The 269,235-nt window shown below is 48.5% G+C and overlaps 7 protein-coding genes across 12 annotated transcripts; 3 read left to right on the forward strand and 4 right to left on the reverse strand.

Annotated features, from left to right (window-relative positions):
• Positions 1-4,812: 4,812 nt before the first annotated feature.
• LOC149371788 (uncharacterized) lies at positions 4,813-33,178 on the forward strand. The gene is made up of 3 exons (XM_089581148.1): positions 4,813-4,833; positions 26,737-27,001; positions 31,918-33,178. Exons 1-3 carry the CDS (start codon positions 4,813-4,815, stop codon positions 32,808-32,810), a joined length of 1,179 nt encoding a protein of 392 aa, XP_089437274.1. The 3' UTR covers positions 32,811-33,178.
• Positions 33,179-35,039: 1,861 nt separating this feature from the next.
• On the reverse strand, positions 35,040-150,905 carry brat (tripartite motif-containing protein brain tumor). 5 transcript variants are annotated; one of them, XM_089566077.1, is made up of 7 exons: positions 149,855-150,905; positions 92,556-92,710; positions 65,183-65,416; positions 63,718-63,918; positions 55,398-55,664; positions 52,886-53,176; positions 35,040-42,871 (listed from the first exon to the last, which is right to left on the reverse strand). In XM_089566077.1, exons 1-7 carry the CDS (start codon positions 149,904-149,906, stop codon positions 41,399-41,401), a joined length of 2,673 nt encoding a protein of 890 aa, XP_089422203.1. In that variant the 5' UTR covers positions 149,907-150,905; the 3' UTR covers positions 35,040-41,398. The 5 variants fall into 5 exon arrangements, with proteins under 5 accessions (XP_089422203.1, XP_089422207.1, XP_089422205.1 ...); XM_089566081.1 differs by having other exon boundaries at positions 149,859-150,898; XM_089566079.1 differs by lacking the exons at positions 92,556-92,710; positions 149,855-150,905 and adding exons at positions 83,794-85,423; positions 86,403-86,515.
• Positions 150,906-163,908: 13,003 nt separating this feature from the next.
• Positions 163,909-192,606, reverse strand: LOC149371790 (solute carrier organic anion transporter family member 4A1-like). The gene is made up of 11 exons (XM_089566086.1): positions 191,249-192,606; positions 186,787-187,007; positions 183,769-183,865; positions 183,093-183,214; positions 175,047-175,208; positions 171,124-171,213; positions 170,102-170,294; positions 168,801-168,960; positions 166,868-167,079; positions 165,485-165,549; positions 163,909-164,985 (listed from the first exon to the last, which is right to left on the reverse strand). Exons 1-11 carry the CDS (start codon positions 192,238-192,240, stop codon positions 164,768-164,770), a joined length of 2,532 nt encoding a protein of 843 aa, XP_089422212.1. The 5' UTR covers positions 192,241-192,606; the 3' UTR covers positions 163,909-164,767.
• A 7,561-nt stretch (positions 192,607-200,167) lies between these two features.
• On the forward strand, positions 200,168-209,899 carry LOC149371791 (beta-1,4-N-acetylgalactosaminyltransferase bre-4-like). 2 transcript variants are annotated; one of them, XM_089566083.1, is made up of 5 exons: positions 200,168-200,529; positions 202,709-202,941; positions 205,026-205,148; positions 206,324-206,419; positions 209,752-209,803. In XM_089566083.1, the coding sequence occupies exons 1-4, from the start codon at positions 200,232-200,234 to the stop codon at positions 206,399-206,401; spliced, it is 732 nt and encodes a 243-aa protein (XP_089422209.1). In that variant the 5' UTR covers positions 200,168-200,231; the 3' UTR covers positions 206,402-206,419; positions 209,752-209,803. The 2 variants fall into 2 exon arrangements, with proteins under 2 accessions (XP_089422209.1, XP_089422210.1); XM_089566084.1 differs by lacking the exons at positions 200,168-200,529; positions 202,709-202,941 and adding an exon at positions 203,643-203,809 and having other exon boundaries at positions 209,752-209,899.
• A 5,647-nt stretch (positions 209,900-215,546) lies between these two features.
• Positions 215,547-234,284, forward strand: LOC149371792 (beta-1,4-N-acetylgalactosaminyltransferase bre-4-like). The gene is made up of 6 exons (XM_089566087.1): positions 215,547-215,955; positions 218,631-218,863; positions 220,504-220,691; positions 228,312-228,434; positions 232,876-232,971; positions 234,057-234,284. The coding sequence occupies exons 1-6, from the start codon at positions 215,679-215,681 to the stop codon at positions 234,205-234,207; spliced, it is 1,068 nt and encodes a 355-aa protein (XP_089422213.1). The 5' UTR covers positions 215,547-215,678; the 3' UTR covers positions 234,208-234,284.
• A 2,055-nt stretch (positions 234,285-236,339) lies between these two features.
• LOC149371793 (uncharacterized) lies at positions 236,340-262,175 on the reverse strand. The gene is made up of 7 exons (XM_089566082.1): positions 261,842-262,175; positions 261,037-261,245; positions 257,615-257,789; positions 254,270-254,512; positions 250,991-251,094; positions 245,706-245,879; positions 236,340-240,791 (listed from the first exon to the last, which is right to left on the reverse strand). Exons 1-7 carry the CDS (start codon positions 261,948-261,950, stop codon positions 240,471-240,473), a joined length of 1,335 nt encoding a protein of 444 aa, XP_089422208.1. The 5' UTR covers positions 261,951-262,175; the 3' UTR covers positions 236,340-240,470.
• Positions 262,176-262,908: 733 nt separating this feature from the next.
• Positions 262,909-263,434, reverse strand: mRpS33 (mitochondrial ribosomal protein S33). The gene has a single exon (XM_089585270.1). It carries the CDS (start codon positions 263,291-263,293, stop codon positions 262,970-262,972), a length of 324 nt encoding a protein of 107 aa, XP_089441396.1. The 5' UTR covers positions 263,294-263,434; the 3' UTR covers positions 262,909-262,969.
• Positions 263,435-269,235: the final 5,801 nt, after the last annotated feature.

The raw sequence follows: 269,235 nt of genomic DNA on the forward strand, positions 1-269,235 counted from the left end.
CAGTTGCGTGCACAAACCGCGTCAGAAATCTAGGCCAGATATCATCTTTCAGTAAAGATTCTTCCTATTCCTCCTTTTTCGTAACTTGGTACGTACACTCGACCTGCCTTTTCTCGCATAAGTACGCTATGTACACTTCACTGCAAGCAGGGAACTACCGACAGTTAACATCTCACGCATTATTTCAGCGCATTCAAGCGTATTTCCAACACTGCGCGACCTTGAGGAATTCCGCGTGCAACCTTTGAATCACCCGTGTTTACTTGCGCCTCCGCATGCACAACACTGTTTTAGTTTCTTTTTTTTTTTTTTCACTTCTTGCGAATGTTTAACACCCGTGTTCCCGTCGCACAGTGCGTTTTCCAGTCTTTCTTGCGCAAGGTGCCTGAATATAACGTTGACGCGTTGTGTCGATCCTACAAAGTACGTTTCATTCTGCATAAACCTACACTCACACCACCCGAATTTTAGAGCTTTAAATAGCCAAGGGGATGCATTTCAAGGCTGTAATTATTTCTTACCCCATTCGTATCTATAAATTCAAACACGGTAAACTATTTCCTGTAAGTTCGGCCAGTTTGTGTAATCGTACACATTAACTGCTTGCGGCCCTTAAGTTTTATGCTCGTCTGACTATAGGCTTGTCAAGCTTTAGTTGCCAACAAGTAATGCAGCGAGTTGGTATGTAACACATCCTGATGCATATAGGATCAACCGTCGCCATCCCAGGACATGTGTTCCTCCATAAGCAATGATATGCGATAGCGCTTATCACAGGTTCAGCGCAAAACTGCGACCTCTTCCTCCATGTATACGCTCTAGACCCACGTATACTTCACCGCAACCTTGCACTGGCAAACCCGGCTGCGGGCTCTCGCGGTTCAAACCCGATGACAAGCAGCGACGAATAAACGTTCCTGGTATTCACTATCAAGCTTCCCTGGTCTAGCTTTACTGCACGAAACCTTCAACGTTTAAATAACCTGGCGCACGCATTGGCTGCTCCGAAAGGCGCTCAGAAAGTCCGCAACGACGCCTTCCTCATTCTTCACCCTCGCGGTATCTCCGCGCCGAGACGGAAGAGCAGCAGCAAGAAATGCAGCAGCCCGTATGCAACGTTTTCCCAAGCGAAAAATAATGGGAAAAAAAAATTAAAAGAATAAAAGGGAAAGCTAGCATCGTGCTCCGAAGGGGGCGGCACGCGCGGCCGAGAGGCCCCTTTTTCTATACCGCGCGTATACTCGTGTCGAAAAGATCAATAGCGAGTGTCATTACGCCGCCAACCTCCTCCTCCTACCCCCTCTGCCTTCACCGCTGACCCTCTTCTCGCGGCGTTATATTATTACTGCTCGTCGGGCGTCTCAACCTCTGCTGCATCATCGGTGGCCCGGGCAGAGCCGTTCCGAGATCCCTTCTTCCTTTGATTTCTTGCAGCGGTGCTCTGTTTTGGTCCTTGACGGCGAGCGTCTTACCCTTTATACCGTCACCGTGAGGCCGGATCGAGAAGCCGTTCTCCTTCGCAGCGCGCAGGGTCGGAAAAGCACCAGTGTGATGGTGTGTCCGCGTTGCGGAAAAACAAAGCGCGTGGTCCAGCGTGTGCAACGACATCAGCCATGCCGGAGAACTCCGCCGCAGGTTATTCTCTGACTGCGCGTATATAGCATTAGGAAGCATAGGTGTCCCAGCGGTCACCGATGGAGATGCCTATGGATGCCATTTCGACGCATTAAGGAAGTGCGTCGGCCGCATATAGTAAGCAGACAGTTTGGCACATGTAAGGTTATCGCAGCGACTGAGAATGGAAGGCTGGGAAATGAAAGGAACATGGTTTTACAACGATAGTTGCGATGTATATGGCAGGTTTTTCTTCTCGCTGTCTACCGGAAGCACTTCAGCAAGAAAGAAATAATGGCGCAAAGCCAGACGTTGCCCTCTTCAGCTTAGGCAATCGGTGCCAGTCATCTTAATATATATGTCGGATACGATCCAAAATTTAGCGGTGAGTGATACGAAACTGCAAAAGGCGGATGCCAGTCAATGAGTCGTGTGTGCGCAAGTTCTTCCAGCTTCATCGTCACAGTGAGAGCTGAACCACGCTTGCAGAGGCTGCCACAAGCCAAAGTTCTTTACCGCTTATCATTATCTCGAAGAAAGGCTTCAACCGAATAAAAAAATTGATAGGACGGTTACCGCTTTGTAACGCGAAATTCAGTGACAGCTGTTAAAGGGACCCTGAAATGATTTCGACGGGCATATTTAGTGCAGCAGATATGTAGAGGTGGTCTTTGCGGGTATTCGAGTAGAATTTGAAAGCACTGCGTGGACCCTATAATTTAGATTTTTTTTTTTTTTAATCTAGCCGAGACTGCCCACTGACGTCGTCGGTGGGGGGGGGGGGGGGGGGGGTGCGACGGTGAGGTGTAGCCGTAATCGGTTGCGAGCTGTTGGAAGCAGCAATTTTTAAATTATAGGGCCACGCAGAGCCTTCAAAATGGACTCGAATAGCCACAAGGACCACCTCTATAGATATGTTGCACTAGAATATGCCCATCGAAATCATTTCAGGATAAGGCATTTATGTTTTACGATATGATCAGGAGGAGGATGAAATAGCGACTTCATATCTTTACGGCTCTAAAGCGCTGTTTTCAATCCTCTACACATGCCAGTTTTTCGACTACATTTCCTCTATATCCGCTCCTCTAAGCGCGCAGTGCCACCGATGACCCTCTCCTCGGGCGGCGCGTTTCGCAGCAGCTGCCGCAGATGGACCGTGCTTCATTCCGCCGTTCTGGCCATACTGTCACTCCTCCTTCTATATCCTTTCGGATGGTTCCTGTGGTAACAACCCCCCGGTTACGTGCTCCTGAGCTCTCGCCATATCATATATCTTCCGCGGTAACCCTCCTCCATCTCCTCCTCCTTCCAGGGTAACTACCCTACGTGTGGTCCCCGTGGCAACTACCCACTGGTTGCGCCTTACGCTCTTGCTATACCGTCCTTCTTCCACGGTAACCTGCCTCCGGTCAAGCTTTCCTATGCTCTCGCCATAACCTTCTCCTTCTAACCAACCTCCGGTCGGCGATTACTCCGCTCACGCCACATCTTCTCCCTTCCGCGGTAACCACGTTCTGAAACGTTCCTGTGGTAACCACTCCCCAGTTACGCCTTCCTAAGGTCTCGCCATACCCTTCTGCTTCCACGGTAACCGCCCTCCAAGTGGTCCCTATAGCAACGCTCCCACCGGCTACGCCGACGACTGAGACATGCTACGACACACCACTGCTACTATTTCTACTACTACTGCTATTCCTACTACTACTACTGCTACTATACTACTACGACGACGACGACGCGAAATCCAAGAACGTGCGCTTAACAGCTGCCTTTGTAAACTGCCGATTTCCTAATCACCCTGTAGCAGGATCAATGTCACCGTTGAAATGTTTTTTTTTTTTATATATCGCAAGAATTCGCCTTTCAGTATGAAGTAAAGGAAAAGGTACAGGTGGTTTTGTCAATATATATTCACAGGGCTCTGCGTTGAGGTCAGTGTGTAGTAAAGATATAACTATATACTCTCGTCCTTTAAGATAAGTTACAACGACACACTTATATGCTTGAGTTTGCGCCCTTGTGGAATGATTCCCAAAGTTTCATTCCTTAGTGTGTCCATGCTTCCGTGATGAGCTGGAGACATTCTGCGGAACCTGACGATGTGGACGGTGCCACTAGGAATCGTCATTCGGATTTTTTTGCCAGAAAGGTCCACGAACTGAGAGGCGCGCGGTCGCGATAGTACTTTTGTGGTTTTTTTAGCTGGCACTGGCCTTCTCAGGCAGTGTTAGGGGGTGAATTAATAGTCTGCTATGAAAATTCTCGACATTCTGGCTAAGTTAATCCGGCCTGTGTCTTGCCATAGCCACCGCCACCACAACAGGTTAAAATATGAATCTAAAAGATCGTGAAGCATAATCTAACAAACTCTGGCAATACAGCGACCTTGCGTCAGCGCAATGGCATGGCTGTCATCGCCAAAGCAAACACGTGTACAAATTTCCTACCCTTTGCCCCACCTGCATTCAAATCTCTTAAACAGTTCACTCAAACTACCGATGACCGCGTGCCTTCTCCCGGGCAGAGCTCCGCAAGGCCATTTCTGGCAAGCTGTCTTCGACTCCATTTGCATCGACAACCCCGATGCCCGCCGACTCCACCTCATCCAGGCAAAACGCCCGTATCAGTGGCCCCTCCCTCCTGGTCACCCCTATGCTTCCTCTGGCGGGAAGCGCAGACGAGCGTCGACCGATGCTGGTCGCCGCTCGGGGAAAGGTCACGGGTCCTGTTCCGTGTGCACAAAATATGCAATCACGCACCTCCCGCGTATGCGGGCTGCGTGAACGCGTATACCGAAACACGGACAACGCCACTTGCACACGTGCATTATACGAGGCATGGGATGCCAGATTAGAGGTTCGCGGCTGGGACTCGCGGCCGCTGCGAGCGACTTTCGCCGGCAGGTCTTGACCCGCGGTCGCCTCGTTGACCTCCACCACCACTGGCCTCCTCCTCCTCTCGCCCGCCCGCACCGCCCACCAACACAGCCTTCCCTCGCCAGCCACTTCCTCGTCGAGGGGGAGAGGCGGCGGGCTACCGCTGAGGACGACGCGGGCTGACCCGAATCGCGCCTCCTATAAGAGCGTGGTGCGGCCGTGAAAGTGCTCTGACGGAGCAGGCAGCTGAGGGAGTTCGGTGGTGCGGACGGAGAGTGCGACCGCCCGAGGGATCTTACACGCGGGCACGCAGGGAGAGATGGCTAGAGGCGGCGAACACGTGAGTGTGCAGACTGCGAAAGTGATCCGTCCTTCCAAACTCTTTTTCTTTTGCCCACTTAGTTTTTTTTTTTTTTTTGAGAACTGGAATATCGAGGAATATTTTTGCACCGAAGTAACATGGGATACGCAGTGTGTTTAAGGTCGGAATGACAATTGCGTGTACACAAGACTTAGCTAAAAAATAAAGAAAACAGTGCAAAAAAGGGACTGCAAGACGGTTATTCCCTTAGGGTTTGCGCAGCCTTGTCCTAAATTTTTCACATTGCGCAATTGCAAAGGCAATGTCAGCTACGCCCCAGAAAGAAACAGATCCGCAAGCTGATGCGCATTCTAGGCATTTCTGAGTGAGCGGAACGAACGAAACCGACTGCAAGCCCAAGAAAGGCGAGAATCGCGAGCACCACAGTGGACAATGCACTCCTGTGTGCGCGTGTCTTGCTCCGGCTGGTTCCAGTCATGGCTGTTCCAGCCGTCACGCCATCTTTTCACAAGATTAGTTAAGGAAGTTTTGGTGATTTGGTATCCTAACACCTCTTAAACTTTGCAAAAAGAAAAAGAAAGAATTAGATACGCGCGAGGAAAAGTAGAAATCAAGAACGTCTGGCAAGACAGGACTGGAGTAAAGAACGCCGACTGCATAATCAGACAGTGATAGAATAAAAAATGTATGTAAAGAAGTAATGCTTGTTCTGACGCAATGCGACCGCAGACTACAGTAACAGACCTACTCATTGTTTGGTTTGGTTTATGGGGTTTAACGTCCCAAAGCGACTAAGGCTATGAGAGACGCCGTAGTGGAGGGCTCCGGAAATTTCGACCACCTGGGGTTCTTTAACGTGCACTGACATCGCACAGTACACGGGCCTCTAGAATTTCTCCTCCAAAGAAATTCAACCGCCGCGGCCGGAATCGAACCCGCGTCTTTCGGGTCAGCAGCCGAGCACCATAACCTACTCAGTGTGCTGTTGGATATAATCAATACTGCAACGGAGTATTTTGAGTTACTCATTACTTTCATAGGGCACTAGCTTCCTATTTAAAAAAAAAAATGTGGCACTGTGAGCATTCTCCCAACTAGATTATAGTTCAAGTATTTGCTCCGCCAGTTGTGAGCGCACCAGTTCACGAAAGTAGATTGTACCTTTTAAAAAACGCAAATACCGTGGTAATTCTCCAGGGATTACAGGTAATTTCCACCAAGGAAGCCATTATAGTAATAAAATTTCATTTACGCTACAGACTAGCTTTAACTTGCCGAAACAACTATTACCTTGCACCGGTATAAGCAAGATTTTTTTTTTTTTGCTATTTACTTTGCACAACCAATCTCTCACTCTGACGCAGTCTGTCGGCCGCATTGGCCTTCCTGCATATCGCTTCGATGTCCGCTCATCACAACCAAAGTAAAAAAAATACATCCGCGATATGCAAGTCACCGCTGCTGCAGTATTTGAGCTGTTGCTCAGATATATCACGAAAAAATGTGTGTGTCAGTTTCTTCTTCCTATTTATTGTTATGCTTAAAATTAATAGGCTACTTGGTTCAATATATTTCAATATAGCAATAAGTTATGTTACTCTTGTCACTGTTCTTATACTCTTTAAAACATTCAACTTAGTGAAGAAAGTGCTCTGTTAGTTTTCTGCTGGTTGTAGAAATTGGACGCATATTAGGGGGTGTCGATACGATTTTATTGCTATTTTCTTTGCGTGACTCGTTTTGTATTGTAGGTATAAGTGTACATGCTTTTTTTACAGTTATTCGTTAATCGCGCTTCGGTAGTTTACTTTGTGCACGTATTCCATGGGTCCGAACTAGCAGCTAAGGCCCAGGTGAAATTTTCACCTATTTGTTTGTTTGTTTTTGTTCATATATTTCAAAGCAAGGAAAATGAAATGAAACTGTCATTATCGTTACCATGAACGACAACAAATGAATACCCAGCAGAATATATGGTACAATTGAAACAGCGCAGGGCAGAAGGCCTAAGAACAGAGCAGAGGAAAGGAGGAAACGGACAACACAGCACTGAACTAACAACTGACATTTATTTGGCACGCTGTGCGTATAAATACATTTCGGCCACAAAATAGAAAACACCGCAAAAAGCGCATTCATGCGCCCGGATCCCTGCAAAACAACCCAAGCTAAGATGTGCAATTCAGGAAGCGAAATTCTTTTTTTTTTTTTTGATAAAGATACTGATGGAGCACTTACACAAGAATCACCTGGACCTTGCGCTGTTTCAGTTTTACCATGCGTAACCAACTCGCCCATCAGTTCGTGCTTTCGGTTTGGTTTGGTTTGGTTTACTGGGGTTAACGTCCCGAAGCAACTCAGACTATGAGGGACGCCGTAGTGAAGGGCTCCGGAAATTTCGACCACCTGGGGTTCTTTAACGTGCACTGTCATCGCACAGCACACGGGCCTCTAGAATTTCGCCTTCATCGAAATTCAGCCGCCGCGGCCGGGATCGAACCCGCGTCTGTCGGGTCAGCAGCCGAGCGCCGTAACCACTGAGCCACCGCGGCGGGTCATGTTCGTGCTTTCAAGCAGGATGTAGTCGTCTCCCGAGGACCCAAATTATTTCTGCTTTGCGCCAGCCACTGCCCCGTTATTCCAGCAAATTCCCTTAACTCGCACGGGGGAAGTAAGAAATTCTCATTTGTTACTCCCGATTCTCTAAATTCTGATTTCCATCAGTCACTTCTTCTGTATCATCATTACAACCCTGGCCGTCATCATCAGCCTGTTGGCGTCCACTGGAGGACAAAGGCCTCTCCCATTCGTCTCCAGTTATCCCTGTCAATTGTGACTACCCTGTCTCAAACCTAATTGCATCTCCCCTCCTAACACACCGCAGCCACCTGCAACGTCTTTCTTATCTGTTCCTTTGTCCTTACCACACACTTGGTTACTCGTCCACCCCCCCCCCCCTCCTCCCTCTCCTGCATTACATATTCCAATCTCGCCCGTTTCCTGCTCTTGATCACCGCTCATCATTATCAGCAGCAGCAGTCTAAATTGCACCCACTGCAGGTCAAAGGCCTCTTCCTCTGGCCTCCAACTGACCTACCCCTTATTTATCTTGGAACCCAGTCTGTTACCCTATAGGGGACCATCGGTTATCTCGCCTTCGCATTATATGCCCTTAAGCTAGTACATGACTAACTCGCTACGATTTCCGCTGTCACAGCTTCAGCTGGAGTTCACTCTCGACGCTACCCCTGTCGTTTCCTTTCGTTAGCTCGCTACGCTGTCCTCAGTCTGTCTTGAAGTCCTTTCGTTAATCGCCCAATTTGTCAGCCTCAGAGATGACTACATCAGGTTCTCATGCACACTAAGATGTCCTCCACAATGAAGTTATGTACTATGACATCAAGAGTGTAGGTGAGTTTCTCCTGTGCAAAATGAAACAAGCACGTTTGGTTTGCCACTCATTTCACGGATAACGATACTGGATTACGATACTGAAGTGGAGCTTATGCAACGGTCATTTTCTTTTTTTATGCAGTAGGTTTTTTATGCCTAATGCATAAAAAAAGAAAATGACCGTTTCATAAACTCCACTTCAGTATCGTTATCCAAGAAATAATTCAACTATCCAGATGCTAGCTTGTGCCACGCGCGCCCACGTGCCTGTATAATGTGATGGTGTCTGCTTTTTATCAGGTGTGATGAATCTTGTATAAATGTGGTTTTCCTTGTAGTAAACCTTAGTTGAAGTTCCGCGTCTTGTCCTGTGGTTTACTCTCTTCGTCCCTCGTCGTTTTGCGCGGTTGCAATATGCTCTCCATTATACTGTGGGCTCTGATATATGTCTGAGCACGATCAGTTCTTTTCCTTCAGCTCCCAGTAGTTCCACTAGCACCCTGCAAAGACGATCACATGCGTCCGCTCAACAAGTCCGCATTCCCACTCGCACACGCCAATGGCGTTCATGGCGGCTGACGTCGAGAGTAACTCGGGATAATGTACATACAGCGAGCTTCTCAGTACAGAAAGCTACGACATGACGCCGCTTCAATAACAAGTAAACGATGAAGAAGACAAATACTGCGCGCCGTCCGTCCCACTTTCACTGGATCTAGCGCTCGTGGAGCGGGAAATAAATAAATGCGTTAAATTAATAACAATAACAAAGTTCCCGACGTCTTTGGGTGCAGAAAAGTGGCGGCGTAGCAGCGCGCCGCCATCATAGCTCCCGCGAGGAGCAGCGTGTTCGTGATCATCAATTTCGCAGTTTGACGTGCGCGTCAAAAACATAGAAAATGTCAAGATGTCCGATAGCGAGCGGGCAGGCGTCGCTGTTTGCACAAGAAGAAGCCGTCAAGTCGGCAGCCGGGCCTAAATGTAGCCTTCCAAACGCAAGGCGGCACGACGTCCGATGCCTTCGCTACCAAAGCGCGCCCCCCCCCCCCCCCCCCCCCCTCCCGCTCCCTCCGGTCCCCCGTAGCGCGCCGTTTTGTGCAACTCCAATCTTTTCTCCCTACTTTCGCCGCCAGGGCTGAACGTCGAGACTCACTTAGGGGCCAGCTGTCGATTCATAATGAAGCTCCCCCCATCCTTCCGCGAGCTGTCGAACGCGGCAAGACAAACTCGTAGCTACACGCGCGACGGGCAGCATCCTTATTGCGTTTCTCCGGATGAAAACAGAAAAAAGGAGACAGAACAGCGAGATGGACGTTGGAGCAAACCAGGAAGAAGGAATCCGTGACGAAAGAAAGTAACCCATTGACCCCGTGTCACACTCCGCCCACTTGTAGCTTTTAACGAATACGCTCGGCTGCTGCGAAAGTAAACAAAACAGCCCCAGCTCAGAAAAACAAGCATACAAATAAAAACAACACACTGTCTACGAGCTCGCTTCTATACCGTGCTGGAACAAGAAAGGGGAAAAACATGTCGAGACAAGCAACATGCATGAGCGACTGAAAGTCGACGGTCTGTTTCGGTTCCTCTACTCCATGGATATACATATTAGCATAGGATAATAGCTTTCGTAAGCCTATTTTGCCATGTTGAGGAGTTACGCAAAGCAACGTACACATCTGAGTTTAAATTGGGACCACCTTTGGTGTGTATTAAAGAGGCCAACAGCCACAGAAACCAAACCAAGGAGCATCGTATTTTTATTTATCTTGTTGCGAAAGCAACACTACTAGAACCCAGCTCGGCTCGTCGCGTATGCTCGTGGCGGTGCGGCTACCAAACGATCTTGTGCCGTTGCCTAGCAACCCGAGTTACTACCCGAGCTTACAGGAGTTACTCGGGTAAGCTCGGGTAGTAACTCGGGTAAGCTCGGACGAACGTCGTGCCATCTGCGCGAGAGGTTGCTCGGGAAGGGCAACATGGGTCGCAAAATCTCGACGGGTGGCTGGGACAGAAACAGCCACCTGCCAGTGCAGTGGCGCATCGCGTAACTTCATCGCCACTGCGCTGGTAGTGGTATATGAAGACTCGCCGCTATCTATGAATCTTAAGTAGAGGATGACCAATTCAGCATACATGGGCATTAACCCATTAAAGATATCATGCCACACCCCTAAGGCCTCCGGAGGTGCCCCCTCCAATTGAAGAATGAACAGCTGCTTTCGCAGGTCTACTCGGTTTAACTACGTTAAGCCCCTATCAATTTTTATTTGTGGTGTTCATCAATGGAGGTTATCAGTTAATATTTCATCGCTTGAAGATATTGATTAGAAAAGCAGAAGAAAAAACAAAACCGCATGATGCCGGTAGGTATACGGAACCCACGACCTCAGAATTACGTGTCGGGTGCTCTACCAACTGAACTGAACTGAACTGAGCGACGACTGTACAACCTTTTTCTTTTGGGAGTATTTATGCTTACGTGTGACCTAACCTTGAGTATGTTCACCAGCGCCACCCTCGTCCATAAGCGGCGGACGTATTACGTCCTGTATTACAGCTGGCGTGACGACGGGTAGAAAGCAGCGAACAGTGCCTTAGTCGCAGGGGGCAGAATACCCCAATGAATGCAGTGCGACACAGACCGCGCCTAGCAGGCGGCGTGGCTGACCAGAGCGATGACGGAACATGGATCGAATAGCAAATACAAAAAGAGACAGATGCATCAGAAATGTGAGCAGAATCGTGACGGTTAGGGCGAGTTGGTCCCTCATAGCGCCTTTTTCCGTGCATAACCAACTCGCTCTTCGTTTAGGAAGTTCGACGTGCTTTGAATTACGTTTTGCGACTCCTGCTTCCCGGGCTTGATAATCAATCAAGGCATACTGAGTGCGAGAAGCCTTCGAAGACAAGCAACATGGGAAAGAAGCGACATCTGTCAGCAGAGGAGCCCGCTGAGGGTCGCTTCGGAAAGCGATTTTGCACATGAACTTACTGCTGACCTATATATTATTTACTGCAGGACATATTTTAGCGCAAATAGAACAAACACGCAGGTAAAAATTAAACTTCTGTGCTGTGTTTTTGCGCATATATACTTACGAGTTCTTGGGGTAAAATGCATCGAGCAGGTTCTATCAAATTTATTCTGTGTGTTGCATATATATGTAACATATTCAGTAATATTCTTAATCGAACAGCACAAAATAAGTTAATTAATTAAAAATCCCTCGTGTCACTTGGTTTCTGTGGCTGTTGGCTTCTCTCATATATATATATATATATATATATATATATATATATATATATATATATATATATATATATATATATATATATATATATATATATATATATATATATATATATATATATATATGCGCCCACATTCGAACGCCTAGCCTTTATCTATCTTCATCGTCTTCTACCGCTGCATTCCCCACTTCCTACTTGTCTTCACTACCGCTTGACAATATATATATATATATATATATATAGTAAGAACGTAGACCAACGTTTGAAACACTTGAAACACTTTATTGACGTTTCGACCGTGGAACGGCCTTCGTCAGAATGTCTGATCTGAAAGGGATGGTACAATATATGTACGTATGAACAACGCACAGGATAATGAACCATAAAAAAAATTGATAAAAAGCATCAGGCACATGGCTAGAAAACGAAAATGAGTCACACTTTGGATCACAAGACGATAAATGAATCACAATGCACAACAGCTACTTTGTGCGAAATTTAGTGTATCTTCTGTGTTAGCTACATATCAAGAACATCATTATGTACTTTGCTTATAATCAGTCCTAAGATTAAAAGTCACCATCTTGAACAGCAAGAATGAAGAAGCAACAAGTTACACGTGATCAACGAAACACATGGTGGCGATGAACAGCATAATCAGTAGAAAGAATATCTATTACTAAACCCAGAAAAGAAACGGATGACAAACACAGTACACTGACCTAAAAACGAAATATTTGAGCATTAAGACGGTATGGAACTCATTTTTCCTGTGCTTTCATTTAAACCCGAAGACACTGTATTGAACTTATATATAAGGTAAGACTCCCTAATTTCCCGGTCATGATTAGTACTAAATCCCGATTCCAGAATGGTCGCAGAAATGTGATCAAATGAGTGGCCGGTGAGTTGGACATGCTTTGATAGCGGTAAGTTTGGTAGGGCTTGAACGTGTGCTCTGTGGTTGTTGAAGTGTAATCTAAAGGGGGTTTCAGTCTGACCTATATATTGCAGATTACATACGGTACACTGCAGCAGGTAGATGACATTTGCAGTATCGCAGTTGAAATCACCGCGAATGCTTAAACGAAAGAGTGAACCGGTGCTATTGACGCTATGAGATGTGGTCATGTGCAGACATACTTTACAGCGACTCTTGTTACATGGATGGCAGCCTACGGGTTCAGGGGAATTGGTCTTTGATGATGTTAGTATATCGCGTAGGTTTTTTGACCTTCTGTAAACTACTTTGGGTGGTTCTAAAAATATGTTCTTAAGGCGATCACTTTGCATAAGAATGTTATGGTGCTTATTTAGGATTGTCGAAATTTTTGGAGCAGATGCAGAATGGGTCAAGACAAGTTTGGTATGAAAGTGCTGAACTGTTGGCTTATCTTTGGCAAGTAGACTCGTTCGGAGTAGTGTATCAGCACGCTTTATGGCGTCATCTATCAGTTGTGGTGGGTAATTCTGCTTAATCAGTGAGTTACGGAGTGTAGCGCAGTTGCTTTCAAACTCAGATTGTTCCGAGCAGATGCGTTTGAAGCGGACCACTTGACTGTAGGGGATGCTGGTTTTAACATGCTTGACATGGCTACTGTCAAAGTGCAGATACTGTTGGCGGTCAGTAGGTTTACGGTACACTGTCGTAGTTAAGCGGTCTTCGTGAAGTGAGACTGTGACGTCAAGAAAATTTATCGTAGATCTAGAATACGTATGAGAAAATGATATCGAAGGATGAACGCTGTTGAAATCGGCAATAAATGATAGGAGTTCGGCTTCGCCATGGGGCCAAATGAAAAAAATATCATCGATGTAACGCCTATAGCAAAATGGTATTAAAGACCGGCTTTCCAAAAATTTGTTTTCAAGCATCCCCATAAAAATGTTTGCATAATTTGGGCCTATACGCGTACCCATTGAAGTACCACTCGTCTGGACGTAATGTTTGCCTTCAAATTCAAAATTATTTAACTGCAAAATAAGTTTCAGTAAGGTGGCCAAAGTACAACTATCGACTGTCTTTTCTGTGCAAGCTTCATTATAGGCAGTCACTGCGGCCCGGATACCATCTTCGTGGGGAATGTTCGTGTACAGCGATGTGACGTCGAGCGTGACAAGCAATGATTCTGGAGGAATAGTAAGATCGATGACGTCAGAAAGGAAGTGCGTAGTGTCTTTTATGTAAGACGGAAATGTGGGCGGAATATTATTAATGAGTGTGTCGACGTAGCGAGACAGATTTTCCGTAACACAGCCGACACCGGAAACAATGGGCCTACCTGGAATATTTGCTTTATGAATTTTAGGTAACAAGTAGAATCTACCGGCTACCGGGCTGAGGGGGACGATTGAGCGAAAAGCGCTTTCTGTAATTTGGTTGTCCTTATAAAGGTCTAGCAAAGTGTTTTTAAGAATATCTTTGAACTGATCTGTGGGGTCATACTCCACAGGCCGATAGAAAGATTCGTCTGTTAGCTGCCTGTGTGCCTCTGCCACATAATCGCTTTTGTTCAATATCACCACAGCACCACCCTTGTCAGCCGGCTTAATTATGATATCGCTTCGGGACGCTAACTGCTCCATTGCTTTTGTCTCGCGAACTGAAAGGTTCCGATGAAAAGGGATCTGTTTCTTATACAGTTGTAGGACATCTTTTTGTACAGCACTAATGTACAACTCTAGACACTTGTCCCGCTGTGTTGGAGGAACCCAGTGTTTGTAAGATGGCAACGTATTGCACGATGCGTTTGAATTAGGCTTATTATGAAAAAATTCCCGAAGGCGAAGGTTCCGTGCAAAATTATCCAAATCTTTCATCAACTGAAACTCGCCAAAACCACCTGTGGCAGGACAAAAGCTAAGGCCCCGGGACAGCACTTTACTTTCTTCGAAGCTTAATTCATGATCTGAGATATTAATTATATTCGAAAAATCGGGAGGACTGCGTTCTTTTTTAACCACTAGTGCCGCCGGGAAAGAAGATGGGCATTCTTTGTCAGTTGAATTATGAAGAAATTCACGATCATTAGTAACTACGTTGGAAAAATAGCCTACGTTGTCTCGTAACAGCTTTTTTGTTTTAATGGCGCAAAGTTCATCTCGCTTTTTGCTTTTGTACTCTTTCAACGCACACGCTTCAGAAGAGCTTAATTTATCATGAGAGCACAGTTGGTTTGCGGTATTACGTAACATATTCCCTGAAGATACATAGTGTTCTAAAACAACACGGGTTAGTTCAAGCGAAGCGGTCGCTAGTATTGTATATATATATATATATATATATATATATTATATATATATATATATATATATATATATATATATATAGAGAGAGAGAGAGAGAGAGAGAGAGAGAAGTGGGGAATGCAGCGGTAGAAAACGATGAAGATGGATAAAGGCTGCTAGGCGTCCGAATGTGGGCGCATATATATATATATATATATATATATATATATATATATATATATATATATATATATATATATATATATGCCGCGAAGTGTTGTAATGTTTCTGTTTAACGCCACCGGTACGCGGCTTTATCGTTTTATTTGTGATGCCAGACGCTACCGATTTATCTCGAATGGTCACAGCTAGGATGAAGTGATTCTACGTTGTTCCAGACTGTTGCAGTTATTTTATAGGCCGTTTCTCCAAATTTCCAGCTTTAAATTGACCACGGCCGAGAGCGACGGGCATTCTCTTCGACTACCGCCGGGCACGCTTGTTGCGACGCCGCCGCCGAGTCATTTGGGGGCGCAAGTCAGCCCAAATAAAGAGTTTCGTTCGGAAGCCATTTTCGCTCTCTTCCTGCTCGCCAGAGTGCAGTCACCACTACGTGACAATATATAGACACCTGGGCAGGTTGACAGAAGGAAAAACGACTTTTGAAGCGAAAGCTTCACTGCGGGACCTCGGGCTTCAATCGCGGACCCTGTAATTTGACCTTCAGCTGGGTTAGAGGTCAAACCACGAAAAAGAGAAAAAGAAATTGAATCAATATCCATGAGTGTGAGTCGAACTCGCGGCTGCGTGAACAGATCTCCTTTAAGGGCCGCAAAACGCCTCGTGTTAAACTGCTCCACACTCTCGCGCTGTCTTCTTCTTCTTCTTCACCTCTTTATAATGGCACATACCCACGTGGGGGGATTGGCCAAGGTATAGTGGTATACATAAGGAAATTTTCATAAGATTACGAGAAAATATCGGAGCCAAACGTGAATTTTGAACTGTGCTTTGGAGAGCGTCGTCTTCATTGACTTCCATCTGCTCCGTCCCGCCGCACTGCCTGCTCATCTTCTACGCAGCAAAAATCGTGCTATCGCTCCGATTCGAATGTAGTAAACATTCTCTGCAGTTTTTATACGAATGTGGGCTTGAGTGCTAGCGCACTAAAAATAATAGTTTGGTTACCGGTGTGTAACGCGAATGTTTGAGCTTTATGTGCGGTGTGCTACAGCAGATAATTTTTTACAGACATGTTCTGTTTTAAAGCGATACCGTTACAGTCCACGTTCCCCACAAAATTCGGTGTCGACGTTGTCGGTGTCGGCGTTGTGAGCGGAAAATCACATGGCTCTGGCAGGTGGTCCCCAGGGAGCAACCTAGAAGGCAGGTGGGCCACCCAGGTCACGTGACATAGCGGCGTCATCACAACCTGCCCATCGTGGCAGGTGGCAGTTAAATGACTGGTCGCTCGGGAAGAGCAACCGGGGCTACACAAGGCACACCGCTGGAAGCACCTGCCATCGCAGGGCAGTGGCGTTTCACTAAACCGCTGCACCACTGCGCGAGGAGGGGCATGAGAACTCCCAGGGATCTGTGAATGTAAAATAGAGAATGAGCTCCCACATATATGTGAATTAACCCATTACGCTATCGCATCACCTGCCTAGGGCTGCAGTGATGCCCTGAAGTGAGCTTCTTTCGAAAGAAAGCTTACAGCAGTGACAGTTAACCTGTTCGTCTGTTTACATTCGCTAGTTAGAGCGTATGATCTTGAACTTGAACCGCCGTGCGAACACAGTAATGCCAAACACCTTTTCCTGGCTGAAGTGTTCAAAACTTAGTTTGCCTCCGAAAGGGTGCAGCGGGGTTTGCAAACCGGGCGCCGGGCCGAGCGTCTCTTGTGCCCGTCCTAGTCCGATGGTGGGTTTTGAATCGAACACCTCCCGAGGCGCACGCCTAAGCCACTGGGCCTAGCTGGGCCAACCATCCCCTTCCACCCAATCTCACTCTTTCCTAAGAGTGGAGATGGGTATTCACTTAGCCACCTGCCAACCGGAACAGATGGCGCTGCGGACACCGATGACGACGACGGCGCATAACTGAGGAACGAGCTAATAAGAGCTAGCACTCGAAAACAAAGCATAAAAAAGGATCTCTTCCTATAGACAGTCGGAAAAAGCGTTCAAAGGTATTTTATTTCCTGCTCGCCACTTCCCGCAAAGCACGCGAAGGCAGACTCCCGCATGCGATGTTATGACAGGGCTTCTGCATTAAAGTTCTCAGCGCAGTCGTTTCCTCTTGCAAAAGCCTAGACGAAAGATGCATTTCTTTCTCGCACAGAGCCCGCAGTTTACAGTTTCCTGCACGACGTTCAGCTGCAACATATATACCATCTCTCCTCCAGGAGAGTCGAGCACAGGAAGGAAGACGACAGGTGTCAGGCTCTTCTCTTTTCCTTTTCCTCTCATCTCGACAGCCGTCTCTCACTGCCTCTTTCTCTGTTCGAGTGCAGGGCCGTGCGAAAGTGACGAGACGCATCCCCTACTTTTTTGTCTCTCAAGGAACGAGCGTGGCACTCTTATTTCTTTCGAGATAGCGCTGCAGTATAAAGAACAGCATCAAGCGCAGCCTGATGCGCGCGCGGCGTGTTGTGTGCCCGGTGCCGCGGTTTATAAATAGGTGCACCTTGCCCACGGCGCGTGTCTGCGCGCGCTCTATTCACGTTGCGAACATGCAGGAAGCTGACCCCCGAGGTCCGGTTGCCGGTCGGCGTCCGCTCCCTTCTCACGACGCGCCCACGTTCGTAGGCACGCACGAAGCACGCCACTGTCATTTGGACACACTCCGCCGGCAGCGGACCTCCCCGCGACCTCTCCCACGGAGGGAGCCTGCCTTCGGGAGAAAGTTCATGCCTGCCGTCACCTCTCGGAGCTGTCCTCCTCGGCTATATTGCGCCGGAACGCAACATACGCGTAGTCGATCCGTTTCTGTCCTGCTGGGAAACGAGCACAGCAGCCTACGGGGCATGCGAGAAACAGAACGCTCTTCGCTGTGGTTGTAGGCCCGTGTGTTTAAAGCGAGCTCGCGAACGGTCATCGCAGGTGTCTAGCATCCAGTCGAGAATCACAGAGTCATAAGAAATGCGAAAGCACCGATGCGACAAATTTAGAAAATGAAAATTTGGCCGGCAGGAAAGGAGAGGAGCAGTAACTGTGTCACTCTCCGTGGACTCCTCGACCAAGAGGGATGGAGGGAGTAAGAAAAGAAAGAGACAATTCATGGTGGAACAACAGCGCGAACTTAGAGAACACAGGACAAGAGGGGAGACACTACAAGCGCTTCTGTGTCTCCCCTCTTGTTCTGTGTTCTCTAAGCTCGCGCTGTTATTCCACCATGATTTCATACCAACTAGCCCAAATGTCTGCTCTGCTACAAGAAAGAGAGAAGCCTCACGTTTAGCGCCGCCACATTATCGGGGGTTGCCATAGTGAAGAATAGGAGCCGCGAAAATGATCAGGTGTTCCAGCTCGTGGCTCTTTGTTCGAACGCCCGAAACGAGGATCGAGTTTGTGAAGGAATTAGGAGGAAGAGGGAAACACATTTATTGGCATGTCTCGATTTCAACATCCAAGATGTCGATATTAAGCCGGGCCATGGCTCACTGTAGGTCCTCGTAGGGGTCCGCCAGCCCGGTGACCCAAATAGGGAAAGGGTAGCTGTCATAATGGAGGGAGGAGAGCGACGAGCCCTGAGAAGGGACAGTGTTCCAAGTCGGCATAGAGGTAAGGGCACCTCGGGCAGTCGGGCTAACCTAGCGAGGGTAAATTGTAATTTGATTTGTATCCTGTGGTATACGCGAGCTTATTGGATTGGGAGGGACGGAAGCGGCGGGTTAAAATTAGCTAGCTCTAATCACATAAGTGTGTAATGTAGCTTGATTACCATATTGATGACCACTCCTTCGTCTACCATCGGTTGGCTTGACTATGGAATCACTGATTTCGCTGGTGAGCTGATCTACGAGCTCATTAAGAGCGATTCCCATGTGGAGAGGAATCCATCAATGGGTTTCACGGCGCGGTTGCCATTGCACAATTATATCATCTAGGACCGCGCGGAGGTGTAATGAAATGGTTCCACGGTGGACCGCTCTGAGGGTGTCATGACAGTCCATGTAGACTGTAGACTACATAGGTCGAGAAAGGCGGGAGGAAAAGAAATGAATGGATAGCGTGTATAATGACTAGGATTTCTAGCCGGAGGATATCAAAGGGTTCCGAGAGCTGGCCCCTAGAGGACGTGAGGGTATCGAGTGATGAGGGGTGGCAGAAGATCGCTGCTGCGGGTCCATTGGCTGTCGTGTGAAAATCATCAGCGCAGGCCACCGTTGCTGTGTCCAGTGGAAGACGATGGTTGTATGTGTTTGTCGTCCGACAACCATTACGTATGGTCAAGGACATGTTTCGCGGAATCGAGGCGATGCGCAGGTTGGACACAAACAGGGAGGAGGAGACTTGCATGGGTTGTCGATGGGTTTAAGAGGATTGTGGGACAATATCCGCCGGACTTGACATCAGGTGGAAAGTCGACCTATCTACGGCGCCATATATAGATTGATGATGGTTGTTGAAGTGCGAAATAGACCGTTATCAAAGAGACATTGCGTATAAAAGACTTTGTGGGGAGGCTGAAAGTAGATTGGTACTAAGTGTGTAGAGCTGAGCAAGGTTTGTCGTGCTGGGTTCGTGTGAGCGATATGTATGAAATCTAAGTTTTATTTTGCAGTGATTCCACATAATAAAGAATAATATGTCATACAAAGACCAAGCTCATCTGTAGGCACCCTTTTGTCAGCCTTGCTTGAGCAGAAAGAAGCACTGCATTCTCATCACGGGACCTCACCCTACCCTATTTTTATCTTGACCAGCGCGATTTGAGCCAGACCGCGCAGACCTTTTCCCCACGCAGATTCCAATAAAAAGCATGTCTATTTCGATCCCTCTATTAAAAAAGAGAAAAGGGCAGCACAACTGCATCAGCACTGAAATGCATTTGAGTAATAAAAGTTATTTTCGCTTCGTTTTCTTCACGCGCGATGTGCTCGCTATTATATTCGTGATTCGGTCGATTCGTATCGTACCGCCGCTTGAAACGCATGCAAATTGGAAGTTGACACGCACGCATCCGAAACGACTCAGAGGCGCAGCAGCGGGTGCGTCTCCATTGATCCGCAACTCAGTTTAGCGTGCCTCATTCGCACGAACGCGTCGGGTTGGTGCGCATCGCATCAGGGCAACCAAATACGGCTTGCTGCCCCAGGGGTCGCCACCGCGTTTTCCAGGTCCGCTGCTTCTCCCCGCACTTTTGTTTTTTTTTTTTTTCATTTTTCGGTGGGCGGCGCGCAGTAGCCACCCCAGGAGGTCCTCCAACAATACGTCGACCCAATCAACGTCGACGATGTTGTGGAGGAGAGTGTCTATATATGGAAGCCAATTTTGAGGTCGCAGCGGGCGGCGCTGACCTTCGCCCCCGTCGGCTCGCGGCCACAATGGGACGATCGGACGGCTGGACCTCCTCAGCGGTCACGACGCTCAACTCGCCGGTGGCAGCACTGAGCGCGGAAAGAAAACTTCTTCCCCGCCTAGCGGGGAGTGGGAGCGGCGGCTTCTGTCGAAGCATAAGCGTGACTTTTTTTTAGCCTCCCTCGTGGTTGAGCGTCCATGGACCGGTGTTCTCCGTCATTAGGGGTAATCAGTTGCAGTAATTCACAGGCCCTGCCCCCTTTTGCCCTCAGTGAGCACAGGCGTCCCTATACAATCAGCCAGTATCCAATGCAGAAAGCGTGACACAGCTATAAAACCCGCCAAAATTCACATGCGTTAAACTTTTACTAAGACAATTCTTTTTTTTTTTCTTGGGGGGAGGAAGAGAGGAGGTGGATGCAGATAGGTTTAAATTCCGGATGAAAGAGATGCGTATAATAAATAATAAACTGCCGAGACTGCAAGAAGTTTGCATGACCACTGATAGCGAAAACTGCCGTCGCCGAACAGGGCTATAGATGCAGTCTTTGTCAACAACGTACAGCCTACCGGGTTTGCTTCTAGGCCACGCAGTAGGGAACGTCTTGTATCATGAGTGTTGCAAATCTCTCGAAGGTGAAAAGAGCAACCGTCCTCGCTCTTCCAAGCCTAAGGGTTTCTGAGTGTGTTGAGAGCCCCGCTACACGGCTGTGCGTTCCTGAAAAAGGCTGTACATGCCAGACGCATCTACAGAGCCCCTTAGAACGCCGCAGGGAGCCCCGCATGAGAAAAAAAAAACTAAAGAGCTCTTGCTTCAGGCAAGCGCATGTCGTCTACGGAGCCGCGCTAAGCAGCGTTATGCAGTACCGCATTGGTTGTGCACTCGGGTACTGGTCCTCATGTCTCCACAGTGGTTTCTTCGCGCGGCCTCCTTCTGGCAAGACAGAACCACACCCCTAAACTCCATCGCCATGCTTCGCTAACTTTTTTTATGGCTTCGATATATGCTAGCCTGCTATTAGGCTTATTGAAATGTGCGAAATAAAAGAACGGGTGATGATGATGATTTATTTATTTATTTACTTACAGATACTGCTGTCTCTGGTGAGAGACATTGCAGGAGTGGTTACAAATACAAAGAAGAACAGGGTATTATATATGGTAGAGAGAGGGTGTGGTAGATGGTCCTTTGCGATCACAAAATGAACAAGGGAGGGGAAAACCTCAGGTTGCTTGAGCCAACGTTTCGACAAGGGGACTTGTCTTCGTCTGGGCAAAGCGTTCATCATTGGCAGGGATTAAATAGGGCCTTCGCTCCGAGGAGGAAGGCCCCGGGGGGGGAGGGGGGGGGGGAGGAAAGTGGTGTGAGAGGGGATGTGTGTCAGGAAGGGGAGGGAGGTGAATCTTGATTCTTGTGAATCTTGAATCTTGATTCGTGAATCTTGATTCGGGTATTGTGTAGTAATATGAAAAGGCAATGCACTGGAAAACTCTTCAGGGAGCAAACTACGCCAGGAACCATGAAGGTTGTTCCAGATTTCAGTTGACATGGGAAAAAAAGAAAACTTGAAACAGTCTAAAAAAGCACGAAAAGGCAGAATGTTCAGGGGGTCAATGCGCCGTGTTCTGTGCGAGGGTTGGGCTATTAATGTGATAGGGGCTGCAACGGATGACAGTTGATTGACGATCCTGTGCAACATGACGATGCGGTCACACAAACGCCTGCACTTTAATGGCTGGAGTGATAATTCCTTAGCACGTGTAGAAGGTGAAAAGTTACGGTCGTTACGATGGAAACAAAACTTAACCGACAAAAAGATGACGTCCAGTAAACGATTTCTATTCAGTCTAGAATCCGCGCTTTCCTACAGTAAACCTCTCTCTATACTATCCTAGCTAAAAGTAATCAAGTGGATAAAAAAAGTCGGCAGAGACACTTAAGTCTGCTTACGTGTGAGAAGATGTAAGCCTTCTAGCTCACGCAGTAGCCGCGCTCTACGGCGGGATTAACCCGATGCCACGCAGCCGGATATACTACTTCTGCATGGTTCTGCGCAGCCGTCGCCGCGGCGTCGCCAGACCCCTTCTGATCTGCGTGCTAACTTAGTGAAGGCAGTCGCTGCCGTACCTCGGCCCGCGCTCCGCCTGAAGGAGGCCTATTCATAAAAAGGGGTGCAAGTTAACTATTTCCAATTATCGACCGATTTCTATCACTTCGTCTTGTTGCAGGTAACTTGAACACATAGTTTCTGGTTATCTCAACTCCTTTCTGGCTGATAATAACATTACAACGCCTGTGCAACATGGGCTTCGAAAGGGCATGTTCATTGTGACGCAGTTAATTAAGCCAGTTAGTGAATTTGCAGTTGTACTCGATAAATTAGGGCGGATTGATGTGCTCATTTTAGACTTTCGTAAAGCATTTCCGAGTTTCGTAGACATTAATGGCTTTAAATATAAGGAACTCCCAGTTAACTCAGGTGTACCCCAAGGAAGCGTATTAGGGCCGCTGCTTTTTCTATTTATGTTAATGATCTGCCGGCTGCTTTTTCCGAGAATGTCTCTGTGAGGCTGTTTTCAGATTACTGCATTGTGTTAAGGAACAAAAATGAAAAGAATGATTGCTACATCTTACAAAATTCTATTTTACCCGTTCATAAATGGCGCGTTAAAGGTGCACTAAAGAGGAATCTTAAATCGTCTTTTTACCGCGGGAATTCGATCTACACCTTCCGAGCATTCTCAGAAACTTCGAATTATTGCCCTGCGCGGCCGATTTCCCAAATTTAAATTGGATTAAATGTCCCTGCTCCCGCCTTTTTTTTTAACTCTCCGCTGAAGGTAGGAGTCAACAAATGCGTGGAGTGCCTTGCAGGCAGTCGCGTGGCGGCTCTACTTTCACTTTCGCTTTTATTTTGCTTTTAGGTTCCCGTGAATAAATATATCCAGTCATAGACTACATAGCTGCAAATTAGGCCCACGTAAATAAAAATACGCGTGGACTCTTTGCTTTCGCCGATCACGACGTATCACTCCGCCGATGGCAGAGCGGCAAGCCGCGCCGGACCAGTTCAAAAGAAGGCGGGAGCCAGGACGCTTAATCCGATTTAAATTATGGAAATTGGCTGCACATGACAATAATTCAAAGTTTCTAAGTATGCTCGGAACGTTTAGATCAAGTTCCCGCGGTAAAAAGAGTGCAAATTCATCTTTAGTGCACCTTTAAATGGGATATGCAACTGAACCTATATATAAATCTGTCCTTTTGAGAATATCGCGTAAAAGAAAAAAACATTTGAGTTCCTTCTCATACCGCCTGCTAAGTCATTTCATTATGGAGGCTATTCATAAAAAATATTTAGGCGTCCTCTTAGCAAACGATTTAATATGGGCAACCAATATTTCTGACATTTGTTCCTCGGCATTCTTCAATCTGTGCTACCTCAGGCGAAGGCTCCAAGTAAGCTGAAACTTCTTGCATAAAAAGCGAAAGTTAAGCCGCCACGCGACTGCCTGAAAGGCACTCCACGCGTTAGTTGACTCCTCCAACCGTCTGCGGCGAGTTAAAAAAAAAAAAGGCGGGAGCCGGGGCGTTTAATCCGATTTAAATTAGGGAAATCGGCCGCCAAGGACAATAATTCGAAGTTTCTAAGAATGCTCGGAACGTGTAGATCGAGTTCCCGCGGTAAAAAGACGAGTTCAGATTCATCTCTAGTGCACCTTTAACGCGCCATTTAGGAACGGCTAAAAGAGAATTTTGTAAGATGTAGCAATCATTCTTTTCATTCTTGGTCCTTAACACAATGCAGTAATCTGAAAACAGCCTCACAGACACATTCTCGGAAATAGCAGCCGGCAGATCATTAACATAAATAAAAAGCAGCGCTAGGAGTCCTCCTACAACTCCTGGAGCAGTGGTGCAGCGGTTATGCGGTGCGCCACAGCACTGCGATGGCAGGTGCTGCCACCGCTGGAATCAGTGTAATCCAGGTTGCTCTTCCCGAGCAACCTCGAGCTACCATTAATTCAACCGTCATACGCCAGGCTGCATGAGGACGTCATCTTTTATGGGAACCATGAGTGTTAGCGCGCGCGCGCACACACACACACACACACACACACACACACACACACACACACACACACACACACACACACACACACACACACACACACACACACACACGCGCGCGCGCGCGCGCACGCACACGCGCGCGCACGCACACACGCACGCACGCACACACTCACAACACACAAACACAAAGCCCGTTTACATGAACTCGACAGAGTCGAGTCGAGTTTGCTTGTTGGGTAAAAAACCAGTTGTCGGGTTCATGTAAATGCTGTCGGGTCGAGTAGGTTAACTCGCTTGACCCGCCTTTCTAAAAGCACGGAGTCGAAGAGTCTGGTTAGCGCGAGGGGAGAGGATAAATGCGAACCTGTTTTTCGTCTGCGCTTTCGCGCCTCCGAGACAGCGGAGAGCGGTGACATGCCGCCATCTTGAAGGCTGCCACTGCCCTCTGCCGCTTGCGCTGTTTGACGCTTGGTGTCGCTGCAGTTGAAGCGGTCTCGACTCGCTAAAACCGAGTTCATGTCGCAGTCGTTGAGTTGGGTTGACCCTGCTCAACTCGATCCCCTGACTCGACTCGCCGCTGTCGGGTTCATATAAACGCCGCTGCAGACGGGTTTTCGCTCAATGGGGCAAGTAAAGCTTTCGCCTTAAAAGACGGCATGTCCTACCTGTGTGAAACCAGCTGAGTGCTGTTGAGGGTCGCGTGGCCTAATCCGCTGTACTTTTCGTTCTTCTAACCTAATTAATTCAGAAATCTAGCGACCCAAATATAAATATTCGCTTCAGAAATAAAGTGTTGATTCAGAAACTATAGATCGTCTTGAAAAACAGCTGACTGAATGCTTGCACCGAGGTACCATTCGCGAAGTTTCGTTTACCGGCCTTAATAAAAAGCCCGCGAAATACAAGAGCCGCCATGTGGCAGCCACTGACGCGTACCTTTCGCCCAGTGGACACGGAAAGCCCCGTAGGGGAAGCGCTGCCGAAAAAAGCAGGCTTTGTTCTCTGGGACACATCTATGGTCCACCGCTGTCACGTGGTACGCTTTGCATTAATGCGACAGCATTGAGGCTCCCGTTTTGCAGACAATCTGACGTCGTCGTCGGCGTTGTGAGTGAAAAATCCCCGGGGAAGCAACCTAGGTGACGTGACCCTGAGACGGGTCATCGTGGCAGGTGGTAGTTGAATTAATTATTGTTCGCAGAGGTTGCTCAGGAAGATCAACCTATATTCATTATTACAGCGCAAAGACGGCACAGAACAAGAAGGGGACACAACAGCGCTGTGTCCCCTTCTTGTTCTGTGCCGTCTTTGCGCTGTAATAATGAATGTAGGTAACCAACTCGCCCAAAATGTTGTATGATCAACCTATGTCTAGACAAGCCCCACCGGCAGCAGCACCTGCCATCGCAGTACAGCAGCGCATCGCTTAACCGCTGCACCACTGCTGGCGCAGGGGTATGTGGACTCTCAGGTATCTCTGAACGTAAAATGGAGAATGGCCAATCATATGGCCATTAACCCAGCGTCATACCCGTAAGGCGGAGCTTAAGTGTCTCCTACAGTTTTTTTTTTTGCTAGCTTGCTTTTAAGGGGCTCTGAAACACTTTCCGATGAGAGCACATCAACTCGCTCAATCCCTGCATTGTGTTATCATGAACACGTGAGGCAAATGATATACTGCTGCACTCAGCAGAGAAACCCCAGTCACGTGCGAAAGTTGGCGAGCCTTTTCCGCTACTTGTTCATGGTCGCACCCTCTTCTGCCGCACGGCGTATATACCAGTTCTGAGAAGATTCTTTCAGACGTCAGGCAGCTACCAAGACCGCGGCCAGTAATAGCTCCGGCGGGTCAGGAAGGTCCGCCCGCGGCGGTGGGGTCGGCGGAGGAGCGCAAAAAGAGGAGAGGGAAAGGCGCGAAGACGCTGAAATTCAAATTTTGACTGCATACAACTCAGCTTCTACAAAGCGCATTAACAAAAAAAAAAAAAACTTGCTGGAGGATATTCGTGAAGCGGAGTCCTTTAACATCCCAGGCATACCGCAACTATTTATTAGAGCCCCCTTTCAGAGCTTCTTTAAGGGCGGTAAAAGAATATGCGTAAATGATACCTTGGTGCAAAAATTTTAGCCGGCTGTTTGCCAAGGCGGTCGACATCTTCCTTGACACTTTATTTCCGACACCAATATTTAAGTTTCCGGAACGAAAAACTGGGCCATGCGATTATTAACATCACTCAGTAACTGGGGACGCCCGGTGTTCGCGCCATGAGGCGCTCTCTGTTTGTTCAGTCTAGAGTTACTGTATATACCTTTGGTAGCATATACAGTAACTCTAGTTTAGTCTATAAATTTCCAAGAGAAGCCTGTCATCGATAAGTGTGGATAGATCTCTGAGCAGTCCGTGCGTGCCTTGACGACATTTTGCGGTCGCACTCTTCGACCCAGCAGCAGTGCGCCGGCGCGGCGCTGGGAGCGTTCCTGTGGCTGGCGTTGCTGAGCACCGGCTGCGACGGCTATCCGGGGCCTTCATCGTGGCAGGTGCTGGCTCCTGGCGCGGTTCCCGCTGACCACAAGATGGCCAAGGCGTTCGTGGTGCACCTGCCCATCCACACGACACAACTGGAGCCTGTCGAAGAGCGGCGGCCGCCGCCGCCGCCTCCTGTGGCCGTGACGGCACCGGCGGGTTTCCAGACATACGGCCAGAACCAGGGTTCGTTGAAGAAGCGCTGGCGCCGGCGCCGCAGGAGGAAGTACCGAGCGCGGGGGTCCGTGGAGACCGGTGCCATGCGAATGACTCGACCGCGAGTGCGGAACGCGGGAGGCAGTGGTTTAACGAGGCAGCCCGCGGAGCTCTAGACGCGTTCAGTTGAGGACGAAAATTTGAGCGCTGACTCACGGCGTGCTTTTTATTTGCAGGCCTTTTATCTCACGTTGATGCCTTTTCTCATGCTGAGCCACAGGACACATATACTTAGCATGAAGACACTACTTGTCGACATACAGCCTTTGTCAAAAGTTTAGAGCCCAGGGGGTTTGCTTCAAAGCACTATTGTAACGCTCCTATAGCACTCATGGAAGTCCTACACATCGGAGGGAGCAGGACGAAAAATCTTACCTTCAGGAGATTTGGGACGCTGAGCGTGCATTACGAGCAAAGCAGTGTGGCCCAGAAGCAAACCCCCTGGGCTCTAAACTTCTAACAAAGGATGTACGTGTCTCCTGGGACAGCCAGCGATAGTTACGGGTGCGGCATATGTCGCCCAGTCGTTCCCATTGGCGGTTAACCAAGCTGCATAACATCCATTAAACTGCCTTGACTAGAGTGTAAGAGCGGTTGCTGTAAGAAGCGGAGAAAATTTCTGCATAAAGCTCTCTTACTCGTTGCTAACGTATCTGCCAACATTGGCCAGCACATAATTCGTAAGTGCTGACACTCTGCAACGTGTTCACGTCACGATGATGGTTCGTTTGTGGTAGAGAACCCGACGACATTTGAGAGTACCTAAATGCATATTTGCCCGTGTTGGTCAAATCGCGTGCTATGTATTGCACATACTGCAAACACAAGAATAATGCTTATCTTGTCCCGTATTTTCACTGCAATATCACTTTTAGCAGGTATTTACCATTCCGTACCTTGTTTAGTTATCCTGAAGCCTAACTAATCGCGAAATCCCAAAATATGTTGTGCTGAACAAGAGCATACAGTGAAACATTTTTCGCGTATTAGCAGTAAATGTGTTTTTGCAATGAATTACTGTGCAGTAAACTAAGCAGCGGATTGTACAATCTGGTCTCACAAGCAAAAATACCCTCAAACCACATTCCAAGTATTTTCTCTATTGCTTATGGAAGTTTTATAGATGTATTCATGTTTGGTCTGGAATCTATGCTTCCTATTAGTGAGAGGAAATTCAAATGACTGCACTCCACATCAGAGCGCAAGCCATATGCCATTCATCCTTGACATTTTGTGATATTTTTTTCATGCATTTCAGAAGAAGTCTTTCTGGCTCGCACTGACCTTATTTTAGAATCAACTTAAGTCTCCCGTCGTACGAAGCATACCACGACAAAGATCGCTGTAGAACAATATTTTCGCATCATAACATATCCTCAAATGTATGCTGTACTGCTGCTCCATAACGACCTCGGAAAATGAATGAAACGCAGTGCATTCATGCATTACAAGCCTACACAAAGTACAAAGTTCTGTCTGTAAAAACTGCCCCTGTGTTTATATTCAGCTAGGAAAGCTGAAGAGCAACTCAAAATGCAAAGGCATCTTAGTCTGAAAGATGACAATATACCTGGCCAGGAAGAGAATTTTGGAATATCTGACAAAATAAAAGAAGGAAGTGTAAATACAGAAGTTCTCTAATGCGTCTTTCGTTCGTGTAACAGTTCTGTCCACACAACGTGCAAACGGCGTGGTGAGCCTAGGCCTCTACCACCGATTGAAAACAGCAACACTTTCGTAGACCACTGGGCTGAGCTACTTTTGTAGCTCAGCCCAGTACCAGGCACCCAAATCATGTGGTCAAAATCGGCCTCTACAATCTAAATAGAGTGAGAAAGGCAATAATTTCGTAGCCCACTGGTGTAACAGCTCTGCCCAGTACTAGGCGCACAAGTTGTGTGGTCTTCATAGGCCTCTACCAATCAAAGAAAGTGAGAAAAGCAATTCTTTCTTGGCCTATTGCCACGATACATCTTTCCAATATCAGGCCCCGTAATGTTGGGATCAACGTAGACCTCTACCATCGAAAGGGATAAAAACAATTTCGTAGCCCACTGGTGTAACCGCTCTGTGGTACCAGGCGCAAAATGGAGTGGTCAACATTGCCCTCCACCATCGAAAGAAAGTGAGCAAGACAATCTTGTAGCCCACTGGTGTAGCTCTTCCCAGTACCAGGAGCAAAATAATGTGGTCTAAATTGGCCGCTACCATCCAAAGAGTGAGAAAAGCAATATTTGATCTGTCCAGTATCAAGCACCCTACCGTTGGGGTCGACGTAGACCTCTACAGTCGGAAGTGAATGAGAAAGGCAATAATTCCGTAGCCGATTGGTATAACAGCTCTGTCCAGTACCAGGCGCCCTAATGTTGTCAACCTCGGACTCTACAACTGACTAAGAAAAGTAATACCTTCAGTGACCTTTGGTGCAACAGCTCTGTGCTAACCTGGGCGCATATGTGCTGCGATCAGCCTCGGCCTCTACCATCGAGAGAGTGAGAAAGGCAATAAATAGTATTGTATGCCATTTGTACAGCAGCTCTGCCCAGCACCTGTCACACAAATGGTGTGGTCAACCTCGGCTTCTACCATCGAAAGAGAGTCAGAAAGGAGATAATTTTGTAGCACTGTGGTTTAGCAGCTCTCTACGGTATCAGGCACCCTAATTCTGTGGTCAACCTAGGCCACAACCACCCAGAGTGAGAAAATACTTTCGCAGTACATTTGTGTAACAGCTCTAACCGGTATGAGGCGCCCAATTAATGGCATTATAATGGCATTATCAACCTCGGCCACTACCTGAGAAACAGAGTGAGAAAATCAATACTTTCGTAGTTCATTGGCGCGACAGCTCTGTCCAGTACCTGGCGCCCTAAGGTTGCGGTGAACCTAGGTCTCTACCATCAAAGAAGCGAGAAAAGCAATAGTTTTCTACCGCAATGGTGCAACACACTGTGCAGTACCAACCAAGCGCACAAATGGAGTGGTCAACCTCTGCCACTGCCATCGACAGTGAGGAAAGCAATACTTGCCTTAGCGACTAGTGTGCGCATAATCCCTGGGATTGAGCTGTTCCCTTCAGGACCAAAGAATCACACGCTGGTGGCCTGCTGTCCAAAGGACGAGTAACAGGGGCCTCCAGGTGAGTTGATGCAGGCGGCAGTCGAGGTGAACAGAAACTCCCAAGTCTCATTGCGTCTACTACACACTCTGCATCATTAAAGCCGAGTAACTGTGCGGAAGGTGTTGTGTTGGTGTCAGCTGTGATTAGGAGCGAAAGTAAGAAAGCCTTTAACGAGTGCCCGGCACTCCGGGGCTTTTGTGTGTCCGTGCCGCAAGGCACTTTTACGCCACCGCTGAAGCTCCAACCCTGGAAGGGGAACAGCCCTCGCCCCTGCGGAGCGCAATGGTGCCGTAAATACCCCACTACACGGCTCAGCAACAAGCCTGAGAGCGAACACTTTTGACAAAGGTTGTACTTTGCCGGATGCGCAAAGATGTTTGCGTTAAAGATGCAAATGCCTGAAAAAGACCTTGACAAATTGAAGGAAAGAAACGTTTTTTTTTTAATATTATTATTATTATTATTATTATTGGCCAAAATCAGAGAAAAAAGCGCCACAATTTCCAAACGGAGTTTTCTGCTTATTGCCACCTTACTAGGCACCATAGTGTGGCCTAAATGAGCTGTTCGAGGTTCTGCTAAAAAACTTGCAGCCGTCCACATGGTGGCAAAGTCTTTGTAGCAACCAACAGCCGACGTCAGTCGTATGGCGGCTACTCCCGATTCCCCTATCGTCTGCGTCCTGTGAAAAAACTTGTCGCACGCCGGTAATGTGCATACTAAGCTGCGCAACAGGCTTGGCGGAGAGCGCATGCCAATCTTGTGCACTGGAATCTAACGCAGGAAAAGGTGCACAAGCATTTCTCAAGACCTATTGAATGCATTGAGTCTGTTTGAATTGTATGCAGTGTGTGACCATCTTTTCTTGAAAAGGCAGTGCAGCATCTTTGTTTTGTTGCAAGTATTAGTTCTTTACTTATTTCTAAGTTACAACAAGTGTCCGTAATGAAACACACGTTTTCGTTCCTTTTTTCATTGTATGTTATTTTTGTGAAAGAAAAAAAAGAAAATTTTTTCCCTGAGCCCGACCGAAAAGCGCTTGAAATCGAGAGCAGGTTGAGATACACACGACTGAGCGAAAAAACGTCTTCCGATTACCAAAGCAAAGTTATGAAAGCTTGTGCCGAAGACATGGCGTCATGGGGCAGCAGTACGTAATAGTTGCGTCTCGCCACAGAAAAAAAGACAGGTCAGATTCAGCGCTCTCCTGTACCTGTGCTAACACCTGCAATTCATGAATACCGTAACGAAGTGCATGACAAATGTGAAAGTGTTCCGCGTTATCGATGTTATCGACCAGATTTTTTATACATAACAAACCATTTCGACGCCGCGGTTACAGAAATGTGCAAATAGCGAGAACATAACGAAACAATAACAGTGAGCTAGTGTAACATAGGCACAACCTTATGAAAATTAATTGTAATCGTATAAATTATTAAAGAACGTTATGAACCTACTTTCCGTTCTTACACAGAAGTTGGATCTGTTGAACAGGACATGCGCACAAAACTCGCGCAAGTGAGATTTCTTTTTGATCTCAAAACACGTCGAACAATAAAGTTTAAGATGTTCTGTAGGCCAAGATCCACCTCCCCACGCCTCTTTGCCCAGCCTGTCTGCTGGTGTCATTTTTTATTGCGACGGCTGTGACATTAGGCATCTGTAGGTGCAACATCATAAAAGAATGACTTCATCTGCAACAGACATCTGTCCTCGTAACTCAGAGCAATTTCACTGCTTCTTTTCCTCTTGGTGTGGGCAGTTGGCCGTGAACATCTCCATACGTCTGAAGCGGAAGAGCTGAAGAAGCTGGTGATCCTCGTGCGAATCCCCCAGGAGCAGCCGGCAACCTTCCAGCCACCACCGCCGCCGCCACCTCCACCTGAAATCAAGCGGCAGCCCGAGCCAGACAAGAGTGGTTACGACGTCCAGGTGGACCAGAAGTTGCCCATCATCCTGATAGCTCTCGACAAGCCGCTCGCCTCTCATGCCAAGGTGCAGTCAGTGGCCGCATGGAAGGAGCCATTGCACAGGAGGCCAGCAACTTCCGAGGAGGATCGCAGCAGCGGCAACAGCAAGGAGTCCTGGAGGCCCATCATTTACCACAAGAGGCAGCACAGCACGCCCCCTGCACAACGCCAGTGGCCCCGCTGGGGCAAGAACTTGGACCGGCGGGCGCTATGGAGCAAGGAACAGCAGACCACGTGGAAGCCTCCCAACACAGCTGCCGACGAAGTGCCCGCAGCGGCCCCGGTAAAGGAGAACAACGAAGGCGGTTCCAATGAAGCGAAACTGCTGCTGCTGCTCGTCCACGAGAACACCGCCGGTGGAAGCAAGAGCTGGGAGCCGGCTCAACAGAACATGGACGCGCCGACGTCTGCACCATGGCGACCGAACAGCAAGCACCAGCAGCAGCAGCTCACAGACACGATGCACAAGCGCTGGAGGCCCGCGACACCCTCCTCCGCTTCCTGGTCACCGCCGCAGCCCAGAAGCTGGCAGCAGCAGCAGCAGCAGCAGCAGCAGCAGTCCGTGCCGTTCAGGCCGCGACCAGCCGTGTGGCACTCGGGAGTGGCCAGCAGCATGCCGCGCGGACCCTTCAACGGCTACGTGCAAAAGAGAAGCTACGACCACTACGCCCTCCATCGGTACTGAGCGCGCGGCTTGCGGTCTACGGCGTGCTATTAGGGGTTTCTACCGGTCGCTGTTCCCTCTGTGCGTGGACGTGGCTGCTGTCCCGATCCGAGCGTAGGCAATAACTGATACCACAGTCTGGATCAGCGTAGCAACACAATGCATCAGTAGGCAGCTACAGCAAGCGCGGACAACTTTCAAGTGGTGGCGCTTTCCTAAGCAGGTTCCTTTGTACATATCGAAACCATATCGGGCGGTGCCGGATTCGCCGCACATGGTTACTTATGACGTGCGCACGCAGCGAGTTCTCATTGATGGCGCGCGACACGAACATCTTCTGCCCCGGTGTAATGGCTGTCATATCTTTTGTAAATGATTACTTCACTGTGGTAGCCGACATGTTCTCATTTGAATAAAACACGGTGTGAACACCAACGAGCTGCTTGTTTGTGGCTGCATGATTAGAGGTCCTTTATCGCCATTTCCCCACATTTCGTACTCCCTCCAAGCATATTGCTGTTCCGGGCTGGGTCATTCCATGCGAAATGCACCAGACTTTGCGCTCGACCCTCCCAGATTGGTTTCGGAAAATTTGTGGCTCCTTATCGCACTGACGAAAGTAATTTCCCTCAACATTCTGTAATATGGCACTATGAATTTTCCAAAGAAATGGAAAACTAGGTCTCATTCAAAAATTAGTTCTCTGCATTCGAATTTTTTTTCTTAACACTGTATAGAAGCATTGTACACTTATGTTTCCCTACATATTACTGAAAGAGTAATAACGAAGATATATTTTCGAACAACCGGCTATGAAAGAAAAAAAAACTCTTGTAAAGGCACAAAGAAAACCAGCAATTTGCAATCAGGAGTATTAGTGCTGAAGAATTTGAAAACAGTTTTACTCTTTTGCATGTATGCATGTATTAAACAAGAACAATTCATTAGGAAGCTTGTTAAGAATTAGTGGAACATAGCAGATGCTGGCACGTTCCTTTCATCTAATATGAACTTCTGACACTATAGTCTGATACAACAAGAATGCAGCGGCAAATGCCCCTCAACGGAGACCCTGCAACCAATGGTGTCGACTGGTTTTCATGACGTGATGGTTCATCCCATTTCATGGAGGTACCAGACAGTCACCTGCAACTTCAACTTATAAATAACCACAACATCAGAGAATTGGTCAACTCCACTGGCTGGAAGGCCGCATTTGAGGGGCATTTACCACTACATTCCTTTGTTGTGTCAGACTATAAAAGCCATTCATGTAATCAGAGGTGATTGATAGGTGTGTAAGGAGTAGTATTTATACTGCTATTTCATTACAACAGTTTTGCAACGAATAGTCCAAAGTTAGGCATTCGTAGCAAAGAAAACAAGTTTACATGTTGAACTTTTAAGTAGCAACCAACAGAGGTGCTAGTATTTCTTGGACATGCAATATACTTTGCTTATCCAAAAAACACTGCAAAAATAAAAGACAGGATGCACCCGACTGCAAATAGCTTTGTGCCAATGCATAAACAATGTGTTTACACTGCAAGACACTACAGCTACTCCCACAGTCAGTCACATCCATACTGAAGGTATAAAAAATTCAAGTGCGAGAGTACGAATTCTCACCACACAGCTGCATGCTAGCTGACGACACGGTGGTTGAGCACAATGCATAGTCAGAGTAAAGTTTGCGGGACGTGGATTTCCAGAAAAATATTTACATTGCTTCCCTAGGCAGTAAGCTGAAACCTGCTCAATAGGTTCGAGCATTCATTTTCCCTCATGATTTTAGGATTTTGATTAAACTGCTTTGGCTAAAAGCATAGTACAGAAATATATTTATCCGAACAACTTGCATCCCACAAATTTTTATCCATCACTGCACAAGTACACTGCACTATAGCCAGATGCCCTACACTGCACACAGCAAAGAAAGTACAGATTACATGAGGGGAGGAAACTTTCAATGCAGTACAAACTTACCTGTAGGCTGCTGATGTACACTGCAGGTACTATATAGGTCATAGGTCAGTCACATCCACAACAAACTTCCTGGTGCTCGGAAACCCAGGAACAGGCGCCCAAGAGTTGCTGTTGCGCTCTAAAAGTTCTTGGAACGGCGTCTGTGAAGCGGCGTCCTTTAGCATCCTTATACACCCCGACACGGGAAGTGGTGTCTGACGTTCTAGCGCATCGGACTTCGCTTTGAGGTAATGCGACAATGAAAAGAAGACATCAGTCATGTGCTCACCAAAACAAAAATATTTTATTGTTGACGCGTTACCCATACACTAAATCTCAACAAAAAATGGGAGTAGACATAAAAAAGTACAAACAAAGTTGGTCTAATAAGTTAGTTACATCACACACACATGAGAAAAAGTCGAGGCCTGCGACAATCATATTGAATCTTGTACCAGGAAACAAAAGAAATGTTATCCTGTTACAGATTATTTTTGGAGCAGCTTGTGGTGCTCTCATGAGAGATCCAGCTGACGACGACGACAAAGAGGGAAAGCAAAATGCCAATTTCCAAAAAGTCTGCGCCCAATTTTCTCACGCCTCGTTCTGCACAGCATGAGGAAGGCACCAAGAACACTATGCGTCCATCGGCCAGCACTGGGCAGGAACTCGCAGGTGACTACGCTACAGGACACACCAAAAACCAAGCTTCGAAAACATTTGGTCTTGGGAAAACTCCAGGTGAATGCGTGAACGCTCAGTGAATGATAACACCAACCGAAAGCCCAACCAGAAGCGCTAACATGTCCGCAGAAACTTTTTTTTTTAAGGTGCCACTCTGCTTTAACAACTGACTCCGCGGGTACGTGTAATGTGGGGCGGCCGCGAGACTTCGCTGAAAAAACACGCAGTTCAAAACGCTTACTTTGTTCACCTGCCACTGTGGCCATTTTTTTTTTCCCGTTCTACTCGCGCTAACGTAGTTTTCATATAAATTGTGTTCTTTGCAGCACCAACATAACAAAAACACACAAGGCTTAGAACCGCCGTACTCGTTACATTGAAGACCTGCAACTATGCGTCCAATTTCGGGTTTTCATCGAAGAGCCGAGCGGACATCACTTAGGACCGGAACGCCTGCTGTTCACACGACGCGGTCGGCACCTCCAATAGTACGATTGTCGCGGTGGTGACAAGTTTTCAGACTGCACGCCAGAGAGATCTGATTCGGGCAAGTAGCGGACAGGTTTGGCAAACGCCCTCGCACCGAGCCCCAGCATTTCCCCGACGTCCGCAGAAACTGCATTAGTCGAGAAGACGTGAGGGGGTCAGCACGGTCGTTCTGGACGATTACCGGTCGGCCACCACTCAGAGCGTTTGCGTATAAAAAATACTAAAAGATGTCCTCAACGTTTACTCTAGAAAACACACGCTAGACACCATTCGTACAGTCAAAAGCAGCTGATCAGCTGTACACAACACACAAGTATTTTTTTTTCCTCCGTGAAGAAGAAGAAAGAAAAAAGGTGAACACTGTACGATATTTTCCCCCCTGCTGGAGAGCAACAAATGTTGGTGGCAGGCCTGAGAATGTCCCCCATCCCACAAAATGGCTCGAGTGTGCAAGGTCTGCTAAAACAGACATGTCAATACAAAGAAATGAAACAAAAGAATGGAGGAAAAATGTAGACCACAGCTCGGCTCTTACACCACTGGGAAGGGGGCACATGTGACAGACCACACAAACACTTCACTAGAAACGCACAAAGATGATGAAAATTCACACCATGGAACTCTTCAGTAGAAAAACTGCTTAACGTCAATATGGAGTCATGTTGGCCTGCAGCCCATTAACAAAGAACTCAAAACCACTGCCACTGCAGCTTCAAAATGATGAGGAACAAATAAATAACAGCTCTGAACAAGTGTTTGAGCACATCTGCTGGAAACAGAGAAAGGATGCAGAGACAAACGAGAGAGGGTGACAAACAGGAGAGAGAAAACTGCAACCTGCAACTAGCCGGAGAAACAGCCGCCAGAAACAGAAGTCGAACGTGACGGGAATGTACGGGCATTCACACAAAACACGGCCGGACAACACGAACAGCACACAACTCGCACAACTGCGGCCCTACATAAAAAAATATCAGGGAGAGCAGGACAGCAATGATGCCACATTGCCTTCTTTAGCACTGGAGCCTTCTTTGACAGCGTGTGCAATGAAAGTGGCACTTGACTAGGCACGTACAACCGGGAACCTGTGGCAAGGCAACAGCATTCACACTGCTCCACCTTGCTGCGAGGCTCAAAACTCCAAGGCCAAAGTTGCATGCCACGACTGGGCTGTCACGCAACACCAAACACACTGGAGAGAAGTGCCGATGCCAGCTCCCAATGCAATGTCTCTTCTGCCCTACGGGAAAGGGCAGCCACAAGGGCGTCCATCCTCTTGGGCTGTAAGAAGAGGCTCCAAGTGGGCTCATCGGTGCACTGCCTTAGCAAGTCGGCAGCAGGGATGCCAGTGCAACGTACTACGCCCCATAGCATCATCTGTGCATGTGTGTGCCTACAGACTAAGAAACAGCGCCTAGCTATGAAGAGAGGGAAAGTGTTTGCAAGAGAGAGACAATGAGGTGAGCAAGTAAAAACACCTTTGAATGGGGCCTCTGAAGCATCCCTCAAAGGTCGAGTGTCGAGAAACAAACACTTGAAGCAACCACCCTCATCCCAAACAGCCCTCCACTGCAATGATAAATGCACGTTCACACAAGTTTCAACATTTTTTTTTTCCCACATACACGGTATAAATATACGCACGCATGCACACACGTATATACTTATATATATGTATATGCCATGAACATGGAGATAATATATTAAGAACGAGAAACTTCATCTCATGGTGTTTTTTTTTTTTCCTTAAATAATAAACCTTCCAAAAATGTCAACGCAAAACAAAACACGCGCATACGAAACAAAAAATGCAAATGAACCCATGTAACTGCTGTAAAGACATGTAGTTTTGTACTATATGAAAAACCTTAAACTCTTTCGACAAGTTGGCATCGTAAACTGGAATATGCAATCAACTGTGTTCCTTGATGAACCTAACTGGGAAAAATGTTAACGAACCTTCTGGCTTGGTCTAGAGCGAAGCATATTCACTCCCAGAAAAAGATCTGCAGCACATGAATAGCACTAGAAGGTGCACCGAAAGTCTGATCATGTCCTCCTCATGGCCATATTGCTCCAGACGATTTCCCAAGTCTGATCAGAGTAAGCCATTGCGATGAGTTCGCAACAAAACTTTCTCAAAAAGCCTTGGAAGCCCTAGGTGCGCAGCAACTACGATTACTCAAAGATTCAAGAGGAAGAAAAAAAAGAGGGTGCTGGAGTCAGTGGAAACAACTTCCGGAATGTGATGGCACCAGTGACTGCTGGCAGGAGCTCCAGAAGCAAGACCCGCAAAAAAGTGAAAGCAAGACAGAGAGGCTTGAAATAAACAGCAATGGCCAATTGAGCTTTGCGTCAAGGCACATGCACATTTGCAAAAGCCTGGGTGAAGCACAGCCAAGTGAACAGTGCCAGCAGCAGAACAACCAAGACAACCAATGGCACCAACTACAAGAACGGATACAGTGGTCATTCAGCTTCTTTTTCCCCATGCGTACTTGCATAGTCTGGAAGGAAGTAAATGGATTGGGTCGAGTCGGGAGCTCTCAGCTAGGGAAAGTCAAGCGACCTAAGAACACCCCAGGCTTTTCTTCGCACCTTCGCCGTCAGCAACGACTTTGTTGTGGATATGTATAGATGGGGCAGCAGGGGCTGGGTGAGGGTGGAGGAGAAGGGGGGGGCCCTCCCTCTCATTTAGGCGGAACAGCACACAGCCACACACACACAATGCACAGAGAAACGACAACTCGCACACAAGCACCACCCACCACAAGCCGAGTAGCACAGCTCAGAAAAGGCAAGAGTGCTTCGGTCCATACAGTGGCAGAATCGGCCATTAAAGTGTTCATCGCGCGCATGCACTGCACCAGACCCTGCTTGAAAGCCAAGAACCAACAGCCTTCGTCGTCTAACAGAAGCAAGAGAGATTCCCAAAACACGTGCTGCAAAGCACGCTTGCATGCTTGCCCATGCTGGCATCCACTCACTTATTGCTGAAACAACAAAAATAGTTTATTCAACAGAATACCTCTCACGGCTTGAATTACAACTGCAATCCTGTCAGATGCAGAAATAAGTTACAGGAATAAACAACATAGCACTCGTGAACCTGTTGCCGAGAGCAAAAATGCACACTGCTGTAAGGCGGTCGAGACCTTGAGCATAACACGTCACCTGCTGTTTTGCATGCCAAGCTACATTATGCTGCCGCCAGCTGCATTAGCATTGCTCCACAAGACCAATACACGTGCTCTTTTCTTTTTTTTTAATCTACAAAAACAAGCCGAAAAATTAAAACAATAGATGAGGAGGCCTCATCCATGGATCTGCGAGACTCGCAATAATGCAAGCTACGTGAATGGCAGTAACACATAAATGCAAGAGACTTTCAAAACAGTGGAAAAAAAGGCTTCCAGAATACATGAAAAGAGAAGCAGTAGCAGCAGCAACGGCAAGAACAGCTTGCTTCCTTTTCACATTAAAAACAGAATGGTGCAAACTAAAACATTCTTTTTAAACAACGCAACTCAATTAACAAAAACTTAACTCTCATAAAAGCTCCAGACCAGACAACGAGGAGAGAGCTCCCTTAGCTTTTGCAAGATTCTCGTTAAGTTTGGTTTAGCTCAGCCCCTACCCACATAGCTCAGTTGCATGCTACACCTCTTTAGTGAGAGAAACCTTCAAAAGCGAAAGTCAGACAGGGGAGAAACAACCCCTCAGATGGCATGCAGCCCCTGATGACTAGCTGCGGAAGGAAGTAAAAAAGAACAGCCACAGAGACGATAACCTGGGAGAATTCTAGCTGGTACAGCATTGCTTCTTCACATTCAACAAGCTACCCCACACCTGGATCGCAAGAAATATGTCAACTACATACGGGCCTGGTGTGAGAACTGTGTGAGAGAAACTGGTGGAGAGGAGGTGACCTTTGGCTACAACTGCTGAGGACAGCAGCAGGCAGCTAAGGGATGATGGCAGTATAAATTGCTTACAAGTGGGGTTGGGGGAGGGAACAAGAAATCCCCTAGACCCTCTGTGGATTGTTGAGAATAGGAGATCCAGTACTGGGCAGCTGAAAAGAAGCTTTCCCAGCTATGAAGAAAAAAAAGTCTCACATATCAAAATGTAAAAAAAAAGCTAGGAGTTACTGAAAAGAAAATGATAACAAGGAAGGCTCAAGATGGAAGGTGGGGGGGAGGGGGAATCATGATTACACTTGGCACAATTGCCATTCACACATGAGCACATACAAGGTCAAGGAAACCATCCAAACTTAGCAGTCAAACGCATCCATAAACTGAGCATAATGCTAACATCAGGGCGCAGCTCTTTTCCAAAGGAAAAAAACGGTGGACAGACGCGGAAAAAAGTAAGACGAAAAAAAATCAACTCCTGTATGACTGGCCCCTTTATATATGCACATATGCTGGCATCACACCAATCACAGCTGCCTTTCAAAAAAAAAGAAGCTGGTTGATGCTGACAGACTCGCCCATCTACGGCAGTGCAGCTAGCTCCCCGACCCCGCTTCCTTCGAGACACCTGCCCAGGACTCCTCTCTTTGGCATGACACTGCTGTCAAATCTCGTTCTGCAGCATCCCCCATATAGTCTCATTTTTTGTTTTGTGTGTGTATATGCATCGACACAGTCTACACTGCGCCCAAACAACAGATGTTGCATTTTTTTTTTCTGCCTGCTGCACCATTCACGGTTTATGACTAGGACCGTACACAAAAAGCTTGTAACCTCAAAAGCTCTCTTAGGCAACCTAAACAAACAAGATGTAACAGAGAGCATAATAAACATCAAAAACAAAATACTAAAAAGTGGGCGGGAGAAAGAAGGCAACCAAACAAAGAATACAATAAACAGCAAACAAGACTTAACCGGACACAAAACTAAAAAGGGGGAGCTTGCAAAAGAAAGAAATAATCGCAGCGGCTGACGAAATCCCACAAACCAAACAGTATAAAAAAATGTTGGGAAATGTAAAGAAAACAGTACAACAACTATGCTATTTATAACATAACAAGAGCCTCTGTGTGTAGATTACATGATTTAAATAAACAATGACACCATACGCACTAAAATCCCCAAATAACTTAAGTAAATCAGATCGAAGAAAAAAAACATGGGCCACAACGATACGAGTGACAGCAAGCCTGCTACGCAAGAAAAAAGTGTGTCTAAAAGGAACCGTCACTTGCTAAACATTGTAAAGTTGCTTTATGGACAATGGCGAGAAGAGGTGAGAATACTGCACTTCTCTGATAATAATAATAATAAAAAAGCTATACACGCTCTTCCCATGTCACACATTTTACAAACTGCTCTAAAATAAAGAACAAGGGGCATGTAAAAAATGAGGTCATATGACGGTGACAAAAATGTAACGAAGAGGAAGGGTGAGAGAACGGGGGCCTGTGCAAACAGGGCAAAGCAACAAGGGCCGCCCCCCTTCTCCCATCAGAGGCCTCCAGGACCTCCGGGGGGAGCTGAAGATGCGGGCAGCTGCACGTAGCGGTAGACGTACAGGCGGTAGTCCTTGCTGGCCAGCACCACCGATCCATCATCCATGAGGGCCACGTCGAAGCATTGGGCGTGCTTCACCTTCGATTCGAGCGCGTTCACCAGCTGTCCATCCTGGGTGAACACGGTCACGTTGAAGTTGTTGTGGTTGTCTGCTACCAGGATCTCGCCCCCCTGATTCATGCAAACCCCGATGGGGTAGTTGGTCAGGCCCTCGCCGCCAATTTGCCTCAGGAACACCCCGTCGTAGTTGAACACCTTCACGCAGTGCGCCCGGTTGTCAGAGATGAAGATCTCCTGCCGGTCGTTCACCACCACGCCGTTGGGGAATTCAAGGTGCTTGGAGCAGCCAAATTTTTGCAGCACGTTGCCGCTCTGGTCGAAGATGATGACCCGCATCACCTTGCACTCGACGACCACCACGCGGCCCTTGGGGTCCACAGCCACGCCGCGAGGGTGCTGCAGGATCACAGCACCGAACTTGCGCACAAACTGCCCGTACTGATTGTAGATTTGAATCTGGTGCGTTGGTGAACGCTCAGTCACCACAATATCACCCGACTGGCGCACCACAGCCACCCGGTTGGGGTAAAGGAGCTGTCCGTCACGCTTGCCGCACTCGCCAAACTGGAACTTGAATCGCCCCTCCCGATCGAAGATCTGGATGCGGTGGTTGTTGGTGTCAGCGACCACAATATCATTCTGCGCATTCACCGCCACACCAGAAGGCTCTGTGAACTGACCCTCCATGACACCAAACTCTCCAAACTTGCAGTGGTAAATCATCTTTTGCCGTTTGATCTGCGACTTGAGTGGGTACAACCCTACACCGGTGCCAGCTAGGTACTTGGACGAGAGTTCGGCCAGAGCACTCGGCGGTGGAGGTGCCGGAGAATCCTGGGGAGCACCAAAGTCCGAGCCGTTGTGAAAGATGTCAGCACCCCCGCTCGACCACTTCTCGTAAGGGCTGACGTCTGCAAGGCTGGTTGAAAATGGACCTAGGCTGTTTGCAGAGCTGAAGCGCTTGGACAGAAGGTTTGACTCGAAAGGGGATGTCGGAGGTGGTGGTGGATGATGGCCATTCTGGTGCAGTGTAGACCCGCGGTCAGCGGGACCCAGGACGACACCATTGGGCCGAGCGATGGGTGGTTGCCGCGGAGCACCTTCAGAAGCTCCGCCTTGCTTGATGTAGCCAAACGTGTTGCGCACTCCTACCTGGATTGCCTGATAGTTGGACACAAACTCGAGGTCCATGCCATGGAGCCCAGACTCGGGCCGAAACGAGAGAAATCCCTGGAACTTGTTCTCTAGCAGTGGCTTGAAGACCAATGCCTCAGTGCTCGTAGAAAATCGAGTCAACCGTTCCACAAAGGCACACACCTGGTGGATCCTTTCAATGGTATCTTGAACCTGAAAAATGAGAAAATGTGCTCAAGTCTCAGTGTACGCGTTCCGAGACTCGGCATTTCTAATCCTTAAGAGCAGCACCTTCATGAGGCCACGACCATATGCAGGAGTATTGCCACGAAGTATTGCCAGTTACAGAAAAAATTTTTACAGAGAAAATTCAGGAATGCCCACTTTTGCACGTTCTTGTCAGTGTCAACTTCCTATAAGCCTTACCTATAACAGCAACTGTAATTTTTTATTCCTTACTAACTGCAGTTTATTTTTCAGGCTCCTGCACTGCAGTGCGGGACAACACAGCCGCAGAAGCCTAAATAAACACTTTCAAGAAGCAGGCTTCGAAAACCGGAATATGCAATCAGCTCTATTCCTCGTTGAATCTAACAGGGCAAAATGTAAATGAACAAGCTCTTCCCATGTTAAATTTGCCAAACTGTTTTAAAATAGACAACAAGAGGTATGTAAAAAATGCAGAAGAGCACAGTCAGTCAGCAGGAGAAAGCATTTGTCTTAGCTATTTGTCATTTAAACCATCAAACAGTCTTGGAAACACCTTTTCCGACCCTGCCCACATGCTGGTAAGTAGGCCGCTGTTGCATGTAGAGCAGCTAAATTTGCTTCAGATGCTCACCAGCACGTGAACAAAAGACTGAGTGGTGAATGGGGAGGGTGAGGATGCCCCCTACAGTGACAGACCAAAACAGAAAGCCTCAGGACAGCAGAAAAAGCACATACTGCTGTCGCCGACCGATTTTTTTCTTTCTTTTTACTAGTAATCCAGACTTAAACGCGAGCATGTAAATATTTGGATACTGTAGAGCACAAAGTTCAAATTTTTGGACTACTGGAAACTAATTAAATCTTATTAAATCTTCAAATGACCAAAGATTCTTATTTTAAGTGCACAAGGGCATCTAAGGCCAAAGAGCATCAAATACAAGTTTTTTGGTTGGCTCAGGCTAAAATATGTACACGTGTTAAATTCAATACCGGGCGTATAGGTCCTAAGAGCAGTGAGTATGTGAATGATTATACTGTGTCAGGAGGGTGTACAAGTCAGGTAGATAGCCCACAACAGTGTATAGCTTCTAAAAATTGTGTTAGGAATTGTTCCATATAAAGGACAAAGGCACATAGCCTCAACCACAGTCCTTGCTTGGGCAAGAAGGGCAAGGCATCTGGAAGCTACAGCTAAGCTCAGTCTTGTATGCTATAAGGAGGGGCTGAGGTTACTTTGAAGAAGAGATCTCTTGTAAAAGCCAACTTGAGTTAAAAATTTAAAATCCCTATCCAATGAAAACATGCGGGCGTCACCTAAAAATAAAGGAGAGCGCATTGGTATTTTAAGCGTGCATAGCTCCGGGAAGTGCTGTCGACTTTCTGGTTCCAATCTCGGGCATGTGATTAATATGTGAACTGAGATGTGGGCTCCACATCTCGCGCACAGCGGAGAGTTAAAAAAAATGCAGAAGCCAGGATGTTTAATCCGATTTCAATTAGCGAAATCGGCCACACAGGACAATAATTCGAAGTTTTTAAGAATGCTCCGAACATGTAGATCCGAGTTCCCGCAGTAAAAAGAAGAGTTCAGATTCCTCTTTAGTGCACCTTTAAATGAAAGTGCAAATTAAATTATCAGAATGAGAGACAGAGTGCATTATCACGAGTCTACTATAAGAGTCACAAGCGAGCACTGCTGTCAGCATCACCTGACTGTCCTCTACCACGCACAGTGCCATCTAAGATTTTAAAAATTCAATCTACACAAATTGGCTTGTATTACCACGGCATTATCAGTGCCTTGTTGTTGCCACTATAGGCAAGGCACACAATGCTCTCCACTCAAGGATTACATAGGCACAGCACATTAAGAAAATTGACTTCAAAGAAGAGTGCAGAAACAGCATCTTTAGCAACTCTGAAGATACAACCCACCGCAGTGGCTCAGTGGTTACGGCGCTCGGCTGCTGGCCCGAAAGACGCGGGTTTGATCCCGGCTGCGGCGGCCGAATTTTGATAGAGGCGAAATTCTAGAGGCCCGTGTACTGTGCAATGTCAGTGCATGTTAAAGAACACCAGGTGGTCGAAATTTGCGGAGCCCTTCACTATGGCGTCCCTCATAGCCTGAGTCGCTTTGGGACGTTAGACCTCAATAAATCAAATCAAATCAAACTCTGAAGATGCCACCAACACCATTTCCCAATTAAAGAAAGGAAGTTTGAAAGGCTATCACTTCTTCCCACAAGAGGAGTTGTTTGGTTTATAGGGTTTAACATCATGTGACTCGGATTATGAGAGATGCCGTACTGGAAGGCTCTGGATAATTTTGACCACTTGGGGTTCTTTAATATGCACTGACATCACACAGTACTCTGGTCCCTAGCATTCTGCCTTCATCAAAATGTGGCCTCCATGGCTACGTCTCCAAAGCCACGTCTTTCGGATCAACATCTGAGCAAAATAACCAGCGAACCACCACGGTGGCTGCATCATCTGCAAGAAGAAAACACGTAACTAAAATTAGGTGTTGCAACTTTGCTCCTCGTCTTCTCCTTTTGGTTGGCTTCCTCGCGATGCACCCTCCTTAGCTTGGTTAGTTACCATAACTAACAAGGACGGACACCAGTGTAGCAGAGACACGGGCGCTACACATGGCATGATTGCTACGCGCGCGGGGGAGATGGACCTCTTTGGCTCGAGATTTCACCGCATGCGGACCCGTAACAGCGGGCTCCGCTTTTTCACCAGCGGGTGCGAAGCCTCGTGACGGGAACGTTCTCCCACAGCTCTTCCAGTCCAGCCTCGGAGTTTCCCCCTGCCCTAGCGTGGGCAAACATTCGCTCGTAACCATGCTGGTGAGTCGGACATCCTCGATTCCTTGGCGTATTTTGTTGCTAGCTGGCGTTATTCTTGTTGCAGCAATAAATGCCTTGTTTGTGTCAGCCAGAGTGTCATTCCTTTGTTCCCTGGGAGCAAGGCCCATCGTGGTCGGCGTGCGCTGGGTAGCGTATGTGATCACGGAGTGGGGTCCGGCGGTTTTGAACTGTGTCAGCCGCGGTTAAACCGGGGAAAAGTATTTATCCCCCCAATTAAAAACCCCACAGTATCTATAGTCCTTTAAGGTAATGGGAGTCAAGTGAACAGCATTCACCCTGACCATGTTATCTGGCTGATTTTCTATCTTTTGTGTGTCCTACAAATTAATGATTTCTGACGCACTTTTGGAACAGAATGTGTTCGAATACAGCAACAAAGAAGTTTGATTGTTGAGTACTCCAATAAACCATTGGAGTGTGTTCAACATGTATTTAGTCGCATCAGCCATTAAAGGGGCTCTGAAGGGGCTCCCAATAAAGTCAAGGTATGCCTAGGATATTAAAGGATGCCGCTTCACGACTATCCTCCAGCAGGAATTTTCTTAATCTCTTTTGTGGAAGCTAAGTTGTCTCCCGTCAAAATTTTAATTTACGCATCTTCGCGCCTTACTCTCTCCTCTTGTCACTTTGTGCAGGTCGACATGTCGGCACCTCCGCCGGCCCCACCCACTTGTGCAGGAAGGAAACTTTCCTAGGAAAACTATTCACCAACTATGCACGGGCAAATGTTGAACAATTGATTAGCGAACTGTCATTGTTCAGAGAGCAGTTCCTGGAATCAATATCAAGCCGTTGTTCAAATGACAACTGGAATCAGCTAAGCGCTGAAATGAACAAACTAAAAGAAAGACATGTTCCAAAAATCACAGTCGCAACGTCTTTACACTAAGGCAGAACGTTCAGCATCTGAGGGCGATTGGAATAACTACCGCGTGCAGTCAAGAATATACAGTGGACGCCCAATAAACGAAACTCGCTTAAATGAAACTTACGGATAAACGGAATTAAGTGGGGTTATTTGGTTGGTTTCCTATGTCTGTAGTAGAAAAATTGTTCGGTTAATTGAAACACTACTACTTTGTTATCCTCGGTTAAACGGCACAAAAGGTAAACATTCGGAATCCGCGAAGGCATATTTGTGCTCTCGCATGGAACGGTAGTCTCACAACCATGAACAAGTCCTTTGCAGCCAACACTATAGCCGGGACAAGCCAATCCAGTAGTCATTTGTGAGCGCTTCGATTTTGTTGCTGTAGCTCTGCATTAGGCCTACGCGCGATCGGCGTCTCAGCATAATGGAAAGCGTGAAGAAACGGCCGCACAAAGCACTCTCGCTTGAGAAAAAATTGCAAGTTTTGCAGGAGCTTGAGCGAAGCGGTCTATCTCAGACAGAGGTAGCGAAGAAGTTTGATATTCCGAAGTCGACGCTGTCGCAGATCTTGAAGAACAAGGCCACGATTCAAGAGGCTGTCAAGAGTAGGACCTTCGCCTCAAACCGAATGCGGATGAGGACAACGCCGTATGAAGAGCTAGAAAAAGTTCTTTTTCTCTGGTTTAAGCGTGCGCGGAGTGCTAACTTCCCGATAAGTGGTCCCATTTTAGAACAGAAAGCACGGGAGATAGCCCTGCAAATGGGCGTTGAAAATTTCAGCGTGAGTGATGGATGGCTGAGCAGATTCAAAAAGCGCCACGGCCTCATCTTCAAGACCATCTCAGGTGAGAGCGCTGCAGTGAACAGAGATGTCTGCACCGACTGGCAACAGGGGCGACTACAGTATATTTTAAGCAGTTGTGAGCAGCAAGACATCTTTAACGTCAATGAGATGGGACTTTTTTATAAGGCACTTCCATCGAAGACTCTCGCCTACAAAGGCGAAGCCTGCACAGGTGGGAAGCGCAGTAAGGAGCGCATTACCGTACTGGTGGGTGTGAACATGGCTGGTAGTGCAAAGTTAAAGCAGCTGGTGATCGGCAAGTCGAGGCACCCACGTTGCTTCAAGGGCATTCGAGGTCTGCCTGTGACGCACAACGCGAATGGAAGAGCGTGGATGACGATGGCCATCTTTGAAAACTGGCTGCGAGAGGAAGACGCGAAGTTCACCAAGCAGGGCAGGAAAGTTGTTTTCATCGTGGATAATTGCCCTGCCCACGGTCAGGTGGAAGGACTGAAGTCCATCAGGCTCGAATTTCTGCCTGCCAATGCGACGGCTGTAATCCAGCCAATGGATCAAGGAGTAATCCAAAACCTCAAGGTACTCTACCGCCGCCAGCTGCTCCACCGCATGCTGCTTTGTGCCGACAGCGGGAAGGATTATGCCATCGACTTGTTGTCGGCCATACCCATTTTGGCCGACGCCTGGGAACAAGTGAAAGCAACAACTGTGCAGAGGTGCTTCCATCATGCAGGTTTTGAAGCACAGGAACCCGTTCCACATGATGAGACAAGTGCTGCCAATACTGAAGATGAGGCTGACACCATATTCAGCCAAGTGGTGCCATCTGCCCCTTTCTTGCGACAGGACTACGAGGCAGTAGATGAAAATTTGAGCACATGTCAGGAGGAAAGTCTCGAGGAGATGATTGCCGAGGTGCAAGCCGAGGACCAATCCTCCTCCAGTGATGAGTGCGAGGACTCTGTGCCCAGCGCAGTGCCAGACACTGCTGCTAGAAATGCAGTGGCACTTTTGTAGCACTACTTCGAGCGTGATGGGTGTACAGACTTTCTTCGCAGCCTTTCAAGCATGCACAGTCACTTAGTGAAAAACCAACTCCAAAATGTGAAGCAAACCACCATTGATTCTTTTTTTTTTCATTGCGCCCACATCAGTAAGGGCTGGTGCAGATTAATTAAAGTTTTGCTTTGTGAAAAATGTGTACTTTGCTTAAATGAAACTTCTGATAAATAGAACACTTTTTCAATCCCCTTCGAGTTCCGTTTAAGAGTCCACTGTACCAAGCCGAAGTTGAGAAAGCCAAGGATAAATTCTTTAATCATGATATATATCAACTTTACTTAAAACCAATACACAAAAATTTTGGAACGTAGTAAATCTTAAGCCTCCTTCGTCTAGTCTGACAACAATAGTAAAAGATGGTGATTTTATTCACCCATCTGATGTTGCCACCGAATTGAACCTAGTTTTTGGCTCTGTGCTTACTACCGAAACACCAATTCCCACAGGTTTTAATGCTGCTACTATAAACGTAGACATGAATGACATCTTAATTACACAGGAAGGAATTAAGCAAGCTATTGATCGTTTGCCAAGTAATTCGGCCCCCTGAACCGGATGACATATGTCCAAAACTGCTCAAGCTAACTGAACTCGTAATAGCTTGCATACTCACTCCAATTTTTCAGCAGTCTATTGATACAGGATTTGTGCCTGACTATTAGAAAATTGCACGCAGTATACCTATATTTAAATCTGGAGATCCTTCTGTCCTTTCAAATTACAGGCCCATCTCAGTAACGAGTTTACCTTGCAAAATCCTGGAACACATATCAGCAATAATGAAGTACTTCAATCAGCACAACTTTTTTTTTTCAAAACCAACATGAATTACGTGGCCCTTCCTGTGAGTCACAGATATTTGAACTTGTAGCCGACCTGCACGACACTGTGCACCATTTAACGAGAACCGATGCTACATTCATAGACTTTGCAAAAGCATTCGACAAAGTTGCTCACGCTCGTCTCATATTAAAACTTGCAAATCTCAACATGAACAGCAATGTCTTGAACTGGAACTTTTTAACTAAGCGACAGCAGTTTGTGTACGCCAATGGATGCATTAACCCAAGTAAGGTCTGGCGTGCCTCAAGGTTTGGTGCTTGGGCCGATCCTCTTCCTTATTTACATTAATGACATAAGCAGCAACATCACTTCCACAATTAGGCTAATTGCCGACGGCTGTGTTATTTACAGAAAGATTACTGACCCTCACGATACTAATGCTTTGCAATCGGATCTTGACAAAATCACTATGCGGTGCAAACCATGGCTTATGGAAATAAACGTTTCAAAAACAAATCTTGCAACATTTACGACGGCTAGAGTCACTGAGCCCATCTTTTATTCTATCGGTAACGTAGCCATCCAAAAAGTTCCGGCAGTCAAATACCTAGGTGTCCACATTTTGTCGAACTTGACATGGCACAAACACATTGATTACAAAACCACTAAAGCATCCAAAACCCTCGGTTTCCTTAGGCGTCATTTTTACTTTGCAAATCAGGAGACCAAACTCTTGGCATACACAACTTTTGTCAGATCGCAGATAGAATATGCTTATCTTGCCGAGAAACTGGCATCACTTCAAAATAAGGCAGCTAGGTTTATCTCAAGGAAATACGCTCGCTACTCCAGCATCACCAATATTAAATCATCTCTAAATCTAAGCTCACTTCAAAAGCGAAGACTTGTCACTCTGATATGTCACTTTCCCAGGCTTTATCACAATCCTTCGCAATTCACAGAATCTGATGTCAAACCAGCACATTGAATTTTCCCCGATTAGACCACCGCTTTAAAGTGGTCTAATCGCTCACACCAAACTTATGCGCAATTCGCCATTGTTCCTTGCCCTTTACCATTATAATAAACTGCCTGCAGAAATCGTTTCCGAAAAAAATTACGACGCATTTGTTACCAGACTGAAGTGCTTACTCCATTCTTATTGATTCTTAATACACTGTTGCTAGAATTGCATTTTGTCTCCTGCATTGTGGTTCACGTGTGTGTGTTCTCAAGCCTTTCTTTTACCCAGTTACGCTCCCTGCTTTTGAAGTGCGTTTGTTCATGCTTTTCAGATTTTAAATTTCACTTTGTTATGTACTACAATGATTATGGGTTTTTTCAACCTTCCTATGTAATACCCGTGAAGGGCCTTTAGGGTATGTGAATTAAAAAGAAGGGAGGTGGGCAAAGCTTGCGGCCATGGCCATGGCAGGTGCGTGATATCAGAAAGAGGCATCCCGGTGAACCAATGGCAGCCCTACGCTTGTGACGTAAAGAGCGCGACATGACGTGTTGCGTGCCGATTCGGGCGAAGCTCAGCACTGCAGGTCACCGCGAGGCACGGAACCGCGAATTTTTAAAATTATATGTAAATGATTGGTTCGCTTTTGAGGTCCAGTACGCAGCTTGAACACTCGGTGGCCTGTACTCTAACGCAAGCGTATTATAGGCAACCTCAAACACCCTTTTTCAGGGACCCTTTAACAGCTGTCACTGAAATTTGCATTACAAAGTAGTAAAGGGGTTGTCGGATTTTTTTTTTTTTTCCTTGCCATTTCATCTGCTCGCACCTTAAATATTATAAATTCAATACCACCTGCTTGCAAGCCAATTTCTTCATTTCTTTCTCAGACTGCCTCAGTCATGCTTGGAAACCAGCCCGATGTGCCTTTGTAATCAAAGCTTAAGACTGCAAATCTTAACTCTCCATAGGCCATCGATCGCATATGATCGATTCAAATCACCCGCGCAAAAAAGCTCATTTTGGAGAGTCGTGTACGTGCTCGCCATCTAGCTAGCGAGCTCAACAACTGCTCTTTCGATTGCAGCCTTGGTTTCAGTGTTTTGACATGAGGGGGCGCCGTGAAAAATAAAACTTTGAATGGCCGCAGCGGCGTCAGCCGGAGAAAATGGCGTCCGCGTCGCCGCGCGCTCCTCGAAAACGAAAGCTGACACCGAGTACGTCGGCCGCTTTCGGTTTCGTTTTTTGCGACGAAAGCAGTGGTTATTAGTCGGGCAACAATGTACAAACGTTGGATTTGGGTTTCGACCGCGAGACTTCGCCTCGGGAGCCTGGAACGTCAGCGCGTACTTGCATATAAGTTCTGTTTTCGTTCGCTGTGGGTTTTCTGCGGTTCATACGGTTTGTACTTGATGAGAGTGGTTTATTTTTGTGCTTCAGGGTCTTGACAACGTATGGCGAAGGCACTTTGCCAAATGCTCAAGGTCGCGTCGCGTTTTTCAACCAAGACGACAGCTAGGTGTCCATATCGGCACATCGCTGCGGAGCGGCGCTCGGAGATTCGCTCGAGTTCTCGACTTTTTTTTTATGCTCTTCACGGCGTAAATGATGAAGACTGTGTGCGGAATCACTAATAAGTATGCATGGATGAAGATTTTCAGCAAGTTCGGCGTGACAGCTCATGGGAAGACGTGAATCTGTTGGAGATGCTGATGTTCATTGGAATCATCATATATATTGGAATTGTTGACCTGCCGCGACTTCATTTCTACTGAAATACCAGAATAATCTATTCTGGCCCTCTGCCATCAAAAATCATTTCTCAAAATTGGTTTTTCACTTTTTTTGTTTGTTTTTTTGCACGTAACGGACCCAGATGATTCAGTGGTGGCAGCATCTATTGGCAAGACTTGGAAAGTGTCCTGGCTTTCGAACCACATTGCTAAAACTTATTTCATTGATTCTGATGCTTTAGAGCTTGCCTAAAATGCCAAATTTTATCAGCTGGTTTTCAGGGAGCAGCTCATTCAAGAAATCTTCGGGTATGATGAGGGAAATGAAGTCCACGCCCCCAATCCTACCATAGAATCCATTCAACACCAACCGAAAAAAATTAAAAAAAGACTGCAAGCTCGGCTATCAGAAAGCAAGGGAGGAACAAAGATAAAACCTTATGTGAAGCACTTGTCAGTCTACATCTGCTTCACATCTTCACCCCTGATTGCTCTTCACAGTGGCACCATAGTCATGACCCCTGACTTGACAGGCCATGGAAAGTGCAGTAAATTTTTCTCATAGCTGAAACGGTGAATAATGACAGCTATAAACATGTGCAACAGTTTGTATATTCCAGTTTTCCTCTAATCAAGTTCTGGCTTAGTGCAGCCGGTAATTTTTGTTTTTGCTATATACTTTTTTTTGTGTTTTTAGCAAATTTCCCAAATAAATGTTCATTTACTTTCGCACACACAACTCTTATGTTTGTTTCATTCAGAAGTGGAACTAATAAGCTACAATTTCATGCATTGCAATATGTGCTGGGTGTATTAGTTCTTGTGAAAAAAAATTCTTTCCGTACACTCCAAATCGTCCATTTTTCTGTGGTAGCGAAAGAGTTAAGGTGCAAACGGGGCCCGCCCATGGGAGGCAGCCTACGTACCTTTTGTCCAAGCAGGCTGAGGGATACCATCTTGGCATTGTAGACATTCTCAAGTTCGCGCAGGGTCTCCTGCCGCCGCTCCTCCAGCATGGAGCGGTAGAAGTGAAATGTGTCAGCCACCTCCCCCTGGGCTCGCTGGTACTGAGCTTGGAGCCGGCTGGACACCTGTTCCAGGGTCTTGAGTGCTGCCCGGAGGTCATGTGACCTCACCCTTCCGTCCTCCACCATGTGTGACAAGCCTTCCACGTGCCGAGGGGCAGCCTCACTCAGTGGCTCCAGTTCATGCATTGCCTGCAAAGACAATGACAAGACTTAGCCCTAGCCAGGTTAACCACTGGCAAACACAAACCTTCATGCTCGCACTCTGTTTCCCAACTTTTTCCCACAAAGCAAACAGCACAGCTTTCGATATATTTTTTTTTTCCATACAAGCAAACCTTGCTGCCATGTAAACAAGCAGATAACTACTAAAATCCAGTGCCCTGAAAAATATTTGGTTTGGTTTGGTTTGGTTTATGGGGTTTAACGTCCCAAAGCGACTAAGGCTATGAGAGACGCCGTAGTGGAGGGCTCCGGAAATTTCGACCACCTGGGGTTCTTTAACGTGCACTGACATCGCACAGTACACGGGCCTCTAGAATTTCTCCTCCAAAGAAATTCTAGCCGCCGCGGCCGGGATCGAACCCGCGTCTTTCGGGTCAGCAGCCGAGCACCATAACCGCTGAGCCACTGCGACGGCTGAAAAATATTTGTGCATATAAGTATATGGAGTTTAATGTCCCAAACCTGCACATGGGCTATGAAAGACTATAATGGAAAGCTCCAGATTAATTTTGACCATAGCACAAAAAAAAGAGCATCAGTGCGTTTCGCCTCCATTGCGGCCACCGATGCTATGATCACCCAGGTAATGACTACGTTATGCAGATGTATTCTTGAAATTGAAGAGGATTTTATTCTTAGCCATAAACAATATAGATCTTCAGCCGAGCTTTCGAGAGCTATCTTAGCTTTACTTCCAGCTCCTTGACAAAGACTAGCTCTGCTCTAGAATCTGATTCCTCAGCTCTTTTATTACCAGTCCTCTCTGTGGACAAAGGGACAACAGGCATGGACGTAGCAAACATTCGAGAATGGACACTTTTCGCCCACTTGTTGGCTGCCCTGTCTCTCCCATTAGGCAGACTTCTTTTGTAACACATCAGGTATAGATGTTGCTCAGCAAAAAAGGTCAGCCAACTTTGAATTTTGATTAAGAATCTTAGTTAAGAAAGTCATTTTAACTTGGCTTCCCCGTTTTGATAGCCTTTTGAAAAAATCCCAATCTGCAACAAACTTATATGCTGCTGACTACTTGCCGCACCCGCCATATCCTTCTCAAAACAGCCCTCCGGTGCTAGTGCACAGTCTGAAAGACCTCGTACACGTTCTGCAAGAATGAAAAGCAAGCAAGACGCAGCAGGTAGTCCGCCTACCTAAGTCACAGCTTGGCATGAACGCAGCTTGTCAACTGATGAAATCAAGAAAATAATGGAAGACGCATGAGGAACTTTGTCTGATAACTGGTACGTGGAGGGCTCCGGACTAATTCTGACCACATGGGGGTTCTTTAAGGGGGGATGAGGGGATCGAAGGCAACTTTTATATTTTTCGACTTAGAGTGATGAAATTTGGCAGACTGGCTTAGAACAGCGTCGAACAATAAGGTATGACGTTTCACAATGACAGCTTCAGTAGTTTCCCTTTTATCATTGTTTATATGTTCTCCCCATGTTGCTTGCTTGTGGAAAGCCTAGCATGACAAAAAACAAGCTACAGGTCTGTAAATGCTTTCAATATTTACTAAGAAGTGTGGTGTAAATCAAGACTCTCTTAATTTTTTTTAAAGATTTCTCTGCTCTTTTTCATAAAGGACACAATATGCACCTTCTTTTATGTTTAGAATGTATCACGCTCTAATTACCTTGTAATAAAAACATGCGAGCCTAAATGGTAAATCTGAGACTGTCTTGGCACAGACCACATTTCAGTGATCGCAACGAAACAAACGGGGTAAAAATCCATGCTCCCATTGCTGTGTGACGCTTTCCATGAACAAGGTATTAAGCTCAAAACAAACTTTTGAGAAAACAAGCCCGAAAGTTCTAAGCTAGCACACACTGTCTATGTGTAGATGCCGACAAATATATTTATTTGGAGTGCTTGAAGTTTATTTTTGGGTGAAATATTTCAGTACAACATAGAAACAGTGTTGGAGATGCCAAAAAGTGTACTTTTCAAAAATCAACTTTTTTTGCGATTTTTGCGATCTGATCCCCACATCCCCCCTTAACATACACGGTCACCACACAACACATTTTTGCATTCCTTCTCCAGTCAAAATGTGGCCACCATATAGTTGAGCTCAGCAACTAAAAGGCCACATCCACCCAGTCCCCGAGAGCGGGTGCAAGGAGCTTCCTCCTTGCTGCTGACAGGCTCATCTAGGAACTCGACTAGAAGCCAGCCCAACCTTGGGGTGGTCAAGCACGGCGCACTCCTTGCAGACAGGTTGGTCACACGATCGGCAGAAGTAGCGCAGGGCCTCCGACCGGTGGCGCAGGCAGGCGACTGGCTTGTCCTGGGGTGCCCGCAGCCCATCGCGTGTGCTCTGCAGCTCTCCCAGCGTCAACACCCGGTGACCCTCGAAGCAGTGCATGAACTGGTGCGCCATCACACAGTTGGGGCACAGGAAGTTGGCACAGTCGAAGCAGCGGGCGACCGCGCTCGACTCTTTGCCCTGCACAAATGGGCCACCACACCAGAGTCAGCATGGAAAAGAGAGAAGAGCGAACACTATCAAACATACTGACTGTTGAGCTGATCAGAGAAAACTGAAAAAAAAAAAAAAAAAAATTGTCTCGGCCTACCGGTCCGCTTCTTCAGGTTCAAATTTCGCACAGAGGTGGAATTTGGCGGTCATTTTTGTTTCGTATTACATTTGGGTGAAATACTTGCCTGATTCGGTCAGAAATAATCGAAAATCTTCATCGTCTGCGGTGACGGTGGGCCAGAACAGCAAGCTTTCACAGCAGTGGTGCCAGTAGCGCCATCTGCGCCCACCGGAGGAACGAGCGCTCTGCCGTTAGCTACCGTCGAGGCTGCGACGAAACGCAAAGTGGAGAAAGTGGTTGCGTGGTTGGTTGGTTGGTTTGAAAGTGCTTTCAACTATTTCAGCGAAATTTGGCGCAAAAAACAATGCACGCGACTGCCTTCCCCCCTCCCCGCACCACGTGTTTCTCCGCAGCCTCCCTGCACGATATACACTGCTCATTTGTCCAGAGCGCGCGTGATGGCATCATTGCTGCGACAGCCTGCTCTTTTGGTTCTCCAACCCCGCAGATGATGGGGCTTTCCGATTAATTCTGACTCCGTCAGGCAAGTGCTGGACCCAGACATGTTATAAAATAAAACTGACCGCCAAAGATCACTTCTGTGCGAAATGTGAGCCCAAAGAAGCAGATGGTGAGGCCAAGAGAATTATTTTCCATTTCTTTGATTGATGCAACTGTCGTTATGAAGCTCGATAAGTAGAAAGAGTACAAAGACTGACAGAAGAGCATGCTTCTAGCGGGTGGAAACGTGGAAGAGAAGCAAAAGCACAACACACAGCTTTATTGCACACAAGTGACCTGGTATAGCTCTTTACATTAGCCACCAACAAGAGAATGGAGGCAGAAATGAGGACTGAAGGAGATGTGAACAGGGCACACGCCGTGGTTGAATGAATTTCACCAAAAATTTTCACGAATTAAAGGTGACACTTTACAGTCACCAATTTAAGACAAAAAAACGAAAAAGAAAAGACTCAAGGAAAGTCAAACTGACCATCACGTCTGCCCATACCGTATTTTCTGGGCTTATACAGTCCGCGGACTATGCATGTTCAAAAGCTGAAATTTCGCGCTGTGCCGACTGTCTATGGGTGCGAAATACAAGGTTTACTTTTTCAAGATTGCTTGGGAAAGCACAAGAAGCATAGCGTGTCAGTCGAACCCCGCTAAATCACTTAATAAAATCAGCTCCCACATGCAATCAGCTTCGAAATGCAAGCGAATGCTGCTCATGGTGGCTGCTTTTCGATCAAAGCTTGGATATGTGACCGCAACTGCAAAACCTCAATGAATAACGGCAGGGACGGAGAAGTAATGCCTCGTACAATGACCACTGAAGAAGGTATCCGGAAAGTTCATGAACAGCTGCATGAAAGCCAGACTAGAAACTGCTGCAACAGAGGTGTCCGATTCTGATGGCGATGATGACACTGACGAGGCTTTGTCGAATTCGACATGCTTGACTTGTTTTATTCTGACAGGCCTGGTGAAAGTGATTTTGACAGGTTTTAGGGCTGACTTCATGCGGTCTATGAAAAGCCCAGGATTTTACTGCTTGACAATTAAATTTTTGCTTACCAATTGTACACGGCTTGCTGGCAATCTTAAAAAAACCTATTTTCAGTCAAAATTCATCCCCGCCGACTTTACACCGGGTGTGGTCTATCTAAGTAAGAACTTTAACTTTAAACCAAAATTTGCAAAATTTGCTCTGCAGCCTGCGCACTGGGTGCAGACTATAGTTCAGAAAATATGGTAATCATACTGCAAAGTCGCATTTTCTGCAATGACGACATCACAACTGCATGACTGGTGCACTTTTATGGCGTCCACTTCGCACACTAGAAAGCTGAACACAGAAGCAGAACTCATTGGAATCTATGCTGCACTATGGCCCAGAGGTGGGATGGACTTCAAACGTGTGTCCAGCAGCAGAAAACGTCTTTACAGCTGTAATAGCGGTACTGGCTCGTTTTTCAGCAAAATTCTATTTGTGTACGAGATAAGAATCTTGCATTGTAAGGGGGTGAGGGCGCATCATAACTGTGGTTTTGAATAATTCCGGACAGTGCTGCCCCCCCGCACTGCCTCGCTTCTTGGAGTACCCCTCCTAGCCTCAGATTTGCTCGATGTTTTTGTAAAAGTATGCTAGGGAAAACTCCGATTTAATAGCCAGGCATCCATGTAATGCTCGATGAGGCTTGGGCATAATCACCAATGCCATGTTCTGTGGCTACAATATGAACTTTTTGTTTAGCAAATCTCTCCTACTGGCGGTTGGCTTGCAATCTCAGTCCCCTAAAAGAGCAGCTGTCCCAAAGAAAAATTACTCCCTGTTGCTGTCTTGTAACAGTGCTACACAAAGGCGTCACAGTCCTCATAACAAGTCCCTCCATCCATGTATTCTCACCGCCCTATGGTTAAATGCCATCTTCAACTTAGTACCCCAGGCAGCAGCTGCAAGTTTTAATGCAGATGTTCTCTGCCATATTCCTACGAGTTGGTCAGTACTCAGCAACTACACCCAGGTCTTGTCGGGGGTGCAAATGAAGCTAGAGAGACATGGGCTTGAAACTGTACCCCAAGTCACACAATGTGCCTGCGAGCAAAGGTGCTCAAATAAGTTGGACAGCCTCAGGGGCTTCTAGCATTATTTCTGATAGTGCTCACTGAACCAGCATGATTTTTACTACTCAAGTGAACCTGATGACACCACAACAACATGGACAGACTCCTGTTCGATTATTTTACCTTCCCGCTGGCTATTGAATCATGTGCAGTAATAATGCATAAAATACAGAGGAGCCTTTATAAGAAGGATAAGCAACACATTAGTATTCGACTAGGTCATGAAACTGATGGGACAGAGTACATGCACTGTCCTGTCTATTCTTTCTACTTATTATTGTTATTATTTACTTACATTTTTGGCGTTTGCCACCTGTGATAAGTTCACTGGGCTGTCTTAAGACACCCAGCCCAGTAGACCAATCACAAGTGTCTGCAAGCATCCTAATGCTGAGCAGCAGAGCTGAAGACAGCAATGGCTTTTGCTTCCGCGACCAATAATGGCTGTCTACTTTGCATGACTACTGAAAGCTGCACTGAACAGATGAGCCAATCTCCAGGTTATGAGCCACACAACAGGCTTTCTATTTGGAGTGATGGCTGCAATCATGGCAGGGGAGATCCCTATTATAAACTTTTGTTACGTCTGCCCCACAATGCCTTAAGAGCAACGGAGGGAATTTTCAACCCCCATGTGCTGAAAAGGAAGAAAATCCCTCTATTAGATTTTTCTTGGTCCCTAATGAGTTAAAGACTGGCTGCGATTTAACCTGGAAAATCTTAGAGGCGTTGTTAGTAGTTAGACCTTGGGTGGTGCTGTGGGATTTGCTGTTTTTTTTAGGTTTTATAATTGTTCTCATTATTTTGAAATACTACTCATCGGAACTAAGACAGGGAAGTCCAAATAATACAATGCAGTCGTCAACAATGATAAAAAATCCTTCAGAGTCGCCCTTTAGGCCTCAAGGCAGCAGTTTGTAGGACTAACAAACGCTGGTGTCTGACCCGCCACTGTGTCTTTTGTTGTCATCCACTCAACTTGACAGACTGCTGTCAAGGTATCCACACAAGCTGACCTGCCTGGAAGCCTTGGCAGTCTCTAAAATCAGGTAGGGCCAGCAAGAGCTAATAGCAGAACAACGTGCCACTAATGTAACATGCCTTTGAGGTAACATGCCAATGATGTAACAACACTGACCACTGATGTAATGAGCTTCAGTGTAACGAATTTCTTGATGTAGCAAAGTATTGTCGACTGTACAACTTAGTGTCCATGGAACACCAGGTATTTTTAGCTTTAATATATTGAAGTGAACTCTGCTGCACTTTCAAGTAGCAAAATTTGACTGCTGGCTTGAAATAAACCTGAAGAATTGTACCACGAGCTCAAGTGGAGCGCATAGGCAGAGAGATGCACTGACTTATTATAATGGAGATCATGCCACCTGCCATGCCACATGGGGTAGTACAGGCAAAGCTGCAAAAAGTGGTGTCCAGCAAATCACCTAGAAGACTCGAGCATTTGTGCAGCCAGCAAGGCCATCCTGCAGCTCTTGCTATCCTGTCCAAAATCAGCGCTGAATACAGTGTGACGCCTAGTGCTCAAAGACAGCATGCTGCATTCGTCAACATTTTACAGTGAGATCTGTTACTGGTATGCCCCGCTGGAGTGTGGCTTCCTGTCCACGATCATGTGATCAACCCCTGCTCACGCCTTGCATTACCTTCCAGAAGGCCACAAACTCACCCACGATCATATGACTGCACTCTGCACATTACCGAGACCTTGTGTGAGACCTCATGCTTTGTGGAGCCTTTTCAGATAATCGAGTGGAATGCACAGTCGTAAGGCACCACAAAGTGCCTCAAAACGACCGCTAGGACGCTGCATATAGCCAGGAGTTGACAGCCCATAAGCATGCAGCAGGTTGGACACACAAAATGTGCACTAAGAAAGCTACCCTCAAGTGTGCTGTGAAAAATGTCCACAAGTCTTTGCCCAAATATTCCATAGACAAAAATTGATAACCTCGTGCCATACTGCGCAGTGTGACAAAAATATAGCATAAAGCAATGAGAGAAAAAATATGGCAGCTTCGCCTGTTTGCATTGGTGACCTTTCATATCCGACATGCAGCTTGAGGCACAACCGCCCTCAGTCTGGTTATAAGCTGCTCTAAGGAAAGGACCCGAAGCAGACTTACAATGGGTGGACACCTGGACCCTACCACGAAGGAAAGGACAAGGAAGGGGTGAAAGCAGCAGAGATTTAAAGTAACTGACAATGCTACATCAACTTTCGCTGAATTTTGCAACTGATCATCCATTCTTGGAACGCTTTGGAACCAAGATTTTGCTACACCGTGTAATACTGTGTGGCTCGTAATGCATTCCCAGAGTTCCAAATCTCCTGAAGGTAAGATTTCTAGTCCTGCCCCCTCCAATGGGGTAGGACTTCCACAAATTCTACAGGAGCCCCTAACAGCATGGCTTAGAAGCAAACCCCCTGGGCACTATGCTTTTGACCAAGGCTGCACGTGCGAAGCCTGGCCAGAACATTCAAGACAAATATACCCTATCCCGAGCCCAGGTCGGCCGAGCCCAGCCCATGGGCAGGGCCAGGTATGGACTTTTGAACCAGCCAGAGCCCGTGCACAGCTCTACAACAAACGTACACATATATTCGCTCTCTACCAAATCCCGAAGTTTGGTGAAATGACTGAAGGATCAGTGTCATCGGCACATCTGTCAGTTTTCATAAAGCCAGAGGCACACTTCACACCTGACAACCTCACTTCCCACTCAGGCAATTTATGCATGTGCACAAACACACATGCTCACACTTGCAATGAGCTCGAGGTGAACCTAATTTCATTCCATCGACTGCAGACTGGAGGGTACTCTTCTCGCCTTCACCAAAATGGGGAAAGAGAGAAGGGAGGGGTAGCTGGCATGGCCCACCATCACCAAACTTTCTTCTTCTTCCACCTGGACTGCAATTCCTATGGGCATTGTGCATAATACCACTGTTGCTCGCAAACAAATGGAGAAGTAGTCAACCACTTTCACTGCAAATAAAGTTTTGCCATGAAAGACCTGCAACACGTTTTGGAGCACTCTTTGTATGCCAGGGAAGGAATTTCAAATGCAGCAAATTTGAATGTTACGAAGTGAACTGCTGATTTTACTGACATTTTTATATTGAGGTTTAACTGTAAAAATGCAAATGAAAATTAATGTTAAGGTTAATAACGTTAATGTTAATTAAAGGTGCACTGAAGAGGAATCTGAACTTGTCTTTTTGCCGTGGGAACTCGATCTACACGTTCCGAGCTTTCTTAGAAACTTCGACTTATTGCCCTGTGTGGCCGATTTCTCTAATTAAATCGAATTAACGTCCGGCTCCCGCCTTTTTTTTTTTAATTCTCCCCCGTACGGTGGGCGGAGCCAATCAACGCGTGGAGTGCCTTTCACTCAGTCCCGTGGCAGCTTGCCACTCTGCCATCGGCGCAGTAATATGTAGTAGTCCGTAGTAGCAAATAGTGCACGCATATTTTTATTTCTGCAAGCTTATTTTGCGGCTATATTATCGGCGAATGAAACTATTTATGCATGGAAACCTAAAAAACAAAACGCGAAAGCAAAGCCTCCAACGGAGCTGGCTGAAAGGCACTTCACGCGTTGGTCGACTCCGCCCACCGTATGGGGAGAATTCAAAAAATAAAGACGGGAGCCGGATGTTAATTCGATTTAATTAGGGAAATTGGCCACGCAGGGCAATAAGTCGCAGTTTCTAAGAATGCTAGGAACGTGTAGATCGAGTTCCCGCGGCAAAAAGACAAGTTCAGAATCCTCTTCAGTGCACCTTTAAGGCTATACTTGACAGTGATGGAAAGGTTCCATGCGTGGAATGTGCTTTCTTCTATCATTTTGGAAAGCATGCTGGACTTACTGAAAAGTCATATAAAGGAAAAAACGGGGCCTCAAAGAAGACGTGGCACTGTCAGGCATACAGGGATGGAGCACCGCGTGCAAATGGAGATGAATCCCAAGCTGCATCGGAAACTGGCGTCGGAAGTGTACTTGCATCAATCAACTTGAAGCTGGAATGTCTACCGGCTTTAATAGAAAAAGTGGAGAGAATGGATGAGGCAGTCGAGTTCATGTCAATGAAGTTTCATTAACTTCAGGGCAAAATTAACCAGCAAGACGATGAAATTAAAGAAATGAAAAGGAAAGACAGCAATGGAACAAAAGGATGACGCAAACGGAGCAGTGGTAGCTCAGCTTCAGGAACAACGAATTCAGGAGTAGGCGCCCAAACCTAAAAATACATATATGGAATCACAATGGCACAGGGCGAGAACTTGATTGCCTTATTACTCTTTCCTTAACCATGGGGAAAATGACCCATTTTTTTGTACGTTTCAGCACTTTTTTTCTGAAAAAAAACTACTGCATTTAAAATTTAATGCAATACACAGAAGAAAGCTATATAAATGTGCTTTTTGGGCATATAAAACTGAATGAATTGCATGTTGCAACAGAAAATTTTAATTGGCAAATACAAAGTTTTAGGCAAAAAAATAAGGGCAAGTCTGAGGCTTAAAATGACATCTGTGATGATGATTAATGTTCACTGCCACTGCAGAAACATTTACTTGAACCTCACTGAGAACATAGCCTGTCGTGTTACATTTGAAAACATTGCTGAAAGGGTCAGTTCATACAGTGCCCTTTACTTATTCTATTCCCTGCCAAATATGAAGTCACGTGTCCACAAGCTGGACTATGTGTGTGCGCTCACTTTCACTACTGCTGCCTGGCACCAGCAGGGCTGGCTGAAACCACCTCCCACTCTCTCCGTACGCACTTGAAATATCTCGATTTCTTCTGCATAAAGCCATGTACTCAATAACTGGAATCTGAACTGATCCCTCACTGAGGAGTAATACATGTTCGTATCATCGTTAGTAACCTCCCTCCGTGGTGATGAAATGATAGGAAGCATTTTTCGGCTTCATTCTTTCAGATGCCACTACGCATTATATGTATTTAAAAAAAAAAAGTTTCCCCATTTAAGCACTCTGTGCAGGCCAAAAAAAAAAAAAACGCGAATCACTTTGTCTTGAATTACGAAACACTAGTCGGCAAATTCCCTTTAGGTGCGCACAGAACTGCGTAAAATGTTGTCACCAGATTTCAGAGTTGTATAACTTGCTTCTGAGGAGTGAAAGACCACGCAATCACTTATTTCCCCAGCAGCAAAAAATGCAAGAAACCCAGAAAAAAAAAAATAATAAAATTAGCTGATTTCGCAACGTCGAAGCGCACGCTGCCAAGCTCACTGTGCGGAGAAATATTTGATGACGATGATGACCGCTCACTCACCTTGCAACCTGTGCATCCAAGACTGGCACCTTCGAGGGCCGCAGTTTCCAGGATGTTCGAGACTGCATAGTCGGATGGAAGGCTAGCCGCGCCTCCCGGTGGCACTGGTGTGTCTTGGCTGCACTGGGGGCAACGAATCTTGTCCCCAGTGCACTCCTTTTCCAGGCACGGCTGACAGAATGTGTGCAGGCAGTTTAACACCTGCAAAGAGACCAAGGCAGCAGATGCAACAAAAAATTCTGCACATACACCAGGCAGTTTCAAGACAAGGGTCACTCAGATTATAATGCAATGGGCTATAAGATGGCCACAAACAAAACGACGCCTCTCAATCAGCATCCAAAAAAAGGCTACTGCTCACTGACTGCCCCAGCACAGCTGAACGAGCTCTAAAACCAGTAAACAAAAAAAGGTGCTGCAGGTGCTATGCCAGCCTGCTGCAAGGTACAGTGCTTTTGGTGGCTCGGTGAGTCTGCAATGAGCAGCGTGTCACAACTATGCATGTCATCTCGGAGCGATTTTTGCCGCTGCAAGGCCCAACATGCACAAGCATTCCTGCATAACTTCTGACATTGGTGAGAAGTAATGTCATCTCGCTGCCGCTGCCATGAAATTACAACTGGTCTGAACCATGCCACTCTGGCCACTCGAGCAGCCAAGGCCACTTGAAATAAGCTTTTGCACCATGGCAGCAATTGCGAGTGCACCATGGCAGCAATTGCGAGTGATTTTGCTTGCATGTGTAACAGCCTTAAATACTGCTAATGCTAATGACCGCCGCTATGACCACTCCTCTGGATTTAGCGCTGTTTAATTTGTGACTAAATTTCACCCAAAAGGCAATGATGCTAGATGCTATACACTATGATGCTATTATATGCAAAGTTATGCACAGTGCTGCTATATAACACTAATCACGCTGCACAGTATTCAGTGAGGAGCCCTGTAGGAGCCCTGAACACTGATCTTGTAGGAGCCCTGAACACTGATAGAGAACAGCCTACGCAGTCAGAGCACAGCGTTTCTTGCTACCCAATACAGTAAACCCTTGACAACTCAAACTCAACCATCTTGAAATAATACTAATGTTGAAATTTTTTCATAACCCAGAATAAACTTCTGAAAGTATTCGGCACCTGTGACTACCGTAATGTGACTATGTTTTTGCGGCAAAGTTTGGATATCCTGAAATCTGCACTATGGAAACTCAACAGGGTATTAGCCACTGTTTTGCACAGACCGCAGATCTTACCTCGAGCCATGCCATGAACCTATGTACGATAAGCGCACTGCAATGCATGCCCCTTGCCACTGCTCAGCAAGGAAAGTTGAGCACTGAGGCATGCATGCATGGACTTCGTTAAGGGAACCTAAAAAAGCACTCCAAGAAACGTTTCCCTGGAATCCAGTTTCAGCAACCGTGACCACCTACAGGGCACTTTCTCCCACATCATTCTAGACGCACCTTGGGAATGGTGAAGGTGTCATGGCAGAGGCTGCACTTGGTGCTCAGCTGGGGCAGAGCTGCACTGCCCGCAGAGCCGCCATCTGAGGGGCTGCCCCCGCTGCTGCCTTCTCCACCGGAACTGGGTGCCGTGAACGCCTCGGGCAGTGAGGTGGGCGAGCCCAGTTGGGAGCCCGCCGTCGTTCCAGATCCACTGAGCGTTGTTGGTGGGCTGCTGCCCAGGGACAGCTGAACCTACACACACACACACACACGGAAAACAATTTCAAAACGTGCAGCACAAGAACATAGCTGTACTAAGCACATTCAACGATACCCAGATGGCATTCAAGGGACAGGGAGGACAAGCTGACGCTGATTCGTATCAACAGATTGCTGCATTCTTAATGACAAAAACGCTACGTTCATTGAAAACAGCCTTCATAAGTTAAAAAAAGTTAAAACAATGAAGTACAGCTGTCCCCACCACCAGCTGCTCTCAAAAGCGAACTGCGGTGATTCAAGACTTCTTTTGTGTGGATCCCTGAAACTAGGCTACAACGCCATTCACTTCGATTCAGCAATCGCAGAGTCCTCTTTGGTTTTGATGTCATTAGTTTGGATTGAGTAGCAGAAGAGTTTTTAGACCAAATATTCTTGACAATAAATGTGTCTTATCTAACCAGGAAATCCCAAAACAGCCAGAAAGAGCCATAAAAGAAATTTTTACCAAGAACTAAAGTTAGACTAAGGCGCAATTAGCATCCCTTGAACTTGCTACAATTGCAAGTGAAGCCCAGCTAAAGTCAACAGTTCATAACAGCTAGCAATGACCTCAGTAGGCACAAATAACCACCAGTTTTTCCATATTCTCAGGCATGGAAGCCATGACCAAAGTGTTAAAAAAAAATTTTATGTCTCTGCTGCACTAGGATATTTCCGAAAAGATGATCCCACAGAAGAAAACTTCCACAGTGTTTTGAAATACTAAATTATCAATACTTGTAGACACTGCAAAAGTAGCAGTATGCTTACTGTCAAGCATTTCCCTGAAATCGTCTGAAACGCCATGGGGCAGAGACAAGACTATCCAGGCTCAATGTAATGTGTTAAACTGAGCCGCTATACACCAACTGACAATCTATCCCCAGGACTGAGTGAACACACACAGAAAAGCAGTGCAGCAGCTGCACTAAACACGTGGAACACTACAAAAGCCTGCACTGTCATACAGTCCTGTGTTGCAGAGAGGTGCCGGATGTACCATGCATTATCTCATCAGGCTTTCAAAGTTCTTGAGGTACTCAGTGCATCCTTTGTTCTTGCAACCATTCACCTCTATTATGGTTGACCCATGAGCTGCTCGCTCCTTTCGATTGTTCCCCTGTAGTACATGCATATCCCAAACTTTGTGAAATTGAGAAAGCCAAGGCCAAAGCAGCCATACAGGCACATTCGAGAGAAAACCCAACCCCAGAAAGGAACGCCCTCTCCCTGCAAGTGGAAGCAGAGCATACCAGCACCAATGATAAACAAAGTAGCCTAGTCTGCTGCCAGGTTTTATCGGGTATAGCTGGGAGTCAGCAGGTATCGACTAGATGTACGCATGTACTCTTGTGTAATACATGTCCACATGTAGACGATACTGAGTGCAACATTTCCAGAAGTTGATGAAAATGGCAGAAGGAAAGTGCACGATATATATGATACACAGAGTAAAATGAAAAGCTCGTCAACTGGCCATGTGTCCACTCAGTTGAAAGAACGGCTGCGCGAAGATGACACTTCATGAACAGAAGGTCAGCTATGACATGGTGTTTTGTTAATACACTATCATCATCCACCCAACTACATCTACTGTAGGATAAAAGGCTGTCCGATTTGCAATCAATCCTGTCAAGGCACTTCTAGCTACAGCCGTCCTCTACCGATTAACTTCCCACTCCCATTTGGTCACCCGACTTTCGCCACTTGCTACTTTTCCCTTCCCTTGGAAATCATAAGTTGTGGGTTTTAACGTCCCGAACAGACGTCTACATGGGCTATGAGCCATGGCACAGTCGAGAGCTCCAGATTAATTTAGACCATCTAGGATTCTTTAACTTGCACTGACATCACAAAGCACACGAGGGCTTTTGCATTTTGTCTCCATCGAAATACGGCCATTGCGCCCAGAATCAAACCACCGATCTTGAGGTCAGCAGCTGAATGTCAAGTCACTAAGCCGCCGTGGCATCTCAGTTAACTCAAGAAACAATCAGTCAGAACACTCTTCACAATATGTCCTAAAGACCAACTGCACCAAAACTTTCTACGCCATAAAAACTGCATCCAGTTAGTATTTCTGTGAGAAAATGATAAGTATAAAATACTTAACCCGAAAAACACGAGATATTAACTCACAACGAATAACACTTGCAACCAAAAACTAAAGCCATTACTCATCACTGCCAGTGAGAGCCCAGAGGCAGCCCAACTGAATTCAGCCTGTGAACTCGATATGCACATGTGACAATATGCACATGTGACACTGCCATGCTCTCTGCTACGGGCCTCGGTGCCTTCAGAAGCATGCAAAAATGCCTTGTGATGTGTATAATACATGCATGACAAAAGGCACATTTAAATCAAGATTACAAATAATCTCACAGTAAAACCAGAGAAACTTGGGAGCTCCTTGGCCGCTGGGGCCAGAAAGCAGATTTAGACAAAACGACCAACTATAGTGCCCCTACTGTTACAGTTCGTAAAAAGCTGACTGCATAAGAGCACAGAGTGTGCCCTCAGACTTCCAATAGCATGTGGGCTACAGAAGTAGTGTATGCGGGGGCCTGAAGAGGATATGGGAAGGCTCCTTTTTGTTTACCATGATGGACTCTGGAGCAATCCCCTGATGCCAAGGTGGCCACGATAGTAATAAACCCGCTGTAAGGCCACAACGCATTAATGATGATACAAGTTCTAAAACGACATGATACAGTGACGGTAGCAGCAGGCTACTCTGCCTCTTAAGGTCAGTTAGTGATGTTTTTCCAAAACAGTTTAAAAGATGAACGAAGATTAAGCCACGGAAATGTTATAAACTGCAAGACCAGAAAGAAAGTTGTCTACAATCTTTTTAAACAAAAATTGACACTTTATGGCACTGGGCCATATTCATGACATGTATATTAATTCCAAGCAAACTACCCCCCTCCAAGCAACACAACGATGTCCGAACCCAGCAATTCACTATAGTAGTCAGATACAACTTAAGTCTGCAGTGAAACTCTGTCCACATTCAGGATCTCTGCACAGAATTCCTCCACGACGAAAAAGTAGTCCGCTGTTAAAACGTTTCTTGTTACCTAAACACGAAGCAACAAAAAAAAAATTATAGGCTCAAGAATTTTGATACCTGGCTTGTTTAATAAATTCAAACATTGAAAAGCTGATTTTGTTTACTGTTGAGATTCGCTAGCAAAATAATACAGGATGACTGACCACGGCCCAGTGTTAACTGGTGTTAATTCAAGTTGTATCCTATTATGTCAAATGTTTTCCAACAATTTAAAATTGACACTGTAATTACTAGTAGTTCTTCACTCTTTCTACTACCACAAGTTCTACAAGAATATACCATAATTTTTTTTTACTCATCTCTAACAGCCAGAGTGACCCCTTAAAATATGCCTCATGAAAAGCAACGCAGCCATCTGCATTCCTGCCAAGCAACCTCACAGCCTTTTGAGCATGTGACAACGCATACTTTCCTGTACCAGAGAGTTCAAGCAAAAGCAGAGTTGTAAATTCGTAGCCTTAATATACTGTTACATGGTCGCTAATCAAATAAGAATGCAGACTCAATAATGGTAATGACACGATTTTGGCGACGAATAGGCCTAGTATGAGCACAGTTTTGCACCACTGCCCGAAATGACACCTTCTGTATCGCAACGTAATCCCAGGGTGTTGAGACCATCCCGATTGATGACTGAGAGCATAGAACAGACGATGGTATGGATAACATGACTGCGGACGTGAGCAAAGAAGAGAAGAAGGGAAAATGGCTTGCTAACACGATGGATGCGGTGGCTCTGGTGAATGTTGGCCCATGGAGCTGCAGGTCCACCGATCACTAACAGCAGATGACCAAGGCCCTTGGAAGTGCCAAGCTATGCAAGCAGGGGCTGTCTTCTTGCATGTCTTCTCAGGGCATTGGCACCATGCCATAGTGGTCTGGTCGCCAAAGTGGGGTCGCTGAAGTGGGGTCGTCTTCATCTGGTCGTCAGGCCTTACGGTCAGTGATGCAGGGCCATGATGATGATGGTCACCTCCAGCCCTTCCACCAAGTTGTTACAAAGCAGCAAGTAAAAGAAGGTCCCGCATTGAAAGATGGAAATGACATGATCTAGCCTTCGAGTGCTCCCTCCCACGTCTTAATCGCAAACAGTACCCAGGTATAGGGATTAACGAAAACAGTGAAAGCAAACGAATTGTGTTCATGCATACTGCCTTACCAGTCCTCATTCAAGGTAATGTTTTGTTTGAGTTAGTCAGGTCAGAGTAAAAGTTGCAGTCAAGTGACTGCCACGAGAACATCCCGTATCCACCTAGTGCCCATTGTCCTCACATAACGCAGTACTGTATGCTTGTGTTGTGAACAACCAAGAGTTTTTCCCACTACAACAAATAATACAAGCCAGTTCTATGTGCATCGAGCTGGCATAAGTTAAAAATGCCGTAAGAAAACGAAGTTCCAGTTACTGAATGCCATTCCTGATTAATACAGTGTGGTGCCCGACAGTGGGATAGTGGGAATGAATAATAGCTTTCAAGAAATGTTATGGATATGTTGCAAACAAGCCCACAAGAAGTTATAGGGGGCACCGTTACACAAAATGGTTGTAGCGCCGAAACAGACAACACACAGAAAGCTAGACGGGACAGGCGCCTGTCCCGTCTAGCTTTCTGTGTGTTGTCTGTTTCGGCGCTACAACCATTTTCTGGAAACATGCACCAACTAGCCCCCCAGCAAGTATTACACCATTACACAACCCTTGAAAATAAAATGCCCTGCCATTCTTGGGTTAAACCAAGTACCAAGAGCGCTGCAGTCTGCCACCTTGCACCAATGCCACGTCATCAGGTACCCCACTGCAAAGCCTATGCCAGCAGTTATAACAATTTGCAGTGGTAACTAGGCACCTGACATGAATCAAAGCCTTTCAAAATATCAAGCTAAGTGTCATGCAATGTTAAAAGCCTGAGAGTATCTTCAAAAAGGTTGGCTGCCAATCTTCCAGTGTCTGCATTCTGCACTGAGTTCAATAACTAAAAGACCTGTTGCCCAAATTCCACCAACTGCCAGTGGTGGCAGTGGCATAAATGACACAACACACATTATGTGCAAACATACTTTATCACTGTGCAGAGACCAAGTTTACAATAGCCATTTCAGGCCCTCAATGCCTGCTCCATGATGACAGAATGACAGACGCTGTTACAAAGCTCTTTGTGCACAACTGACAAATTCTTTACATGCAAAGTGCATCATCTGATGTGTAACAATGCAGTGCGTAATGCCCACTCAGAATTGAGCTGCATATATCTACTCAAGGCTGTGTCCAAAGATGCCAATGATATTTAGGTTTTTTCATTACTCAAATGCACAAAATTTTTACCGCAGGTGTATCATATTCATACCTAATATTCTGTGCACGCACCATGGCACAATTTTCAGTGTTCCTTTGGAAGGAAAATTGCACGCCTAATAACCGTGCCACATCGACAAATTTAATGCCATAAATGCCTTCTGCCATAAGTTTTAATGCCATTCGTGCGGTGCCACACTCATTTAATGGCATTGGCCCCGGTGCCATTCACGACTCATTCGCCCAAGCAGTGCATACTCTCATCTGCACCCCACACACAGAAACATGCAACAACTTCCTATCCAGTAGCAAATGGTTTGTTCATAACTTTCAATCATTTGAGGCACCTCTACTGATTTCTGATACGAAGGGCGCGATTTTGAATGGCACTTCTGTCACATACTTGAGGCTCGTGTCCTTGCCTGCAGTGTTTATGGAGACTTTTTCAACTTGTCAAGCAAGAAAAGAGTCTTTTTTCCACAAAATAATCTTTACATTACCCTGAACAAGATTCTCGAGACATTGTGCTCATTATGACTGTTTATATACAGGTAAAATTTACTTCCTTGAATTAGTTATTGTCACCATGAGATTTAATACGGAGACATTAAAAATCTGGACTGGTAGCACCAACTCCAAAAATAATGGCATTAACGAGCATCTACTGCCATTTCTTGTGCATATGTAGCACAGGCATCGCAGCCCCACATTTATATATTAACACTGCACTTGTATGCATACTGTATAAAGGGCCGCATTTTAAAAAAAAAATCCCGGTGTGATTTTCTAAGGTGCAGCCCATCGACAAATTTAAAAAAAAGATTATCGTATTTTCTTCTCAATTATCCAATACAAAAAGGGGGTTGTGACCCTAACACAAGACAGATAGGGCAACAGTTTTACAATTACAGCCAGTTATGCCCAAGTACTGCTGCAGCTGGCCTACAAAGGATTAAAACACTTAATGAGTCATGGACAAATGTTTACGGGACACAGATTCACCGAGAAAATTTATTTCCCCGTGGCCTCGCTAGTTAGCCAGCTGGCGTCACTGGAGCTGGTATTAAGTGTATGCCGCATACACATCCCTTCAGGATTCGATGTGTTTCGTTACACTGTTATGCCTGACTGCACCGACATTTAATTTTCCTTCAAATGACATCCTGCAAACTTCTGTCTATGACTGTACAGGTTAATTCACCTCAAGACAACAGAAAGCAGAGACAGCATTGAATTTTTATGTTTCCCTTTTTGTGTATCATTTCATGCTTTTTTTTGCTGCTTGTGCCTTTTTTTCTTTTCGAAATATGTTTTTATTTCCTTTTATCAATATGCTAGCACTTATTTTGTTGAGTTTATCCCCACTGCTGTTAGCCTTTTGCATTCCTTATTATGGATTTGTGTTTTACCCCTCATGTAATACCCTCAAACTGAGGGTCCTTGAGGGTATCCTGAATAAATAAATAAATACCATGTTGAGGGTCAGGTTTGCTCCACCACAGAATGGGTGATACTGTGGCACAGAAGTGGTCAAAAATGTGACACAGCGCACATAATTTACGCGCACGTTATGTGTGCATATTATGTCATGACTTTTTTCACCTAGTAGCGCCTGAAACGTGCACTGTCAAGCACCCGTAACAAAGGCTACACAATGCGACCATAAAGTCGCTGAGTGCTGCTAGTTATTGTTTTTTTTTTTTATGGAACTCCCTAAACTTGCCTCCCCCACATAGGACAGTTTGGAAGGATATACGTTGTCATACTCTCAAACGAGCGCGACCCAGAACAGCGCGCCGACACCGACATGGGATCAGTCTCGCGCCAAAATCTTGACCAAGTACAGTGCCGGCCGGAAAGGGCACCGACTACGCGGCACTCACGAAATGGGCGGAAATGTCCGCAGCGGGTCGGAGGCAGCCCAACATGGGCGACCCCCCCGGACGCACTTCTGACGCGGACCGGAGGACGACGACGCCAAGAGCCGGACCGCGCCAAGCTCGATGAGCGTGCGCGGCGGCGGCGGCAGCGGTTGTCAGGCGCCCTGCGGGCCGTGGCGGACGGCGGGCGGGCTGGCGGCACATGGGAGCCCGTTCGGAAGGTCCTCGAAAGCCATGGAAGCTCGGACAGAGCCGCTGTCACAGCAGAGGGCCATTTGAACGGCGCTGCCCATGCGCGCCGGCCCAGCGGGCACAACGGCAGCGCGAGCAGCCGCCACTGCGCGAGACACAGCGCCGCCCGACGGCCGTTGGCGCAACCAGCGAACAAAGCGGGCACCGCGGGAAATTGAGATGCACAGGACGCGGAAAGCATGCGAACGTCGTCACCCGGACGAAATGGCATATAGTTGCGTGCGATGGGAACCCACCATGTCGTAGTTTACAGTCGCCACAACAGTCCCGTGCGGTTTTCTCCGCCTCTGCAGGCAGCCCCAAAGACATCAGTATCAGCACTCGCAGCCAGGCTTGTAAAAATCCGACCACCAGTAAAACGGGACACCAGTTGCTCCCTGGGCAACCTCTTGCCCAACTCGGGTCCCTACCCCGCTCAACGGCGTATCGCTTGGGCTCCTGCTCACATGGGCCTTGAGGGAAATGAGGCAGCTGACGCCGCCGACCGCGCGCTCTCACCGGACATTCCACTCCGACGCCGACGATCAGGAGCTCGAATTCACTCCAGCTTACACCTTCAAAGACACTGATTTACTTTATCAATCTGGCCACGGTCTTTATCCCCGCCCGTGTAAAGGTCTCTCAAAGGCGGAGGAGCGGCTTCTCCTTCGCCTGTATACTAATACTTTGCTGTGCCCGGCAGCTCTCGAACACTTCGACCCTTCTTTCTCGGGCAGCTGTCCGCACTGTGCGGAGAAGTCTTCAGACATCTACCACATGGTGTGGGCCTGCCCCTCCAACCCTGCTATCCCCACTCACCCCAACTCAACCCGGGAGGACTGGGAGGCGACCCTGCTCGGCTGCTCTGACCTGCAAGCCCAACGGGCCTTGGTTGCGCGAGCCCGGGCGGCGGCTAACGCTACTGGGGTGCCGAACTAGGGACCTCCACCTAGTACTTGTAAGGGCTGGCCCCCTCTGGGCCAGCTCGTACATAACCTCTTTAAGTGTATCTGTATACAAATGTTTTCCACCGCCACACCACCTCAGAGTTCAAAAAGCACTTCTCGGTGGAACGTCGCCGCCAGCGACGATTGTCTTCAGCTTGTTCAGTAAGAGGACCACAGCTCAGCAGACCGAAAAGCTACGAAGCTATCAATAAATCAACACGGTTTGGGAGCCGAGGTAGTGGGCGGTGCCAGATGAAGCAATCGCTGCCCGTGATCGAGTAAGAGACCGACGGCAAGTAAGATTTCAGGCAAAAAGCACTCATTGCACATGAAAAGTTATCTGTGGAATATAAACAAGCGCAAAGGAAAATACCGAATTAGGAGTCATACGTCCGGCAAATATTGGCTCCCTGACGCCTCGCCATCGCTGTAAGAACCGTCGAAAAATTAGTTGAGGAAACGAAAGGCGCAGTACTGTCCACTTTTGGTGGACACGTGTTCGCAAACCACACCGCGAGGGAAGGTTTGCTTTGGTTTATGGGGGTTTAGCGTCCCAAAGCGTAACTGCGAGCAACGCCCTAGTGAAGAGCTCCAGATAATTTCGACCTCCTGGGGCATCGCGCCGTGCACGAACCTCTAGCATTTCGCCTCCATCGAAATGCGATCGCCGAGGCCGGGGTCGAACGCGCGCCTCTTTCGGATCAGCAGCCGAGAACCATAACCAGTTATTCACCGCGGCGGAGGAAGGAGTGAAAGAAGGAAGATGGAAATAGGTGCCGTAGTGGAGGGTGGTGGTGGTAATAACTATTTGTTCAAATATTTTAGATGATGGAGCGTGAATGGTGAACAGGCTGCTATCACTCGGGCTCTAAAGACCAGGTTCCCCTGGTTACATGCCCAAACTGCGCCCTGCAGATAAATTTCGACCACCCGGAGTTATTTTGAACTGACATCGCATAGTCCACGGGCGTCCTGCATTTCGCCTTCAACGAAATAGGGACGCCGAGGCCGGAATTAAACCGGCTCCATCGAGCCAAGCGCCTTAAAACAGGCACTGCACAGTAATTCTCATTCTCGAATATTCTCATGCCTTTCGGAGACCAGTGCGGGGAATCCGAATTTGCCAGCGAAAAGCTCCTGTTAAGCACGCGTGGGAGTGGCTCGCTGCGAGTGTGTAGGGAGAGGGAGACTGGGACCTCTACAAGCGAAACAGGGTGCGACGCGGACGAGACGAAGAGGCTCAGCATCGGTGACCGTTCTTTCGTTTCGCAGCTCGCCGGCGTGCCTCCATGGACGTCGCTGGAACTACCGCCACTCCAGTAGCGTTTTTCTACACGCCCTGCGCGTCGTCTGAAACGCCCCCGTAACGACAGGCGGCATACCTGCCGGTAATTTTTTTTTCGCCGCGAACAAACAACAATACGGTCTAGCTGGTGTTGGTGCATGGTGAAAATACCACGTTGCTTTGAGAACACGACGGTACAAACACTGAGGTTGGGACGAAAGGCATATTAGACAAGGCGCGCTTCGCCTCCTTACGTGTTGCGTGCCATGCCGTCCAAGCACGTTAGTTTTTCACTGTTCTTTTCATCGGTTACAGCACTTAACACCAATCGGATGTAATGACAGCACTTTTTTTAGTGTACAAGCATCGAGCTGTGCACCATCACGTCACATAACACAAACGTCAGGCGCTGCAAATGTGGGAGGATACCACAGCAGTGCCAGGACCATGCTTTTTTTTTTTCTGCCACACGAAAGTTGTCTATGATGAACAGTTTCCGACTTCGCCGCCTGTTCATGATCAAGAATTGTCTTCACACCTGCAAATATTTAAGCCACCCGGCTACTCCCATAAGGATTCTCTCAAGATCCGCGACAGAGGCCGCAGTTTTCAACAGCTGCTTGAGCAGCTTGCAGCCATTCACGAGGCAGCTACCGTCTTCTTGACAACAGTCTTCAAAATTATTAGACGGCCTGCAGCTCGTTTTCTGGGGTAGGAAACTCCACACACCTTCCCTGCTTTCATCGTGTATACAGATGTCGCCAGTCCGTAGAGGGTGGCGTCACAGTCGCCAGGCCGCCAAGCGGTAGTGCAGACGTAATACTGGTCTCAGCCGAGCAGGAAAGCGGCACAAACTCATTCGGAATGAGTGTATACGAACGGCTCTTGAAGACAACGCAGTACGTACTGTCGGTGCAAGGATCTCCGAACTTATATAATAAGCCGGCATGAAAATACGCCTCTGGGTGGCTTTCACCTGCAATGCATTTTTTTTTTTGTCTTCAGATTCCCTCCGCAAGACAGGGAAGGAGTCCAGGGACAGCACCGTGCAGCGCACATGTCCCGCGAGAAATTCGCACCTCTTGCCCGTTTACAACGAACTTGCAGTCCTTGATCGCCATCTTCAAAATGACGCTCAGATATGCTGGACGTGCGAGACAGCTGTTCCTGCGACGCAATATCTGCTCCAACCTTTTAAACTGGCTGTCATCGCAGAAGCGGTGTGGAGAAATGACGACCGGTGGCGTCGTTTCTGTTGCCACTTACGCAGCCGGGCGTAAAGCAGGATGGTATGTGTAACACTCGCTTGAAATCATGAAGTTATCAAGTGCACAGATTTCACATCAAAGAAGTTTTCACACTCACTGCGATCACCATTCACGCAAAGACTAGCTTGAACATCCGACTAGCTTGTCGTTACTGTAGCCAACGAAACTCCCGCGACAGCAGACGATGCAGAAAAGCTCGACTACAGCGCCACAAGTTCTCGCGACCGCCACTTCATCCACCTCCCGGGCGGAGCTGCGTAAGGACATTGCTGGCTGGTGAGCGGCCTGTAAGATGGCGTGCTTTTTTAAAAAACGCTGGATGGTGACGCCGCTGAGCTCCATGACGGCCTCGAGCCGAGCAAACCAACCTCCGACGCAGCGTGGCTGGAACTGCGGGATAGGTAGGTGAAAAGATGACCAGGTGTCCATGGAAGCGTGCGGCCGGGTCGAAGGCGCGCTCATACAGATCCCCACGCTGCAGGAATCGGGAACCTGGACGCCAGAGTCGTGACGCCCTTGTCCGCATGGATCCGGGTTCAGAATGGGTCCTCCACACGCTAACCGGGGCGCGACGCGGACGAGGCGAACAGGCCGAGTGCCCAGTGTCAACTACCTCTTTGTTCTCCCTGGCGCGTGACGCGAGCAAAAGGCGGCGCAAGCGCCGATGATGGCGATAGCGCCGCTTCAGGTGCACCCTGCCAAAGTCAAACGACACAAGCGGAGTGTCACTCGCAGGAGAGTGACACTCCGGTTGGAGTGTGTCATTCCGGAGCCCTCCGCTACGGCACCTCTGTCTCTTCTTTCACTCCCACCTTCCTCCCTTCCTTCACGACGCGGTTGAGGTGATGCCCGTCGAGAACCGAGACAGTTGCTGCGCCTTTCATCTCCTCAGAAACAACTTTCACAGAATGCATTTCGCTGGCCGTGCGTGTAGCCTTGAGTCACTGGAAAGGTGTGGCCTCGCCAGCAAGCACTAAGTTTATTTTACCTGTTGTAACACCGCTTTTAAAACATTTGTTATAGCACCAGGCGAAACAACACACGGCCTGGTGAGATCAGATGCAACTTATCAGTACGCTGCTACAGTAACGCTGCTGCGTTTGTTATCAGATTTCTGGACGGGCTAGGAACTCAACCTGGATTTTAGTTTATTCGTTTTAGAGCGCCCCTTTTAGGCGCCCGTTATGTTCCGGCGTAACCGGTTGTACATAGGTCTATATAGGTCCGTTCGATTCGCCTGACTGCAGCACCAGTTCAGTGAAGTTCTGAAACGGTGCCGCGAGAGTGTAGCGCCAGTTCAAGTGCAGCTTGGCACTGGGTTCTTTCAAAACGAATGGTCGAGTACAGCAGATTGCAGCCAGCTGTGTGTGCCGCCCACCTCAACGACCGCCAACATCCCGAACCGCGGAGGAGCTACCCAAAGCCGCTTCCCGCTTCCCGGCGGCGTCTTCAGCCAGCTGGGGAGCTTGATCTGTGTCCCCGGGTCGGGGCTGAGCAATAGAGCCTCCCAGTGATCACAGTCGGTAATGAAGTAACTCGCGAATGGGGGACTGCGGGAAGTTCCAGATCATATGATTTAGACCGGCTTTGCTATCATCACATATTTTGCATTTGAGTAGAGTCGTTCCGATTAGAAGCTACACCAATTGGGGATTTGGATAGGCGTTAGTTCGAACTTTACGCCAGGCTTTGGCCTTTTGCGTTTCGCCTCCATCGATTTGCGGCCGCCGCGGTCGGGTTCGAACCCGGGTACACCGTGGCTCAGTAGACGAGCGCGTTAACCGCTGAGCCGCCGCGGCAGGTACGTTCAAACATCGTTTCCAAAATGGCGGCCCCCTTCGAAGCAAGACCCCTCCGCCTCGGACTGAATTCGTCGTTACTGCCGTTTCCATCGAGCACGTTTTCAGCTCATCTCGCCTATAACAAAACAAATGAGCAACAAATTCTTTTTTTTTCTTTTTTAGAGAGACAATTTTGCCGCTTTTAGTCCTGAGAGCGTCAGTTTCACCACCACGGTCGGTTTGTAGACAAAAATGGTTTCCGTTTTAACAAACAGATGTCGCCACTGGTCTGGGCTTGTCGCCACTTTTCCGTTTGCATACGCTAAAAAATACGAATGTCACAAATGGCGTAACACCCCGCAAAATGATTGCGTTTAGCATACGAGGGCCTGCATATACGCTTATGGCACGTTAACAGCGTCGATTCAGGCTCTTCTAATCATATCTGAGTACGCCGCAAGCAGACGACGGGTGACGGAGGAACACATTTAACACGCTCTCCTGATTGGCTGAGGAGGTCCGCCTTCTATAGCGCTGCAAGGAACTTATCAGGTTGCCGGAGAGGCCGCCTGCGAGGATTCAAACGGCCACCGAGACAATTTTTTTTTTGACATGGGGCACTAACGCTCTCGCGTTAAAAATCCCCATTTCACAGTAACAACTACGATGCTTCCTAGATCGCTTGCGTGCCAGTGACATATGTCCCTTGAAAAGCCGATCGCTTCTGCGAATCTCAACAAAGCCCGTTGCAATGACGCACGCCCAAGTTCGAACAACGCATGCTTAATGCGAACCCGAAACTCAAGCATGGACAACCTGCCCCGGTTTGTGTTAGCACCGTTTCAAGCGCGAGTGCGTAACTAACAATAGTAGAGTGGCAATTAGGGCTAGTTGGTCCACCACGGAATGTCAAAGCAGCGCAAATAAAACGACTACGATAGAGAAGAGTCAGCGCGTTTTTGTCTTTCTCTGTCGTCGTCGTTTTGTTTGCGCTGCTTAGGTTTTGCCAGTGACGCCAATGAGGTCGTGCGGTGTTGATACAAGCAGCTGCAGAAGACGCTCCAAGCTTTCCCTGCGATTCCCTAGGTTCCCTTGCTCGGCACTACCTAGGGAAAAAGCGGAGGCCTCTCCGTAATGCAGTATCGCATGCTTTCCGCCTACCCGCTCCGTGAGCCCATATAGCAAGGTGAAAAACGGAAATCGAAGCAATGTGGACAAAATAAAAGTACGAGGGAAAAAGAAAAAAAAAGCAGCAGATTTGTGCAGGCAAGCAAAAGAGTGCACCTCACCCGTCGAGGAACGCGAGGAGTTGAGGAATAAACGAGGAGAGGGGATGGATGGGTGAGAGGGTGCAAGCCCGCGAACACGCACTCTACCGTTGGAGCAGTCCAAGGAGGAGGAGAGGAGGCGAGAGAAAGAGCCGCGCTCGCAAGCTCTCCAAGTTCAAGGGCAAGCCGGGAAAAAGAGAGCGCGAAAGACGCTCTCGAGAGCGAGGAGGCGCAGCCACTCTTGCGGAGGAGGAGAGGCAATTTAAAGAGCCACAAAAGCGGAGACAGAGGAGAGGCGCCAAAGGACCAGCGGCGGCCAATGCCTAGCGGAAGAGAGGGCGAGAGCGCAGCCAGGAAAAAAATGTTTCCTCCAGCGGAGCCCGAGAGGGCAGGAGCGAGGCAGGGACAAACGGCGAAGACGGAGCGGAGGACGAGGCGGGGGAGCGCGTTCCCCAGACTGGCAGCGGCGAAACGCGGAGAGTGCGCGCGCGCGCTCCCGCGTTGGCTCGGCGGAGCGGCAGCGCCAGACGCCGATCGATACTCGCCGGTGCCGTCGACCCCGAGGGAGGCGGGAGGGAAGGGAGGGACGCGTGAGGGTGAGGAGGAGCGCGCTGCGGGGAAGGCTCCTTCTCGGCCGAGGAGGAGACGCTCCCGCCAGAACCCTTCGCAGCACGAGAAAATCGCCCCAGGAGCAGCGCTGACGGCTCGCTCAGGGCACGAACGCCGACGACGACGTTGGCCCAGGAAGCGAGCCAGCCAAACCTGGCCCCGGTATCGCCGGCGGTCACTGCACGACGAGGGCCGGTCCCTCACCCCGCGCGCCTCGAGGGCATTGTTGCGCTAGCGGGACGAGACGACGACGCGCGCGCGCCTGCTCGCAGTCAAACAAAGCCGCTTCGGCGCGGGGGCCATTACACAACGGCGCAGGCGGAAGCGCGTAACCACCAGTGCCACGCCTCGGGTTTGCGACATCGCGCTAAAGCGCGCGTTTCCGTTTTTAACCACATAAGGAAGAGGAATTGACGACGGTGTTGCGTAAGGAAACAAAACAAGGTCGCCAACGAATGTGTAATACACGAGCTGCACTGTTCGTCTCGCGTAGAGGACGGTCTGGAGCGAAACGGCGCGGGATAACATCTAGTGCTCGCCTTACGTCGCAAATAAAAACGCTGACGCAACCAGATACGTACACAAAAGCGCTCCCAAAATGGCCATGCTTGCAGCCGTTGCGCGCGACCCCGTTACACTTTTACTAGGTGCAGTTTGCACGAATAACAGTTCGTTAAAATGATCATAGAAACCAGTCATTACGGCTTCAAGTGGCGATCAGGCATGGTTTAGCAACACAAAGAGAAACCACCGCACTTTGAACTCGGATGCCGAGCACAAAGCGAGAGCCCACGTGGACTGAGAAAAGTACTACAAAACAGGACCGGCAAGCAGAAATTCCGAGAAGCAGTGAAAAGGAAAGGAAATAAAAATCAAAATAAGGAGGAAAGCTTTCACCCCGGGAGGAGGGGGGGGGGGGGGGGGCAACGTTTTGGCAGCTGCGGCGGGGGGGCAAGAACCTGGCAGAAAAACCTGAAGAAGTGGAAGCAGCGGCCGTCGTCCGGAGGGTGTGGGACGAGAGGAGAAGGGGCCAGGAGGGGGGGGGGGGGGCTGAAGTGGTGCGCGGAGCAGCGCCAGTTCCCAAAAAAGGTGCACGACCAGAAGGAGAGAGCAGTGTCAAGGTCAACCGAAGACGCTCCTCCCAGGCCTCGAGGGCAGCCGCTCTCCCTGCATGCTCGAGTTCCAGCGATCGCCGGCCGGCCCTCCGACCAAGACGCGCGAGCACACAGCAGAGGAGGCCCCCTCCACCTAAAAGGGGGCGGTCGCGCCTTTCGCACTCGCCACGATAACGGGCCATTGCTGCAGGAGGAAAAGTCCCCGTCATGGCTTCGAGCCCCGTGTTCCGGCGCGCGTGGCGCTTCCTGCGGCATGTTTATTATAGCTCGCACGACACCGTCCGACATGGGACACAACCTAAAAATAAAAATGAAGCGGCAAACCCCCTTTCGGCCAGTGGCGTCGACCGATTGTCACGACGTCGCGGTCAATCCCTGAGCACCTGCCAGCCCCCTGCGATGTCACGCTGCCAGGTGCAAGGAGATTAACCACAATGTCATGAGAATCGGTCAACGCCATTGGCAGAAGGGTCTCCTTCGAGAGGAATTTCCGCTTGGTTTTTAGGTTGCGTTCGACTACAGTCCCTAACGCAAACTAATGGTGACTCAGATCAGCCACGCGGTGTCGCCTATCGTGTCCAAACAAGATGGCTAACAACGAAGCTAGTGAAGAAGCTAAATGATAGGAAAGCAAGCAGTGAACTTAAGCACATCGTGTAAATGCGCCGAACAGATAACTGCTTGCCGCTCGTATCAAGGAAAGGGCCTGACGAAGTTCGGCAGTTTGATGGTATACGGTGGCCGCAGCTTAAGCACGACAATACTGGAGCTTACTTAAAAGGATCGTTGTTTTGTAAAGGGGCAATCTTGCCGAGAAAGATAGTTCTGAGATAGCCCGTTCCAAAGGGCACGATCATGGGTCGCCAACGGCGTGTTCAGTGGGCGCCGAAATTTTTAAGCAAGACTTTCAAGCAGCAAAGTAGAATATGTAAAACTTGCGGCCGCAGCGATATTTACAGCAAACCCACCTCAACCGTATCCGTGGAGCGCGCGCATACACACAAACTAAAGGTTCCAAGAAAACAGCAGGCCCGACACTGCGAAACGCTACACGACTCAGAACCGGAGGAGATGATTCACCAAGGTGGCTACCTTGCTGAGCCCTCCTCCCCCGTTCCTTGACCACCCCCGAAGATCCGCGACGGCTGCGCAGCGGAGACCCGGCGCCCCTGCTCGCAACTGGGGCGGCCGGGGGAGTGACCGGGAAGGCGGCGGCTCCAGAGTTCTAGCGCCAACAACTTCAACGCCCAAAACCAATGACGTCCTATGTGGCGCCAATAAGAGTGACGTCAGACATGCCGCCAATGCGCGCACTAACTGGCGGGATTTTTGCGCCCCAAAGCTGCACTGCCAGCTATGGCTGAGACGGGGCGTGTAGTGGAGGACTGCTCCCATACACATTCCAGTCCCAGGGTACATATGAGCGTGCCACTAAACTTCAATGCCTACAGACGTTCAAGCGTAACGGTGCCCTCAAAATGCGACAAGCTATCGAATAGGCCATTTTATTCCTGGCACCAGACGCCATGTTCGTCGTCGAAGCGTGTTCGTCGAAGTGAAACGTGGCAGTGGTCAACGAGATGTCGGTCGGGCCGACGGGAATATAACTCGCAGCAGAGTTCCCTGGATTCCGAATGCAAGGTTCTACGGAAGCTTCTATGCTTTCTTGCGTACCCGGTGGTCACGTAAGCATGACGCTTCAGACGTACACGCCCACGTAACAATGCGAACACTTAGCACAGGATTCGACACGTCACATTTCACATGTGTCGCCCGCCATGGCAACCTTGTAACATCAAGCACTCAGATGTGCACGAACGCAAATAAAAAGTAACAACCTCTCAGCTCAGAGGCTCCGAAATCGAAGCTGCCACGGTGGCAGCAGGGCGACACATATGCTATTCTCCAACCACAACTGTCACCTCGCATGCGCGACCAGAGCCTCAAAGCAGGGCAGCTTTGTAAGGCCCACCGCACCATGGCCGGGCGTATCCCCTTCCAAGCGACTGGTGTAAACAAAGCTTGCGGGAGCGCCCTGCAATCTCCGGACAAAGAAACAAAACAGCACGCGTGCGTATGAGGGGCTAGTTCAGCAATCTAAACATCATGCGCGTTCCCTCTCCCCTGAACCCCCTCACCAACGGCGAAGAACGCACGGCCGCACGAGGCGCGCCCTGCCGAACTGTTCAGGTCCCGGAAAAATCGGGGAACAGCCGCGCCATTCGTTGGGCCGCGCGCAACGGCGAGCGTCGACCTCGCGCGGGGGTCGCCGAAGCCCGCGGCCGGCCAAGGTCAGTGTTCCGCACAAGGTCACAATATCCTTGACCCGAGCCCGCGCGAGGTCAGCACACGGCAGCCGCCACTAGACGCGTCCAGGCAGGCCGGCTGGTTTCCCAGTAGGCCCGCCAAGGTAGCGCAAGCCACGTCCAGACATGTTCCCGCGGTCGGGAGGACCAATGCGGTCCGTCCGTTACGAACCGCGCGCGGACAAAGGGCTGTGACCGCCCGACGCCGGAAGCGTCGGCTACGAGCTCCAGAGGGGCGCAGCCCGAGCACGCGCGCACAACACAAGAGGACCAGTGCGAGGAGAGCTTCGGCACAAGCCGCGAACTTACCATGAGGTCGACCTCGGAGAGCATGTCCTCCGCGTCTCCGGCCTGGTCGCACAAAACGCACATACAGGGCAGAAGCACACACGGTCTTGTGCGCGAGTCGCGGTGTCGTCGCCACCAGTCACCGCATCCGCGACATCCTCTGCTCGCAGTGGCGGCGACACATCCTCGTCGACACGAACAACAGCCAGACGGACTCCCCGTTCGAACTCTCGGGGGCGCGACACCACGTATGCGCGCGCAGGGACAAACAACGACACGGGGGCCCTTCTTCCGCGCGGACGTGCACCTTCGAACTGCCACTCGGCCGGTTTCAACTCCCGCCGAGTGGAGAGGAGGCGGCCGCGCAAGCGCGTGGGGGGTGGACAACGCACAGGGCACGCACCGACAACGCCTCGCGCCGCATCTCTCCGCTCCGGCCGCGCGCAGGCAGTGGTGTTCCTCCTCGCCCTCTTCTCACAGGACCGCCGCGGTGGCGCCCTCTGCCGGAAGCGTCCCTCGGCAAACACCGGTGGGCCACGAGATGGGAAGTGACGTATGTGCTCGACCCTTCCCTCTCCTGTTCGCGTTCTCCCCGCTTCAACCGACCCCACCACCAGAAGCTGCAGCGCGCACAGTCACCGCCCGGTCCACGATTACGAATGCGCAAATCTCCCTCCACCACTCCCTGTGTGTCTCTGATCTCTGTCTGTGCAAATTTGCCCTCGCCGCCGCCCGGTCGCGATGGGGCGTCGCCCCGTTCAATTTCTGCACCGCGGTGCGAATGATGTAAACAATGCGGCGTGTGTATTAAATGCCTGCGCAAGCTCCAGGTTAGCACGACGCGGAAAGGCCGCTGAAGTTTACTGAGAGCACCGCTTAACATTTTTCTTCGGGACGCCACCGTCACTTCACCAACATGTATTACTGCTCGGACACCAGTTCAAGACAGCCAAAAGCCCAACCTGAGTACCTGCCGCGCCACGCTTTCGAAGTTCAATGACACAAGCTGCAACGGCGTGCTGCGTAGATCTTCGCTGGTTAAGGTTACACGCATTTTTTTTCGTTTCGCCAAAATCCCCAACCTGTTAATATCTAGCTACGCTTCCATGACAAGTGGGTGCCACAAGCACTTAGTTACTACGCAATTTCCGGCCACCTCTGTCGCCATGACGGCCGGACTAAAGAATACAATCTTGCAATCATACCACTTACGAGTCACCGGCCGTTCCCGCATCTTCAGGCAGGGCGGCCACATGTCTTCAACGTTCCAATATGCCGATTCCACGCGGTTCATCTGGCACCCTAGCCAACCCCGTTACACCCTAGTGTGAGCAGACCTAAGCACAGATTGTTTCGCAATCAGTGCCAGCTGCAAATGTGCGTGGTGAAGAGGACCCACCAACAACTGCTGCAGCCGACGCTCCGTCTCATGGTCCCAGTGGGGATGTTGACGATGGCCGGCAATGAAGCGGGTCATCCTTGTCGCTACGACACACCAGTCGCCGTTGCTTCCGGAGTCGGGCAAAACGGTGCGCGTACGGCGCTGAAGGTGGCAACAGCGCTGCTACGACGCCAAGCGCAGGAGAGATTCGAGAAAAGCTTTCTGAGCGCCACCCATGCAGATGTCCCAAGGGGACACTCTTCGAGCCACCTACAATGGATGCAGAACCAGAGAGAAATGTTCGCAAGTCGTAGAGGACTACCATGCAGGGTCTGATAAACTAATATAATAGACAGCATCGGCCCACGATAACAGCACTCAATAAAGTTTATTACTAAGCGACGCACCGAAGCGTAAGCTTAGCAGGGATGCAGTCTACGCGAAATGAGAAACGTCCAATTTCTCTCCGCACGCATTCTGGCTTGTCGCGTCAGCTAAGGTCGCTCTCTGTTTCGAGTTTACACCGCTCTAAGACCAGGCTAAAACAAACAGCGATAAGGCGTGAGAGAAAGGCGCCACCCTCAGCGTAACACAGCACGGCATCACAGTGCACCATTGCAACACATTAGCAATGGGTGCATCCATCTCTAGTGACACTCACTCTGGGCTAATGCTATCAATCAAAGTTGCAAAGCGCGCGAGTAATAGGTCTTCAGAGCTTTCTCGGCGAATAGCCTCTGTTGGGAGTTTGGGGAACACGAGGAAGGGCGCAAATTCTGACTGGTTAAAAATTATAGCGCAGGACAACAGCAAAACCGATCTGTCCAGTTAAAAAACGTTGAAGCATTCACGACTTGACGGGGAAAAACGGCTTACCTACCCGAGAACATGGCTGTAATGACAACTGAAACTGCATTCGGACAACCGGTACAGCAGGCACATAGAGACGGAGACTTCGTACTGACTGTAAATCGTCACTCGACGCGGAAGCCATGAGGACAAGACAAAGGCGTGTACACTGAAGGCTAACAGCTATAGACAGTACGGTACGGGATACATCGCCGTTGCCTGAGCGAGAAAGTGATGTGCCAAGCCTACGGTAAGACCACTGCCACAACAGACTCGCAGCACGCACAAGTAGCGAGGAACGCTTTGCAAATCGCGAGTTCCGAATCGCCAAGCTGAGGAGGCTACTGGTCTAAACAACCTAGACAGAAAAATGGGCACTTGTGTGCGAGCCCAGCCTTACCTCTCCGCACAGCGTCGTCGCGGGTGTTGAGAAGCGTCGTAGGACAACGACGAGCAGGACGCAACGATAGCAAGACGAACGTGCGAGTAAAAACCAAGGGTGCTCGTAGACCACCCGCCAGCTGGAAAAATAAAAAACACTCGCCGCCCTGAACACGCGATGTTTGCGGCAACGAGGGTCCCGCCTAGGGCGGTAAGCGTACGGCGGAGACGAGCACGCTGCCGACAGGGTCGAGCCGCCGCATGTGTTTGGGCGCGCGGCGGCCGTGGGACCCGTGGCGACTGACGCGCGAAGAGTCCGATGACGAGCGCTCGGGCCGTTCGGGGGCTCGGGCCCTGAATCACCGCCGCAGCAAGCAGACCGCACGCGCGCGGAGTTTTTTCCCCGCGTCACGCGTGGTGCGATCGAAGGCGCCTGCCCGGCAGCCGCCCAGTGCTGTTCCCTCCGCTTTCCTTTCGCGATCAGAGCGGCCGCCGGGCGGAGGGCCGAATATGCGGAAACGCAGGGTTATCGATAAGACGGGACTTGAAATGCTCGGCCCTTCGGGTAGACAAGCTTCAACTGCCGCACGTTCCACGATGAAAGTTACGCAAAGGCGATTGTTTTAGGCGGAAAGGCCGCACTCTCGGCGGACGCCTCAAGCACGCCGTGGAGAAAGGGATGAGGGAAAGAGCCGTCCTTGTAGGGACGGCTCCGGATTAACTTCGACCGCATGGCACTGCGCACCGCCTTCATCGAAATGAGGCCGGGATTCGAACCGGCGACCTCGTTCGTGCTCGCCACAGCGCCAAAAATTAGCCCGTGCGCGACGACCGAGCGGCAGTAGCAACGAGGGCATGATGCCGCTAAGCCGAGGAGTCCACGCGGATCTAGTGGCGCATTCCAGTGGGCAAACGGGAGCGGGAGCAGAACAGGAGCAGTTCCGCTGCAGCGGGAGTGGCAGAACAGGAGCAGTTCCGCTGCAGCGAGCGCAGTCTAGGCTGCTCCCTCGTAAAGAGCGGAGTGGCGACGTGCGAGGAAGTCACGTGACATTTCGAGTGTGCCTTTTGGGCGGTTGTGGAGGGCGAATTTACCGGTTTTAGCGAATGCAAAAATGGCCTGAAATTGACAACTGCTTGCATCGGTGGACGCACATGCAATGAGCGGAACGCACCGGTGTGACACAGTCTGCCGAGAAATGCTTTAGAACGGCGGTAACAGCCGTCGTTGTCGTCGCTTGTGGATGATAACAAACTAGGCCGTTTCAATCAATGTAAATGCTCACCGAACATACTTCTGGATAAAGCGATTTAAAACCAAAGCCTTGGTGACATATCGGAGAAAGCCGGGACAATTAGCGAGAAACGCCGGTGCTATGTGCGATGTCAGCAACCCGGCTAGCAATTGTTTTCCAGGAGGGCGATTGATTGCACCGATGGTTCGTACAGACTTGCACTGCGTAAACAAGCAAGGGTACAACCAACATAAAAAAGATAATTAAGAGATTACTTAATGTAAGTAAAGCACAGCTTGCGTTTTATGTCATGCATACGAGTACTATAGCTGCTTGCACAGAGCGATGTAAACAAGAGTACTGGAGCGCAGTCGTCGTCATCGGCGCATTACCGGGGAAATTTCGTGCTCACGCGGTAAATTCTGAATGGCGTGCTCTTATCTTGAAGTATTCATTTAGCGACTACATGAGCTATTCGCTGAAAAAGCAGCAGAAAAAAAAAAGCGAGCAGCAGACATCCAAGTCAACAGCCACAGAGCCGAAGTAGCCGCGCGGCGCGGCTATGGGCCGGGCGAAGCGATGCCTGCTAGTCGATCGGCGCAGACTGTCGTCTTGTGTGCCTTTCTGGGTCTGAGTCATTGCGCTGGTTTTATTCGTTCGAAATATGTACCAACTCGCTCTCCAGTCCGAACCGAATGCCGTTGAAAAACTTCCTGTACAGTAGCGCAAGTTCTGCAGTCGTGTCAAATGCCATTCGTTTCGAAGTCATTTTAAACGCCCACCACGCCAGCAAATATTGGAGGAGCAAGCGTCGTCACGCGGCATACTGCTCTTGGAACGCAGTGACCGTTCCGGTGGCAGAACAAGTACTTCTTACCCCGCCGTGCTACTGCGCTACTGCTTCCTGCTCTGCTGGGACGTTAAACCCCAATAAACAAAACCAATAAACCAAACCTTCCTGCTCTGCTCCCGTTCGACCACTGGAATGCACCATAGGATAGTGCGAAGGTCCTTTCCAACATGCCTCACGTTAACTGATGTGAAACGATGCTGATGTCACTAAAGGAGGAAAACACGGTGACCTTTTAGTGGCCGCGACGCCAGCCAATATATATATATATATATATATATATATATATATATATATATATATATATATATATATATATATATATAATTTATTTTTTTGCTCTCGCGGCCAGGAGAACGAACAAGTTTTCGCATTTTTCTACGAAAGTTGTTGCGCGGCCACGCACCTGTCGAGCACCTCCGAGCTGGACACACCTGTCAATAAGCAAGCCTGTGGTGCTTAACAAAGCAGAGGCCGCATCTGGACGTTGTATTTTCTTACTGAGTACCTGTTCCTCGCACTCGCTCTCTCTTTTGTGTGTGTGTGTGTGGGTCGCACTGCCTCTAATAATTTTTTATGCGTATTTTTCTGCTGTGTGCTTTGTGTTTCCCACTTACACGAGAATCATATTTTATTTTTAAATTTAACACAGTGCAAAATAGCATTAATGAAACTTACGGCACCCTCACCTCTCTTCCAAGGTCAGAGGCCTACGAAATTAAACAAAGCACCACTGACTAAGTCGTCTGAGGTCATACCCCTTTCTGCATGCCACACCTGTGCCGTCCCCCCCCCCCCCCCCCCCCGGCGTGTGCTCACCTTGTGGTCACGCGAATGCCACACAATTTCTCTTTTTTTTCTTTTTTCCTTTCTAATTTTTCTATGTAAGCTTACATTTTTTTACATTCCTTCCAATACTTCCCCTCAACCTTCAACATTCCTTTCCAATACTTGCTCTTTTCATTTTCTCGTTTCTTTTTTTCTGTTGTCTGCTCTCTGTTGGAGGGTCAGATTTTTTATTTTATTTTTCTTTTTTTTTTTGCTCTCGCGGCCAGGAGAAGGAACAAGTTTTCGCATTTTTCTACGAAAGTTGTTGCGCTGCCACGCACCTGTCGAGCACCTCCGAGCTGGACACGCCTGTCAATAAGCAAGCCTGTGGTGCTTAACAAAGCAGAGGCCGCATCTGGACATTGTATTTTCTTATAGCGTCCTCGATCACCTCGCACCAGGTGCGCCCCGAAACCAGCGCGGTTCCCTGTGCACCGCGGCGGTGGCGCACCGGCGAGGGTCAACATCGAGGACAAGCTGCACCCCGTGCATGCAGCGCTGCCTTTAGGGTGTCTTTCTTCTGGCGCGTGCATTTGATTGTAAACCACAACACAGGTCACACGCTCCTGCTCACCCGAAAATGCTTTCGGAACTGCAAATAAATCACACATTTCACATGCCAAAGGCCATGCACACTGCAGCTATATATGCCAAGCAGTGCAATGTAAACAGACGCTCACTCCGGTATCGGCGAGGCGCCTGACGACCCGATAAACGAATTTTCGGTCGTTCATCGCCGTGTTTAGGCTATCAAGTCGATTATCATGTCATCTTCGCTATCAGACGAACTTGACAGCTGTTCATCAATAGCGGCAACCATCCGTATTCTCTGCTCCATCGCGTGAGTCTGTGCGCAGACACGAGCAGGATAGTATGGGCCACCGTGCACGGCTAAAGGCGGCTTGTCCGCAGCACGCGTCGCGCAATGCCTGCCGAGATTGCACCCTTGCGAACCGCCGATTTTCCGGGTGCGAGTCGGGGCAACGAAAAACTGACCCGGTAGGGTGCGCTTCCGGTGATCGAGGATGGAAGGTGCGCACCAAGTGCCCCGGTGCGCACCGGTGCGGGCGATCGAGGATGCTATTACTGAGTACCTGTTCCTCGCACTCTCTCTCTCTCTCTTTTTGTGTGTGTGTGTGTGGGTCGCACTGCCTCTAATAATTTTTATGCGTATTTTTCTGCTATGTGCTTTGTGTTTCCCACTTACCTGTTCTGTGCCCACCCCTATAAAAGGGGATGCATTAACAATGTAAAATCACTCCTGAAGAAGATCGGTCTTCCGATCGAAACGTCGAGTCGAATAAATATGTTTCCTTTAACGAAGCGTATACTTCGCTATATATTCTTGTAAGCAGTCAAGTACTTCATGCTTACGCAACATATATATATATATATATATATATATATATATATATATATATATATATATATATATATATATATATATAAACTGTGCCGTTGAGCCCCATGCCGAATGGTTCAAGTTGAAGGCGTCGAGCGGACGTCACCTATACAGCCCTCGTTAACTGTTCGACTCTTCGTTAACAGATCGCACCATCACAGGCATACTGCGCAAACTGGCAAACGCTGTCACCAATCATGGCGGCGAGGCCGTCTACCCTGGAGCCCACACTAGGCAGTTGTAATCGCTACCGCTTTGCTTGATGACAACGTTACATTTCTCAACGCGTTCTCAGCACAGCCAGCAGTGCCGTCACAGACCGCCCAGAGCAAGCCGGGTGAATCCCCGCACGCTAGTCCAGCTGCTCGAATTTTTTTTTTTTAGTGCGAAAGCGCTATTCCGAAGAGTAAACCCCGAGTAAGAACTCGTGATGTTTGTGGGATTGTGCCATCACTGCCGACGGCGCCGCCATCCCACAACATCGTTTACGCTCCTAGCACCACCGCTAAGCCGATACTAGCGCACACACCACGTCGCAGACTGCTCCGCCGTCCCCGCTCCCGACGCGCGAACAACCACGCGGCAGCGATGGATGGACGCGCGCTGCTCGTGCCATGTCTTTTCATGCGGTTGCCGCTGAGGCGGTGTAGCCTCAATTGCTTTCGCTTGTCACGTTAAAACCCTACCATTTACGACATGTAAAACAGCATGATAAGCCAACAGTAAAGTAACAAGACAAGCCAACGTTCATGCAATTCTGCTTTCGCACGTTTATAAAATTTGGACGAAAATTCTCTAATTTTTTTTTTGTGTCTCTAGATCATGGCATCACCCGAACCTTGAAATAATGAAGACAGAAGGAGGTGAGACGGCGTGACCGATTATACGCATAGATATTCGAAGAACAAGGAATCAACTACGAGTTCCTTCGTGACAACTCGACAAACACGTCAACCACGAGCGACATTATGGAGCAATCGACACCGTATAAACAGTGACGCTTCTCTCTCACGGGCGCCCGCGAATAAGTACACGGCTTGCCCTCAGCACTTGCTCCCATAGAAATAACGCCACCGCAGATCAATACACACAGATACAGCTTTTTTTAAACATCCTAGAGGGCATGATAACACAAAGAAAACAGAAGAACGCGAGGTCTCTGGGATGTTAAAAACCCCATGATTCAGAACCAGCCAGCTCAGCTGTGGCCCCTTGTGAACACAAACATTACCGCCATTGACCAGGTTTTCTTGATCCTTCGTCGAATGGAGACAACATGTTGTTCCAAAGCCCCCGAACAGCAGGGAGAGCCAGAAAGAAAGCGTCTTGGAGCAAGCCTGCTGCGGGGGAAAAAAAGGCTGGGGAGGGGGGGGGGGGGGGGGGGGGGCCGCGGAACAAACATGCATCGGAAAGCGCCCCTCGATAACCCCCACCGTTACTAGATAAAGAGGTAATCTAGTAACGTTGATAATCCCATCGTCACCCCTTGACGACGAAGGCCTCGAGGAAACAACACGGCAGTTTCCTACTGACGCTCGCTGACTGACCCGATAAACGTCGAACATGGGCACGGGGCAAGGGCGACCGGATTAGTGGATACCCCCCTCGTTCAGTCACCGCGTGCGCACAGTCTCCGATGCCCTGAGCGAGCGCAGTGACTGTTTTTCTCGAATTCTGGCCGCTTTCATTCGTCGGGCGGACTAGCAGGTTCTCGTGATATCGACGAACGTAGCGAGGAGGATCGAGAACGGTAACGAAGAACTGAAACGATCGTCATGAGCCAGATCAAAGAGGACCAGAACCGCCCCACTATCCCGGCCTTGACCTTCGGGCGCACCACGAGGGGCAGAGGAGACCCACCTCTCGGGAGGGCTCGAGCAGCGCCTCCATGAGCGCGTCGCTGGGACGGGAACCCGTGGCGCCTCCTCCTCCTCCTCCACCGAGCTCGACGAGTGGCGCTCCTCCCTCCAGGTTCCTCTTCCGGCGCGGTCCTGCTGCTTCACTCACATTGGAACCTGCGGAGAAGGACACGGAAGACGATGATGACGTCAGCGCGAAAGCAGAGACATATTTTATCGGCATCCCCTTTGAGTCAGGGCGGTGGCTAGCGTCAACTTGCCCAGTGAACATCAGCGTCGACCTTATTTACTTGGAAGCCGCCGCGGTTGCTCAGCGTTTACAGTGCTCGGCTGCTGACCCGAAAGGCCGGTTCCATTTTGATGGAGACGGAATGCTAGAGGCCCGCGTACTGTGCGAGGTGGTCGAAATTATCCGGAGCCCTCCACTGCGGCGTCCCTCAATGGAACGAGTCGCGTCGCTTTGGGACGTTAAACCTCATAAGCCATGAACCTTACTTTTTTTTGCACTTCTTTTTTTCGTTCCCAGTCCTATTCTGGTTCTTCGCCATTCTACGCTGTTTTCTTCCCATGTTCAGAGCCACACTGTCCTGACTTCCGTGACGGTTCGTAAAATTGCGGGTTTGACGTGCCCGCTTTCATCTTGCTAGCTTCTAATCCTGTAAGCCTACAGCTTTCACGGCTAAGTTCGCACCAGGTATAGCAGTACTGCTTTGCATACTGAGCGAACATTCTCAATGGACAGACCGAACATGGATCAGACTTATTAGTGAGGGGCGACGCCAACGACTTTTCAGTTGTGATCGACACTAGCAGATGACAAGAACGGCGACATGATGCCGTGAACGCCCTCAGGATTTCGTTACACAGTCATCGCTGTCAAAAGACAGGCTGCGGTGGCACAAAAAACGCGTATTCCTTTATTAAAGGCACCCAGAGAATGAGCGAGCCGTTCATACTATCTTTCTCTTGGTGCGCCACACCGGTCGTGACGCATCGCGAGACCATTAAGAGGTCAAGTCCTCCTTCAGCCATACGCCGGTTTTGCGCCGAGCGGACTGCGCAACGGACAGCCAGTCCAAGTGCGTAGGCTAGCTCACCGGCGATGACACGCACGATAATTTCGGCGTCGTGAAGCTCCCTCGCTGCTGTGACGTAATCACCGTCACCTAACCACCTCACGTTCGATGCCATTATAGCTACCAAAGCGAATAATCCTGCCAGAGCTCGTGGAGGTACCCACAGCAAACTTCCAGGTACAGTTCGGTGGCCCACAAATTTCGCAGTGTTTACCCAGTGCTCAGTTTGCGATGCCGCGTTACCACTTCAAGCCCTTGTTCGGAATACGTAAAAATTCACTTAAGGTTTGGTTTGGTTCATGGAATTTAGCTTCCCAAAGCGACTCAGGCTATGAGAGACGCCGTAGTGAAGGGCTCCGGAAATTTCGACCAGCTGGGGTTCTTTAACGTGCACTGACATCGCACAGTACACGGGCCTCTAGAATTTCTCCTCCATCGAAATTCAGCCGCCGCGGCCGGGACCGAACCCGCGTCTTTCGGGTCAGCAGCCGAGCACCATAACCACTTAAGCTTGTTAGACTCTTGACAAGTCCTGTCACAACAAATGGCCAGTGTAAGAGACGCTGACACTTGACTGATATTGCGGCAGGGGCAGGGCACTTTAGGACGTATGGACGCAAAAGTAAGCAGGAAAGACAGAAACCCAGCCTGCTCACCTTAAATTCAGGCTTACAGCGGGTCCTCCGCTACTAGAGCGTAGTAGTTCATATGCACCTCCAATTGCATGCCTTCTGAGATTACGTTTTCCCATAAGGTGCGGTTGACTTTCGACACTGCGCAGCTACGCAGGGGTCAACCCGAGCGCTGACTGTGCCAAGCCTGTCACGGGCCGGAGACTCGCTGTCGTCTTTGCCAAGACTACCCTCGTCGTTTTGTTCAAACAGCAAGGCTCGCCGCATTCGCCCTCCACGCGAGGTGAAATTCGCCGCAAGCCAACGCCAAGGGTATGTAACATGTTTTCGTATCTGGCAGCAATATATACCTCTAATTAAAGCTCGTGTGTTCAGTTCAAATATGAGCAAAGCTTTCGTGATTTGAAAGAGACCTGTCTAATACGAACGCAGCGCGTTAATCGGCTGAATTACCCCACAGTCCGTCGTGTCTACTCTTTTCGCCCGTGTGTTTTTGTCCGCTGTAACGACGTCTCGTAATTACACCCAGAAACAACCAGCCCAGCTCTCTGCGCTTACCCGCAGTCACAACCCAGAAGAACTCTTCCACTAAAACTCCAACGACCAGCCATACAAACAACCACCCATAAAACGAGCAGTGCGTACCAGCAGCTTCACGTTACTAAATGAAATTAGCTAAGCCAATTTTTTTTCCGAAATTCACCTCGCCAGTTTGTTCAAAAAAAAAATGTAAACCACGTTTCCTGCCCAATCGGCCAAACTCTACCCTTTTTCTTGACCTTTCATAATCCCTTTCTGCCTGCGCACCCTGCTAAGCGCCGACCACTTCTGTCCACGCTCACCCTTTCGTAACATATCTTAAACACGGATGGACGTTAATTGCAAGAAGCGGGACGCACAGAGGCTTCCGGCGATACAGCGAAGCTATGCCAGCGCATCAACGACGCGGCATAACCACCTACAAGCTACAATAGCAGCGCAGTACGCCGGCAGCGCCGAAATTGTTGCGTAATTTTCTCGCGCTATAGCTAAACTCGATTGCATTCCCTGGCATCACGAGCCGATGGGCAAAGAGGGAAGCAGAACAACAACAACAACAAAAAGAAAAAAACGCGCGCCGAGCAGGAACAGCGAGCACGAAATTTTGTCCTCCCTCGCACTTGCCACGCGATGTTTCGTAATCGAACGGAATTTCGATGAATGAATTTGTTTGCTGCGACGGCCGATTCTTCGAAGCTGCGTGCATTGATTTGTTTTTTTTTTCTATTATTTGCGGCAGTACCTGCGCAGGAAGGCTTCCTCTTGGATAAGCAGAGTCGCAGTCGCCGTTGTACGCTCAATGCAAAAGCTCTTAAACGCCGAGGAAAATTAGAGAAGTATAAATTTCGACAAGTTTTCGGAGCTTTCATCTTTTATTTTTTTTTTCAATTATATAAGAGAAAAAGGCACTGGCATCGCCGTCGCAGGTTGTTTTCACAAGCAAGCTGTGTGGTGGCTTCAATAGATTTTTCGCTGTTGGTCTCTTAGTTAGGCTAGAACTGTTAGAAACTGACGACACAAAGGACCGTTAAAAGCACACATGAAAAACCCCTAAAAGTTATATTTACAAAAAAAAAACATAATTACGGACTAAAATACACGCTGATCAATTCGCACATCTCGGTCGCACACTCGAGCACCGCGCACATTGACTTTACTCTCTCGTTCACACTGCTGCGCTGTCCTCGTTTTCGCCATCCGGCCGTCTACAGACCGCAGTCCCCTCCTTGGCTGACGAATATCTTCGGAGCGCACATGCAGGGGCTCACTTCCGCTCTTCGGCCGTCGAACAAGACCGGACAGAGCCGAACAAGACCGGACAGAGCCGAACAAGACCGGACAGGGCCGAACAAGCTCGCAGCCAGGCTTACGAACAAAAGGGGCACCCGCTACTCCGATCGCAGTATACCCTCGGGGACGACACTCACGGAAACAATCGTGCAAGCGAAAAGGGCGCTCGCTCACAGACCACACCGACCTTTTCAGCAGTGATCACGGAGTCATTGGGTTGGTTTATTGGGGTTTAACGTCCCAAAGCAACTCAGGCTATGAGGGACGCCGTAGTGAAGGGCTCCGGAACTTTCGACCACCTGGGGTTCTTTAACGTGCACTGACATCGCACAGTACACGGGCCTCTAGAATTTCGCCTTCATTGAAATTCATCCGCCGCGGCCAGGATCGAACCCGCGTCTTTCGGGTCAGCAGCCGAGCGCCGTAACCACTGAGTCACCGCGGCGGGGATCACGGAGTCATTAACGTACTCTACGTCACAATCAAAGTCGGAAGTGTGAATAAAAACAAAATGTTCCATTTTCAGTTTCAAATCTCTCGGTAATAAATACGCCTTTCGCTGCAGTACTGAGCCACGAAAGGCCCTAGCAATGGAATTTTACGAAGAAAAAAAAACGGATCAAATTCTCAAAATGACACCTGGCACGGCCGCTAGATACAAAGCGCTTTGCATCAAGCGGCCGTGCACCTGGTGTCCCTTGTTCACGCCCAAACCTCCAGCTGCCTCTGCCGACCATCGCCCTACGGGCCAGTACATGTCTTCGTCCAGGGAAGGCGTCTCCAATTGTACTCAGTAACCACTATAACTATTATATTTGATTGCATTATATTCTGGTATATCGTCTTATAGCCGTGCCACACGGGCAGATTTAATGACATTAAGTGCTTACTGCCTTAAGTTTTAATGGCATTCGTGCGGTGCCACACGCATAAATTTAATGGCATTAGCCTTACTGCCATTCGCGACCTACTGAGTTCGCCACAACTCATTCGCCCGTGCAATGTGTACTCTCGTTCCCATTCCACACGCAGAAAAGCATGCAGCTTTGTTAGTAACAACTTCCTAACCAGTAGGAAATGGTTAATTCTTAACTTTCAGCCAGATGAGGCATCTATACCGCCTTTTCGATGCGAAGAGCGCCATTTTAACCACGAGCATTATTGACAGGTACTCACGACTTGGGTGCTGACATGCGAGTTTGTCGCTACTTTTTCGACTTGTAAACAGTGTTGTAGGCGTTACCGAAAAAAAGTAACTAAATACGTTACTCGTTGCGCTAAAAAAAAAAGAACGCGTAACCACCCTACGTTACCAACAAAAAAAGGTAACGCGTTACCGTTACCGAAAAAAAGTATCGCACGGTACTTTGCCGTTACTCCATTGCCATAAATTTTAATCAGTGCGTCTTCGCTGTAAGAACTCAAGATAACTATTTTATAAAGCTCATACCTCATATAATTCCAACCTCACAAAGAAAACATAGGTGAACTCAACAAATTTACAGTAATTCTGGTGTGTTTCTGCTTACGAAATTACGCGGAAATTGTGTAGCAATAAAGAATTGCTTAAATGTCATAGTTCCGGAAAAAAATATATTTGCGCACATAAACAATTTTTTTTTTACTTGAACCTGCATAATTATCGCAAAAATGCGACTGTTTACGTCAAGGTGTTCAAGGTCAGCTTCGCTCGCTTAGGAACTCAATAACCAGTAACGTAGCCGCAGTTGCAGATAGAAAAAGCCGGTTGACTGCAGCCCCCTTTTCTGTGCTGTACCATTGTACTCTTCCGACGGCTCTCTTGGGGCCATCTTGAAGTAAACTGGCGACATTCCTGAGTTTGCTCAGAAGAGGGAACTGCTTCCACCAAGAATGCGAGAGTGTCGCCTGGGAACGAGACCTTTCGGTTGGAAAACAAACTTACGCAGAAACTGACTTTTCTGAAGTCAGAAGAAACTGAAGATTTCTGCAAATGGTTCATTGGTGGCTCGGCATGCGTCCACTCTTTAGAGAGTTGTATGTGTGAGCGGTTTGGGGGTGAAGACAAGTGTGTGACTGCGTGTTCGTGCTTTTTTTTTAGTTTAGTTCGTTGTCAAGGGCAGGTGTTTTTTGGCATGCATGCGAGCCGCAACAAGAGTCATCGAGTACACCGGTAGATTTTGTTTATTTGCAACATCATTTTCGATTTTTTTTTATAAAGAGAGGCGGGACAATTGAAATAAAAAGTAACTAGTAACGTGACACCTCACGTTACCGAAAAATGTCAACGTAAATACGTTACCCGTTACAGTTTCGAAATGGTAACGAGTACGTTACTAAGTTACCGAAAAAAGTAACGCGTTACCGGTAACGCCGTTACTTGTAACGCGTTACCGACAACACTGCTTGTAAATCAGGAACAGCCGTATTTTCCGGAAAATCGTTTGTACATTACATTTCAACAACATTCCCTATATATTGTGCTCATTAGGAATGTTTATATTCAGATGAAGCTTTTGACTACCTTGCAAGCGTTACTGTCATCGTCACTTTCGATAATGGCATTAAATGTGGACGTCTAGCACCAACTCCGAAAATAATGGCATAAACAAACTTAAGGCCTTAAAGGTGCCCTGAGACGTAGATAAAGCATGGGGTCTTTATTCTTTGTATGCAGAGTAAGGGACATTGTGAGTCTTGAACGCGCATTGAGATCACCGAAATCATAATATTTGATTTTTAATCTTCGCTAGAAATGCTTGTTTCGATCCGATGCTGTCGCAACGCGGCGGCCATTTGCGGCAGCGGAAATGAGGTGGCATCCAGATAGGGCGCTGCCTTTCTCATTGGTTGGGCGTCCAGTTTGCATATTGTTCCTTTATACTTGCGAAATGGATCCGAAATATTATGTCTCTGAGTACTGAAAGCTTTTCTTATGACACAAAAACTGGAAAGAAGCAGGGAAAGCGAACGAAAACTAATACCCCTGTCAGACGAGCAAGTTTAGTGTCATTTTCAACGAGTGAAACTCGCCTGTAGTGTCATTCGCATCGTGTCACACGATGAACTTTAATGACACTCGCTGCTGAACGCACTCGGCAAGAAGTGAGTTTGGGGAACGCACTTCACTTTTCCCGAGGGGCGAAGTGTATAGCCTCGGTAGCAGCGTTTCGAAATTAGAATACAACGTCCGCAATAAAAATGGCGTTTTATTGAACGCAGCTAATTTTTTTTGCCCTCTTGTTCATGTAAACTTATTTAAACATGTATGTCGCCACCACTTTTTGCCAATCAGATTGTGTCAGCTGCGCAGAAACGTTATCGCCGTGCCGTGGGTCGCCATGATTACAGTAGCCATGATGCTTCAAAAAGTGAAGTACTGCTCCTGGCTTGTCTCGTCTTGCGAAGCCTTTTTTGTAATCGCCAATATTGCACAAAGCTCCTTAATAATCATAAAAAATTGCTTAAAGTTTGGAATCTACTGTACATTAACTGTACATTAAAGCTTTGAAGCGCGAAAAGTAATATTTTTTGTGCCTTACTTGAAAAGCCATCGTCACCACCATCAATTCCGAATGACACTTTATTTTTCCGTGTAGCAGCACGCCCCGAAAGTGTCACTCGTTCTGGAGAAGTGCACTTCGTGAAAGTGTCACTAAACTTGCCCGTGTGACAGGGGTATAACAAGAATACAGCTAGGGGCGACACTTTCCATTCCACTTCAAACCTTCGTGGCGACCAGCGCTGTTCAAAAAACGTTGGCTCAAACCACAAAGCGCGCGCGTCGAAACCGGCCGTGACCATACCAAGACGGCAGCGAAAAAAAAAAAAAGCCAGTCGACACACCTTGCCCAAAATTGTGAAGAGAAAGGCCGGACAGGAGACGGGAGTCGAGTTTGGGGAGGAGGGGGGCTACTGCCGACAGCCTTCCAGTCCGACTAAAAAAGCAACTTCCGGGAGCTTCCTTTGTTATTCCTCACCCCTGCCCCGAGTACGGCGCCGCGTACACGGGGGGGGGGGGGGGGGGGGGGGGGGGGAAGACGCCGTCAAAATGCGCGGCTGTCTACAGCCCCGACAAAGCAACAACTGCATGCACGCTTCCGCTGCGTGTGCGCTAGGCGCGGTTCTGATTGGTAGCGCCCAATCTCGGTACTGGGTGAGTGAAATGGGCGAGGGAAATGCGTTTTCGCCTGAGCTTTTCATTTTGAATTTTCAGAGTGGAATAACTTTCGTTTGCGTGCTCCGATTTCAATAATTCTTTTTGTTTTGGTCTCTGGAAAGCATGATGAATCTATTTAATGATATTAACTGGCACTGAGGAAATCATCGCGGTGCCCCTTTAAGCATTTACTACCATTTCTTGTGTGCGTGTGGCACGGGTATTACGGGTATATTACACACTGAAGTCTCATTAAAGCACTACAGACCCCAAATTTTTGCTTTCGCGCTTTCTCCTATCAAATGACGTGTTAGACGTTAACATACATGATTCACCGCGTGATATTCGCATACGACCGCTAATCAACTTTTAATTGAATTTCTTCTCGACGCTGTTTCGGTTTCAGTTTCATCAACCGAACGACGGCTGCGACGTGTAGTTGACCTTTAGGTCACGTGAGGCGTGAAAAAAACCTGCAATATAAACGCTGCCGCGTAGTTTTAATTCATTACAACACATAAACCAGCCTGGTTCAAGAGCTCGAATGACAGAAAATGACGTATCAGCAGTCATATTGCCGTCTTAACGCGATAGCGATAAGTAGTTCGTGTCGCAGAAAATGCGGCGTGTCGCCGATCGTGAGCAAAAAATCCACGAAAAATCCCCAGAGAAGCAGCTAACGGGCAGATGGGATACCTATACCCAGTTTCATACATCAGGTGCAACGCTGTGAACGGTACGGAAGAAGTCCGCGTGAAAAAATAGAAGGAAGACGTGTTACTCCGCGCTTGTTTGGTGGCTGAGGGCTCTAAGGCACGAGAAAGGGACAGCTTGTTGTCAGCGATAACAGCGCATTTAATCAGGCTCTTCACAAATGTGTCATGTAGCAAACCTGCAGGCAAAGCATTTACTCTGTTTAGCTCACCACAAGGAACGCACTACTTTTTTGCTGCGGATGCAGGCAGCGCTAACAAGAGCGCTGCCTGGTGCAACGCTGCCCGGTGCAACCTATGGCAGCGTTGCACCTGACGCATGAAACGGATTATAGCTCACGTGACATTGCGGCACTGCCCACCGTGGCAGGTGGCAATTAAATTAATGATTCAATGATTAACGACTAAAAGCTACACCACTCTGCCAGGAGCGGTATATGTAAGACTTCCAGGGATCTATGAATGTAAACTAGAGAATGGCCATTTTAGTGTACATGGGCATAAACCCATGCATTAAGATATCGCGTCATGCCCTTAAGGCCGAGCTTAAAAGTATCTCCTTCAATGTTTTTTTTTTTTTTTGCGCCTCACGTGACCTAAAGGTCTCACAGCCATCGTTCGGCTGATGAAACCGAAACAGAAACAACATGAGAAAAGGAATTAAATTATAAATTACTGAGCGGTTGCAGCAAACATCATGCGATGATCCATGTATTCTAATGCCTAACGCATTGTTTGAAAGAAGACAACATGCAACTAAAATCAGCAGACTAGTCTTTTAATTCGAGTTATTGAGAGTCGGCTGCATTATCTTATGCCACATTCACTGCCCCCAAAGCCACGGGTTCCTATCCTGCTTTATACCCGCGCTTTATAAGGTGGTGGTGGTGATAACTTTTTAATCAACCAAAAGAGAGTTTTCAGGCCAAAAATGGCCCTTTACATAGGTGGAGTCCTTAGTCCGGGACCCCGCTGGAGGAGGCCGCTACTCGCGCCCATTGGACTGGAGCCCTTTGAGACTCTAGCCCCGACCAGTTGAGCAGGGCTGCCTCCCATGCCTCTCGGGAAGGGGAAGGATTGGGGGTAAGGGGAAGGATTCTTCTGACAGGCGCAAACCATGTGGAAGGTATCGGAAACTTCCCCAGAGTGAGGACAGCGCCCATCAATTTCGGGGTCGAAGTGTTTCGAAGGATGTCGCGTGGCTGACCAGACGTCGCCGGCACGGAAGCTCAAGGCGAGCCGTGCCGATCAGAAGCACGGATTCCCAGACAGCCACCTGAACGCGTTTCCCGCCAGGAAGGGAATATCGCATCACAATTTCTCACGCGCGCGCGCATGCCATGCAGGAGCGGAACGAAGAAAGGATGCCGCCGGCAGGCAGACGTGGGAACGACACGCCGACAGCGCACAGCCGCACGTTTCGTCTCGCCGAAAACAGAGAGGGGGCCAGGTGCATATTTCCATTCTTTTCCTTCCTTCCTGCGAGTCTTCGTTGGACAGTTCTGTCAATGCTACGCGATCGAAAAGCCGTCGGCGCAGTAGTAGTCGGCACCACGTGTCGGAAATAACCGGGGGCTGTGTAAAGAAAAATCGTATCATGATAATTTGTGGTTCTAGTGATTGATTGGTGCGTGACAGGCGATGACGAGTTAATAAAATAATTGTAAGTGATTAATTAAAGAAATGAAAAATGACAACACTTGGAAAAGTGGGTTCAAAGGTGTCAAAATGCTCCTAATGAAAAGCCAATGCTTGATGATGGTAGTTAAGAAAGTTTAGAGTGTAATTTATCAGTTAATTGAAACAATTGAAAAAAAATGCGTTCATTTACACCACCACATGCAACACGCTCTCGCGTTCCGCTCTTAAATCAAATCAGAATCAGTCTTTATTTGTTGATAAATTTTGAGAGTACAGCATATTATGCAGAAGGAGGTCCCGAAGTCAGAGACTGCAATGGGACCTCCTGATTAAATATATCTAGTAAAATATTTAACAGCATACGACAGATCAGAAAAATATACAAAACAGAATATACACGTATGAGATACAATTAAAGCAGACACATGGGAGAGAAATAAAAGCTATTAAAAAGGCGAAGTTTAAGCGTTCTACATTTTTTTCGTCAATATCATCAATGATTTGTAAAAAATTCAATATTGAATGCAGAAATGCGACAATTTGTTCGGTTCGCCTTCGAGTCATGAAAGACTGTTCGACAAGTTCGGATTTTTTCGATGCAATTCAACCGTCCTGCCATAAAAAAAACCTCACATCACAAAAAAAAAAAAAAGGCGGAAACCCAGTTACAACGGTGACGATGCTGAAGGTACACTCCAGCCCATTTCTGTTCGTAGTAAGAATCGATTCATGCCTCTTTCTGGCCATCCCGGTCGTTTTCCGGCACCAAAACACGAATTCACTGCTGAGGAAACTGGGTTTAAAATTTTCCCCGCAAACGTCAAAACTGAAACCGACTCAATGACCAGCGTCTGAAAGTGAATGGCGGTGTAGCCCAGCCAAGCACCAAAAACTGCCTTGACGCTCCGTAGTTTGAGCCGAAAACAACAGGTGGTGGCGACATCTGTATTTCATGCTTTGACCTTTTCTAGCTCGTGAAAGTGGCCCCTATATCATGAATACAATATTTGAATAAAAACAGGGCAGTAGACGGGACCAAGAGACGCGCCTGTGTCTGTGTGTTCTCTCCTTTTGTTCCCGTCTACTGTGCTGTTTCTATTGAAATAATGTACGAACTAGCCCGGCTTATTCCTCTCGCATGAATACAATTAAGCCAACTTGACCCCAATGCGTCGATTCTTTTCCCTTTTTCAATTGGCGACAGGGGGATATCCGAACGGAATACTCGCATTCGCTTCGGACTGCAAACCACTACTGGCACATACTGCCGCAAAACAGCTATTAGAGTAACAATCTTGACATCGCTGTGCCAGAGCGCCGAAAACTACCACGTGACCCACTCAGCAGGTAAAGGCTTCTCTTTCTCTCAGTCTGCTAATGCTGAACTTCAGAAAAAAAAAAATCTAGAAACTACGATCCTTTTCAGAGCCTCATTAAATGAGTCGCCGACTTTGCGACGTCCCTCGACATTGTCAAATATATCGAAAGCTAAGGCGAAGACGAAGCACAACTTGCACGTCGCAGACATGTCAACATCACATTCCTATGACGTCACCTATGAAAACCCTCGTACGCAGACGGCGACCTCGCATTCTTCTTCGAAAAGGGAGAGGAGAGACGTCCCTTTACCTGTATGGGAGGGAAATTGTTGAAAGGACACAATAGAGCCCAGGCGCGAACAACAGGACCGGGTCGAGATAGGTATTCGTCAAAGGAATGCATCATTGTAACCTTTGCACACGCAGATTTGGGGGCAGCCCCGCGCACCTTTTCGAAGAAGGACACAGTGCAGGGCTGCTGACTCATCTCCCCTCGCGCTAACCCCTTCAGGCAGCAGGGCAGGAAGCGAAAACGTGTCTGTGAACGAGCGTTTTTGGTTGGAAAACATCTTCCTGTGGTCAGCTTTCCCGCAATTCTGCAAGTTGTCCGTTGACCTCAGACAGCAATGTCATCATTGCCGCCAAACCACGCTCAGCCAATCGAGTTCTTCGTACGCACCCACCAAGCCGCAGGCTTTGAAAAGAACGGTGTAACATGAGGCGCAAACCATCTGCGGGTGTCACTAAACGCTGAAAAGCAGCACGTGACGCGCTCTCCCCTCCGGTCGCCGAGAAACGAGAGCAGCTGACACGATCTTCTTCCGGCAACGCAACGCCGTCGAAACGCCGGTGTGCCCGTGGTTGCAACCGCGCTCGAAAGCGGATTCTGCGAAACCTGACGTCGTTAGTTCGCGTGGCGGGGTTGGTTGGTGGGCCACAACGTCCCACACCTGCGCGTGCATCGCGCGTGCGTGCCTCGTGCAGGTGGCGAGTGTTCGCGCACTTGGCCGCCGACGCGAATCACGACCGCGCCGTGACCTCCTCGCGCCTCGGCTTTCAGGTTGCACATAAAATGATCCTGACAGCGCGTGCGTTTCCAAACGGTCGCGCCCCGGCCGCCTTTTCTTCGCCTCTCCAGATAAAGGCCTCGACGCACGCGGGAAAGCGCCAACACTGGGTTCTTTCGCAGAGGTAGCTGCATACGGGTGCTGCTGTTAAGCGCACAGTGGTAGCAGAGTAGAAATTTCTGCAAAGGAGTGTGCGGGGGTCGGTGTAACATGGGGCGCAAACAAGCTGCAGGTGTCATCGAACGCTCCCAGGAAACGAAAAGGTCAACAACATAGCCCGAGAACTAACTATCCGGGCAGGACCAGACGTGTTCCCAAACCACGGGGTGTTGGGTATGGGGGTTCGGAGTCGTTGCTAGCTCGCTGCTTGACGGGACCGCGGTCAAGCTTCGACACCCGTTCCCACCACCACCAGGATAGGAGTGCCGCCAAGTCAAAGAGTTAAGTGATGGGAGGAAGATTACAAGAGGGTTTATTTACATGTTTACAACATGGTGGTTAGAAGTGAGACAGAAGTGAAGCTTAATTGAGGCTCAAGTGAGGCTCTAATGAGGCTGATCTGCCGCATTCGTTGTCGACTTTTATACTGTTAGCCTTCCCTAAATTCCCTAGGTTGAGGACGCCCACGCCGGGGTGGGAGGGGCCCAGATCACAAACACAAACTTGTGCGCACAAACACACCACTGCACTTAGGGCCACGCCCCCGTCACATGTTGAGTCTGAGGGAAAGAAGGTTGTCGTCGAGGTAGCGTCGACTGCGGTAGGTGATGGCCCCCGGCCAGCCGAAGGTTTCTGCGGGTCACCGACATCTGTTGATCATCAAATGTCACCCGCCGCTCGAGGCCGGAACGCGACGTCACGAAAAGGCCGAAAGTGGTTCCCCGTGCTTGGAGATGTTCGCGAGGGTTGGAGATGATGCCCGCCAGCTTTTCGCGGTGCTTGGCACGCCAAAGAGCAACAGGAAACGAGGCCCTTTGTTCCCTGGCATGGCCACGGCAAATGGGGAAGATAACGTTCGTCTCCCCGAGGCGACGGCGGCGGCGTTCTACACGTGCAGACCTTTCGGAAAGGGGGTCCGTTTTGGTCGTGCACTCCAACCGGGCAAACTCCGTAATTGAAGTCAGCTGGCACCTGGGTCCTCTCCGTGCGTGCGGTCCATGGCGGCAGGCCCGAGAGTAATCACACTCAGGTTGCTCGCAGCCATACACAGTAGAAACAGGTGCGCTGGCTGGTTCCAAACGAGACCCGCTGACGTCGATCTTAATAGGGGCCAGCTCAGCGAGGGACCATCTACTCACTTTTAGTGAAATCACGACTTTCTATCAAAGCAGCAGATTTGAATATCCCCCACCCAACCCCACGCTCACGCAAGAGCAAGCAACCACTCTCAGGCAGCTCCAAACGCACACATTCCCATGCGCCGCAATACTAGCCAAAATTCATCCAGATATATATACTCTGCAGAATGCAAAAGCTGCGGAGAGTATGCTAACCTTAACCACATCATGTGGGCCTGCAGTAAATACCATTTAAGCGGAATAACCACAGAGGAGTAATGGGAGACCGCGCTGCGCAGCTCGGACCTGTGGCAGCAAAAGTTGCTCGCAGAGAGAGCTGACCAGGTCGGCGAGATCCAAGAGATCAAGGTCACCAAGCGACAGTTGTAGCCCGCCTGCGCCAGAAGAAAGCCTTCCTCTTCATTGACTCTATAAATAAAGTTTATTCTCTCTCTCTCAGCGAAGGAAAGTCGGAAAAGACTAATACAAGCCGCACCATGCATGATTGCCAAACGCCCCAACATTACCGTCGCAATATGGCGTAAAAAATTCAGGGGGGGGGGCACTTTGTTGACCTAAAGTGGGGTGAGGCGAAAGCCTTTAGCACGGAGTTACTGCTTGTGTCACTGATGTGTGGTTAAGATGTTAAGTACACTACTGTTTGTGAATCTTAAATGCTGTAGACAGTGGAGGGCGTTTGGGAGTCATCCGTCTGATTCGACGCCTTTCTGCAAACACTCTCCAGCGTCCTAGACAAGGAGAACTACATATGCGTTGGCAGGAAGTAGCGTAGCCATTACTTCCTGCCAACGCATATAGTGTATCCATTTTAATAAAGAAAAAAAAAAGGAAGTAGCATCAGTTGCAAAGATGCAGTACTCTTCTGGGATATCCTGCAACGCACATTTAAAAAAAAATTCATCTGACTCCACATTCTGTTCGCTATCTCACTGCGCTGTCATTTGTTGATGAACCCCTGGACATGTTCTTTCTGATTGGACTGCACAGCCTCTGGAAAACACGCATGATGGACAGACACTGTGAACCTGTTGTGTCTACAAAGGATCACTTCAGTCGAATGGTTGTTCATCTAAGAGACGTGTATGTCCAGACTGAGTACGAACCGGAGTGGCACTCACTATTAGTGATGTGCTCTGCATTGCTCCTTTTTTAGTGCATGGTCTTTTCAATGTGTATTGTTTACCACTGTTTTCATAATGGCTTGTATATAGTTCATGTACATAGAACATTACATCACTGTAATAAATACCATGTTGCAGAAAAAAAAGAAGTAGCATATCCATTAGCATGTTCGGCTGCAGAACGGAAGGATGGTGGTTCGAATCCCATCGTGCATAATTTTTTTTTTCCGGTCTGACTAGAAAAGCCGTGACACCTCTGCTGTCAACCTTCAGTTGACAACGATGAGGCATTAAAGGCTTTCGCCTTAAAACCAGGACTCTCTCAGTCGCTTTCAGGCTGACGATATATTAACCGAGGTGGCCCCGGGACATGTGCTATATGTGGTCCCGTGGTCCCAGTGACCTGGAATGAAGGGCACACAGATGGCTCCCAGGCACAGCTGCGCAGCTGTCGCTCTCAGCTCGCCTAGCAGGAGGGGCAAGATCCCAGAATTTGTTCATTGCTTCCCCTAAAAGGCTTTAGAAAGTGTTTCTGCCGGATCGGCATGGCTGATTTGGGCACGCAGAGGCCGCTCTATTCAAAGAACACTTTCACAGAAAAAAATTCCAGCTATGCGCAATTTAAAAAAAAATACTTGTCCCATGCCGCGGCTTTCGTACACGTCCTGGAGGCTGACTCCTCAAAAGAGGCAAGGAGGACCTCCAGCCACAAAGGCGTCAACTAGTTGTCATGGTGACAACGTCAATCGCCCTGCACTTGCTAGCCACCTGCGATGCACGTGCACAGCAGGAGCAAGGCAGTTGACGTCCGGACAACGGACAACAAGGGAGAGGAGAGACGTCCCTTTATCTGTATGGGAGGGTAATTGTTGAAAGGACACAACAGAGCCGAAGCGCCAACGACAGGAGCGGGTCGAGACAGGTGCTCGTCAAGGGAATGCATCTTTGTAACCTTTGCACAACTTTCCTTTACACTCTACCTCCAAAGCTGGCAATGTCCGGCGGGGCTTCAGGTTCACGCAGATTTGGGGGCAGCCCCGCGCACCTTTTCGAAGAAGGACACAGTGCAGGGCTGCTGACTCATCTCCCCTCGGGCTAAACCCTTCATGCAGCATTGCAGGAAGCGAAAACGTGTCTGTGAACGAGGGTTTTTGGTTGGAAAACACCTTCCTGTAAGTCAGCTTTCCGGCAATTTTGCAAGTTGTCCATCCTCAAGAACCCGCAGAACGCTTAGGACGAATCGGCTAATGCCCCTCAAAGAAGGCCCCTCCAGCCACAATGGCGTCGACCAGTTGTCATGGCGATAACGTCAATCGTACTGCACTTGCTAGCCACCTGCGACGCAGGTTCAAGACAGTTGACGTCACGACAACTGGTCGATGCCACTGCGGCTGGAGGGCCTCCTTTGAGGAGCATTTGCCGCTTCGTCCTCCAGCTGTATCCTACGGCCGAGAGGCGAAGTTGCTCCCTTCAAGACCGCCGCCGAGCCAAATGGACTGCTCGTCACCGTGGACTTCCACTTCGGCACGTGCGTGGAACCTGAAGCATAGGTGCGCCGCACAAGTACAGAGATTGGCTTTAGGCCGTACATCCGCCCCATCGCAACTCTCCCTTCCACACCGGCCCAGAAAGCTGCGGTTCACTTTGCTGTTCAGCAGCTGCTGGCAAGGAGCATAGGCTGCACGACTTTCGTGGGCATGTGGCGTCAGGCTGCGGCCACCCCGTGTGAAGTCCTCAGAAGCACCCCACGCAACCGCTGTAGGGCGTCCCACAGCACTCACAAATAGCTACGACATGCGTCAAGGAAGGGACGCTGCCACTCTCGTTCGCTCTTGCGATATAAGGCACATCGACGAGCTCCACCAGGGGCCCTGCTACTCCACCTCCTTAGTAGCCACCATCACGAATGGGAAAGCTCTACGTGGTCAACATCGAACTCGTACGATGCAGAGCGGTTCGCTGTTCCGCAACGCCGCCCCCGGACTCCCCCCTCCCATAAGGAGGAGGAGAGGATATCCTCCTTCTCAGTGGAGGTGTGCGGCTCTGCTTGGATAATAGACAGTAGTTTATTCTATAATAATAGTAACAATAAAGACACACGGAGACTGCCGCGTATTTACTGGCCAACTGAACTGCAGCCAACGGAAATAAATGATGGGAAAAGGTGACAGGAACAACGAGAAAAGCGGAAATGAGAGATAAAAAGAAAACGACAGCAGGATGAAGTTAAACAGCGAACAACAGGCGATCATACGATGTGATTTTAGTAGTACTGGTTGTACACTTCACTTTCACATTGACCGCATTCCCATCCTGCCTCTGAATTCCATTTAACATTCGCTTTTTCGTGCAACTGTTGCATGAACTTCTGGTGGGTCGAGGCCTCCGCAGGGTGAAGGTGGATGAAGCTCGTAGGTGGGATATGTATTTTTACCAATGGGTGTCCGAAGGTGCACCCTCCCGTTAGGTGCGCACTCAAAACACACGAATGAACAACGCAAGAACACCCATGCATGTAAGCCTCCCGAGGAGGATGTTGAAACGCCTCCTCTCTGGGCTGTTGCAAACCGGATCAGCTTCCGCTTCCACCGCGGGGTGCATACAACTGCCCAGCGAGCAATGTGGCGACGGCCAGGGAGCCGCCCATGCATTTTTGGTCACCAGCAAGAAAAGCGAGAGTTGTTGGCAATGTTATGACGCCGTCAACGGACGAACATGAACTCAAGAATGAAGCGGCGGATGCCCCTCAAAGGGGGGCCCCCCTCCATCCAATGGCGTCGACCGATTTTAATAAAAGTCGCGGTTAATGCGATTAAACCGTGTTTAATCCCCTTTCCCCCAGCAATGCACTGCTAGCAGGTCCAAAAGGATTAACCACGACGTCATGAGAATCGGTCGACGCCATTGGCTAGACGACCTCATCCTTTGAGGGACACCTGACGCTGCGTTCTTGAGTTGTAACCGACTATAGTATAGCTGCTACAGTAAAAAATAGTGTCATCCGTTTCCTTAGCAGTCAAAAAGTCCAGCCAGCCAGATTCGCACGCACACCTGGAAGATGGCCGTTCGGTCGCATATTGCCACCTCTCCACTGCGGCAGGCCCATGGGCTCGTCTGAGACAGGCGGAGAGGAACACGTGCGCGGCGTTGTTTGCAGCCCCGTCACAGATAGGGCCGCTAAAAAGCTCGCATAACTCACGCTTCGCGCGCGAGGTCGGAAAGGGGAAGAGAACAGTGGTGGTGGGGGATCGAGCCGCGGCGCAGCTGTCCGCCCTCCGAACGCACACGCGCATGCCGCCGCCAATTACCGACAGCGAGCTCCCGTTCGCCGTCGACGACGCCAGATGGCCGACAAGGCGAGAGACGGACCCAACGGCGCAGTCTGGACCAAGGGGCGGAATGAGGAGCCGTTACGCGGTACCCGCTCCAAGCCTCGGTCGGGATTTTTTTTTTTTTCTCTCTCAAAGGAACGGTAAGAGTGTAGTGGTGGCAGGCGCACGCAACGGACGCGACTAAACCACGCCTTTATAAAGCCGCCACTGAAAGCAGAAAAAAAAAAAAGAAATAACGGGGAGTGTTGCTACAGCCTGATATCGTTGCCCGACGCCACCCACGCGGGTGGTATACGGTATATGGCGCGGGGAGCACGGTCTGGTTTCCTATCTGTTTTTTTTTCGACTGGTATTTCATTTCATTCAATACATATTCATAATAAAAAAATATTGGGAGTTAAACAACTCGATGTAATTAATCACTCCTCACGGATAATCCCCAACAAGGTATGAGACCAGCCGGATGACCCAACTTTAGGAGCGGTACTGTCTAGCTACTGCAGCCATTTTCTGGAAGAAAACAATGCACTGATTACAATTAAACACGCGTTGCGCGAGCAGTTAGAACCTGTTCAAACTCTTGAGAGTAGAAAAATAATGTACCCCTTGCTTCCGACGAAAGCTCAATGCGCAAATAACTGTAGCAATAAAATCAGGCAGCCGTCATCGCTTCCAACGCGCCCAAGGCAACACAACATTTTCAGCCGATTGCGTCGGCACAAAAACAAAAAAAAAGAGTACGTGCTGTGAAGTCACATTTGCTATTTTTCTCTCTCTAATTCCTATTACTAGATGCATCAGCGATAATCCTTCTCTTAAAATGAAAAAAAAAAAAGATGGTGGGGGGGGGGGGGGGGTAGAGGCACAACGACAGATGGACAGACAATTGCGCCGTAAGCACGCGCGCGCCGGTGACATCTCGAGGCGCTTCCGCGACTGGACGTCACATTCATGTTTTTTTTTTTTTCCTTCCCGCTCACGCCCGTCAACGGCAAAAAAGTCACGACTGACACACACACACACGAACACACAGTGCGTCGCGGAGGCTCTCGCGCCGACTGGCCGGCCAGGCCAGGGCGCGCGGCGGTGGGGATCACGTCTGGCGAGTTTAATGACCTTCCTCGAGGCCCTGCTCAGCCAGAGAGCCGGGCGCCGCCGCCTACGCTCGCGCTTCCTCATCGGCGCGGCCCCCTCCTCTCATTGGCGCGCACCGCCGCCTCCGACTCGGCGCCGCGGCTGGCCTCGGCGCGCTGCTTCGGATACCGGCGGACACACGTGTTTCGGGAAGCTACCGCGGCGGCTACGTGAAACGTGTTAACAAAGCGCTAATGCAGTCCGAGGGTAATTTAAACGGGCCCCTAACGGTTGCATAACCGTGGGCAGAGTGCTGCGAAACACTGCTTGGGGGGATACCGGCTGTACTTCAGGCGGATTCTTTAAGTCACACAGGTGCTGACTTAAAAAGAATGACAGGAATCGATGCACAGGAACGGGAGTTATTCAATGAAGAAATTTCAAAATACAAGGAAACAAAACGCTGCATTCAACTCGATTTTGGCGGGGCTCCCCACTCCTATTTCGGTTTGGTTTATGAGGTTTAACGTCCCAAAGCGACTAAGGCTACGAGAGACGCCGTAGTGGAGGGCTCCGGAAATTTCGACCACCTGGGGTTCTTTAACGTGCACTGACATCGCACAGTACACGGGCCTCGAATTTCTCCTCCAAAGAAGTTCAGCCGCCGCGGCCGGGATCGAACCCGCGTCTTTCGGGACAGCAGCCGAGCACCATAGCCACTGAGCCACCGCGGCGGCTCTCTTAATCACGGCACCTGGCGCAACCAATCAAAACAGCCTGCCAGAGCACGTCGCGGAAGTCTGCACTCCATGGTTGCCTGCTCTCTGTAACTCGTTCTTGCTGAGACTGGCAGCGTCGTTTCCATTCCAGAGCCCCTGGTGGTGTATTTTTATTTTGCTTGCTTTGCAGGGCTTTTATCTAAGACGAACAAGTTGTTTTTGTTGATCTAAAATAAAACGCCGACAGGTGACAAAATGTGTTTCTGTTTATTCACACAATTTGCAGTATATTTACTGTTTGTCCAATCATCAAGCTCGCGCCAGGTGATGTCATATCCGCTGCTAAAACCCGCCACTGTGTGGCGACACCATCAGAGCCATGGATTTGTTTTGGGGAGGACATTAAAATATAAAAAAAAAACTGAATATACGCGGTATTACCGACGTTAATAGCACCATTATAACTCACTGTATGCGATCAACAGGCAAAACAGTCAATTAAGATTGTGTTTCTGGGCCCCTTTAAGGTACTGGACAGCGCAGCGAGCGGTGGAAAGGAAAGCGATAGTGCAAAGTTAACAAGAGAGGAAGACAGCAGAATGGGTCGGGGAACAAACGCGAATTAATGACATCCTAGTCGAAATCGAGCAGAAATGGGCATCGACAGGGAATGTAATACAAGCGCGAGACAACCGATGCATGCTCCCTAAAGGACTATAACATCTAATTTTAGTTATCTGCTTTCTTTCTTCATATGATGCGTTAGACATTAGAACACATGCATTACCACGTAGTATTCGCCTAAGACCGCTAAATAATTTATAACTGAATTTCTTTCCTAATGCTGTTTCGGTTTCAGCAGCCGAACGATGGCTATGAAGTGTCGTTAACCTTTCGGCTATATAAGGCACGAAAAAACTGCAAATAAACGCTGATGCGTAGTTTTAATAAACTGCTACACTTAAACCAGCCTGCTTTCAAGAGATGGAATGACGACAAACGACGTATCAGCAGTTATATTGTTTTTTTCCTCGTGCCTCACGTGACCTAAAGGTCAACTATATGTCCCAGTCATCGCTCGGCTGATGAACCAAAAGAGCATCAAGAAGAAATTCAATGGAGCGGGCATGTCAATTCAATCCCACAGTTTACCCCGCTCCAAACCTCTCGGGGGAGCAGTTGGAGGCCATTCTACTCAGCGATGACCTTGACCATAAGCACTGGCCGGTGGGGAGGGCCAACGCGGCAGCGATAACTAGAGGGTAAGCGGCCCACCCACATGCTCTAAACAGTTTCTGCGCCAATAAAGACGTTTTCGATCAATCTTGTGTAACACATCTTATGAAAGAAGAAACCACACAAGAAAAAATTTGGTGTCCATGTATCGTGGTCCCCCTATCCTCCTGATATTTCGCATCAATATTAATCTACCTCTTCTCTTCTTGCTTCCCATCCTCTCACCAAAAAAAAAAAGAACAATAAAGAGGGCGTAAAACGAAAGCCAAAATCTATAACATCGCACGCTGTAGGAAGTCACTTTACAATCATTATGCATATATACTTTACAATCATTGTTGTGTGTGTGTGTGTGTGTGTTTGTGTGTTGTGTGTGTGTGTGTGTGTGTGTGTGTGTGTGTGTGTGTGTGTGTGTGTGTGTGTGTGTGTGTGTGTGTGTGTGTGTGTGTGTGTGTGTGTGTGTGTGTGTGTGTGTGTGTGTGTGTGAAAGCATCCTGCCCGCATAACGCCCACTTCATCAGTAACGGAATCCGACTCCTATAACTATAAATTCCCGAACACACTGATTTAAGTGCCTATCCTAAGCTATCCAGGTGATCTCAGGTCCGGCGTCTACGTGCATTCTTAAATTTAGACACCATACTTCTCAAACCGTCGAACAAACGAAAATCAGCACAAGTATCCAACACCGTAATTCACGATACAACCAACAAAATTTGCTCCTTTTCAAAATGCACAAAACGCTATATTACCACATTTGCCGAAAGAAACTACCTCCAAACGCTTGACCACCTTGGGGTCATTTGTGTATATTCCGACCGTAGCTTCAAACCTTTCTCAAAACTACAAGAACCCATATGGGCAATAAGACAAGTAACAATCACCTGAAGCTTAAAGGCAGATAATTCCCAGCCAAAACCTAGTATTCATAGCACTCATCATTACACAAGGGGGGGGGGGGGGGGGGGATGGACCGACTACCAAAAAGAAAGCAGATGGAACTAAGGAGGAAAGAAAGCAACAAAGAGTGGTGAAAGAAAGTGAAAATGGAGAAGCGAAAGTAAGCAAAGAAAAAGGCAGGGCAAAAAGGGAAAAAAAAGAATAATTGGAGTAGGAATCGGGAATGAAAGCGCGCACGCGAGGGACTGCAGTGGCGGACGAAAAGGAGGACTAGGCCTCGCAAGGGCCGCCGCGTAAACAAGAGCTTACGGGAGCCGAAAAGGGAAAGCGCGGTAGGAGCGAGGATGGGTGGTCGTGGGGAGCGGCAGGAAACAAGGGAGTCGGAACGGATGAAAGAGGGAAAAACTTGGCCGCGCGAGGGGAGGCGAAAGATCGAAGCCACGAGTGGCGGCAAGCAGCAGGGGAGACGGTTGCACAGCCGCGCCCCGGCTGCCGAGCGGTACAGAGAAGCTGCGGATCGGTCCGCGGCGTTCGCGTTCCGGGAACGCTGAAGGAAGGACCCAACTACGCTTCGCACACACACACACACAAAAGCCGTTCGCGTTTTTCGCACGAGGCTGGGAAAAACCCTGCATATTCCGCCATTCCCTACCCGTCACCCATACACTTTTTCACCGCTTCCCGCCTTCTCACCCACACCCAGCCAACCTTCAAAATTGGGCACGCGCCCTACACGCGCTCATTTTGCCCACAACTCAACGGTTCACACAAACGTTGGTTCGTACAGCACGCGCTTACCTTCTTTCCCTTAAGTCCCCGCTGCCGGTCGCCTGTCCAACGTGGGCGCGGGACGCAGTCGGGGAAAAGAAAAAGCTGGAGAACAGAGAGAGGGGGGGAATAGTTCCCCCCCCCCCCGCCCCAGACCGCTTCGCAACTGCCTCCAGCGAAAGGCGCCAAGTAAGAACACACAACTGGGCCCCGACACGTGCGTTTACGCGAAGGAAAGGGAAAAGAATAGCGGGGGAGGGCAACAATAGCGCCAGAGCATAAACCTCGCGCAAAGAGAATAACGCGAGGTAGCAGGCCAAAGGGCAGATGAACACGGCTTGCTGCCAGAGCACACGCATCCCCTCCTTTCTTTGTCTGAACAAGCTGTAATCCTTTATTTTCTTTTTTTGTTCCCGTCCTCAGCGCGGAGTGATTCCCATACCCGCCGTTATGGCACCTTGTTGTTCTTTCTTTTATCTTTCTACACGGGGCAGTGAGGCCGAAACCGCCGCCGTCTCACATCTGCCGCAGCTGATGTGGCCTGGCGTTGAGAGGGAGCGAGCAAAGCGGGAAGGGGGGGGGGGGGGGGGGGGATTTGAGAGACCCCCCCTCCCCGCCGTTGCCCATCACACAGAACCCCCCGATGTTCGGCGATGAAAGCAAAACTCTACAAACGCTGCGGGATATTGAGGCTTTAGACGACCCACCAAATGCGCTGCACACGTGAACCAGCGGTTCCGAACGCGTACACTCAACCGACAAGTCCTTCGAAATCGAGCTGAGCCAAGTGCGAATTTGCTCTCGCGGCTGACAGCAGTCGCGCGGGTTGTCAAAAAATACGTGCGCCTACAACGTAGGCAAGGAAAAAAAAACGCGTAGCTGGGCTAACCTGCGCAACTGGCCAACGAAAACTTGGACACAGGGAGAATCCAGGAAAGGGCGTCTACCACTGTGTAGTGACAGCCACCAAATTCCTCACACGAAGCATCGGGACCGAAGTGTGATACGCAGAAGAGAAGAAAAGCGAGGCATTTCCTCCGCTCGGTGCAGAACACGACTCGGTAGATGCGCTCCGTATTGCCGTTCTCCGCTCGTGCTCGCGTTTCTTCCCTCTCTCTGCGGTCAAGCGCGACTATACAGACGCTTGGACAGGAGCGTCCGAGCCCCTCGCAGCGGCCCAGCAATGGCGAGGTCGCCGCCTCCCCCCCTCCTTCGCCGAAAAGAGGTCAACAGGATCGGCGGTTGTGTCGCTCCGACCTTGCGCGGTGCACGCCGACAAGGGCGAAGGCGGCGTAACGCGAAGCACTTTTATCTAACGAAACAAGAGCCAGCGCGAAAAAAAAAAGGGGGGGGGGGGGGGGGGGGGTTGCCACCAGGCTCGAACAGGGAACAAGCGGCATTCCCAGAAAGGTGCCGTCCCGCGTCACCGGGGTCTGGAAAAGCAGGCGGCTGTTTCGCTCCGTTTTACCAACTGACCCCTACCAGTGGCGAGGCGCCTCGTCCGTAGGCTCTGACGCGTGTGCTTTATCGGGCACAGCCAACACAGAACTGCTTCGCCCTCTCTTATCTGTGAAATGGTTGCTTACTTATGTTCCCGCTGTATTTGATAGCCACGGGTTGGAAAATTTTTAGTTTTTTTCAGTGCCCATTCTATTATTTGTATTTAGTGACTATTCCACAGACTATCTTACTTTTTATCAATCCAGTTTAATTAAATTAAGTCAATAACAAATTTATAAACACACTAAATACACGAATAAAGCAATTACCTCGTTTTAGCCAGGGAACACGTGCACATAAAATGGACGATCGCTGATTACGAACAAGGGCGGTGTTATTGTAAAGATATGTATTTGGGGCAATGGCACTGTCTCCCAGATACAACGAACGAACAACTATGGCCGCACCATTCGCGCAAACTATGGCCCTACAGTACAGACCAGAATACGATACCTAACTTGTACCTCCTGATTTGATTGCATGTGCTCCCAAAGCAAGTCTCCCTACGCCGCGTTGTTTGATTTCTAACCTAGCTTGAATATCTGGCCTCATGCACAGGACCGCATAGCCGTAAGTCAGACTATAGGAACGATCACCCCTTTCCACATGCCTCTTGCCACTCCGTACCTATTGTAATTCCACAATGCCCTATTTTTCATGACAGCTTCATACCTACTACCTTCAGTCATTACATATTTTTCATGCCCCGTCATATAATCAGCACCGTTGTTTAACCACACCCCAAGATACTTGTACTCATCCACTACGACCAGCGTGATCCCCTGTATCTTATGCTCGCCGCCCTCATCCTTAAATGTCATGAATGCAGATTTTTCCTCATTAAACTTTAAACCTAAACTATCTCCCTCAGTACCGCAGTTTAATCAACCTCGGCAAATCTTCCTTGCTGTCAGCCACTAGCGCTATACGATCCGCGTACATCAGTCCCGGTAATAACCGCTCAATCCATTAGCCTTGCCTGAAAAAGAAAGGTTGAAGCCTAGTCTGCTCCTTTTCTAGCTTGGTTTCTAAACCTTGCCGGTACAACGTGAACAACAAAGGTGATAGATGACACCCTTTCTCATGCCCCCGCTGTATCTCTATAGACCCTGATACATTTTTTCCCCATTTTATAAGCACGTTGTTACATTTATAGATATCTCTAAGAGATTAATTACTCCGTCTTCCACATCCAATGTGCCCCGTATGTTCCACAAATCCTCTTGAACGCCGTCGTAGGCTTCCTTGATATCCAGAAATGCTAGCCATTGCGGCATGTGTTCTTTTTCAGCTATCTCTATACATTGCGTCAATGAAAGCAGATTGTCCTCCAACCTCCTTTGTTTTCGGAACCCATTTTATAGCTCCCTTAGCCCCCCCCGTTCTCCACCCATGCCTGCAGTCTGTCCTTCATAATCTGCATCACCACCCTGTAAACTACAGATGTCACTGTTATGGGACGGTAGTTGTTTATGTAAGCTTTGTCCCTCCCCCTTTCCCGTGAGTCCGCCGCGGTGGCTCAGTGGTTATGGCACTCGGCTGCTGACCCGGAAGACGCGGGTTCGAACCCGGCCGCGGCGGTCGAATTTATTTGGAGGCGAAATTCTAGAGGCCCGTGTACTGTGCGATGTCAGTGCACGTTAATGAACCCCAGGTGGTGGAAATTTCCGCAACCCTTCACTACGGTGTCCCTCATAGCCTTAGTCGCTTTGGGACGTTAAAACACCCATAAACCAAACCCTTTCCCGTGTAAGCCACGTTCATCCTGCTCAGTCGCCATCACCGTGGTCGCCATCCATCGGGGGCTTTCTCTAATATCCTCAAACCCAGGCATCAGGCGCCATCTTTCGCCGAGCTGACACAACGCTAGGAAGAGCCTTTGCGCCATGCACAACCGGCCGGCTTTGTAACCTCTTGAGAGTGCTTAAACATGTCCATGTAATCCTCGTGCAATACAAGAAGTCATCTGCGCACCACTGCGTTGTCTGCGGATGCAGTAACGGCCAGAGGAAAAGCAGCAGCTGGGCTGTGGAGGCACGTGCGCGATGTGCACGACGTGTGTCGAGAGCACTGCCGCTACTGACTGTTAGACTGCGTCGCTTCTCATCAGGTGCTAAAAATGCCGACCTGCGTCAAATATGGATTGCTGCCGTGCATAGCACGAATTACGAGTACGAAATCACGAGTAAGTACCGTGTTTGAAACGGTCGACCTAACTTCGTGGCCATCGCAAGTATGTTTAGCATTCAGTGACCATGTTATGGGAACATACAAGTACGCTCGGAGCATTCGGGGCGAGTTGACTCAGTGCGCGTCGCTGGAGGACGACGTGAATAAACGTCTCTGTGAATTTGGAAGCCCGTTTCTTTGCTGCGAGCCGCTATGCTGCTCTCTTCCCTGCGGAGGTTGTGAGCGCCGCAGCGGTGCTTCACTGTAGGTGTGGTGACGGCCGGTCGGAGCCTTCGGCTCGCATGAAACTCGAACCCACGGTGACTGATGGCCTGTGCCAATACTGCAGCTCGGCTACACAAAAACAACTAGCGCAGCCCGCAGCTACAGCGTTGATTTCCCGTGTTTAGACGTTAGCGACATCCACCTATGTGGTCGCTTATGCGGGTGGCTTTGGTCGAGGGGGGGGGGGGGGGGGGGGGGGGGGGGCGATCCGCCATGAGCCCATTTTGGCCTCTGGAACCGCCTCGCTTGCAGCTGTAGCTTAAGTCCTATATAAGCGCGTAACGCTTCGTCAGTGTTTCCCGGATTATCGTATACCCCCGATTTCGCAAGATCGCGGCTACTCAAGTTTGTAATTCGCGGCTCGCAACAAGCGCCTGCCCTCGGAGGGTTTGAGATAGTGGCTTGACAAAACCATACCAGACCTGCCACCCGTGCAGGCATTCCCGCATAATCGCGCAAAGGGCAGGCGTGCAGATAACGGTTTGTAGCAATCCTCGCTGCATTACCTGTCTCATCGTTTCGCGGACTTCGAACAAAACGTGGTTTGAGAAGATCGCATGCGGGGATCCTGCGCTCACCGGAGGCATTTGCCCCAGCGTCGGACAAGGGGCCTGCAAAAGCCATCGCCAGTGGACACAACAGCCTTGCTGAAAGTGTCCAGGATAGTAAACTGGATCGCTGCAAATTTTGTTTTTAATTAGGGCGCCATGAAGCGTTTACAAAGTTTAGTTTGGCTGCTTATCTCGTATGAGCCCTGTGTCGTTTCGCCTCGCGTGGCAGCCCGAAAGTTGTGCCCCCATCCGCGTTCGACAGTTGGCGCCACGATCCTTTCAAAACGGCGGTAGCCAAATTTCTTTCGTGTTCTGGTCGTGTTCTGCTCCGTCCTCGTCATCGGGCAACGTAAGTTTAAGGGCGCAGTCCCTTAAGGACCTCGTTCTCTGCATCAGTGCGCGGTGAGCCTACATCTCTGCGACGGTCATTCCCCCTTCTTCACCTGCCTTGATGATACAGTGGAATCTTGGTTAATTCGAACTTACGGTTTATACAAATCACGCTCTGACCTGGTCAACATCACGTGAATTGAGGTTAGTCCTGATCGCGCTCCCCTTAATACGAACTCGACACAATTCAAACAAATTTTCGGTCGAATCTATAGATTCGAATGTCCAATATTCAAATATCGCGAGTAGCGGGTAGCGGGCGAGCTGTCGGCCCCAGGCATTCTCCGGCAACCGTTGTTCTCGCGCACTAATTTTGCCATTTCGCGTAAAAGAATTTTAGGCGACTTCGGTTTCTGTCAGTTTTCCGACTGGCTCGTTTCCAGCAAGACTTTATTGCCGGGCTAGCCAGCACGGTCAGCACTATCTGCCTCGGAAATTTTACTATGCAATTTTTATAACAGGAGAGCCCGCAGTTCAAGGTCGGGAGAGAATAGCCGAAATAGTGAGCTTTATTTTTTTTTTTTTTAACGCGCCCCGTTTGCGCCGACCCAAAGCTGTACAACCTTGCACGAGCTGTCAGAACGAAAGCAGAGACGCGTTCCACAGGTGTCCTTCTAACGGTCAGCCGTCGACTCCGCGAAGACAACCCTGACCGCCGCCCACATAACAAGAAGTCGCCGACCCTGGCCGCGCGTGGCAGCGGTATCGCAGCGTCACTTATTCAAGCCAGGGCGACATAAACTATTCCGGCAGGGCCGACGACAGCCCCGCTGTGCAATCAACATCACCGCAGCGGTCAGGGGAAGTGAGGGTAATGTCAAGCTACAGCCAGCAAGTCCGACGTCACGATCGTGCGCCCTCCGAGGGCGGAAGGAGACGCCGCTCCGAGGAGCAGGCCAACCCGTTTCCTCAGGCCCGCTCCTCCGTCCAGCTGAGGAAGGATGCTCGGAAGAACAACGAGACGCGAGGGCAAAGAGAAAAGAAAGCAGAGACGGCGTCCCGTGACCCAGCCGCCCGGCGGAGGCAGACCGGACGGGCCGCCCGGCAGAGATGCCCCGATACGGGGAGGAAGGGCCCAATGGACCGCGTTCGCCCCCCGATAAAGAAGGCGCAGCACCCGCTCGACCCTGTTGGGTTCTCGCGGGCAGTTTGTTGTCGGCCGCGACGGACAGTGCACTCTGCACCGATCTACGCGAAGCTCTCGCCCGACAAGGTCCGCGCCCACGATGTTCGCGATTATCACTCGAACGAGCGACAAACGGGAGAGGTCAAGGACTCACTCGGCGAGCCTGCTTTTCGGCCTCACACTTTTGGCCACAAGCAACTACAAAGACTCGCGTGATTTGAGCCACAGGCCACCACTTGGCCGAAACAAACATCGCGCCGCAAGGAAATGTGGCCGTCCTACCTCGTGAGACTGCCGCGTAAGTGAACTGAACTACTCCACTATAGCGTAATCTACGAGCTTGCAAACAGTGGATGGGGAAAATCGGAGTCTAATTTCCGGCAGAAATGCGATCTGGGACACTCAGCCACGATTCAACATCGCGGCGGCTTTGAGAACTAAGCCACCCAAACTGTCGTGTCCAGACATCTTCCTGATAAGCTGAACCAAAGAAGGTATTCTGCAAAAAATGTGAGCTCGTATTGCACTAACATGACTAAATTCAAATCGGACGCTGATCGTAGTTCTCGGGACGTAACTGCACGATTCGTAATTCATGCTATTTAATGTCACGAAGTTATGTTCAAGCTTGTTCCCCTAATATGTGGCAAACTGTACGCTGCTTACATCGAGACAAAGCGATGGCAGACTTCTATGCGAACGCTTGCCCCGTCTCCTGCGTCTTGCGTTTATGTGGGGAGGATTTTCGTCGCTTCAATGCGGCGTTTTTTTTTTTTTTTTCGGCGAAGTTCGCGCGACGCCCGACTGGAGACAGAAGGAGCGAAGAAGCGGCGGCGCGCCGCTGCGTACCCCGAAAGCAAAGCATGATCGACAAGTGCCAGATACCACTGAGCGGGGAGGTTCTTGACAGCAGCGATGCTCTCCCCTCTGCTAAAATCCCGAAAGTGTTCATTTCGACACCGCTGCACTAATTTTAGCACGCATGCATAGGTATCTGCGTTCTCGAATGCACGAAGTCGCGTACCTAGGGATGCCCGCTCAGCCGCAGACACCAGCGGCGCGGTTTTAATGCGAAGGCATGATATGGCTCGTGAGGTGGAAAATCGGGCATTGCCGTCCACGCTAGACCGTCCGAAAACCCACGTGACCTTATGACGTCATCGGCAGTGCCTACATAATCAAGAAAGAAAGAAAAATAAAATTCTTAAATAAAATTTCTCCAGTAGTGCCTTTAGAACCTAGGCCGGCGCGAAGAGATCAGCTTCGCTGGCCACACTGCATTATAGAGCAGTACGCAATCACCACAGCACAACAACCCGCGAACATGTTTTCGCATTCGCAGCAAGTAAGCAGTCTAAGTGTCCTCCGTAATTTTTCTTCGACAACTCTCGCTTCTGGGAGGAAACACTGGCATTTCTATCCAAGAATACATAGTGTTCTCTCAAAAAAGCGACATACCATACTTGATGAAGCGTTTATTTTCACGAAAATAACATTTCCGTGCCAAATTCATTGCGTAGCTCTCGTCGGCCACGGCAGCCACGTTGGCGGCGGCAGGCGAAAGCAGTCAAACCGGAAAAGCGGGCTTCCTGCGCAGCTATTGGCCACGTCAGATACCGCCTCCGGTCTCACCGGACGCCGCGGGTCAAATATCTGGCGGGTCCAGATCGGCGGCGGCGGGCGTTTTCATCGACGCCGTCGATCACGCTGGGCGAGATATGTTCGCCGGGCGGTAAGCCGCTCGTCATCATCATCATCATCAGCCTGATTACGTCCACTGCCGGGCAAAAGCCTCTTCCATGACTCTCCAATTAACCCTGCCCTTTGCCAGCTGTGGCCACCGTATCCCCGCAAACTTCTTAATCTCATCCGCCCACCTAACTTCCTGCCGCCCCTTGCTAGCTAGCCTTCTATCTTGCCTTCGCATTACATGCCCTGCCCAAGCCCATTTCTTCCTCTTGATTACGACTACGATGTCATTAACCCGCGTTTGTTCTCTCACCCACTCCGCCCGCTTCCGATCTCTTAACGTTACACCTATCAATTTTCTTTCCATATCTCGCTGCGTTGTCCTTAGCTTAAGCTGAACCCTCTTCGTTAGCCTCCACGTTTCTGCCCCATAGGTGAGTACCGGTAAGATACGGCTGTTGTATAATTTTCTCTCGCCGCTCGTAAAGCGGTCAATGTGGCCTGGCAGCGCGGACTAACCAGTGCGCGACCGACTTCCACGGCCGCATTCGACTTGGCTACCCAGCTTGGGTGAACGTTGCGCGTGCAGTGATACATTGATAACAGCAGCCCAGATGCGAGCAATATTTTTCTACAACACAAACGCTGCCGCACCTCGCACAGCAACACGACGCGACCCGATCACGATTGTGACTGCACTGTGGGCAGCTCGGGTGATTTATCCGCTGCGAAGGCCCCCAAGGCACTGCTCCGCTTCTTGCGAACTTCTGGCCTGCACGATAGGCTGTGACTTCAACGAACACTGACTTTTCAGAGTGACTTCAATTTTCTGCTACTATCTTTTCTCTTTCATTTTCTTTTATCCCCTCACCCCTATTCCCCCGTGTATGGTAGCAAACCGATTATTCTTCCGGTTAACCTCCCTGCCTTTCCTCTTCTACCTCCTCCTCCTCTAAGTCTTATGTTCTCATGAAAAGGGGAAAAAAACTGTCAAATTAATATTAAGCCTAACAATTCGTTCTCTTTGTCGACACTGAATAATGACAAATTCAAACGCAAAAGTTTTTTTTTTCTGTATTTTGCCGCGGATATAATCACGCCGTTTCTAGCAACACTGAAATAAAGGCGCCCTGACAGCGGCCGCCTATTTTTCGGGGACGTCAGTTACTCGTCGCATGTGGTGCAGACGGCACGAAGTTCGTAGCGCAAGTTCGCGCCATGTGGGTCGGCCTTAACACTGCCACCTGTCTACCGTCACCGCAGTAAGTGGAACGGCTGGGCGGTTGGAAGCTATAGCCGTTGAAGGAATACTGGGCACAAACTTCGCAAACATTGCAGCCTCCGCAGCTAACAGACAAAACGCAATACTGGAAACTTACAGGCCACGACGTGGCTGTTGTCTTCATTTATTTCATGAGCCATCCACGTAACAACGCGCTGCGCCATCCGCACACGGCATCTGCTTCCCCACCCAGATAGCACCCACTGAAAGCAATCACAGAGAATGGCACTGGCGGCCACACACGGAAGCTCCAACTTTTGACCGGTAACGAAGAGTTGCCGCAATTCGAGCTGCGCAGCGGGTTACGAAACAACGCGGAGCTTCGAGGGTAAACACATACGTGCACCGAGGCTCGTAAACGACGTTGAGACAACGGGCCAGCCAATATCTTACTTAATTCCCCTTATTCTCCTCGCCAAGGTCGAAGCACAGGCAAAGCCGTCATTCGCGAAGCGCGAACGGATACGGAGCGGCGTTTCCTTTTGCGTCTGCGCAGCGCTGGCGCCTGTCACCGGCAAAGAGAGAAGTCTCGAGAAAAATCCGTTACGTAAGGGTCGCGGCACCTACACCGTGCCGGCAACGCAATCACGCATGCGCGCACACAGACTCACATGCACGCAAAGAAAACCAGGCAGGGGGGGGGGGGGGGGGAAGGAAACGAGGCCGCGGTAAGCCTACACCGGCCTGTTTGTTAAGCCCCGACCGGTCGCAACAGCAGTGCACAGCCGCGGCCAATGTCAAGGTAGCGGCGCAGCAGTAAACGACCCGCAGCGGCCGTCGTGGCCTCGAGGCCGGACGGGGTGACAACATGACGCACGACCGCGATTGCGGCGGCCACGCAACTCGGATTTCGAGCTGCCACCCGACACCCAGTATGGAGAGATCGACTTCGTCGTGTTCAGAAGGGGAGGGGAAGTCGGCACTGCAGAGGAGATTGCCACACGGACGTCGAGACACGGCGCTGTTGCGCTGCTGTTTGTTAGTAGGGGCACACCCAACTCGACAGCGAATGCTCCAGTTATGAACTCACGGCGCGGTGCCTCTCTCAACTCCGGCTGAACGCGGATAATGTAATTATTAACAATTCTCACTGCTCTACATGCTATCCTTGACTGCATTCCGCCTCGAGTGCTTACCGCGTCACTGGCTCAGTGACTGGCTCAAGCGGCGGCACGCCCAGAACATCGGCGGGATTTGCCAGAACAACAAAGTAGAGTGGAACCAAAGCTTATTCAGCCAGAACACAACGAAGGCGCAAATATCGTCCGTCTATTATTATTATTATTATTATTATTATTATTATTATTATTATTATCCATTTCTTCAGTTCATAATTTGCATTGTAATGCATCTGTAATATTGCATTTTTACTGTATTTCTCTTTTTTTCCCTCCAAAGGTGTGAGAGCAGACAGCCTCTCACTGTTCCTGGGCACTTTTAATAAACGATTATTAATGTGAAAACATTTCTAAGCTATGTCGGCGGGGTCGTGTCACCAAAACGTGCCCGCAAAACGTGTCCGCAAAACGTGTCCTCGGCAGTTGTGACGTTCTCAGAAGAGCTAGCATCAAACGAGTGGTTGTAATCGAAAGAGGATGATGTGAGGATGCTGCACAAAAAAAATCATGTCGATAGGACGATTAGTTAATTAATTAGAGCCAAAAATGTCGAAAAAAAAGCGTCGAAATAGCGCGGACGTCGATATAGTGAGTGGACGGGAAAACAGCCGTGGGCGGCAAACTGATGGAAAAATAGGCAAAGGCGTGAAAATAACGCTTGAAATAAATTGAAACGTACTTGATGAGTGATAATTAATCGAACAAAAAAGTTTCATTGACATAGATTCATTAGTTAAAAAACCCCAGCTGGTCAAAATTTCCGGAGCCCTTCACTACGGCGTCCCTCATAGCCTAAGTCGCTTTGAGATGTTAAACCACCATGAGCCATCAACCAATTATTAGCAAAAACCATTGGACGTTCGAATTGGCTGGACAGGCACATAGAAAGTGGGCGGGAAAGCAACCACGGCGCCAAATTTGAAAAAAAAAAAAAAATGGTTGACTGAAACAAAAGAAGGTGTAATCAGAGTACCTAAATCTATCTTTAATTAAAGTGAGAGATAATTACGCTAATTCAGTAGTTAAATTAGTTAACAAAAAGAAAATGATAAAGAGAGGCAAAGACAGGCGACGAGTGCTGAGGAGGCGTCAATGCTTTCGAATTCTCCCAATGCAGGTCGCCGCAGTGATCTCAAATTTTCATCATTATTATTATTATTATTATCGATGTTGTTGTTTTTGTTGTCATTATAGCACTATTAGAGCGAACACGTTCCGGAAAAAAACAAAAGAGCTTTAATTCAAGTGGTGGAGGAGGGGGAACAAACTTTTATTTGTCATATGACAAAGAGGGTAGGGGTTAGGTTTAAGGTTCAGACGGGCGCGGAGGCCCTCTCGACGGCGCTAGGAGGCTTGAAGTCCATACCTCTTAGCGACCTCCAGGGCCAAACCCACTATCCAGAGTTGTACCTCCGGGTCAGGGCTGAACAACGCAGACCCCCATTGACTTTGGTTTGAGATTTGGAGCTGCAGAGGTGGCTGGTCCTCTGGGCGCTCGAATATAATGTGACTGAGGTTTGCTTTAGGATGATTGCAGAGCTTGCTTCAAATGACCATCAAAAATAATTTCTGCGGGGTGTCTTAGCTGAATGCTTTAACTGAGCTTCAGAAATAAGTGGAACATGTTTTGGAGCATCCGATACAATCACTTTCATCACTGAGTATGTGTGCAACGGCCCTGTTCAATGTGTCATGTTTCCGTTATTCTGCCTCCGTGTTTATGCTAATTCCATTCAAACAGCGCTGAACATGCATGAATCGTTTATCTGCTTATTATAAGTCACGAAATACTGTCGCGCGCATTCAGTTTTTCTTAAAACAGCTTCATCTTCTTCGAGACAACATGTTTACAACTTTCCATTGCATTCACCAAGTACATACATACATGACTTTATTGTGTCTCTGATATATTTATTTTCCTTTTACATCTTCAATTTCAAATGATGTTTCTGTATAGGTAAATAGATTCGCCGCCTGCTGTCGGGTTTGGCCCAACAACCCACTGATGGCTTTGGCATGCCCGGAAATATACTGTACTGCCTGACAAAAAATAAATTATTATTATTATTATTATTATTATTATTAAATGCGCGTCGATGTTCGTGTTTTCGCATGCTTTAAACGACACGGTTGACGGTCTAGCAATGCGGATAGGCCTAACGTAACCTTACACACGGGCTTGCCAGCCTCGACTCACGTGTATGCGCCCACGCTGAGATGGGCTGACGACCAGTACGGGTAGGTCGCGCTCAACAGGCTAAGTTCAGAGACAGTAACTGGAAATATTCCCGCTCTCTCTTTAAAATCCAGCACTTTTTTTTTATTTCAGCGGACTTTTTTGCAACTGGAACAAAACAATTAACCTAAACAAAGCATTCTATCCTTGCAAAATGCCTTGCCATATTGCTCCTTGGAATGTTCAGCACACAGGGTGACAACGACTCCATGAACAGGTAATAAACTGGGGAAATAAGAGGCCAGCAAATCCCACACGCCAATAAACTCAAAATAGTGCGCCACCTAGCAGCACAAGACATAAAAAGCACAATGAACTGTTGAGTCAACACTGTTTCACTACACGTTAAGAAGGGTTAAAAAGGATGAACTTGTTTTGACAACAAAAGCCGACAGTGCCATGCAGACGCACAATATGTCAACGTTGTCGTTAAATTGTATGTACACAGCTTCCGAATGCATTGATGCAACATTCAGCACGGAATACAATGGATGGCTGGCACGCAAGACACCTAATCGTCACATGTCGGCTAAGCGCTGCGGAGCCGCTTCTCCGCGGCGCGCCTAACGAACAGGGAGGGGCATGACAGAGAGAGAGACTCTTTAATGAAAGAGAGAGAATTTAGCCGGCGTTTCAGGCCCAAACTCTGAAAGCTTCCTTTCCTTCGAAGTCTTCCTAACCTTACGTGAGGCCGCCTTTCCGCGAATGTTCGATGGAGGAAGCCAGCTAACTCTGAAAGCTCCCCTCGCCTCTCCTCAAGTAAGGAACGTATGCCGCGTGTCTGGGTTTGAGGGTTCCTTCACGCCGAGTAGGAAGTTGCATTCCCGCGGCAACAACAAACATGGCGGCGCCCTTCGAAGCTGAGCCCCTCGATTCGGACTGAATTCGTCGTCGTTACTGCGTTTTTCAGTGCGTTCGCTGGCCATAAATGGGCCATCGGTCTTTCGCTTCCTTTCATCTCGCCTCTAAGGAAAGTATGAGTGATCAATTTGCCTTATTTTTCTATTTAGATTGGTGATTCAGCCGCTTTTAGGCTTAATACCATCGGTTTGTTGACAGAAATGGTTTCCGTCTTAACAACCAGATGGCGCCACTAGGCTGAGCTAGGCGGAAAACTCGTCCACCTGATGCAAAGGGAATAGCCACATAAACGTCAATCGTCATGTCATTGCGTCGCTGTTTGCATAAGCTGAATTAAAAGTGCAAATTTGAGAAACGTTGTAACGTCCCGCAAAATACCTGCGTTTAGCACACGTAAGCATGCACAGGCTTATGGTACATAGACAGCGTCGATTTATGCTATTTGCTAGCCATATCTCTCACTCCCCGAGCGGCAACGTGGTGGCCGGGAGGTCGGCGGCGGCGGATTTCGCTCGCTGTCGCCGCCGAATGCCGAAGTGTGACAGAGCCGCACTGGTGCGGAATCTGAACGCAAATTCTTCCCCTGAGTGCACTTCCACTGGATTCACCGCGTCGCGAAGCGACCTGGCTGTTGGAGGATACAGGTACACTTCATCGAATGCGTATTCACAAGCACGGTTAAAAAACTGCTTGTAGTCGCCCGCGTAGCGGTCAGTCCACGCTGCCATTTTCTCCCGCCTGCTCAACTGCGCTCACGCCGGGCTCGCGTCCTTGCGCCGCGTCTCGCCGCCCGCGTGAGTGTGCGGAGTCACTTGTGGCTGCAGTGAGGTGAAGCGCTCCTCCAGGGCCAGGAGCGACGTAAGGACGCATGAAGGCAGCTGGCAACTGTGAGGAGGCACCAAGGACGACCTTACTTAGGGCGCCTCAGTAAGGAAGCTTTCATATTGACATGAGGGCGCCTCACTGCAATGAAGGCTTCCTTACTGAGGTAAGGAAGCTTTCAGAGTTTGGGGGTCAATATCGCTGGCATGCTACTCTGCGTATGGAGGGGAATTTGGGAGATAAAGACTGAAGGAGAGCAGCGTGGAAGAGGTGGAAGAAAAAAAAAACGAAGATAAAATGCGGTCATGAAATGGGTACTAAGGATGCAATGGGCATGAGTTAGCTACTTGAGACCCAGCGAGGCACTTTCTGAACCTCTCTGAGCAAAAAATACGAAGTAAAGTAATGCAAGTGCGGCTTGCGGTGCACAAAGTTGTCTGTTGCGTGTGCGAAAGCCCCGACAGCATACAGATATGACGGTCAGAGATCTAAAAAATGCCTCTACGATTATGCTTTCTAACAGCTGCGTTTGATCTACGCTGTTCGTGCTTTTGTAACCTGAAGTGAAACGAAGCGACTCCCCAAACACCTGTGTGGAGTGCATTCGGACGGCTGCTGGTAACTTCACGGGTGCGCGAAGTCACGTGCCCATCTCATGGTCACGGGTGTATTACGCCGGTGACGAAGCTCACACCACAAGTGAGCCACTAACAGCTGCACCGCACAATTTTGAGCCCAGAGGCAATGCTCGGCTGTTTCGATGGGTGTATGCACTCCATATCGGCATCTCATCTGAACCAGGCCAGTAACTGAAGCCAACTTGCCTAGAAAATTTAAGCACCGAATCACTTAATAATCGTGAGCGATCACTGTGCCCAGCAGAGCAGCGTGCTTGGTTCTAACCAGGCACGTATCTAGGGGGGAGGGGGGGGGGCATCCCCCCTGCACACGCGCACACACACACCCACGAAATAACCCCCCCCCCCCCCCCTTCAAGCGTACATTTCAAATGTACAAGAAAGTACCTTGGGCCCCTACTGCCCAAAAATTGGCAGTGGTTTAGCTCTGGTTAAACCTGGTGTATTGCGAAAGCAATGAGGAGAGAGAGAGGCGATGGAGAGCGCGCGGCAGCGGCGGCCCCGGCATGCCAGCTATGCGCCGCTACTGCGCATGCGCAACTGGCGAGTGCGGCACCTCTGAGTCACCCGCGCAGCGACGGCGGCGCGCGCCAGCTGTGCGCGGTGTGATGTCACTGCTCCTCGCGCATGCGCAGTATGGCCTTTCGTCAGCTCCGCGAAATGGCTCGACGCTCGCGATTCGCGGTTGCGGTCGTCGATTCGTGCGGCAAAACGCGCATAACGTCAAGTGTAGCGTGCGAACGCGCAGAAGAGGCGGAGGAAGCGGCGGTGGCACTCGCCCTCACGGATCCGACGTGCACCGTGGTTCTCTGCGACTCGCGTCAGACGGTTAGAAACTTCGCCAAAGGATGGATCTCACAGAGAGCGGCCCAAGTCCTGAGGAACCGGCAAGTCCAGCAGGAGGTAGATTTCCAAACCAGAATTCAATGGTTCCCGGCGCACATGGGAGAAGTATCGAGGACGTATCGCAACCGCAACGAGACGGCACACGCCAAGGCGCGCGAGCTCGCGAACCGCGCCGGCGACCGTCGTCCGTGGAATAGCACCAAAGACTGCTTGATCAGCTACAACGAAATTACCAAGGCCCTCTGCCTGGCCCGCCGAACCTTCCCTCCGCCCAGCGACAAGCTGGACAGGGCGCACGCGGTGACCCTCAGACAACTGCAGACGCTCACGTACCCCAACCCGGAACTATACCACAGGCTTTACCCCGGTACATACCCGACAAATATATGCAAGGTCTGCAACGCCAATGTAGCCACTTTAACTCACATGCTCTGGGACTGCAACAAAAACCTTCACGGTGCTAATTCCGGAACCCTCCCGCCGCGGTTGGCCGCTGCCTTGCGCAGCCCCAGCCTCGGGGACCAACTCTGGGCCGTCCAGCAGGCCCGCGAGGCGACGGCGAGGCAGCGCCTCGACGTCCCCACGTGGGAGACCTAAGGCCCCGTCGGCGAAAGCTCTGCAGGACTATGAATAAAGTTGTTACCAACCAACCAACTCGCCTAGTGTTGCTTTCGTAACAAAAAAAATACTGGCTACGTGCCTGTTTTTAACGTACCCCAAGCTATTTCCGCTCTACTTTTACGTATGGGCAATAAGCAAGCGCCACCTGTTGCCCACTCCGTCTACCACCAATGCAAAACGTACAGCAATTTACAAGAAGCCGGGAAGGCATTCCTTCCATTCCTTTTATTCACTTATTTCTCTCTCCTATCTTTCTAAGTGAAGCACATGGAGCTTCCCCGCACCGAATGTTAGAAAGCAGTTCACCAGCTGACCCTAGCGCCTTCGCCCGCAAGCGTCACTGCAGTTACGGCAACGGCAGCAGCGACACGGCAGAACACGCTGCGCTAGGACGACGGTGACCACAAAAGGTGCAAACTCCTTCATTTCTCACCACCGCAGCTTAAAAGCTCCCACTCTCAAACAAAGCGTTCAAACATGAGAGCAAGGAAACACACAGGGCACGTGCGTGCACGCGAAAAGAGAGAGAGAAAGAAAAGAAATCGGACACGGCATTGTTCCGGCCGGTCGCTCAAGTTCGTTCACCTCGGAGCCGCTCGCCCGAGAGCCAAGAAATGTGCGAGATCCTTTCCCCTTCCTCCTCGTCGCCGTCGTTCCCACCAGCGCACCCTTTTTCTTTCCTCCGAGACGTAACAACCGGTCGGTCATCTATCGGGCAAACCGGTAGCCGGTTCACCGCGGCCAACACAAGGCACACCGGGGGCACAGCTGTGCAAAATGCGAAAGGCGCGGAAAAGCGTCCCCGGCCAAATTCAACACCGAGAACACCAAAAACAGGCGGGAAGGAGGCGGACAACACCTCGGGCGTTATCATTTAGAAGCGCACACCACGAGTGAACAAACAGCAAGCGGACGAGACAAACAAGTAGCAGATTATTGCCGCCAAGACACTCGCGCGCGACAAAACGTGGCCTCCGAGATGTGCCCACACGTCTGGCTTCGGTAGTCTCGGAGGCCACTAGCCAGCTCACCGCCAAGTACACAGAAGTTGCGTAATAAAGTGCATTCTCTCTTCCGCATGAGAGCGTTCGGGTTCCACACCCAACATTAACAGAAGTCTGGCCTACTTTCGTTAACGCTGGCCACACTTATGCAAGTTTGACTGGTCACCAGAAACATCGCGCGTATGCCTCAGCTTACTTTCCGACTGACAGTCGCCCGCGAGTGCCGCCGATTCACGGATTACTGTTGGATTATAGTAATCCACGAGCACGATGCCGTCACGTGTTCGAGCGAGCGAGAACATAGCATAACACTTCTAAAGGTGCCATGTTTGATCCGCTTATAGAATACCTGTTTATGCTACCTCGAGACACACAGACAACACAATAAGAAAATATTTAAACGGGCACTGAGGAGAAACTAAGACCGGCCTAAGTTGTTAGGGTCATCATTATCATACATTCATGAAGGGCAAAGTCCTCTCCTATGTATCTCCAGTTAACCGGGTCATTTGCCAGTTGCGGCCACCCTATCCCCCCAAACTTCTTAATGTCATCCGCCCACCTAACTTTCTGCCGCCTCCTGCTACGCTTGCCTTCTCTTGGAATCCACTCCGTTACCCTTGAGGACCACCGGTTATCTTGCCTTCGCATTACATGCCCTGCCCAAGCCCATTTCTTCCTCTTGATTTCGGCCAGGATATCATTAACGCGTGTTTGTTCTCTCACCCACTCCGCCCTGCGTAGCTTTGTGTAGAAAGCTGTACAGCTTTCCTTTGTAGCCGTATGGCTGCGCTCGGGTGGATGCCAATGAGTAATTACTCCCTTATTCCGATCTCTTAACGTTACACCTATCATTTTTCTTTCCATAGTTCGCCGCATTGTCCTCAAGCTGAACCCTCTTCACGTTAGCTTCCACGTTCCTGCTCCGTAGGTGAGTACCGGTAAGATGCAGCTCTTGTTTACTTTTCTCTTGAGGGACATTGGTAAACTGCCATTCATTATCTGAGAGAACCTGTCATGTGCGTTCCCCTCCATTCTTATTCTTCAAGTTATTTCCTTCTCATGATCCGGATCAGCGGTCACTACCTGCCCTAAGTAGACATATTCCCTTAACACTTCCAGCACCAGGGTGCCGCATTCCAATCACGCAAGGACCATCCACATTAATAACGGAGCTTTTACAAGCTAGAAACGACCAAAAATGGCATACAGGTACCGCTGCCAGCGGTCGATCTCGCAAGTGAAATACGTGCGTCGACACCAATTTCTCCGCGCGGATCCGAGGCTACGCTACATCGTCATACTCCTGAAAGCAGCGGCAACCAGTCTTCTTCGAGACGCACGGGGAGAGAAGCGACCGCACTAGCGGCTACCGACTCTCAGGGCAACCTTATTTACGGAACAACGATACGAACTAAGGATATCCGGACAGAGGAGAAGGCGGCAACATTCCAGCGATCACGGAAGCAAACAGAAGACAGAGCAACTATCGGATAGTCTAGGATTCGCAGGCCGCCTGTCGGGCATTCCAAAACTGAACAATTAGCTGAACGACAAACAATTTTCTACTCGGGAGGCCAGAAGGAATGGATTCAAGCAGAAAACATACAATCGTCTGGGTCCGTGACGCTGGGGTAAAGTGGCAGTGATTCTACTGGGGTAGAGATTCTACTGGTGATCCCCCCTGGTCACCAGTAGAATCTTTTACTACCCCGCAAACAAACGGGAAAAAATTCGAGCATTAAAAGAATGGCGAAGTATGCGTTTCCGCATGACAGCCTAGGGCGAGAACAAGCCATCGTATGGAGGCGGCTGCAAACTAACTTGTTTCCAAACGAAAGCCTATATCACAAAATATGGCCTACAAGAAACAAGGCAGAATGTGTCTAGTGCGGAGACACTGCAGCCCTATACCACTCTGCGTAGTGTCGCCGTGCTAGTCCACTACTCTACAACCAAAGATCGATAGCCCTAGCCATGAGCAATGGATTTTCTGGATGACTCAGACCCGCACAAACAGCTTTGGCTGATCCAACGGGCAAAAAGGGACAGCTGAAGCCAACGGACTCCTGAACTGAGGAATGCCGACTACTGCTCCCATATTTAATCTATCCTAATCTCTAACCGCCTAACCCCCTTTCAAATCAATAAAAATTTAAACAAAAATCAATCAATCAACAGCCGAACGATGGCAGCACCAGTGATTCTTAAGGACTGCTGCGTGGAGGTGGGAACAGGTGCTTAAAACATTTAAAAATGACAACACAGAATTTTCCCCTACACGAGCCATATAACGCTTTCGCAGTAGTAATTTCGAACCCCTGGTGATCTTTAACACGCACTGAGGTCGCACATCACACGGGCGTCGCAACGCGACCGCTGCGGCCGGGTTCGAGGAAAACAATTAAGCAAGATTCGGAGAAAACAATTAAGCAAGAACGATGGCATATTTCGATGGTGCATGTGACGCGCGGTGCCTGCATGGAGACGACAAGAACTCGTGGAAGTTTGTCAGGCGCCCTTTCAAATTCCTCATTTGCGTTGCGACGGCTTCCGCTCTCTCGCCGCACAGCTGCCCGCGGACTGTGTTCCCACGCGGCAACCCTTTTGGCCACGGCGTCAGCGCCGACGTGACGAGCTTGGCGGCGAGCGGCCAGCTGCTGCTGCTGCTGCTCGCGGCGAGAGGCCAAGGAACCCCGCGACTTCCGGGAGTCATTCACCAGCCGGCGGGAGAGGAAAAAATGAGTCTTCTCTCGCACGCCGCGGGGACGACGAGTCAATGGGTCGACGCGCGCAAGTGTGACCCTGACCTCAGCCGCCAACACACAGCCAGCAGCACTTCGCCGACGATCGGCAATGGGCTCGCTGGCTGCAGACATGACCATCGCCATACCAGGCAGACACGCCCCTTCCTCGACGCGGTCGCGGCCCCGACAAACTGGCCGCGGCGGCCGTCGGCGGGACCGCGGCAAAGGCTGACGTGTGCCTTTGTCCTCCGCGTCCGCGCTTCTCTGCCTCCGTCGTCCCCAGGCGAACTCATTCGTTACCGCTGACTGAGTGCGCTGCAGAATGCATTTCGTTCAGACGAGCCGCCAGCAATGATGATGATCAGTGAGTATGACGTGAGAGACGATTATGATGGATGAGTCACTGCGTAACGAAGATCGAAACAAGCATTTTTCATTATTTTCACCACGCCTTAACAATTATCATCCAAGCCATCCAAGTGTAATCAGCGACTTACAAATGACATCTTGACCTAGACTACGAAGATACCCTCCAGTGCATTTACTGCATTTATTAGGAGGACTCAAATGAGAGGGCACTTTTAGGAATTTTTCTATACACCCGCCGCGGTACTCAGTGGTTACTGCGCTCGGTTACTGAGCTGGAGGACCCGGGTTCGAACCCGACCGCGGCGGCCGCGTTGCGATGGAGGCGAAACGCATAACGCCCGTGTGCTGTGCGATGTCAGGGCACGTTAAAGATCCCCAGGTGGTCGAAATGATTTCGGAACCCTCTCCTACGGCACCTCTTTCTCTCTTTCTTCTTTCACTCCCACCTTCCTCCCTTCCCTATGGCACGGTCAGGGTGTCCACCGAGATGCGAGACGACTACTGCGCCATTTCCTTTCCTCAAAAAACAATATCCAAGATGCAAAATTGGTTTTTAAGGAAAGTAAATGGTGCATTATCTGTCTCGCATATCTCGGTGGACGCCTGAACCGCGCCGTAAGGGAAGGGATAAAGGAGGGAGTTGGATAAGAAAGGAAGAGGTGCTGTAGTGGAGGGCTCCGGAATAATTTCGACCACTTAGGGATCTTTAACATGAACTGATATCGCACACTACACGGGCGCCTTTTTCAGTCCTCCAGCTGCTTTTGTTGTGTTTTTCTTGTTTTAAGCAAGCGCTACTGATGATAAGGACAACAGTGGCAACCGAGAATAGCTGCGTTCGTTCATGAATACTAACTGATGAGTATTATGCATTCCTGTGAGTCTTTGCACTGCGATGGACGGAGTAAGATGAGCTTGAACCAAGAAACGCAGGTGCTCCATGAAACGCCGGAAAGACAAAAGCAGAACCCTGACATGAAACGCGCGCGGTACACCGACAGCGTCTGTGTGTCCCACTGTCGCATCAAGTCGTTACGCGCGATGTTCGCGTCAGTTGCGGGACGATGGCCGAAGGTGTTGGATACCGTTTCGACCAGTCGTGCGGTGTGTGCAAGTACTGTGCCACGGACCTAGCTACCCAACGAAGTTTTGTGATAACACCTGGGAACGGCTGCATCACGGTAATAACGGCGCGTTTTCATTCAGGTCCGATAATCCGAAGTGAAGACGAACGTGGTAACTACCCGTGTTTCCTGCCCGGAAAAGTATTGACATATGGTGAGGCCATTCGGGGCTATATTTCCTTTTGCTGCTCTGATACGTGCCTTTAGATGTGTAAAAGGACGACGCTTATACTAGCAGAGTAAGCGCGCTAATCGGAGCATTGATCACTTAAGCCCCGGTCCTTCAGTTCTCAAAGGAGCATAGACACCTATCTTTTAAAGAGAAGGCATTTCTTGGCTCATGAGAGGCGTGGACGAAAGTTGTAGACAGAGGCTGTCCGCAAAAGTGTCCGCATGAACAGTCAATCACAAGTTTATAGTAATTAAAATAAAATGTAAAAGCTGAAGCAGTTGATTAACAATATACACGTAATGATAGCAGTGATATTTAGTCCTCAGTGCGCTTTCTTTTCCATGATGCTATACCAACAAGCTCAAATGTCGATTCTACGATAGTAAACTGGTAGTAAAAAACAGATGGTTTGGTTTATGGTTTATGGGGTTTAACGTCCCAAAGCGACTAAGGCTATGAGAGACGCCGTAGTGGAGGGCTCCGGAATTTCGACCACCTGGGGGTCTTTAACGTGCACTGACATCGCACAGTACACGGGCCTCTAGAATTTCTCCTCCAAAGAAATTCAACCGCCGCGGCCGGGATCGAACCCGCGACAAACAGAGGTAGATCGTGATGATAGCTACTGTTAATGATAGTGCTTGAGATAGTCATGATGATGGCGATAGTGATAGCGATAATGATAGTTGGTGTAGCGATGTGATATGATTATAGCGATGATGATAGCAATGGTGATAGCGATAGCAAAAAAGATCGTGAGTTCGGGTCAGCAAAGGTCGTCTGCTGAAACCCGCAAAGGTCGTGGGCTCGAGTCCAGAAGTTAACAATAAAAATTTCAGGGGCGGACATTGCTGTTATTCATCAGCCCTCAAGCACATAAAAAAAAAAAACGAAAAAAGAACGGAGAAAGAGAGGAAAGGAAAAGGCTTACGCAAAGACTTCCAGACGCCGTAGTGAAGGACTCCGAAAATTTCGACAGTCTGGGGTTCTTTAAAGGTGCACTGACATAGCACAGTACATGGGCCTCTAGAATTTCGCCTCCATCGAAATTCGACCACCGCGGCCAGGATCGAACCCGCGTCTTTCGGCTCAGCAGCCGGGCACCATAAACACTGAGCCACCCCGGCGGCGGCTTTGTAATTATGCATCATTATACATGGATTACCAAGTGGTATTCTCCTATGACTGCTAAATAATTCATAATCGAATTACTTTCTCATGCTGTTTTGGGTTCAGCCGCCGAAAGATGACTGTGAAGTCAACGTGTGCTTATAGGTTACATGAGACACGAAAAACTGCAATATATAATCACTACTTTGTTATTCACTACAATGCTTCACCCAGCCTGCCTGAAGAGACGGAATGACAACGCAAGTACAAAACAAGATTATACTGCAGTGTCTTCATGCTTCACGTGACCTATACACACACGTTGATGTCACAGTCATCACTGAAACCGAAACAGCATGACAGAAAAATTCGATTACAAATTATTTAGCGGTCGTAGGCGAATACCACGTGGTGATTCATGCATAGTAGTGTCTTCCAAGTCATTGGTAGAGAAGAAAACATGCCACCGCTATTATTAGGTGTCTATACTCCTTTAAGCCTAAGGCCAAGGGTGTTTGTAGTCGTCCACTGATATGTCTTGCAGAGCCACTGGGTAAGTATTCTAATATCTTCAGCGCTCGAGCGCTACTCTACTCTATGCTCTGCAGCGTGTGAGCGGGGTCTGGTGGAAGCGCGCGGTTCCAGATAGCACATGTCTGATGCTCAAACATGCTCAGAGATGCGCTATCTCGAACCAGACGCCCCACTAGACGGCGCTCACGCAATGCGGAGCATTTGGAGCAGAGCACAGCGTCCGAGTGCTCTAGCTAGACTGGCCTGCGAACGACTGTGATATGTGCGCAGCATGGCAGTCGGGGGGGAAACGTATGATAAAAAGCCTAACTACCATGGAGGGAAAAAAAACAAAAAGAGCCTCCGAGTTATGCTGATTCCACGGATAGAATCCAAGATGGCGGCCCCCATAGCAACGACATTGTATCCCAGTGGTTGCCATGGTAACCGAGGTGGTTATATGATCGAATAAGATAAGACGGCAGCGTGATGCCCGAGCACCACAACTTTACACTAAACTATAAACTATGTCAATCCGACATATAGTATATCCCTGTTTGGCAGTGGCAGGCGTCAAAGTAGGGCCACTTAGTCCCAGCATTCGTGTAAAATTTGCGGCCAAACCATTTGCCGCACAGTATTCCAGATGGTGTCACACGATTCAGTGTTTCATGCAGCATAAACTTACTAGTTAGAGCCTAGCTCATGGCAGGGATTCGAACCGATGACCTATGTACACCCAATTCTACGTATTTACGAATCTTTATATCAACATTCAGGGTGGTTACATCACTGTGACAGGTGACCACTGTGGTGTTCTACAAAACAGCAAGAAATCAGTAGCTGTGTGTACCAAATTTCCAAACAGAAGGCTGTGCCCTCAATATGATCACTACAGGTGCCATGCCAAGATCTTATCATGCTCTCCCACTGCATTACGCGTTTCAGGACCAGTAGGAAGGTATCGGAAGATTGTGGCAGTATACTGCGGTGCCATTGTTTCTGGGCTATATCTCAAGTTAGCAAATGCAGAAATCCGCTGTATTAGCAGATTACGTGTTCCGAGCGTTGCATTGCAGGTCAAGTGATGTGAGCATATGTACAACTACTAGGGCAGACCTGCAACAAGCTAGCATGCTCGTGCAAATTAAATTGGATTTCATCACAAGTATTTGTGCCCACATGGTTTTAAAAGGAAACAAATATATCCAAGCACAAGGACCAGCCTAAAAATAAACTCACAGGACGGTTACAAGTTTGTAACACAAATGACCCATGCAGCGTGAGCTGCCTCGTGATTACAAAGAAATTGAGACATATCAGATTTCAGTTATTGCAGTGGACGCTCTAATATAGCACCGCAGCAGTGGCCTAGCGGATATACAGAGCACCCGCTTCATATTCAGCAAGTGCTGGGCTCTTATGTTGGAACTGCATTTTCTACTTTTACGAGTAAGTGCCCGAAGGTGGTTTTACTTGGGAGGGTGGGGGGTGCTGTACATTTTTACCGGTGGATGCAGGGAGGTATATTTTCATCACAGGGCTAAGAGGACGGCGCCCCGCCAGGCATTTCTGTCTGGCCACAACATTTCAGCAATCATTGAAGCTCATCTCCATTGTGTTCAGTCATCAAAGGTCATCTTCATCTTCCCAGTGATCGCAAAGAAATTGAGACATATTAGAGTTGATACATTAGCGTGGATGCTCTAACCACTCGGCCACCATACCGGAGGCCTGGGAACATCCACCTCGTACTTGAGAGGTGTGCACAGCTTGGGGCTAGCTGCCCTTTTTATGCCGGCAGCAAGCTGCGTGGACGTCGCTGCCACCCCATTTCTGAGCAACGAGTTAACAGCTAACGCTCGTGGTAATGCCTTAAGCCAGCTATACATGTGGTCATTCTGAAGGACTAAACCAGCTAGGGGTCAGCACAGCACAGGCCTCCATTCTCCTTTCTAGTCCAAGACTGCGCCTTACACTGCTGGCTGTTTACCAACCATTCCAGATCTGAACCTCGCCAAGTCACTTTAAAACAGAATAATAAGGTGAGCGGGAAGAATGTGTCAAATATAAAATTTGTGCTATCACAAGAACTTTTTCACGTGACAGGCCGCAACACACAGAAAAGTACAAAAAGAAAAACCACCAACACAACAGTTGGACGAGCCCGCTAGCCACGTGCGGTGGGGTGACATCCCACAGATATGGCCGGGCCTAAGTGGCACTAGTATGACTTGGCCATGCAGCACAGTTGTAAACAACAATGTGTGTTGCTTTCGAACAGTGATTAGAAAGTGAACGGAAGAAAAGACGATCATACATGCCAAGTGTGCCTATGCATGGGCACAGCAAGCCCGGACTTTTGACCGGGCTGTTAGCCACACGAGGAATCTGACATTGCCAGTACCTAATAGTTTAAAAACGAAAGACCTCATTACGACCCAGTGGTGGCGAAAAGTTACCTCGTAGTCAGTATCGCACCCAATATTTTAATGCAGTTAACAACCTGATGGTAAACAAAGTCAAGTTTATATTAGCTGTATTAAAAGTGTGCCAAATAAAAATGTAGGGTAAATTCATGCTCCTAACATAAGTATACAACATGCGGTTTACAACTCTCAGCTTCCAATCAAACAATTTGCATCCAAAGGAGCAGGAACTAGGTTACACAAAGGTAGAAGTGGACAAGACCAGAAAAATTATTTTTTTTTCATAAAGCTAACTGCAAACCACTGCAATGGCTCAGCGATCAGGGCACTCAGAAACTGAGCCAGAAGTGAAAAGAAGAAAAGACAATCATATATGCCAAGTGTGCCTAAGCATAGGCACAGAAAGCCCAGACTTTTGACCAAAAGGCAAGAGAGTGCAGAGTATTTTAAGACAAAAGAATGTTTCTGTGGGTAATGCTGTCCTGCATGGGAAATAACAAGCAGGGTTAATCCACACATCTACTGAAGACATCACCACAGACTGAGTTTAGTACATACCAGGGCAGGCGCCTCTCCCAACAATCTCTATTACTTTTGTCCTGCCAGTTGCAGACAGTCTGCCACTGCAAATTTCCTAACCTCACTACCATAGTTGACTCTCAGCCACAAACAAATATATTCGTGTTCTGACGGCAGCTACACTACCACTCTCACAGATCACTGTAGCTGAATACAACTTGAGAATGCAGCGGCAGATGTCCTTCAAAGAAGAACCTCCAGGCAGTGGTGCTGACCAATAATCATGACTTTGCATTTCATCTGGTTAATCCATGATTAATTCCCTTGCACTTGCCAGCCTTCTGTGATACCACACTAGCAGGTGTGAGGAAAGCAACAGCAACATTGTGACAATCGGCCAGGGACATTTGCCACTGTGTTCTTGAGCTGTGTTCAACTTATTCCTTTCGTATATGTACATGACCTGTAAAAGCCCACTTCTCTGTCTTAATTTCAGCTACATTCAGATACAAGTAAAGTAAAAAGCAGTTTTTTCCCATCAAAGGACCCACTTCCAGCCAATGGTGTGAGCCAATTCTCATGAACCTGCTAGATGAAAGAGGATAGCCCCTTCCCTGCATTGTCACACTACTCAGGCTATCAAAGGTTCATGAGAATTGACCGTTGCCATTGGCTGGAAAGGGTTCCTTTGACAGGGAAAAGAGCATTTTTTGACACTTGCATTTGGCTATAGCCTACATTATCAAATAGCATTTTTCCTCCAACCTATGGTTCTGTGTCTGAATGTCACACCACTTGATTCCTGCTCCATCGCTTGCTCCACTCCTATAAAGCATCTTCGGTCCACCGCAAGGCATTGACCTCACTAGGTATTGGCAAACATATGAGTTATACATTTTTCCTTTAAGAGTTCACAATCTGCCAGATGCACTGCAGCCCATTTTTCTTCTACTAATTACTCTTCCACAATCTGGTCTTCCGTAATCTACACAGACCAGATAAAATATTCCACCTCTGATTAATACATCACTACATTAAATTACTGCTCCTTCACTGGACTGCTGAACATTATGGTCAGTTTCTTCCCATTAATTTTCAAGCCAACTAATGCACTGTCTATTCACGTCACCAGTCCTCCCTGTAATTCATGCCTTAAGTCACATCATCCGGGTAGGGGACGAGTCGTCGGTGAGTTGTTGCCCTAATCGGTTGCGAGGTACTGCGAGCAGAGATTTATAAAAATTATTTCTAAATTATAGGGTCCACACAGAGCTTTCAAATTTGATTCGAATACCCACAAAGACCACATCTACAAATCTGTTGCACTAGAACATGCCCATGGAAATCATTCCAGGGTCCCTTTAAGACTGATTACGTGTGAGAAGGTGTAAGCCCGCCCGCTCACTTTGTTAATACAGTTTCTATGCACTGCCCCATGATGTAACCTCGTACCATGCAGCTGGCAATTCTACCTCTGCACGTCTCTGCGTAGCTGCCGCTGCAATGCCGCCACACACCTCTTCTGGTCTATGTGCTGATCCACGTGATAGCTAATGGGTTAATGTCCATATATGCAAAACTGGTCTTTCTCTACATAACATTCACAGATCCCTGGGAGTCCTCATACCACTCCTGGCACAGTGGTGCGGTGGTAATGTGGTGCGCCACCGCCCTAGAATGGCAGGTGCTGCTACTGGTGGAATTTGCGCGATCCAGGTTGCTCTTCCCAAGCAGCCTCCCATGAACAATCATTAACTTAGCCACCACCTGCCAGGTTACATGAGCACGCCGTCTTTTATGGGTGCCATCAAGTGTTAGCACACGCACAAACACACACACATAGACGGATGATCGCTCAATGGGGAGAGTAAGGCTTACTACGCCTTAAAAACCTACTGCCAGTGGTCGAAAGCATATCAGGTTAGCAAGGCAGAAATTTGGGCGAGTTGGTACGTATTCATGATATTGTTCACAGCGCAACAAGAACGGGAAAAAACGAAAGAAGAGTAACACAAACAAGCGCTGACTATCAACTAGTTTTTATTGAAGAACACAAGGGGTATATATAGAAACACTTATCGTGGGAAACACTTAACGTGGGAGTTCAGATACCTCAACTCCCTCTTGGATAAGGCAATCGAAGGGCTGCTGATACATAGACTGCCTTTCTGATGAATATAAAAGGCCTCCATTATCTCTCGTGTGACCTTATCGCATCCTGTTCGACACGCCGAGATAAGGTCACACAAGAGATAATGGAGGCCTTTTATATTCATCAGGCAGTCTATGTATCAGCAGCCCTTCGATTGCCTTATCCCAGAGGGAGTTGAGGTATCTGAACTCCCACGTTAAGTGTTTCCCACGTTAAGTGTTTCCCACGTTAAGTGTTTCCCACGATAAGTTGATAAGTGTTTATATACCCCTTGTGTTCTTCAATAAAAACTAGTTGATAGTCAGCGCTTGTTTGTGTTACTCTTCCGTCTTTCGTTTTTTCCCATTCTTGTTGCGCTGTGAACAATATCATGAATATCAGGTTAGTACAGCATACAGCTACACATCGCATGAACTCTTGCTACAGCCCAATGCAATTTTAAAAATCAGCAGCAGCAGAAGCGCTACCCAAACTCCAATTACTGTAGTCTGCTGCTTCTGCACACCTTTTACACTAAGCTTAAAAAGACCCTGAAGCACCTTCCGAGGAGAGCACACCAACTTGCTTAATCGCTGCATTGTGATATCATGAAAACCTGAGCCAAATAATACACTTCTACCCGTAGCAGAAGACCCACAATCATGCGCGAAAGTTGGCACGCCCTTCCCGGCAGCTTTTTCATGCTGGCGCCCTCCTCCGTCGCCCGCACCTGCGCATACAAGTTGAAAGGTGGCTATTGGCCAGATTCTTTCAGACATCAGGCAACCACCATAACCACGGCAAATAAGCCGCGTAGCTTCGGGGGGTCAGGAAGCTCCGCCCCGGAGGTGGAGTCGGCGGAGGAGCGCCGACCGTCCAAAGTGACGAGAGGAGAGGGAAAGGCGCGAAGATGCTGAAATTCAAATTTTGACTACAGATAACTAAGCTTCTACAAAGCGCATCAAAAAATTCTTGCTGGACAATGTTTCTAAAGCGTGCTTTTACATCCCAGGCATACCGCAACTTTACAGAGCCCTTTTCAGAGCCCCTTTAAGTATGACGAAGTTCACATCATGACAAGCACCAAAGTTACTTAAATGTATTATTTAAACGACTTGTCATAAACATTTTACAGTCAATAACAGATGAGCAGTACATTTGTAAGCACTTCACTGACTATTGTGGCTTCACTGCCAACCACCAGAAATGCAGTTAACAGGCAAGACATTTTTTATTTATTATTTTTATTCAGGAAAATTTTGACAACACAGTGCCTTGGTGCAGAGGGCAAAAGGCGAAAATCAATCCGCCTGACTGGGCCCTAAGCACCACTCGAACACAACAGCAAGGGGCACATACATACACATACATAAACAATATAATGATCACAGTGTAAATGTTTGTGCAACACAACATGTCCTCATGCTTCCTTTCTCTTCTCTGCAACTGACCTTTCTAAAAAAAGAAGCTTTCGTGCCGAACTAAACATCCTTGGAGGTGAAATAAAAGCAGCAAAAAGCAGCACGGCTGTCACTATCAAAAAATGCTAACAGGCACAACTGATTGGCCAGCAAGATGATACCAGAATGCTCACTGGCGTGTTAGCCAACTATCGAGTGCATTTTCTCAGATGCAGCTAGCTGTGGCTACTAGCAGCACGGTACGTATACTTTTTGAAGAGCTACAGGAAACTGGTAATGGGGAAAATCAGACTGCAAACTTCGAAATTCGTGCCAAACAATGTTCCAGGATGGGAGGGCAGTGCAAAGGTCTTTGTGGTTGAAAATAAGTGCTTGATGGTAGCATGAATACAACATAACGAAGAAACAACATCTCGTTCAATATCCCCACTGTCACCATTCATCATCATTTATTATACCCTTAAAGGCCCACAGAGAATTAAAAAACGGGGATGATATAGAACACAGGAGGTGGGACACAAATGTCACCCAATGTCACATGGTTTTTAGCACGTAAACATAAATGTGTTAAGGAAAACGACAACTAGAAAGATTCAAAAAGGCTGCTGATCGCAGACAATATAGCATTTATAACAGAACACTCTAAGCCACCCAGTCTCCCCTCTATGCCGTAGTTTTCCAGACACCCCTCACATCCTTTGACATGTCAAAATTTCTCAACTACCCGCAAACACCTTTTGCTACTCCCTTCTTTCTCCCCACATCATTCTCAAGTAGTTACCAGGCTCATCAACATCCACAGCCTGGTATGTCACACCTCTGAATTGAAATTTCTTGCACACTGCACCACAGCACTGGTTCCCATCTATTATAATTATAGCCTTGGATATGAAAATGGTCTAGGAATTAACATTTCTCTCTCTTTATGTCACACACAGGCTTATTACCTGTGACAATCATGGAAGCATTAGGCAGAAGGATAAAGGGGACCCATTTACAAATAAACTATTTGCCAAGCCTGAAATTGCTAAGAACCATAGTTGCACATACCTTGGACTCTACTTATGTTCTTCAACTATGAGTGCAACTATTGATCAGAAGTTAGAAATAAAGGCTTACACTTTAGTTCATAATGCTCAGTAGCATACAGGACAAGCAGGACACAAACAAAATGAAGTGTTAAAATTAGAGCATGACAAAACCACAGTTAACACAAATTCGACCTGTGGCATAAACTGAGGGGCTAAAGAAAGCAGAGACTACATTTGATGAGGGGTCGGCCAAAACTGAAAGCAATCTGCAGCTTAACTAGCCATGCCACAATACGTCCGTCCCTTTCAACCAGAGGTGGCGGCAAAGTTAATTAGAAAGACCCCTCCAAAAGTAGAATCAAAATCTTTAAAAATTTAGTTTAGCACCAAGCAAGTAGCAAAAAGTATTGAATGTGAATACAGGGTGTAGGGCTACCCACAAGTAACCACATGTCAATCTACTGGTTTCATTAGAAAGTCACAAACACAGGCATCATTAACATCATTAACGCTATACATCTGGAATTCAGCATTTGCAGGCTGACACATGTCAATCCCATCAACAAAGTGGTTGGACATATAACGAGCACCTATCTCTAAAAATTTCCGTAGATGCAATAAGGCCCTCATTCCGAATGCTGTCGTCAATAGAAACCAAGAACACTATTGCCAACAAAAGACGCAACAGCCCATTCAGAGCATTATTATGAAAAGGCGCACTGAGCCACACCATGTAGAATTGTACATGTGCTTCATAACTGCTTCTTAATTGCTCAATAATGAAATTTAACCCTTCATAGTGGCTTTGCCATTTGGCCGCTTCCCAAGGTTGCAAGTATGATCCCAGCTGCAGTGGCCGCATTACGAAGGAGTTGAAATACAGATACACCCGTGCACTGTGCGATGTCAGCACACATCCAAGACCCCCAGGTGGTCTAAAATTTAGTCCGGAGCCCTCCACTATTTCGGGATGTTAAAACCCACAATCCACAATCCAATCCAAAAAAGAATTTCGTAATAATGTTACGGAAGTATTATGAAAGCAGAATTCTTTCAGTGCTTAAGTCACAACACGCCTTCGTGAAGCTTTGACGTTGTCAGCAAAGAAACATTAGAAGGCAAAGTCAATGCAACTCTCGAATAAACACAGTCTACTATGCAATGAGAAAGCATTACTAAGCCTTCCAGAAGATTCAACCTTCGCACTTCCTCTCTGGCAATTAGTGCAAGAAAGAAACCGCAATTTGTGTTGCCACAGGAACAGACTTCAACTGGAGGCGTTAAGACAGTCATGCCTTTTACAGACAAGGCACATGGTCAATCAACATGCACAGTTTTTTCAGCGTGAAGAAAGCAAGGAGCTGCTACGCATTACTACATAATCATCAGATGTGGTTGAGCTCCACCAATCAGGTATCACTAGATGTTGCAAAGCAGGAAGATACTGTTTACATATATAGCAATGGCACTACAAAAACAATGCAGAAGGCAATATTTTAAATAAAAACACTTTATATTGAAACTGTGAGCTGAACTTTTAAGGCTTTGAATACGTGCAATTACAACGCCTACCTCTTAACTGACACAGCTACACGGGGTCCATGCTACGGACATACTCGCAAATTCATCGATCACATGAAGGTGACTTGTTAAAGGTTAATTCCTCTTTTATTCTTCTTATCCTCACTAGCAGAATGGTGAAAATGATTATGTAGCAGTACATTCCCAATGGCCAAGCATGACCAAAAAGACTGACATAAGAAGGGTTAGTGGATATGTACTATCGCGCTCAATATGAGTTGCAACGCGCGGTCATCGACCGGGGCTCGTTCCGTGGTGTGCCTCCTCCAAACAGTCGCTCGGAATTCTGGGAGAAACTTCTGTTCCAGGAAACAACAGCACCCCCTTTAAGGAAAAAGTTTCTCCCAGAATTCCAAGCGACTGTTTGGAGGAGGAGGCGTTGCAACTCATATTGAACGCGATAGCACCTTTTTTATTGCATGAAATAGTGCTTTATCTGCAAAAAAACATTCTTAACAGTGATGATGCATATAATCTGTTTCTCAACCCAGATAGTGCTCAATGGAGATAATCAGATATGATGCAGGCAGACAGCTGACCCACAGGTGGCAAGTGTCAACTATGACGTGAACAAGATCCCAATGGTTTCAGCTTTGCAGTATGTTACAAAACCACATTGTCTTCATAAGCAAACATACATTCAAGATTCAGGTGGAAATGACATGGGGACAGTTACAAAACACGCTTACGTGCTACCAAGGAAAGGCCCAGACACACTGCTTGTGCAATCAGTCCTACGTTTATGCAATCAGCCAAGAATAGGTTGCACCTCCAAGGGACATAGGCAATAGGCCCAGCAAAGCGCCTGTTGCATGCCTGTGAATCCACTGTAGTGTGCAGTAGGGCAGATGTCGCAAAAGCCACGAACAGGAACTTTTGGTTGCCTTCCAATAAATAAAAATCACCAGCTTGTAGTGATTCAGCAGTGATGAAAGTGATGGTACTATTGGTGCTGGCAGAACCAGTTATTTATATCACACAAAATGCGAAGCCTGCGCCATTAGCCGTAATACGTACTTTTGAAATATTGAGGTACTGTCGCGACTACTTTCTTCAGCATTCTGGACAGACTGCGATTTCGACAATGGATGTGTAACCATGAATAGATTAAAAGAAGGCGTGCAACCGAGTACTGGACTCAAGAGCGAAAAGCTGTTAAAAAAGTTGCCGATATTCACGAAGGAGTTCCGTAAAAATATTCGACCAGTGAGTTCAATTCAAGCAAAAACATTTCCGCGAACAGCATAGTGCCCGAAGCGAAGCGCTAGCTCTACTCTGTACACATTTTGCGCGCAGTGAGAAGGTTTTATTCCACAATAAGAAACATTGTGTCGATCGAGTTTAGCATGAAATCTCGGCCCATTACAGCGACGAAAGCGCGAAAGTCATAGTTTGATCGTGTCCGAAGCTTTGCGGCCGGCGCTGAAAGAAATACCTAAACCGCAAGCGCAGTCGGCCACTGACCCTTGGCTAAGTTAAGTACCGCCACTAAGATCGCGAGAAGCCGCGAACGAAACACCCGACCGCAAACGAAACGGCAGCGGAGGAAATATCGAGAAGCACGAAAAGAGGTCTCGGGAGCCGCCGGCCAACATCTGGAAAACAACTACGCACGTACGGACTCAGTGGCCGGCAAACAATGGTGCCGCGGTTGCTCCGTCCGCGCGGCACGGATGCGCGGGATTAGTTCGCGAACCGTGCCAAATGTCAACAACCGCAGTCCTGGAAATGAAACAAGCTCGTCGGTGACGCCATACGAACAGCGAGCGGCAAGGGAAATGCAGTGGAGAGAGATTGTTGTCAGACGCCGCGCGCCGTCAAAAATATTCCCGCGGGTGCGAGGCTCGCGATGCCGCCCGACGTCGCCGCAGATGACGCTGGTCGCTACCAAAGTTCATCACCGCCGCTACGAACGTGCGCGAAAAGCACGACAGAAATACGGCCGGTCCAAGTCCTACGGCACAACGCCGGCGAACGCCATATTGGCGAACGACGCTCCCACAAAACTGACAAAGGGCGGGCACACGCCGGAGCTTGGGCGTGCGGCGCCGACGGTTCGTAAAACCACCGTGAGCTCGATAGCACGTGACAATCAGACCCGCCGTTCGCGCAGACGGTGCCGCTCTTCGGAAAAATGTCGAAAACACGTACTCACTTGTCCGTACCGAAGAAATCCGCGCGTTCTCACGCTGGCAACGCACATGTGCGTCTGCTCACAACCGCCATGTTTGAAGATGACAGCCCGCGTCGGGCGGCGGCACGGCACCCAAACGGCGGTTGCTACCGGCGAGAGAAAAAAAAAGCTGCGCGCGCGCGGAAAGTCGGTGGAACTTTGTCGCTTCAAAGATGCGAGGAGAGTCGGTTTTCAGTGACGCCTCGTACAAGATTACTAGCTCAAAATTTTTTGTGCGGTATCTTTGTTTGCTCTTTTCTTAACAGCGACGGAACGAATGAAGCCAGAGCAACGACCGTGGCTACCGGGGTGAACTCCCGAAGTGTCAACACCCTTGCCAACCGGCCATATCTATGTGCGGCTGGTCGCTAGCGTCTTCTGACCTTGACTCTGCTGCTCACTGCCTGAAGGGCCCTTTATCATTCCAGAAACAGGTCCTGTTGCACATTGCGTTCACCGCTAGTAAGTGTATTAAAACTGTACGCCACATGAGTTCCTCACCGATTACTGCACACCTTTTCTTCTTCTTTTGTGGGTTAGTTGAGTGTTTTGAATTTCTTTTCAACAAACGTTAAGAGTTGCAAAGCTTTGAACTCTTTATTTTATCGCGAGAAATCAATCGGTAATTAACAGAATAGCCCCCAGCAATAAACTTGGTTTGGTGGCGAAAGCGGTTTACATCCTCATTTTAGACGGCCGAACAATCGAAAGTGACCATGCGGAAGAGCAAATGGGTTGCTTTCTTATCTCGTGCAGAGCATGACCGCGTGTAGTACCTTAATTATGTTTACCCATACATTCCCTGAATGTGTATATCCTGTGCGAGTGTTGATCGCTCTCGTTACATATTACCAGTATGCCATGTGTATATGCTCACGTCGCATGTCGGTTCAAATAATCAGAATACATGACTGCGTTAATCAGTGGCACTGCGACGCATGGTGGTTCCGTGCGATGAGAGCGTAAAGTGCCAGGTAAACGAACTTTCTTGAGCGCTGGCGCCATCTTTCGGCAACGCCGAGCACTCTCAGGTGCAGTGCGGATTTCAGTCCTTGCGATGCCAGCAGCGCTAGTAGGCAGAGCAGCGATACAGTGTTTAGAAGGCTGTAGCGGCTGTAGCAGCGCCTTTCTCGCTTTGGAAACTTGCTGGAAACGATCTACTCATTATATAAACTTCATTAAAAAAATGCATGGACTAAGTGTGCGTGAATGCTGTTTAAATATATTTGGTGTGCAAAAAGAAGAAATAAAGGTACCGAAAGCCTCATGCCGATCATCTTTTAGAGTACCAGCCAATGACCATCAAATTTTTTCTTATTCAATCATTACCTGTACTTATAGGCGCATATATGAGAACTCTGGGCATTCCTACGAGTTGGAGTCTGCAAACAGTCCTCTCTCGCTGCCGATTTGACCGCTGAATGGTATTTCGCTAGAAAGCAATCATCAACCCAGTTGCGTCCACTGTAGAATAAATGTGCCTCTTGGCCACTGACCTCAAATTAACACTGCCCTGCGTCAGATGTGGCCGCCCGGGCTCGAAAGACTAATGTTACCTACTCACCTGAATCTCTGCCGCATCTCGCTACTTTTACCAACTTCAACACACTGCGACATTTTTGGGAACATAGCTGGGGAGAGGGGAGGGTGCCTAGGGAGGAGAGCTTAGGGATACTAAATGCCGGGATATGCCTGAAAAAGAAAGCCGTGAGTGAGGCAGCTGTCTGTTGAAAACGCGCTAGCATCGTCACCCCACACCACCCTCTCGTGCTGATGCTAATGCTATGTGCTAATGCTTGGAGCAGTGGTTTCCGCTTATGTCGTGCTCAGTTTTCTTTGCGCCGAGATTCGCTCGTTAGAACAATCATCATCGCTTATGAATCTGCACTTACTAACAATGTACATTTCGGCGCACAACTTGTTCTCAGCAGAGTGGAATGCTACTGCGAACGGCACGAGACAGCTTCCGGACTTGCACGGTTGCGCGATAAAAGTACACTTGTAAGAGCTGCACCTGCGCGCTTGTTATCTTTTAGTAGAACTTTTTGACGGGTTAGTTGCTACATTGTCTTGAAAGAATGTCGTACGCCAGAAAAGGACGAAACAGGAAGGACGAAACAGCGCCTCTTTCCTGTTCTGTGTTTTTCCTTCCTGTTTCGTCCTTTTTTGGCGTACGACATTCTTTCAAGACGATGTTATCTTTTACTCTGCTGCGAAGAAGTTGCGGGACGGAGTATATAGTATTCCTAAAATTTGGCGAGCTGGTTTCTTGCCGTCAACACAGCTCTGCTCACAAAAGCAGGCGGTGCAGTTGGCGTGAAGTTCGCAACGAGCGAAACCAAAAACGTGCAATTTTATAAACTGCGCGTTTGTAAAATTTTATAAACAAGTCCAGAAATGCACTATTTAATGAGTAAAAACGCACAAAAAAACGTGTAATGCCATCGCTATAGTTAATTTTACACAGTGGCAACGTAATGCACTAGAAACAATCAATATGCCGACGTTCAGTGTGGCAAAAAAGCCGTGTATACATCAGAACTGCTGACATCCAAAACGTCAGAGCGCGCGCTGAGGCACGCACACTTTTGTAAACAAGAGAGAACGTCGCTTCCTGAGACGAAGCCGCTGGCGCGAGCTACCTGCTCGGATCGAACCCAGGGCGGAGACTCTAGGGAAAACGACGGCTGTTCTAGGGAAAAGACCAACTGATCCTAGGCGCCGCTGGTTCCCCAGCCGCGGGTGCGCATTGTCCCCGACCGGGAGGACTTTGAACTTTCGAGGTGAAGGGCCCGGGCATCGACAAGATGACCGCGAAATGACTCCTACCGGGAGACGGAGGGTGGACGGAGTGCGGTTGTGAGGAAAAAAAGGGGAACAGGAAGCGGGGAAACGGTCGGCGAACGACGAGGAAAGGGGCAAACTGCTCCTGATCGTTGCGTATACTTCGTGGAAACTGTATGCGATTGCAGTGCATCTGCCTAGCGCTATCTATAAAAAGGGTGGAGTAACTCGGTTATCTTCATTCACGTTCGCTTTTGCTCTCGTTCTAGTGTTTTGCTGCGTTTACTTCCGCAGAACGAAGCGTCATCCGAATGCGACTTGTCGGAAGATGAAATCCGCTAAAAGAGGAAACACCATGGAGAGGTCGTAAAACGCATCGCTTGATGTTCGGTGCTGTCAGACAGGTCGCTGTTCTCTCGATCTGAAACGGTGCTTCCTTATATCTGCATTTTCAATAGCTTTTTGAGTTCACGTCATGTGAAACAAATAAAAAGAAGAGGTGATTACTCATTTCTACTGGTCGTGTTTAGTTTAAGGCTGTTATCATGAGAAAGAGAAGTTATCCCACGTCAGTTTCTTGGCCAAGGTGTCCGTGCGGAAGTGTTGGCTGCAGTGATAACCATTTGGAACGTATGGCCTTGTGCATAGCAAAAGACGTATATTACACGTACATTGAAGCATCACACATATAAGTAGTGCGATGTTTGAATAGATTTTCTGCGTAAGCGAAGTGTCGACAGCAAATGTGACACCCGACACACGCCAACTTCAATTCTCGGCTGCCATTAGAATTGTTGAGAGCAGACTTCTCCGGTAAAAGAGGAACATTAAGGAAGAAAGCAAGTTTCTTGTTGTCTCGATGAAAAAAAAAAGAAAGAAAAATTTCTCTCCTAATATTATTATGCTATGCAAGCAACAGTGCCACAACTAATGGGATCTACTTTGATAGCGACTGAATTTAGCAGTCGCTTAAGAAAATACAGAAGCGTATCAGCCCAAGATGCAATCGACTTGGTTGTACGGGAATCTGCCTAAATTGGGCAGCTTTTTTTTTCTCCCCACTTTTGTTTCTTCTACATGCGTTTCTTCTTTCGGGCCCCCTGCAGGCGTGCGTCGCTCGCCAAAGCCAAGGGTTCCCGAAGCGGGAGAACGGTCTTCCAGGAAATCTGCCCGACGCCCCAAACGGGATCGATCCCTGGCCATCCGCTTCCTCGTTTTACTTCGTTCGTTCAAGGCTCAAAGGCGCCACGTCTTCGAATGGAGAGGCCGCACTCGGATTTTCACCCGCTCGGAAGGAGCGGTCCTTGAACTCGGCGCACTGTGATTCGTCACCGAAAGCAAAGGGACCGACATGGACTGTGCTTTTCCGGCGAGGATCTCTGCATTTCCAGATGTGTTCGTTGGTTTGTTTCCTGCATTATTTCTGGTATAAGTGTGTCTGGACCGTTTTCAGAAATGATATGCCGTCTTCACAGCCCTGATTCGTGCCCAAGTATTAGCGCAAATAGGCAATTTTAGTGCAGCAAATGGAGATACGCCGTCCACATGTTTTGTGACGTAGGAGGTGTTGACGTACGTGGTTACCGTTACTATACCATGGCGCAGCTGCCAAGCGCTGGCAAACACGTTGCCTCATCTTCATCTGACTGGCGGCTTGCGACGCCATTTGTTGATGAATGCGCAACAGGGAAAAGCCAACTTAAAGTATCTCAAAGAAAAGGTCCAGTCCACTCTCCGCTTAATTATTTTGAAGATGAACAGAATACCTTCTGAGACCTCATAAGATTAGGCAGCATGAATTTCTCTTTTGCCATTCGTTATCTTCACCGGAATTAGCTTCCGGAACAAAAATGGCATTAGTGTGTGATTTTTTTTTCGGCTTTTTAATTTGGGTAGCGACTTAGTAACCAAGACAGAATACCCTAAGCTTACCAACTTTAAATGCATTACAAACTAGCCCGGAACCTTGCTGTTCTGTACCCTAAGCTATGCGTCGCATACAAAAATTTCTAAGTTCTGGCTAATGAGGCGAAGTTTAGGCTGCCATTCCAATTTTTCTCAGCTACATTTTTAATGTCAAAAAAAAAAACGCGGACAAGAAAAGCTGGCAGCGGGCGTGTGTGTGTGTGTGTGTGTGTGTGTGTGTGTGTGTGTGTGTGTGTGTGTGTGTGTGTGTGTGTGTGTGTGTGTGTGTGTGTGTGTGTGTGTGTGTGTGTGTGTGTGTGTGTGTGTGTGTGTGTGTGTGTGTGTGTGGCGCAACCGTGTGTCCTACAGCCTTCCGGGTGATAGTACACGATTTCTCACTGCATATAGCTTACATGTCCTAGTCAAGCTGGAGGCCAGCTTGCGACAGGGATTCGTACAACGACCCGGGTGGGGTCATACGCGCGTGTGTACGAGTGGGTGTCAATGCACCCAGGGGCAGTGTTGCTTTCGCATTCCCACACGTAATCAGTCTTAAGTGTCTCTGTCGATTTTTTTTTGAAATCATTAAATAAGGCGATCGTAAACTGCGCAGCCTCGTTAGCGACGCCTCATTTCGAAGCCATGCACGGGCCAAGAAAATGTCTGGTCGAACCCATGGATACTGAAGAAGACAGTCACGTCCAGTATGCCATGCGCAGCGAGCGGAAGGGGGCTACATTCACTCCGGTCCTTACATCGAGGTCAAAGCAGATCGCTCCCGCCACAAAATATGTGAGACTGACGTGGTGCAAATTGCTTCAAATCTTGCAAATTTTATTCATTTGTTATCACTTAGACTTCGGGCCACTAGCACGATTCATGAGGCTGGGTTCATAAGGGCAAAAACGAGGTACCTTTTCACAAACTCAAATTTCCGCAATCAGAGTACAAATCCGCTACCTAAAGATGAAATGAGGCCCCGGCTCAGAGCCTCCTCACCACCACAGCCTCGGCACCTACCGAGGTGCCCCTCCGTATCACTCCGCTCCAGTGGTGCTCTGGTCGCCTTCGGTCGCAGCAGTTTTTCTTCTCCCCGCACCACCTCCTCGCCTACGCCTGCCCTTTCTCCCCCTTTCCGCGGCGGGTGTTTAGGGAAGAGTCGCGTTTCCCTCCGCCACGGGGCCAATGACCGCCAACACCGGCTGTGACGTCACGAAGGAAACAGGCGAAATGCGGTTGAGATGGTGGCAGGGTTCCGGCTTGGCGGCGAGAAGGAAAGGAACGGGACGCAGACGAGAAACAAGAACCAAATGAAAAGGAAAGCTTCTCACTTGCTTTTCTTCTCTCTTTTTTTTTTTTTTGACTGTCGAGCTGTTCTCCCTTTCCCAGCATCACAGTGCGGTGTTTGTTTTCGAGGGGAGAATTCGAGAAACTTGGTGTTGCGGTTCTGCTTCTCGGTCGCGTGCTTTCTTTCTTGCTTTCTTAATCCGAGGCTCTGCATGTTGTCAATAATTCGCGAAGTAATGAACCTGCGTCTCCAAAAGATATTAAAGAACCCCCGAGAAAGGAATTACTCGCTTGATTCCGTTTGAAAGACGGCTTAGGCTTTATTCGACAAGTTGTTTGGCGAGTTTTTGCCTTTTCTCTTAGTCCTTTTTCACTGAGCTTTCGTAAATATGCCAGCAGATATGGCTGTTTTAAAAACTAAGAAGGAAAACTGCGAGAAATAACAGTAAAAATAAGAAAGGACATAATTCATGTCTGCAGCGCTGCTCAAATCGCTTTCCACCAGCGCCGGGGGTCGTCGCTAGCGCCATACTTCCCTGACTTGTTGCTTTTCGCTTTGCACTCTCAGTTGAGCAGCCGCTTACGACAGCTCGTAATGTGCGCAGTTATCCAATTAACGGCTCCTGCCGTCACCGCTTTGCTTCTCGCTGGTTTTTCGTTTCCTCACATTCGACGTGGCGGGACTGGTTGCAATGTTTATTGTAGCGCGTGCGATAACGAATTCGGATAAACAATAGTATGGCCTGAAAAACAAGCTTATCAAGAGACTAAAATTATTGAATAAAATTATCAAGGAAGGTTCATAGTTGAAAAAGGAATTTTGAAAAAAAAAAAAAGAAAGCTTGGCCAGGTTTCTCGACCGGCACGAATAAGTGTGCTGCTTTCGGACCGCAAATAATACAACTCTACAGACAGCGCTAAAAGGAACATATGTATCACTGAACCTTGAGCAGGCGTTTGAAATGCCGGCTAATTATCATACGAATCACCAATAAAACAGGTGTAAAAAATAGGTCTGCACTTTCTCAATTTTGGCCCGTAACAGACAAATTCATCGCTGCAGGATAGTCTTCGCTGGAGCAATTTAAAGAGTTTTTGTTCATGGTCCAAAAGTTGAAACTCACATTCTCTACGACATTTCCGATTCAATAACAAAGTAGGTCATGGTATAGTATTGTTTTCTTGCTAAATATGTGCTGCGCGTCTTGAAACGACTTTACTTCTGCTCACACACGCGCCCAAAAAAGAAGGCCTTGACGAACCAGTCGTTAACAGCCAATGACACTTGCTCACGCTTTCTAACACACGCAGAAGCAATAAAATCCTATACCAGAGCGTGAAATACAAGCTTCTTTCATGTTAAAGCCAATACACACGGCGTTTCTCGACATTTTATAGCCCATTTGCATGAGCGGCACGGATCTCGCAGGTTTCTAACAAAAGAACACGGTTTCGTGCGCCCTTCTATTCTCTCCCATCGTATGTCGGGCCTCTATCTTTACTCTTTCTAGTTTTACAGTTTCCTTCCTTCTTTCTTTTCTTTCTTCCAGCTCGCATTGGCAAGAACACAAAAGCTGGGAGCAGCGGAATCGTGCAAATGCTCTTCCACCGGCGCCGACCCGAAAGAGAAGCTTGCTTCTCCGCAGGATGAGTCATACTGCGGAGAAGCCCACAGTTTCCCTTCGGGCGCGTTGAATGAAACGGTGTGCGCGGTGGGGCTCGGTGAGGAGAATTCTTTTGTACAGTGGCCACCCCCCGAGCTCTCATCTTTCGCACTTGCTTTACTTCGTTTTATCAATTCCTCCAATGTTGTTGGAGTTGTTCCTTTTATTTTTTTTTGCATTCGAATCCTTCTTGCTAACCTCTGGTCTGTGAGTGCTGCCATTACATTACGTTTGTGGCGACTATGAGGTTAGCATTGAAAGTTTTAACATGCCGGGGTTAGATTCGTAATGTGATGAGGTCTCAATGAAAGCGTATCGAATAAGATTATTTTTCGCTTCCATTGCAAAGTGCGCTGTTGTCTCATACGCCGCAAATGAAGGAAGGGAAGACAGAAAAGTTGCTTGTAGACAAAGGACACATGAATGTGACTCAAACGAGATTGCGAGACGATGAGAAAAAAAATAATTTCTTGGACTGCGGCCTCCAGCTGTATTATGGACTGTCTGCTTTGTACTACGTTAATCTAACTACCAATTAACGCGGAGTTGAGATTAGTGGCTAACCTTGCGTCTTTTCTTCAACAGTACAGGTTCTGCTGGTTATTAAGAGATGTGTGCAGGGTAACAAAATGCTTACAGATGGTCCTTAGAAATTTCATTCCTAAGCGAATCCATCCAACAAAGAAGCCGCCGCGGTGGCTCAGTGGTTAGAGCGCTCGGAAGAGGGAGTTCCCGGGTTCGAAGGAGTTCCCGGGTTCGAACCCAGCCGCGGCGGCCGCGTTTCGATGGAGGCGCAACACTAAAGGCGCCCGTGTGCTGTGCGATATCATTTCACGATGAAGATACCCAGGTGGTCGAAATTATTATTCGGGAGCCGGAGTATCCGGGTTCGAACCCGACCGCGGCGGCCGCGTTTCGATGGAGGCGAAACGCAAGAGGCGCCCGTGTGCTGTGCGATGTCAGTGCACGTTAAAGATCCCCAGGTGGTCGAAATTATTCCGGAGACCTCCACTGCGGCACCTCTTTCTTCCTTTCATCTTTCACTCCCTCCTTTATCCTTCCCTTACGGCGCGGTTCAGGTGTCCGCCGATATATGTGAGACAGATACTGCGCCATTTCCTTTCCTCAAAAACCAATTTACAATTTACAAGCCCTCCACTGCGGCACCTCTTTCTTCCTTTCATCTTTCACTCCCTCCTTTATCCTTCCCTTACGGCGCGGTTCAGGTGTCCACCGAGATGTGAGACAATTACTGCGCCATTTCCTTTCTCAAAAACCAATTTTTCAACAATGAATAAGCTTTAATTCAATCGCACGTGATCCCATTGCCATCCTGTCTGTCATATGTTCAGTTTGATTACCCTCTAGCCCTTCGTAACAACGTAGCGTCATCCTGCGTGTTACTACCTGGCGTCTTTGTGTAGCCTTCAAGCTGACACTTCATACAACCACACTGCCGCAAAGCTTTGTAATGTTTATCTGTTTACTTGCAGTGCCACCGACGGCGGAACCGATCCTACGTTGTTAGAGACTGTTGCGGATACTTTGTGCACCTCATATCGAAAGTTCATTGTCAACTTTAAATTGAGCATGGCCGAGAACGGCGGACATTCTATTCGACGACCAATGAGCACGACCACCGAATCATTGTTCTTTGTGGGCGCAGGTGAGACTCATAAAGGGTTTCTTTAGGAAGCCTCTTCACTGTCTACCTGACTCCCAACTGCCGTCACGACTGCGTGACAGTGTGCGGTGCGCGCGCGCGCGTGTGCGTGCGTGCGATGGTAAGAAAAATAGGGCGAGGTAATCAAGCGCCGTATGACGCACACAGCAAGTTCAGGACCGACATTTCAGAGAATCGGTTGCTCAGCGGTTATGGTGCTCGGCTGTAGACCCGAAATACGCGGGTTCAATTCCGACCATAGCGGTCGCATTTCAATGGCGGCGAAATGCTAGAGGCCCGCGTAATGTGCGATGTAAATGCACGTTAAAGACCCCCAGGTGGCTTGAAATTTCCTGAGCGCTTCACTACGGCGTCCCTCATAGTCTGAGTCGCGTTGGGACGTTAAATCCCCATAAACTAAACCGAACAATCCTGTAAACCCGCCTCGGTAGATCAGTGGTGAGGGCGCTCAGCTACTGAGGCGGAGTACCCGGGTTCGAACCCGACCGCGGCGGCAGCGTTTCGATGGAGGCGAAACGCAAAAAAAAATTGGCAGAGGCTCAGCTTGGTTAAGCCCGGAAATTGCGAAAGCAACTTCATCCGTTTCTTCAGCCCGCCGTCGTTTCCTAGATTGAGCGAATCGCTGCAGCCTTGCCTTGTGCATGTCGGACGACATGGCCTGGCTGAAACGCACAGCGTGGTTACGCCGGGACGACTGCGACGAGCCGGGTCGGAGCCCGATATAACTTCGTCTGGCGTGACGTCATCATAGCGAGCGCCTCCTCGCGGCAGCGGCGCGCATCTGCTGCTCGGCGCACCGCGGTTACGCTGGGACGACCGCGACGAGACGAGTCGGGGCTCTGTATCTCTCCGTCTGGCGTGACGTCATCACAGCGAGCGCCTCCTCGCGGCAGCGGCGCGCAGCTGCTGCTCGGCGCACCGCGGTTACGCTGGGACGACCGCGACGAGACGAGTCGGGGCTCTGTATCTCTCCGTCTGGCGTGACGTCATCATAGCGAGCGCCTCCTCGCGGCAGCGGCGCGCATCTGCTGCTCGGCGCACCGCGGTTACGCTGGGACGACCGCGACGAGACGAGTCGGGGCTCTGTACCTCTCCGTCTGGCGTGACGTCATCACAGCGAGCGCCTCCTCGCGGCAGCGGCTGCTCGGCGCACCGCGGTTACGCTGGGACGACCGCGACGAGACGAGTCGGGGCTCTATCTCTCCGTCTGGCGTGACGTCATCACAGCGAGCGCCTCCTCGCGGCAGCGGCGCTCAGCTGCTGCTCGGCGCACCGCGGTTACGCTGGGACGACCGCGACGAGACGAGCCGGGGCTCTGTATCTCTCCGTCTGGCGTGACGTCACAGCGGAGGTCATGCTAAAGGTCTAACGTGGTTACACCGCCGGGACGACGCTGAAGGGCTCAAACTGCGAGCAGTATTGCTTTCGCAATAAAAGGCGCCCGTGTGCTGTGCGATGTCAGTGCACGTTAAAGATCCCCAGATGAACGAAATTATTCAGGAGCCCTCCACTACGGCACCTCTTTCTTCCTTTCTTTCAGTCCCTCGCTTATCCCTTCCCCTACAGCGCGGTTCAGATGTCCACCGAGATAAGCGAGACAGATACTGCGCCATTTCTCCGCCCCCCCCCCCCCCCAAAAAAAAAAAAAACAAAACAAAAAACAATTCAAACAATCCTGTACATGTCGTTTATCGATATATTGTACCCACTGCCCGACCTCAATACAGCGCCAGTTTTCCCGACATTCGTTCCAAAATTGTGACAGCTGTTTGTCGCGCAACGTTCCAGGTGGTGTCATAACATTTCTCATTGCATACATAAACTTACAAGTACTAGTCAAGTTGGAGGCTACAGCTTGTGACAGGGATTCGAACCGACGACATACGCCTTCCCAGACTTTCGTATCAAAATTGTTATGGAACCGTTCGTCGTACACTTGGTGTTATACGCGCGCGGACACTACCTGGAACGCTGTACGACGCTCGGGCTGTCATAAACTCGTAGAAAAGAACATTAATGCATGTACAAACATTACGCCTAAACAATGCACCCAGGGACAGTAATGCTCTCGCATTCCCACACGTAAGCAGTCTTCAGTCCTCTGCTGAATTTTTTATTACGTACTCTCTTTGCCCGCTTCTACGTTGCCCGCAATGTCACTATCAACGTAAGCATTTTTTGTGGAGATATAACGACCGTACCCTGCTTTCGGCACTGCTTGAGCTTCGTAGAGGACACGTGGTCATCACCGAAGGCCGCAGGACAAGCACACTATGGCTGATGCGGTTCCGCGGCGTCGTGCCAGCATCAGCAGCGATGCAAGCAGCAGGTTAAGGTCGGCATAGCGTGGCGGGTCGCAAGCAATGCCATCGATTTTTCCCATTGACCGAGAGAAAGGGCGCTTGGGAAGAAAGGTAAGACTGGAGACGGTCCCCGTCGCTCGGGGTGGGGAGGGGGCAATACGCTCCTCTTAAGCTTTTCACAACCAAGTGCCCACCTTCCCCCTACGCGCAGACTCGGCAGCCGCCAACGACCGTGCCGCAGCTCGGCCCGCAAACCCGGCGTGCGAACCGCGCGAGCCGGAGAACCCGAAAGGAAAAGGAAAAAAAAAAGCAACAGAAGGTGTTTGCAGCACTGCGCCGCGGCGGCCGCTTTCCCTCTTCTCGGGGAGATGCGCGGCTCGCGATGATTCATCCACGTGGCAGCCATCACCACACACGCAAGGGGGCTATGGCTGCGTACATGCACGGTCACACTCGGAAAGTACCGCTTCGTCTGGCTCAGCCGTTCGCCGCACAGTCAGTTGCTGCCGACTCAAACGAACTGCCGACCACCCCAGAGAGTTTGTTTTCCCGTTCCATTAGATTCGCTATCCTAACGTTGATTACCTCGCCGGTACTTGCTTCACATTGACAGATATACAGAGACGCCCTGCCCGGAAAGGGTTCGGACAAACGTTAAGCACGGAGCCCGATTTCTCTATCGAAAAACAAATGCGAAAGGCGGGGAGGCAGAGAAAGCATGATCGCAAACGGCAGCGCAAGCCGTGGAGTTTACTGTGCGCGGGATCTGCCATAATGTGGCCGCCGTCATTGTTTGAGAAACCAAGCGCGGAGCCGTCCCTCTTGAGGTCATTATACGCAACAGGTTATGCGTAAGAATATGCGCTATCCAAACATCGATGCAAGAGCAGTCTTGTCAGCTCATTTTCCGATAGACGAGCATTGCTAACTCTGCATGCGGAAATCGAGAAATAGCGTAATGCAATTACCATACAGGATACAGCTGGCGCTAGGAAATGCCACACAATGCAAACGTAGTGGAAGAATAGGACATACTTGAACCAACTCAACTTTATTAAATTCAGCATAGTCAATCCGCCTCATGCTATATTTTCCTCCTGTTCTGAAAGCAAGATGGATTTGGTTGTATCGAGCATACTATGGGGGCAATGCCCACAGACTTGCACTGGCGCATTAGGACTGAAACGAATGAACGAACGATCTTGCGGCGGCTTTGGGTACTCACAATGCGGAACATTTTGCTTTCTTCGATGTTTACGAACGAGCGGTGGAGCCGCTCGCATTTTTATTTTCGAGAACAACCGTGAAGCGGCCTCCGTCATCTACCAAACGTCTAGGCGGCTAGGCACACAGGCAACCCGCGGACCAGCGTAGTGGCCTCTGCTGGCTACGGACTCATCGCCACCGCTCTCCTGTCTCAACACATCGAGCGACAGGTAAAAGGAAGGTTACGCCCCATTCGGCGACGAGCACATTCGTCGGTTGCGGATCGGGATTACGGCTCGAGCGCATATGCAGGACTGGCAGAACGCTTTCGCCCACGGTCAATCGAGTACAGTACAAATATGGCGCCCTCGGCACGTTCACCTATACGAGGAAGCGAAAGCTCTGCGGCAGAGGAGGATAAGAAAAGGACCCCGTGTGCACAGAAGGATCTATCGGGATGCTCGCTTTTGCCACTGATGCGCGCCGCAGTGCGAACCGTGGATGCTGGACGAAAGCGCATCCGGCCGTTCACAGAGGAACAACGAACGATTGGGAGAGGGAGGCCTGCGATGAGTGTAAGGCCGCGCACACACACGCAGGGAACATTCGGCTACGAAGCTCGAAAACTGCAGCAGCAGCAGCAGCGGGCACATAAACGGCGAGCAGCGGAGGCACCCTTCTTTCTCTCCTCTCCACCCTTCGTCTGGCATTGATCGCGTCAGAGCCCACCTTTGGTATACCGTCCCCGTTGAGGAGCGCGAGCCGCGGTCGCTGCTGCTATTGCTCGCACGGCCATGCGCGCGTTTCTGTCCATGGGTGCGCGCAGGCAAATCGACGGTTACTGCTGTTTGTATTGAGAACACACCGAGATCGGTGTGTACACACGTCGGGTTTGGTAGTGACCGTGTCCTATCAATTCTTTTGAAACTTATCTCCATCCGACAAACCAAACTTTTAACGCGGACTGTTAGCCGCTCGTTAGTAGAGTCGCCACTTTAGAAATATGCCGCTCAAGGTTCTTTGAAACTTTTCCACAAAGGTTTTGCAATGTCGGTAGGATGAAAAAGTGGAAAGGTACAGCGTCGGGGTAGAACTGCATTCACTGTTGTAAAAACGGAAACGAGGACAAAGCGAACAAGTAGAGTCAAGCAGGAATCAGTGCCTTTCCATTTAGTTTTTCTCCACAAATCGCTGCCAACAGAGTGCTGCCGTTTGACTTCTATTTCATAATTGCTCATTCATCCGGTCCATGATATTTTCCCCAAAATTTGCTCCTGGCTGCATTGATTTCGTACATAGCGAAATACGAATACCAGTCACCACGAGAGAGCTTGTCTTCTTTCCGCATTTAATTTTTCGAACACGTAGTGGCTGTAAGCACCAGCAAAGCATATTCACTAGGCGCACTGCGTTATTGCATAGCACGAAAAGGCGCTGCCATGAACGGTATCCCCCTTATGGGGAGTCCTGTGCACTCCTATGTTCGTGCTGCAATGCGGCCGGCCGGAGCAGATCTGGAGAAGCGCTCGGCGCGGTTACGCTCCCTTGCGTGGAGTTGGAGGCGCATGGCCGCACGACAACATTGTCAGTTAACGGCTATAATTCTTGATAAAGTTGATCATCGGGAATGAAGCTAACGTACAATGCGATTATCGAACGAGCAAGCAGCGCCAAAAGTGGCGCACGCTGAACTGACACTCTCGTCTTGGAAAAGGTAGGATGGTGCCGCCACCTGTAGGAACAAAACGGTACTTCCTATGCACGTGCACAGCAGTCTGGCGCTCAACACACGGATGCCACAGATTCCATGGACAACTTTGCACACAGGCTGCGCGAAATGCACATGCTTAAATAGGTGCGCGCTCTCTGCAAGCACGCTGTGGCAGAAGTCTGCCCGTCACCTTATAACAGTGTACTGCTTTGTGCACTCGGCGGTTCCATAGTAGTCATTACACATCAGTTTTTCGAGTAAAAATCCACGTTGTACAGGTGTGGGCCGTGAAGTTCGGCAGGTCTCTGGATGCCCAAAAACACGCCGCAAGGTGACACGAAGATGTGTCACTCGATGCCCCCTTGATGACCGCGCAACGCGGTGAGAGCGCCGTAGTAGAGCAAGATGGAGCACGTCTTGGCGGGCACCAGGAACTCTAGCATGCTGAGCGCCAGAAGTTCGTTGTTGTACAGGAGGCAGGCGCCCCGCTGCAAGCACACCTCTTGCCACAGCAGGCAGCTGCCGTCGATCACGGAGCCCAGCAGGAGCGGTGCCGGGATGTTGCCTGCACGGGACAGGGAGTGAGGCCACTGTCGACTAAGCAGGCCGGCAGAACTGATCGGGTCCCTAGTCCGGGACACCTTTGGTAAAAGCCGCTGCCCGTGCTCTGGCGACGAGGATTCGTTGTTCCTCGAGGTCCGAGCTGGACAGGGCCGCCTCCCAGCCCTCCCACGTTGGCTGATTTATTAGGTCAATACTGTTAATTTCCTGAGAGGCCCATACCATATGTTATAAGTTTGCCTTCTGGTCACACAATTTGCACTGCGCCGAAACGGACTCTGGCTCAATGGCGTGAAGCGTAGCTGGATTATTAAATTACATAGCTTGTAGCCTTCGAAGGTGACATTCTTCTGATTTATTAAGACCGAGAGAAATGAACACAGTCAACAAGAGGGAAATACTTCCGCATTCTGGGAAATACTTCGCAGTGATTATTTCATCACTGGGATCGGACGCTGGCACGACAGGTAGGGTTTGCAACCCAACAACGTGCTGGTACCCACCGATGAAGCGAATAGTGACCCACTTCACGGCGAGGCCCACCGCTCTCTCCTTCTCTTGCACGCAGCTGCGGAAAAGCGAGGAAGGCGGGGGTGAACAACAGAAGGCGGCTTTCCAGCCAACTAAACACCGAAAAATTAACCCCGACTAACCAGGAATAAATTTAAAAAACGTGGTATAGAGCTCACACTGAACACATGGCACATAACAGCCCTACGAATAATGTTCGCGCCGCGCTGAAACCTCTGCTGACTTGTTTTACTCGTAAAAAATTGCGTTTCCTTCGATTTATGTAATGCATTGATTACTTTCTGTGAGGTGTAACCTTCTCGGTAATCCATTTTTTTTAGCAATGGTAGACGAATTTTGTTAATTTTTATTTTCCAAAAACAAGTCCAGTAATTAAATATTACATCTATTATTTTCCAAAAACAAGTAGTAACCAGTGATCTAACATCGAGAACCTGAACTCTGTTATAAACATTCGCGTAGCACGGAAACGGTCGAATTACAGATAAGCCCCGCGCTAGAGGACGTCCGCATATTCGAATCCGAGCCATTTCACTAGACCCGAGTTCGGCCGCATTTCGCATTTCACTACGGCGGCCCAATGGAATGGCATGTTCAATAAGCTTGGGCTCACTAAACAGACGCATTGCGCACCGCGGCGCTTAGCGTGACTTCGTATGTTTCGTATGTTGAAGCAACGCACTTTCCTCTAACGCGTACATAGAAATACTCCAGTGTCGCTACTGATGCGTTCACAAGGAAGTGTGAAAAAATAATATCGAAGCAAACTTCGAAAAACAACTGCAGGTGAAATTACCGACGTAGATCAAGCAAGGCGCACCGGAACATTCTCGTCCGTGTATATTTGTGTTATGCTAATAACAGATGGATGAAAAATAACGCCATAGTAATCGATTACTTGTCTACGTGTTCAGTAAACTTTTTAAGGTCTGTAATTGATCACTGAAATCAGTTATACATTTAAGATAAACTAAGGCTGTGTTTGGTTTATGGGGTTTAACGTTCCAAAGCGACTAAGGCTATGAGAGACGCCGTAGTGGAGGGCTCAGGAAATTTCGACCACCTGGGGTTCTTTAACGTGCACTGAAATCGTTAATGGACACTGTAATGGACTGCAATGGAAGTACTACTCTACAAGACTGGCTGGCATGGACTCAAACACGGTTTCCTTCGCATGAAAAGTGAATAAATTTTCGCCTCCTTTGGATCGCGAAAGATAAATCTTTTAGCGCAGTCAACGCAATGTTCAGTCGAATTCTACTCGCAAATTTTTCAGATTGTTCGGCGAGGCAAACGCTAGTGCAAACCAGCTTTTTCAGGTACCCCCCAAGCACTGAAGCTCAGCGCATGCTTACCGCATCATCACTGTTATGATGGGACCCGAGTTGAAGAAACTGAAAAAGACGCAGATAAAGATGACGACCATGTAGATGACGAGCAGGTCGCAGTCGGTCGGGCATTTCAAACGTGTCGCCTCGAAATCGTACGCAGACGCATTGCTCGGCGCACTGATCGGCGCGCCCAGCGGGATCGGAACGCAGGAGCAGTTCTTGTACACTTGCATCTCCTGCGAACAGCCGAACGGAAAACATTCACACATGCAGCGAAGCGTTACAGCAATTCTTCCTTAATGTGCGATGTCAGTGCACGTTAAAGAACCCCAGGTGGTCGCAACTTCCGGAGCCCTTCACTACGGCGTCCCTCGTAGCCTGAGTCGCTTTGGGACGTTAAACCCCAATAAACCAACCAACAACCAACCTTTTGTTTTGGTTCTTAACAGTTAGCAATATATATATATATATATATATATATATATAGCGGAGACGTACTAGCGTGGATGTACAGTCTAACGCGATTTCAAGATGATCGCTTCAGGGTTGAAATTGAAATTTTATTACCGACTCTGATCACTGGGAGGCTCTAAACTCCTCCAGCTGGCTGAAGACGCCGCCGCTGACCAAGGGATAGCGGCCGTCGTTTAAGCGGGGGGTGGCTTCGGGTCGCTCCTCTGTATCCGCTGATAATAAAGTTTCACCACCACCACCTCAACAAGAGAGTGTTGGGAGGAGGCCAGGTGAAAAGCTGTAAAAACGGCTTCAGGAGCCCTGACCTTTTTTGTACACACAGCATCACAACAGCGAGCGACGAAGGCGGTACACATATCGATACATGTACATCACGCCAGAGAGCAAATAAAAAGAAAACCAAAGCAAGTGAGAAAAAGAAGACAAACTACATTATCATACAAACATGGCACGCAGTATCTTTGATGAGATAGTGGATATGTCACTGCTTGTCTCCATGAAAATCCGATTGGAAACCACAGGTAATGAATATTTTAACATCTGTTTTCCGTAGTTTGTTCGGCATTTGGTGACGTTCCAGGGTTCCAAATAACGTACGTTTTAAATGGTGGAATTTTAGTGAGCTTTAGTATGTTTACCCACTCGGATTGGTTTTGGTTTGGTTTGATTTTTTTGAGGAAAAGAAATGTCGCAGTAACTGTCTCGCATATCTCGGTGGACGCCCGAACCGCACAAGGCAAGGGATAAAGGAGGGACTGAAAGAAGAGGTGCCGTAATGGAGGTCTCCGGATTAATTTCGACCACCAGGGGATCTTTAACGGGCACTGACATCGCACAGCACACGGGCGCCTTTTGAGTTTCGCCTGCATCAAAACGCTGCCGCCGCGGTCGGGTTCGAACCCGCGGGTACTCAGGCTAAGCAGACGAGCGCCTTAACCACTGAGCCGTCGAAGTTGCTTGTCATTCCTAATGCTACCTATAGGGCAAATAGCACCGGCGTCGCTGTCGTTAATGGGCAGCGTGGCCGCTGTTGCGCACGAACCACTGCTGGCCGTTACCACCGCAGGCAACGGAGTCACGGGAGAGAGCTGCCTCATGTAAATGGCGCGACCGCATCCTCGGCGAGCTTGGTGTGCCTGGATGGCCAGTGCTGGCGAACGGGCTCCACCCCGCGATGTTTTGGCGATTGTTAATATATCAGCTGTGCTCCGGCTCGTCATAAGCTACTCGTGGAACCAGATGGGAAAGGCTTCGTAAAACAGCTCTCGCCTTTATCGTCCCGGCAAAAACGGACCAACAATATTTTTTTCTGGTGTGGCGGTCACTTAGACCGCAGCAGACATGACGGAGCAGGATAGAGGAGTTCTTCGGCTAGCCAAGCTCGTCTATTTGTTGCACCCTTCTCGCTGAAATAAACTGTGCTACAGCACTTTAATCCGAGTGCTTTAGTCGGGTGCAGGCCACGTAAAGTGCGCGTTCTTACCCAGGTACCGTCGTAGGGGTTCGGGATGACCTCCCTCTCAAGGCAGCCGGCGAAGCAAGGGGACGCGTAGACCACGTTCTCCACCGAGCATATGGGGTCCAGCAGCTCCGCCCGGCAGTGGCAGTTCTCGTTGCACTCGCTGGTGAAGTCCACCGTGCGGCTGCGCGCCAGCGGAGCCGCGCTCACAACGCATTCCGCGCGGGTTCGAGACCCGCTCGTCGCAGCTAACAGTTACAGGCCGTTTTCTCCTCGCTCAAGAGACGTCGTTCATCATCATCATTTATTTGACTCTTAAAGGCCCCTGGGGGGTATTACATAAGGGGGGGGGGGGGGGGAGTAGTACATTCAACATGACTCACATTGGCGGGGATAAAAAAAAAAGGAATGAATAAAAAAAACAGACAACAAAAGCATAAATAGAAATAAAGTCACGAAAGGGAAATGAAACAATTTATACAGCAAGATAAGACATCAGGCGTTCTTTAAACCTTACTGGATCGTATTCAATGATAACAGATTCTGGAAGCCGATTCCAGTCTTGAATAGCAGCTGGCAAAAAAGATTTGTTGAAGGCATTAGTTGATCCGTGTAACGTTGGATGCTCATGGAGTTGAATAAAAGGGATGACATGCGCACAGGAGGGACTAGAAGGGACTCGCGTAGGTTAGGAAAGTTGTGATATAATTTGTGCAGTAAACATACGCGAGAAACTTAGCGTCTAAGGGCTAGTGGGCTGATAGCGATGGATGACTTGATAGCGGTAATGATGTGGTGAAAATCGTTATCTGAAGTAATAAAGCGTGCCGCACGATTCTGAATGGATTCAATGGTGTTAATTAAGTAAGCCTGGTGAGGAGACCAAATTGCTCATGCGTACTCAAGTTTAGTGCGAATGAAAGTCTTGTATTCATGCTTACAGATTGATTGCGGAGACAGTGAAGTTACCTAAAAAAAAAACAGTGTTTTTGATGTATCAGCAACGAGTTGAGTGATGTGTTTATCCCACCTCATTTTGCTGCTGATTGTGACACCTAAGTACTTGAACTTGTTGAACTCTTGGGTTGAGTGCTTACTCCTATTCGATCCAAGCCTTTTATAGGGCGCCAGGCAAACTGCTTTGCTGCGTAACGTTGACAGAGGCGCGCCAAGGTGCAGTGAAATCTGACTGGTACAGTACTAAAAGGAACGCCCAGATAGCATTAAATGAAAAAAAAGAGTTAATCCTTCTCTTTTGTAGAGCATGAAGGAATTCCGAAGACCAGACGGCACAGAGAGAACCGGACTGTATACATTCCGCTCACTTGCTGCTGCGCACGTCCCCTCGGAAGAAGGTCGGGTTGGGGCAGTGCAGCGCGAAGACCCACATGCAGAGCCAGGGGATGATGCTCATCGCGCAGCACATCTTCAGTATGGTGCGTATGGGCAGCTCCATCTTGGACACCAGCGCGCCGCCCATCACGGTGCCACCGATGCCGGCCGGGATCAGGATGCAGCCTGCGCGCACATCGCCGCATGGTGGGAAAACATTCGTTAGGGCGGGCAACAAACAAGGAAACGAATGACCTGTCCACACCGCTGGCTGTCCAACAGTGAGCACTTCTAATGACCGCTGGAGGTAGGTAAACTTTAAAGATCAAAATCAGGGAAATGTTTGTTGAGGCTTGTGGGTGGGGTTCTCATTCCAGGGCTCCACACGCTTGAGCTGTCAGACGGACCAGTGTTATGAGGGCTCTTTGGTCCTCGACACGATCGCTGCTCAGCATCGCTTCCCACCGCTCAAATGACGTGTACTGCGTATTAAGGGCTTCGGTTTTGCCCCGCATCCTCACGAAATGTGGAAGAGTGTTGGGCGGGCCTGGTACCATGGCCATGTGTCAGGGTATAGTGTTTGGAGGAAGAGCAACAGTGGGAGCGTATCGCTTCACCGAACGCATCTCCAGTGGGTCCAGGAACGCGCCTTTTAATGAAACCGCCTCCTCCCCCTGCTTAAATATTTAAAATGCTTTATTTTCGAGGCCAGATTTAAGGAGCGAATGGTAAGGGCAACGGCCCCTCCTGCAAAAGAGCAATTTGCTGCGAAAAAAAAAAAAAGCGGACTGGGGCCCCATTATTTCGACAAAAAGTAAGAAAAAATTCATTATGTGTGAAAAAGTCCATGTCGCAGGGACTAATTGCGATCCCAAACAATCATCAGCGTAAATATAAATACGTCCACTGCAGGCCAGGCGCCTCTCCTCTAACCCTGTCCTCGTCCGGTCATCTGGCTGTCTGCCACCCCGCCCATGGAACCCCAGGGAATAATGAGAGCCAAACGGATTCTTACCCAGTGCTGCGGCTGTCTTCGAAGGAGTCATTGAGAATTCGGCCTCGAAGAACTTCACCGAAAAGGCCGCCACGGCCGTACCCACCATGGCTGGGAAAGAGCAAAGCAGCAAATACGGGTGCACATTTATCTTTGCTCTTTAAGAACCGAGAATGCTTTCCGAACGTATTCACCAATGAAGTAAGAGACTTAGTGCGGGCCTTGTTTAAAACCACGCTGCACTGGCATAACCATCCATCACACAAACTGTTGAACACAAAAGGGCAATGGATTGAAGGGCTCGTTAAAATGTTAATATGAAAGAAACCAATAGTCATTGAAACCAAGGAAAATATAGGGAAACCTTTTTTTTAATGGGGCTATTGACCAAAGTTCCACTTTTATGTACACAATTGAAAGAAATCATGCCCTTAGGTTTTACTTGGTCTCGATGACTGTTGGCTTCTTTCATAAGTCCATAATACTAAGTGATTTTAAATTAGGCTGTGGATAAAGGTACGTCGGACGGACAAGGTACAGTATCTTCCGTGGTACGTCGGACGGAGCCGACCAGTTTTTTTTTTTTTTAATGGTGTGGCTAAAGGTACAGCCTAACGCGATTTGGAAGTGGTCACTTCAAGTTTTACCGACTCGGATTAAATTGGTGTAAAACGCGTTACTTTCGCAAGACGGCTGCAACGAATACATAAGTTTAGCTAGACGCAGAATTGTTATATGCTGCACAGTAATGTTCGCTGCGGACTAAGTGACCGTCATGCCAGGACAAATTTGTCGGCCCGTTTTAGCCGGAACTACAGATGTGGTAACCTTCTAATTGTGCTAGACTGTACATCGGAAAGACCTGTGCGTTTTTTCCCCCGAGTACTTCGGTCGGATGTGGCTAGTGTCCTTTTGATTCTTGCTGGGCAGTCTGCTCGATTTTGGCCCGTTTTTGTTTTTGGTTCAAGGATGTTTACCCAACGCCCGGAATGGAGCTATTGACACTCGGTGCGCGACTGTGAGAGCACCATGAATGAAATGCTTGTTCTGCTATGCGAATAACAAACTCCATGTCCCCTGTTTGCACCGTTGGCCGCCCGTCGTTTGGTTACAGCGCGCGAACTGCGAATTACTCATGGCTATTTATGCCAACAAAGGGCACATACATGTGTTTTTCTGCCGTGTGCCGAGGTCCGTTTCCTTGCGGCGAGCTGCTGCCCACCAGTCCATTTCAATGCGGGCCGCATCGGTGCTTCAAGTACATGTGCGGCATGTGACGATGGCTGAGCTGGGTTTCTTCGACTCGCGCTAAGCTTGAACCCAGGGGGAAAATTTAAATTGCGTGCGAAAGGCCAAACTACGAGCCGGGTACTTTCCTCGTCCCCTAAACGTAACTATTCGTCGGAAGTGGTTCGTGCGCGCTTCAGGCTTCCCGGCTACTACCGCGCATTGCGGTGGAACACGTCTTCGCATCGGCAGATGCATCGGCGCCTGGTCATGGCCGCTGTGTCACCGCAGTAACCGTACAATAGCTTTTGCAATGGCTGTGAGGCAGAATGTAAAAATTTTAAAGACGAACATTATATTTTCCACTAAAGAAAAGTTCATCATCATCATCATCATCATCAGCCTGACTATGCCCACTGCAGGGCAAATGCCTTTTCCATGTCTCTCCAATTAACCCTGTCCTTTGCCAGCTGCGACCGCCGTATCCCTGCAAACTTCTTAATCTCACCCGCCCACCTGACCTGTCGTCCCCTGCTGCGCTTACCTTCTCTTGGAATACGCTTCGTTACCCTTAATAACCAACCGTTATCTTGCCTTCGCATTATATGCCTTGCGCAAGCCCATTTCGACTAGGGTGTCATTAACCCACCTTTGTTTGCTCACCCACTCTGCCCGCTTTTGATCTCTTGGCGTTACACCTATCATTTTTCTGTACACCTATCATTTTTCTGTATCATTTTTCTGTACGTACGTCGCGTCGCCTGCCGTCGCCGCCGCTTGCATGCGACGTATGCTCGCCTCGCACAACCATGCGTGAAAACGCCATTTTCGCAATTTTCCGTAGCGCTGGGTGTGCCTCAATGCGTCTGTACATAATCGTGCGTTTTTATGATCGCGGGGTCTCCGTGCATGTCAGTGGTTGTTCAAAAGGGTTGCGTGACGAGCTAAATACGTTTCGTCGTCGCCGCATCGATTGACCGTCAGCCGGAGATTATTTTTCTTTGGAAAGTAGCGAATATAGCGAGCAACCTCGCGGATCGGGAAGAGCGTGTAACGACGCTCATAAGTTGAACGTGGCTTTAGCGATGTCCGCGCCCTACGTTTAATGAAAGAGAGAGAAAAAACTTTATTGTACCTTTAATGGGATTGAACTTATTCCGTCGGACGTATCTTTACACACTTCGCTTAAATTATGTTGCGACAACATAGCTTGTACCGTCATCGAAGTGGTGTCTATGGAAAAATGCAACCATACGTGGCGCGGGTAGGGGGCTTTGTCACGCGTAAAAAGAATGCATTGAATTCCAGAAGCAATAACAGGAAAATATTTTTAACTTTGTATACGTCCCAGAACGAGCCCCCCCCCCCCCCCCCCCCCCCCCCCCCAAGAAAAAAAAGAAAAAAAGAGGAAAGGAAAGGCCCTCACTGATGGGCGAGGCTTTAGAATCCACAGTGCGATAGAAAGCTGGAATAACCTCCCCGAACACATTGTCATTGAGACTAATCCTTCCAGATTCAGACAGCTTCTAATCGACCATCTCAACGACAAATAATTTTTTCCTGCACCCTATGCCAGCTTCCAAGCCCTGCAAACTGACCAGCCTGTTCTACTTCCAAAGTTGTAATCTGTTTTTGTTTATATTTCTGCTACACTGTCATGACTTGATTATTTGAATTTGTTACTTCTGTCTTTTTTTCGTCTTGTTCTACTTTTTTTCTATTCTATATTTTATATTTTCTATATTTTTCTGTATTTCTATATTCCTTCTATATTTATATTCATGTATGACTGCTGAACACCCATGTACCACCTCCCCCCCTTATGTAATGTCCCTAACGGGACCCTTAAGGGTTAATAAATGATGATGATGATGAAAGAGGACCAGGACTGCATCGCTGTTGGCCAGGAAGTGCAACCAATTATGTTTTAAGCTGTTGGGTGCATGTTTTAAACTGCAAGGCCGGTTCACGCCTGCAGCGACCGATCTTGTTTTTTTCCCTTCATCTTAGCACTTGTTCCTGTTTCAGAGGTTATGTTTCTGCACCCCTCACATAAAGACCAATTGCGCTTTTTGCTGCTGCAGTTATAATCAAGCATTTCCGCAACCATCCGAATTTCTTATGTTTGTCTACCAGGCGCCTGCCTGTGTAAACCACCGTATATGGACCATGGTGAAGACCGTACGATCGTGTCTGAAAGAACACTAACATACGCTAAAGCTATTATTTTGCTCTAATTTAACGAAGTCGTATGTGTTGTCATTCTCAGTGCAGCTCAATAGAACATAGCACACTACAATATCAGTGCAACATTATACAATAGTGTGAATGAATCCACCTGCAATCTCGCCTAGGTCTGAGTGACTACCGCCACACGAGCCTCGAAACGCCCGAGGCTCTCAGCCAGGCGGAAAGCCTAAATGATATACTCGGCGAAACTAAAGCTATCAATTAAAGATTTCAAACTAAAGTATGTCAGTTAGATATGCCACAACTCACCATTACTTGCAGTTAAATGTAGGATACGAAAGCATGGCACTGACTTCCAGAGCTTTGTGGTTGGCTTGCGAGCGAGAGAAGACAGCGCACTCATTGAAGCTGCTACCCCGCGGTCTGCCTCGCAGCAAGACATTGTGAAATGAACCTCTCATGCGCCTCGGGAGGGTATATGACTGTGCACATCCGGCGCTAAGAGGCGCAACCACAAGGTGACGCACCTTCGGTGGCAGAGGCGAGGGTGAGCATGACGAAGGGGATGTTCTTGAGGAGCGCCATGATGGCGCGTGGCATATCGCTCACGTACTGGCCGTACTCGGTCTCCTCGTCGGCGCCCTTGCTGCATACGTGCAGCCGGCGCACCATCTGGCACTGGTGGAACGCTGCACCGCACGCGCTGTGTTAGCGTCCACCCAGAAAACCGGCGACTCTGGCTAGCTGCTACGTCATCAGACATCACTTCGACAAGATTGCAGTGAGTCGCTAGGGCTCAGTGGTTCTGCTGACCTCAAGGTCACGGGTTCGATCCCTGTCGCGGCGGCTGTATTTCTATGGAGGCAAAATATCAAAATCCCCGTGTGCTGTGCAATTTCAGCGCGCGTTAAAGAACACCAGGTCCTCTAAATTAGCCTGGAGTCCTCCGCTACGGCGTCGTTCATAGACAGTGTGTCGCTTCGGGACATTAAATTTCCCACAATGAACAATTCTGTCCCTCGTCAAAATTTGCCAACGTTAGCGCTGATTCAAGACCACTCAGCGCCTGACGGACCACTCCGTGCGCACAGTGAGGCTGCGGCACGTACACAGGTCACGCCACCATGTGGCCCCACGGGGTTTTGGGACAGGAGTTTCGGGGCACCGCCGGAAGAGAGCATGGTGAGCGAGCCTATAGCGGGAGTGCGCGGCATGTCGGGCAATGGTGGACAGAGAATCCCGGGGATGATTGTGTGACGGTCGAGACTGGCAGCGGCACGACCGAACGTGACACGCAGCTCTGCAAGCTGCGTGGATATCCTACGCCCTGGAATACGCCCATTAGGGCTCATTAACTAAACACTTCAGTGAAGTCGGTCCTGTTAAGTGTGGGTCACCAGTCGCTGCATGCATGACGACTTTGTAGAAGATGCATAAGTTAGGAAAACTGAACTACACGCCCCTGTCCAAGGGTACCAAATATTTGCTCAATTTTGCACAGCTGTAATTAATGGACCTTTTTTCAATCAACGCGATGTTGAAGGGGAACCAATGCATCAGTCTGAATGAAGCGCAAGTTCGAACTAGACGTGTTGGAAGCAAGGAGGATATATAGAATTTGCTGGAGTGGAGAGGGCGCGCTCCGTCCGAAGCCGCCTGCCGCCATCTTACCAGAGGCAAAAAGCGCGCTTGGCGCCGGCTCGCGCCGCTGTTTTCCGGAGTTGTTTTGCAGATTCCACCTGCTGATTCCACCAACAACATTCAGTTTGTCTTAGGTGCGTGTCACATGATAAAGCTTGTGCGGAACTCGTTGGCAACTGTAAGCCACCTTATTTGACATGGAAGGAAATCACGTGAAGTGGGCTTATATAGTGGCATTGGAGGCATTACAACGTGGCGAAGGGTTGCGGGTTGCGTCCAATGGGAAAAACAAAAAATGAAGTACGATATGCAGTACAAGCCCCGAGTGCTTGAGTTGCTGACGCCTTGGACTTCTGCGAACAAGTGCTCAAACTGCCACAGTTGAAGGGTGCCAGTGCAACATCTAAGTTCATTAGGCTTTTTGATCACTTGTTCGACATCACGAATTCTCAAAATCCATTTGCATGATCATACAATGCACCTCTTCGGAAGGGAAATGAAGGCTGCTGGAAGCTATTTTTTTCCGAGGCCCGTACCAAAATACATGGGCTAAGAGATCCGGCAGGACGTTATTGGGATCGGGTGAGCGTGGTCGGGCCGGAGAAGGAACGAGGAAGGCGGGAGACGCGGGGTTACGGCGAGATAGACAAGGAAGGAGAACTTTATGCAGGAATATTTACATTATTTACGAAAAGGATAACTGAGAATGAACCTCAGTGAAAGAGAACTTCTTCAGGAGTCAACAGTAGTGCTCTGGAGTCCTCAAAACAACACCCGTTAAATAACGCACGGATTCCCCAGATCCCTGTCTGGGGAATATAGTTTGAAGGATGACGTCCAATAGCATGAGCAGACGTGGACTCCGGAGGTACCGCCCACAGCAGGGCGGCGTTGGGCCGTGGGGCTCTCCCGCAGCTCGGTTGATGGGAGAGGGTAGAGGCTCAGTAATTAAACACTGCTGTCTTTCACTCAGCACACCACCACTCTGTTCGTTGACCCGAGGGTCGACTCGGCCACGGAACGCCGCCATCGTCGCCGCATCTTCGGCCTTCGGCGGTCTTTGACCTTCGCCGCTGCCACCATGGTCCCACGGTCCTGGAAGGTCGCTGCCTTAATCCACTTAGGCAGGAGGGGAGCGCGAGCTGCCTTAATCCACCCAGGCAAGAGGGGGGGGGGGGGGGGGCATACCAAACCCAACAACGTCCAGTTATACAGGGACTGAAGAAAACTGGGTTTGTTGGATTTTTGGTGTGCCTGGCCAGCACATAAAAACTGAAAAAACGGAAAGTTTCTTCAACGATAGCATGTGAACAGTGCATCGCAGCCCCGCATTCGGATGAGCTGCCACCTTTAATCAGGCAAAAGAGCCGAGGTGGACTTATTTCACCGGCGCAAGACGTTGTTAGTCCTTGTGAAGCAGTTGAAAAGGGGCTTCGACGGCTACAGGCAGAATATGATACAATTAAAATGGTGACGATAAGATTGAAACACCTCATCCTTGAAGTCCTGGGAACCTCCACAGAGAAAAAGTGGTTTCAGAAACTGGAGGACCACATCCTTGACCTTGACCCACTTGACGACCATATTTATAGTTTGTGCAAAAAAATCGCTGAAGAATATGTGAAAGTGAGAATACATCACATGACAAAAGAACGAAACCGTGAACTGATCAAAAACAAAGTGAGACCCACTTTTGTCACGGGTGATTATTTTCAATCACCAGTAGGGTATTTGTCATGATGTTTTTGACCGCGTGTAAGATTTTTCCTTAATATCTGCGCAGTTGAGCTGTCCTCTGCACATCTGTTGGCTGCTGGTTGATTGAAAATAAACGTCTAAAACTAGAACCGCGCATGTGGATTCCTTTCGAAATGCGAGCAGCTGCATCAGCAAAGCGAAAAGTCACGAGCGCGGCTGCACTACGCTTTTCTCCATAAAATTTGTGTACTTAAACTGGCTTTTACATGCCAGTTGGCTGCCAGTTGATGGAAACGAAACGTTTATAACTGGAATCACTCTTATTCGTTTGCTCCGCAAATGCAAGCAACTTCATCCGCAGAGCGGAAAAGCACGAGCGACGCAGCGCTAAGCTTTTCTCCTTAATATCTGAGCTGGCAAACTGCCTTCTACATGCCAGTTTGCCGCTGGTTGACAAAAAATGGACGTTTACAACTAGAACCACTCGTTTGCGTTGCTTTGTAAACGCGAAAAAGCGCGGCTGCGCTATGCTTTTCCCCTTAATATTTCCGTAGTTAAACTGCCTTCTTCACGCCAGTTGGCTGCTAGTTGATGGAAAATAAACGTTTACAACTAGAGCCACAAGTTTTCGTTGATTTCTGAATGCTAGCAACTTCATGAGTAGCGCGAAAAACTAGAAGCACGGCTGCGATCCGCTGCTTTTTGCCTCTACAGGCTGCGCTATGCCTTTCTCCTTAATACTTCTGCAGTTAAACTGCCTTCATCACGGCAGTTTGGTGCTGGTTGATGGGAAATAAGCGTTTACGACTAGAACCACTTGTTTTCAATGCTTTCTGAATGAGCGCAACTTCATCAGCAGCGCGAAAAAGCAGAAGCGCGGCCAGGCGCGGCTGCGCGCTACGCTCCTTTTTGCCTCTGGTAAGATGGCCGCCGCCCGTTCGGCGCGGCTGCACCCTTGTCCATAGGCGCGTATAGGCGGCTTCCACTCCAGCAAGCTTTATATATCCTCCTTGGTTGGAAGTAACTGAAGTCCAGTGTATGGAGAAGACTGGTCTCGTTGTAGCGCGCACAGGTGCTTGCGCAGGGGAACTCGAGCTCTGTGAGCGGCTGATGTATTAATTTAAAAAGCGTAAGTGCGACGGCGACTGTATATATACTTTAGAAAAGGGCTCCTGTGGTTCAGACTAGTTCGAAGATTGTCCATGAGAGTGAACAGCAGCGGCAACGAGACGGAGGTAATGGCATATGCATGTGACGATTTATTTATTTACTTAATTATTTATTGATTGACTGATTGTCGAAGATATATAGGGTGCGGTTGTTGCTCAATTCGCGTTTGTTTTATGTTCATTACAATGCTGCCCGACAAATCGAAGGTGCGATGGCGTTTCTCATTATGTTACACGGAGACCTGGACCGCACACACGCGACGATGATAGCGTGCGGGAAGTGCAATTAGCGGAAATAGTATACAAACGCTCGCAAAAAATTCTTGAAGGAAAAGGAAACACCACGTTTCGGGCCCCGTACGGTTCCCTTGAACACACAGTGCGCTGCATGGAACGACAGTGGCTTAATTAAGGGTAATGCTTCGCAGTGACCGATTGTAGATTTCTGGAAGATTTCCACGTGTTCTGCCAAGAGCATGCTTCGGGTTATGTATATGGAATGATTCTAAAAGAAGGTGCGATGATAAGAGGTTGCGATGACAGCGATCAAACAGTTGCAGTCGAACAATGAAATCGCAATCATCGGCAACAGTTTCTTGGCTATCGTCGCGCCTTCTTTTGGAATCATTCCATATACACAACCTAAAGCGTGCTCTTAACAAAACAAGCAGAATCTTCCAGAAATCCACAGTCGTTCCCTGTGCATTTTAACAGCACTTATGCCACCGCCGTTCCACGCAGCGCTCTAAGTGTTGATATCAAGGGCCCCGCCTACAAAGACAACGCCACCGTCATTTTGGACCGATCTGATTACATCAAGAAGATGTACGCGCTTCTTGAAGATGTGGACATCTATATGAAACTGAACTGCCATCCAAGGAAAAAAATTGAATCGGAACTGCAGAAGCTGTCGACTGGAGTGTTCAAGTACGCACCTCCTGAAAGAAAACAACTGTACAAGCTTCTCTGCCACAACGGTTCGGTTCCCCCGATCTAGGGAGTTCCAAAAGTGCACAAGCCAAGCGTAGATTACATGTTTCTGTAGACAACTGTCCCGTCATCTGCACCAGGGCCCTTCGCCCACTAGTTGGACAAATCGATGTTCACATGCGTTCCCGTGGACTTCGCCGTACAGTGCTGATAGGAAACTCTTAGCGCAGACACCACATTGCCTTCAAGGACTCTGCTCGACGCGGACGATCCATGCCGCCTATTGAGATACTGTCTCGACAACACGCATTTTGCTTACAACGGAACGTTCTACAGGCAGCGCTTCGGCACAGCAATGGGAGCGTCGCATTAGAAGCCATTGAGAGCGCAGCCGTTTCCGCGGTAAAACCGGCACCGAAGTTATTCCTGCGTTACTTGGACGATCGTTCAAGCAGCGTATACATTGCGAAGACGCACAGCCTTTCCTACACTCCAGCCAGCAGTGCAATTTACCATGGAAGAAGAGATCAACGCAAAAATTCCTTTTCTTGATGTCCTCGTAGAGGAAAGCCGAAGAACACTGGAAAGTGTCTGAACTTTCAATGAGCACATCCTATTGGTCTCAAGCAGACGGTCGCCAAACCGTCATTTAATCACGCGTTCAACCTATTCTCGAGCCCCGAAAAACGTTGCTGAGAAATCGACAATGAGTAGCAAGATCTGAAAAGCAACGGATACCATAAGCAGCTAGTAAATAAGCAAAGATCGTTCGGCTCACGCTTCCAGACTTAGCCAAGAACAAAGCAAAAAAAAAACGCAGAAACCAAGCGAGCGAGTATTCTGTACGCTTCCGGGGTCAGCGAAGCACTGTCACGAATTCTCAAAGGCTATGGCGTGCACATTTCTTACTGCCTGCCAGCAAGTTAAAGCAACAACTGGTCCGGTTAAAAGACCGCCTAGACCTCTGAAGGTACCCTGGCGTGGTGTACAAGATACCGTGTCAAGGCTGTGACGGCGAAACGGGAAACTTCAGATGAATGCTCAAAGAGCACCAGAATGATGTCCGGAACGGCCGCTCTACATCTAATGCTTTGGCGGAACACGAATTAATAGGACACCTTTGACTAGGACGAAGAATCCGTCACTGCCACAGAGAAAAAGTTAACATCGCGTCTTATTTTAGAATCATTCTTATACATAAAACGAAGCATGCTCTTAATATAACACGTGGAAATCTTCCAGAAATCTACAATCGGTTGTCGTTCCATGAAGCGCTATATGTGATCAAGTGACCCCATACGGGCCCCGAAACATTGTGTTTCTTTCTACTTCAGGAATTTTTGGCAAGTGTACGAGTATACGTTTACTACTTCCGCTATGTTCGCTCCTCATCAGACGATATCCCGTCAAACTCTGGACTATGTGTACAGGGCTATATGTATATGTTCATGGTGGCGTTTCTTGTCTCCCATGTGCCGGGAATCAAATGAGGCGCTTCCAGCGCCTCCTCCTTCACCTTGACGCAGAAATGCAAGCAATTGGCAGATCTGGGCTCAGCGGACACACGGGCAACGGCGCACAAACACTACCTACGTAGTACAGTATAGAGCAGTGGTAAGTGGCCGTAAGAAATTGAGAAGTGCGCGGGCCTATTGACTGCCACCATCTATCTGCTAAAGAGAAAGGAGCGGAAGGTGGAGAAGAAATTTTGAGGCCTTCTTGAGAACATGTTGTCTAATGTTATAATGAGTGGCTACTTCTTGCGATTTTCCCGCCTAAATTCTGATTGGAACCGGTTTCATTGCCTTTATATGGTATGCATGCATGAGTCATCATCTTCTAGAATGTACGAATACCTCTAATTTGATTATCATATGGAATTATACGACCCACCAGTCAACCTTAATCCACTTCCAAATTTTGGGGATCCTCATTTTTCGGCGGTACCCTATGAGCCACAGTATCGGTAGGCGGCTGCTTCAAGAACAGACACCGGTGCGGCTCCAGTTTGCTCTTTCCGAGCTCCCGTAGCACTTATGTGGAGTGCCGAGATGGGTAGGCGGCAATTGCGTTGAATTTGGCAATGGTGGACAGTTCGCTCATCAGGAGGGCACAGGGGCGCAATAAAAGGCACGGACATAGAAGTAGACAGGGACGAGCGCTCGTCCCTGTCTACTTCTATGTCCGTGCCTTTTATTGCGCCCCTGTGTCCTCCTGAAAAGTTATGAACCAACACGCCCAAATACAGGTTCTTCTGAGTTCGCTCATAATCTGGTGGGCAGGTTTGCCACCTTCAACGGTGAGCAGGTTGTGTTGACGTCACAAGGTCACGTGGCCTCTCTCGACCAATCAAGAAACTTGGTAGGAAATTTCAAATTGCGCAGTGCTCTCCGATTGGTCAGTTGGAGCCACGTGACCTCGATGACGTCATCAGGGAATTTCGCAGCGTAGAAGCAGGAAACTGAATGACGACAGCCCGAATACTATCGAATTAAATGACGGATGGCGTTGCAGCATTTGTGAGTGAAGGGCGTGAAGGGCATCAATGACCCGAGGAAAACTTCTGATCAATGTTCGTAATCCATTCATACAACTTTGCCGGGCGCATGCGCGACTCATGTAACGTTCTAGCATGTTCTGACCGCGTGGTTGAAATTCGGGAGAAAAACGAAAAGGTACAGATCACTCCGTGATCAAAAGGTTAAGAAAAAGATATAAGGACAGGGCAGTGGTCGGTTAACACTTTTATACTGTCTGGGATGTAAGACAAACCTCACCAACACTCGCCTGACAGTTCGCATGCACTGCGTTCCTCCTAAAAATTATGCACGTTACCACTTAAACCTCACGATTCACCCATGTTTTCAACCCATGTTTCCTGTATGGCTGCCCATGTTGCCCATGTTATGATGTCACTGTCATTGGGCGGATACACCCGCACTTCTCATCAAAAAAAAAAATAGGCCTAGGTTTACACTTCGCTAGGTTTACAATAGGCCACTTTACTAGGTTTGCAATAGGCCTAGGTTTACACAAACTCGTGATTCTCAGACCATGCACGCGACGGGTGAGCGCTTCGATCTCGAAGACGTTTTCTTCAATAAGAAGCAATCGCATCTTGTGATATCAACTTACACGGCAGGTGCTTAGGAAAAGCGGCCATTGGTAAGCTGACGACGGCGCCTATCACCGCAGCGACCAAGAATCCGACCCACCAGGCGCCGATCCACATTGAGCTCTGACTTGTCAGGCCAATCCTATGGAAAGCAATAAGAAGTGAAAGAGAATTCATGACCTTGTACATAGAGTTAATAAAAGTAAGTTAATATAAGAGTAATAAGAGTAAGTTAAAAGCCGGACTAAGATGGATAATTGGGTTGGCAGCTGTTCTACCGCGAAGGTAACCAGGACAAAAAAAAATAAAACGGCGACAGACGAAACAACGCGCTCCCGCTGAGTAGTGCTATACCACATTCTCTCGGTGTTCTTTGTTTCGCGTCGGTGAAAACAAAGCCTGTGACGCAGGAAAACTCTCCAGGGTGCACCGTTTGCGTGCTGATGATCCCAACAGCGTGGCTACACGACTCGCGTCGAGACATTTGCTTTGTCTGAAGCTGAAAGTCAAGCACATCTTGAACTGAACAACTAAACCGTTAAAGTAACACGCATACGGCGGTAAAGGCGGGCCTAAGTCTACCCACCCATATACTCGTACAAGACACCATTGAAGAAAGCAGTTCTCGTCATGGCGCCCGTGCACGCATATGAAGTCCACGTGCTGTGCGCGAATGCGAGGCGCGACGCCACTCACGAGCTGACGTCTTTCAAGTCGACGAACACGGAGAGAAAGTATCCGGATACGAGGAAGCCGAGGGCGGGACCCAGGACGGCCATGGCGCTGTACGTTCCTGTCGAAGTAAGGCACGTTGCACGAAAATGCGTGAAATACCAGTTTGGCGTGCTAACTAGATCTGGTTTGGTTTGGTTTATGGGGTTTAACGTCCCAAAGCGACTAAGGCTATGAGAGACGCCGTAGTGGAGGGCTCCGGAAATTTCGACCACCTGGGGTTCTTTAACGTGCACTGACATCGCACAGTACACGGGCCTCTAGAATTTCTCCTCCAAAGAAATTCCAGCCGCCGCGGCCGGGATCGAACCCGCGTCTTTCGGGTCAGCAGCCGAGCACCATAACCGCTGAGCCACCGCGGCGGGCTAACTAGATCTCTTTAACTGCAGCGGTGAATGGCCACTCCCCGCAGCAAATAACCTCTTACCGCTCACTCGGCGCTGATCACGTAGTCAGACAACTGCGTGCATACTTTTGAAGAGGAGGCCATTTATTGACCCGATTGCAACAACCAACGGGCAACACATCTACACGCAAGTTCAGCTTGGTCAAACAACCTGCAGATCTAATGCTTGGTCTTGTGGCAAATATTAAGTTAGGCTGAAAAAGCTCATCCCGAGAGTTCAACTCCATGTTCTCTCATCTACCCACGCGCTCCTGATTTGATTCGACGTTTCTGTATAAAACAGGTAAACCGTACGCTATGTCTCACTTGCCAGTACGTCGTTTGTGGTTTACTCATAAAGCCTACCAACAAATCTACATATTTTACTCCACCCTAGGAAATCCCCCCCCCCAGAAAAAAAAATGGAACACCACCATTCTAATCCGAGTGACAAAATTAGAAGGCGCCGACCAAAAGAAAAGGATGAGATGACGTTTCGGCTCCCCCACGGGAGCCTTGTTCACAATGAGCTAATCCGAGTCATTGATCAATTCGTTGTCGCCCTGCCATATGCAGCCGTTCCGGTTAGCTCAGCTGGTGGAGTGACTGCCCCGGTGAGGCGGTGGACCCGGGTTCGAACTCTGGACCAGGACGAATTTTGCATTAACTAAGAAGTTTCTCTGGTAGGGGTAGCTTTTCTTCGTAGCGGTATGGCTGCGTTCCTTAATACAAGTCTACTCAGGTTTTAATACAGAGAGCAGTCTATGTAGAAAGAAATATCATTTAGGCATTGTGGTACGGTATGGATGGTATCGTGTTCTGGGCTTAATGTCCTAAAGCGACACGCTGGCTATGAGACACCGAGCAGTAAACAGTAATCATTAGTACTGCGGTCCAGATGCCATCGCACATAGCGTGATAAACAGCTGCAAAAGAACCGGGCAGGAGCTCTAAAGAACGCTACATCGTCTCATGTTGGCTGAAGATGAACAGTGCTGGCCGAAGTAAAATTAATTCAGAAGACCGCACGCACGATCAATTTTCAGTGGCACTGCAACAGAGAATAGGCAGTAAATGGAAGGAGACGGGCCTTTGTCCCCGTGCCGCGGTGAGTGGGTTGTTCGGGCTTGGGTTTCGGATGGGTGAAGGAGGGAAGCTGGAGAGACGATGCGGGGGCGCTTGAGCTTAGGTGGTCCACTCCTCACGACACGGGGACAATGGCCCTTCTCTTTCACCTTCTTGCCTATAGGCTCTGCTGCAGTGCCACGGAAAGTTGACTGTGACCCTTGCTTACCCGCGATACACTAGCGTTGAAGCTCCTTTCAGTCAGCCTCAATCTAAACTGTGTGACCCTTGTTATCCGCAAATAGCCACTTTTCATGCAGTCTCTATGCAGCTGCCGTCTTTTCTCTCACCTGTTCAGTTCGTTTCTCCCACCGAGCCTTCCACGCACTATTACTGCACTTCCACTAAAGGCCGCGGCGGCCGTGCTTCGATGGAGGCGATATGCGAGACGTCCGTGCGATGTCAGCGCAGAACCTCAGGAGGTAGAAATTTACCCGGAGTCCTCCACGACGGAGCCTCTTTCTCTTCCTTCTTTCACTCCCTCATTCCCGCGTTTCCTGACGGCGTGGTTTAGCTGTCCACCGGGTAACGAGGCGCCTTTCATTTTCTCAAAACCAACCACAAAGGCACTGCGCATGCTTCGTGGATGTATTGGTGCTTGTCATATGGAACATGCGCACACTTTCAGCGAGCTGACGCAGTCCTCTAAAGCACAAGCCTCTCATCGATCCACAGGCAACCCTTTAGCGAAATTTATAAACTCACTATCCCCTCTCCGCTCACCCTTTCTCACATCACCCCATTTTCCTCACTTTATCCTGTACTCTCTGTCCCGAACATCGCGCTTCTGCTCTCCCTCTCCTTTCTCACTGCTTGGTGGATTCCCCCCCCCCCCCCCCCCCGGGGACTAGAGCCCGTCTAGACTTGGAAGGACTCAGAGACTCTGCTGCGCTCCGAGGACCCGGTCGTGCGGACCATCGCTACCGACCTGGCTGCCAGCGTTATGGACCGCAGGAACATGAATGCTTGAGAACATAAACTCCTCTGTTCGTTAATAATGTTTTTGATGACGATGATAAAGACAAGGAGGGTTAGGGTTCATCCCGAAATATCTTGCGTGGGTTCTCACGACAGCATCAGGTGTATTCACACCGTTTTTTTTTGCGCTTCATTTTATAGTCCCCACAGAGGCTCGATGTGCGGTGTACCATAATGCGGACCAAGACCGTAGTAGCAAGGTGATGCAGGGGCACATGAGAAACTAAGGCTATCGATTATCGAACACAAGATTGTTTGACTGTTTTGATTTTAAAGGCTATAGCTACTGTTGAAGGATGGAAACAGTTTGTGTTAGAACACTTTAACAATCATAAGCGATAATTGGTTACGAGGAAAGGAAAGGCACATCAAAGGTTCCATGATGGACGACGGGATAAAACGAGACGCCGTAACTGAGGACACCACCCGCATCCTCCAGGTTGTTTAACGTGCACTGACATCGCGCGGCGCAACAGAGGAGGTGTGCCACTGACCGAGGAAGCAGGAGGTGTAGCGGACGGGCAGGTTCTCGTCCAGGAAGGACATGCCGAGCGTGTGGAGCGGCGTGGCGCCCGCGCCCTGCAGCATGCTGCCGATGATGAGCAGGAAGTAGTAGGCGCGCATGCTGGCCCCCGCGGTGCACGTGCTCGTCGTCATGTTCATGTTCACCGACGGTGGCGTCGTGTAGCACAGGTCCAGCAATTCGGTGCCGTAGCTGCGGCGACAGATACACGTGACGCGATCCTCTATGGCGACTTGCTCAAAACAACTTTGGCAGAGAGCCCACGCCTGGGCATGTTTGTAACCGGGAGCGCGCAGACGCTGTCAGTGACGGGATCCTTTCCTTTTTGCAAATATGTTTTGAAGCGAAAAGCTTCACTACGCTAGTCAACACCGCGCTTCGCGTGAGCCGGCGTATGTCGGAGCACGAGTGACGTCACCTACAGTCAGGGACAAAAGTCTCCGGACCACGTGTTCCTCTAACGAAGCCGATAGCTCTGGTATTAGTCGGCGGCTGGAGACCACACTTGTGGAGGTAAAAGTTATTTTTGTTCTTTCATCTCCACAAGTGCGGTCTCCAGCCGCTGTCTGATAGTAGAGCTGTAAGCTTCGTTTGAGGAACACGTGGTCCGGAGACTTTTGTACCCAACTGTACGGCGCAGGCTACTGCGCATGTGCGCCGCCGCTTTTCCTCCTCGCCACCGTTTGACCTTTCGCCGCAGCCGGGCGCAGAGCGCATTTGAAAGGAGGGGTATATAAGGCACGCTTGCCCATAGAACAGGAGCACGCTGCCGCGCGCTATGCGTCCTCGTTTGACGTTCGCCGCAAGCGCGTGTTTATCGCGGATCACCGCTGCTTTTCGCTTCGAGATATCCAGGCTTAACCTTAGCTAAGCCCCAGCCAATTGGACCTGTTTATTCCTCTGACTTGCAGACCGTGATAAACATCCTCAAACTGTATACTTGGCATATAATTATATCTAATTATATTAACTGACAAAATTGAAGAAGCTACAGATAGCGGTAATTATGCTGGCACATTGTTCATTGATCTCTCAAAGTCATTTGATTATATTAATTGCAACATTCTTTTTGAAAGATTAAACACCTTTGGAGTATCTGGGCCTGCACTGACATTTGCATGCCGCTGTTTACTTAACCGGATTCAAGCAGTTTGCATAGATGGTGATAAATTTTTATGGTGCAAGAGCAGCGTTGGTCGAGGAGCGCTATGGCACAAGGTGTTTTTTCTTCTGATTAAGGCGGGGCCAAAAACCAAAGCATTAAACCCTGGATAATCCGAGAACCAGGCCCCCGGTGAGACTGGGGATCGAACACAGCACCTTCCGCACGCGAGGCTCATGATCGAACTACTAGGCCGCCGCTGTGGTACACCCCAGCAACTTTATCTGCACCCAAGATTATACTAATGTTGCCGCACCTCCAGGCTCCATCTTTGGACCACTGTTCCTAATGTACACTAATGATTTGCCATCATGACTTATCTTTTCTGAAGCTATATTATACGGCGACAGTACTGCCATACTAGCATCCGGCAAGCGCAAAACACAAACTGAATGCCGATGCTGCAAGCTTAGCAACCTGGTGCCGAGATTACACGCTGAATATCAAGGCCCCTAAATCAAGCTTTGTCGTATTCTCATCTCCATAAAAGACCATTCCTGAATCTCCATGTATCTCCCTCGAATATAACACACTTATAGCTACTGACCACGTGATGGTTCTTGGAATAGATTATATGTACTGCCATTTAAAATTACACAGACATATTAGCTACTACGCTTCATCATAGCCGTATTAGCTATCGCATTTCATCATGAATCAGAACACTTACAGAACACACTTATCCTCTACAACACATACAGAATGAAGCATGGGCGTCCGGAAGGGGGGAGAGGAAAGGAGCGGCTGCATCCCCCCCCCCCTCCCTCTAGAATTTCGGATAATATATTTTATGCACAAGCAAAAAGCTACACAGTTTGATGAGCACAATCAAGTCCCGCATATCCGTACGAAACGGCCTTCAGGATTGCGAGCCAACTTTACATGTTACAAAGTATGCCTAACCTTGCCGGTGAGGGCCGCCGCGGTGGCTCAGTGGTTATGGTGCTCGGCTGCTGACCCGAAAGACGCGGGTTCGATCCCGGCTGCGGCGGCTAGAATTTCTTTGGAGGAGAAATTCTAGAGGCCCGTGTGCTGTGCGATGTCAGTGCACGTTAAAGAATCCCAGGAGGTCGAAATCTCCGGAGCCCTTCCCTACGGCGTCTCTCATAGCCTCAGCCGCTTTGGGACGTTAAACCCCATAAACCAAACCAAACCTAACCTTGCCGGTGATGTCACGGAAGTGAAAGAAAGGCTGGCTGAGGTGGCCATTGATGAGAGCGAACGTCTGTGAGAGAAAAGTTTGATACATTCTTTTTCTGAATTAAAAGACATGTATGCAGTCGTATCGCGAGAAGTTGACCTTTGGTCAAAACTTCTGGCAACCTTCAGCACAAATTATTAACCGCTGTACTTAGTAGGGAGAGTGCAGCACCTGTAGAAGCTCGTTGCACCCCCCCCCCCCCCTCCCCCGACGAAATTTCGATTGTAAACCTGTTTGGTTTGGTTTGGTTTATGGGGTTTAACGTCCCAAAGAAGGCTATGAGAGACGCCGTAGTGGAGGGCTCCGGAAATTTCGACCACCTGGGGTTCTTTACGTGCACTGACATCGCACAGCACACGGGCCTCGAATTTCTCCTCCAAAGAAATTCAGCCGCCGCAACCGGGATCGACTCCATTGAACGTCTTAAGAGAGGCTAATAGTATAGTACTTGTTATGCGATACATTTACACGGGACTAAGATAGCACGCAGTATTTATTTTGTTCCCAGTCAAGTGAAAGCCGAAACCAAATTTTGTGCACGTTTATCCATCTAAATAGGATACTTAATTAACTGCGGTTTTTTACTATTGAAAAAGTTCTGAACGCAATATTATATGCTTTGCTTCGTTTTCTCTGTATGAGTACGAGTGTCATGCGCTTGAAACGAATCTAGACAGCTGAAGCACCCAGGAATCCGCACTGCCTTCAACACAGCTGCGGTGCGTCTGTAGCGTGGAACAGTACGTACGTACGGATCTGCACGCAGGGAAACTGACCACCCTTGTTCACGAAACGGTAATAACGTATCGAATTTTGTTTATTAAGTTTAATGATTGTTCATTAATAAAATCCAATGTGTCTGTCTTCTCTAGCAACGACACTAATTTGCCGTTGCTATATTTTGTTTTATCTGCATAGTTTAGACCGCAAATAGTGCCTTAATGGTTTGCTTACCTCCCCCCCCCCCCCCCCCCCCGCCCTCCCCTTGGAATCAAGACATACGCGTTATGACGTTTAGAGTTTTTTAATACAGTGCTTCGCCCTTACTGCATGCTCATAACAACCTAGGAATGTCATCCACGGTCCTTGTCATCCATGGTTCTTTACTCTTGGCATACTTATCTACAAGTTCACAAAAGGATCACTTCCCATTCCGATAATTAAAAGTATCAAGTTTCCGCACCAAAGCATCACTCACTTCTTATGCCTAGAATATTTCTTACTACCGAGGGCTAAAAGTAATTGTAAATTCACAGTTAGTTTTTCTGCCACGTTTTTGTGCAACTCATATTTAGTATGAAGCATTCATCTAAAACTAATGCTTTCAGACGTAATTTTTGTCTTTCTTCAATCACGCGATAACTCTTTTCATTTATAAAGGCATATGGAGCTCATTCGAAATGTTTTTTTTCTGTTCATACATATATATTACACTCATACAAATTTTGTTTCTCTTAGTTTGCGTCGTCTTGTGTTTTTGCGTATATTTAAAATCGTTTTATGTAACAGGTAACAGTATTTTTTCGCTGTTTGCATTTTAGCATCTTTATGCACTTTTCTAACAGGAGGTCCCTCTGCAGCCGTTGGCTTTGGGACCTCCTCCTCCTGTCTCGATTATAACGAACTGATTCTGATTCTTACTGACCCGCTTACATAGTCTCACTTTCGCCTTGTTCCCAGTGCACTTCTCTCAGTCATTGTAGCATTGGTCGTGCCATGCATAGATTCTTGCCCTGGTGACCTCACCAAAACCGAGCGCCGTTGCTGAGGGCCTGAGCCGCACAGGAGAGTGATTTTGCTCGCTGTTCCAGTGTGCCTCGCGATGAGGGGCAGGAGGAGCCTAGAGGCACCACGGGTACACCTGCAGTGCTCTGAAGATTCATGAGCTAGTTCAGATTTTCTCAGACAAAGGCGTCCTTGACCGAGTAACGAGCGGGTGCCCGTACTACGACGCGATGACGGCTGCTATGCAGCTTTGCTAGCAAAGACGTCGAGAACTGATTCCGCCGCCGCTCACATGCGACGCATGCGTGCAGCCGCACTCCGGCCAAAGGAAACTTGTGCACTCACGCGTAGGAGGGTGCGAGGGCGTAGGCCAGGAAGAAGGCGAACGAGCCGGCCGCAGCGAGCGCCATGCCGGAGGCGATGATCACCGGCTTATTGCGCGTGCTGCCCAGAAAGGCCACGGGCACGATGAACACGCAGTTGACCAAGTTGAACCCGCTCAGGATGAAACCAGTCTCGAGGCTGCTCAGGTTGAAGCGACGCTCGATGGTGGGCAGCACAACGCTCAGCACGCCGCTGTTGACGAAGCTCTGCGTCAACTCGATCGCGCACAGGCTCACCAGGACCCAGCCGGGCTCGCGGAAGCGCCGCAGCCACTCCGGCCGGTACCGGAAGAAGCCGCACTCCTCCGACTCGTCCCGGCGCGGGAGCAGCGGCGTGGCCGGCGGATTCCTGGGGGACGCCTGCACCAGGTCGTCGTAATCGGTGAAGCGGCCCAGGTCCAGAACCGGGTACATGGGCCTCTGGTCGTGCGGGAGGCCTTCGCCGTGAGGTGACGCCAGCTGCTGTCCGCCCTGGCGTACGCGCGCGAGCAACCTCGGAGGTAAGGCCACGAGCTCGGGCGATCCGCCGGGCCCGATCGCCATGGGATGCAGGAATGGCGAAGGCGTCGCTTGCGGATGCCTCCGGACGCAGACGCCCGCCGGTGAGCCCACGCGCCAGTCCTCGCCGCCCATCGGCATTAGCGGCGGGAGCGCGGCCAGCCGCAGCTTGGGAAAGCTGCGCGCTGGAGCGGGCGCCGCTTCGGCGACTAAAGCTGCCGGAGGGAGCTCTGGCACCGGGGCTGCTGCCGGAGGCAAGGCTGGCCCGGCTGGCGCTGACACGACAGCGGGAGCGATAGAGACGCGCTTCGGCTCTGCAACGACGACGGCTGGGCTCGTCGTCGACCTGACGGACGGACGGGACGCCGCGGGCGCAGCGGGACCAGCTGCTGTGGTGACCGGAGCTGACTGGGTTCGGCTGGGATTTCTGGCCGCTGGTGCCTGATTGGAAGCCATTTCCTGTGCCGATGTTGTTAGCAAGCGATTGCTCGTTCTTGCGTACCTGTTGGGGCCAAAAGCAGGGAGACATGTGAAGCGGAAAAGCAGTTTCCATATCTCTCCTCCTCTCTGATTCTAATAATCGCAGATTACGTCCAGAGAGTGAGAAAAAAAAACGCGAAGTAGGCATGTTTCTTAGGCAGTTGCGGCGAAAATACGGCTGTCTGTGGCACGCAGCCAGCCGGTCCCAAAGAAATGAAGCCAGCATATTAGCGTGACGCTACCAGTGTCACCGGCCTCGCCGGCGTAAAGCTCCTACCTTTGGTAACGAGGCGTTCGCAGCTAGCCTGAAGCAGGGAAATAGGAAGACTGAAACAGGGCAAACGATCTAAACATTGCTCCTCGACTCTCGGAGTCCTAGTGCCTGTCCCGCTCAAGCGTAGCGCGTGCTCGAGCGAGCCAGCCGCACGAGCACGTGTGGTTGGCTGTCCTTTTTTTCGTCGCACAAGCTACAACCGATGTTCATGCAGAAAATATCAGCTTGAAATAGGTAACGAGTAGTCAGGTCTTGGTGCCACGGGCGGGCACATTCTTGGGCACAAGTTGGACGTCACATAAGGTGTTCCAAATGTTGGCCAGCGTTGGCAGCAGTTACGCCAGCGGCAGACAGTTGCTTCAGAATGGTGCGAATACTGTGCTGCATAGAGTCGATCGTTGTATGGTGGACATGCAGGATTCCTCGTTCCGAAATTTGTGAGTAATGACCTGTCCGGAATGCTCGGTGCTACGGTTGTGGCGTTTGGCGCAGTGTTTGCTCTAACGAATCCCAGTTTCGTTGCGGGTGAGACTTTCAGAGCCAGCAGCAAATGGACCGCCGTTGGTTGAACAAATGGGGCCACTGGTCACTTTGTTGTCGTGCTTTGAGACATTTGCCGGCGAAAGGCGCGAAGCTGAAGGTTGTTGTTGAGCGGACGCCGGGAGGCACCGCAGCGTGTCACCCACCTGGAATAAATTCAGAGCTCGAGTGGCATCCAACACAGAACTGAGGTTCATGATATGCGTCTTGAGTAGTGAAACAGCCTTTGGGGTGGGTGTTACGAGCAGTTTAAAAGATTGAAAATGCCGTATGAGGAGGACAGATAAACTTAGTTTGAATGACGAGAGAACACCTCCCAGAATGGATAAACCGGTAACTGTAGCATGCATGAGCCAGCTGAAGCTGGACTTAGATCTCAGATTTGTGTTCAGGCAAACAATTGCTTCAGAATGGCGCGAATGGTGCGATTGGTTTATCCCAGAATGGATAAACCGGATCCCGAATTAAGGTAACTGTAGCATGCATGAGCCAGCTGAAGCTGGACTTAGATCTCAGATTTGTGTTCAGGCTGTTTCACTACTCAAGCCGCTTCTTATGAACCTCAGTTCTGTATTGGATGCCACTCGAGCTCTGAATTTATTCCACTCATTTTCCAAGACCAGCACATAGAGATAGTTCATGAGCATAAGGTTCTAGGTGTATACTTCTCTTCGCATCTTAAATGGGACACTCATATAAATCATATTTCTAAAAAAGCTCTCTACTGTTACTGGTGTAATCTCACGCTGTCGCACATTGCTCCCCATAAGTGCTGAACTGCAAATTTACTATGCTCTGTACCTTTCTCACGTTAACTACTGTACTCTAGTATCGGTAACAACAACTAAAACAAATACGAGCAAGCTTCTTGTCTTGCAAAGAAAAATTATTCGTCTCATCGAACACTTAGAACCAACGTCAAATATTCAACCCATAATAACATCACTTAATATGATCCGTGTGGATAATATTTGTGAATATCGCTTGTTACAATTAACTTATTTCGGTTCGGCAGGTATGGGTAATTTCTTGGTAAAACTTGCATCTCTTGAACACCGCACTGCAATAGTAAACACTAGATGCACTGACACATGGTCCCTGCCACATTTTAGAATAGACTACTGATTATAATCTTTGGCTCATAATCTTCCCGTTTTTCTCAACAAATATAAAGACACTGTTGGTTTTAGTCCTAAGCAATTGAGAACCTACTTCGTGCAAATATAATCTATCCATACATGTGTGCTTACTTTAAATATTATACTCGCATTTACAAACTTTTTGCCTTGTTGAGCTTTTTCCATTGATTTTATTATTGATCAACCTTTTTGTTTTGTTTTCATCTCGTGCTACAGTGACGTATGCATTATATAACACTTTTAATGAACTTTTCAAATTTGCTGTTTGCTCCTGCTATGTTGTGTACTGGTTTCCTGGGCCTTTGTCAAGCTGTTGTACAGCTTTTAGCCCAGGCGACCATCCACTTGTTGGAAAATAAATTTGATTTGATTTGATTGATTTTGATTTGATATCATGATTGGTTGTTTGTAAGGCTGTTGTCACTTTAACTTTTTTAGCGCTCTTTTTCCTTTTTTACCCTTTGTTCCCCTCCCCAAGTGTAGGGTAGCCAACTGGGCATCACCTGGTTAACCTCCCTGCCTTTCCGTCCATTTCTCTCTCTCTCTCTCTAGCGCAATACCGTTAAGGCTGCCGTTCTGCTGAAAATTCGGCGCCGGCGTTTTGAGCGAAAAAAATTCGCTTTGGCTTAGCTCGGTTAAGCCCGGTAATTGCGAAAGCAATATCCATACCTACGCCATGGTTCAGCTGGTAGTGTAGCTGGTGGTGGTGCTTGTGGTTAGGCTTGTGGCGATGCATCTGTTATACAATCCAATGCAATGCAATGCAATGCAATGCAATCCAATCCAATACAATGTAATCTAATGCAATCTAATATAATATAATCTAATCCAATCCAGTCCAGTACAATCCAGTCCAGTCAGGCCGCCGTTCATGTGCACCGCCGTCGCACACGGACGGCGCGAGATCGCGAAGCAATGTTAAGCCGCTGGTGGTTGGCACAGCTACTGCTTTCTAGCGAAGTGAGTCGAGCCTAATCTTTTCAGCGTAACGCCACAATCGCGCTCCTAGCGGAGAGGCGCCGGTGGTGGCACCACCGCGGCTTGCGATTGCGACGGCGCGAGTCGGTCGCCCTTCTCTTTGGCATGACGTCACAAAGCACCTGTTGCGCTCCTAGCGGAGAGCGCAGGAGTTAGGCGCCGGTGGTGGCACCGCCGCGGCTTGCGACGGCGCGAGTCGGTCGCCCTTCTCTTCGGCGTGATGTCCCACATGACGTCACAAAGAGGTCAACTAAAGGTCAATGGTGGCACCACCGCGCCACGGCAAAGGCTGAAAGTGCAAGTAGTAAAGCTTTCGCTTTAAAATAGGTTGTTCTCCTGTCACCTCAATAAGTTACGCGACCTTGTGACATCACCCCAACCTGCCCAGTGGATTGGGAACAAACTGCCCATCGTGGCGGGTGGCAGTGAAATTAACGATCGGTCGAGAGTGGTTGCTCGGCGAGAGCAATCTGGGTCTCACAAGTCCCACCGGTGAGTGTGTTTGAAACAGCCACCTGCCGCAGTATTGGCGCATCGCTTTTTTTTTTATTCGAGCTGTTTGCTCGCATCGCTTAACCGCTGCATCACTGCGCCGGGAGTTTGATATGAGGACTCCCAGTGACCAATGAATGCAAAGTAGGGAATGACCGTGTCTGCGAATTGATACGCAAAGAGGCCGCCGAAGGAACCCATTTACGCTATCGCATCATACCCTTAAGACCTGAAGTGTCCTCTCATGTTTTATTTTTTAATCGAAATAAAAGCTTCAGTTTCCATTAATTACATTTCAAAATACTGTTCCCCTGAAAAGAAAAGCGCGAACACTTCCTGGCTTTGCCCTGCCAAGAAGCAATCTCGAATTTTCCGCTCAGTGGTCATCACATTCGGCTGCCGAGGTCGAGGACGGGGGTTCGAGTGCTTGCCGCGGTGGCCTCATTTTAACAAAGGAATAAGCCGGGCTAGATGGCACATCCTTTGCATAAAAACAGCACAGCAGACGGGACATAGAGAAGAAGACACACAGCGCCAGAAGACACAGTCAGCGCCTGTGTTTGTGTCTTCTTTTCGTGGTCCCGTCTGCTGCGCTGTTTTTATGCAAAGGATGCCGCATTTAAATGGAGGAAAAACGAACAACAAAGCAAGCATGCGCTGTGCGATGTCGGTGCACACTGAACAACCCCAGGTGATCGAAATTAACCCGTAGTGCTCCATTATGGTGTCTTTTTTCTGGCTGTCTTCCTCCACTCCTTTCGTGCATATCTTCCTTCGTTGCGCGGATCAGGTGTCTTCTTCTTCTTCACCTCTTTATAATGGCACATACCCACGTGGGGGGATTGGCCAAGGTGTAGGGGTATACATAAGAAAATTTTCATAGGATTAAACGTGAATTTTGAAAAATGTATTCATGAAAAATGACAGAAGAATATTTGAAGTGAAATAACAAAGAACATTTTGGCGAGAATAATAATAATTTAAAAAACAAAAACAAAAAAAACTCCGAGACTTTTAAAGGAGTTAGCAAATCAACCTACCAGTTGCAATTATGTAATCATGTAGATTCCCACAAATTGAACTCAAAGCAAATCCTTTGGCGCTCGCTCCGAACGATAACAACACTGGCATAGATAACGGGAGCCCTAACCTGGAGAGAGGGACCTCCAGGTAAATCTTTCTCTGAAGTGCGAACTTTGGACAGTAGAGCAGGAAATGATCAGGTGTCCGACGAGGGACTGCCTCTTTCTTTCCTCGCGATATATTTGTATTTTCCAAACGTATGGCTACACTTGCCCAGCAGATTTTGTTCGCGTCGTTAATGCAGCCAGCTGAGAGGGGGGAAAAAAAACGACACGCGCAGTGAACACGATGAAGCGAAGCAAGAAAAAAAAAATCGCATTTCAACGGCTGTCTTTGTGTTCTCCGCCTTTGAAAGCATCGTGCAGGGTGAAAAACGCGCAGTCCCATAGCCATCTCCGTTCCACGAAATGATTAGAGCAAGACCTACTGGACTACAGGCCTGCACAGATGGTCCTTCTCCAGCGCGCATGTTCTAGTTCATGCCTTTTGCCGCTAGGATAGAAACATTACGTGCGGCGTGGCGCTAATATATACCTGTTGAGAAAATGCCCTCCTCCGTCATTTTGTATAATTTTGTTTCAAAGAGGACAGTTTTTTCGTTCGTCCATGTAATCATTATCATCCATTTATCTATGCTAGGCACGGTGGTGCCGACCAACGTTTTTAGATCCCTTTCGAAAGGGATCTAAAAACGTTGGTGCCGACGAAAAGAAAGGGGACAAAAAGAAAGACGTTTTTTATACTCTTCGAGAGCGAAAAAAGTCGTTATTATGGCTATTTTCATTGCTGATGTTAAGATAGCAGAGAAAGACAACACAAATGTATTAAATAGCATGCACAAAATGGCAAACGAAGATGATGATCATAGCATACGAACAGGTTAACCGAGCGCCCTCAACGGCCAAAAAGCTAACGAAAGTTGGCGCACGCTGCTCCATAGGATCCCGCTATATGTGCAGGTCTGTAGTTCAGTAGGTCTTGGATTAGAGATCCACGTGGTGAGGTAGCAAAATTGGATCGAATCTAATCCAATCCAATCCATGAGCTTTTTTTTTTCTTTTTGGTTCTAAACCATTCTAGGGCACCGTTAAAACAGGTAGGGTTCTTTCAGGGAGCCTCTGTTATCTGCCTCGTGTCAATCCAAAGAGCCAGTTTGACCGGAAATAAGCCGCTGAGGTAAGCTGGGGGATTTTCAGTGGATTATTACGGAGGCCAATCATTTTATGCCTGCGCTTCTGCCTTGCTCGAGGTGACGCACGCGGCACTGCTGATGTTTTCGCCGTGTGCGCTTCATGTTTTCTCCATTTAGGCTCGTGAACGGCAGACATTGGTTGTGCCCCTGTTGCACCTGTTGAAACCAGGTGACTGGCTGAGAATCTTTCACTAAACTGAACCGCTTCTCAAGTCCAGGTTGCACTTAGCTTTATGACACGCGAAATATGGATAAGAAGCGTTACATTGGTCACGTGTCTGGTTTATGTTCACCCGATTCTTGGCCGATCTCCCAGTGTAGGTATGTGTATCTTGTGAAAGGCTAACAACTTCTGCTCTGCCTGCTTCGTTCAGCCCATCATTATTCCTCTCTCCTTCATCTATTTTTTTAAGGCGAAAGCCTTTAATGCCTCACACTGTCGTGACCAAGGAATGTTAGCAAGTGTGCCCGCGTTTCGACGGCACTACTTAAAAAGACAACTGCGTTGAGGCTGGGAATCGAACCAGAACCTTTGGAATTTAAAGTGGAGACGCTACCACTCAAACACGAAAGCTTTTTTTTCTTTCTTTCATGGTATTTATTTACATGGTTTTGTGCAGAAAGGATATATATAAAGCTTAGGCTTTGAGCATGGATAAAGGCGCATGTAGTGAATGAATGGGTTTCATAAATACAATAAAAGAATAAAAAATAAAGATAAGGAAAGAAAAAATAAAAATAAGAAATAAAATAAAAAAATTAAAATATGAAAAATAAAAACAAACATTGCGCCAGGAAACGCTTTCGCCTTGCAGCACTTTAGAGAGCCAAAGTGCCCCCTGAATTTTTTTTTCTCAGCTATAGTTACAAAGGGGACTCTCTCCTGGGGATTATTTGCTCACTGCATGCTCGTACTTTTTCTTTTCTTGTCGGAATAAATGGGCGTAAAGTGGGTTTTTCGACGAAAAAATAAAATTATCTGCTTTTTCTTTTAAATCCACTCTGCTTCGTCATCATCATCTTGTCTTATTTGGCTGCGCAGAAAACAGCAGTGCACGTTAAAGACCCAGATGGTAGAAATTATACCGGAGACCTCGACTACAGCACCTCTTTCTCTCTTTCTTCTTTCACTCCTACCTTCTTCCCTTCCCTTACGGCGCGGTTCAGGTATCCGCCAAGATATGTGCGACAGATACTGCGCCATTTCCTTTCCTCAAAAACCAATTTACCATGTGCTGTGCGATGTCAGTGCACGTTAAAGATCCCCAGGTGGTCGAAATTATACTGGAGACCTCCGCTACGGCACCCCTTTCTTTCGTTCTTCTTTTACTGCCTCCTTTATCCCATCCCTTACGGAGCGGTTCAGGTGTACGCCGAGATATGTAAGACAGTTACTGCGTCATTTCCTTTCCTCAAAGCCAATTTTTAAATTTAATTTTTTTTGTCACGAACATGCAAAACCTCTCTTACCTGACCGTGGGCATAGACGAAAAGGTTTGGTTATTGGGGTTAAACGTCCCAAAGCTACTCAGGTTATGAGGGACGCCGCAGTGAAGGGCTCCGGAAATTTCGACCACCTGGGGTTCTTTAACATGCACTGACATAGCACAGTGCACGGGCCTCTAGAATTTCGCCCCCATCGAAATTCAGCCGCCGCGGCCAGGATCGAACCCGCGATCGAGCTGGCATGGCGGAGTGGTTAGCCAAGACGAAAAGGGAAAAATCAATGGCTATTAAACGCGAAAGGGGGTGACATCATATAGAAGGCGATCGATCGATAATAAATAAATAAATAAATAAATAAATAAATAAATAAATAAATAAATAAATAGTATTTCTTTCAACATGATTGGCTCGTTCGCTATGTTGGTGGTGGAACGGGAGTGTTCAGTAGTGGTAGAAGAGTGCGTGAAAAGCGGGAAGCAGCCCCCGCGCTATGATATTCAGAGAAATTCCTGCACCGCCGCGGTGGCTCAGTGGTTACGGTGCTCGGCTGCTGACCCGAAAGACGCGGGTTCGATCCCGGCTGCGGCGGTTGAATTTCTTTGGAGGAGAAATTCTAGAGGCCCGTGTGCTGTGCGATGTCAGTGCACGTTAAAGAACCCCAGGTGGTCGAAATTTCCGGAGCCCTCCACTACGGCGTCTCTCATAGCCTTAGCCGCTTTGGGACGTTAAACTCCATAAACGAACGAACGAACGAGAGAAATTCCTGAATCGCACGATTACGACTTTCTTTTCAGACTATATACACTCCTCTCCGGCGATCGAGATGTGGGCCATTGAGCTGGGGCAGAAAAAAGCGACCTACCTGGTCCTCCTGTGCTTCGGGGCGGCCTTGTTTTTACTGGAGGCGCTGCTTCCGGGTGTTGGCTCTGTCCGGCAGCCCTCCCCCGTGAAAGCCAACAGCGACGCGACCGCAGATGCGAAGGCCACGGCGACCTCGGCTGCCGCGGAGGGCAGAGCCTCCGAAATCGGCCGCAACGTCCTCGGGTCCAACTACACGGAGTCCGACAGTACGAGCTCAGCAGCTGCAAGGGAGCTGTGCGCGCCGGAACCACGACACCTCCGTAAGCAGTGTAACTCGGTGCCTCTCCTGACTGTTCTCCTTTTAAAGAGGAAGAAATGCATCCTAGGAACCGCAACAAGCACGCTTAGTGACAGTTGTGGTGCAGGGGGCGCTCCCATGCGTTCTGCATGGGTTGGACCCACCGGATCGCTTCTTCGCGCCAGATGAAGACGAGAACTCTCGGAGTGTTTATGGCATGACCAGCCTTTATTATGTTTCTGCCATCATTGCTATTATCAGCCTACGTCCACAGCAGGATGAAGACCTCTCCCACTAACCTCCTATTAAGCCTGCCCTGTACCAGCTGCGACCACATTCTCGTCGCCAACTCCGTAATCTCATCCCCGCCCGCCTGACTTCCTGCTGTCCCCTGCATGCTACGCTTTCTCTGGGAATACATTCCGTTTGCACTAAGGCACCCTCGATTATCTTGCCTTCGCATATATATATATATATATATATATAGGTTCATGGTGGGGGTTTAACGTCCCAAAGCGACTGACTGAGGCTATGACGGACGCCGTAGTGAAGGGCTCCGGAAATTTCGACCACCAGGAGTTCTTTAACGTGCACTGACATCGCACAGTACACGGGCCTCTAGAATTTCGCCTTCATAGAAATTCGACCACCGCGGCCGGTCGAATTTCTAATATATATATATATATATATATATATATATATATATATATATATATATATATATATATATATATATATATATATATATATATATATATATATATACCGGGTGTCCCAGCTAAATGAAACCAAGCTTATAAAAAAGACGAAGTGTCTTAGTCCAGTGAAACCAACTCAGGGTTGTTCATAGTCGCGTGGCCTAGTCTTGAGTATTTTTTTCGCTCTTCAAAGTTAATTAATTAGTTAACTTTAATTATCTAAGTTATTAATTATTAACTTCAGGAAGAAATTGTCAATTCTAAAGTTTTAGATCACCTCGAAAAACCGCTAGTAGTGCTGTCTCCGTCAAGTTACGATTTACGTAGCTTCATTTATTGGCCTTAAAATAAAGTTGTCACGTGAACAGCTGCTCGCTCACTTCTCTGCCCCAATGTGCACCCAAAGTCTCATCGAGGAGAGGACTTCAGAAAAAATGGATTTTATTCTTTAAGGCGCGTCTTGGGACGTTGAAGTGGCACAGTTGTCATGTGGAAGCCTTTTCTTATTGTGCGGGTTATGGTTAAAGGTCGGTAAAAAAACTACGTAAATATTACTTTGCTGCAAATGTCTAGTAAGCTGTTTCTCAAAGCGATCTTCAACTTTTCCATTGACACTTGGTTCCTCAAGTCAATAATTAAAAAGTTAGTTAATTAAGCTGGACTAATTAGTCAACCTTGAAGAACGAAAAAAATACTGCAGACTAGGCCACGCGACTCTAAACAACCCTCATTTGGTTTCAGACGGCTAGGACACGCTCACACCGTAAAACAGCGCGCTTACACGGGACGAAGAAGACACGCACACACACAGCGCTAGGACACCCCGCGTTTTTTAAAAACCTGGTTACATTTAGCTGGGACACCCGGTGTATATATATATATATATATATATATATATATATATATATATATATATATATATATATATATATATATATATATATATCACAGGAGCATAAAAGGATAGAAAGCTTTGTTCACGCAACCGAGACGATTTAACGCAATGGTTTAAAGGGGCTGTGAAAGGGGGGTCTCACAAAGATGCGTTATGCTTAGGATGCTAAGGGACGCAGCGTCACAAATGTCTTCCAACAATTTTTTTTATGCGTTTTGTGGAAGCTGAGTTATTTATAGCCAAATTTGAATTTTCGTCTCTTCGCGCCTTTCCCTCTACTTTCGCTCGCCACTTTTTGCACGCTGAAATGTCTGTCCGCCGGCTGCACGCACTCGGCCCCTCCACCTACCACCGACGCGCGTGGAATTCCCCAGGGGGCGGAGCCAACGCCTCCTAAACTGGTTTGGCGTCGACGGCGCTGGCGAACCAATGATGGCATTCAGCTGCTGACGTATGGAGCGTTACATGACGCTATGCGCGTGGATTCGAGCGAAAGCTCGGCACCCCTGGTCGCCGCGAGGCGCGGAAGCGGGAGTTATTAAATATTTATTGTAAATTATCGGCTCTCTGAAGTGTCCCGCCTGCTGGGCACGTGCCGCCATTTTCAGGAGGCCTGGTTCCCGTCATCAGGGATGTGCCCGAGCTGGCGGCTCTGGAGCGCGTGTTTGTACACGTCAAACCCGGCGGCCGCTGGACGCCGAGCCACTGCGTGGCGCGCCACCGCGTGGCCGTCATAGTGCCCTACCGGGACAGGCCCCACAACCTGCGCGTCTTCCTGCACCACATGCACCAGTTCCTTCGCAAGCAGGAGCTCGACTACGGTATCTACATCATCGAACAGGTAGACGTTCCTTGCGGGATCCGCAGCATGCAGTGGCTCAGTGTGTCAGTCTGCCGTTGGCCCTCACTTGGCTCTCGAGCTAGTTGCAGAAACGGCTGGTAGCAGAAGTGTTCATGATAGTTATTATTAACCCCTTCGTTTACCTGGAATTGTGTAGGTTTGGGCGAGTAGGTGCTCTAAACAGCGAAAAACAAGGATGCATCATTGTGTTTTTGCTATCTTGCCCGTGTCTTGACATTAGCGCAGTTAGCATGGTCCTCGTAAACCGAACAGCCTACCGATTTGTCGCACGTAAGAGGGTGCTTGCTTCCAGTGCATCTTGAGCTTCCCTAAAGTTGATTGCAAGGTATTCGGCAAAGTGCAACAACGGGTTGTTTGTCCGTAGTTATAGCTTTTGCACTGCATGGGGCCAAAAGTATAGCCGGCCACTTTGAGCATGACAGGATGAGTCGTCGCCGCCAGCTTGCCCAGGAGTTATATCGGCGACCCTCCGCGGTGCTTGGAGGCGCTAAGAGTTCGGTCAACATCCATTTGCTCTGCAGACACTTGAATCGCGTGGCAGGGCTGCAGGGCTGCGTAGCAGGGCACTGGCTAAAACCCCGGTCATGCTAGAGCAGTCGCTCTACTTTTTCTGCTATTAAAGAGTGGGGTGGAAGCAATCGTTTTCGCTTGCCGCCCAGAGTGCCGGCGACGACTTCAACCGCGCCAAGCTGCTGAACGTCGGCTACGAGGTGTCCAAGAGACTGCACGACTACAACTGCTTCGTGTTCCACGACGTAGACCTGATACCGGAAAACGACCGGAGCATCTACGCGTGCCAGGAGCACCCCTACCACCTCTCGCGCTGTCTCGACGTCTACGGATACGTGTACGCTCTCACATCTTCCTTCGCAGGGCCGACAGCTTAGAACGCACAGCGCGGAGGCCCCGAACGTCTCCCTCCCTTTCTCGCATACACGCGTGGTTGCTCCATTCGAAGCACTCTAGCATGATGTCAATGATAATAATGAACAACAATGGCATGCTGAGAGAAACCATCATCATCATCATCATCAGCCTGACTACGCTCAAAGGCCTCTCCCCCTTGTCTCTCCAATTAACCCTGTCATTTGCCAGTTGCGGCCACCGTATCCACTCAAACTTTTTGATCTCATCTACTCACCTAACTTTCTGCCGCCCCCTGCTACGCTTGCCTTCGCGTTACATGCCCTGCCCAAGCCCATTTCTTCCTCTTGATTTCGACTAGGATGTCATTAATCCGCGTTTGTTCCCTCACCCACTCCGACCGCTTCCGATCTCTTAACGTTATACCTGTCATTTTTCTTTCGATAGCTCGCTGCGTTGTCCTTAACTTAATATGAACCCCTTTCGTTAGCCTCCACATTTCTGCCCCATTGGTGAGCACCGGTAAGATACAGCTGTTGTATACTTTTCTCTTAAGGGATATTGGCAAACTGCCATTCATGATCCGAGAGGACATTGCCTTATGCGCTCCAACCCATTCTTATTCTTCTAATTATTTCCCCCTCATGATCCGGATCAGCGGTCACTACCTGCCCTAAGTAGACACATTTTCTTAATACTTCCAGCACCTCGCTACCAATTGTGAACTGCTCTTCCCTTGCTAGACTGTTGAACAATACTTTGTTTCTTGCGGTTTTACACAGCGTATTGACACTAGACCTAGAGGCACGGCAGGAAATGTGATGGGCGTCATGCAGGAAAGAGCTTCATGCATCAAGAGATCAAAATCTTGCTCAAATCAAGAAGTCGATTCAGGAAGGACAGATGGTGCGAGAACGGAGAACAAAAGTACGAGCGGCGTGTGTGCTGAGGTAAGACAAAAAGAAAAAAAAGAAGGACGATCTACCCATGCACAAAGAAGCAGTGGGACTGAGGCGAGTAAAAGATATGTCTTCAACCAGCAGCGGACGTGATACAGCGATGACGAGGGTTATGCACAGTCTTCCACTGCTGCCGACAGCAGTGATGGTGAATCGTTTCATGACGTATACGCGAGAACTGTCACTCCCTTCTACTTTGCATTTTAGATCTTTCTCCTCCTCCCTTCTTTCTAATGACAGGCCGTCCTACCCAACCATCTTCGGCGGTGTATGTGCACTGCGCGAAGACCATATGCAGAAGGTCAACGGCTTCTCAAACGTTTTCTGGGGCTGGGGAGGAGAAGACGACGACATGTCGGTGAGGTGAGCTGCTATACGTTGAAAAAAAACCACCTCGCGCACGAGACTGTCACGCCTTTATAGGAGGCGAAATTATGCTTACAGACTGTGAGTGGTTCATTTGTTCGTTGCGTGCAATGTGGTTCCCTTGGCCTCAAGTTCATCTGATGCTCTAGTACCGAGTGCCATTTGTTGCTTCATTGATGGAGTTATTAGAACTGTATGCGATGCCACAGAGCCCCTGACCACCATCCGTCGCTATTTCGCCACTCTTATCTCTGTCGTGTCCTCTCCTCCCTGAGGTTCTTTAATTCTCTCGCCCACCTCGCGACTAACACTCACAAGAGGAATTTTCCTCTCTCCTCCGCTTTTAGACGCAACGAAGAGAGAGGGGAGTGATCCTTATTTAGAAGAACGTGCAGGGGGGATTGGGTGGTTGAATTTATTTAGGTAAGCGCAGCACTGCCTCCTTTCGTAGGAGTCACCGCAAGTGGTCTGCGCTTGGTAAGAGGAATGAAGAAGAGGGGAAGCGGCTCGGGTTGGGCAACGAAGTGCCGGTGCAGCCAGCAGACGAGAACGCACCGTTTGCCGTTCGCCTGTAAATCAGACCGATGTGGACCAATGAAATGTTCAGGGACAGTCGAGCCATGGATGCCAGCCGAGCGGACGAGATTGGCTGTGTTGGGAGAGAGCTCTAACGGCCGGGATTTGGTTTGAATTCTTACTGCCTGTTGGGCACGCAGGGCTTCAAAAAATTTTACAGAAACAATCATAATTGCGCTGGGCTTGTTTTGAAACGTCGAGACCTCTTCAAGGGTCCTTCGAGGTGTTGCCATTTATCTCTGGATATGAAAACCGACAAATAGTCAATTCTTGCACGTCGCGACGAACTTAACTGATATATTATTTCGTCGTATAACTTTTCAATTCGTTAGAAGTAAAAAGAATATTAATATTTATGTTACAATGTACAGAAGAATTACCTGCATCTTGCAACTTTTTTTGGAAAAGTAGAAATACTTCATAAGTGGTCAAGGTGTAGACAACAGCTTCGGCAATCACAGACTCGCTGTTTAAGATGGCACTGCTTGCAATCGTAAATGCTTTGGCTCGTTCCTATAGATTCTGTGGACGAGAGTTAAGAGACTGAGCATACGCGGTGCCAGCCGAGTGCTGAGAACTCTTGCAAATGATTTCAGGGTGCGCTACAGTGGCTACAACCTCGTCCACGCCAACTGCAGCTTTGGTCGCTACATTGCACTGAAGCACGCAACTGAAAAGCCAAGCGAAGCAAGGTGACGTCATCGTTTTATGCTGCACTATACACAGCTTATACCAACTGTGTCCGGCGCTCCAAGAAGCGCAGCAAAGACACTAGATTTAGAAGCGACTGTTTTTGAGATGTCGCACGTATAGCGCCTGATGAAGTGCTTCTGAACTGGATTACTTCATCGATGAAAGAAAAAATGTAAATCGTAGTCGAAACAGCTTTGCACCTGCTATCCCCCTGATAGCATCATGCCCATTGTTGCTTCGACTCCCTTTAAGAATGTGGTCATATCTGCGACAGAAATAGCTCTCGGTCCATTCGCTTTTGCGGCGTATCGGCTCCCTGTTACATGGCCTCGAAGATGAATACCGTATGCACTCGACTAAGCGCCGCACTTTTTTTTTTGTCACAATTATGGCGGGGTACGGTACCTACACGGAAGCGGCGTTTGTCAGTTCAGTTTTCCAACTCCAGTCGTGCCTCATTAATATACACACTTTAGTTTCCAAGGAATACTGTCCTTAAAGCGAAATATGTCCCTAATAAAGAATCAGGAAGGAAAAAATATCACTAAAGTATGCTTCTGTGCATAGTGGTGGCCAGTGAATTGAAATTAAATTAATTATGTGGTTTACTACTATGTTAGATCAATAGTGAGGTGAGCACCAAGGTACTTAAACGAGTTGGTTGGAACAATAGCACTATCGTTAATTTTGTTAGCAGGAGGTGTGTAGTTTCGGCGGTGGTGGAAAGAAATAAGTATAGTCCTATCTTAGTGGTATTCAGGGACATAAGTCATGTAGCGCACTATTGTTGCATGCGCATTAGGTTATTTTGGAGAGCAGAAGCATCGGATGAATCAGTTATGCAGAGAAGTAAGAACACAGTCAGCCTCGAAAATACCGATAGTAGAAGCGATTGATGAAAGCAGACCTTTAACGTAAACCAGAAGGAGGAAGGGGCCATGGGCAGTGCCTTGGGGCACACGTGAAAGAACACGTTCAAAAGAGGAGGAATGATTATTAGCGGAAACGAATTGCATGCGGTTGATTAGCAAGCCTTGGATTCAATTAAGAACTAGTGGATGACGGTTTAATCTAGACAACTTAGTAGAAAGCGGGAATGAGGAGCTTTGTCGAATGCTTTCTCGAAGTCTAAAAATATGGCATCAGAAGGGATGTTGCGATCAAGATTGGAATGAATGTCACGAACGAACATAGTTGGGTTTCACATGAATGTTCTTCACGGAAGCAGCGCTGGTTTGGTTGAAAGAAGTTGACAGACGACAGAAAGGAAGCGACACGGCGGTAAATGACGCATCCCATGGCCTTGGAGCACACACTAGTTAATGAAATTGGCCGGTAATTAGCTGGATATGATCGGTCTCCTTTCTTGACTACTGGGATGACCCTGGCAATACGTCAGTCAAGAGGAATAGAGCCAGTATTAAATAACTGCTAAAAAAATGAAAAATAGAATAAGGCTGCAGATATGTTTAGTGTTTTTCAGACTTTGGAGTACGTTGATTCCGTCAATATCGGAAGAGGATGAATAATTTAGCGAGTCGATTATTTTAACAATGCCGCGTAGATTAAAAGTAATGCCTTCATTCGGTAGATGCGATAAAGGCTGGAAATCAGGAAGGCCATGGGTATGTTCGTTAGTAAAAACTAAACAAAATGAGGTACTCAAGAGATAGGGCACATTAGATACGGTTACTGGTGAGCCGAAGTTGTCACCGAGAGAAATAACATCAGATTTAATTCTATTTTAGAAGCGCTTTGGGTTAATTTCAGCTTGGCAAGGAGAGTACCGTAGAAAAGAACCGGAGTTTAATTTAGATAGTATGAATGGAATAATGATTCGCGGTCTGCGTTCTAAATTCCTGCAACTTTAAAACATTTAACATGGTCCGGGCACACCACACGACACGAATTAAAAATCCTAGAGAAGACGAGTCGCAGTAATGATCTTTTTAGCTGTCTCGTCGCCGTGACTTCGTGGCCGGCCGTTGCCGTTCACTCCGAGTGCAGGCGTCTGATTTTGGCCGTTTATTTATTTATTTGTTTATTTATTTATTTATTTATTTATTTATTTATTTATTTATTTATTTATTTATTTATTTATTTATTTATTTATTTATTTATTTATTTATTTATTTATTTATGTATTAATTATAGCCTCAGGGCCATGTTAATGGTACACGGCTGCTCGGCGGTGCATGCTGAAAGATGATAATAATGATAGCAACATGCAGTCATCAGGAGAGGCACAAGGAAATTTATACACTCGTGAAACGCTGTTGCTGCTCTCTGGGGACTTTTTTTTTTTTTTAAATTATCGGCTCCCAAGTTGGGGGGAAGCGGCGCACGCGCGCGGCCCTTAGTCGAGTGCATGCGGTATATTTCAGGCAAAACTGAAAACAAAGCAGAGGTGTTTGCGACAAGCAGTAATGTCAAGAACGAGGTTTCAAACCTTCAATCAACTATACATATAGAATCTGATAATGGTCGCGCATATTACGGCAACTTGGTTACTACCTGCGGCGCAGTCGTTTACGCGGCCTAGAGTTTATACACTACCTCCAACGTCGCCCTCCATATCTACCACCCTTTCACTCTCTCTCCACCCTGTAAACCCTCACGAGCTAAATTTCTCAGCCTTGCTGACGCCACCTTACCCCAAAACATGAACTCCCTGCGGTCAAACAAAGCCCAAGGAAATGAATGTCCTGAACGGCGAGGAGGCGCCAGTACCACAGCAAATGACGCGACGCACACTTAGTCACTCTGAACAAACACCTCGGTTATATAAATAAGAAAAAAATGGCTGAGGCTTAACTTGGTTAAGCCTGGAGAATGCGAAGCATCATCGTGTCGCGTAATTTGGAGGCGCACAACCACAGCGACGGCGCGAGGTGGGCCCCCGTTTCTCCACTGTCGTGACGTCATCGTGTCACGTGGTGTGACGTCATGTATCACGTGATTTGGCGGCGCACAACCACAGCGACGGCGCGAGGTGGGCCCCCGTTTCTCCACTGTCGTGACGTCATCGTGTCACGTGGTGTGACGTCATGTATCACGTGATTTGGAGGCGCACAACCACAGCGACGGCGCCAGGTGGGTCCCCGTTTCTCTACTGTCGTGACGTCATCGTGTCACGTGGTGTGACGTCATGTATCACGTGATTTGGAGGCGCATAACCACGGTGAAGGGCTGAAGTGGTAGCTAAAGTAGTATGCTTCGCATAAAAAAGATGATCGCTGGGAGCGAAATACTTCTACGCTCCAAATACGAATTGAAAGTAGCTCCGAATCCTTACAGTGAGGAACAATATCATGTTGCTGCATCTGCTCAGGTACCGGCTCATCAGACGGAGCTTCTTTCGCATCTACAAGGACGGCCTCAACAGCCTCAAGTACCGGGTGCTAGACATTGTCTTCAGGAAGCTCTTCACTCATGTCATCGTGGATCTCTTCCAGCACACGGTGCCCGAGTGAACGGCGCACAAGCGACGAGACCGAGCCGCCGCAGATGACGCGAGCAGACTGGATCAACTTCAGCGGGTTTTGTTGACACAACGGTTTTACACGCGGTGGCTTTTCCGCCTTGTTTGGATTGAAGTGTGTGTATCAAAGTGTTGGATATGATTGCTTTTAATGCCATAATACGAATTTGTACCAATAATGCGAAACTCTCTAGATGTGTCCGTTCTGTCCTTGTTTTGTGCTCAACAGGTGCCGCACGTGATTCAGAAAGTTCAGGTTTTCTCTCGCATGCATACTGGTACACTGAGCCACGGCCGGTCTCGACGCGCTCGCTCGGTCTCTCTAGAGCGAGAGAGCGCAGGCGTCGAGACCGGCCGTGACTGAGCAGACACGTAGACTTAACTTTTTTTTTTTTTTCGGAGGGTAAAAATTGGTAAATTGGTTTTTGAGGAAAGGAAACGGGTTTTTGAAGAAACCAAACGGAGCGAAAGCACGGATTCGTGCTGCGTAGAAGACGACGGTGAGCAGGCAGTGCCGCGGGACGGAGCAGATGGAAGTTGATGAAGACGACACTCTCCAGTGCACAGCGCGAGAGAGTGGTGCAGTTTTCTATAGCCAACCTTTGTGAGTCTTGTGGCGAAATATAGTCTATAGAACACTTTTTCCTCTCCTGCCGGCGGTTCGCTGCTCTCCGTAGAATTTACTTGGAGATCCCCCTCGCTTCTCTACTCACCACTTACACGGACATACTACAGCACTACCGGCTCGAAAGATGTCTCTATCCTTCCGCACACCGTGATCTAACAAGACGCGAGGCCGTCCAATGGCGCAAACTACAAACTGGCAGTTTTCCATACCCCCTCTTATACAGCAAGATCTTTCCGCAACAGATAGACCCCATGTGCAAACACTGCTCAACTCCAGCCACTCTCATACACATGGTGTGGACTTGTACACATTACAACACAAACAACCCAAACACCCCAGAGACGTGGGAGTCTCTCCTGCGTACTTCCGAGCCGGCAGACCAACGCCGGCTTATCCAGCGCGCGGTGGAGGCCGCGACATCCCAAGGGATCCCCGCCGACCTCCTCTAAGCCAGCGCAACCGGTCCTTAGACTGGTCCCCTGTTTTGGGAGTAATAAAAGAAATCACCACCACCACCCCCTCGCTCGACTTGGGCTTCCTCTATCTATTCCGATTCTCCTATCCTGCGGGGCAAGCGCCAAGGGATATGCCCTGAAACCAGTGTGCGATTATATTCACGATTATATAATTTCATCTGGTAGATTCCTTTGCTAGAATGTGAATTCATTACTTCTCCTTTTCCGTATTTTTTTTTGTTTTGTACAAATTCTAGCTATACGTCCCAAAATTATCAAAATACTCCATTCCTTGTACATGAGTGAGTTTGTATCCGCTATGTACCCTGGCCAATCCCCCGCCGTGGGTATGTGCCATTAAGCCTGAGGACATCATCATCACGAGGCGCGTTGGCTGCGGCGAATACCTTGTGGTCTCGCTGAGCGGCCCTTAAAGGAGATCTGTTCGCGAAGCCGCGGGATCAACTTGCAGCTTTCCAGCGACTTTACCCAGCGACTTTTTCATGGTTTGACCTCTAACTCAGCTGAAGGTCAAATTTACACGGTTCGCGATTGAAGCCCGGGGTACCGTAGTGAAGTTTTCGCTTCAAAATCACGGGCATGGCTCTGGCAGCTGGTTCCCAGAGAGCAACCTAGGAGGCAGGTGGACCACCTAGGTCATGTGACCTTGCGGCGCCAAACTGCCCACTGGATAGTGAGCAAACTGCCCACTGGATAGTGAGCAAACTGCCCACTGGATAGTGAGCAAACTGCCCACTGGATAGTGAGCAAACTGCCCACCGTGGCAGGTGGCAGTAAAACTGATGACTGGTCTCTCGGGGAAGGCAACCTGGGTCGCACAAGGCCCACCGCTGCGAGCAACTGCCATCGCAGGACAGTGGCGCATCGCTTAACCGCTGCACCATTGCGCCGGGAGGGGTACGGGGACACCCAGGGATCTGTGAATCTAAAGTAAAGAATGACCTTCTGCATATATGGGAATTAACCCATTACGTTATCGCGTCATACCCTTAAGACGGAGCTCAAGTGTTCCCTCCAATTTGTTTTGAATATAACTGTCACACAAAAAAGTACGCAGCATAACAAAGTAGATTAAAGACCCATCTAGTCTCAGAATCTTTCTTTCTGCCCTGAACATGTTTGTACCTGTTCCAAACGATCCGAATTGCAACGGAATATAGCTCGGGAGCCGAACCCGGAACTGAACCCGAAAGGCATGAACCCAGACGGAACTCGAAAAATTTTGATTCGACACCCTGCCGTAAACTTCAGTCCATGACAATACCCACTGGTAACAATACAACAGGAGTTGGACTTTAGGCAACAGGAGCGCAATGGGTGAGGAATTCTGCGTTGAACCGAAACAGAGCGGCCAAAAAATGCATGCATACATCCGGAAGCACAAGCCACTTGGCGGTGCATGTGTCTCATGCCCCTTTTCTGTCCCACCTGAAGCTAGCGAGAAATGCCCAACGGCCAGCGCTAGCAGTATGCGCATTTGTGGTCCGCGGTCGGGTGGCAAAGTCGCCCGTCCTCAGCTAGCTGCTCAAGGGCGCCAAAGACCCTTGGTTTGGTTTGATTTGTGGGGTTTAACGTCCCAAAGCGACTTAGGCTCTGAGAGACGCCGTAGTGAAGGGCTCCGGAAATTTCGACCACCTGGTGTTCTTTAACGTGCACTGACATCGCACAGCACACGGGCCTCTAGAATTTCGCCTCCATCAAAATTCGACCGCCGCGGCCGGGATCGGGCGCTTGCAGACCAACACTCTGTTGTGTCCTGCAATAGTGAAACATTTCGACCCCAAAATTGATGGGCGCTGCCCTCACTGTGGGGAAGTATCCGATACCTTCCACATGGTTTGGGCCTGTCAAAAGAATCCTTCCCTTCCCCCAATCCTTCCCCTTCCCGAGAGGCATGGGAGGCAGCCCTGCTCAACTGCTCGGGGCTGGAGTCTCAAAGGGCTCTAGTCCAACGGGCGCGAGTAGCGGCCTTGACCAGCGGGGTCCCGGACTAAGGACTCCACCTATGTAAAGGGCCATTTTTGGTCTGCAAACTCTCTTTTTGTTTATTAAAGTTTTCACCACCACCACCACCCGCGTCTTTCGGGTCAGCGGCCGAGCACCATAACCACTGAGCCACCGCGGCGGCAATCCCAGAGACCCTTGATCTTGGGGAAAAGCGCTTTAACAGCTTTCCTCTTGAGTTATCTTTGGATTCACTCTCCCACCGGAGGGTGCGCTAAAGCCCCTTGATTAAAGAGCACGTGACACGAGCGCCGCCGATTGACACGAGTGAGTTCGTGTGTCGCACGATCTCCATCCGGCCCCTGCGTCGTAGTCGTCGGCGTTGTCGGCGTAACACGCCACCTGACAACCGTGGCGAGCAGAGCGAAACACCAGCTGCCACGGCGAGAAGGGGGAATGGACAACCGGAAGGTGGATGCCACGGGAAGATTCCTGAGGTGGCTAGCAGCGTAACACGCCACCTACGAGCGGTGGCATGTGGCGTGTGAAGAGTTGCGCTCAAATGTCGCATTACCGACCGTAGTAATCATCAGTCCTTTTCTTATATATTTACAAACATGCTTGGGCAAAGATATATATAGAGTTGTCATTGTTTTCCTAGCGACTAAGATGCCTATGGGGCATCTACCAAGACATCTATCTATAAGGCATGCCTACCAAGTTAAGTTTTTTCTGCTGCTGTGGGCTCCACGATCATCATCACTTTCCGCTATTCTGTTGCGCGTTCACTCGCGCACCATAATTCTTGACGAAGAAGCGTGCTCCACAAGCGATCCAACGCTGCCATATTTGCGCAAGGAAGAAGCGTCGAGGAGTTTGGGACAATGCTGCTGTCTTGGTATGTATGTCACACGCAGTGCCTTTTTTATCCTGTGCATTTGAGGCAGACGTCCTCCTGCGCGAACAGCAGACGAACAAGTGACGCCAGGAGTACACGAACTGCGGTTCTGAGATCAAAGTGCACAGAAATAACAGCTTGTGTAAGAACTTACTCTGCACGCCGCGCTGGCTCAGTGGTTACGGCACTCGACTGCTGAGCCTGGTGACGCGGGTCTAACCCCGGCCGCGGCAGCCGCGTTTCAGTGAAGGCGAAACCCAGGACGCCCGTGTGCTGTGCGATGTTTAAAGGTCCCCACTTGGTTCATCCATTAATAGTGGATTTTGAGGAAAGGAATGGCGTAGTAAACTTCCCGACTTCACGATGGATACTTCAACCGCACCTTAAGGGAAAGGAGAAAGGTGAGAGCGAAAAAAAAGAAAGAGATGAGGAAAGTGAAAACATTTATTACCACGAAAAGGGGAAGGGAGATCAAGGGAAGGCAGGTTGGATCCTCAGTCCAGGATTCCATTAGCGAAGAGAGAAATAGATGCCGTAGTGGAGGGCTATGGAATCATTTCGTCAACATGGGGATCTGTAACGAGCACCGACATCGCACACCACAGGGGCGCCTTTTGCGTTTCGCTTCCATCAAAACGCGGCCGCCGCGGCTGGGTTCGAACCCGGAGCCCTCTACAGCAGGTCTTCTTACTCTCTCCCTTCTTTAACTCCCCTCCCTTTCTTCCCTCAGGTACGCTTGGCGTCCACCGTTAAGTGAGACAGTTATTGCGCCTTTCCTCAAAAACAAATTTATTTATGGCCCGCCTAATGGTCAGTCGTCCTTGGGGCGTGGTTTCTTGTCCTGTTTCATTGCAACCCGGTCTTACTGCGACCCGTGGCGTTTCGCGGCTTCGTACCGTCGCCGGATCAGTATCATGGCTCGCCAGTTGACCAGCCTTCCCGTGGGGCGTCGAATATGCGGTTCTCCTCGTTGGCGACCTGTGGTCTAGTTAAGTGGCCTCGACCGGTGTCTATGGTGCTCGGCTGCTGAACCGAAAGACGCGGGTTCGATCCCGGCCGCGGCGGTCGAATTTTGATGGAGGCGAAATTCTAGGGGCCCATGTACTGTGCGATGTCAGTGCACGTTAAAGAACCCCAGGTGGTCGAAATTTCCGGAGCCCTTCCCTACGGCGTCTCTCATAGCCTAAGTCGCTTTGGGACGTTAAACCTCATAAACCAACCAGTCGACCGGTGTCCCGTCGGGAGCCCTGTACAGAAGCCCCCTGCGTGAGCTGCCCGTGATAACCAGTGGCTTTTCTGGTTACCATTAATTAAAAGAGTAGCGCATATTTTTCTGGTTACGTTTTCATGACCACTACAGCACCTCTTTCCTCTTTCACTCCTTGGCCCTTCCCTCACGGCGCGGTTGAGATGCTCACCAAGAAGAGAGACAGTAACTGCGCTATATCCTTTTCTCAAAACCAATCCCCCCCCCCCCCCCCAAAGCTCGTGCGTCAGCGCTTTTTTCGAGCCTCAGCGGCGCCCGCAGGCAGCTCGCCCGTTCTCGCCGGCGTGGTGCCCCTCGATCACCTGATGCATCATCCGATTCCCTTCTATGGTTCCTCGCCGATCATGCCATTGACCGCGTGATCCAAATAAGGAGTCGCTTAAACCATCGCGTGATTGCGCGATACGCGACTCGTGCACTGATCAGGGCAAGAAAGTTGGTCATCTGACTCCAAGCCGTGTAACAAAGGTTGTCGATTTATTAGTGATTCATTGTGCAACGCTTTGTCGTCTTGGCAGGTGCCTTCCAGCTTACCAGACGGCGTACGGCGGCAGGAAGGAAGCGATGCACAAAGGCACCAGGAAACTCGGCGTCTGCGCACTACTGCTGCTACTGCTCGCCTCACGGACAACGCACGCCGACACGCCGGTCGCTTCGGGCCACGCAGCCAGTGTCGCCGCAGGCAACGCGTACACGGGTACTGCGAGCGAGGCAGGGCTCGGAATTGCTCAATCGCACCGCGAACTCATCGAGCCCGACCACGGCCAGGAGGCAGAAGACACGCGCACGGAAAGGGATGCGGCGCCCGTCCAGTTCTGCTCGGAGCAGTGGACACAAACAAGTACGCACACAAATGCAGATTACCCGCGGGGCATGGATCCAGTGTGACGCGGCGCAGGAGGGTGTGGGTGCACCAGTGTTCGGTATCTGCCGCGTCTAGCTTTTTCGCCGGGCACATGCATACCTTTCACTGGCTAGGAAAACGGGTTTTATTGCGAAAGCAATACTGCTCGAGGTTTCCGCTCTTGGCCGTCGTCCCGGAGAATCCACCATTGACCTTTAGCGTGACCTATGTGTGACGTCATACCAGCTGTGGAAAAGCGGGGCCCCAACTCGGCTCGTCGCGATCGTCCCAGCGAATCCTCCACGCGCCGCTGCCGTGGGGGAGGCGCTCGCTCTTAGAGCACTGCACGGGCCTCAATCTGGGGCCCGAGCCCGGCCCGGGCCCGAGACCTGAAGCCCGAGCCCGGCCCAGGCCCGCGGCTTCAAGCCCGGGCCCGGCCCAGGCCCGCTAAATTATCGCTCCAGAGAGCCCGGCCCGGCCCGTGAATCCCGAAGTGAAGCCCAGCCCGGGCCCGGCCCGGCCCGTTTCACAGTAACGCTTGAGGTACAGTGCTCACTCTGAGCAAGTAGACTGCTACTAGACCGATAAGGAACTGGCCGACAAAGGTTCTGAAGCCACAGTTTGGTTTGCAGAAAGTTTGTTCTTTTTAACCCAGAAGGAAGTGATTAAGAGTCGTGCTCGCCAGGCCCTCTTTTGGACAGTGATCTCGTGTAGGTGCGCAAAGATAAACTCGGAAGTTCCGAAAGCGAAATAAAAAGGGCTGCATACGCGCGTAATAGACTACTTTGCATTCCCCCATGATTTTAATCAGTTATATTTTGCCGAAAAGCTAAAAGACTTGAGTATTTCATGGTGTGTGTTTTGAAGACTATAAGCGTCCTAAACTTTGGGATGACCAATGATCAATCGCCAATTAAGACCGGTTGAATTTTACTCTTACTGGTGGAGCAGAAGATAACGTGCGAACGACGTGCTAACAGGGCAAAACCCTTGTCATGACAACCAGGCTGAAGAAGCGAGGAGAGATAGTTGTGTTTATTCGATGAGATTTACAAACTCTCGCGAGCTTTTGTGGCTATTTCATTTACGAGACGTTCCGGACAGCTCATCAAACAGAAAACCAAACGCGCTTTGTTTGTGAATTTTCTCACATGAGAAAAATATAGCTATAAAATTAAAGCTATGTTTTTGGGGCTTAAGGACCCACGGGGAGTCAGGCTGTGAGAGATACCGAAGCAAAGGGCTCCGGATCATTTCGACCACCTGGGTTTCCTCAACGAGCAATGATACTACAAAGTACATGGCTGTCATGCTTGCCGCCTAAACAGAAATGCAGCCGCTGAGGATAGGAGCAAACCCTGGTTCACCGGCTCAGTAATCAAGCGCCTTGACCACTAAGAAACCACGTCGTGGAAATAAGGAAATAAATAAGTCAATGAATAAAGTTTAGTTTTTTTCTCAGCGCGTACTATAACCCATAGCTCATCCGTGTCGCTGCTCCAATGTCGCAGTTGTATACTTCATTCTGCAATAGTGAATGAATAGTCGGACACCAGCCGTTTCTGTACGCACCCAAGCCCCACTCGCGTCCGCAGCTTTAAGCCCGAGCCCGGCCCGGGCCCGCAACTTCAGGCCCGGGCCCGGCCCAGGCCCGGCAAAACAAATCATGTCCCGGCCCGGCCCGGCCCGGCCCGCGGGCCGGGCCGGGCCCGGGCTTTCGGGCCGGCCCGAGCCCGTGCAGTGCACTACTCGCTCTACGTGACGTCATGCCAGCTGTTGAAAAGCGGCCCCCCAACTCGGCTCGTCGCAGTCGTCCCAGCGAATCATCCACGATATGTCGGATGATGTGTATAAGGTGAAGCTGCAACGATGTGCTGCAGCTAAGAAGCGGCGGCGTGCGGAGGAAACGGATGAAGAGCGGGAACAACGTTTAGCTAGACGGCGTGCAGCCAGGCAGTCTTGCTTTCGCAATTTACTAGGCTAAACCAAGCTAAGCCTCTGCCAATTTTTTCACCCTGCCTCGGCAGGTCAACCATGTTAGCCGTGCTATTCTATGGCCAAGTTGGCGTGAAATGAAATCATCATCGAAGACACGCGGTTGCTCTCAGGGCCACCCTGCACTTCCGCTAAGGTTTGGCAAGATTAGTTTCAGGCATAGGCGTGCGCAGGGACTACAGAACCCCCTGTAAACGTTCTGAACACGTGTAGCTATTAATAACGATCAGCTTCAGACTGCTAATTGGAGCAAAGCGCCTAGATGTAACAGTTAAAAGTTAATGATTAGAATTTAGTTAACTGCCTTGCTAGCTAATGCGATTCACCTATGTTCGTAAAGCCCTCCGCCACTGATATTTTCCAAACCGGAAAAGTTACTTGCGACCATGGGCAAAACACCATCCGTCTTGATTGTGCTTAAACGAAAGCAATCAGACCTTAGGCCGCCCTTTAGCAACGCGAACAGGGGTTCAAGCAAGGGTGGCCGGTGGCAGCACTTCTGACATGGGATGAATTAGCGTTAACGTGGTAAACACAGGTCGAGTGCGAAGTGTGCTACCACAGCAGCTGGTGCTTTCAAGTTGGCGCAGATCCAGTGCACCCACGGCCTGCTAGCCGGGTGAACGTATGACGGCCACTATATATATACGTCAGCTTATGCAACCTTTTCTTCACAGGCGGGCTAGTGCAGGTCCACAGGGATGCCCCCGAGCTGGAGGTCCTTGAGAGCAAGTTCCCACAGCTGAGGGCCGGTGGCCGTTGGATGCCGACTGGCTGCATGCCGAGACACCGAGTGGCCCTTGTGGTGCCCTACAGGAACAGGCTGACGAACCTCCAGGTCTTCCTGCAGCACATCCACCCGTTCCTCCAGGGTCAGCAGCTGGACTACGGCATATACCTCATTGAGCAGGTTGGCGCATCCCACTCAATTAGATTCTCGCCAAGTGTATTGAAAATCTTCAAAACGGGTGTGGGCCATAACATAAGCCATTCATTCTCTATTCAAAAACAACGTGGGCTCTCACATTGCTCAAGAATTGTGCTTTTTTGTGGTTCTACTGTCCCTTGTCATCTCGGGAAATTTCTCGAAGATTCGACAGAAAGCCGACATCTCGACAGAAAGCCATGTAAGGGGTAGGGGGAAGTGGGGCAAAACGCGATACAAATTTGCAAATCGTCGCGACTATTTTTTATCCGCAGATATGAAAAAAACACTGCGGAATTATTCCATACCGTCCTGGCGTCACACACACGTCAAATATGAAAAGGCCGTCTGAATAGGAACATGGTAAAGTTTAATGAAATTTAAAACCTCAAAATGTCGCATTTTGCTCCCCCCCCCCCCCCCCCCCCAGGACAAAACGAGATGCCCTTCCAAACTAATCATTTATGTGAAATGAATAAATATGAATTTCGCTCCACGGACATTATCTTTGGGAGCCTATTCCATTGACCGAACTTGCCACTGTTTTGCTTTCTATCGCAGGGCTCAGCGTGTAGCCTGGCTATGTGATGGTATTGAATTTTCTGCCCTCACTGCACCTTTTTTTTCTGCTTTAGTGTCACATTTGTTGATATTTTCGCTCAGCCGTGTTGAATGAACATGCGACTCAGCTTGATTCGCAGCACGTAAGCATAAGGTTTTTAACGTGATTGCAGGCCAGATTGAACAGAGCTCAATCCATTGTCAGTGTGTAGTAAAAGCAGCTGTTCTTGCTCGCTGGAAAGAGTATGACGCTAAAGTTCGCAATACTTATCATGCAATTCCTGTTTTTCATATTGTTTCATTTTCGCCGCCGCGGTGGCTCAGTGGCTATGGTGCTCGGCTGCTGGCCCGAAAGACGCGGGTTCGATCCCGGCCGCGGCGGCTGAATTTCTTTGGAGGAGAAATTCGAGGCCCGTGTACTGTGCGATGTCAGTGCACGTTAAAGAACCCCAGGTGGTCGAAATTTCCGGAGCCCTCCACTACGGCGTCTCTCATAGCCTTAGTCGCTTTGGGACGTTAAACCCCATAAACCAAACAAACCAACCAACCGTTTCATTTTCATTACTGTTCTGCGTTGGGTGCCTTTCGGATCACCAAAACGCTTGACACCGGTGTTGCTTGCTTCTCTCCAGAGCTTTCTTCTTTTCTGCGTAATAGTCTCCATTTATTCTTTTTTTTTTGTACGTTCAGACCATCCTGTAACAAGCAGGAAAACATGCACATAGCTTTAGAGAAAGGAATAAAATCGTTACATACTGTTTATTTCCTCCAGAACATCACAACGTCGCGTCTCGCCCCATTTGTAGCTTGCGGCTAAAATATTTATAACCAATGGCGCGGAAATTGTTAAACTTTGCACGGTGCAGGCAAATACCCATTTATAATTACTATAAGCACTTGCATTAATCTAGGACGCCAGGTTGATTGAGCTGCACGTTTAAAAAAATATAGCGTGCAGATTTTCGCACTTTGTGACCGCTTTCCCGTTCGCAAAACTCACTTCGCCCCACTCTCCCCCTTTATGGTTATTCTCTCATGGGACACTGTCCTTGTCACTGTTGCAGAACGGCACGGGAGACTTCAACCGCGCAAAGCTGCTGAATGTAGGCTATGAGATTGCCAAGGCGATGCACGAATACGATTGCTTCATCTTTCACGACGTCGACCTGCTGCCGGAGAACAGGGCCAACAAGTACGCCTGCAGGAAGAACCCACGACACATGTCCACGTGCCTCGACACCATGAAATACAAGTAAGCATGCGACGAAAATGTCTGAAATTTATCGCAAAGCAAAACTGATTAATTCAGCCTACCGCCAATACAATCCTAGTGCCTGCAGTGTTAGAAATTAAAGGGACCCTGAAATGATTTCGATGGGCACATTCTAGTGCAAAGAGATCTTTAGAGGTGGTCTCTGCTAGTATTTGAGTCAAGTTTGAAAAGCTCTGCATGAACCCTATAATTCAGAAATAATTTTTAAAAACTGCTGGTTTCAACAGCTCGCAACCGATACGGTGACACCACAGCGAGCCGCTTTCCTGACCCCGATGACGTCAGAGGGTAGTCCGGGCACGCCTTCAAGCTGGCTGGACCACCCACTGACGTCATCTGGGCGGGGGACGCGCCACGGCGAGGTTTTGTCCTAATCTGTTGAGTGTGATTGCGAGCAGCGATTTTTAAAAAAATATTTATAAATTACGGGGTCCATGCAGAGCTTTCAAACTTGACTCGAACACCCACAAAGAGCACCTCTAAGACGTGTTGCTCTACAATACGCTCATTGAAATCATTTCAGGGTCCCTTTAATGGCGGTGGCGATAGAGCTGAGTGGTAGCGCCTAATACATCCGAATGCCTCCGTAACCCCATCTACCCTGATGGGGGCTTGTTTCGCAAAGCCGAATCTTTTACCACGCGTCAAAAAATGCTGCAGCGGTTATGGTTCACCAGTCGTTTCCTGGTGTGCCATGCTGTAGCGACGGGAATCCATCTCGGAAAGACGAACGCGGTGAGTAGCTTGGCAGTTATCAACCTTGCCATTGCGGGGGCACATGACCAAATATTCCTGACTTTGCACTTGATTAGGTAGTTATTGCGTTGCCCGACGGTCATGACAAGCAGACAAGCTCCCCGTAGAACGACGTTTATTATCCCATGCTTATGGGTAGACGACTCGACGAAACAGCGGCGGTTAACCAAGCGACGCTTGGCTTTTCACCACTGCAGCACATGCGCACTTTGCACGGTGCCTTATTTGTGAGCATTTCTCTTTTTTGACTGATGCCACGATGTAGAAGACGCTCTAATGTAGACTCGATATTGGCTAAATGGTCTTCGGTCGTTTTTTCCCACGACGAGAATGTCGTCCAGGTAGCAGCAAACGTATTTAGGCCTTTCAGCATTGTGTCCCCGATCGTTAGGAAAATACATGGTGAGTAAGAAATTCCAAAAGTCAGTCTGGTGACAGGAAACAACCCCTTTTGCGTATTCAACATTAGCTATTGTTTCGATGACTCTGACATGACCACTTGCTCATAAAAGCAGTTCAGGTCGATCTTGGAAAAATGTACACCCAAAGAAAGCGCTGCAAACAAGTCATCGACATTTTGCAAAGTACCCTGTGATGTCAAGGCAAGGATTCATTGTCATCTTATAATCAGCACAAAGGGGCATGCTTCCATTCTGCTTGATTACAGGCACCACAGACTTTGCATAGCTCGCTGTGGCGACAGGTGTAATGGTGCCCATTTTTTTTCCATCTTGGACAACTGGGTCTAGACAGCTGGGACTTGACAGCTTTTTGAAAAGCGAACGGAACGTTTCTTCCTTTGAGAAATTTAGGTATGTGATTTGGTTTGAAGTACAGTTCTGCACTCTTTTCTGTAATGGTTCCCAGCTCATCTTTGAAAAGGGAGTCATATTTCGCGAGCGAGCGCTCAGCCTTTCTTCTGAACGACCAGAAATAAAAATATCTAACCTTGGCGTACGGTGAACCCCCCACGTCTTTGTTCCAGTCCAGTCGAATTACGTGACGCCACTCCCGGCCCAGCAATGGGGCTCCTTCCGGTTCGACCATGTAGAGAAGAGCCTAGCTGCGTTTGCGCCGTGTTGCATACCATCAAGATGCCTCGCGGCTGGCCCAGGGCTCCGGTGTGTGTGTAGGCTGGCCGATGGAAAAAGTCGGCGATATTGCTTAAAGGGGTGGAGACACCAAATTTGTCGTTCGCGCGTTCTTAGTTTCAAACGTTTCTTATGGCTCCAGGAAGCATGATACACACCCAAAGATTCATATATTCACAGTGAATAATTTATTATAGAATTTTTAGGTGAACGATTTTCGGTTTCGGTTTCGGAACGCCGAGTTGTACAGTGACGTCACAGAGGGGGAAGATCAACTGCTTCGCTTGGTCACGTGGGCCCACAAAAGTTGTGACGCACCTACTGCTGCATCGTCTGCTTTCCCACACATGTGCTGACCAGCGCATGAAAACAAACTACTGCACGTCTAGTCCCAGCAGCTCGGATTCTGACAGATCTGATTCCAATGAGTGAGGACATCGACTTTTTTTTTTTGTTCGCACGCTAATATCGCCTTCGCGGATTCGCGTGAGGATGCGAAACACTTTGCAAAATGCCAGTAAGCATCGCTGCGCCGCTCTACCGAAGCTGCGCCCACAACCGGTGTCACACTTCGCTGCCGTGCAGCAGTACCTGAGCGCTGCTTGGGATGGTGTACAAATGTCACAATAAAAGACGAGATCGCCTTGTTATCAGAACTGCCAGCTATACTCGAGCAGCGACAAAGCATGTCTGCTTATGTTGGGCGCTTTCGGCAACGGCACCGCTCGCGGGCGCTCCGGGCGACGAGCTCTGCTCTGCTGCTACCTGGCTGCCGTGGTCGTCGCTAGGCCTATAGCCTGTTTAGCAAGCGGCCGGCGCTTCGGAAGTCGTCTGCGCTATAATAAAAGGCCTACTTTTCACAAATAGCTGTAGTGTTAACAGAATCATCTCACAATAAAATAATAGTATGGTCAATCTCCTCGACGCCTTCGGCAGCGGAGCTAGCGGGCGCCAGGCGAGCCGGACCCCAACGTCGCGCCAGCGGCAGCTGCTAGGCGCGGTTGTGAGAAAATTGCTCATATCACAGTTGTTACCTCTACCAGCAGCTCAGTATTGGTCAGCGATCCTCAAAAATGACACTTTTTTCACATTTCTTGTCCCATGATTTATTATTTACGTCAAGAACACTCTTTAGCTCGCTTTTATGACGTCGGCAGACGGTATCCAGGCTGACCTACCGGCCGGCAGACTCGGCGTACTTCACATCCGCACAAGAAAATACAAAACAGCCATGCTACCAGAAAGGATGCTTTCTAGATTCGAGATACGACAGCATGACTGTGCTAAAAGTGGATCTTTCGGCAGCTACACTGCATGCGGCAACGCCGGCCGACGACCTGCGCGCTGGACCCGTATTACGGAACTTTGTCAAAAACCTGTCAAAAGTTATTGACAGTGACGTCAAAATGACGAAACGATGTGACGTCGACGCCTGACGCAAAATTGACGCAACGAGGAATCAGCCAATTACAGCAGAGCGGCGCCCCGGAAGCGTTTGCCTGCACGACGAGGGACCATCTGCAAAATTTTTGTTAAAAGAGTAAAGAAATGCACAGCGATAAAAATAATTTTTATTTTATTTTGCCAAAAAATGATGTTTAAAGCTAAAAAATATTAAGAAAAACAAGAAGCGCAAGAAGTTAGGCTATTAAATTTCCTGGTGGGTAACTTTTGCTGCCGCGGGGGTGCGCAGACGGCGGTAAAACGTCAACAAGCCGCTTTGCGCGTGAACAGCTGTTCCACGCCTTGATACTGTTTTCTTACGTGGCGACGAAAATCAAGGTTGGTTTGGTTTTTAGGGTTTAACGTCCCAAAGCGACTAAGGCTGGCCACATTCTCACAGCCGGTTTTTGGCTTGCTCCGTCGCCTCCGTCACGCCGGGAGCCGACGGAGGGGGCTGGTTTTGGACCGTTTTCCCCCCCAAATCGGGTGGCCGGTGCCGCCGGGTCCTGCTCTACGTTTCCGTCGAGCGGCGGCGACGGAGCCCGCCCCCACGGAGAGCGAGCCAGTCACAGCGCGAGCTCGCTACACGTCACCCGCGGCTTGCTCGCTGCGACCAAGAGATGGCGCTGGCGAGCGTCAGCGGCGGCAGCGATGCGCGGGTGCGCGGGCAGGGCGAAAAAACAAAAAGCCTGCTCACTTTTTTACTCTCCGTCGGGAGATGCACGCGCCTTGCGCCCAAAAAGCGCCCGCTGTCGAGGAGCAGAGAGCGGATGAGTTTTATTTCATATGGCAATATACGAGGTTTTCGAGCCAAAACGGGTCTCCGAATGAGCATTGTGTTTGCACTAGGCATGGGATATACTATAAATAATGTTTTTTTTTTTCTGGGACGCTCAAGTAGCACCACTGTTATGTACTTGAATTTCATGCGCTATCTTTTAGAGCTTTAAGAAAAAACTACTCGGACGATACCTTGTTGCCAACACTCTAGCCGGCCGTTTGTCAAAGTGACCTACAACTTTTAAATTGGCACTTTTTTCAAGAAATCAGTCAGAAGAATGAAAAGACAGCACCAAAACATTTTCCAAGAGAGCTTCCTGAAGTCCATGTTTTTTTTTTTGGGGGGGGGGGGAAGCAGTCATGGGGGCTGATGCAGAGGGGAACCATCCAGGTGAAGAAAGGAGAAATGGGCGAGAGAGGTAACTGCGGAGAAAACGAAAAGAGCAGAAAAAACAAAATTCTGTTCACCCGTTGCTAGCTCTTGAGGGCTCATTTTTTTATTAGCCGTTTAAATTGTCTTGCTAGTTTAATTCTTGAATGGTTGTATAAAGACCAATAACAAAGTTCATTACCACCCTACATATGTTCAATTTCGTGCACATTGGCCTGAATACTGTGTCTGCAGCACTCATTTCTGTAGCGGCTTTAATTGTAGCTTGCTATACTCATATATATATTTGTATTGGTGTTGTACGCATGGTGTTTCGTTGCAAAAACAGGGGAGTTGCGTAGAGTTAATAAACTAACTTCAAACTTTTTCCACCGCTTGCGAGATCGCATCGTTTTTTTCTGCGATAAGAGCCAAGCGAACCAAAGCGTGAGCAGTCGACAGACGACTTTCACCGCTACTTCGGCATGTCTTTCGGACACCGCTGAGCAGCGTTTTTTTTTTCGCGCGGAGGAAAAAAAAGGCACTGACGTAGAGTCACGTGGGAGCAGCGAGCGCCCGCCCAAACTGGTTTGCCGGTGTCCGGCGCCTCTTTCGATTAGAACACAAATCCGTTCCGTTGTGGCCGCGGTTCCCGGCTTCGTCGCCGCCGCGCCGGAGGGGAGAACGGCTGTGAGAATCAGGCCTAGGCTACGAGAGACGCCGTAGTGGAGGGCTCCGGAAATTTGGACCACCTGGGGTTCTTTAACGTGCACTGACATCGCACAGTACACGGGCCTCTAGAATTTCTCCTCCAAAGAAATTCTAGCCGCCGCGGCCGGGATCGAACCCGCGTCTTTCGGGACAGCAGCCGAGCACCGTAACCGCTGAGCCACCGCGGCGGCGAAAATCAAGGTACTGTGCGGTTGTTCTAAGTGCGGAAAAATCGACGAAGCCAACTTGTTAAGGTCTGTGTTGTTCGGCTCTTACGATCGATGAAAAAAGTGTCAAAGCGTGAAGCGTTGTATGTGATGTGTGGTCGTCTGTTTCTTTTTCCTCGACCGGTAAACAGAAGACGGCCACGAAGTGCGATTTGCAGGTGAAAATAAAGTTCTTTGCCAGCATAAGCATGTTTTATTTGTATGTAGCTGTGGCACAGAGGTGTCGTCGGCTGCCGAAGCTTGCATGAAAGCCGCCGGTCGCAAATAACCGCTGTGCACACAGCACCCGCCGCTGCACCGACAGCGCATTCGCACGCAAACCTCCAAATTCATCGGCGAGTTCGTCGCATAGCCACACCGCAGTCTGCCTCTCCAGTCGAAAAAGGCGTCGGAACAGCTCGTCCGGCAAGTCAAACGCGTCTTCGTGCGCCCTCCTTCGCCGTTGCTCGCGTCGCCGCAGCCACATACGACGCCGCTGCCGCCGCCGCCATTTTCTGTCAAAAACGGAGCGGTCCAATTTTGACCGCCTCGAAGCCGTCAAAAAAAATCGTCAAAATGCGCCTGCATAATTAGGTGTGCAACGTCACCACTTCTGTCATGTCCGTGACGTAAACGACAGCCACCCATGACGCAAGAAAGCAACATGGCCGCCGGCCACGGCCGACCAATAGGAGCGCGGCTACGGCGGGGCTTTTTGACGAGTTTTTGACGCGTTTTTGACAAGTTTTTGATTTGACAGTTCCGTAATACCGCCCCTGGTCCCAGACTGCCCTAGTCGTCGCTATGCCTAGCTGCTTTCGCATATCGACTCCGCAGCTGAGGGCGCTTCGGGACTGGCCAGCGCTCAGAAACGTGCTCCGCTCGGCACCCCTTTACTGTGAACTCGTCCCATAATAAAAGATATGTTCGATTTCCACGACGTCTTCAGCAACAGAGCTAGCAGACGGCAGGCGATCCGCACCAGGTAGCAGCAGCACAAAACTGCTGATGAAATTTGCTTGCATCGCAGTCATCACTTCTACCAGGAACTCGGTATTTGCCAACGATCGTCAGAAACGATGCATTTTTGATATTCATATATACCAGGGTTTGCTATGAACGTGAACAACGTGAACGTGAAGTGGCAACAAAGCCATGACATGCCGAACTATCGGATTTTGCTATAAAAAATATATTAATAGTGCTCTCCTCAGTGTCCCTTTAATTGACTCTTTTGCCTGTTGATCGCATACAGTGTTATAATGGTGCTATTAACGTCGGTAATACCGCGTATATTCCGTTTTTTAATATTTTAATGTCCTCCTCAAAACAAAATCATGGCTCTGATGGTGTCCCCACACACTGGCGGGTTTTAGCAGCGGATATGACATCACCTGGCGCGAGCTTGATGATTGAAGAAACAGTAAATATACTGCAAATTGTGTGAATAAATAGAGACACATTTTGTCACCTGTCGGTGTTTTATATTAGATCAACAAAAACAACTTGTTCGTCTTAGATAAGAGCCCTGCAAAGCAAGTAAAATAAAAAATACACCACCAGGGGCTCTGGCGTGGAAACGACGCTGCCAGACTCAGCAAGAATGAGTTACAGAGAGCAGGCAACCATGGAGTGCAAACTTCCGCGACGTGTTCTGGCAGGCTGTTTTGATTGGTTGCGCCAGGTGCCGTCATTGGGAGAGCGAAACAGGAGTCGGAAGCCCCGCCAAAATCGAGTTGGGGGCAGCGTTTTGTTTACTTGTATTTTGAAATTTCATTGAATAACTCCCGTTCCTGTGCATCGATTCCTGTAATTCTTTTTAAGTCAGCATCTGTGTGACAAAGAATCCGCCTGAAGTATAGCCGGTATCCCCCCAAGCAGTGTTTCGCACATCAGCCCCAGGCATTTCCATTAGAGCAAAAATATCCAGCGTCTACGCCACAATTTTAAACAAGGATATTGGGACGAGCGACGCTTGCGACACTCGGCTTTTAACTGTTCATGGTGCACGCGCAAGAAGCCTTATCAGGGGCGCGCACAGACACACCAGTAATTCAGTATTATACAAAGAGAATACTTTTAAATTCCTGCCAATTTTGTTTCAACTCCAAGGCATGGCCCTGAATACGACATGAAAAAAAAACTATGACTGAGCATTTTGAGCCGCTTTCAACATGAACGGGTTCCAGCTCGCTCAACCTGAGTTGTACTTTCGAAAATGCGAGTGCTATTCTGCATGCAGGGCATTCTACGAGACCATCTTCGGAGGCGTGTCTGCCTTGCAGAGCGAGCACGTGGAAAAAGTCAACGGTTTCTCCAACGTCTTCTGGGGATGGGGCGGCGAGGACGACGATATGTCCACCAGGTGCGCCGATAGTGAAGTTGGCATATATAAGTCGTTTGCAGCATTATGAAAGGTAGAGCTCTCTCGTCCAATCAGAGCCAAGGCGTACAACAAATATTCCCTCAAATATCTGAGCAGTGTTTTAATTATTTTCAAACAATTGAACCTTGTTATAACAAAGTTGAATGGGCCTGACGATTACTTCGTTATAGCCTGCTTCCAAGGGTAATTGTCATTACTTCGTTATATCCACTGTTTCGTTATAATCCATTTCGTTATAACGAGGTTCGCTTGTATTGCAATAATTGAAAAGATAGTTCAGGATGGTGTTTTGAAAGTACAGCGTGCGTTTCCTTCACTGGTTAAATTAGCAGAGAAAGTATGCACAAACACAGCACTGTGGAGACCTGCTGCGAAGCGGTGCGTAAACATGGCGTCCGCCGAGTCTTCTGCGCACAGCAGCTGGACAGAAGTGTTTTTCTCTTCTTCCCAGGAATGGGAGCCACCAGCTGCGTGGTGAATGGCGCAGGGAAACACTTCTGTAGCGCATGTCATTGTGACTGGCTCAGATCGCCGCAGCCTTCACAGTGCTGCAAACAACTTGCGAGATGAAGGCCGAGAGCAGGGAACTCTGAAGAGAGTGGTGACGTTCTCACCCAATGTTGGCTGAAACGACCGCTAAATTTGATGAGACGCAGTTCTGTGCCCAATCTCGGTTAAGGGGAGTGCTACACTGCACTTTCAGATTTCCTGATAACCTTCTCGTCTTCATAACAGTAATCATGTGACGTTTACCGCGCCTTTCCTTACTTGCGTACCCCAACGCTCTCCTCCCCTGCAACGTTAAGCTCGCCCGAATGCGCACCTGATAATATGGGGACCAAAAGGATGCTGCTACCGTGACAATTCTGCACTGACATGGCCTTTTAAGGGTGGCAGCAAGTAGTGCATCAAAGGCTGACATTATGTTAACGCAGGTGGTGGCGCGGCTATGTAGGCTTCGTACGCTGAACGTTGTGCTGTGTTCCGATTCGGTATGACGGAATCATTGCACCGTGTTGATGTAGCTCTGCACAGCAGGTGAAATCAGACGGTCAAGGAAAATATGAACGTACTAATGGTGACAATATTTGAAACGTAAACCCTCGAGTTTGAGTCTGCTACAGCATTAGCACAGTTGCTACACCAGAGTTCTCATCTTGTTCACTTATCTAATGGTTAAGATAAACCACCTGAAACATGCAGCAGACTTGAGGTTGAAAACGAAATGCATTGAAGACCACTTTAGCCTAGACTTCGCCCATTTTGTTCTGTGTATGTTCGCACAAAAATTCAGGGGGGCACTTTGTTGACCTAAGGTGCGTTGAGGCGAAAGCCTTAAGCGCGGTGTTGCTGCTTGTGTCACTGATGTGTGGTTAAGATGTTAAGATTCGCCTATAAGAGTGGAACGCGACAGCATCGTGCAGCGCTGCCAGGGAGTCCAGGAACCTGATCCTAATCCGATCTATACCTTCAAAGATGTTACAACCCACTATCAAGACAGTCATCGCCTTTACCCTCGCCAATCTAAAGGACTGGAGAAGGCGGATGAGCGGCTCCATCTTCGCCTTCTCACCAATACATTTGTGTTCCCGGCAGCACTAAAACATTTTGACCCCTCCTTTAACGGCAGCTGCCCGCACTGTAGTGCGGTGTCTTCTCACACCTATCACATGGTGTGGGCCTGCCCCTCCAACCCGGCCATTCCCCCTATCCCCAACCCAACCGGGAGGACTGGGAGGCGATGCTAGCGCTTGTAAGGATTGGTTCCTTATAGGCTGATCCAAATATACCTACTGTCCCTTCTTAATAAATGTTTTCACCACCACCCACAGAACGCCATCGCCAGTTCGGCTCAGAGCAAGGCTTGGATTTTGAGGAAAGGAAATGTACCTGTCTTGCATACCTTGGTAGACACCTGAACCTCCTGGTAAGGGAGGGAGGAAGGTGGGAGTGAAGGAAGACACCATATTCACTATTATAGAAGCCCCTTTGTTCATTCCAAACCATCCTGCTGGCATGATGGAGTGGTTAGCATGCTCTGGAGACCCTGGTTCGATTGACCAATTTCCTACTCGGTTTTATTTATTTCTCTGGTCTGACTGGAAAGGTTAATTAGGCTAATTGGTTAATTTACTAACTGACTATAGTCAGTCCCACTTACTTTGAGCATCACTATACCATCCCTTTAATTGGTTGCATGGTTACTAGGCAAAGTACAATTGGCCCTGTTTGAAATTCGTGCACTGTGAGGTCACAACCATTTCGACCAACTGACAACCAATTGAAAAGCATGACATTTCTGTGGACAACTCCTGGGAGGAGGCATTAAAGGCTCCCACCTTAAAATGGCTTTGTGTACTGTGGATTGTCAGTGCATGTTAAAGATCCCCAGGTGGTCTAAATTATTCCCCTCTCACCTTCCTCCCTTCCCTTACAGCACCATTCAGGTGTCAACCTGGGCAATTTCCTTTCCTCAAAAACCAATTTACCAACTATTAAAACATGCAATTTCACAGCTGTCTGACTCCCTGTGTGGTTTGCGCCTGCTGTGCACAATGAGAGCCAAAAAATTCAGGGAGCACTTTGACTGTCTAGTTTTAAGGCGGAAGCCTTTAATGACAGAAATGTCACGCTTTTCAACTGGTCGAAACAGTCGTGACGTCACAGTGCGCGAATTTCAAACGGGACCAATTGTACTTTGGCTGCTAACCATGCAGCCAATTAAAGGGATCGTATAGTGATGCTCCAAGTAAGTTTGACTGAGTTTAGTTAATTGCTTACTTAACCAATTAGTCTAATTAACCGTTCTACTCAGACCAGATAAATAAAACCGAGTAAGAAATTGGCCGAGCTTGGGAATCGAACCCCACTCTCCGGAGACGAGCAAGGTGTATTTGTCCGCGTTTCAGATTGGTCCAAATTGTAGTGACGTCACAGCGCAAGAATTTTGACGGGTGTCCACCGAAATATGTGAGACAGTGAAATATGTGAGACAGTTACTGCGCAACTTCCTTTCCTCAAATACAATTTTCGACTAGTGTCTACTGAGTTAGGTGAGACAGTTAATGCGTAATATCCTTTCCTCAAATACAATTTTCATTTTCTTCATTAGGGCCCCTCTTTCTTCTTTCACTCACACTTCCTCCATTCCTGTACAGTGTGGGCTCAGGTGTCCACCGAGATGAGAGAATAACAGCCCCATTTCCTAGGGTAACCCATTGAGCCGAACAGGTGGTGGCGTTCCTTGGACTCCCTGGCAGGGCTACAACACGCTGTCGCGTTCCACTCCTAAAGACAAAGCTTAAGCGTCATTAATTGGAAATTTATTAATGCACCAACAGAATGTGAAGTGAACAATCGCGTAGCAGAATGCAGCACTCAGGCTTTCGCCTTTCACCACTTTAGCGGCTAAAGTTCCTCGTAATTTTTCCACACCACTTGGCTGCCTCTGTGGCACTGGTGACATCACTACTGGATGAGGTCACACATAATTAATAGCAAGTTACTAATTAATGGATAATCACTGTTTAAGAACTAAATACTAATTAACTGCTAATTAATTACGCTTAAGCTTCGCCTTTAGGAGTGGAACACCACGGTGTGTTGTAGGGCTGCCAGGGATTTGGCAGGAATGCCATCACCTGTTTGGCACAAGGTTTTTTTGAGGAAAGGAAATGGGGCAGCAATTCTCTGTCATCTCAGTGAACACCTGAACCCCACTGTACAGGAAGGGACGAAGTGGAAGTGAAAGAAGAAAGGGGGGCCCCCTAATGAAGAAAGTGAAAATTGCATTTGAGGGAAGGAAATTATGCAGTAACTGTCTCACACACCATGGACACTGTCATCCCTTTGTAGAGGAAGGGAGGAAGTGGGAGTGAAAGAGGGTCCATGCCCATCAAAAGCCTGACACCTCTGCTGACAGCCTTCTGTCCAGAACAATGCGCATTGAAGGCTTTTGCCTTAATAATGTTGCATGAAATGGCCAACTGGTACAAATGCCATCAGCTCTGACACTCCAACCATTCATGTCAACCTGTTGTCATAACGCCATGGTCAATCTCCTTGTACTTGCTAGTCACTCGCCATGCCATATCAGCAGATGCAAGTCCGTGATGTCATGAAAAGGGATCGATATCCATTGGTTGGACAACTACTGAGCACAATTTGTCGCTTCATTCTTGACTTTCATCCGACTATAACTTCAACAGGCATCAAGAGTTCTCTAATTCGTTTCTGAGAGGTTCAGTCCACAAAAGCAGTTCATTAAATTGTTTTTCTTTTTCTGTGTTCCCAACTGACAGCATAAAAAGACAAATTGCTTTTTTTCCTGTCTTATCAAGAACAAGTACTGTGTTCATGTGCCTTGACAATAGTAGTTAAAAAGAAGGGAAATAAGGCCTGTGAACTTATATTCTTGCAGGCTGCGGTTCAGTGGCTACCTTATAGAGCGCAACAACTGCTCCATAGGCCGGTACACGGCACTTCGGCATGGTGCTCAACGTCCGAACCCCAAGCGGTAAGATTCAGGAAGATGGCAACCAAAACCTGACAGTTTACACCGTTGACAGCCCAAAACTTGTCAGACTGATGAGAAACTAGTCTAAGGCACACATCTATGGCATGTTACATGTGTGCATAGAGAGCAGGTTCGTAGCAGCCATATTTTGCACATCTGATAATATGTTGTGTTGTAGATGCAAGTATTCGGCATACAGAAAAGCTAACGAGATGTAGGCAGTGGGATAAGCTTTGATGTATCCTGTGCCTTTTGCAGTAATACGGACATCGATCCTCTTTGATCCTCTGGAGAACTCTAATCCAACTCCACCATAGGCACCTGTGCTCACTCTAATGGTGGACGACGGTGCATGTCAGGAGGAGGTCCACAGTAATTGATTGTTTTATTCATCTACATGTTGCAATGTTCAACAGGGATGATCTGTTAGGTCATGCTAGGCCAGCTTATAATTTCACTATAGGACAAGTATTAGCTTGAAAATATCTGCTGTTGCACTACTTGCATACAGGCATGATATAGAGACAAAGAATGCTGCATATTGTCTTTAGAGCGCAGCTCTTAGGCACCTGTTCCTGGCATATCCGGTTGTCCCAAGTAGCAGAGCAAAACATCACCTGGAAGGTGGCTGCACGGGAGGATCCCGGAGGGTGGCGAGCAGCGTGACATGCCACCTGCCATGCCACTATGCATCGGCATAGTCGGCGTAGCATGCCACCTAACAGGGCACAGGTCACCCTGTCACCTGTAACATGACAGGTAGTAGCAGCGCGAAATGCCACCTTCCACGGTGACAGCGGAGGAATGGACAGCTGGAAGGTGGTAGCCACGAAAAGATGTCGAAGGGTGGCAAAACTAAAATATGTCAAGAGCTGCACTCAAACTCCGTATCACCAACAATCGTAATTCTCTGTCATGACAATTTTTTAAGAGGCCTGACAGGCTGGTTTCAGTACACAGCACAACAGACAACACAATACTAATATCTTGTAACAGCCTTACTCTATCAGCCAGCCATTTGCCAGCATGTAATTAAGTACCATGGACAGTAAATGTTCAACATCAGATATGTCTCTCTTTTTCAGGTTGAGACTAATCAGGCGATCCTTTTTCCGCATCTACAAGGATGGCCTGAACACGCTCAAGTACAGGGTGCTCGATATTGTTTTCAGGAAGCTCTTCACACACGTCAAAGTGGAGCTATTTCAGCATACACTAACGAAGCCAACTCAATAACATAGCCCATGCATGGATTTGTGGAGAGACGTGCCATGCGTAGACATCATTTCTCTGCATATATTTTGATTCTATATTCCCTGCATCTTTTGACCACTTTTAGCCATTATTGAAGTATTAAATGTATCTTTGTTGTGCCAGTCACTCAGCCTGTGCTACTGTTCTTGTTATCACACATGCTCATAAAAATGCATTGCCTTCTATTATTCTACTTGCAAGATTGCTTCTGTGTGCAGCAAACCATGCTAAAACTATTTTGCTAGTAACATTTCCAAGGGCAAACAGTCTGTGCTGTAATGCGTCCATACCGTTACTCAGGGAAATAAGCAAGTAATGAAAACAAAAAGTTCAGATATTGCTGCCAGCAACCGAGTTTTGCCCGAACAGCTCCATGTGCTTGCTTTGAGTGTGATCACCAAGGTCCACAGGAATGATGAAAATAGTACGCCTCATGATGTAAAAGTCTGGAATGTTTAAAAATATTAGATCAAATACAAACCAGCATTTTTTGTCATATCATAGTGCCATCCAGATGTCTCAATTTTTGCAGTACAGAGCAGCATGGCTAAACAGGTTGCTCAAAGTTAGAATTTCAGAACTTGTTAAAAACAAACGAAGAGCAGTGCATGAAACCTGTTTTTGTACGAAAGATATGCAACCAGGCAGACACAGAGAGAGAGAGGATAATTGTCACTGTCAACCTCTGAATTGACTAAAACCAATTAGGCAATAATGTAATTAGCCAATGCAGTTAGTGTGCATGTTTATAAAAAAAACTTGAAGGTGCTCGCATTCCTAGTAGAGAATTCCATATGGCAGAGTTCTCCTAGCATGCATGTGTCCCAAGGTACTGACGTACAAATTTTCAATTCAGTACACATAATTATGCGTCCAAGGCAGGGGCGATGAATGCAAAGCCTCTCAGCATGACGCAGCTGTTGCATTTTGCCCTTTCATTTCGATTATTGAAAGTGAAAGAGAAACAGTCATCAGCTTCAGCTGTCACTCAGAAAGCACACCAACGCGCGTGTCAAGTGTGTGGTGTGCAGAGCATGTGCATGGAGACACCTTGTCATTGTCCATTGGCACCTAAATCTCTATACAGAGTGACTGCACGTAAGTACTACAAGTCTGCAGTCACAAATCTATGCTGTAAATGGTACTGCACTCCAAGCTCGAACCTGAATCAGAGATATTAGAGAGTTTTAGCATAGCGTTAGCGTGATAGCGGACTTAAGGGAAATTACGTTAGCGTGCCGCAAACAACTTATCCCCACAGACAGTTTTAGTATAGCGTTCTGAAAACGTTAAACGCCACCTGCTCGACATCGATGCGAATGGTCCTTCTAAAATGGTCGAACTGCCGCTAACTAGCTAAAGTATAATATTTCCGAGTTTTTTAAACGAATTATTACTGTAATGCTTATTTTCGTCTGCAAAATGACCCTAAAATTTAAATAAATCGAAATAAAAACGTAAAACAGTGGCGCCATCTAGTCAAGGCAATGTTCACTACAAGCCGTTCGAGCAAGAATATTTGCCATCACATGACGTGTAATGTTAAAAAGCTACTATAAATTCAATATAAACTCGCTTTACATCATTTAAGTCCATAAAACACAGCGAAAAAGCTCAAAATCTATTTTTGTTTCGTTCCGGACGTTTGTGCTAGGTTTCGGCTGCGTTTCGGGCAGTTGCAGACGGTAGCAGTGCAGCTGGAGGTCCCATTAGGCTTGCGCGCTCCAGAATCGAGAGCGTAGCTCCAAAACTGAGCTGAATGGCAGCTTATACTTTATCGTCGAAGCAAGGTAAGTCAGCGAAAAGCAACAACACCAGTAGTTGCCGGTAAACATGCCGACGGGAATCGCAAGGACTGCTGAATCGGCTGAAGCGGGCGGCTCTCGCTTGGAAGGACGCCTCCATGTTTTCACGCTAAGGGCGCAAAAGCCGCAACTGCCGTAACGGTAACTTCTGACAATTGCATTCGTACGCTAACGCTATTTCTCCGTTAGCGTTCTGCGCATGTGCAGTCCGGACCCGCTATTCCGCTATGCACGCAATTACGCAAAGCCCGCAATACTAAAACTCTCTATTAGCCACATTCAGTGATACTGTATCGTTCTGCACATATGAAACATTCAGAACCGCAGATTTATTGGTGGTGGGTGTCGTATGGTGGTACAAGTACACAGTCGCAGCCACTGCACATTCACTGCCCACGTTTCCCTTGTCGACAACAGAGTACACCATCGGACAGTAATTAATTACAGAAGCAGATTAAAGCAGTGGCCGGGACAGGCAGGAGGAATGAATAGAACAATCCTGTGCTGACCTGCACAAGTGTGTAAGGCACCATTAATGAAAGAAGCATTGCAGCAGTTATCAATGTTGCAACATTGCAAGGGGCACAGCACAGCCCTTTAACCACTTGTTCCTTTACCACCTTAGCTCAGCGTTAAATAGCCGCATTTACTACGAGCACACAGTCCTGTATGAAATAAAATACTGTACATAAAATTGGCAGTTAAATCATTTAAAACTGCTACGAACATGCAGGACATTTGTGCCCACTGCACATTATTCAAAAACAGTAACACCACTACGGAAAAAACAATACATACACTACTGTTAACAAGAATTTTTTTAGAGCAAACAAAATAACAAACAACAAAAATGAACTCAGTATGCCATTTGCTTTAATATGCATATTATGATTCTTCTAAGTTCACATTGCTTTAAGTAAGTTTACACAGGCAAAATCTCAGGAAGCTGCAGCTAGGGGATCTCACATGCCTTAAGAAAAGCATTTGAGAGGTCACATGTTACTCATTTGCCTATAAAAGGCTAAATGGCACCTCAGTGGACACCTGCTAAGACGAATTCTCGGATAAGATGAACAATTTGAGACTATTTGGTTGGTTTCCCATAGGATTTAAAGTGAAAAAAAAAAAAAAATCCGCTCAATACGAACTGCTTTGCTTTCACTTCAGTTAACATAGGCTTCCACAGCGACCGCAAACCACGGCGATCCCTTTAATAGCCTTGAAGAAGCATTTGTGCGGCACTGTGAAGGAAATGAAAAAAATATATGAAATGCTTATGCAAGAAAGTGGATCCCCACAAGATGGCTTCCATGCATCTTCGTGCCCAACTGCAGGAAAACTGACTCGCAGGTGCGTGCTCTCTTGCCAGTGCGGAAAAGGGAAGGAATCACTGCTCCAGTGCTGGTGTAGTGATGCCTTGCCCTTTCCGCAGTGGCAAGAGAGTGCGCTCGTGCGAGTCAGTACACAGAGACTGATATGGTTAGATCTTGACATCGCACTTATGTCACACGTCACCAGTTGCCTCCCACAGCCTAAAAGTGAGCATGAGTTTGTACATTCAAATTCCAGCCATGCTGGCTGCATTTTGATGCATGTTTGTCACCCCTCATCACCTGTATTCCTCTCCCAATGTGTCGGGCAGTCAATTTGGCATTTTGCCCCTTCTGCCAACTCTGCATCCCTCCCCTGGCTTCAAAAGCCAGTGGACTGATGTCCATGGAAAGCAGGGCCATACCACCAAAGCTGTTGAAAGGATGGCCTGTGGAAGTTTTCACTGCTGTGCCTGGCTTATGTGCCAGGATGGATTGTTGGATGCTTTTCTAACATAAGGCAGCAATAGCTTCAATTTTTTTCTAAGTATTATTGTTTGCAGTTGTTGATAACTCTGGTTGCCAGTTTTCTTGCGTAAAAGCTTATAGTCGAGGCAGGGAGTAAACATGGCCCTCCTAACGAAGAAATAAGTTATTTGACAGAGGTGGTGATGATGAGTGCAACAATGCAAGCATTCTTGCACTGGTGAAAGTGACAGCAGCAATTAGGTTGACAGCAGTGATGCAGAGACATTAAAATTCAACCCTCAAGACACGAAGCACTCACAAAAGCAATTTATAGTGGCCACAAAACTTGCAGTTATTGCTTTCAGAGCGTAAAAAAACACCTTCTGCGAGCCTTCGACAGTTTCCTTTCAAAACACCTATTTTTAGATGAAATGAAGCTCAATTTAGTACCTGAAACCTATCCCGAATAAAACTTCGAAATCTGCAAGGGTCAGGTTAGTGTATTTCCATGATTAACATCTTGAAACTAGTGACTTATGTGATAGCGTAACCAAATGACAAGGTCTACCTTCAACTGTATTCAAGACCTTGAGACAGCTGTGAATTCTGCATCAAGTAAGAACAGTACAAGCAACTGTATAAGGAGCAATAAAAACTGTGGCACAGCTGTTTCAAACAAATGGCTTCATTGGATGTGTTAGTCTATAATGAGAATAAAGTCGCCTGAGAATCACTTGCCAACAAACACCCTTCTAGTAGATACAAAGAATGCAAATTTAAAACAATTCCTAAAATGCAGTCTGCCACGTAAATACAGCATGCCCCTTCAAGCTCCTCTAAAACTGTGATGTAAAGTTGAACAGTTAAGGACCTTTACATCTGCACACCTGTGAATACTGTTCACAGTAGCATGAGTTTGGGAATGAAAATGGCACCAACACCAATATAGTAGTTGCACAAAGATGCAGTAAAAAAACAGTATAAAGGAGACTTCATTTTCATACTATACTAAGAGTTTTTGCTATTCTGTATGCCTGCCTCTGTTTTTTAATTCCTAACACCCTAGTTTCCAGGCCATGCCAATATAATATACAATAAAAGCAAAAGTATACAACACAATTCAAGCACAAACACGTAAAAACACCGGGTTCCTACTTCACACAAAAGCAAGCGTTCACAAGATGCTACTGTGAGATACGTAGATAAGTCCCTTATCATGCTCTATCAGCACTACAGAATTTTAAACATGCAAACTAAAGGCCTGCTTAGCACGCAGTGTGTTAAGGTGATTTCTGGTCGATTCAGATCACGTTGCTTTGTGATTACGTCTCATCAGTAAATCTGGATTGGCTTGGTGTTTGGCTTGCATTTCACATAAACTCCTGAGCCATCACTTCTGGAAAGACTGGCTCAGTCTGCCTATTTTCAGTGCAGTCTTAGACATTTTTGGATGCCCAACCCTGTGCAACTGTTTAGACTGCTAACAAGATATCATCAGATTCAGTAGCTGTGTTTCTCACTTTGATCAATTCAGATATAGTTAGAGTATCTTGGACAGCAGCACCAGATGGCATGTAGATGCTCTTTGAGATGTTTATCCAAATAATATTTCCTGCCACCTTACAAATGGCCAAAACTTACTGGCTACACTGACACCAAAGTATAAGACAACCGAGACAAACTGTTAGGTACATCATATAACCAGGTAAGTGCACATCTTGGGGTTAAGTCTAAGTTCTTGTGGCCATGAAGACTCAGAATAAGGTGGTGCTCAGGAGTTCACTGCAGAACACACAAATGCTCTTTTCATCATGATGCGCTGAACCCTTGGAAAAGAGTGTGGATTCGGTACTTTGTTCAAGGTCAACCAAGGGAATAATTAATGACTACAGAACCACAGTGACAAGCAGCTAAGTCGGAACGATAGTTTGCAGTTTTTCAAGCAGTCTTCTTTTGAATGAATGTCATTATGTACAAGGTCAGAGTAAAAGGAAAAAAAATCAATTTAGCACTTGAGTAAATTTTGTACTGCCATTTGTACTGCTTGAATCTGCACGGGTCAGCTCTGCACCATGCACATCGCCATTTCATCTGGTTTATGGTTTGGTTTATGGGGTTTAACGTCCCAAAGCGACTCAGGCTATGAGAGACGCCATAGTGGAGGGCTCCGGAAATTTCGACCACCTGGGGTTCTTTAACGTGCACTGACATCGCACAGTACATGGGCCTCGAATTTCTCCTCCAAAGAAATTCAGCCGCCGCGGCCGGGATCGAACCCGCGTCTTTCGGGCCAGCAGCCGAGCACCATAGCCACTGAGCCACCGCAGCGGCTTCTCCATTTCATCTATAAACTAGAATACTATAATAGCAAACGTAGCAGGGGGCGGCAGAAAGTGGGCGGATGAGATTAAGAAGTTTGCGGGGATACGGTGGCCACAACTGGCAAAGGACAGGGTTAATTGGAGAGACATGGGAGAGGCCTTTGCCCTGCAGTGGGTGTAGTCAGGCTGATGATGACGATGACTGTAACAGGTTGACACTCCTAAACTTTCCAAACTTGGACAGCAACAGACTGTGCGGCGCCCACTGTCAAATGCTGTTTAAACACACTGCATCCCTTTCATCCGTTCAGCTCGTGGCCTACCCGCAACCACCACACAGTTCATGACCCTCTCCTCTCACCACAGGGCCTGTACTTGTAGCATTCGTGTATCGTCTTCACCAGCATTGCCAGGTCCTTCTTGCAGAAAACCTTGGACTTGGAGAAAATGTGGTGATGGCGGACATCCCTGTACTTCACATCGGGTGTGCGGACGGGAAACAGCATGTAGTACAAACACGAGCTTGAAACAAGCCGATGGAGGGTGAGCGAGTACACCTCACGTGTAAGCACGCTGTCTGCAGAGTCCAGGTCATTTGTTCGCCGCATGTGCTCGTAATGCTCAAGGTAAGCCTTAGAGACCAGGGGCACGATGGCATTCACCTGCAGAAATACAAATGCCAGGGTCACCAAGTGAAGCAGGTAAGCCTGAATTGTACAAAGTATACCACATGTCGTTTGACTCCTCCTGCCCTGCTACAGTCGAATCATCAGAAGTGGCGCGAAGTGTTAGTAACACTTGAAATTTTGCCCCGCCGTATACAGTGGGCTCCATCTGGAGAACTTTATGAATTCGTATCTTATCGAAATTTGTATCAACCGTGACCGTATCATGAGATTCCACTACATTCAAGGTTTTGTTGCACAATACCTGGTAAACTTCATTTTCCCTGTGTGCTTCTGTTATACCACAGTCACTTTTTGTACCAGTACTATAGTAAGATGGGGAAGGTTATACAGCTTCGTACATACGTTAGGAGGGCTAGATAAAGAATAATGATGTCCTGCCCAGAGCAACTGCTGGCATGAGCTTCACTTTATATACAGAGAGACTTGCTGGGAACAACACCAGAGGTACATTATAGCAAGGAACTCGGGATATCCAAGACACGTCCGCCATAAGTGCAAACATCTGTCTCGACAGATGACTACATTGGACATCTATCTCGGCCATAAGAAGGATGCCCTTGGGTCCTGAGTGTTGATTTTCAGACGTCAGAAATTTGGATATTTATTTCTAGATGTCTGAAAGCTTCATAGAGTCGATGACCGATTGGTCGGACTCTCTAGGGACCACGAAAATGAACCGAAAAATCGGGCAGTCCGGAATATCAAATTTCACCGAAAAAATCACGAACTTGTTGCCAATATGCCAGAGGAAGGGGTCAGCTGTATTGCACACATTTTGAAGCTCCTCATGACTAAATTTTGCCGCGCCTCACGTGCACAGACTGGTGAAGACCGCTTTCACGAGTTCGGCCTAACTGTGCTGCCCTTGGATGTCGCCAATGAACACACGGGTTGGGACAAAGTCTAGACCGGAAAGCGAAAACACCACTGCGGGAACTGCATTGCGCCCGTAGTACGATGGGCCTGGAAACAATAAAAACTGAGAAACAAGGTGAAGCAAACACTTTGTTGGAGCCAAAATCGGCATCGTATCCAGTGATATGCAATCTGCGGTGGCTTACATACAATGAGAGGCACCTAGCCTGTCACTGAAATGCCAGTTGTTTACAGTTTTATGACAGAAAAGTCAGAGTTACGGTGCATTTTGTCGCGGATACGCTGCCTGGCTTTGAAATGTACCACCATTTCCTTCCGCGCTCGCCGTCTCTGTGAAGCCATACGCCTCCTACACGCTTTGCTGCTGCCTCTTCCCGTATTCGGGACGAAAGACTTGGCACAGATGAGTTCAGCGAACTCTGACTACTGTTCCAAGTTCGTGCGCCGGAATACGTTCAAGAACAGTACAAATTCGAAACCACGCAGACGCAATGTGCCGACTAGCGCTGAATTTCAGCATCACAATTTAAGAGGACCCGACCCCTTTAAGCTTGAATTTCGTTTTTTTTGATGAAGTTTCTGATCTCTCCTGCAGTTTGAATTAATGAGGTTCCACTGTACACATTAAAGGTGCACTGAAGAGGATTCTGAACTTGTCCTTTTGCCGCGGGAACTCGATCTACACGTTCCTAGCATTCTTAGAAACAGTCACTTATTGCCCTGTGTGGCCGATTTCCCCAATTACATCGAATTGATGTCCGGCTACCGCCCTTTTTTTTTTTTTAATTCTCCCTCGTACAGTGGGCGGAGTCGACCAACGCGTGGAGCGCCTTTCACCCAGTCCCGTGGAGGCTTTGCTTTCGCTTTATTTTGTTTTTTAGGTTTCCATGAATAAATAGTTTCATTCGCAGATAATATAGCCGCAAAATAAGCCCAAAGAACTAAAAATATGCGCGGACTATTTGCTACTACGGACTACTACGCATTACTCCGCCGATGGCAGAGCGGCAAGCCGCCACGGGACTGGGTGAAAGGTGCTCCACGCGTTGGTCGACTCCGCCCACCGTACGAGGGAGAATTAAAAAAAAAACGCGGGAGCCGGACGTTAATTCGATTTAATTAGGAAAATCGGCCACACAGGGCAATAAATCGACGTTTCTAAGAAAGCTCGGAACGTGTAGGTCGAGTTCCCGCGGCAAAAAGACAAGTTCAGATTCCTCTTCAGTGCACCTTTAACGTACGGACACCCTGGCGGCAAAACTGGCGGCACCCAGGCGGCGGCAATGCGCTTGCCGCGAACCCTGCCGCGGCGGCGGGTTGATCTGCTGCGCAGCGGATGGGTCGAGGAGCCATTTTCGGCGGCTTGCCGCGTGCCGCGGAGCGGGGAGACCAATGAGGGGCACCCGGCTTTGTCACGTGGGGAGCGTCTGTGTCGCCACCTCTTGGCTCCTACTAAAGTTACATGCCAGCGGCGGCGGCGGTGCCACATGCGCTCCTGCAGAGGCACGGTTCTCGACCAGTTTGGCATGGAGGGAGCTTTGTGCGGCGGCACTTTCCCGCGTATTCCTTGCCGCCGGTGTGGCCGTCCGTTTTGTGGCAGGGGTTGCGCCGCCAGCGGCGTGCCGTGCGTTATTCAACTAGTGTATTCGTACCTTTACATGGCGGCTTGGGTATTGGCAGCGAATGCGAACGAGGTTTGAAAGATCGAGCAGTCAGTTACGGGGCGTCCGAAATTTCAGACGCTCTTATACGCCATGAGCTTTGTGCTGGCTGCGCCGCCTGTTGCCGCTCTTGCGAAGCAGCGATGGGGCTGCTACCGCTGGCTTGCTCCTGCTGTTCAGTGGCCGTTAGATTGTGCGTCTCTCTCGGAAACTCTACATACATGCATGTGCTGCCATACGAAGGCTATAAGAATTGAAGTGATAATTGGACAAGCATGCTATTAATCTGAGAGGGAGGTTTTGCATTGGAAATCATGGCGTTCCTTCCTGTGCAATTCAGGCGCACTGTCTTGTTTATGACGTGACTCGCAACCTAGCCATGGCTAACTACCGCGAAAAAAGGAACTGCTCTGTGGATGTGATCAATTTGAGCTTATTCCTGCCCTGGTTTTCTTTTGCGCACGAACATCGTTACGCTGCTAAGCACTGTTCAGAACTCCTAACCGTGCAACAGTGCACTGGTATCGCAATCTTCATTGGTCGCCATAAGTGACATGCGTTCTATGCTGCCTATTTATCTCTGTCATGTACTGTGCCACAGCATGCTGTGCTTCTGGCTCATTCCTGTGCGCACTATTAAACGGCTGCATTATCTGTACAACATGCAGATGTCCTTGCGATTTTACTACATAGGCTTCCCTGATTCTGCGAATGGTACCCGACGCTGCTCAGCAGCTCGAAAGGCATATTTCCTGAAGCATGAAACTTCATAGTGTACCTATTTGCTTGCAATAATTTTGCATTTTGTTATTTTTGTTTTGTTAATTTTCGTTAATTACTAGCATTTTGTTTTGGCTTTCAACAAAGGAGCCTCATTACACCGAGAATATTACCTGTAGTGCAGTAGTTTGAAGTTCAAAAAGTTACCATCGAAAACTGGATATTTTAAAGGTTACGTCGGATTACGATCATTTTTTTATGTTATGTCCTATTGCAGTAGGGCAGCAATCAAATGAAAACAAACACTATAGCTGCTTTGCTAAGTGCTCTTACATATTGTGTTTTAGGCACCGCAGTGCCATATCGCACTGCTTTCAAAACGAGCACATCGGTGGTGGATCCCTAAACGCAGCATAGAAGCCGATCGTTTTCCCCTCACTCCCGTTTGTTCAGTCTGCTCAGGCGTCAATAACTAACCCGGTTACGATGGTGACACAGAATATAACTTTATCGAGTATCGCACCGCTTTGTCAAAACTCTTCAGTAACTGCACTGAAAGGTTAGGTTTCAGCACTGGTGTGGTAATTTACAGGCAAGACATTCCATCCGTGACGCACGGTTGCAGTTAGCGCGAACGCGCATTGGGCTCGCCGTACTGCAGCGGCGTCGAAGATGCGCCATTGTCGCTGAGCGCCGGTACATCTGTACCTCTTATTTCTGCAGCTATAGAAATATCCTTCACTGGAAAACACGAAGAATAAATCTCAGCCACTAACTTTAACCACTGTGGCCGCGGCAAGCCGGAAACGAGACCGGCAAACACGTGCCAATGCGGGGGAGCGCGGCCAGCGCAACCCGCCGCTGTTTTCAGAATCGGCCGCAAGAGGGATTTCAGTAGCACCCCTACAGGCAGCGCTCATGGCGTATACATTGGCTCTATGGGCCACGTCGCAGTGCGGCGAAAAAGTCTGAATAATCAAGCAGGTCCGAGAAATCAGCCGTCCGAATTTTCAGTCGTCGACTGTATATGTAGGTGCTGAGGAGTGTCATTCTTGTAACAGTGTTCACATGGTACTTGGTAGCAAGAGAAATAAGCAACAACTCTTAAATTTGGCAGTCCTACAATAAAACTACGTCCACTAGATGTTTAGATGACATCCACTAACTCATGCAGACATTGCAAAAACAGCATAAAACGAATGTTTTATGCACTGCCTTTTCAATCACCATGTCTCTTCACCTCGGATGTTACCTCAGATATATTTTTTTATAGTACAGTCGAATCTCAATCATGCGAACCTTATGGGGTCACGAAAAATATTCGTATCCTCCAAAACTAACAAAACTCATAAGCAGAATTTATGCACATCTGTTTTCGGCTGACGTGGCTTACTTAGAGCCACACGGCGTTGTTCACTGCGCGCGGTGCGCACCGTGTGACTGGCGATTGCAGCATCAGCGATCTACCGGCCGCGTGCCGCTGCTGTTCCACCCGTTATTTTTATCCATTTAACTTTGGCTATCACTTGGAGTTTTACAGAAGCGAGAATTTATTTGCACTCCTGCAGATAAATTGCAAAGGCTGCCAAGGCAACATTGTGTTATGAGTGAAAGCAGTATGCCAACCAACCTTCTGAATCAACTCTTCAATAAGTGTGGGGTCCGTGTGAATGGCAGGCAATATTTCTGCTTGAGTTAGAACGTAGCACTCATGTTCAGTTTCCAGGATCTTGGCTAGTTCACGTGCCACATCAATGTCCTCTTCAACATGGCTCACAAGAACAGTCAACTTGTCAAGTTTTGTCTGAAATGGGGGTTTGGAAAACAGTCATTCTCTTGTCTTGATGTGACAAAAAATAATAAGCAAAAAAGAAGCCACAGACTTGAAAGCACAAGTACAGAGAAAAAAGTGGGTCGATCTGGATCAAGAAGCATTGTCACAGAAAAGAACTTCGTTTTCACAAGTGTCAAAAACCGCGTTTTTTCTCTTCGAAAATCATCATTCTTTGTTTTCACTTGTTTTGTCAAATTTAGACCCTCTACTTTTACAAAAATAAAAGTTAAAGCTGAATTTAAACTGGAAATTGGTTAAAACTGCATTTAACACACTATCAGTTCTGTTCGGGATTAAGATACAAGTGGGTTAATTACAACTATGCAGGCCATAACAGCACTCTAGAAAATGAACGTGGAAAGCAGTTATGTCCGTAGCAACACAAGAATGACGAATCACATATATCAGGTACAAGGGTACTGGTCATAACAGCAGTCTCAAAAAATTTTATATATACTAGTCCTTTTTGCATGCAATTTCCAGTCCAGTGAATAAACGCAGCTTAAGTGGCCAAACGAGCACACTGTCACTTAGTGGTGACTGCATTCCGGTGAACAGGAAAACAGCGAGAATGGCTCCTAAACGAAACTCTTTATTTGGGCTGACTTGCGCCCGCAAAGAACTGAATCACTCGGCGGCAGCATAGCAACAAGTGTGCTCGGCGGTCATCGAACAGAATGCCTGCCGCTCTCGGCCGTGTTCTTTTTAAAGCTGATAGCGAACTTTCGAGATAAAGCTTGGAAAGTTACTAGAACACTCTGGAACAACGTAGAATCAGCTCTGCCTGGATGCAACCAATTGAGATAAATCTAGGCGCACCTTGCATCACAAACAAAGAGATAAAGCAGCATGCCAGCAGTGTTGAAGAAAGAACAAACACTACAAACATTCACAGCATTACTCCTCTCTCAAAGAAGCATCGACCCGATGCTTCGGTACATGATGCAGCCACAAACAACTAAAACGGATTACGTAAAAATAAACACCACGGGTGTAAGCACAACATCCTTTAGAGCGCATAATAGGGCTTGAGACGGACGACATGGACAACTTCGGGTTTAGAGCGCATAATAGGGCTTGAGACGGACGACATGGACAACTTCGGGTCGTACGCGGCGTCGCTGGGATGCAGTTATTTCGTCAGGGACGACTTCATAGTCCAGTTTACCTAGCTGACAAAGAACATTGAACGGGCCGAAATAGTGGCGAAAAGTTTTTCACTCAATCCGCGGCGGCGAATGGGCGTCCAAACCCAGACTCGGTCTCCTGGCTTGTATTCCGCGTTGCGTCTTCGTAGGTGTCTGGCATCGGTCCGCTGTTGGTCTTTGATCCGTAATCTGGCAAGTCTTCGGGCCTCTTCTGCGCGTTGAAGGTGGCGTCGACGTCGACGTTATCTTCTTCGGTAACATTGGGCAGCATGGCGTCTAGCGTGGTCGTGGCCTCCCTGCCATGGACGAGCCTAAAAGGTGTCATCTGGGTGGTCTCCTGTACTGCAGTGTAGTATGCGAATACGACGTAAGGCAGGATGACGTCCCAGGTCTTGTGTTCAGCATCAACATACACGGCGAGCATATCGGCGATGGTTTTGTTCAGGCGCTCAGTCAGTCCGTTGGTCTGCGGATGGTATGCAGTTGTCCTCCGGTGGATGGTTTGGCTATAACGCAAGATGGCTTGCGTCAGTTTCGCCGTGAATGCTGTTCCTCAGTCCGTGATGTGCACATTGGGGGCGCCGTGTCTCAGAAGAATGCACTCCATGAAAAATTTGGCAAGTTCTGCTGCTGTTCCGTTCGGTAGGGCTTTTGCTTCACCGTAGTGGGTCAGGTAGTCATATAATGATCCACTTATTTCCAGATGTTGACTTCGGGAAAGGGCCAAGCAAGTCCATGCCGATCTGCTGAAAGGGCCTTGAGGGGGGTTCAATGGGATTCAGAAATCCTGCTGGTCGGGTTGGAGGGGTCCTTCGTTGCTGACAATCTCGGCAGGTCTTCACATAATGTGCGACATCGGCAGACAGTCGGGGCCAGTAATATTTGTCTTGAATGCAGCGGAAGGTGCGAGAAAAGCCGAGATGTCCAGCTGTCGGCTCGTCGTGTGAAGCCTGAAGAACTTCTCCACGCAGACTTGCAGGTACAACAAGGAGGTAGTCTGTTTTGTTCGCTGCAAAGTTCTTCTACACAAGGACATCATTCTGTAAACAGAACGAAGATAATCCTCTCTTGAATGAGGCGGGGGGGGTGATGAAACCTTGCCTTCCAAGTACTCGATGAGGCATTTTAGGTCGGAGTCCGAGCATTGCTGTTGTGCAAAAGAGCTGGAGCTGATGGGTCCCACGAAGGCGTCCTGATCGTCGTCCAGCAGCGGTATATCTACAGGGGCTTGTGACAGACAGTCGGCGTTAGAGTGCTTGCGTTCGGACTTGTAAACGACGGTGACGTCAAACTCCTGGAGGCACAGGCTCCATCGAGCGAGGCGGCCGGAGGGGTCCTTCAAACTGGCAAGCCAGCACAGCGCGTGGTGATTGCTGACCACCTTGAATGGTCGTCCGTACACGTAGGGGCGGAATTTTGACATAGCCCAGATGATGGCAAGGCACTCTTTCTCGGTTGCCAAATAATTAGCCTTGGCTTTGGACAGGGAACGGCTAGCGTATGCGATGACCTTCTCCACTCCGTCAGTTTTCTGAATGAGGACAGCGTGTAGGCCCACACTACTTGCGTCGGTATGAATTTCAGTCTCGGCGTTTTCATCGAAGTGCGTGAGGATCGGTGGGGACTGTAAATGATGCTGAAGTTCCTTGAAGGCTTCCACTCGCGGCACTTTTATAATACATTTAAGGTAGTTCAAATCTATCTCAATAAGAAACACAACTTGCATCCCTCTTAATGCCTTGTACAATTCCCAATTAACTTTTCTATCTCTGTATTCAGGAATGTTACATATAGCTAGCTGCCTCGGGACAGTAATGGCAATATTTGCGAAACTGACACCACGCTAAGACAGTGCTGCAGAATAGTCCAAGAAGGATCTGCGCATGTGAAACAGTGTCGTCCATTCCGTTGCCTCAGTGGTTCACCAGCATATTCAGACGTCGTTGTCAGAGCTTTGCAGTTGTGGGAACTCTCCCTACTTCGTCCATTTTGGTTTGCTTCTCCCCGGTGTCCTTTCTAGTTACCTTAACAAGCAAGGGAGGGTGCTGGCGTCGCAGCGCCATGAGTGCCATGGACGGCACCATTGCTGCGCGTGCGGGGGATAGCTCTTCCTTGTTGGCTCGAGAACTCGACATGCACTGACACGTTCCTTGGGGCAAGGTCTTGTGGGGGGAACATCTTTCCCTTGAACTCGCCCTGCCCAGCATCGGAGCTTTTCCATTGCCCCAGCGTAGGCGAACATTTGCTCGTAACCTTGCTGGTGGGTCGAAATACCTTGATTCCTCAGAGTATTTTGTTGCTAGCTGGCGTTATTGTTGCTGTAGCAATAAATGCTTTGTCTGTGTCAGCCAGAGTGTCGTTCCTACGGAGCACGGTCTGAACTGTGTTAGCTGCGGTTATGCAGGGAGAGTGTATTATCCCCCAATTACCACCCCACACAGTAAAAATATGTCTTCAGAGAGCTGTTACATGGATGTTTGTGCAATAACGAGACAGAAGAGCCACTGAGTGTCACAGTGTGAGTTTTCTGGTGCTAACTATGAAGAGATCAAAGAACTGGATGTTACACGCTGCAGGACCACGAAAACGCAGTTTTTATCAGGCACTCGGCCTATATTTCTAAAAAGATGGTCCGCGTGGACTTGAAGGGCCTGTTTAAATATGCAGTGCTGTTTATCATGAAACACAGCACAGCGCACATGGCTAAGGGGCAAATTTCTAACAAGGCAGTTTTCTGCCCGACTGGCTCTGCAATTGTGGGCCTTATTACGACATGCATGTATGCTGATATGTTGCTTTGTTGTCTACGGCATGAAGGGGAGGCTGATAGAATGATCTGATTCGGATTCCATTTCATTCTGACTCTTTTCGCATTTAATTGGGCATTGCCTCAAGCCCTTGCTGTCGCTGGAATCAGTCAGACAGAGGGGTGGATGGCAAGAATAGAGACTGGATGAAAATAACTGTATCATAGAGACTGTACGTTCATTGCATGCCTTCCATCCACTGCTTACGAACAAAGCGAGTGTGCAAGGCACTGTTAACTGCCCCAAGAAGACAATGTATCAAACATGGTGACCTCTTTGTTCTTGGTTTCCACCAGCACACACGATTACAAATCTATTCTCATTTTTAAAGCAGCACATGTTTAATAAATTTTATGAGCACAGCAAAGTGCCAAAGGGCGCAGCTTTTTTAAGAAAGCAACAGTGACTGGCAAGCTTTTCAAACTCGTTTTCTGTGAACCAGCATGACAAAATGACAATCGTTGGTCTTTCCTACCTAACAGGTTCACCCGTTGTGCAAGAGTATTCATCGCTAATGTCACAGATTTTAAGCTCTCTCCAAAGGGCACGTTGGCCACTTAACGTTCCACTTTCACGATGGCCATCTTCAAATGCCAGAGAGAGACTTTCTCCTTGTCTCTTGTTTATTTATTTTCCACCCTAGAGAAAAGATGCTGTTTGGCTCTCACGAGGTTGCACCACTGACAGACAAGTGCGAGTTTTAATCAAGCATGATTCTACCCTGGCTGACTGCAAGAGTAGCACTCCGTAACGCCGCCACATTGGATCAATTCAGGCACCTAGGCCGCGAAAATCGCCAATAAACCGGTAAATGCATCAAATAAACATCTATGATTACCATCAAAGGTCAAGCTGCCTTTACAATAGAACCTTTCATGTTATGGATATTTAAGACAGTCTCTTTGTGAAATATTTTTGACCATCACATTACATTTGCTTTAGTATTCTTGCAAAAAAACATTCTGGACAGTTTCAGGGGCCAGATATTGCTAGGAGCTTTCAGGCCTCAAAGGCCTCAAAGTCAGCAATACAGGAACATCTAACTTGACTCATAACTTAAAGGAATAGTGCTCCTTTAAGCTGTGGCAGAAACAAAGCAATTCATTAAAGTAATAATGATATTTACCTTCGGCAGTATCTTATCCAGCAATGGCACATCGTCAGACTCTGCATACAAGTTGCATCTGCTGTTGCTAGGAGACAAGTCAGCGTCTTCCTGGCGCGCAAAACCTGCCCCAAGAAACAGTGTGCCAAGTGTTTACCTTGCTGTAGAAGAATGTTTAGACAGGAAGAGTCATCACCACTGTCATCAGCATGCATTTATATGCTGTAATTTCTGGTATACAGTCCACACCTGGTGTAGAGTCTACAGGGTCCAATTTTGGCGACCCGACAACCTCAGAAAAATCCAAACCAACAGTCATGTCCATCGCACCTTACTACACAAGATCTCAACCACCACCTACAGCTATGAATGCGTATTCCGCAATGTGCCAAACACCCTACCACTTATGGAGTAGGGATACAAGGGACTACATGGCCAACTTTGGTACCAAAGACCTAACCAAAGAGCAGTGGGGGGCTCAGCTGTCAAGCCCCAGCCTGGACCACCAGCATAGTCTGATCGACCAGACTCTGGGCATGGCATGAATCCATGGCTTTCTGGACTGAGGAGGCTCCCTCCACCAAGTGCAAAGGCTTCTTGTTTGCTCTAAATAAAAGTTTATTTCTCTCTCTGGACTGTCTGCACCCAGGGTGTATAGCACAAACACAGTACACAGATTCGCACTGTACAGTTCAGGCCATATGGGCGATACTGAAAAAAAAAGACAATGCTTAATAGTCCGCAAAGCCCCTCATTTTTATTTTCAAACATATATAGCCGACGGGCTGTATGCAGGAGTTTACGGTAATTTCAAACTAAAGTTAGAAAAACAAAATAAACAAACTAAAAATTCAGATTGCTATTAAGCAGTTTGTCACAGTATGAATGGTCCCCTGCACTGTTATGCATTCATGCTCGCGTTTCTACAGATGCCTCCCTCAGAATGTTTTTTGAGCTTATTTGTTAGCGCCGCTTCATTTATCCTCATGATGTTATCTTTGTGTCCTTCAGGGCTTTCATGACTTGTGGGTACAGTGCAATCATAGTAAATGCCGCAGAATACATGAAACATTCCTTTTAGCTCTCTTGCATAGGTTTATGAAAGATGAGATCTTAACACTTACTGTTCAAAGTGAACATTTTCCTAGCAGCACGAATTACTTCACACATACAGCAGATGTTTTCTTGCTACTTAATTCGTCTGCTATTGGTCGAAAACAAACAGATGCAGGTGCGACCAGGCTCCACGAGGTGCAACTAAGTGCAAGTGCATGCGTGAAAGCTACTGCCATCTGTCGCCTGATCCTCTCACTAACATGAACCGCGCATGCGCAGTAGGAGCTGGCGGTTCGTTTTCAACCAGCGGAGCTGGAGGAGGAGATGAACGTGTGTGCGTGCAGAGCGGCCGTGTGAAAAACGCGAATGGTTGCCAGTGTTCTGTTTATTAATGCCACTACTTATGCCTGCCAACAATGTCTTGTCAATCTTTTTTATACTTTTACCGTCGTGGGTTGTTTGCAGTTTTGGCGGTGTATTTACAGTAAGCAAGCTGGAATCTAGCAATAAAACATGTAATCTTGTACAAAATCAATTAAAAAAATACAACATTTTGCTCCATATTGATTTGCGCAATTTGTTACACCTGTTGAAGCTTGATAATTTGAATGCGATGGAGACCATAAATCTGATCAAGATATTTGGAGCGTGTGCTCCAAAGGGTCTGACTTCAAGAACAAGGTGTGGATGCACTATATAGCACAGGTGACCATGGTGGGAACAAGCCAGCTTAAAATAGGCTTTCTATTGCGAAAAGCAGTACTTCACTAGTAAAGATGAAAAAAAACCATTGATATGTTTCAAGCCAAAAAAGTTTTCAACAATGGCATATTCTACCTGCCCACCAAGTCTCAAGGTCTCATTCAACCTCCAGCTACCAAAAAAGAAAAAAGATATATTTGATGCCTCCAAAGCACTGCAATGGCGATTTTGGAGAAAAATGCAGCAGAACTTCGCGCCCGTAGCTTCTCACAACTCCATCCTCAAAGGCCGCCATTTTGCTCTTATTTGAAAACACAATGCATGTGTTCCACCTCTGCCCCCACTGTGACATCGTGGCTGTCGGCGGCGGCCTCGCGACAGGCCACGCAGTGTGCCCCCCTCCCCGTCTCATCCCCCTCTTTGTCCATGTTGGCGAGAGTGAGAAGAGTGTCCTCCAATCACCCAATGAATGAAATGAGATCAGGCCCACCCCGCTGCTCGTTTTCCGCCATAAGCGCGAATGTGTAACATTTTGCACATTGTCTGAGTGAGAAGCGAGGTTGTCAGATGCGAGGTGCACGACAGGCTTCGCAGTCGACGGGTGTGCCAATGGAACTGATCTTCCAGTCCTTTTACCAAGCTTTGGGCATCTGCAAATGTGATAAACGCACCGCGCTGCTCTTCGAGCAGAAGCAGCGTGTCGCATTCGGCGCTGATTTTAAGCAAGATAGCGAGAGCTGCGGGCTGGCCTGGCAGGCTGCGCAGATGCTTGTGCCAGCCTCGCCCATACTGCCCCATATAGCACGACTGGCGGCGTACTCACCACCATGATCGTTGTCATATTTGTGTCTGCGTATGCACTCTGTATGTGAGAGCCATGCGGCACCCATATTATGTACAGTGGTGAGCAGCCTTGTCTAGAGCGCTTGAGCAGTGCGCACTTGGTAACAAAAACCGAAATTAGAGAGCAGCCCCTCATTACAGGGCAAAGTTTTCGTGCCTGCTTTGTTTACGAGGCTATCTGGCGCTACTTCCGTGCAAGCGTTGCAGCTGGACCCTAGAGGCTGCCACAAAATCTGGATTTGTTTGCAAGGAAGTGCACCGCCCGAGCGCACTAGACAAGGCTGCTCACCACTGTACAGGCACCGAAGTACCCTTTGGCACATGCTCCGCTGAACCATTCCCACCAGCGATACAATTTTTGCGCATGTTCGTTTCCAGTCAACAATGAAATTTCGATATATTGAAAGTGTGCAAAAACCTACTTTGTTATACTGAGGCTAAAAATACAAGGTGTTCTATGGACGCGAAGTTATGAAAACTAGAATACTTTGTTGCACTAAAGTTCGTTACATCGAGGTTTAACTGCATTCTCAAACATGAGAACTGATAAGGATTTACTGAAACTAAATATATTTTTGAAAACAGGAGGAAGAAATACATACACACACAATTTCATTACGTTACCTCTAGTAATAAACATTTTCATTTTTATGTCTCCTCTTAACAACGTAATGTAGCTTGTAATGGAGCTGAACTCACTTGGAGGCACAACAGGGTTGTTGGATTCAGGAGAAAATGCTTGAGGAACACATCCTTGCTTTCTTGCCGCAGGTGGCACGGGCAGTGCAACCTGGTGAGCAGCACACTCACTGAGGCAGAATTCCGAATCAAGGGTGTAGATTCCCGAGTCAATGGATGAGAGAGTGGTTTCCACATCTTCATTCTTTTGAGGAAGCCCTTTTTCATAACAGCGCGTGCCAAAAGGGGGTTCCTTGAGAAATCCTAGAAAGGAAGAGGCAATGTAAGCTCAATATGTTCCTGTAACCAGGCACATATTCTTGTGATCTTACTCGGCTTAACAGAAGCCCCAAGACAACTGTTTATCCCAAAGTTTTAAAAGAAACATGGCTGCCTTCTTAACCACGTTCTTAAAGAAGAAAATGCGAGAACATTGATTCTGCCTGCTGTGGTGTCCACAATGAGTGCGTAGTGTTGTTCTTGTGACTTTGCCGCTAAACCTTACCTTGGAACAGATTCCATGGCCCTTTTATGGTATGCATGAGTTACAACCTTCTAGAACTTTCCAGTAGCTTCAATTAGATTATCATATGGAATTATCCTGATCTGACCAACTAATTTACCTCGGTAACTAAGCCCTGCTAATCCACCTGAATCCATTTCTGGGGCTGGGCCTTTTTTCAAATTTTGCAGGTCCTCAGATTTGCAAACTTGGTGGAGCCCTGCGATTGGTCCACTGGGGGCCACTTGGTGTTGACAATGTCACGACCCTCTTAATCGCATTCACAGATCACCGGGAGTCCTCATACCCCTACTGACGCAGTGGTGTAGCGGTTAAAGTCTGTGCAAACTGCCCCGGCAGGTGGCTGTTTCAGACACAGCCACCGATGGGGGTTGCGAGACCCAGGTTGCTCTTTCCGAGCTCCTGTAAGGCTGGAATGAATTTATTTGAATTAATTTCACAGCCACCTGCCATGGTGGCCAGGCTGCGATGATGTCCCAAGGTCACGTGACCTATCTTGACCATCATTTGGAATTGTGAATTTGGCAATGCTCTCTGACTGGTTCCTTTGGGGTCATGTGACCCTGATGACATCATCGCACAACTCACCAATAAGGGAATTTCGTTATGGAGAAACCGGAAATCGCATGACAACAGCCCAAATGACCCCCTCCAAAGGAGCCCCTCCAGAATAGTGTGTAGTGATTCGCCCCCTTGACCGACTCACTCCCTCTCTGGTCCCATTGGGTAGCTAGCATGAAATCACACGTGACAGCAGATTAATGGGGAATAACTCTGGATTAATGGGACTAGCCATGGCACCATTGAAATAGGTCACAGATAGAGACATTTACAGCAGCCGCAACGTTCGAAAGAGTGGGTTGGTTGCCGGACCTAGTGGGTACAGCTTCGCGGCCTGCCGCTAAATCCCGATGATAAACAGCCACTTGACATTTCTTGCTTGACCAGTCTACGAGCCGGCAGCACGCCTCGCATGGTAGTGATGTGTGAACACATGATGCGCGGGCCACGGACCAACTGTCCGTTGTGTGAATCGGCCCATACCAACAATTTGATAAATTATGCTGCGCACTGACTTGACCACACTGGCTTACTCATAAGTGCACTTAGCTATTGGTTGCATTGTCTTTCCTACAAGGTCTTTTGCATCTAAGCAGCATGAAAGAGAATAAAATATGTCATGGCTGTACTGACAAGTAATTTAGATGAAAGTCCTGGGCAGCTGTCTGGGGCAAAGACAATTTCATACTGTTATAGGGCAAGTTTAGCAGAAGCTACAAACAACTCATGAAGTCTGTTCTACCTGTCCTGTAAAACAGTCTATGAACTATTCCAAAATTTAAACATGAAATGACGTTGTGAAAAACCAAATGTTTGAAAGAAATGGCCAATTAGAGTTGAATAAATACATTTGCACTATACTTGAACTTCTGGCCTCCAATAAAAAAAACCATTTCATCTATTTACTACAAATATGTCCCAGCAGAAAAATTAGAACTAAAGCTAAACAACTTTAAGAATTTTTAACATGCCAGCACAGGAACAGAACCTATAACCGATTTATGATACAGGTTTGTAAAAGCCTTTAACTGATCAGCAAACAATGGATATATCATACTCCTTAGTATGACTTACGTGAGTTGACCGCTAATCAGTGCACAGTAAAACATCGCTGATACGCAGCCACTTACCAAGTGGTTGTGGTTAAAATGTAGTTGTGAGAATTCTCTGGCTTAGCCACCACTGAAACCCATGTATTGGTCGACCCCTTAAGGCATAGTGGCCAGTGAAATGCCTACAGGTTAGTGTATGGTTCGTCGTAATTTGGCTGGAGCCATGCTGTGATGCAACATGTTTTCCGCCTTTCCGAAAAGCATTATCAACGTGTGCAGTGCCAGTGATACAACACTGCAGCCATTTTGGTCATGTACTGACGAGTGGGGCGGAGTCCATGTTGATAAGGAGCCTAGGAAGCGTCAGCCACTTCTGTGTTTGCGCGCCAACGCAACGTCGAGTAATATATTCGTCAGCCCTATCACACTATCACAGTAACCTTCGCCATCAACCCACCTAGCCTGTGTGAGTTCATACTGCACGTGCAGTTGCATTGCGAATGTGTTGCCGCCTTGTGGCATTGTGTACTGCAGTGCAAAGCACAAAGATGAGCCTCATGGACAAGCTTGCTCCTGGTCTCGCTTTCATTGCACCACCATCTCTTGAGACTTTCAACTTATGGAAGCAATTCACAACTCACACCTTCAAAACTAACGCTTGAGCTGCCTGCAGTAGGCATAAGTTTTAAAATCACATTCCTAGCTATAATTCCAATTATATGTATATACAACCTGACATTCGGAATGGTAACCTTCACTAACATGACAGTGTTTATGCAGTCCTTGCTTCATTGCGTGCAATGTGTTTGGTGTGCTTGACCAATTGCATCATTCCAAGTGCGCAGCTCAGTGCTTCTCTAAGCACACTAAATGAGCTGAAACAGCAATTGCACCAGTATTGTCATAAACATCCTGGTTGATATGCTCATAACTTGCATAAAGGCAGCCATTACATATTCCAGAACAAATTTGTTGCAGAGCGTTCAAAACCTTGGTCCTTGTCAGCACACCCAACAACCATGAGGCTCTATAAAGAGGAAGTGCGCTGGCTTACAAGTTTATTTATGCTACATTCTGCTTACTTGCTCCAGCCCAGTCAAACAAACTAAAGTGACAGTCTCTAAAAAAAAATACAACCACTGCAATAAACACCACACACTTGCTTAGGTCTTGAGCCCTGCTAGCATACTTGCTGTCACCACTATGACTCCTGTTGCTATTCTCCTTTACCTTTAACTTGTGGCAAGATTTTGTTGAGCACGTCCAGGCGTTTGGACTCTTTTAAGATGTCGGTCAGATGGCCAAGGCTGCAGGGCTTCGAGCAGGCCTTCAGGGTAGGATAGAAATGCTGCAATGCAACCTGGAGGGGCATCAGCTTGTCCCCCGCAGCCCGTTGCTCTATACCCTGGCAGCAGAAAATACATAGAAGTCACAACTATAGTACTGCGAGCAAAAGCAAGAGATCACAATGAATGTGGTACAATTTCACAGAGATGTATGGCAGTGGCATAAATATATGCAAATTTCAGTGGGGGAACACCCTCCCCACCTAACAACTCCCAGTTGTGGGTACACACAAAGCTGCCACTGTCAGCGGAAGCCTAGCTGACTGGGGCGATACAGAGAAGCAAACTGGACAGTCGACAACAGGAGACTCCAGAATGTCCCCCAAATGAAAGGCCATTACTGTCCGCTACAAACCCTGCATAGTGTCCCATATGCACAGTTAAATGCGGCGCAATGCCCAATGTTTCACGGTGGATGCTTTCCATTTGAGTAAAATGGTGTCTTTGCCTGTGTTCCTGAGCTACGAAAAGCTGACTAATTGAAGACACTTTGCGTTTTCGGACAACCTTTGTGTAACTGACGTGGATGTGGTCCTTAGGGTTGTGAATCCCTCTCTTGGGGTCTGGAGAGCGTTCGGACTTTATAAAGCTACCAGCCGTGCTCAAAGGGGAGCTCTCTCCTTTTTGAAACAATAGGATTCTGTATTTCTCACTGCTGCATGAAGTCTCCTTGCCATTTGATTAAAGCTAAGTCCATAACAATGTGCTCATTGTGCAGTAGGACTATGATCCTAGTGCGCTTACGAGAGGAACAACTGACACTTGCGCTAAAGCTGTTGTGTTTAAAAATTTCTCTCCTAAAGTGTTGTGTCACGACCCACTGAAATGGATCGCATGCAGTGCTCTTTTTATAACACATTTTTCCGGTTGTGCCCAGTTTGAGTAGGCACTCATTGCTGATATAACCCCGATGTTGTGCTTGCCTACTGCAACTTTTTCAGCTGCTGCACAGATGTCTGTTTACTGCTTGTTAATGTATTTTTCTCTCTCTTTTTTTAAAGAGCGCAGTTTCGTCATAGAAAGCTAACGCGCCTGTACAAGCATGACCGAGTGAGCACTGGACCAGGCCGTTCATTACAAATCGATAGTGGGCCACGGTCGGGCTTGGAGTCTGGACCGAAGTAGCGGCAAGTAGGGCCAAGCTTGGTCTAGACACTGGTCCGTGTAGACCTCTAGCTCAGAGTACAAAATTATATTTTGTAGCTTTCCTCGAATCTAAAGCCTGCGCTGTGCCGTTTAAGCATTCCAGTTTAGGGGTTGTGCTATTTCTACAGCATTTAACCACCATCGCTTTCTCGCTCTACAGCCTCCATGTTCCTTTATTTCTGGCTTCTAGGACGTGTGGGCCCGAGATAGTCGAAAGAACATTCGAAATTTTCTAATCGAACTGGCAGTTTTAAGAAGCTGAAAGTGACGGTGATAGGCCCTGCTCAATGTGTTCTACTTATTTCCTTTTTTTAAGAAGCTAAAGTTTAAGAAGCTAGAGTTCCTAGAGTTTACGGGCGTAAAAATTTGGAATAATCTACCACATGACCTAAAGACTGCCTACAACTTTTCCATTTGAATAAAAAATTATTACTTTAAAAAGAATGACACACTTTGAATTCATACTTTCATTTTTTACTAGCCGTCTTAGATATTTGCCTGATATTATTTGCATGTAGCCGAATCCTGATACCTTGATTTATTTATAGATTTATACATTTGCGTCTATTCTAAAAATGTTTTTGTGATTAAAAAGTGTGCACTGAAATCATTTTATCCTCTTCTCGTGTGTTGTACCCTTGTAATGCTTTGTAAATACTTAACAGCTATTTTCCCTTAGCTTTTTGTGATGCCTTAATTTTTGTGTAAGTTCAACGCGTTTTGTTTGATCTGTAAGTTTTTAGTTTATATAATCTGTAATATATGTGTTTCTTTCGTTGATGCTCTTACAGGTGTTGATAGTGATGTATAGCCTTCTTTATACTAACTTACTGTCTTTATTTTGGTATATTGTTGCCTGCATGCTTGTATACTTTTTTTCTATTGGACCCGTTACTAGCCGTTGGCTATGGGTCCGGGCAGTGTTTGCATACATTTGTAAAGCAACAAAGACCAATAAATAAATGAAAAAAAAAAATGAAGTTCACCAGCTGATATGAAGTAGTTTTATGCATGCATGCTGCCAGGGAGAGAGTCAGCGCATGTCTCGTGCGCTGTTAAAACGCTCGCAAGTCCAAACGAAAGAAAGGCCCAAAGAAAGTTTGATGGTTTGCGCAGTGGCGACCCTCGAACGCGCAGGCCTACCCTTTAACATCTATGTCTCAATCGCAGATTGACTGGATGCCAGAAAAGCAGAGGCTTGAAGTTAATTTAAACACAATCATACATAGTCATGGCAAGCCCTTTGGTTGTTCGCAGATTGTAATTATGACAGCATTGTTTTTTGAACATCTGCTTCTTTTGAGCCATTCTGTGGAAGAGAAGAAGACTCCTCGCTCCCACGGCTTCCCCGTGTTGCGTGTGCTGCTAGTATCATGCGATGCCGACTGAGCAGTTCCGGGATGAACCGTGGGGGGGAGGGGGGGGGGGGACAATCACATGCTGTGTCCCCCCCCTCGCTAAGCGAAGGGGGTTCAGGACCTCCCTGTACCCCCTCGCGATTTACGGCACTGGTGTAGAGGAATGAGGAAACTTTTAACATCACACAGGCCATGGGTGTCTTTTGCATTCTGGCTCCATCTAAGAGCAGTTTCCAGTTGAGGTTAAATACAAAAGACACCCATGCGCTGTGTATGTCAGTCCACGTTGGTGAGCCCTCTATGTGACCACTGAGCTCCGAATGCCATTCTCTCTAAAAAATGTTCTGCTGATACCATTGTGAACCAACTACCGTGCTATCTGTACAGGAATTTTATGTGCCAAGAAGAGGTGCATGTGTAAGGGGAACCTAATCAGTGAGCTAGACTGCAAATGTTGTTACAGATGGCTTGCATGGGCATAGCTCCCACCATGTTGAAGACCAGCAGCAGTGCAGCACAATGAAGATTAGTCTAATCCTCTTATTGCCAAGTGCTGCAATATGCATGGTTCAAGCCATCTAGAGAACACAATAAGCGAGGTCACAACAGAACTGAGGCATTGTGTTTTGCCAAATACGCATTGCTTTCATAATCTTGCAACGATCATTTCCTTATCTTTTATCACATTTTTGTCTCTTACGGCACCGCAGTAACAATAAGAAAATTGTAAACATCATCAGGCTAGTTAAAAGATAAAGCAGCAACAGAACAGATTCCAAGGCGGCTAAAAACGAGCATTCACCTCAAGCTCAGTGTCGGGAATGCCGAGAGAAGAAGCAAACGACTTCCATGTCGTGCCACGGAAGCAGGATGCCACGATGGAGCTCAGAGACGCGGATACTTTCCCGTAATCGATTTCGTACAACTGGCACCTGTTGGCTTCGTAGAACTTCAGCAGCTGATGGTTCACGAGCAGCCATTCTCGAAGTGTCTCCTCGGTTTCCAAGTCACCTGAACATTGAAAATTAAACTGAGACTAAGCAACCACTTGACATGTACCGAAGTGGCAAACGTCTACAGGTAGACTTCTAAGCGACATCCCTACTCAAAAAAGAAACGCGCTCTACAGAAATGAGGCTTGCTTCTGACGCAGTACTACGCAGCTGCTAACGGTTCGACAACGCGAGATAATAGTTTTGTTTACTTGAAAACTTCTTGTATGCGCCACGACCATACACGGTAACCATTCTGAAAAACAAAAAGGCCCAAAACTGCTGTTGGGAGAAGACGATGCCGGAGTTCGAAAACGCGTATGACTCGCATTACGCAAGCAACAACCAACCTGAGCACCGCAGTTAAAGAGTCCCAACAGTGTCGACGACAAGCAAGTTCAATTATCACTGCTAACAGGTTCATCCTTTGTCATCACCTGCTATACGGGTACCCAGCACGGGTCGTGAGGCGCGGGCGGCAAGATAACATTAATTAACTAGACAAGAAATCAACAAAGCAACAAGTGTCGGCCGACTGCCGATAACGACCGATAGCAGACCATAACGAAATTTTCGCGATTTCGGACCACTTCGGTTCACACTCAGATTACATACCAAATTTTTGCTTTGACTCGGGCAGCTTGATCGGCCGCAGTCGTGGAGTTTTACCATCTGCAAAGACCTTGTTTGTCCCAAGTATCACATCCGCTGATACAGTTGCCATGTTGGGTTGGGGCCTCAGACCAAGTTACAGGTTTCGCTACAAGTTAGCAAGTCCCAACAGGACAAACAATTATTGCTTCGTTGTAGACTGTGTTGTATCTTCAGCACCTAGCCCATAAGTGCAGAATACTATGCCATGAACACGATTACGGTAAACTACATAAGCAAAATGAAACGCTTCAGCAGCGAATGGCCCCACACTCTCTCGTCAAACTCTTGTCACGTGACAAACGACGTTTTCGTGCCTTGTGGTGCAGCCGATTCATAGGATTACTTGGAAACGCTTGTTCACATGCAAGCGACTGAGCGATTGAGCGGCGCGACGCAGCGAAAATTTCCAACTTGTTGGAACCTCGCCGCTCGTCGCAGCGACGACTCAAAACAGGTTTTTCCGTCGCGGCGACAGGATTCGCTAGCATATTCGCTTGCATGTGAAACAGGCTTATCGCCCACCTGCGCAGCATCTGTTGGGCTGGTGGAATGCACAAGATGCTCCCCCCTGTCTTATTTTTTATAAGTCACTGCCACCCTTCTAAATTTATCCGAACTACGACGGCATATGCAGCAAGTAGATCAGATATGGACCGTGTGCCACGCACCGACATTGGCGCGGGGCCAACGCCTTGCCGCATCACCGAATATTCAACTGAAAAAGGGCAATATCTTTATCTTTCAAAGCGTGTTTCACATACGTCTGCTTTCTGTTGGCACCATTTTCTTGCAGCGGTCAAATGGCGCCACTCTTACGTATATGAAACAATTAAAACAATCTTAACTCAGCTTTGTATGTTGTACTTCCCTTAATAAAACATGCGCATTTACAAAAACGTCAGCTTCGCTCGACAAATGGCCAGGATAGAACTCGACCTTCACTCTTTTGGCTAAAATCAGACCGCAAGCATTGATACGCTTAGAAACGTGAACGTATGTGAATGAAGCGAGCACACAACAGGCGGCAATTGGGACAGAAACAAGACTATATTTGTAACAAATGCTAATGCGGAAGTCTCATGATGTGCATCACTTCTTCGCCAACATGGCTCGCTTTCCTTCTCCTTTTTTCGGTCTGCCCTTGCCTCGCAGCCTGCGGAGACGTCTCATTTCTTCCTTGAAGTCCTGATGTTCGTCTCTGTACAAGCCATGCATCCGGAGGCGAAACATGAGAGTCGTCAGTTGGTGATGCGGCGGATACCAGGCCACAATTTCGGGGTTCAGATCATGCGGAAGGTCGCTGAAAAGCTGCACAACTCGCATCGACTTCTTGTTCGTGGGGCGAGACACTTCGCCGAAGATGCGCGCACTCAACAGCGCCATTCTTTTGGCATAGTTCGATATAAGAGACATGGCCACAGTACACTTGAGACTGCTCCAGAGAGTCTGCACACCTGAAAGCACAAATTCGAAGCGAGCCGATAAGCTCACAAAGGTGAAACGTTCAGGAGCGTAAACACCACAGCTACCACATGGAGTCCGAAGCCGCAAGACCGGCAGTGGCCAGTAGTGGCTCAATACAGCGGCTCAGTTTGGATAGTTTGCATTCTGACTGCAATGTACAAAATCCGCAAATAAGTACACTGATGTAACCTCGACGTAAAAAAAAACACTGTTATAATTACATGCAAGTTTTTATCAAAATTGCCAGACAAATTTTTGTAATCTTTTGCGCTGTAACATTTAGTTTTGGTTTCGGTTTTATATTTTTCATTACGTTTGTTTTTTTATTTGTATTAGGGGGCTAGATGGCGCATCGGACGCCTGAACGTTACCGAAAGCATGACCGAAAGTGTAGTGTAGTAGAATATCTTCTAGTACACTATACCGAAAGTGAAGCTATGCACTCGCTGCAAGGTAGATATCCGCCTTGCTCGCTGCGCCAGTTTTGCAAAGTGCCGCCCGTGGCGGTGCCGCAAGAGCGTGCAGCGCCAGTTCCTGCAGTTCAAGCGCAGCTTGTCACTGGCTGCTTCCAGATCAGTGGTTACGGTGGGGGTGAAATTCTAGAGGCCCGTGTACTGTGCGATGACAGTGCAAGTTAAAGAACCCCAGGTGGTCGAGATTTCCGGAACCCTCCACTACGGCGTCCCTCATAGCCTGAGTCGCTTTGGGAAGTTAAATCCCAATAAACCAAACCAGAACGAGTGATCGAATGCAGGCCTGGTCGTCTGCTTGATGCTAGACTTGGCGTCACCACAAAATTGGAGCCAGCAGCGTGGCGCCCATATCAATGGCCGCAAACATCCAGTGAAGAATTTTAAGGCGAAAGCCTTTAATGCCTCGTGAGAGAAAGAGAAACAACTTTATTAAGTCGAAAGCCTTTAATGCCTCATGCTGTCAGCAATCCGTGTCGGCAGCCGTGTCTGCGTCCGTGTCGGCAGCCGTGTCGACAGATGTGTCCGCGTTTTGACGGGTGTCCACCGAGATATGTGAGACAGTTACTGCGTAATTTCCTTTCCTCAAATACAATTTTCAGTTTCCTCATTACGGCCCCTCTTTTTTTCTCTCACTGCTACTTCCTCCCTGATGTGTTCTCCAGTCGGAGTCTGAGGCAAAACTGTTTATTCAGAGAAAGCGTACAAGCGGGGCAGACAGTCGGGATAGAGAGAGAGAGTGCAGAGAGTTCAGTGTCCGCGTGTAGCTTCGTACATGCATATGGTACGTGCCAGGACCGAAGGGCCGCGGAGACGCGGGGATGAGGTGTTGAGCGAAATACGATGCTCAGGCCAGACAGAAGGTACCATACGGGAAGCGGCACTTGGAGCGGCAGTAGTGTGATACACAATTGGAGCGGCAGCACCACGATACACAACACTCCTCCCCCCTTAGACGTAGTAGTCTCGGAGGTGAGAAGGAAACTTCCTCTCTCGGGCGGAGCGTCGAGGAACGGTGCCGGTCGCCGGAGGAATTCTGTCGGAGGTATCCGCGTTCTCTGAGTTGGAGCGGCTGTGCCCGGGTTCAGGTGAGTCGGCGTCTGGCTCGGTCGAAGTGCTAGCGGGTTGTTCGTCCTGGTCTTCTGACTCTGAATGCGACTCAGGCATTTCGAGTTCAGGTGCACGGTGAGGAAGATCGGGTAGGTTATAGTCCCTCTTTCTAAGGTGGTCGACGTGCCTACGCCAGGACGTACCGTCCAGTAGTTCGACTTCATAGGACACTGGTCCTTTGCAGGAGCGGATGATCGCGGGAAGCCACCGAGACCCATGTGGCGAAAAATTCCTAGCAAAGACTGAGTCACCAGGCTCAAACTTGCGGGTTGGTGCAGCGCGGAGCTTCCGCGACAACTGGTCGCGTCGCAAGTTGCCTTCCTGAGAATCAGGGTGCAAGTAGTCTAGGGCGGACTTTAGCTGACGCGAGAACAGTAGCTCCGCCGGGCTTCTTCCTGTAGTCGTGCAGGGCAGCAAGTGCTGCTGGAACAGGAAACGACTGAGCTGAAGTTCGATGTCGCCCCCTTTCAGTCGTTTAAGAGCTTTCTTCGTTTCCTGAACGAAGCGTTCGGCCTGTCCGTTAGAAGACGGATGGTAGGGTGCGACTAAAGCTTGACGAACGTTGTTCCTGGCGAGGAACTGCCGGAATTCAGCTGATGCGAATGCAGAACCGTTGTCAGATACGACGACGTCGGGAAGTCCGTGTGTGGCGAACAGCCGTCTGAGTTCTCGGACAACAACTGCAGCTGAAGTTGTCCTCACCACAACGACCTCTAGCCATTTTGAGAACGAGTCCACGACGATAAGAAATATCTTGCCTTGGACTGGTCCAGCGAAGTCCACGTGCAGCCTAGACCACGGTCTCGTAGTCTGCTCCCAGGGATGGACTGCAGCGCGGGGTGGAGCATTCCTGGATTCTTGGCAGGTCTCACACGCACGGACGGTGTTCTCCACATCGCTGTCGAGTTTCGGCCACCAGACGTAACCTCGCGCGAGTCCCTTCATGCGAACGATTCCCGGGTGTGATGAGTGAAGTAGCTCAAGCACTTCCATGCGTAGTTGCGGTGGAATCACGACTCGGGAGCCCCACAGAATGCAATCACGATAAGCGGAGAGTTCGTCGCGGCGCACGAAGTAAGGTTGGAACTGGTCCTCTACCTTTGCTGGCCATCCGGTACGAATCCACTTGAGTACTCGCGACAACACACGGTCCTTCCTTGTCAGCTGAGAAATCTTGGATGCATCTGCAAAGGCTTCTGGGGGGTTTTCTAGCAGCAGGACATCTGTCATAACAGGACTTTCGGCATTTGTGGAGGGCAGCGGCAGGCGGCTGAGTGAATCAGCATTGCCCATTTGACGTCCCGGTCGGTAGATCAGCTCATAGTCGTACTGTGCGAGGAGTAAATTCCATCGAAGCATCCTCGGTGAAAGTACGGTAGGTATTGGACGACTGTGATGCAGCAGGCCCAGCAACGGCTTGTGGTCAGTGTAGACCTTGAAGTGTCTGCCATACAGATATTGGTGGAACTTCTTGACACCGGAAACGACAGCCAGAGCTTCTCGGTCTGTCTGAGAGTAGTTCCTTTCGGTCGAGCTCAAAGTACGGGAACCGAATGCAATTGGAGATTCTTGTCCGGTAGAGCCTTCGTGACTAAGGACAAATCCTATGCCGTAGGCAGACGCGTCGCAGGCAAGCGTGAGCGGCTTGTGCACATCGTAGTGGACTAAGACATCGGATGTCTGTATAAGTTCCTTGGCGTGCTTGAAAGCGTCGGCTTCTTCTTTGCGCCATCTCCACGTCTGATCCTTTGCAAGCAGACGGTATAGAGGCTCGAGGGCGTGAGCTGCACCGTGCAAGAATCTGTTGTAGAAGTTTAGCAGTCCGAGAAAAGACTGAAGTTGCTGCTTGTTCTTTGGACTGGGAGCTTCTTTAAGAGCTTCGACCTTTTCTTCGGTTGGATGAATACCGGCAGCGTCAATGCGGTATCCAAGGAAGGTTACTTCCGGCATGCCGAAGGTGCATTTCTCTCGGCTCAGACGAATGTTGTCGTCACTTATGCGTTTCAGCACATCTCGCAGGTGTTTGTTGTGCTCGTAGGCATCTTGACCTCCCACTATAATATCGTCCAGGTACACGTGGACCCCAGGTAGTCCCGAGAGGAGCTCTTCCATGTAACGCTGAAATATGGATACGGCGGACGACACTCCGAACGGCAGGCGAGTAACTTTGAACAGTCCCCGGTGCGTATTGACTGTTAGCAGATCGGCTGTTTCACTGTCCACGGCAAGCTGCTGGTAGGCTTGATTGAGGTCTAGTTGTGAGAATACAGTGCACCCCGCAAGGTTTGAAAAAAGCTGATCGATGGTTGGAAGAGGATATGTTTCCATCTTGATTGCTTGGTTAACGGTGCTTTTGTAATCACCACACAGCCTGATCTTGCCGTTCTTCTTAACGACGCAGACTACCGGTGTCGCCCATCGGGAGGATCGCACGGGCTGGTAGACGCCTTCCTGTACAAGAACGTCGATGGCTTCGTCTACCTTGGGCAGTAGAGCCACCGGAACTTGACGTGCTTTCCTGAAGATGGGAGCGATTTCAGCCTTGAGCTCGATACGAACGGATGGTCCCTTGCTCTTCCCTAGTCCATCAGCGAAGACTTCTGGGTATTCAGAGACTGCGTTCAGCAAGGTTAGCGGAACTTCGATTTGAGATGCGTGGTTTATTCCGCAGAGCAATATTCCCAACGCAGAAAACCAGTCTCTCCCCAACAGGCTGGTGCCATTTCCTCGGACAACGAGAAGTTGAAGTCGAGTGCTCTTCGTTCTGTATGAGACGGCAACTTCCAATGATCCCAGAATCTCCAAGCTTTCCCTTGTGTAGGAGCGCAGCTGTAGAGAGGATGGCCTTAGGTCTTGCCTTGAGAGCCGAAGTTTCTCCATGGTCCTCTCGCTGATGACGGTGCAGGCGGCCCCGGAGTCAACCTCCATGGTTAGAGGCCTACTGTTTATCAGGACGTCCGCGCAGACCGCTGGAGAAGTGATGGTGTTGGCACCACTCGTAGACTTGCGGTCTTGAATTTCCCGATGAAAGCTGACTGATGCCGTAGAGTTTACGTCTTGAGCTGGATCAGCTGATTGCAAAATCTGATGGTTGCGTCCACGAGAGTACTTGTTTTTGCGAGAAAACTCCTTTCGGTGTTGACCAGGCTTGGAAGTTTTTTCTTTTGCTGCCTTCTTCCTGCAGGCCTTCTCCAGGTGACCTTTGTTGCCGCAGTAGCGACAGATGGCGGAATGATAGGAGCAAGTACGAGCGTCATGCTCGCCGGTGCAACGCCAACATTGATGACTCGGAGGATGGTTGGCGGGCTTGACGTCCGAGCGCTTGGGGTTCCGTTGCAATTGATGCGCTTCTGGGGGGACCCTTGAGCGGCGAACCTCTTCTGTCTTGGCTGCTGCTTCTTCCGCAGCACGTGCCAGTAGGATGGCCTTCGACAGCTTGAGGTCCGGTTCAGCCAGGAGACGTCTTTGGATAGGCTCTTCACGCAGGCCACAGACTAGGCGGTCGCAAAGAAGTCGATCCAGCCAATCCCCGAACTCGCAGTGGCGAGCTAACAGTCGAAGAGCGGCGAGATATTCCGGCACCGATTCACCAGGTTGCTGGTCTCGCTTGTTGAAGCGGAATCGTTCCATGGTGACGGACGGTTTCCCGATGAAGTGGGTGTCGAGCAAGGAAACGATTTCTGAGAAGGGAACCTCCGAGGGTGCCTTGGGTGCGCAGAGCGAGCGCAGCAGAGTATACGCGTCGACGCCGCATACGCTGCAGAGGAAAGCCCGTTTCTTCTCATCGGACTGGATGTCGTGGGCTTGAAAGTAGAACTCGAGGCGTTCTAAGTAGACTGGCCAGGAGGAAGGCTCGGCGGGCGAGAATTCTCCGATCGTGGCCGAAGGCAGAAGCGCTGCCATGTCGACGGACGTGCAGGGCTGGAGCGGATCCAGGAGCTTTGCCTGAGGCGGTCAGTATTGACTGCAATTGCGCGCTGGGGATCACGGCGATCCCGTCCTCGTCGCCAGTGATGTGTTCTCCAGTCGGAGTCTGAGGCAAAACTGTTTATTCAGAGAAAGCGTACAAGCGGGGCAGACAGTCGGGATAGAGAGAGAGAGTGCAGAGAGTTCAGTGTCCGCGTGTAGCTTCGTACATGCATATGGTACGTGCCAGGACCGAAGGGCCGCGGAGACGCGGGGATGAGGTGTTGAGCGAAATACGATGCTCAGGCCAGACAGAAGGTACCATACGGGAAGCGGCACTTGGAGCGGCAGTAGTGTGATACACAATTGGAGCGGCAGCACCACGATACACAACACTCCCTTCCC

The sequence above is a fragment of the Amblyomma mixtum genome, chromosome 1, assembly GCF_055824585.1.
Source record: "Amblyomma mixtum isolate Tamu chromosome 1, ASM5582458v1, whole genome shotgun sequence".
Taxonomy (NCBI): Eukaryota; Metazoa; Arthropoda; class Arachnida; order Ixodida; family Ixodidae; genus Amblyomma; species Amblyomma mixtum.

What these genes read in the sequence shown, in the direction of transcription:
- LOC149371788 (XM_089581148.1), top strand. Translation starts at nt 4,813, where the DNA reads ATGGCTAGAGGCGGCGAACAC. An exon ending in TGGCTAGAGGCGGCGAACAC is followed by an intron (nt 4,834 to 26,736) that starts GTGAGTGTGCAG and finishes TCTTCGACCCAG; the next exon opens with CAGCAGTGCGCCGGCGCGGC. An exon ending in GACATACGGCCAGAACCAGG is followed by an intron (nt 27,002 to 31,917) that starts GTTCGTTGAAGA and finishes TGGTGTGGGCAG; the next exon opens with TTGGCCGTGAACATCTCCAT.
- brat (XM_089566077.1), bottom strand. Translation starts at nt 149,906, where the DNA reads ATGTGCGTTGCCAGCGTGAGAACGCGCGGATTTCTTCGGTACGGACAA. An exon ending in TGCTCGAGCCCTCCCGAGAG is followed by an intron (nt 65,417 to 92,555) that starts GTGGGTCTCCTC and finishes GTGTGTGTGTAG; the next exon opens with GTTCAGCTGTCCCTGGGCAG. An exon ending in CCGTGCTTGACCACCCCAAG is followed by an intron (nt 53,177 to 55,397) that starts GTTGGGCTGGCT and finishes TTGTCTTTGCAG; the next exon opens with GCAATGCATGAACTGGAGCC.
- LOC149371790 (XM_089566086.1), bottom strand. Translation starts at nt 192,240, where the DNA reads ATGGCTTCCAATCAGGCACCAGCGGCCAGAAATCCCAGCCGAACCCAG. An exon ending in GAAGACAGCCGCAGCACTGG is followed by an intron (nt 170,295 to 171,123) that starts GTAAGAATCCGT and finishes ATGTGCGCGCAG; the next exon opens with GCTGCATCCTGATCCCGGCC. An exon ending in ATCATAACAGTGATGATGCG is followed by an intron (nt 165,550 to 166,867) that starts GTAAGCATGCGC and finishes GCTTTTCCGCAG; the next exon opens with CTGCGTGCAAGAGAAGGAGA.
- LOC149371791 (XM_089566083.1), top strand. Translation starts at nt 200,232, where the DNA reads ATGTGGGCCATTGAGCTGGGGCAGAAAAAAGCGACCTACCTGGTCCTC. An exon ending in GCCGGAACCACGACACCTCC is followed by an intron (nt 200,530 to 202,708) that starts GTAAGCAGTGTA and finishes CGCCATTTTCAG; the next exon opens with GAGGCCTGGTTCCCGTCATC. An exon ending in GTATCTACATCATCGAACAG is followed by an intron (nt 202,942 to 205,025) that starts GTAGACGTTCCT and finishes TTCTAATGACAG; the next exon opens with GCCGTCCTACCCAACCATCT.
- LOC149371792 (XM_089566087.1), top strand. Translation starts at nt 215,679, where the DNA reads ATGCACAAAGGCACCAGGAAACTCGGCGTCTGCGCACTACTGCTGCTA. An exon ending in GCATATACCTCATTGAGCAG is followed by an intron (nt 218,864 to 220,503) that starts GTTGGCGCATCC and finishes TCACTGTTGCAG; the next exon opens with AACGGCACGGGAGACTTCAA. An exon ending in CAACGTCCGAACCCCAAGCG is followed by an intron (nt 232,972 to 234,056) that starts GTAAGATTCAGG and finishes TCTCTTTTTCAG; the next exon opens with GTTGAGACTAATCAGGCGAT.
- LOC149371793 (XM_089566082.1), bottom strand. Translation starts at nt 261,950, where the DNA reads ATGGCAACTGTATCAGCGGATGTGATACTTGGGACAAACAAGGTCTTT. An exon ending in CGAGTCAAAGCAAAAATTTG is followed by an intron (nt 261,246 to 261,841) that starts GTATGTAATCTG and finishes TTCAATGTTCAG; the next exon opens with GTGACTTGGAAACCGAGGAG. An exon ending in CAACCCTGTTGTGCCTCCAA is followed by an intron (nt 251,095 to 254,269) that starts GTGAGTTCAGCT and finishes TTCTTGGGGCAG; the next exon opens with GTTTTGCGCGCCAGGAAGAC.
- mRpS33 (XM_089585270.1), bottom strand. Translation starts at nt 263,293, where the DNA reads ATGTCTCTTATATCGAACTATGCCAAAAGAATGGCGCTGTTGAGTGCG.